Here is a 287,423-nt window from a genome sequence, read left to right as displayed (position 1 = left end):
CAGTAATTTTTTTTTTTTTAATGCATCTAGGTTTGCCATGAGCAAATGGAGGCATGCGTTGATTTCCGTACTGCTAAAAACCACTCGTAGCTGTAAACTCTTCGGGGAAGGCACTATATACATTTCCAGTCTCCTTTTTCTAACTGGGGCTACAGGTCAGTAAATAATAACAGTGCTGCAAATGTCTTTGCTCTTTTGTTAGGTATTAGGAGTGTATTCGTACTGCCTAATGGTTTAACGTCTGTATTTGATGTTTCCTGTTGCATTTTGGAGAACCTATCTCTCCTGCCTAAAGATGAAAGTTAAACTTAGGTATTCTGGCTCAGCCCCTTGTTAGTTTTCTTTAAAAGGAAAATGAATACCCTCATCCCAGACAGCTTTCCAGATATGTTATCTATGTTTTGATTTATTATTTCCCCCTTCCACATAGTTCCCAAATCAGCCAACAGATTCAAAAGGCCTGAGTATTAAATTCAAGAACTACAGTCTCTCCCTCCTCTTCCTCGGTAAGGCCACCCATCAGCAGGAGTGAAAAGCTTTTCGTAAGCGAAGGCGCTTTTTTATTCTGTACCTCAGAAGCGAGCACTTGACAGATGGAAGTTAAAAAAGAAACGTGTTGGCTGCCTGAGGCACGTCTTAATTTGTCGCTCGGCTCAGTTTCATTCTTAATGGTTCACTTAGCTGAACTCGGGACTAGAAATTAACACAAGGTGGGAGGAATTAAAAAAATTTAAACTAAAAATTTTGACTTGCTGGGCCTGCATAGCCAGCACCTGAGAAGAGCAGAGGGGCCAGTGGCCACCCGGTGCTGCTTGCCAAGCGCCGCGGGTGGGTGGCAAGGACCGTGCCGGTGCGGTGGTACTCTGCTGCGTCCCTGGAGTCCGGCCGGCTGGGCAGCCCCTGCCACGGGGGCTGCAGGGGGGGTGCAGGAAGAGCAGGACCCTCCCTGCCTGCACTGCCAAACAACCGGGCAGGGAAAGGGGCTTTCAGCTTAGGAGCTTGGGAAAAGCTGCCCCGTGACTCCTACTTGGCAAGTGGAAGAGTAATAGGTTGTGATCCTTCCCAATGAATACATAAAAGAATAAAGAATATTAAGGATCGTATTTTTCGGTCGACCTTGGTTTGCATTCTGGTTTTGCGCACTGGCTTTTGCAGTCAGAAATGGTCGCGGCTGTACGGAGCAGAGTCATTTTGTCGTTGCAAGAATGCGCTTCTGTTGCTAGAGAGCTCGGTACCTGGCTGCCGGAGCAGCACCAGCCAAGCAGTCATTGCCCAGGCATCAAACTCGTACCCTATCTTACAAAAAAAAGTTGTTTAATACAATAAATGAATATCAAGTGAATGTCTTAATTGACAGGTATAAAGATAAGGGAAAGTGGTGGGATGTCTATTCTCTTGGAGAAAACTTCAAATGATCTGGGAAAATCAGAAGAAAAAAACCACTTGACAGGACAATCTTGGACTGGCTGGGGATATCCTAAATGTTTACAGAGTCTATTTCCATCGCTATTTTTTTATTATTAATGGATGGAGATGGAGCAAGCAACTATGAAGGCAATTTAGAGTTATTTACTTTTCTTCTTCAAATCTCCTGATAATTTTCCTATTAGTCTTTGTAGTAGCTCTTCTCTGATAACAAACAGAAAAGCACTTTCTTAAAGTAATCTCTATGGGAGAGATGGAAAGAAAATGTTTGTGGATACTATTTGATGAAAACAGAACCCACTTTGTATTCATGAGTCGTCGTCCCTTTTACTTGTTTCCTGTAAATATTTATACAAGCATCTTTTTCCTACCGAGGATTTTGCGGAACCAGAAGCATGTTTCTTGGGGAATATTCCCCTGGCGAGGGCCTGCCGTCTACTCGAGAGCTGCCGGGGAGCCTCGGAGACGGCTCATTACAGAGCAGCCGAGATGCGGGTTGCCCACCGCGCAGAGCAACTAATGAGTGCCTAAAGCAATAGCAGCCACGGCAAATTCACAGGCTGAACTATGTTAGCATAAACTGCCTAGAAAATAATTTTTAATGAACAAGTTAATTAGAAAACCCACCGAGTGTGTTTGTAAATAATTGGGAGGGGAAAGAAATACTAACACAAAAAAAAAATGTTGGCCAATGGTGCTATCCAGAGTCTGGACTGACTGTATTTTGCGTGCTTTTCTTTTAATGTATTTTACCCTTTCCTTTGGAGGCTGCATCTGCTGAGATGTTATACATCTATTTATAGTTTGCCTGAAAATTGATTACAATAAAGGCCAAGTTTGTATAACTACAGTCAGGAAACGTTTTGCTGCTGTCAGCAGTGGGCCCTGCTCTGGGAGATGAACAGACCCCTCAGGTGGCACAGGTAATAACTTTACCTGCTTATGCTTAGTGGTGAGGAGCTTTTGCTGTGTTTTATAAATATAGCAGAATTTTCCGCATTCACTCCCGTGACAGTTCAAATAAAAAATTCCTCAGTATGTTTTGTACTTCCTAAAGTCAAGACACTCGAGCTACTTCCCCAAGCCCCCAGCGTACCCTCCCGGGCATCCCAATTGCCTGTCGCTGCAGCCGGTCCTTCCTAGGACTACCTCCAAACAGCTATCTGCAAATAAACAGCTATTACCTTAACGAGTACCTGGCTAAACCCCCCTCAATCACAGCTCGGCAATGCTTGGCGCTGGGAGCCCTCATCCTCCTGTGGAGCTTCAGGCAATCACCCGAGGTCCCACAGCCACGGACTGTCCCTGGGGAAGGCAGCCCGTCTGATGCCGCTTCTCCAGGATAGGTAGCCCACCCAAATTCTCTCTCGCCCTGCAAAGGCCCAGTTCGCCTCCGCTGTACTCATGGTGCAGCCAGCGTTACGCCTTGGCGGAGTTTCCAGAGGCAGGTCCTGATAGGTTTTTGTTGATTATCAGTGAATATTTACAGCTTGTGGATTTGTTATTTGTGTTTGGTGGTGGGGTTTTTTATCATCTCACCCTCAAATTCCTTTCTTTCCCTGGTCGTCATTGCCTGGTCTCTTTGTGGTGTACATCCCTGGCACGTTTTGTTCTAAACTCCAGCAGCAGAAAGTTACGTTCCATTTACTTTTCTTGCTTCTCTTATTTGTAATACTTTCCGCTAAATTAAACGTTCAAAATGTGCCTTATTTTGAGTCTTCAGAGAACAAGCGCACGCGTCTTTCCATTTGTATTTGCTCAGTGATAATTTCAGGACACGTCTCCTCGGTATTAGTCGAGCTTGTAATGCAGCAGCAACGTGAACCCGGTGTGCAGGGAGCTGAGCAGCCCCTTAAAACAATCCCTAGCGCATCGTCCTGACTTCGCATGAGAGAGCTGTGACTTCATACTCCAGTGCAACACACCGAAACAAAAGCTCTGCTCAGTGTGGCTGGATCTGTGATTTAAAAAGAAAGGGGGGGGGGGGAAAAGCCCACTTGTGTTTCTTCTTTGACAACACAGAGGTAACCTGCTTTATGGCAGAGCGTCAGCCCATGGTGATTGATCCATGAAACGCACCGTCCCTGCTGCCTGCGCAGGGAAACAAAGGTAGCGGTGAGCTGCTGTCGCGGCGGGAGCAGGTTTTGTTGTGCCAGCGTGGCCTCTCTAGAGCGCCGCCCCCGAAAATCTGCCGCAGACAGCTCGGCAGGCCCTGGGAAGCCTTTCATACCTGCCTTTCCTGCTCGGGTCTAGCCTGGATTTATAAAAACAACTAGTGGGTTCAGGAATGATTTTTCATATTAATTTTGCAAATGTCTGCTAAGCTGTACGTTCAGGAGATGAAACTGTGTGTGGGCTTATCCAATTTGTGATTTAAGTCACATACTAAAATTTGGGGCATGGGAGAGACATTTGTGCAACGTGTTCTGGGTTTGGACACCCCTGACAGAGCAAAAAGGCAAAAAAAAAAACCCTGCTGTAGCTGAAGTCAGAATTTGCTTTCAGAATAAGCGAGACATAAGGTGAGCGCTTCGTCGCAGCACTGTCGCCCAAGGACCGCGGCAGCTCGTCACCCTGCGGAGGTGGCAGTGACCCGCTGGCCCCTGCGGACAGGGGCTGGTTCAGGGACGGGACCTCCTGCAAACACGGTTTGTTCACGAGGGCTTTTAAGCCCAATGCTTAAAGAAGCAAAAGTACGTATGGGCACTGGGCTTGCACGCTATAGGAATGGTGGTGTAACGTCACAGGGATGGGCAAATTCTGATGCCCTGGGGGAAGGCACAGCCCCGGGGCTCCTGACCGCAGCAGTGCTTTGCTGACCTCGAGAGCGTTCTGAAGAGCAGCAGCTGAAAATGGTGGACAGATGCTTTGGTTCTCGGGTCATTCCGGTTTCCAGAGTAAATGCGGAGGCTGCTATCAACCTCATGCTTTTATTAAAGCAAGATTTTGCTCTTTGGAGAGGTAAGCCACAGAAGTGACATAAGAAAACACAGACAGCAGCTCCTTGGTTTGCCAGCATTTGCTTTTGGTGGCTCTCAGATCTCTATCATCAAAACACTAGTTTGATTACATAGTGTTACTTAACAGCATAACTAAAGACTTACTCATATAAGTGAGGATTTAGTAGGATTAAACTCAGCATTAAAAATGAAATGCAGTGAGAGAAAGTTACAGGGGAAAAAAAAATCTGTTGTGTATTCTCACTCAAAACACTGCAATTCATTCATGATCCATACCTTTCTTTAGATATAAACAGAATATTAATCAGCCTTTCCATAGGGATTTTATTTCTAAACATGTTTTTTGGCCATTCTCTATATGAAAGTCAGAAAATGAACATACAGTAAAATAAGCAGAGTCCCTTGGACTTCTCGCAGATTGATTTCTTGGGGTTGTAGCTCCGTACATTGATCCTTTGCTTTTGCCTTCCATTTGAGCAATACCTACGAGCCCTGTGGACCAAAGCTGCAGCAGGTAAGGAAGCCTTTGCTCCTCTGCACTGATGATCAGGGAGGAAAGATCCCAAAGGCTCTTCACTCCCATTACCAGGTGAACTGCTGACACTGCCCAGAACTACCAGGCAAACAACCTCGGAGGTGGGGGAGCCCTCTCCTGTGCTTCAAGCACTGGGAGTCTGGACTGAAGCAGCTTCTTTCTCTTAAACTCCAAATTCCTCCAGTGATGATGCTTTGTGAGCCAGCATATCTGTGAAAATGATCTGAAACTGGTTAAGCAATTGATTTAAGCCGAGAAAGCAGTTTAGGACTCAGAGATGGAAATTCTATAGTCTCTGGTAAGGAGGGCATCTCATCCAGTGAGGACACAGTGATGTTTCCATGTGTTCCTTTAACCTTTCAAATGGTGTTTCTGCACTACGAGGAGAAACAGAAGCGATGGTGTGGCAGGGATAGCAGGGCTCCTTGGGGGGATGTGTCGCTAAGGAGCCTCCCCCTGCAGCTGCAGAGGACTGGAGCAGAGAAGAGTGAATTCATGCAAGGCTGTTTTTCTGTAGTCACGGGGGAAAAAACAGCTTTGGAAAATGGATTCCTAGAACTGGAGGAGACAACATTTCAGAAAAGATTTGAGGCAGACCAGTCCCGAGCTGCCCCAGGACTGCATTCCCCACTGCCAGCCACGTGCAAGTGGGGTTCAGCACCTGGGGAAGGGACAAAGATGTGCGGAGACCGCGGTACCTCTCGGCTGTCTTTGAATAATTCATTTAGTTTGGTGTATTTTCTTAGTTAATGACCTGTCCTTTTTTCCGCTCTCTCTTAGTTTCCCCCACTTCTCAGACTCGTTCCTTGTAGGTGGGGAATTGTGGTTTCTTGCAGGTGTTTGAGGATGGAATTCCCCAAATTGTAGAAATTCCGCTATCTGATGACAGACTTGCACTAATCACACCTACTCCGTGTTGTCGACAGCAACGTCTGGCACAAGGGCAACAGGGATGTGGATCAGCATCCATCACCTCTTGGTGATGTCCTCTTAACGGTCCAACACAACACCAGACCTCACTGTTCATGCTCATCTGTGATTATGTATGAGTATTCATTTATGCTTACTATCGCTGCATTTTATTTAGCAAGTTCCTTTTTCAGCTGTCCTTGATACTTCTAACTGTGCTTGGAGATCAGTGTCTGACACGAATGCAGATCACTCCCTCCAAGAGGGATGAGTAGCTGGCAAAGAGAACTCAATAAAACAATTTGCTCTGGTGATTCTATTGGAGTATGTAAGTAAAAGGGTTTTAATTCACCTCAGTGAATGCATTTTTATGATCTGCATCACTGAAATCATACTTGTGGTGAAATGAAATAATTAAAAAAGATATTCTTCTCTTTATTGTATTTATGATTAACAAAGTAAATGAAAATCCAGCCTTTTATCTGACATCAAATGGTATTGCATTTTGGAGGTAAATTGGGCATTCATCTTTCTGGTGAGTTTTTTGAAGCTTAAACATACCTTTCTTTTTCTCCCTTTCCTTCCTCCTTGTGTTTCTGAATACCAGTAAATTAAAGATGACTAGAAACTGGAAATGCTTTCAGAAAAGGTCTTGAAATTCACACACATGCACACAAAAGAGGGAGAAAGAGAGAGAGAAATGTAAGCCCTCTTCTTTCATATTAGCATCACAATCAAGCAATTATTTGGAATACTTCATACATATTCCACCACTTCTTTTTTTTTTTTTTTTTTTTTTGGTCTGCATGAAATAAGGTATTTTATGCTAATCTCAATTTACAGAATTATACAGCAGCAGCATTGGTTTACGCCTCCCTTCCCAAGGCTGGGAAGCAACTAATTTGGCAAATAACAAGCTCTGTGTCTGACGAGGCTAGTCTTTAAGTGACTTCTCATATAAAAACTATTCATGGAGGGTTTGCAGACAGAGATCCTCTTTAAGGAAAATGTGGTAGGAAACAATAGCACATCACTGAAAATCTAACTGTTGTGAATTGTAATGAGAGAATTATGGGAAAGATAATAATTTTCAGGCATTTCCATGTGCTTTTGTATTACTACAAGGGAATTACCTGTGTAACTGAGACAAGAATCAAATTCAATGTCTCCAAATGACAAATTGCTCTTGGCTGAACTTTGTCACTGATGCAGATAAGAGCAAGATTTCCCCAGGACCGCGTGGCTGGCACGGTCTGCAGAGTTAGCTGCAGGACCTACCTGTAAAAGGGAAGATGGGGAAGTAGGAAAAGGCAATATGGCCTATTTGATCCTTGAGCCTTCTAATTCATAGATCTGTTTTGTGACGTTGGTTGTTCCGGGCTGTATTTGTATTCTTTTCATTCTTTAACACGTGGCCAACATAAAACTGACAAAATCGGGCTCTTGGTACTTTGTATGTGTCAAGTGCTTGACAGCAACATTTTGCTTGTAGTCTACCAACACCTACCTCCGAGAGATGAGCCAAAAGCATATCGCTGTAATCCATCTTGTGCTAAAATGCATGAATTAAACCTCTGAAGATATCTGGTCAAGACGAGGGCAAATTCAAGCAATTCTTCTGTAACTTTCTGAGTAGTAAAATGTGTGTACGCTTGAGAAGGGAGGGCTACAGCATGGGAAACTGAATGTGGCTGCGGAACAGCACTGCAAGCAATAGGCCAAGTTTTTACCCGAGACTATTTTCTGCTCAGAGAAGCAGTAAGTTGCCTAAGTAAAAACTGAGTAAAGATATGGAAAAGCAGCCAGTGTGCTTTCTACCACTCCATCCTCATAGGGGAGGAGACAGTAGAGCCATTGGAAATACAGCAGATAAATATTTCTGTGGTTTCAACTAACATCCTGAGAGCTGAGTCAGGCCAGTCGTGGGGTTCCTAAGTGCACCTAACCCTGCAGGTCTGTCCTGTTGTGACTTTGAGTTGCTGCGGTACCACCACCTGGCAGAAGAGTGCTTTGCCCTTGGTGCCTGACCTTGCTGTTGTACCATCACACCTCCCCACCTCTCGACCCCCCAGGTCGTGCTTTTCTCTGTGTGTGTGATTTGGACTGTGCCACGGGCGCTGTGTCCTGAGTTTGTCTCGCTCATCTCATTAGCACACCTCATGTATTTGCCAATGTTAAACAAGGTCGGTCATGGGATATTTTTTTTTCCCCTTCAAATTTTGTTCTAAAACCTTGTCTACAGCTGAAATTGGACTTACAGGCCTGTAGCTGCCTGAACATCTTTTTATTCCACTTTCTTATATTTGGGTACTATGGTCCCTGTTCTGGACTAGTTCCTTCAGATTTCTGCAGTGGAGATTTTCCAGTCTCCCTGACACAAGCATTTTGTTTGTAAGTCCATATATTAGAAAATATTTTGAACTTCCTACCCCATGGAGCAGTTTTGTATTTCAGTTCCTTCTCTTCCTTCTGGGATTAGTACCAAATAGGTTTGTCATTATGACAAAATAACTTTCTTGACAATATATATTTGTATGTTTAAAATTATGCCCATACATCTAAATTTTATAAGAGCTGAAGTGTGGAATAATGCAGAAGAATAGAAGACAAAGACAACTGATTTTTTTGTTATTCTTTTGATGCAGCATGTTAAAAAGAAAAAAGTAAAGCCATGAGATCAAGTGAGGTTTGTTGTTTTTGGTTTTTTTCTTTAATAAAGATATTCAGGAAGTTCTTTAAATAAGGAATCTGGGTTGTAGATTTGTCATGCAGACTTTCTAGCAAGCAATTAAAGCTCAACATTTACAGTCAGTTAGATGAACCAGACGTATTCCTGGCAAGGGAGAGCTTGAAAAGCAACAGATTTTGAAGTACACTGACAGCCCTTAATCTTCAGACAGAAAAAGCTCTGCTTAGGAAGCCCTCCAGTAAGTAAATTATTTAGTTCATCGTGTGTTACTTAACAGTTCTGCTATTTAGACTTTTGATTGTTGAGGACTTAGTAAAAGAGTAAGAAAGCCCAATCTATCTTCAGCAGCAGTGAAAGGAAAGGTTCCCAGGGAACTAGAATTAAGTCTGTGAGAGCAATGCGAAGTGTTTTCATCTCCTACCCTATTTTAAACCAAATGACTGGGGTTTGTTTTTTTTCTCTCTCTCTTAATGGAAGTAGATCTTCTGTAATGTAGAGACATTCGGCAAAGTAATGTAGTGAGATTGTGCTAACGTGATTTTGCCAAAAGCAATCGGTATATGTTAGGTATATTGGAGAAGACACAAAATTATTTTCTTTATACCAACTGCAAATTCAAGAGAAAAAAAATTGACCCTTTGTTACGTAAGTAATAGGCTCCCATTTCTGTTTTGAAGGAAAAGACAAAAGAACATGGGCGTTAACAAAATAGGAGAGGTGCAGTGGACAGCACAGGGATGCTGTGAGTAAGGGAAATCTTTACTGCAGCGAAAGCATTTTCTTAGCTCCAAGGCTGACAGCTCGCAAATGCTCCTCTATCAGAGCATGAGCCTTCCCATCTTTAAATGTTACGTGGATCCAGCCTTTAACTTGATGCAAGCACGGGTGTGACATACCGTCTCACTCGCCTGCTTAACACCCACTTTGGCGGTACCTTCACTGAGAAGTCTTTAGCAATCCTTGCCAGGTACAATCTCTGTGAACTGTCATCCCCTGCCTTCGACTGGGAAGTGGACAGAACCTGGCAGCTTCACATAAGGGATCTGAGTTTCTCCTGACCAATACAAATCTTGCATTTTTTTGGATAGGGATTAAAAATTGCTAAGGAAAAAAACAACAACAAAGAAGTCCAGAGAGTATCCTGCATAGAGATGCCATGTTTTCTGGGTTTGCTTTATAGACAACCAAAATTTATTTTAGTTTCTATTATAAAGTACAGTAAAATAATGAAATGTTATCAATTTGCCTTGCCACAAGACATCCGCTCATCATTCTGCCCCTGCCCAAAATAACTGGCATCCCCAGTGCCTTACTCTGGCTGCCATCGTTTACTAGCAGCAGCTCGGCTGGAGCACAGAAATGCATTTCACACTCTTCCTGATATTGCACAAGATAAGAGAGAGCAGTGAATAGCATTAAGTCCAGGGTTATTTTTCATTTCCATTTATATTTCTTCAGCTTTTTTGTGATTAAACTCTGCTATTGATATTTCAGGGCATGAGTGCATCCTCTGCACCCTAAGTTAAAGATTTGAAAAAAATCCCCAAAGTCTTTGTCCACTGAATAGTTTACCAGCGGAATAGCAAGGGTCACCCAGGACCAAGCTGCAGCGATGGCAGAACCAGCTGATCTGCAGTGACCTGAGCCTTTCCAGCCACTCCATAACTGATTAAAAAATGAATCTTTGGGTAGGTCACTTTAGTGAAGGAGGGCAATGGGAACTCTTTCTCCACTACTATGTCTGCCTGGAAAATGATTTAACACATACATTTCTTATTTCATAGGTGAAGGAGTCCATTATGGCTTAAAACCTCCAGTTATTTTGCAACTATCATTGCAGAAAAAATAGGCTTGTTTTCAGGAACAGCCTCAATTTGAGAGCATATTTTGCTGTATAATGAATTCTCTGATTTGTGGCAGCCTCAGAGGCTGTAAAAACTCTTCCAGCTTGCAAACCTGAAGTGCTATAAAAGTTTTAAGACGTTAGATATTTAGTGAATTATTGAAAATGGTATTGTTTGAAAAGCTTGCAAGCTTAGCAGAAAGAGGGGAAACAAAGTTTGGATTTGAAAACAAAAAGAAAGAAAGAAACTGCCAGGGGGCTGTCACTGAGTCAGTGAACGAAGAGTTGTCCAGAAGAGTATTCCATACTGCTCCGATCTCTTTTTAATGTGCATGGTAACTCCTACCCAGACCTTCTTTGCAGGGAAAATCAGGACTGGGCATATGTGAAAGAGACGTACTGAGTAAGCAACGGTTTCAACGTAATAGCTTTTGTCTCTGCGTGTGTAAAACACATGCTGATGCTGTTCAAATAGGTGCGGATGTACGAAATGTCCACTGCAGGATTTGGTTGAGACACAAATCTTTTTTTTTTTTTTTTTTTTTCCTAGGACAGGCTTAGCAGAAACCCATCACTGTGTCTTTGGCTTTCACCTCTGGACAGACTTGGGATATAACTCTATCCAACTAATTAGTCTATCTAGAGACCTAGTTTTAGTTTAGTGTTTCCTATTGACCAGTCGTAGGCAGCTCTCGGCTCAGCAAGCTGGGGTTTCGCAGTGCCCTTTGGAAGCGCTTATCTTCCCCGTCTGCGTGAGAAGTCCAGGAGCCTTGCTTAGGTTTGGAGCGGTCTCGGGTGTCAAGTCCTGCAGCATCCTGGTGACAGGCATTGAATCCCCATACTAATTCTGGCTGTTTGACTCTTGAACACTGCACATGCTGTAGTGCCTTAGTTTTTCAGTTGCAATTTCAAGGAAACAAGTTCCCGTGCAATCCTGCAAACACTAGCCACTGCGCTAGTTGTACCCCAGTGATTTTGAGTCATGTTTTGTCCCGCAAGTCAAGGAAGATATAGTAATTAATTACTGACCTGAAGCAGAGACTGTTGTGACAAGAAGCAGCCAACTCCATTAGTGTATTAGCATTACAAATGTAAACCTTAGGATTAAAAAAAACAGAACTAATTTTTAATCTTGCACTTCACCTAAACTGCTTGAACTCAAGATGCAACTGAAAATTATTTTCAGTGAAAATTCTGTGATGAAAAAATATGACAACCAAAAGGAAGTGTTGATTTTAAATTAATAATTCAGCATGGCAGAGATAAAGAGTAAAGTAGATATCCACGTAGCCACATAAAACAAACACAACTTTAAACAAGACAAAATAGTTCTTTTGAGTAATAAAGACAAAGAACTTTCTTGTCTCGGGGCTAATAATTCGTTTAACCTGACAGTTATTTTGGAAGGTTTGGATGACTTAAAATGGAAGTTTCTGGGGGATGCTCTGCACAGATAGATTTTATACTTGGCAGCTATCATAGCATTTTATTCCTGAAAAAAAGATTTTGTACTCCAGGCATACAATTAGACACAAAGCACTGCATTCATCATCTCTTTCCCAACTTACTATCATTATTTGTCAAAATCTTTTCTCAGATTTTTTTTGGCCCTGTCAAAACTGGATTATTTTCCCTTTAGAAAGGCAAGTGATTCACCTCAACTGAAGTTAGTGGGAATGCGGGTTTTCTTCTGGATCACTTTTAGGATTAGCACTGGTAGTCCTGGTTTCACTGAAACAAACTGCAGAATTCATGATGATGTCAATGGGGCAGGGTTTCATGACTACATCATCTCTTTCGACATGCTTTCTGTCTTGTCTTTCTCCTACTGCTCAGCTATACACCATTTCTATATTATCATTTAACATGAAACAGTATTCAGAAGGCATATTGCAAATAGTAAATATGTTCCTATTTGCTAAGATCAAGTGGTATGACAAGGTACTTTTAAATTTATTTTCATCCCATAGCTCTGTACAATCTGCATTTATCCTGTGACACCGATTTACACCGTGCTTTTAATGTATTGTTCTTTTTTTCAGAAAACTTACTAATATCCTTATAATAGCTGACAGAATAATGCATTGGCATGGAAAGTTTTTTAACCAGAAAATTCCTTCTATTTTAAGTCCACATGAAGTACTTCTCAGAACTGCAAGACTGATTTTTTTCCTCTTTAACTGATCAATTAATTGTGTGGGTATTGTGGTTTAATAGGCGGGAGATCGGAAGTCTCTAGACAGAGATTGCTGACATCTATAAAGGTATTCAATTTGTCGGCCCTGGGATTTCACTGAGAGCAGATCAGTACAATAGAAACAGAGAAAGGAATGTCCTGTACCAACTGCCCCCAAAACACAGTAAATCTGAGACTGGGGGGGAAATACAGCCGTATTACATCATCTCTGAGGGGATGGAAACATTCTCCCTAAGCACTCCTGGATATCATGCATTGATTCATATCTGCAATTTACTGTTCAACACGGTATTTATTCACTGCTCAGGCATGAATTATACAATTTGTAGCTGCTGACAACCAAAGGAGAGAGAAAGTCCATCTCAGACCTCAGCCACAAAATTTCAAGGATTCCATCATCCATAAAATCAGTGGAGAAACAGCAATAATCTTTAAAGTGTTTTCAGTAATAAAGGTTTTACAGTGGAATGAATTCCCAGGGTGAATTAGACTAATTCAGAGTCTGACCAGTTCTAGAAAATGCTGCAAGGCCTTCATTGTAGATTTATGTTCTATTCAAGCTCTATCTCCAGGAATCCCAGGAGGGAGGATCCCATACTGCGCAAACATAAATGTTGGGAGAAAGGAGAGCGCAGAGCAGCATCACAGAGGGCGAAGTCCTGGCTTCTCTTTTTTGAGGAGGTTTTGACATTGATCTAAACGGACATTAAACCGACTTACACCTAAATAAACTGGGAGGATTTCAGGTACGGGGCAGTGTGACCAGGAAGGCCCACTGCTCTGGGGCAGGGCAGCGCACCACCGTCCTCCCCTGCGGCGCCATCTTATGAGGCAGGTGGCTGACGTACCCTTCTCCTTCACAGGGCCCCGGCTGCCCGGGCCCATCAGAGTGACGCATTTTGCGGAGCTGGGGCGTGTAACCCAGTGCGTGTTGCGGGGCCGGGAGGTGTCAGTCAGTGCCACGGGCCCTGTGTGAGGGCAGTGGTGAGGCCACGTGTCCCCTGGGCCGCTGCCTCCCAGGGCTGAGGTGGGACGTGTCCCTTGAGTCGTGGCATGGTTCCTGCACCAGCAGGGCAGAGGGCATCACTATGTTCACTTTTATCCCGTCTGCTCAAATTACGGTCCAGCAAAGTCTTTTCCAGGGGCTCTTGAGCACAGCACGAGCACTCACTCTTGCCTTTCTAGTGGTAAGAACAACCGCATATTTTTAAAATGAAGTGCTACTTTTTACAACACTGAGCACAAACTTCACACCTTCAAAGTGATCTGTGCTTCTCCAAATACAAGGTGTAGTTAATGTATAGAAAGTAACCCCACTCCTAATACCAGTAAAAGCTCAGCTCACATCTCCCATATGATACAAAGCTCTTCTGACCATGGTACAGCTGGAGGAAAGGAGATGCACAGCTACGCCTAATGCCACTGGCTGCTGGGTGTCCTTAAACAAGACTCAGTTCCAAGTTACGAGTTCTAATTAATTGATAATGAACAGCAAGCCAAAAAAAAAAAAAACCAACTCTCAAGTAATCCTCAAGCTCTAGCTTATGCCAAGTCTGTGTGTGAAATACTGATGGCGGCTGCTGTGTTAAGTTGTAATGGCAGCATGTATTTTCTTGCATAATATCCATAAATATTTAGTGACAAGTGATAATGCTGTCCCACAGAAAATCCCTGGGATATAAGTGTCTGTGAAATGCCTCTTGCAGGGACCTTTCTATTATAGGTCACATCTCTGTGTGAGGAGAAGGGTCAGCTCCTACTGCTGCCCCAAAACACCTGCCGAACCCATTCCCCAAACCCGACTCCCCGCGCTCCCCCCTGTGCCGACATCCCAGTGATGCCCGGTAGGAATGGCCGAGAGCTGGTTCTGCCGCCGGTTAGAGGGGAACGCAGCTCCCCAGGATGAGTCAGGTCGGAGTCAGGGTGAGCTCTTAGAAATGTATTCACAGCTGCCTAACCAGCGTGGACTTCGGTCTGCCATACGGCGTGCAGTGTCTGATAAATGCACCTAGAGCCTCCCTCCTCCATTGCACACAATAGTACTGTCTGTACTATCAGTAAGGATAAAACACTAAATAATTGAACAGTATTGATCTTAAAATTGAGTTACCAGAACAAGAGCATTTCCTGTATATTTTCAAAATAAAGTCACTGTGTTCCTGTCTATAATCAATGAGCCCATTGACAGGTTCAGTAGTCTCAGCTTGGCAGATTTTAAAAGTCAATACAGAGAACAAGTGTGTGTGTTTTCAAGCACCAAATACATTTTAATTGTTCTTATTTAAAGCTACAAGCCCTCAATCAAACGATGCTCTTTCTATCTTAGAGCAAAGCCTGCTGAAGCAACACAGGCATGCGTTACCTAAATCAAGTTTAAAGACTTGCATTAACCATGAAAACTGTTCCACGTCTGATTTAAAACATCATTTTCCCCCGTGTTCAGTTATGTTGCCAGCTTTATGAAGACAGGTTTTTGCCTTTATCTTATGTGCAATACAGCTTTCAAAGGTGAATATGGGCAGTATTCCACTTGGTGTGTGGGCTGCCAGGGATGGGTCAAATAATACGAGTTGCAAATTTGGGGCTTTCAAAATATCATTTTCCAATGACAGGTTTAATTTAGTTATATTTATCAGCTATGTAATAGAGTAAGAAGAGCTACTGCTTGAAACATGGGAACTTGCCTGCATTTTCAAAGTTTTGATGTTGGAGTTATGTGTAAAGTTCTCTCTGCTCTCACAACGCTGTATCTTTAATTGCAGTTTTCACTTGTGCCTTATCCAAGGAAATACTTGCTTGTGTTGCGATCACTCGGTGTTATTTGCACAAGATTTATTTCTACATAGAAATGTTCAGATATAATGCATGCAGAGGCCCTTATATTTTTGATGCAACAGCTTTCCTGCCTTTCTGAGAAGCCCTAAGCAGGGCGTGAGCGGGGGGATGGCAAAGAGGGTCAGGGCAGTCGCAGGCAGACGTGTAGACTGCTCCTCTGTAAGTCAGGAGCCAAGGTTGTAGCCGGTTTCTCAAAATTCAAAACTGGAGAAAGTACATGCTTGAAATGATTCTTGTCCCTTTCTAGCTGGCTCTGTATGCAGACAGGGCTAGGAAAGCTCACAACCATGTAGATCAATCCTCTGATCTCTAATATTATTAATATCCTTGCTGTCCTTCAACTACATCATTCTTTGGAAAGAGGTGTGCAACCAGAAGAAATGGCTGTGGTCAGGATTTCCATTTTTGCTGATGTCCAAATTTTTTCAAAGAGTAATTCAGTTTCCACATATATTTTGCTGTTGGGCTTTTTTTTTCTTTTTTTTCTTTTTTTTTTTAATAAGAGAAAATGCCTGCTTTTAGAGTAAAACACTAACTTTCACTGTGGAAACCTCCAGACCCAAGTGATAAAAAAAATCTTGGAGTTGGTCCAAACATTTCTTACCTTTAGTTTTGTTTGTGATGTTGAAAGGTTTTGTCGAATGGTGGTTTCAGCACAGTCAAGATGTTCTGTTGGGAGTTGAAAATGGGGGGGGGGGGGAGTGATGGTGTTTTGGGGGTTTTTAAGTGATATTGTAGTATATGTGCAGATTGTCTCGATAATTGCCAAGCTTTGTTGTACAGGTTTTTATGTATTAAGCGCAACTTCGTCAGGTGAGAAGCAACATAAAGCTGCGTACATCAGACAAGCTATATTGACTTATCTGGGTGTTGCATTGGCCTCCCAAACCTTAACTCTGGGTTTAATTATTCTCACTTGTGGGTCTATAGACAATACAGCAAAGAAAGCACGTGCATTCCAATGTGGCAGTAGTAACCTGGATTGCAGCTTCTTCAAGGTTATGGACAAAGTGAAATTACCGCGCTGTAAAGCTGTCACAAGGGTACAGCGTTTCTAACTGTTACTGAGAATCTGCTGCTAAACTTGAAATGACAGACTCATCGCCAGCTTGGGAGAAGTCTACACAAGTTTATTGGGAGGTAAACCTTGTAAGAAGCATCTCCAGATTCATTTTGATACAGAAATGTTTTACAGATTAAAATCTGTTAAATGTGAAAATAAAATTTGCCGCATCAATCATCAGCAGTTGAGAAGAGCCCAAACCTAGGGAAATAACTTCTAATGAAATCAGTTTCTTACAGACTTTTGAGAGCGGCATTCTGCGGCAATTTTACCTTTTATACTCTCATAATTTCCTATTTGACTTTTACTGCCAATTGCTTTAGCTATTGATTAGGAAAGGAAGAATGTGAACACATTTCTGAGTGATCGTTACACAATACTGTTAAATATGGTGTGCGAATATCAGCGGTGAGGATTCATCCGTCTAAGGAACCATCGCACCATATGAAAAACCTTCGCCATCAGGGAAATGTGAGGTCAGCCAGGAAATTCTGTTGATAAAACCGCTGGGATGGCGTTGCAAGGAGGGCAGATCCCTGCACGTTGATCCGGCAGGGTGCTCCAGTCTAAGCCTTTGGTTTTAAGCAAATGAGTTCTTAGGTACCCAGGTACTCCTGTGAGTACTGAGTGCATGGGGTACTCCAGTTAAGTAACTTGAAATGGCTATTAGTTATTAAATAAACTTGAATTATACTATTGGACTCCATAAAGTGAAGAATTAACTCAGCACCTCTAATTATAACAAACTTTCTGGTCTGAGGTCCTGTATGGGGGGGAGGGGGCAGGAAAAGACAAATAAAGAGGATCAGAAAGGGTCTGCCAAGTGAGCTGTCTGGTGCAGGATCATTCCCTGAATTCCCGGTGCAAGGACAAGAGTGTAGTGCCCGATGAAGTGGCACTGACGCAAGCACCGTAGCATCCGGCCCTATGGACTCTTAGGAGTGCCAAGCGTATTCCGATTTCTCTGACAGTTTTTTCCCCACTTGCTTTGGAGTCTGCTCCCTTCACAGGACTGCAGGGCTGCGGGTCCTGGGAGCTCGGTCTCGGAGCTGGCAGCCTTGGGACTCTGCGGGACCCGTAGTCTCTGTCCAGGCAGAGAGCAGGAGCAAGGGATGGTCCTACCTTATGTTTTGGCAACTGCTAACTAAAACTTTACTCTTAAGCTTATGGCTCAAACTAGGAGCTTTGTAGAATAAAAACATTGTGTTATCATCTCCCATTCCTTAAATTATCAAATCCACCATTCAGGAAATTGAAAGACTGATAATCCAAACAATATGAATTTCTCCCTGTGTAGCTTGATAATATTCTGTGTTTTCCACTAATATATCATCTCTGAGCAATCTTGTGACCAGACGTAAAGTCATGCTAAGGTTCTGTGATGATGGTGATGGCTGTCTTTTGAACGATGATGAAGGCTTTTACCCTTTCAAATCTAACAAAAAAAATCTCATCCCAGCTTTCTACATTCTCTAATTTTGTCTCCCTCATTACACGTTCCTTAACTTGATTCCTTGGGGGGGCTGGGGAAAGAAGGCAAAGGTGCCTTTACTGGACAGGTTTTGAAATCTTGTGCTTCTCTCAGTTTAGTCAAAAAGGAATAAATGATCAGAACTTCCTCTGTTATGAGCATCATTCCTTCAAAAAGAGGCTGGGGAGGCAGGGACTGGCAGTAAAGGAGTTAAGATTTAGAGATTTTAAATGAACAAAATGATCATAACAGTGCAGGAAGGGAAAGAAAAACTCACTAAGAACTGGGATTTTGGATGATTTGTTAGCTGCAGTTTTTCTGAGTTGTCTTTGCATGCATAATTACTTCTCTCTGGAGATATTACTAAGAGATGTAGCTGGAAAAATTATAAGGGTGCATACTGTGAATCACAGAGATGACGATTCAAATAATAATATCTGATCAAGAAAGAGGTACAATGGACACACGTATCTCTCTTAAGACTGAAAGGCAATTTCCGTAAATGAAGGAGTAATTTTATATGATCATATTTATCTACATCAGAAGCAGAAGGATGTAATTTACCCCTTGGTTTTCTTTGCTATGAATAGTTTATAGGTAGGGGTCAGCCAAAAGTGAAGATGTTCAGCTAATAACAGTATGGATTCTTTAAAAAAATATAATGCAGGTTGGTCCTTGTCAGAGAACAAAATAATACTGGATTTGTGTTTCCACAACCGGCAGGCGGATCGTTGAGCACATCAGTCCTGGTACAGGGCAAGAAGCTGGGGAGATGGTAAATGCTGCTCGTTTATGGTACGCTCAGGGTGGTTATTCCTCAGACATTAAAAGTGTCAGCTAGGCGGTGTGGGGTTTTGGCTTCACATGGTTTCTGAAACCCCTTTCTCCTGGGGATGTTCACCTCATGAATGAGGTGGGTGCTGTGAGCGGGGGCAGAGGTACCCGAGCATCTGGGGAGCAGCTGGCCATCCCCCAGTCATCTGTGGCTTCAGCAGCGCCGAATTCAACCAGCCCTAGCAGTAGCTACACGGAATATGGAGCAAAGTCCTTCCTTGTCTTTTTAGAAATTGAATTTAAATATTTTGGTGTTGCTGCTGTCTTTATCTTAGAAATGAAATTGTTCTCCTTGTGCTTGTTCCATTCAGCTTTCCCTTCGCACTACTGTGTTCCACCACAAAAAATTTCTTCTGTTTGTTAACCACACGGAGATCTGTTTTGGCAAGTTTTTGGGTGATAACCATTTTACTACCTTTCTTACTGTAATTCAGTATCATATTGCAGTCTATTTCTCAGCCAGCAAGATGGTTCAAAGATGAAGAGAGAAGTAGTTCAATAACCACAAAGAATTCAAAATTATGTATTATAAGGATTAGGACAGTCAGGGAAAAGGGAATAAAAGCTGTGAAGTTTCAGGTCTGTTTCCAAGTAAAATTTCTCAAGGGAGAGGGGAAAAAATTACACTGCAGCTAAAAATGAAAACGGCAAAATAAAATATACACGAAGGTGAGAATCAGGTATTAACTTTGAAATTTGATTTTGTGCTTTCCCAGCTAGAGAATTTGAGGTTTTTGGAAGCAGATCACAAACCAAAACACTGAGGGGGAGAAAAGAGAAAAGCAGAAGAAGACGTGATTGATAAAAAGGAGTCAGTATACCATCTTTTTAATGAGACATCTCCATTTATGCTGTGAGGCTCGGGAACTTGGTACCATTTAAGTACCGTGTGTATTGTACTATCCCCGGCAGCTTGCTCTTGATTAATTCCTCATACCCCACACACCATTTCTGATATCTATGGCTGCATCTTTGCATGGAACAACCAACAAGGGGCGACGGCAGCAGCGATACTCTGGGTTTTTCTGTGAAGAGCCTAGAGGATCGTGCTTTATTTACCTTTTTCATGATATATGCAAATGTTTGTTTTATTTATCTCAGTAGATGACAAGGCAGACACAGCTGTGCTAATGAGCACTTTAATAAAGCAGTAGAAAATGCCACCGAAACAGAAATAAATAAGAAACCATCATGTCCTTTTTCTTTCTCACTCATGTGCCACGTTCTGTGTGAATCCAAGCCCCAAATCTTCAAAGATTTTTATGGCAGAGGGTCCTGTGGGGAACTGGCAAAGAATTAATCGGGAAAACTCACACTGCTAATGTTCAGCACAAGCCCAAAAGCTTTGCCAATATGAGGTATGAGCAAAACTGTTGGGCAAAGACTTTTTCAAAGAAAGTTGTGAACATCAGTGGAAGAAGCATCCTCCCAACCCTACAGTTTCTGCCTCAATTGTCACCTGTAAAATCGAGAACAGGCCTCTCTGCTGCGGTTTTCAATGAGGTTGTCAAATGCACCGAGATATTTTAGGTTGTAGGTACTCGTTCCTTTTTGAACTGAGCTCCTTTCATGAAGAACACCAAAGAGCCCTCAGATGACAGCAATGTTCCATTATATTTGGGCTCTATTTTAACAGCTACTTGGAAATCTAAACCCAATCACTTGAAACTGAATTTTCTATTCAACTTATAAACCTGAGACAGTGAAATTGCTCTATAATTTGTGCAGGAGAAATAAAACTATTATAACCCTTAAAGCAAAAGCCTCTGGACTTTTTCCTTCTCCTCTCTCAGCCACGGTTTGTACCTTGGGCTGTGAGTCCATTAATATCCGTGCAGGAATTGATGCAATTGCAGCTCTCCAGGTGTCAGGGATGTTGCAATGAAGTGGTTGTAATGGAGCACAGTTACCAGAAGCGGCCGTTCCGCTGGCCGCATCCACACGCTCTCCCTTGGCAGCAGGGCAGTAACAGGGTCCTCGAAACTCTGCCTGTTCGGAGCAAGACTCTGCACTCGTTTGGTCTCTGCTCTGCAGGTGGCTTTGTTTTGTCCAGAAACCGCTCTGCTAGGTTGCTTTGAAAATACCTGTTAATTTGACGCCCACCGGCGGGATGAACGGGGGTCGCAGCAGTACGTGTGTCCTGCGGTGACAGGGTACGAGGCAGCTTCTGCCTGTCCCGTGGTGTCTACAGGTGGGCAGTCCTGGGACCTAAGCCCGGTCGTACATCTGACATTAGTCAGTGAAATGCTACTTTCTGGGTAACCTCTGGCATTGCACCCTGCTCACACTCTGCCCTCAGAATGAGGATGCAGCCCTGAACACCCCCTTCTTTTCTCACTTGTGGCCATCACGCACCTCTTGCACAGCCGTGCTGGAAACAACCGAAGCCTTAACTCATAGTCCACTTTCAGAGCTGTAACCCTAACCGAGCAAACCACTTAAATACATATTGTATTTTAGTGCATAGTTAGCTCTCCCTGGTTTCAGTGAGGCTATTTATATCTTTAAATGTTAAGCCAGTTCCTAAGCTGGTGCCGTGCCATCACATCTGCCTGATGCTAGAAGAAGTGTTTATGGTCTAAGTAAAACCACACTAATCTGAGTGGATATAGGAGCTTTGCTGGTCACGGGATATATCACTGGTAGCGTATCTTGGAAAGGTTGGAGTCCAGGCTCCTACTGAGCGTTGGTACTTGTTTAGAACTGCCCAATGTTGTGTTTTAAAAGTGCTTTTGTAGATTTTTACAGTAACTGTATTCTACGTACAGAACAAATAGCAGTGGGCTCAAAACTAGGCTGATAGAAACCTGATACTTAGTCCCAAATTCAACATGTGGTTGTTCCCTACCAGATGAGCAGGAGAGATGGTTGGAGTTTTCAAAACTCAGAATGCATGTGCAACATGCTTGGGTCTAACAGAGCATTATTATGAACCTTTATGTTCACTAAATTACAATAATAAAAGATTAGCATCAGTAGTTTGGCATGTAAACCTGAGCAGTACGTACTGCATAACAGTGATTTATCCATCAAACAGCGACTGCCAGGGTTAAGTGTCGAAGCCTCCAGGAGAAGCAGGATTTGGCCGAAAGGAGTTGCTCTTTCCTACCTGTGTCATGATGGAAGTGAACCATAGCTGGGGTCTCCCTGGGCTGAAATGAAAAGAAGCCACTTTAGGAGCACAAAAGGCAAGAAATGAATGGGAAAAATTGTGTTTCTGTTGTCATTGACTTTAGAGCTCTTTTTATCCATGAAGTAAACGCTGATTACAGCTCATCACAACAGGCCATGCCTACCAAAATGCTGTCAGGGCTTGTGTGATTGCTCTCGGAGCTCAGAACGGCAATACAGCCGTGACGCTCTGCAGTTTGTGCCTTCTGCTTCTGAAAAGCACCATGTACATGCTGGAAACGCTGATACTTCATGCCAATGTGTATTAGCCCATTTGACCCCTCACTGCTGTGTGTATTAAGCTACTATCGAAGTTTTCCTTGTTTATCTATGCCATGTCACATACCATCTTCCACTGCCACCATTTTCTATCTCATTAAACTCTGGAGGAAAGGCAAATCCTGTTCTCTAAATGTCACGGGGCAAGAGAAGGTAAAAGTAAAATTTTCCAAGGCAGTATTGTGCTGGTTTTGACCAGGATGGAGTTAATTTTCTTTAGTCAGTGTCCAATGAGCTGAAGTATCACAAAAATTTGACCTTTTTATAGCAATTTTTCATTACTATCCTTAGGATTAGAACAGAAATTTCCAAAATCCATCATGGCACTTGGATCTTTGTTGCCAACAGATACTCAAACATTTACACCCTTCAAGATCTAGAGGAAGAAGAGGAGGATGTTAGATAAGCTTCTGATCCAAAACACTTTTAACAGCTGGTAAAAGAGAGAATATTTTTATTCAGATCCCTGCAATACTGTAAAAGACATCCAAGGCTTCATTCTTTCTTAGTTTTCTTTTTTTATTATTTGTTTTGAAGTCGTGAAGAGAAAATATCATTTCAGATAGAATCACTCATTTTCAAGGATTAATATTAAAGTACCTTGCTATTACCTGATGCCTGAATAACTTTCACTACCTGCAAACTCTTATTGTGATCTAGACATTAAATAATACAATATTATGCAGATTGATTTTCTTACCAGTTTTAATATCAAGTTAAGGTTATGCTGTTTTTCCCCTAGGAAGAAGATTATGCATGCTGACTATGTGCAAATTATGCTCCCTTAATATTTAATACAATTTAATAAAATAATGATAGTTTCCTAACTGGGCTTACTCATAACTTGGCTTAAAGTCTGCAGCAATAATAGCAGCAAAGACCTGGAGCAGACATTCTCAAGGGACAAATCCTGATTCTCTGGAGCACCAGACTATGCTGAGGGGAAGAGAGCGGAGCCCTACGCGTGGCGAGGCACCGTGTGTGCACCGCACAGCGCTCGCTGGGTGCTGCCACCCCTCCCACCAAATGCCGTGCACAGAGCCAGCGCAGCAGCACGTCCGCAGGCGTGTTACCTTACAGAAGGGCTCTGCTGTTTCCGTTTGATGAAGGCGATATGTTGACCCATACTTGCAAAGCATGAAATTATATAGGCTTGTGGCTCAGTACCTTTCTCTGACTTTTTTAACAGGAGATTTGGACAAAAGCAGATTTTCAGACCATGTGCCGCCACACTGCACGCAAGCTGATGAGCGTATTTTGATCTCTAACCATTTCTGATCAGAGTACCTGTGTAACTCCAGTTGTTCACGCAGGACTGTAACACACACAGAGTGAAAACTGGTTGCCTCCCGTAGTATGTGTTTATGGTTTTCCATATATACAGAGTATAATGACCATACCTAGCCTGGAAATCTTTTCCTGGTAAATCCTTAAAGAGGCCAGAGACTCCCTGATAACAGAGAGTTTAGTGTTAAAAGATGAAGTGTTTTCATGTCCAGGAACTAGACAGAGGAAAGCCATTTCTACTGATCTGCCTTGATCTTTTTCTGAATCCTGATATTCTCCCACCCTGCTCCATCCTTTCCTGCACCTCTGTGATCACGAAGGATGCCAACAGAAGTGATGAGGGTTTCTGTGATCTTTGCGTGTGTCGGCACAAATTGCTCTGGCATCACCACGGCTGACTGCGGAGGCTGGCAGAGCAGCTGGCAGATGCTAACTGCAGCACGGGGGCCGCCAAGACCCTGCGTGTGCTCCAGCCACCACCTCGCCAGGAGCGGGAGCATATGCCGCTTCCGCGCCAAATAACCCAGTCCCTGGCACAAACTGGGACTGCGCTGCTTTTTGCATTGCCATTTGCAGGATTTCTATACCAAGGAGCAGTCAGGTGTGTTGTATGCAGAAAAAAATCCATTGGAGGATTCTATGTCGCAATAACCCATTAAAATAAAAAAGAAAAAGAAAAAACCCAAACCAAACAAAAAAAACCCACTTGTAATGCTGCTTCCTATTGCTTGAAGCCAACAAAAACCCTGCAGTTTACCTCCACTTGATGTTAATGTAATTTTGAAAGTTAATTCATTCTTGAGTAAGACTGAAATGGGAGCTATCCCATGGGATGGATGAGCGAGCAAAGGATGGAGTGGCACTTGAGATTCCTGGCTTGTGTTTGCCCTCTCAAACCTACTTGATACAAATATATGGTTTCCTGGACAACTTCTTCAAAGGCCATCTGGTTCAGAGGCATTGGGCCCACTCCTAACTTTGCCAGATTCCCTCCTTAGAGGGTAAATACCAGTAATTGTGATTTATATGTGAAGCCTGAGTAACAGCGCAACTGCCCTGGCTCTCCGTAGGAAGTCTGCCCTTGTGAGATCCGGGAGCCATGCTGTGCCATATGCACCCATCAATTTGATCCTACTTCTTGGCACTTACGTGCCACCAGAAATTGTACTTGTTGGAGCAATGAGGAAAGGATTTGAAACTCGTGAAGGCCATCTGGGCAAGGGCACAGCATACATAGCAGGAAGCTGCTGCCTGCACATAATTGGGGTAGGGAGAGTCTCACGCAGCAAAAAATCTCCCTAGGAAACAGGCAGGCAGCTGCAGGCAGGGCACAGGCTGAACATCTGCCCTCGGAGGTCAGTGACAAAATGACTGGGCACGATCTCCGACTGGTCATTAGGGTGTACACCACTCTCTCTGTCCTACAGCAACTGTCACATTTTACCTTCCCCCACGACAAAGCTTCTGCGGACAGGCAGGGACAAGCTCCGCTGGCCCTGCGAGCCACGGGGAGCTGTGCGGCACGCGTCCCGAGCCAGCTGGACACGGTGCTGCTGGGCTGGAGCTGGAGAATGAGCCCTGGTCCCCAGCCCCGCGCCAGCACTGTATTGCTGCTGCTCTGCTTTCCCTTTGGATCAGGTGTACATTTAAATGTTTCCAGCCAAATCACGGCTCCCAGGCAACTCCTGATAAACTATCAGGGTGATTTACCCCAGTTGCAAAGACTCAGTTCAACAGATAGAGGGTCATTTACTCCTGTAGTTGAAATATAAACTGTAAGAGACTCCGATGGTTATGGGTAACCCAATCCACGGATCATGTTGCTTTGAATTACACCACCAGGTGATGCATGCAGCTCAAAACTCAGCTGGTCAAAGCTGTTAGGTATTTTTCAGTTTTTCCCTTACAATAGCAAAGAAGAAAAAAATCTTACCCACAATTCTTTTACTTTTAAAAAGGCATCCATAGCGAAAATGTTAAGCCTGGTATCATTTCATGGTGAAGGTTTTATTTTGAGGGACTCAGGAATGTGCCATTGAAGGAGAGGTGGAAGTGGTCACAGATGGTGTTTAAGAACTCTGAGACAGAGCCTATAACTATGCCAGGAACCTATCTCACAGCACCAGGTAAACTAAGAAATAGTAGCAGAACGTGAGAGGAAAGGAGAGGCACCTGTGAGTCTCTCAGCAAGCTGCTAAAGCTGCCCAGGAGTCTACGGCGGAGTGCTGGCAGGGCAAGTCACCTCTCAACCCAAGCCTCGCAGCATCTAGCACCCTTACGCAGAGTGGGGCCAGAGAAAGCTTTCTCTGCATTTCATAATACAGAAAAGTTTATCAGGCAGCAAAGAATGCATTTTCACTTACATTTCATTTACATTTCTTCTTAGTAGTTTGCAATGCTGTAAAGCCCTTTGGCCCTGCTACAGCTTTGTTATCATTACCTGCGTGCATCAGAGCACATACCATCTTCCTGGTAGGCACAGATGAATGTCACATACAGTAACAGACAGCTGTTAACATTTACAGGCACACTTCCTTAAAAAAAATAATAAAATTAATAAGTCAACCTGCAAAAGAGTGCTCAGCAGGGGGTCAGATGGCAGGCAGTTTGTCTCCGTAGTATCCCCAGAAGCTCCCGGACAGACTGCCATCTCCCCGGCACATTGCTGTGCTCATCTCAGAGCTGCTCGTATATTTACACCAGCATTTTGGAAGACTGTTGGGATGGTTTTGGTTTCATTTTTCTAAAAGCTGTGGCACAATGGGAGGGCAGGCAGGGTAGACCAAAACCATAAAAGTTACCTGTGCGTGATTTTGGCAAATGTAACGGGATGGAAACGCTCTGTGGTTGGGTTTTGTTCTGTGGTCAGCGTCAGGACGGCTCCAGGCTGGGTGGGGCTTCAGGGCAGTTCCAGTGTCAAGGAGGTTCCCTGTCTGCAGCCGGTTACAGAGGAGAATTAGCTGCTCCGTGTGATGATCTCATCCTACATCTCCACCAGCCTGTATTTTGGTGGCACTGTTGATGTGCATATTCTGGTGGAGCAGAAGGTCTCACCCTGTCTTACTGGAGCAAGCTCCATGGACGTCGTGTGAGAGGACAGCTGGGGTTGGGGTTGAAGCAACAGCCCATAAATCTGAAATTTCTGTGGAAAAATGGTAGAGTCTGTTTTCTACCTGTTGTGTTATGATCTTCAGAGTGTGCTGCAGACTTCAGAAATCAGGCTGAGGTTTTGGTCAGGAAAGGTTTGCTATTGTCCAGATTCTTTGTGGGGAAAGCAATTTGGGTGTGAGCAGTGGGAAGGGAATTTCAGATTTCATTACTGATAGTAACTGTTCTGAGGAGACCTGTCCCCAAAGATATGCTTTCCTTAAACAATATATCATTCAGAATCAAGTGAGAAAAGCTTTTGGTTTTAGAACCCTGCAGATAGCACTAAAAGCCATGTGGTATCCCGAGATAATCAAGGAAATACCCTTCTGTGTATTATACTCTGTGCAGCATTTGAAGCTGAGGGATTTATAAGTTATCCTTTTTTCACTAGCACATTTTGAAATGGAATTTCACTGTATACTCACAAATAAAATGCTACTAAGGAAACATCATAGTGATTCCCAGTCAACAATTTTTCTTTTATTTGGGTGAAATTATGGATAAAAACTTGAGGGGAAGCATTGACTTCAATTTATTGTTCCTCTTAAGGCAGTTAAATATTCCATTAACTGTAAGCTAAGGTGTAATACAGGAGGTGAATGATGGAAGATTAATGACCCGGTTTAAAGGTACACATTAAGTCATTTTATTTCAGTAGCACAGAGTGAGAAGTCTCCAACTGAACTGAGTCCACATAAGGGAAAAAACCATGAAGCTTATGAGGGAAAATGTTTTTCACTGTTAAACAAACCAGATTAGAGTCTGAGCCACACTGCATTTTTCAAAAGAGCCATTAAGTTTATTGTTCCACTTGATATTTATCTGAACTGGTACCCAGCCACCTCACCCAAGGTCATCAACCACCCCACTGCAGTAACTGCACTGCAAACAGGTCTCGGTTTCTGTCCAAGGATTTGATGTTTTAAGTGCTTTGCTTCAGCTTACCAGTGGAGGGGATTCTGGAAACCATAAATCCTTGCCTGTAGTTCTTGTATCATTTAATGAAGTGAATTGTTACTGCTTTTTGTCGGTGACTTATTACAGCCGCGGTTACACGAGGTCCCTCCAGGTGACCGAGGGGAGGAAGGCACAAACGTGCTGCTCGCGAGGATGCCCGGGCAGGGTCCAGGTGAGCAGGTTCGGGCTCTGCTGTGAGCGACCCACGCTCGCTGGGCACGTCTGGAGCTCAGCTCATCCTGGCAGCTCCTGCTCAAGGCAGGAGGAGGGAAAGCAAGGCTCCCCGCCGGCATCAGACCCACACCAGGGCTGAGGAGTTGCTACCCAAAGGTTTGTGTTTCCTTCTCCCAGCTCTGGAGGGAGCCAAGCCACCCGCCTTTCCCTACAGATTTTTATTTATTTTTTTTTCAGGGCTGAAATTTGATGAGCTGAATCGCAACCAAAGTGTCTAGACCAGGGGAACGACAGTTTTGTTTAAATAGGTTATGGCGAAACGTGCAGCAGTGAATCTGCATGAGAGCGCTGTGACATAATTCTACTTAGAGTGAATTATAATCTAAGGCAAATACCACATTTCTGTAAAAGAACCTTCAGTTGCAACAATGTGTTAGTGGGCTTTTTTTTTTTTTCCCCCCACTCATAAATCTCTACAGTGTTTTGTATTTATAGGCTGTGCAACTAGAAAGCAAGAGTGCTTTTTGAGGCATTTTCCTCCTGTTTGGCAAAGCTGGGTGGCATTTCAATAGCATGTTGTTATTCAGCACTTGGAGAGCACAGCGACCGTAGGGAATTATGGAGGTACTGGAGGTAAACTTTTATTATTATGTAGTGCTGAGCTTGATTTACCAAAAAAAAAAAATGTTGATTTTAAATAACAAGCTTTAGGCTGTGAAACCATGATTTTCTGTTAAGTAAGACTTCATAACATTTGCGAAATATGAAATATAAGTCACACTCTGCTGCTAGTAGGTTCTACACTACAAGCTTTATTTTAGTAGCAGTGTAGAGCATAATATTTACTTTAAACCCTAAATTGAGCACAGAATCTGCAATAAAAATATTTTAAAGTGCTCCAGCGGTAAACAAAGCAACAGAAGAATAAGGAAAACAAAAGTCCATGACAGCGTATTGGGTTTTTGTCATCAAGGCAAACACACTGCCAGAAATACTGTTAACAAATACAGCAGTTCAAACTATTCCTTGTTCCTTCTTTATTAACGTTAGAATAAGCAAAGGAAAACCTTGCAGAGCTCCAGCTACAGCATCTGGCGGTGCAGCTTTTCAGGAAGCACAAAGATCCACACACAAAAAAAAGCAAAAGAGATCTTTTTCAATGGCATTTTATCAAGAAATGGTGATTTCTGGAGGCATTTGGGAGATTTTTCTTTTCCAGCTCCTGAGTGAATGTCTCCTGTTGTGAGGTTTGTCAGCCTGCCTTGGTTTATCCCGTGGGCACGTCATGCCTGCGAATAACACAAATTAAAATAGTTTGATGCACCTTACATGGCATAATGCAGCAGAGCACATCTACCACATGGAATTAGGACACACGTGGGTTGTACTGGTCATTATGGAGGTAGAGGACTTACATATGGCACACACAGGTCCCTTCCAGGAAATTCTTGGAGAAACTAGCATTGCATAAATCATAAAAATATCACATTTAATGTGAAGTTGGTTTGGGCTGTGTAAGCTCTAACTTTTAGAGTTAGTAGGGATCTCTTTTCTTAGGGATCATTTCAAAATGTCTCTTTGATCTGTAGACCTCAAAGGTAAAGATAGTCATTATCAATACACAGATGGGTAAATGGGGACATATTGTCGACAAAGGCCAAAGGTTCCAAGGTATTTTGATCCTTTCAAATTCACATAAATACCAAATGTCATTTTTAAAAGTGCCAAAGCCAGAAAACACCAAAGACAACTTGAAACCAGCCTGACTTAGGGTGTTGGTCTTCTCTGGTGTTACACCAAGATACTAGGGCTCCTAATTAAAAAAGTAAGGAAGTGCTGATATCCAGTTGATTTTGTAGGATCCTCGTTTTAATAGCATGTAGTAGATATGCTCTGACTACACCTTTCTTTGATTACATTCCTCAACAGACTTACTTAGGCAAAGGAAAACTTCATTTCTGGATTGGTATCAGTCTCAGGCAGAAGCTGCTGGATCACCTTCACCCAGCCTTTGCCAAAACGTCTTGTGAAACATCTGCCATCCAAAGGGTCACCTACTGCAGATGAATTCTTTTGTCATACAACACGATCAATCAATTGGTAGGAAAAAAACAGTTGCCCAGGAAAACTGTCTACCTACAGTTCCTCTGGCTCTTCCTGAAATTGGGTGAGTTTTGTGGGGTTTTAGTGACTGCTGGAACAGTGCAGTTCCTCAGGACTGCTAGCTCCAGATCTCGCTCGGCAATGTATTTGGCAACTTTCCGTATACTCTTACTGTACAATTACAGCGTTTGGATTGCTTTGGGCATTCATTGCTGAAAATCAGGCCCACGCCCATTTCCCCAGGTGCTCGGGGCACACTTCACCCCGCCTCAGACCTGCCCCCCTGGGTCGGCGCGTCCATGCGCCGTCGGACCGTGCGCACCTCTGTGCCAAGCCCTGCCCATGGGGCCCAATGGAAATAGCAATAGTTAAGAGGAAAGGGAGCAAAGTAACCCTAAAAAAATGGCACAACAGGAGTCTGTGAATTAAGTAATAAAAAAAATATGAAAAAGTGAATATTCTACAGAATCTAAACTGATGATGTTGAGTCTATTGCTGGGTTTTCTTTTTTGGTTTTTTTTTCATACCTATTCAATCATTTGTATAAGCATCCTTTGTGCTTCATTCCAGGAACAGTACTTTTAATATTAACCTTTTAGCTCAATACTGATGATGAAATTTTTCCTGTAAACTAGACAGGATAGTAAGGGAATGAAAAATTTTGCTTATAGATATTCCCCACTAGAATGACCATGGCCATGAATATGCAAAAGAGATTTTCAACAGATTTCTGTACAGATATATGGAAGCTGAAGATCTTGTCGGTCCCTCAGTGACAATAATGTCTCAAAGAACATTTTCTCCCCTAAATTTATTTATTTGCTATTAACAATAAATCACTGGAAGCTTTCATATTTTATCAGAGGCATTTGAGTTTAAAGCTCCCAAGAGAAGCACAGAAAGAGACAGAGAGAGAGTTTAAGTGTTTTTATCAATAAAATGGTGTGCTTTTTAACATTTTTAAAATATGGCATATATCTTCTGGTATACATGCATTTTTGTCCACACAACCTGTGAATTTTTACTTACTGATGAATCTTTACTGATGCATTTATTTTAACAAGCGATGAATGATAGTAATTTTATTCCCAAATACTGGAACCAGGATTTTGAAGCAGGATTCTGAGCAGCATTAATCCTCTTTGAAATCATAGGGAACTTTGGGATTGAGATTTCTCCATGGCTGCGATTAGCCATATATTCACCTGAATGCTGTATGGCTCACATACATTAAGTAGTGGCGTTGGACTGGGAGGCATCAATGATGCCTGGTAGACATTGAATCAGGAGCAGGTAGAGAACGTACAACAGTTCGGGGCAGGGAACGTGTTAAGGATTTGGAATTTCCAGTTTCTGCCCAGCAAAGGCCAGGCATGGATCTGGAATTAGACCATTGCAGGGATCAGATTGTCTCTAGCTCCATCTTGAGCTGTGAGGACCAAGAAAGAGTTTGCCTTTTGGGCTGTATCTGTCAGAAAACTGTAAAAGATAAATAGCTTCACTATTACACAGATTTTCTGCAAAATTTTACAGACCACAGATTCTGGGGAAGATTCATTTAGTAATCTGGACCTTGATGTTTCAAATTTTATATGCAGAGTGCCTCTGAACAAATGTTCATTTTTTAACAGGCAATTCTGTTGTATGGGTGCGTGCATGAGAGCGCGCATACAGTTTTAGCCACATTTTAACAGTTTTAATTGACTAAAACCTTAGGTGAGTGAGGTCTCCCAGGTTCGAGGGGAGTTTCAGTACACATTGTTAAGTACTAATTTTTAAAAAGATTTCATTTCTTCAGTTTTCAGCTACACAGTGAAATCTGAAATTGTCTTGTTTCAGTGGGTGGCTGGCTGAAAATTAAATGACAGAAGCATAAAAGATTAAATGATATTGACTCTTTCTTTCTCTCTCTTTCTCTTGCTCTCTCTCACACACACAAGTTCTATATTAAAACACCAAAGCTTAAAGTTTTAGATATATTTAGCACTTCATTATGTTCTGTTTAATTACTTGGCACCAACTAAATGCAACCTCATTAATTTCTAATATTGTTCTGATAAGCCGGCAGATACCGTTATATTAACTGGCCCTCTGAGAGACATCTCAATAACGAGACTATGTCCAGTGTTTGCAATGACACAGAACCTGGCCGAATAATGGGGAAGGTAATTTATAATCTCAGCCTGTAGGTCCTAGGATTATTTACATCTGAGCAATATCACAGAGCAAAAAACTAATTGCATTCCTAAAATTTTGTGATGTCGGTCTTTTAACATAAAATCATTTGGGATTCACAAAACTATGGCTGAAGAGAGAATTCATCAAAAAAGTTTTTTTGCTTGTATAATGACTGACTTTTTTAATCAATGCAGAGATTCCTGTAGATTTTGAATGAAGCGGGGCTGGGGCTATAAATCGCACACTGTAAATTGCACACTGTAATCTGGGAGAACTGCAATAAAAAAATGAAAAAAATCCCCTAAATAGAAATGTTTGCTAATGAAAAATGTGAGGTATAACAAGTCTTCAAGTTTAATCAACCCTTTAATTAAATGAAACATTTGTTTTCCTTTTATTACTTTACCTTCACACTCTCACCTTGGTTTTTCTTCATCCTCCTAATCATACAACCAGCCAAAACTTTGCATTTTAATAATCCTACCTTCAAACTTTCTTTGTAATGTGTTGATGTGATTTGCCTGTAATAGAGGGAAACATTTGCCCTGTCCAGACTTGCACATTACTTTGAAATTCTTCTCATACAGTAGCGCTTACAGAGTATGTGAGATGCTAGTTATTCCTGAATTCAACAGATTGATTGGCTGGGGATTGATTAGTCATCAGCCTCCATTTGGGAACAGTTAAATACTTCAGCTAGTAGATAAAAATGTGTATTTTGTAGAGTTTAAGGAGCACAAGGGAATTGTTTCATTGACCCTGTGGATACATTGTGATATGTTTTTACTAGAGGTTTGATCTAGGGTTATTTGGTTTTATTTATGCAGACTGCAAGACAGGCTTGTGATCAGAATAGGAGATGACAGTGTCATTACACCAAGGCCATGCTGTCCAGGTCTGTCACTTGTTTGCTGTAGGATTTCAGAAAACACACTACATCTGACATTGTCTCTGTTTATCTGTTTCAGTTAATCCATCCCTATAAAGGAGAACTGATCAACGCACCATAGAAAACTGCTTCTATATGCAAATATGCCCACTGGGAAGAAAAGTAGCTTCTTGCTCCTGGCTAGCCATTTTCTGGAGCAGGATCCGGGACCCACATCTCCCCCTTGTCAGGTGAATATCCTGTGATCAATCTAGGATGCCCTCTTATCTGTTTAGCCAGGTGAACACCCTCCAACTAGTTTGTGACTTGAGGTTTTGCTTTGTCAGTCCTGAGAAGAGGTGGCTCTGGGGATGCCCATCAGCAGGCAGGAGCAGTTCTGGAGAAAGCCAGGGCTCTAAGGACTGGAAACAACAGTCTACGGTTAGAGCATCTCAATTTAACAGCCCTGACAGCATTTGATGTTGGGTCTACTGTGCTTTTGTTATTCCAGTCCATAACCATATAACATTACAAATATCTTAGTACAGAAGAGTCTGTAGACACGTACCAACCTGGGTAGGAAGTACCCACTCTGTTTGCGAGCCAGCGGGTATCCTGCTGACTAGCTTGCAAAATTAATTGCAAGTAACTGGCACATTTCCAAACAAGCACTATTCATCCCTTCATTACCACAAATCTTTGCTGTCACTTCTTAATCAACTCTTCATTCATAATTCTACTGCTTCTATTTTGTTTACATTTCTAGAATGATTGATATAAACACACTTTATGCTCACCAGTTATTTTGTGTGAAGATTAAAACTGTAGCAAGCAGTTTGTAAGATATTGAGTCTTGACAGAAAAGGAGCTCAGAAGACAAAATTCTGTAGCAGGACTGGGAACTCGGAAGTAAGCCTCCTTCATCCAAATTATCCTTTTTCCTGCCTGATTCCTTGGAATCAAATTTAAACCAAATTTTCTTGCTTTTTAAGGGCCAGCATTCCTAAAATTGCTCTGCCTTCTACATATGAAGGAAAATTTATCCTGTGTCTTAGCCTGGAAAAACAAAACTGAAGGAGCCTTCTGCATGAGCAAGAAGAAGCAAGCAAGCAAGCCAATGGCAGGATAATTAACTGCCAGCATTTTAGCATAGTTCAGTTGTTTCCCTGTATCTATTTATTAATTGTCAAGCAGGCAAATTCCTATCGCTACTTGTTGTGTTATCAAGCTAATGAAAAGGAATTCTCTTTCATGTATCATCCAAATGATGAACACAAATCCGTGTATGGCCTGGGCCACGATGTGTGCGTTGTGTTTAATGCCATCTTTTTCAATTCTTGTGTGATTTGCTTCTTAATTTTGAAACTTTTAGTTACATTGAACCCTTCGTTCTTCTGGTTAATCATTTACTTTTATTTGAGAACATTTGGCTTCCTCCTGCTTTATCTCCAGATGCCATTACAGTTTTCTTTTAGCTTCCTTGTTCCTCATATTTTCACATTCCAGAGGATCTAAAGTTTTCATTCCTAGCAAGCAAAAACTCTCCCCCAACTTCTGCTGGACTTGAGTGTGAGTTCAACACTTCCAAAACCCAAACTGCTCTATATGAGGAAATCCATTGAACAGTAGCTCTTCAGGAATCGCTGTTCCAGTTGAATTCCCCAAGTCAAAAATCCCTAATTTTAACCTGCAGATCCACAGAATGATAGTAACGTTAACTTACGCAAATGTTGAGGCGATGAGTCTTGAGAATTCATTCATTACTCTTTGTCAAATATGCTTAAGATCCATACGTGTCACAGTAATTAAAGCTTGTATGGTGGGGAGGGGAATAAAGAAGGGTGACTAAAGAGACCGTTACTGAATAGATCAAGAAACAGAGCCGTGTTTTGCTGCCGTCACCTTTAATATACTCAGAAGCTCTGATATGGCCTAATCTGTTAACGTAAATTGAAAAAAGTCATGATAGCAAAAATGAATAAGGAAGGAGTGCACCAGGAGGCAGAAGTATAATTAAAAAAGCTCCCTTTATCTAAAAATTTCATTAAAAACAAAGAAACAGTCAAACACACAAAGATATATAGGACATAAGTTTTAATTAAAAGTGCAGCTGCTGCTTTGCAGTCTCGGCATAGAGCACACATTTCTCTCTTCCAAACAACTATTGTCTGGCTCTAATGTTTCGCATTTGAGAACACCTCTGGGTCTGACATTGCCACAGAACTTCACCATGAAATATAAAACCGATCAAAGCTCTGTCCCAGGGGTCCAGGACAGCGACTGCAGCTATGGGCTCCTCCCTCGATTCAGAGCGAAGGCTGAGCATCCTCCCATCCACTGCAGGTCCTGGTGCTCTGCCACGGCCAGGACGGTGCTGAGGATCTGGGACCACAGCAGAGCTGACACTGTGAAGTTTGCATCTGGAGCTGGAGTGGGGCTTTAAGGGTTTTTTTTTCCAGTTGGGGCATGAAAGTCCTGAATGTTAAGCTAACACAAAGCCATATAGCGCTGTAAACTCATTCAGTATTTAGCAGAAACAGAGTTGGTTTCTTAAACTGACTCCTTTTGAATGAATTTATTTGAGTCACATCACTCTGGAATGAGCAGCTTATAGCATTTTACTGGAGAAGTCGAAATAACTTCAGCTTTCAGCAGGTTTGGGAAGGTGAGGGTAAGACTATAGAGGCATATGGGGACTGTTTCCCAAATAAGTAAGTTTTGGAGTAAGAATAAGGAGTTACTCTGGAGACTTCAGAAATAACTAGCCTGTTGGCCCTGGGAAAACCCACCGAGAGCCTTGACCCAGCTCTGTGGGCATCCTGCTCTGGTACAGTACAAATATTTGCAAGCATCAGTCATTTTAGAGAAAGGTTTCTGATATGAATGAAGCACGGTTTCTCCCAGGTCTGCCTTTCAGATTTGCCCCAGGGAGCAAGATTTTACTTATTTCCCTTACCTGTAGATTGAGATTCTCAGAAAAACATGTGGCATCTGTTCATTGACTCTTTAAAGAATAACCCTCTCCTCTCAAAGGTCACGTGCCTCATGCCAAAAATCACCCATCAGTAAAATTAAGGACTCAGTGATAATTTGTCTTTGCACGTTGAGAAGTTATGTATTAGGAATAAGCTTCTTTAAGAAGCTTTGCACACTCGCATTCTCAGCTAAGACGGCGAATATATCTCCAGGTCAGACTGCAGTGATTTTCCCCTTCATTGGATCAAAACAAGACCCCGTGCCGCATTTACATCTTCAGAGGGGGAGCAGGATGAGGCCTCATGCTGATCTTTGCCATAGGGGTGACACCATGGGTATTTCACAGATGAACCTTAGGAACTTGACAAAACACTGGAGCAGCTGCAAAATTGTAGGAAGTCGAGTTGGAGCGAGATTAGTTTTCTTCCTTTGGTTACTTTTGCACTTTAAATTGGTCTCTTCTCTCATTCCAGACCATTTGGTTAATGTTCAGGCAGAGCACTGGAAGATATTGGTGCATTGTGAGGAACGTGCTTAGAGATGGATCAGAGGAGTTTTGAGATACTATCGAATTTTTATTTTGTATTTATTTATTTATTTTAATGCTGTTTATTGATTTTCCTTCTTCAGTTTTTGCAGAGCAGGCCTGTCACAAGCGTCCTTCATAAATCCTCACATCTGGTTTCTCACATAAATTCGAGCCAAAGAATTGTTAAGAAAATATTAAAGTAATTTACATTTCTGCCAAGGACCCTAACCTCCCTCTTCATAAACAGCACAAACATGTCAAGGAAAATTCGAGAATAAAGGCAGTCTGTTAAAAAACATATTACCTGCTGCCTATAGACAATCTCGATGGGATAAAAATGAATCATACCTCCCTGTTATATCTTACTTAGCAAGTTTTTCACAGCGAGAGCCAAGGTTAGTGTTCACTGGTCCTGCATTAAAGTCTATCTCCTTGGCACCGAGACACACAGAGACACCGGTGTGAAAAGCAGAAAAGCAGCGAACCAGCCCAGAGCAGTAAAATTCAGGCGGCTCCTCCCCACGCTCAGAAGATGCTGTGGCTTTCACTTGGATGAGCACCTTGCAGAGGTGTCGTGATCTCATTGAGGGGACTCCCGGCATTCGTGGCTGTGGCTCCTGGGGCAACTGTCAGTGCCCAGTATGATACAAACTTCCAAAAGGAATTATTTGTTCCTATTGCCACCTGCATGACTTTGACAGAAAAAAAGCATTTTAGAAAATTGGGATCTATAATTAACAAAAGATTGAGGTTGCCATTCCCATATTCTGATCACTTCTGTACCCTCATTTCCCCTCCTGTTTGAAACAGTGAGCACTTTTGTACATCTCAGCCATTTTTTATGCTCATCCGAGCAAAGAGAACGCTATTCCTGCTGCTGGTTTGGCACCTCAGAGCCCCCCCATGTCTTCATTTTAGAAACTAGTCCATAGCATCTGCTCGGAGCACACTCCTATTGCCACCCCTTGAGCAAAAGGCCAGATTTTATTTAGGCTTATATTCCCTCCGCACAGAGTGCTGGATGCTGCGTGTCAGGCTGGGAAGTAACCCGTTATGTATGCAATATCCCGAGGATGTGGTGTAAGCATCAGAGATCGCAGCTCTTTTCCTTTTCTTTTTCTCTATTAGCCTCAAGTGTACAGTGCATTATATGAAGTTCTTCAAATCACGGCTTAATATAAGCCTCAGAGTTATGTTTGTGTCTTCACATCTTGGCCAGTAAACCTAATTTAATTTAATTTATCTGTTCTGGTTGATCCGAGGAGCTTCAAAAAAATGAGTGTTGGCAAATATAGTCACAGAAAGAAAGTAATAAAGTTAATTTTGTTGTTAACAAATATCACTGTTGGTGAACAAGGATTTATGGAGGTCATTTGGGAATCTGATATATATTATTTCATTGCTTCAGTAGTTTGATAGGGATCTTGCTAGTTTACAGTTGCTATTCTGGCTGAGCTTCATAGCAGTCACTTATTTTTAAACTGCAAGTAAAAACACAGTATTAGACATCATGGACATTTTTAGCAGAAACGAACTAGTGAGGGTACGGACGCTGAGCTCCGTCAGTTGAATAAAGCATTCTCTGTTTCAGGTGTTACCCAGCTGACGTCTGATTGAGTTTGGAAGTACATTTGGTGCAGGAGAATTTTAATGTCGATCCTGAAGCCACTGCATGGTTTCAAGAGGTCTCATCAGAAAGCCGAGCAACACACGTGGTAACAATTTACCTGAGCATCTTGCCAAGCGTGGGGGCCAAGTGAAGAGCTGCTCTCCAGCCTGCAGACTGGGTGACGGCACCAGGGGGTCTCCATGAATCACACCGGCCCCAACTCCGACCCCTGCACGGGAACTGCCTTGCAGTTCGGGTCGCTCCTCACTCACAACTACAATTGATCAATGGCATTTGTGAGATAATTTTAAAAACTCCCATTTTGCCACTGTGGTTTGTTTTTTTTTTTTTTCTTGAGATACCACCATAAAGGCTCTGTGCACACTGTGACTTAAAGAAGCACCAATGCTCGGGTCCCAAGGAGAATCACAGTCTGCTCATTACACGTACCAACACGTGGGTGGCAGATAGGGACCTGGGACGTTGAACTGCAGGTGCTGTTTGCAAGGGGCTTTGCTTCTCAATTTCTAACTGTTTGTGTTTTAAGTTCCACCTCTGCAACTTATGAATAAAGTTCCGATCAAACTGCAAATCGTTGCTTTGATTGGTACAGTTCTCATGTCTGTGGTATTTTTCTTTATAGGTGAATACTTATAATTCGATAATCTGTATGGCAGCTGAGTTATGATACTTGAAAGTGTTTGCAATATCTGGATGAATAAACTAATGACTTTCATGAAAAATGAAAAATCATCCATCAGATATTGCAGTAGTCAGAGTCTTTACAATTAATGATAATCAATAATAAATAAATAGAGATAGACATGTAAATGGTTTTTCAACAGTTTGGATGTTGATTGTGGAAGTTTGCTTACTAATCATTAACTGCAGCTACCTCACAGTCTTATTTTATACCTTCATGCTGTGAGAATATCAGTCTTCAAAAGTTTTGAAAATACTGTCTTCTAGTATAAATAGTGCTTATTTAACATCTGGCTAGATCTTCTTTTTCCTTGGTTTCAGTTCAGCGGTAATGACCACATCCAGCTTCTGAAATTTCTGTGGCTCTTCCTAAATGAAGAGACTCTTCTCGCTGAGTTTAATGAGAATGTAAAAAACCAGGCAGACTCCAAAACCCAGACAGACCCAAAGTTCCTTTAAACAAGAACCCAACGCGTTTAATCTGATACTCAGCTGCTCCCCGTTGAGATGTTTTTGAAGTGTGTGCCTGGAGTGGGTTCGCAGGGTTATCTCCAACACCACTGTTTCCCATGTGCTCACTGCCACGTGGAGACGCTTGTAAACCAAAGCTTCAGGCAAAACCTCCTGAAACCAGCGTGCAAATAGTTTGAAATCTTTCAAATCTTCAAAATTGCACTTGAAAGAGTGCAAAAGTTGGAAATCTTCGGTCACAGGTGGATGACTTTTCCTTCTTTTCAAGAGCAGGATCAACTCTCAATTCTGTGCTTTAAGCCCTAAAAAAATCACATTCAGGAAGCCTCTACCCATTTTGTTGTTGTTGTTTTGATAAATCCAAATCTATTAAACGTTCTCCAATTTATTGAAACTAACTTTTGTGCAGTAAAATTGCTATGCATCAGCTTTGTCTTGCAATCTACACACTGCATGTTTTCCTGCCTATCCAAACAGATTAATCTCAGAGATCACTGAAGTTGTCAGTTAGTTACTGGGTGACTATCGTTATATCTTTCTTTTATTTTCCTTTTTTTTTTTTAAGAAAATATTACTTGAATGATGCAGAAAGTGGCTATACATTTAATTGAGTGAAAGTGAAATTTAAATCAGAGCCTGATAACTTTGTTCAGAAGAATACATTAATGACTTGACACTCATGCTAATGTTAATTAAAAAATTCTGAAATAGAAGTACATGTTTCTAACGGCACACTTTGTCAGTATATGAACAACAATGTTTATCTCCTTGCTAGTTTCCTGATCTTTCATTATGAATAATTGAAACATTTTAGTACTGGAAACTCAGTATTTCATCTCAGGCCAAACTTAACACATTTTGGTTTATTTTTAGGCAGAAATGCAGCAATACATCAAAATAATGAGAGTTCGTAAATCCACGGATATGCTGCCATGATTACAGCTGAAAGTATGTGTAGGAAGAAAGCCTTGCCATCTTTTCTGTGCTATCTTATTAAACGGGTCCTTCTAAACATTTTCCATCGAGGCTCTTCCTTTGTTTAAAGCTACTGAATCAGGTAATTCATCATTTATATTCTACAAAGATGCAGAACTGTGATCAATAGAAATTGAGGACACTCAGCATCTTGTAAATGCTTGTAAACCTTCTATATATTGTATACAGAATTTTCTGCTTCAAAGGAGAATCCCAAGTCATCGAGCCATCAACCAAAAGGATATATTTGTATTTTTTGTCTTTTTGAACAATTTGCAATATTTGCAATATTTGTCGGACTTTACAGTTTAAAGTTCAGACCCCACCAGTATATGCCATGTTCCAGTCATGTTCAAGTTTTCCCTGCTTCATTTGAAATTATGGGGTTTTTCCTGAGAGCTCTCTACCAGTCTTGAGTGGTTCATTTCTCCGTAACTTACTTATTAAGTAGAGCTGTAAAATGCTCGTGCTGATAGGTAACAGTCAGCAGGTCATATTGACAAATAGGGCTGAACTGGAGATGTTTTAACCCAGTTGAAAGGTCTCTTGGCTTTGACACAAAGTATTGGGAAAAAGCTTCTTTGGTCACACAGACCGAGCAGGGTGACGTCTTTCAGCTGCAATACCACCTTCAGAAAAGCTGTATTTAGTGCATTTCTTACAACGCTATAATTCTGTGCTGAAAACCAGGTATGGCTTGCCAGTCTCACACAGTTGGCAGCAGGATTTCCTGTGCTCAGACCTGAACCTGCTTCTTACCTACGTTGTGTGGACAGGATCCCAAATTTGAGTTTGCAGAAAATATAGAAGGGAAGCTCAAGCCCAGGCAGTTTGCCAAAACCAGTAGAACCGGGTGGTCTGTGGGCAAAGGATTACAGTCTCTTACCTGTGTCCTGGTCCATGGTTAGGACCTAGGATAAACCTAGAAATAAATCAATGCAAAAGCTGTCTTTCCAGACCAAGCCATTCAATGCAGAGCTTCTGAATTCCTTCAGATATTTTACTTCTTGTCTTAATCTGCCAGGCAGTCTACAAAGGACCTTCAGAAAACAGGGGGGGAAATGCAAAATCTATTTGGTTTAAGGAATTCATAAATTTTATCTGACTTTATCTCTGAAATGTCATATTTCTTGAACAGACCTGAACTAGAACTATACTTGGATCTTTTTTGGATCAAAGGCACAGGTTTGCTTTCAATGTAAGGGTTTTATGTGAAACCTCAAAGAGAAAGTCAAAAGCTAAAACTTGGAAACCATGGCCACTGTCTCCCTTCAAACTGTATTGTTAATTCACAGTGACCCTTAATATAAGAGGAAAGGCCAAAAAAAAAATCAAGACGCAGGCATTTTTATTGAAAGCTGTGGGAAACAGTTGGGGAGAGGGTATGCAGGAGCCTTCCAAAATGAAGTGTTATATACGCAGCCCAAATGGCAACTGTCAGGTCAAAAAATAGAGAATTTCTGCTTACTCTACTCTTGGATTATGCTGAATCCGAGCAATGCGCTAGCAGGCAGTCAACCCGGGTTGCTTTGTGTTTCACTGTCAGGAGGTGGAATTAGCAAGTCTGGGACAAGTTTACTTCCCAGCTCCTTTCTCAACTGAATGTCAGTATTTTCATTTGTTTCCGTCTTGTCCAGTGTTGTTTAAGTTCTTTTTCTATATAGAGAGAAACAATGTGACAGAATGATTTCTTGAAGGTTTAGTTCTTTTTCAGGATTCTTAAGGGAAAAGTGACTCTTTTCTAAATTTCCAAGCAAGAAAATCAGAAACCAAAGTCAGACACCATTACAGAATTAGATGGTGATTATGAGTGAATTTCTATTTTCTTTAACGAGGCAGAGGGAAATTGCCTAACTGTCTTTTTTTTCTGAAACAGAAATTTCCACTTAATATAGTACCAAATTTTGTTACCAAGTAATGTCTCATATAGAATTAACAGTTAGTTTGCAATTGTTTGCTTTTATCTATGTGACTAATGAAATGTACATGATAAAGGACCATACTAAGAGGCAAATGAGGATATTAGGAGTTTTTATATGTCACGAATTTTATATATTAAATGTGAAAATTAAATTAGGCTTCAGTCTCCCAGAAATTTATATCTTGGCCCTTGTTATACCTCACATATTTAATTAAAATGATAATATATTTGGCTGCAGTTGTAAAATTATTTTAAAAGAAAGTAATTTCTTCTGGGGCCTTATTTGGGTTTAAGAATTAAAAGATGTAGAGATGCAGAAATAATAACAAGGTCTGTTGGGATAGTGGTCAGAGCCTATTGTTGTGAGTTTATTTAGACCTCTAGTAAATTCACATTAAAATGTCTCCCCAAATTAAGGTGTCTTATAATTGTGGCTGCTGCATTAATGTTAGAAACATTTTCCTGATGCTTTTCCCTTGTTTAGCTGTTACAATTACAGTCCCAGAACTCTGCTTGGAGTTTCATAAATCCCAGAGTAACACACTAATGTATCCATTTCCGTTATCTTTTAGTGTAGTTAAAAGTAGAGCTGTCTTTTCAAAGACACTGTGATTGGAATGACTTATGCTGACCAGTTCCAATTTTCTCTCCTTGTAAACTCTATTTAGTGTTACAAAAACAATTCAAAGGCAGATTGTAGGTGCCACACATCTCCTCTGACCTTTAAATCAAATTTAGTATTTCATTCTGCAGTGGGCCACCAAGCAAAACTTGACAGCTTAATAAAGTGGAAATTTTAGGCAATAAATCTAAGAATTCTTCCATCATTCATGAGAAAAGAGATCAAAGCTTTGCCTTATTGTTGAATATCTCCCAAACATGAGCTTCTGAAACTTGGGTAGAATAGAAGCTTGTATTGTCAGAAGTGAATTCTCCTGCCCTAAATAATATATCAAGGAGCATCCTACTGTCTGCTTTAGCTCTGGGATAGCCAGCATGACATGCAGCAGTCATCTTGAATAAGATCAATTAATGCAATGCTGTGATTACATTACTAGTGATGAGCTGTGAATTTCAATGCATGCCAATCCTGAAAGACCTCCCTTCCCCCAAAAATAAAGGGTATACTTTAGAAAGATATTTGGTCAAATACCAAATAATTTGGGTCAAACTGCGGGATGATGTTACTCCCCATACGTCATGTAAAATGATGTTTCCCTGCTCTGGACTCAGTGTGAGGAATTCTTGTCAGTCCTTGTCAGGAGTAACATGGTGCAGATATTTATGAAAACAGCTGCACTTTTTTTTTTTTTTTTTTTTTTAATTACAAAGCAGTTTTACAGAAATACCTTTTTTTGACAGTGATATATGCCCAAGGTTAAGGGCATCATGAAAGGCGCCTGAGGTACTGACAATGGGAAATGAAACTTTGGGATTAAAGGCAGAACAAAAACGAAAGAGAACAATTAAAATGTTTGAGCTTGCATCGCAAACAAACATCATTTCTGGATAGAAAAAAGAAAAAGCCCTTCAGGTACAAAACTACTAGATTGGAGAAGGTCTGTCTTTCACTCAGGGAAGTATGTGATTATGTGATCAGCCTGAAGCACGTTCTTCAGTGACCTGCTAAAGCAAGACCTGATGCACCACAGACCAGGCAAGAATGATGTTCAGCTGTGCGAGACCAGACACCGTATATCCGCCTCCCACAAAGGCCGGACTTTCCCTCGACTCCTTCCAGTGATTTACCACCGTTCGTTGCCTTGGTACTACAGCCATTGTATTTTTATTACGTTGCATGTGCTATATCCCAATTGATTTCTCCCAAATGTTACTGCCCGTGACTCTACAGCTCCCATAAGAACTTTTGCACTCTTTTCTTTGTCATTCCCCAACAGTAGGCTGAACTAGTCTGGAAAGGCATTTCCCAGAAATTTACTGATGGCATGAAAGAACCCAAGGTGTTAGAGCTAGGCCAGTGAGTAACAGCACCAAACTAACCACTGCCTGATGTATCCTCTAACAGCGTTTGTCACCAAATGCTTTTGAAGATCAGGTCTGTCTTGCCTAAATAGAAGGCCTTCCAGCATGAAATCTTGCCTTTCTATCAGAATTTGGCAATGAAAACAAAAGAAAACAAATAAAACCCCCGTGTAATGTACAGAGCAATGGACAGATGTGCGTGAGGGGTTGGGCTGGAGGCGTTGGTGCCATTTGTCTCTGCAGCTGAGGAGATTGTATGGAGTGGTTGGTATTTTAAAGTCCTCCTTGAAGCAGGATAAATTGAAGCTCCCCGATTTCAGACATTATACTTGTCTAGGAATACGTATTTTGTAAAATACTGCGAGTTCTGAAGTAGACTTTTTTGTTCTGTGGGAGAATGAAACTCAGATCTTTTGCAATTGTTCAGGGAAGAATGTGAGATCTGCCCCAGATACCCAGAGCTGTGCAATTAGGACATTTATCTGGACATCATCAGACAGGGTGGGACATGACCTCAGATTTTCCATCTCTTATGTAAGTTCCTTCTCTCTCATGTTTTGATTAGAAATTTTACTTTGAACTTGGAAAATGTTCCTGTTTCAATGAGTCAACATGTTCTGATGGGGAGAAAAAGAGACTATTTCCCTTTCCACAGAAAATTCTCATCTTTAGCTCCTGGGTGAACTAGCCTAGCAGTATCCAGAGTGTGATTTTTCAGAACCAAGGCAACATCTTTCCCTACTTGTTATACTTGCTATATATCTGTTTGACCTGCGTTTCCCTGGAAAAACCTGCTCAGCTCAGAAGGGAACGTTAAAGGATCGAGTCTGCGCTCTGCTCCTCGTAGAAGTCACTCAGTGGGGCTTTCAGGGACTCACATCGGGTGTAAGCCAGGGCTGGAAACCCATTTTTTTTGAAAGGACTGGCAATGCTGCCACACAGAGACCCTCACTCCCATTATTCTACGTACTTCAAGCAGTGTTTAAATGAGTCCTGGAACCATTTTGTGGATCTTCTGTCTCAAGATGAATTTTGTAGTAAGACAGAGAGGACATAAGTTTCCTGTTTGCTTGCCAGGTTCCTTTTTAACTCTTAAAATAAATCATTAAGTACTTGTGTAACACTAGAACTGTGAATGAGCCCAGAAGTGCCTCTCTGTGTCCCCTCTAAAGAATAAAACCAGGCTTCAAACATTACAAATATGTTCTCTATAAATCCATGGACTTTGCTAAGGCATTAGTCTTCCAGTGGGGATGGGAAACCATTATCCACCATCTGAGTCACTTACACTGACAGTATCTGATAAAAATAGTAAAGGAATAGGAATTTGCTTTTATCAGTTTAGTGTGAGAATTCAGATGGGATCCATTGTTACTGTGTTCATTTGTTGTCTATTATTAGCAAAAAAAAATCCATTACTTCAATGGAAATATCAGTAGCGATGTATGTAATTACATTTCTCTCCTTTTCTCCTTTTTTTGCATGTGTGGAAAGGGAGACTCATATTAAAGAACAGTAAAATCTGCAAATAGGAAGGGAAGGCGATTCTGCAGGGAGAAGCCCAAGGATCCACACCCCCTATATTTGTGGGAGCTGTTAAAGAGAAAAAACATTTAAAGCTGGGAGGGTAAGTGAATTAAACATTTCCAACAAGGGAGGATCCAAAACCTTTCCAAACCGTAGCAGAGCTCCCGCTGACTTTTTATGAGCCTGGAAGGAGAAGGCGTGGGGAAAGAGCAGATGACTTGTAAGCGGCCGCTGGGAGCTGCGGGCTCCCCTGGGTGATTGTGTGCTCACTTACTCTTCTGTACTGGTGGGGAACCAGTTGCCAACATCTGTTTTCAAGCCCAAGTACTCTCAGGCCCACTGCGTGGAGACATTTTTGCAGTTGTAGGCACTTGCATGGACAAAAATGAGTGCCTGAAGGATGACCAGGTCATTTTAGATGTGCGCTGTAGAGTAATATCTTTGTACAGGAGTCTGGGTCAAGGGCTGACCTGGCAGCTGATCTGAAAATGTTCTCCAAAACTAAAGACTGAGACCTGCTTTCATTGTAGCAGGAGCCTCTGAGAGGGATTTTTTGGTTAAGGAGCAAAGGGGATGGAGGAAGATACCTACCTACATCCCTCAGTAGGGGACTGTGGCCCAAAATTGAAGGTTTAAGACGTGTCTACTTTCCAAATAGATCATCAAAGCAGTCAATCAATGTATCATTTTTTCAGCATCTACAGTTGCAGAAAATAAAAAAGGAAAACAACCAAAAGCACATTATTTTATTACAGAAAACACAGATTTTCTGTCAACCTTGCAAATAGGAGAAAAGGGCTTAAGTTCTTTCTTTTGGACATTATTCACAGAATAATAACAGATGAATTTGCTCCCAAAGTAAAGATATATTATTTCAAATTGGTCCTATATTTAAATATGAAATGAGCTGGCATTTTGTCATGTCAGCTAATGAAACTGCTGGGAAAAATCTGAGGATGAAAAATAGACAATTAAATGGTTTCTTTGAAAACAAAAGGGGGATTTGCATATCTCTTTATAATGATGAGTTTGCAGTTCTTTTCATCCAGCGTACCAACAAAGTGTATATGTAAATCTGTAACGTGTCTGAGATCCAGAGCACTTCAGGTTAGTGGGATAAGAGTGCTTTGTGTTGTTGCTGTCATCTGCAAAGGCAGACGCTCCAGGCCGGGAAACACTGAAAAAGTAACAGATAACCATTCCCTTTCATGATGCCAGAACTATAATTCCATCAAATATTTGGCTTGCAAAAAAGGACTATAAGAAGTGAATACAATGGGTGCTGCTAAAAGCTCAGGATTCATTGCCTTAGGCATTTGCGGTAATTGTAACACATTCCTATACTTAAAAAAAAAGGAGATACTGCAGCTTAGGAGATTTTAACAGCTCCCGTGGCATGGTTCAGTGCAGGCAGGTCTAGGAGGAGGCAGAGGGAACGTTCTGGAACAGACCCGGGTCGGTCCAACCCTCTGCACAGCAAAGGAGTTCAGCGAGGCTGGGAGGCTGTGTTGAAACAAATGGGCTGTAATGTATGTGAAATTATGCCTATAGAGTGGGGGGGGGAGGCTTTAAGGAAATCAGTAGGAAAAAAAATATGTTTGCAACAGCACGGTATTACACTCTCATATTCCAGATGACTCAACCGTAGCCAGGGTCTACCTGCACGGGACAAGAGGCAGCCCTAAGACTTGAAGTTCTGATAAAAAGAAATCTAGTGGAAGATGATCATATATAGGACGATGCAGCAGCTTGCGACGACTAATGCCGTAGGAGCATGGCTGGGAATAAAGCCCAGATCCAAGGTCCTGTCCCCTGAACTAGTCCCTTTCGCAAGTTCAGAAGGAATTTGCTGACACCTTTGTGCATTGGATATAAAAATCTACTGTCTTACTGTCATAGCAGTATTAATACCTGAGATACATGTTCATACAGCCATGCAGATGATGGATATTATGTGTCTTCACAAGTTTGCCTTGCTAATCTTTCATGGTTTCCTAGGCAATGAAAAGGGAATGTACAATGGACCACAGATTTTCATTTAGTTTGTATTCAACAGTAATGGAAGTGTCTATATTGGCAATAAAAGAAAGAATGCAGAATCAGAAAAATAAATAAGATACATTAGAAAGTCAGCCAGTACTGGTGGCCAGAAAATGTAACTTTTATCTCATTTTTAATATGGGATTGAAAACAACCAACCACAAAAACAAAACACAAAGTAACACCTTCCCAAATAAACAGAAATCTCTCCAATTTTCCAGCAAAAAAAAAAAAAAAAAAAAAAATTTTTTCAAGAGACTTCACATGCACATTTTGGCTTCTGGCTTTCCCATTTTCCTGAAAGAGATTCAGATGCCAGATGCATCATCTGAACTCTTTTGATAAAAATTATATTTTCTCAGAGAAAATGCTGGTGTTTAAACCACTATTCTCATTGAAAATTCCTGGCTGCCTTCATCTTTTTGCTCCATCTTTTTGCATAAACTTCCATAGAGTAAGACACTGGTGTGTTTTATGGGAGGGTTTGTGCCAAATTGATGTTACATTTGCCATCAGGAATGTGCTTCCATGCAACCTTATAGTCCTTAGTCCTTTAAGGCTGCTTCTAAACCGTTGCTGTTCCACTGACCACCAATGGCATCGCTTCTGATTTATCTAGGAGAAAATAAAATGAATTAAAACTCAATGTATGTGACCCTGGGATTTTGGAAATGGCCTAAAATCAAAATCTTTGAAAATCTGTCTGTACTATGTGTGGTTCTGTACAGGACTTGAGTCCTTTCAAGTATTTGACTGTCAGATGCTTGTAATATAAAGTCCACATTTCTCTATTTAATCCCTAGGCAAAAAAAAAAAAAAAAAAAAAAAAGGTGACTGACTGAAGAAAGAACAGAACTGAGAGGCACAAGGGCTTTTAGGTAACTAAAGAGATATATTGGGATGGGCAAACATTGGCTACAGGCAGAGTAGGAAGCTAATTCCCAATGAACTGCCCTGGGTGCCAGACCCTGGTGCTTCTAAAAACCCACTAATCGGGGTACCTGCTTTTCTGGTGCTATGGACTTGTATATAGGCGACAGCTAACAAAATACAGCCCCTGCGCTTCAGACAGTTAAGGGGAACACAAGTGACTCATAGGCAGGGAACAAGAGTTTCTCGTGGGGCTCTGTTTTCCCACTAAGGGATGAAATTGGGGAAGAGTTACAGCTGGGTCCCAGACAAGGGCAGCAGCAGCCGCCCCTACTGCTATTTCCTATCCCAGCCAGAAATGCAGGATGCTCACCAGCCTCTCGCACAGCCCAGTCCTGCATGTCACCACACGCTGTAAGCCAAACACGGGAACTGCTTTTGAACTGCTGAGAACCCGCAAATCACCTGCACAAGGTGCTTACACACAGATGTGTTGATGTGCTGCTTCTCCATTCCAAAATAAACAGCATCACCAAAAATATGAAATAACCATCTTGTTGACTATGCACAATTCCCCTGGGTCAGGCTACAACTCAAGTGTACAGAGCGCTAATTACACCAAGATTTTTATCTACAGGCATGCGGTTAGCGTATGACAGACGCAGAATACAATTACCTGCAGGCTGGGGGGTGCGTACCTACAGCCGCTGCCTCTCGCTCTGCAGGGCAAGCAGGCTCCGGGCAATGCACCGCGGCCTCCCAGTTAGAGGTGTTAAAGTTGAAATGAAAACTTTATGCAAATAACTATTTTTTAAAAGTCAGGGTGAAAGGTGGGGGTTCTAAAAGGACTGTCCTTTAGGAATGTCTGTTCTTGGCTGGCTGTTTCATGCCTGGGGCCTTTCTGCAGTCTTTAACAGAGAGTACTTGGGGAACACTGCAACCAGCAAATGGTTAGGCTGTCTTTTTTTAGACATGATGTATCATCTCCGATTTTGTAAAATATCATAAGTAATTATAATTTGTCAGGTTGTGTCACAGTTGGCATTTTTTTTGGTGCATTTGAGAAATGCGTGGTATCACAGTGTAAACTACTTTAATCTGACATGAAGCTAAAGATTTTTTACACGTATTTCCAAAACCATTGCTGATACTTTTTAAAAAAAAACATTCTGTGTATTGACTACTTGGAATGACTGTTTCATGTATGAAGCTGTGAAACCATACAGTTATTTCTGTGAACCTTTCAGTAACGTCTAGCATATTCACAGCAGGCGAGATTTGTTGGGCTGGCAGCGACAGCAGTGTGCCGAGCTATCTGCTCTACACGAAGAGCCGCAGCTGTGAAGCCTCAGAGCTGCACAAAGGTCTTGTCCCGCATGGTTTGCCCGGTGTCACATAGAGAGCAAACGGGCCTTTTGTGGAGGAATGCCTCTGAGCAACCCCCATCATCCTCCTCCCTGATCAGAAGAAGCAGCATCACAAACCTGTTCATCAAGACCTCCCAGAATTCATTATTAAACTCCACGGGATAGGGACCCCGTGCCATTTTTACCCACGCCAGCTTCCCGGGGAGTGCCGTCCCAGTCTTTGAACCGACTCCTTGGCTCCGTGGAGGCTGTGATCTCCAGCTAATTTGCTGCCAGCGCTGGAGAGCGGAGGCTTCTCGCCTGCTGCCAACTGTGCCTGTTGGCATGAAAACCCTTTTCCCTGAAAAAAAATGCACACGCATCAAGAGAGAGAACGAGATGGTAGTGGGGTAATGTTGTCAAGCGTTTTCCTTGTGTACTCAGTCATGAGCCAGAGAGTCGATCGACCTGTACTGATCCTTGGGAAACTCCAGGTGAGTGCACAACTGACCGTACCTGGTGTTGACGAGTCAAGTAGATGAGCCCTCACCATCTGTATGAGCCGTGGAAGAGAAACTCTCCAGCTTCAGAAGCAGTTTTCTGTAGCGCGGTCTCAGCAGGACCTTCTTTAAGTGCTGGCAGAGATTCAGACTGTGTCTGAGTATGCAAAAGGCATTTCTGCACCTGGCACGTCAAATCAACCCATTCTCAACACGAAAAAAGACTCTGGCTACACAATTTGAAACCAGTGTCTAAAACAGATTAGCACAGGGTAGCTTAATAAAAACTGGAATGTATATTTTTTTTGCTGCTGACATTTGCTAAAGGATTGTTCTGCTCTCCAATGGCTTTTATAGCAGAAATAGAAAAGCTCATTCTGCCAAAAATGCTTGAATGTTGTATTGAGCCAGATAACTACTACAAATTCCTTCACTGTATGTTATACCTTTAAATCTCTAAGGAATCCTCTGGCTTTTGAGGTAGACATCCATTTTGTATTCAGGGCGGCACGGTCTCTTGCAGAGATCTACAAACACCGGGAGTTTTCTTAGGGATATTTTCTCTCATTTTTCGCCTGGTTCCCTCAGGAAATCCTCATGTTTTGGGGGTGGGTGGGAGGTTTGTGCATATACATCTGTTCTTCTGTGTTTCCTTCTAAAAATTCCCGTTGTTTGATATCTGTTTTCTCAGGCAAACAAGCAAGTGAGAAAACCTGCGGTGGGAGTTTGCAGCTTATTAGACACCAGAGAATCTCCACCAGCCAGCAGAATTATAAACGCTTAAGGATTCAAAATGCTGGAAAAGCTTTATCGGGGGCACGCAACACCTCGAGCTCCAAAAAATCCACATGGGGGAATTTGTGACCTGGGAGAAAACAGCTTTCAAACTCTGAACACAGCAGGCATCGGTGAGGAGAGACACCTGAGGCTACGTATGGTCCTTAACCAGGGAGTCTGGGGACTGTTCGATGCTTGGGGCCGGTGGGATTGGAGGGAAGGAAGAGCTGGTGGGTTGCTTTAGTCCTTAGCATTCAGAAATCACTATTTATAGAGACTTAGGAGAGGCTGGGTAAAGCCAGGCTGCTCAGGGCGCCTCTGTAAGCTTAGCAACACCAGGCTCCAGGGGTTTGTCCATGCTAGAAAATATTGCAGGGAATCAATATACATCAATACAGCTAACTCGGGAGATGGTAACTACATGCAGAAACTGGTAGATGCAGATGACAGGAAACCTTCGTAGAATTCAGGCAGAATTAGTTAATCAGGCAACACAAATCCATAGGAATCAGAATTCATTAGTTCTCGTGCTCAGCAACCTGCCTATTTTTCTCATTTTCTCCCATTCAGGCTGGATTTAAGAAGCTGCTTCTCAGGAAGGAAAAAATACAGACCCCGTATTCTAGATTTTGAGCACATCCCAAATCCTTTGAAGTTAGAATTTTGTTTGGCTCTTATAAAATGTATGTTCAGAGCTGCAGCATATTTCTCTGACTTATTCCCTGATCTTTCAAGAGGCCAGGCAATAATTACTTTCAAACAAGTTTCCTTACCACACGATCATAGCAAGCTCTGAGTTTCTGTGCCAGCATCAGGAAGGATGAAATCTACAGGCGCGTTTTTGGGTTTTTTTCCCTTAGCTTCGTACGAGTCAGATTCTTTCATTAATAATACCCATAAGTGGATCCACTTGTCGGTGTCTCAGCTGCAGCCCGCTGGGCTCCGCGCAGCAGTCCTGCCTTCCGGCCTCCGCCATGCCGGGATGGGGAGAGGGAACCCCGGTTCCTTCCTCCCCTCGGGACAAAATCGAAGGGCAGGGAGGGAGCCTCGGTGTCCGCCGGTTCCTGGACGGCTTGGCAGAGCAGGACGGTGCGTCTGGCAGGGAGTGTAGGCATCTTCTGGGGAGCAGAGCTCGGTCCTCAGCGCTGACCGCGGGAGCTGTGTGAAACAAGGGCGAAGCAACATTTGACTGTGTATTCATACAGCTGATAAAATGAATAGCTATTAGGAGCTTTTTAAAAAGTTTCTTAGGAGGAAAATTAATTGCAAATCATTTTTTTGCTGTGTCTTTTCCCTAATGAAACAGAGCAAAAAGTGAATTCTTAAAGTGTCATGTAGAGGAGAGGAAAGTTTTTTTTATTATTTCCTTTTATCCCTTCTGCTTTCGTAGGTCTGACTTCACCTCCTATTCTGATTTCTTTTCCTGGTTTCATTCATTGTCTTCATCCCAGGGCACCAATCCCTGATTATTGGCAGATTGCAAGATAAAAACTCAATAATCTCTCTTGAGACTTTCCCCCTCCTTTACCACCTGCTTCACTATTAGTACTTTCTATCAAGGAAATACCAAATCCTCCTCCTGTGCCTGTGAGGAGTTTCACTTACGAGACAGTCAATTGGAACTGCGTGCACGGCAGCACATAAAGGGATTTGGAAGGTGGTAGGCATTGATTGATGCTACTCGGGACTTCCTCTAACCCTCAGCGCTCGCAGTGGTCTCCTCAGGCTGGCCGGAACAGCTGTAGTATCTCCTTAGTAAGAGCCTTGTGCCAAGCCCTGGTAAGGTAGGGAATGCGTACGAAAGCCACGATGTAGGAGACCGGTGGATTACCTCATTTAGTAATCCAGGGTCCGCTCCTGTCCGCGTAACTGTGGGGGGAATCTCTGTCCAGAGACTGAGGGAAGGTCAAATAACCAACACTAGCACACTGGGAGAAAACTGATTGGGTCCGCCTCGGATTACCCATTTATAACCTTGCAAACAGCGGAAAGAAAGGAAGTTAGTATTGACTATCATAGATACCATAGTTATAGTGAATGCATGTGGCATTACCCCTGTTTTCCGTAAATGTGTCAGCGTTTGACTAAACAGATATTTATATTTAAATCTATATATCTTTTTATTCTGGAATCCAAGGCACAAAAGATATAAAAGTAGAACTCATACCCTATTCCCTGTTATCTGTGGAAGCTGGATTACAGGCTTCTCAGGAGTGAGGAGGTAGCAATATTTTAATTATTTTTTGTAAAAACTGCACAATAACAAAGGCTATTGTAGGCTGACGAATACCTTCAAACTAATTATCAATCTGACTACGATATGAAGAAAGGCTTTTCAGAGCTTAATCAGAATAAAAATGAGTAAGACTGAAAATTAAAGGAAAAATATAAGAAAAGAGACTAAAACAATTTTTGGAAGAAGCCAGTAAAAAAGAACTTGGGGAGGATTAAGGAGTCTTGAATTGAATTATAAGATTCTGGGTTATATCCAAGTATTCCTTTAATTGAAAGGATATTCTGAAATCAAATATCACTCTTTACATACTAGGGAAAAAAAGGCCATAGTTTTGCTACCCAAAGCAGACCTGTAGTACACTTCTGAACTTCTAAACTAGAAACCAGCACAGCTTGCATATACTTCCTTTGAATAGAAAATTTGAGTGGTAAAATGCCAATACTATTTTTCGACAGAGAGCATCAAGGACGGCTCCAAAGAGCCCCTGTCTTCAGTGAGATATGTCCCAATCAACTTAATCCCGTAAACTTTGAGTACAGGACTCGAGCTCCCGGTCCTGTTTCTGGTCTCCTAGCTCATTCTCAGCCTAATCATAATTTTAATCATCTCTAAGAAATACCCTCCTAGTCCAGCACCAAAACCTACCAGCCCAATCAGTGTGATGACCCAAGCATCCACTTTCACATATGTGATCCATAGCTGGGAAATGTAGCGGCAGGTGGTGCTGCTCACCGAGCAGTGTGTGCACGTTGCACGCGGACGTATTGCTGAATTCGGTGCTCATTGAACTTGGACTGAGACTGGCAGTGAGACTGTGGGAAATCTTCTAATTTAGCAAAGCTGTGAATCACACCTCTTAGGTGATGGTAAAGTCCGTCTTTATCCAGAAAGCCGTGACTATGCACTTAGCACCCACCGAACGCAATGGGAGTCGAGCATATTCTTCAAATTAATCACATCGGAAATGAGCTTTTGTAAAATCAGGAAGTTTTTTCACAGGGAGAAGACTGGTTCAGTTTTTGCTCCCACTGTTTTGGACCTAAAGAGACTCATTTATGGGCAAAGCAGGAGGAAGTTTGGTCCCTCTCTTTCAGTGCCGGTGTGTCAGAGCGCAGCACTCGTGGGTTTCCTCCTGCTTCTTCCTGCCTGCAGCGACCTGGGCTAGTGCCCCAGCGCTGGAAACCAGCCAGGCACCGGTTTCTGGTACCTACTGAATCACAGGGAGGAAGTCTAATCTCTAGGCCAGTGTGAAAACTTTCATACTGACTTTAGAAAAGTGAAAAAAAATTGAGTTTTGCTGACTGAAACTCTTTCTGAATTAGCAAAGGCAGAAGCTGAGGGAGCTCTAGATACTCTTCTGGGTGTGATGATCCTGGGCCCCTTCTGAGTTCTGCCTAAGAGCCTGCTGAAACCAAGGGCAGAAAATAGTTTCAGGGTGATTTTTTTTTTTTTTTAATGTCTTAAAACTTGATACTGCAAATAGCACCTCTGAAGTCAATAGCATTGCTGTTGGAGAAAATACCTATTCAGCAAGGATAAGGGTATGAGAGTCCATCCCAAGGTACGGGGAAAAGGCTGCCCAATACAGTATTTGTATCTAGTGTGTAATTTGAAAAATATCAGCGTTTCAACAGTACCACAAGAGTGCAAATGTTTCAATAGGCTTGTTATAATTGCCTGGAGTTGAAAAAAGCAGTTTTCACGCAGTCAAAATCACATTTCCTGTTGATTAGCAACATTTTTTTCTCTGTAGCTGAAAAAGTGAAAAAGGAAATCAGGGCTATGGCTGAATTGCTTTAACGTAACTTTTGCCTCTCCCTGTTAAATTGAATGCAATGTGTTAGAAATGCGAAGTGGAAGAACCTGTTACAGCTCCCCTTGATTTCAGATGGACTGAGTTAATCGAATAATCACCAAATGATTAGTTAAGTAATTAAGATTCTAGTAAATTGTCAGAGCTGCTAACCAGGCGATGCTGTTTGGTTACCCGGTCCGGTCCCGTGCCCACTCCCACATCTGCTGGTCCAACGGGCTTTGCCATTCCATCTCTCCGGCTCGTGCCCTGCAGAAAGGCTCAGCCCGGCGCTCCCAGACCCGCAGCCTCACCCGGCTGCACTCCCGTCTCTCGCCCCTCGAGCCCAGGGGAGCTCCGGTTTATCTCTGGGATACCTGGCAATGACAGCACACATCTGCCACATGGGCGGTGGGGTCCCGGTGTACCTACCTCACTCATAAAGTATTTACTAGGCAGCGTAGGACTGCACAGTGCAATCAAAGTCATAACACGCTGATACTAATTCCCCCCCTTCGGCAACTATCTGTGGCTTTATTTAGGCTTAGATCAAGCGCTATAGACTCCTCCTGTCCCCTCCTCCTACCTGAAGCATTCATGAAGTCAGACCCACCAGGGATGCAGGCAATGTTCCTCCTCCTCCTCCCGCGCTGCGGGCCAGGGTCAGCTGCATGTGGTTTCTGAGCAGTGCCCGAACGCTTGCACAAGTGTGTCAGATGCTTTGAACACCGGCCGCTCAGGGACATCGTTGCTACTGAAGCGACAGCAGGCAAATACAGCAACGTCAAAGCCAAGAAAAAAGATTTTAAGCATTTTTTTTTTAAATTAAAAAAGTTTGAGAAATTTTTTTGGGGGTACTTCTGCAGTACTAGCATGGGAGGCAGAACGCTCAAATATTTTTAGATTATCAGGTGACAGCTCCATGATGGTCGTGTCTAATCTTACGAGGTTTAAAAACAGATTTCTTGATCAGATTTGTCCAATGAAAAATATGAGTTTAGGTCCTGGTCAGTACCTTTTATGCATATTGAAAGGATTCCTATATACATCACTGAGAGTAGCATTTTGCCTCAGGCTGGTGAACGCAGTGAAAGTCATTTTATTATAATATAATTCAGAGTTACTGAGGTCTTGTTTTATTTATATTAACCTCTCTTTGCATGAGGTCCAGAAAAGTTTTAGAGTTTAGTAGTTTAACTTTTTAAAAATCTTTTTTCTCTTCAGCCTGTTCCATGGAGTTGACTAAATGCACATAGACCTTTAAACACAGTAGGTTTCATAGAAATATCTTTGTGAGAAGCTGCTTTATGCTATGTAGGTACAGTTTGGATCAGGTCCTGATTTCAGCGGGGCCGGAATTTCATCCTAAAGATTTAGGACTCAATCCAGAAAGCCTTTACTCATATGAGTGATCTTCGCTCCTGTGTCCCAATGACTTATGTCAGCTTGTCACTAATTCTTACAGAAGTACTATTTTCTCTGCTTCTGTATATGTAATGGCAGTCGAGCTGCAAGGAATTCTTAGGCTGGTTCATATCTGAACCAGAAAAGCAGTTACTACCACACATCATCTGGAATTTGCTGTGATTGTTCAAGCCATTAATAATAAAATTAGAAGAATCTCATTAAAATTATGTTCCGTATTTGACATCACTGGTTAGTCTTAGTATATAATGATAGACTTTTAGCCTCGAGAAAGGCACATTGCATTGCTGTCTACTGGAAAAATAAGATGCTGTAGATTTCCATACCTCGGGAAATATATGAACCAGCCTAAATTTCTCATAATTACAGTAGGTAATAAAGATGCATTTTAATAGAAGAAACTAATAGTGGGTGACATTTTTACAGATGATATATAGCTGTGTTCTGCATATTTTTTGTAAAGTAGTAGGGTAAAGCATTTGATTTGAGGCACTAAATAAGTTATGAGAACGCAATAAAATACTGACTGTGGCTTTAAAAATATTTGTCCTTTTAAAATACCTCCTACAAATGATACAGAAATAAATGGGTTGTATGAGACAAGAAATGCTGGCTCTCCACTCCAGCAGACATTCCGTTCTCTCTCTTTCGTTAGTAGCCCCACGGAATGGAACCACATTTGAATTCTGGTTGCTCATAAAACAGTCAATCTGGTACTCCCAGTTGTGTTATAACTTCTCTGACAGGCAAATGCACGGTGCAGAGTGGCAATAAAGCATGCTCCAAACAGTGCGTGTAGCAAAGGTATGTTCAGCTCACGCTGCTGGAGACACAGCATCACAGCAGCGGCCCTGGCGGGACTCTGCTCGTGGGAACATAAACATTATTTATTACCTCTGCATATAAAATCACGTAGCTAAGCTTATCTTTTGAGTTAAAAAAAAAAAAAAAAAAAAGAGCTCATTAAGGCTGTATTTTTACCACAAAAGCCATATAAGGTGCCCAGCCTCTGAGACTGGGGATGAGACAATCTGACTTGCAGGAGGAAGTGGCAGCATTCAGCACTGGCGCTGACAAGTCCAGGGCTGCATTAGAAAGGCAGAGTTTGAAATTCCATTTATTTCTCCACCTTTGACAAAGTCTCGGTCTGATTTGAACCTCATTCAGAGAGCTGGAGGTTGATAACGTGTCACAGAATACAGAAATATTTCATCTGGAAGGAGCTAGCTCTCAACTTGGCAGGCTGTAGTAAGGCTGAATCAAATGTTTCATCTGAGGATGTATTTTCTTCAGTGGCAATTGATGCTTCCAGATGACATCAATGTTTCAGAAGACCAACATTTTTATTCTCTTTCAGCAGTGTCTGAATCAATTAACACAGACCACGTTACCGATTTTAAGTTTGTAGTACTTCAGGCTGGGAGAAATATGTCATTTGGAGTTTCGCAGTTCGGTATGAATAAATTAATTGCAGTAGGACCTTTTCACCCCAAAGAGTATAATTAATATAGCAAAATAGTATAATTTCTTTGATTTGAAAACATAGTCTGGTCACCAGAGTTATTTTGCTGACACCCATTTTAATAAGCCACCCAGAAATAGTTCAAGAGCGAACATCCAGGCTGAGCTGGATGAATAGTTGTGTGGATCGTGTCCTGTGCCTTCCCCAAACAGCAGCTGCTGGGAAACCTGGAGAAAGGCCAGGGCCAGTAGACAAAAGTAAGCTACTAAAAAAGTATTTTAAAAAAGTTGTTCCATGGTCTTTCAAGAGTGTCTTTTCTACCAGGTTGTGTGAACCAGATTGCAGTATGGACATGGGCAGGATGCTGGCGTTAACTCTGTCTCCATACTTTGGGCCTTGGTGGGAAATAATGTTTGATATATGAATGCACGCAGAACCTGTGACTGCACCTCCCGACTCTGAATTATTGCTAACCCTCACCGTAGGTATATTGAAAACTCCAGCTTTTTGAAGGACATTAATATGTGGGATTAATATGTCCAGATGGCAGTGACTTTCATAGATATAAAAGCTTTTTTTGAGCAGTCTTAATTCTGATTAGGATATAATAAAATCAATTTTTTTGAAAAAAAATCTAAGTTCTTTTACCACAAAAGGCTACTTTCTCATGAAAATGGGGAGGAAATACATCTATTTTTAACAAATATAGAAAGAATTTATACTCTCATATTAACTATATTTAATCTTACCTCTGTTCTTATACAGAGACAGATTGCCTTAAGGAACGAATTGGCACCACTCCATAGAAGTTAATGCAGTTTGTGTCAGTTCATACCTTCTAAGAGTTTAATCCATAAAAATATAACATAATTTCAGAAATCATTAAAAAGTGAAAGACATTTCTGGCTCTGCATCCCAAACCATTGTAGTCGGGGGAGCTGCCAGCACTGTTCTTATTCGAAGAGATTTCTATGTTTAAGTGATGATTAACAGCGCTTAATGTGTTTATTCTGCTATGCATGCACGCTACTTCCATTAACACTAATGTGGCTTATGCATTCCCTATCTTGGAAATGGAGACCCCCTTTAAAGATAATGCTATTTGTTTTTTCTATCCATAAAGTCTGACTTGGTACAATTAGAAATGTATAAAAATCTCCTGCGGCTTTGACTGATGTTAGCTCAGAGTCTCGTGCGTTAGGCTGATGACGGAAAGGCTGGGAACCTGACTCCTGCCTCTGTGTACGAAGGGTGATGCCAAAGCTCAGTAACACCTGCACCATTTTAACAACACGTTTGGATCAGGATCTCAAATTTGGATCTTTTCCTAGAGGCCAGAAAACACACAGTCATTTTCATCTGCATCTTGAACTACTAAATAATTTCAGAGAAGAGCAACTCTTACTGCTTTTGAAGAGGGAAAAACCACCTACATCCACCCTGGGCGCTGGCACCACAAAGCATCACAGCGTCTGATCGGTCGGTGGCTGTCCCCTGGGCACTTGTGCGTGCATTGCTCTGCGAAGCAGGGGGGTACAGAACAGCTCAGAATACCTCCCAGAAGGTGCAGTGCGTTAGCAAGGGGCGGGCAGTGCTGGCTGAGGAGGGAACAACCAGCACTTGCACATCTTACTTGATGTTACTTTGTCATCACCTCAGGAATTGTCTCATAAAACTCCTTCCTTTTTTTTTTTTTTTTTTTTTTCCTTAAGAGGAAGTGACGGTCTTTTTTTGTGTGTGCTATAATAAACAAGGGAAGCAGGGCCACAGGTCATTTGGGATGGAGCAGACTCACCCAGCTCCTTTCCGCCCGCTGCCTGGGGAGCCCAGGCAGAGCCCCAGGAACGAGCCCTTGGTCCCAGGCCAGTGCTCGTCTCACTCTCCCTGTTGAAGCTGTTCACGTTCAAAAAAAGATAAAGATTTAATGCTTACATGGGATGGAGAAAAATCTTACCTCGAGGAGAGGCGTTCTGCTTCCAAATCATGTTCCAAAACCACCTTCTCTTTTTTGTCTGCAAGCACTTTGGGGCAGGTGCAGTTGAGGGCTTAGGTGGTAAAGCAAACAGATAATTAATAATTAATTCTGTAAAAAAAGGAAAATCTGATAAAACCAATAAAAGAGTGCAGTAGAGGAAGAGGAGTTGATAGACATGAAAAGAATGAGAAACAAAGGAAGATGTAGTCTATTGTTTTTCTATCAATTTCCTACATAAATATTCAACTTTTCTCACAAACTTTATATTTGACTGTTATCAATAGTGGATAAGAAGTAACCGGATCTGTGTGTGTTCCTTTAGCTTTATTAATTACACGAGATACTTATCTAAAATCCCTCCAGAAACTGTCTGATTCATTATCTTAGTTTACAGTGAAAAACTTACATTATTTGTTCTGAATGAGGAATGGCCAACACCCGCTTTAAATACAACACTGTGCAATGCATTACAAAACTTAGATAAGAACAAGACCTAGAGGTTCGAGTCTCAGCCTGTTAGGATGTAAACTAGCGCTCCTAGTTCCATGCACAGTAATTGTATCTGCCAATTGGGTGACAGAAAATATGCAAATGGATATTTAGGTCTGCAATTACCTGATTGGGATGCACAGACATGGGAATTGCTTAATCAGTTCAGGAAAGCAATTACACATGCTTTTTATGAACTGCATAGCTTAACTGCACAGAAATCAGTCTCTCGCATTATCAGCTCTGGGGCCAGTGACCGTTCTGTGATATATGCAATATTAGTTCATACCTTTAAGGTTCCTGTATTTTGTTCTATATACCTTGTATCTTTCATCCCCGGAAAGTTTCCAGCTGTGCTTTTAAATACAAAAGAACAAAACCATGGGAAGATGATGGTATCAACCATATTATTCTGTCTTGTAAATCTGTAATACGTGATTGGAAAATGGCTGGAGCTATTCCTGAAGCAAAAGCCCCGTGGTAGTCATTTCTTCAGACAATCAGAGCCAAGTCCATGTCTTGCATCGCTCAAGGTGGATCCAGGAGGACCTGGAGGAGTAGACATTTGTCATCCATAGATCAGTTGCTCTCTCTAATTCGAATGCTTCTGCTACCTTCTAATTTTTTCAAGCCCTGTTTTCTCTCTGAGATCAGAGGGATTTAGTGAACAGCACTGTTCAAATGAACTCAGCTGGCATGGCTTCACGAGATAGCAAGGTAATTGTGTCAATAAGTTACCGATCCAAGGGGAGACCATTTCTGTTCACAGTGGGAAATACAAAAGACAGAGCTTTTTTCTTTGGGGCTTTTTGGAGTGGAAAGCATTAAAAGTGCCTAAAGATGCAGGAGCTGAAGAAATCTCTGCTTATATTCCACCTTCAGGTTTGACTCCAGTACGTAAGAAATTAGGGACCCACTGACTCATACCTACTTGCATCATACCTGTTCAAATTTCATCTAGGAATACTTTATTATACCATTAGAATAACATTTCTATGTTTCATAATATGGCAGTGAAGTATATATGGGGGTTACTATGGCTTTCCGAATACAGATGCTACATAACAACTACATATTTTTTCCTGATGTAAAAGGAAAGCATGTCTATTTACCATTAGCTCCTTGGCTAGCTGGATTTGTGCAATGTTTTATATTCAAGTGAAATTATTAATAGAAAACAGTTCAGGCTACTGGAAAGCGTTCATCTTTATTTAGTATTTTTGCCTTTTTCAGCATATTTAAAAGTATCGTCATCAAATCACTACGATTATAAATAACAGTATTAATTAACGTATCAGTGTAAACAGATATAAAAACTGAGAGGGATGCTCATTTCAAAGATTTACATATTATTCACTGAGGTTGATTCACCCTAGCTTAGTATGTTCATGAGTTCATTTTACTTCTGTTAAATGCAAATATATTGAACGGAGAGCATTTTCATTCAAAACATAAAGATTTGTTCTCTGATTTATCCCTGTGGAATTTAGGAGCAATTCCAGCCCCGCTCTAGGAAGTCAAAGGATGCGGCTCAGTCTGGGGCCAGGATAATCATGCCTTTCATAGGCTGGATTAAAGAAAATTATAGAACTGTGTCATCAGTATTAATCAGCTTGCCAAGGCAGAACTATGGGTGTATAAAAATCTCTCTGAATACTTTGCTGGTACTTCAGGAGATGAGCACTCTGCTGCTCTCCAGAAATACTAAAATAGATCAACCACTGAGTTTTTGTAAGTTCATCTTCTCTGTGGACTCTAACAGTTTAATAAATTTTCTAGTGCCAGCCTGAACTCTCCTTCCAGCTACAGCTGATACCGCACCGAGAGCTCTTCTTATTTTTTTAATGGCTAAATCAATTTCTTTTAGTCTTTGCAATACCGTTAGATCACTCTGCATGACAGTTTAGAGAAGGAAACCTGAAGAGCATATGCCACATAGAAATCCAGTTCTTCCCGTTCTCCCTGCCGCTCTCTGCTTGCAAATATAATTGATTTGGCAACGCTTGTTGTCGCAGGTTACCTGGGTCTTCCCACAGAACCGAAGACATGTCTGGGAGCCTTGCCAAACGCCTCTCCCGGCACAGCTCAACATCTGGAAAGGCGTGAGGAATTTCTCCATAGTCTAGTGCAGGTCAGGAACCTCTCGACAGCCCTGCACAGGCTGGCACGGCTCAGGGTCCTACCAAGGCCACCGCAGCGTCCGGAACTGTAGACCGCAATGTGGCAGTTTTAGGCAAAAGTCACCTAATTTTAAACTGTGCTCACAACTATCCCCAAACACTTATAGCTCGATATGTTCTGATTTTCTTTGTGATAGCATGTCTTCCTCCTTTTCCCCAGAAGATGCGCCACATGCCATTTTCCAAAATTGTCCAAAGCTATTACCAGAATATTACCATATTATTACACAATGAAAAATCAGAGACTTCTTGGAAAAGCCTGATGAAAAAAAATCCGCATTCCACCTCCTCCCCTTTCTCTCAGCAAGCTCAAATTAAATAGTTTCCTCTCTCATATTGTGAAAGAGTCAATATGTAATCATAGGAAAGTCCTTACGCAATATTATTCTTACAGAGCTCACAAGAAATGTAAAGTCCTTATCTACATATTGAATCTGCTACATTACCTACCAGAACATCATCTGCACTGCAAGAATCATGGAATCATACAGTCAATCTCTAAAGTTGGAAAAGACCTCTAAGATCATCAAGTCCAACCGTCAACCCAATACCACCATGTCTACTAAACCATGTCCCGAAGTGCCACGTCTACACATTTTTTGAACACCTCCGGGGATGGTGACTCCACCTCTCTGGGCAGCCTGTTCCAGTGACTGACCACTCTCTCAGTGAAGAAATTCTTCCTAATATCCAACCTAAACCTCCCCTGACGCAATGTTTCTCACAAAGGGATACCTGCTGCTGATTCTAGAGCCTCTGTTGTTCAACCTGTGGGATGGGCTGGTGTTCTCCACTGTGAGAGGCAGAAGTTTATTTCCTTTCCAGAAGTTAGGTGGCAGATCCTCAGATGACATAAATTGGCCTGTTTCTGCTGAAGTCAGTTCAACAGTTGGGAAGCGCATTAAATCGAGATCATTTATTCCAATCTGCCTCTGTCCTTAATCCAGGACTCTCCTCTGCTCAGCCAGGACAGAAATTTAACTCAAGAGTAGGGGACCTCAGCTGGGGTGAACCTCTGATTTATTAAACAGATATTGGGTTTTTTTAAGATGAATGATTATGGGGTGGTCAAGGCTATTACAATATCCAAAATTTTGCTATTTGTCCATTCACCTGTAAGAGGAAAGAATAAGAAGAACTTCTCTGTCAATATATATTATATCAAATATTTAACAACCATTTCTTGGAAACTGGCATGTAAAACAGGGCCGTTGATCTTGGATCAAATGGTTTGTATTATTAGATTACAAATGAAATCTGCAAATGGCAAAAAATATGCTTAAACAACAGGAAAATTTATGTAGCAATTGCTGTATAATGAGGAAGCTCAATAGCAGTAATTGCAGATAAAGTACTTTAATGCTAACTACCTACTTAAAAAAATTGTTGCAAAATTGGGTTCATAATTAAATTATAATTATAAGCAAACATGAAACGGTGATTATTCTCAGAAATCTGTATGTTTTATTTTCAAAGTTCTGTAGCTTCTTTTTTTCTATGTGACTCATCTTGGTGAGGGTTACCATGCTCCTTGTTCTGCATGGAGGATACTACCTCTTATATTGATTTGTAATCTAGTGTTTCTATAAAATATTATACATTTCTGCTGAACTATCATTCATGAATATGGACATTTTTAGCCACATCTAATTTGCAAGCCAAAAAAAAAAAAAAAAAGATGGAAAATATCTATTTCCTTTACATGTGCTAAAAGTCAGTGATCTCTGATTAGGGAAAATCGGGTTCCGATATTCCACAGATGTAAAATGACGTGACTTAGAGCTGCGTAGCCTGGCAATTGTAAACCTCTGCCTGTTTACCTCTGAATGAAAAATTAGCTGTTGGTCTCAGGGCAGCACTTCCAGAAATACAACTGTTCTGTCCAGAGTAGATAGGTGGACAAAGTTGCTCCCCTCAGAGGTGGGAGGATGCTGTGTTTGATACTGAGGATGATGCTGAGCCTCTGAGGAAGATCCAGGAGAGGGGAAAGACAGTATGTCTGGTCCCTTCTTTTATGCAGAGCAAAAATCCAGCTGGCTCTGGATCAAGATCACAAGGAAAAAAAGCCTCTTTCCTTCTTCCTTGCCTTCTGATGAAAAGCCCCGGACAGTGTCTGGATCTGACCTAAGCTGCTCAGCTTTTAGAGAAATGGCTGGTTTGTAACAAGCCTTTTTTAAAGTTGTGACTCACAAGGTGCTTCTGCTTGTTGGGTTTGGCTTTTTGGTGACAATTGAAGCAACAGAGGAAAACAATCACTTCATATTGAGCCATAAGAGACTTCCAGCACTGCCGTAGTAGTTTTGCTTGTTTGTCTGAACTGGTAAAATTCCCCCCACCCCACTTTTCCTTTTCCCCTGCCAACAGTGCTTGTTTTGGGTCAAAACACTCCTGGAGCTTCAAAGAAAATTCCCACTGAAAACGGGAGCCTTCATCCCTTTGTTATTTGGTACTGGGGCTCCAGCCTGCATTCCTCCTCTTGCCATGTAGAGCACCAACGTCTGCCACATTGGCCGTGTGTAGAGCAGATCCACATCCAACAGCCCTGAGTTTTATCCCCAACCCTTTCTGTTTCCCAGTGCTGACAATTGTATAAATGTTATATTCAGTGTATTTTTCAAGCATGAGCTGTGCAATATTTGCAGCCATGTCATGTGCCAGCACACGATAGAAGCTGCAGTGCAGGAGATGAATACACTGCTGTATAAAGACTTGTTTCCTTCCATTTTCTCGTGGCCCCGTACTCCGTGTTGACACTTGCGCACGTCCGTGCTCTCACAGCGGGGGAACTGCAGCTACAACTCCCTTGTTTTAAGAAGTCTGCAGTCCTCACTCGCCTTTGGAGAGCTAATACAGCACATCATTGCTAACCACACAGGAGCTGAAGGTTTCTGCTACACCTAAAAGCGTCTCCCAGATTATTCATATTCCTCCAATAAGCATCACCACTTCTACTCAGCATAAAGAAACCTCATCCCTTGAGCTGTGCTCAACATAAATCAAACCTATCACATTAATGTCAATAGGAGTTAGTCACACCCATGAAGAGACAAATAGCCCTTTCAGTTCTTTTCATGCACACAGAAATCTTGAAGTATTATTGTAATGCCGCAATTTAATGACAGATCTCATTTGTGTTATCAGACCTGTTCCTCCTCCCTCCCCTTTCAGATGATACAAAAAGAGCTTTTCAAAACAGTCACATAACCAGCAATATATTACTAGCTGTGTCCTTTTCCTTTTTCCTTCTCTTTTTTTCATACAAATACAATGTCACAGCAATTTCACTCACTGTGAAAATAATGCATTTCTCATATTAATATTATTGGGAAGTGAGTTGTAATTAGGTACTTTCTGCTAGGCTGGAGCAAGGCTGCAAGGCTGAAGGCAAAGGGTAACACACGTTTTTGACGACCGTGGATGAGGTTTTTTATAGGCGGGGTGCAGCACGTGTCTGAGATAAGGTACGTTGGCTGCAGGAAGAGAACGTGGGTCTGCTCTCCTGGGCTCTGCCTCCGACCGTGACTTGCCACCTAAGCTAGAGCTCATCTAACCTCGCCACTAACGCTTTCGTCCTCTGGATGTTACGCATCCCTTCTGGGTTATTCTGCATCACCGGTTTTTCTAGGGCTCCAAGTATCACACATGGGGAATGCAAAGGGAAACAGTCTAGAGGACAAACCCCATCTTGTCCAGGACGGGGATATTTGCTGCCAGCGAAGCTGCCTTAAGGTGTCCTGCCGGAGCTTTCTGATGTGGAGGTAAAACATTGGTCCTGCAACTTCAGGGCCTCAAACCTAAACCAAGGTTCTATAGCCAGCAGCGATGTAAAGCTCTCTCCCCTACAGATCCTCAAACACAGAGGATAATATTTTATTTAGTACATGTATCTACGTGTTCCAGTAGCTAGAATTAATGTTGTGTTTCTCCTGTTGAACACAGTTGGTATACTTAGGTGGAAAATATTTAGAGCTCCAGGAGCACATCAGCACTCGGTTACTGTGGGAACTTGAAGTGGTCCCAGTCGCTTTGTGCAAACTCGGTCTGTTGGGAGGCAGGATCCTCTACGGAGCCTCACAAGCTGTCACTCTGAAAATACAAGTGAAAGCACCAGTTTCGGCCTTGCCAACCCTGACATCGTTAGGGCCCACTTCTGCCACAAAACCAGAAATGGGTAGCCCTGATATAGGTACCAACAATCTCAGTTTTATTTACAGATTATCTGGTTTATTCATTTATTATCCCTGTTAAAACATTTTTGGTTGTGAAATAGAACAAACACAACCCCTTGTGGAAAACAATAAATGTAATAAAATTAATCAGTGTGCAAGTAAAGCACCCTTTGGTTGGATGCTCTTTTATTTGTATTCTTGTGATATGAATCTTTGCCTTTCTGCACTGATGAAAGACGATTTCATTTTCTCTCTCTCTCTTTTTCCCTCTTCCTCCTGCACACTCGCCATTAGCAACATCCAAATCCCTCACGTTGCATTAGAGGCTCATTTTATTTATAATTAAGCAGTGATGCAGTCATATGTATTGTTGCATTTGAAAGATGCTCTCAGCTATGTTGGAAAGCTGGAGATTCTGAGCAGGGTGCATTAAGGTTAATTACCTAATAATTTACAGTATAAAATGCAGCTGCAGACACTTTGATTTTCACTAATTGTGGCACTGAACAAAGTAAATAAGAATTTGCTCATATTCCAGCACTGTGACTGTGGAAAGAAAAAACAAAAAACCCAAACAAAAGCCCTTTATGGCATTTATGATGTCCTTTCTTTCTCCTTGGCTTCAGTGGCACATGAGCGGCCCTCAGCAGGATATCATCCAGAGGACTGGCATCTCACCATATTCATTTTCTAATGATTTTCCTTTCTTAACACAATTCAGATGTCAAATGTAGACCAGCTGACTTTTATTGCATTATAGGATATCAAACACGTTATGCTATAGAGGCAATACTAATAGGGTTTGATGGTGTTGGAAAGACAATTTTGAGGGTCTCGGGATGAAGTGGAAAGACATGAAGCCACAAGCATGAATTGAGAGCTAGAGAATCTCCTAACTACAGGACTTGCTCTTTTTTCTGAGACTCTACAACAGCATATGGTCCCAGGTCTCCAGGTGCTATAAATCTGTGTAGCTTCACTGAATTCGTAAAACTGGACAGAACACTAAATGTGGAAGGAGACATGCTTAATTGTTCTAATAAGTATATGCCATTCATCCTGTAAGTCTGCTGTCATCACTGTGTGTGTTCCGTGATAACCGGGACCAAAAGCGCAGCCCTCGCTCACGGTCATCCTCCTGAAGATATTCTCAAATCAAGGAGTATGGAGAGCTAACATTTCCAACTCCCACTTCATGTCTTCCTGATGGCTTTTTTTTTAGCGATTCTCAGATGAACATAACCAGCTCAGCTCTACGTAGGACAACACGGAGCAAAGGCAGAAAGCGTATTGAGCAAAGACAGATGTCGACAAGGGAAAGGGTGATGACCTGCGGACCAGCCTCTGTACCTGTCCTGTCTTATCTCCAGCAAAAAAATTCAGTAATTCATGTTGCCATGATAATTTGTCAGGATCTTACTCTGTCAGAAGCAGATGTTTTGGTTCATTTGGGGTTTTTTATGTTAGAAGTAGCATTTGGCGTTTAAATGTTCCATGACATGTAGCAGCGAAATTTCCTATATATTAGTTCAAGTTGTGCTATAGTTTTCCTCTTAATTCTCCTTTCATGAACCCCTTTGCATAGCACCAGGGCAAGGCTTTTGGGTCTGCATCCCCAGCGAAGCCACCCCTCTGTACAGGAGTCAGGAGTTTTGGGAAGGGGCTTCTTGGTTTCTTATAGCTTCTTTTTTCTGGTGCTGACTATGTAGAGTAGCTGAGAAAGAAATTAGGATATTTTTGGGTATGATAAATAAACGCATTTCACACATTGTGGCAAACTTACGGCTCTTTTCTATTAGGTGCAAATGGTGTGCAAAAGCACTAATTGCATTTAATAAATATTAATGTTTTTAAGTGTGAGCCTCAGCGGCTTTCCAGATTTCTGCGCTCCGGTAAAAGCAGCACAGGGAAGGAGGGAACAGCAGCAACAGCAACACCTCACCTCGGGAGACACCGGCCTTTCTATACACAGAGGATGAAAAGATCAGACTTCAACATTTCATGCTGCAGATGGTCAAATGCTTCGCTTTCTTTTTCCTATAATTCTTTTTGGTGTTCAAAATCCATTCAGAAATTTTCCATTAAAGGTTTCTCAAAAGTTTCAATCCAGAGTGAAATAGGCATTCTTCTTTCAGCTGGATTCCAGTCTAATAATTTGAATTAAAAACTTGGGTCCTTTCAATTTCTTACATAGGAAAAAGGAGTTATTTGGGGAACAGATTCCCCTCACCACTACCACTACCTAACATTTCTTATATTCTTTTAAAGAAAGTTGTAACATAGTGAAACAAGGAAAGTGTAAGGATATTTTTTTTTTTTTTAAATCTTCTTTTACTGCAGGAAAAGCTCGGCAGAAAGCAAGAAAGGGATGAGGAACTGGGGCTGGCTAAGAATGCATTCTTACTTATTAATATTTTTAAATACTTTGAAAACTTAACAGATAATAAGAGGATGGTTTGGGAATTTTTTGGAGGTTACTTGCTTTAGACCTTTTCGTACAATATTTTCTATGGGAAAGACTTAGACAAGTGAGACAAGGAGGAGCTCTGAGTTGTTCTTAGTTGTTCATAGGCTCTTAATTGTTCATAATTCCATCAAGAATAGAAAGAGGGAGAGAGGGAATATTTTTAAAGAATAGAGGAAACATATCCAAAGCGGCCCAGGAATTCCAGATCATAGCTTTCATAAAAATAAAATAGAAAATAAAATACCCCCCCACACACACACGACAGAATGCAATAGATATTTCTCTTGAATAACCAAGAAAAGCTTCAAACCCACAATTTATTGTCAAAAAGTAGTTGTTTCACGAGTGGTGTTTTGCGTTCTGCCTGTGATCACAGCCCGTGCCCCCAGCAGCCTGCGTCCCCACGCTGAGAGCTGCTCCCCAGGAGGAGGATGCTGGTGCCCGGCACTCGGTCCAGCCTGGCCACGTTCCCTCATCCCGCTGTCTGTTACTGGTGCCGCGTTCCACAACCCTTCATCACTCTGAGAAGCACTTGCACACCCAAATGCAAACAAACGCAACTCAGGGTACAGAGGTGAAGATTAGGGCTTGCTGATATACACATAAAATTAAATCGTTACAATGGTATTTTACTTAAATAAAAGTTAAATAGAAAAAATAATCCAGAGTGTGTATAGGGGGGCTCGAAAACTGAGAAAACCTTTGGTTTAACGTATAATAAAGCTCTCACCATTAAGAATCAAAAAGCCGGTAATTCCTGTAGATTCATTCTAAACAAAATTGTTAAACAAAGGGTGATTTATTGAGAAGAGACCTTAACAAACCAGGCAGTCACTTCGTCTTTAAAATACTGTTGTTGCATCCAGTGTTGAACTGTGCAATCTTTATATTTAAAGGGAAATCAATATCATTGATTAAACAAAATAAAAGCTTCTCCATAAGAAACTATTACTAAATCTGGCTGTTGGAAAAATACATTGTTTTTAAATCAAACTGATAACAATCAGTGTGAGTTTCTTATAGCTAGACATGATGACTAAAATGCACAATGAGAAGCAGGGAATTACACATTTTATCAAGAAAACATATGCCACTAGTTTGAAAAAGCTTCTTATGTCCTTGCTTCTTTCTCATGCAAACAGCTCTCTGCAGCAAGCGGTTTGCTGGGGGCTTTTATTAAAGTGTAACGTTTTAATGGATTTTTTTTTTCTTCCTCTTCCAGAAGATGCATACAGCAGTCGATCAAATTAGTGTCAAAATCCTAACAGCAATAAAATAGCCGGCTTAGTACAATTCTTGAAGGCACAGCCCTCAGATTTAGCTCTGTATGTCTTCATAATGTGGTCGTGGGCTTCCTCTCAGCAGTACTTACTCCAAACACCTTTTCTATTGGTAGGAAATGTAGCGCTGCCGGTATTGCTGACAGAGCTAAAGGGCTGTTTTTCAATTTTAGTAGCACCATTCCACCCGAGCACTGAATTTCTGGTTTAATAGTTTTATCAGTCTTATAGAAGCTGACATTAGATAATTAAACTGGCATCCGGATCACCAATGTAAATGCACAATGGTATATTTAAAGGCGCAGAATAAAGTAAATTATGACCTAGGCTGACATAAACCAAAATTTTGTATGCAAAGTAGTTTCTCATAAATTTGTTTAAGGAGGTTCTTCATTAAAGCAACACAGTTCCTTAAAAAAACAACCAGTCTGTCAAAGATACTTCAATTATCTTTATTTTACATTGTTTTTCTTCTAGAAATAATAGGAAAGAAGGTGCTCTGAATGCTTTTATCCGAAGCAATAAACCTCCAGGATGTTCAAGTATAATTAATTGCATTGCTTAAAAGTAAGGGCTTCTAGCAGAATATACAGGCCTTGACATTTGTGTTATGCATAAACTCTACTAGGCTTATGCCATAATTAAGCATCGGGATTATATTTTCATTACATTCTTAAAATTTTCATTAAAGCTAGAATAAGGAAAACTTACAACAAAAGCTAACACTTGAATAAAAGTGATGACACATTCCAAGATTGAGGTATATAAGAACTGAGATGATAATGTCATAAATACATTTCTTTCACATTTGTCAGAAGAGCTATTAACTTGAAATTTAAAAAAGACAGTAAATGCTCCAAAAAAGCAAGACAGGGCTTTGCACTTTGCAAGAAATAATAGCAAAGTCTTCTTTTACAACACGGTTAAATCAACACAATTTGCTTCTGAGTTATAAAGCAATTAAATGTTATTAGGCAGCTGCATAGACGGACTCGGTTACGGCCCAGTTTACGGCACTGCAAGGCAAAAAAGATCTCGTCAGGTTTTCACGGGAGAGTTTACGTGTTAACGAACTTCTCTCTGCGTCTTACGGAGGGGTGAGATAGCACGGAGTGAAAAAGCTGCAACCAAACACACGCTGGTGTCTGCTTCGCCAGATGTTGAAAGGCAGCAAAATGCGGTTTATTTTTACCCGAATCGAGAGGGGCTGCGGCTTGGAGCCGGGCTGAATCCTCAAGACCTTCACGCAGCTAAATCCATAGGTGTTGGTGAGGACAGGAAGAGGACAGGTGAGAATCTAAGCATTTAACTGAACAAATGACTTCCCAAGGACTCAGCTTTCCAGATTCTCGCTGTCTGGTGTTGTTCAGACTCTGGCTTGAAGATTTCCGGCAATCTGGATTTCACCAGGGGTTTTTACAGAAACTGCCTACAACTTTGGCCTGTTCTTAATAAGGGTTTTAGCTGCTTACCCTCAAATGTTATTTTTCTACTTTTAGTCTTCTATTTTGACCTTTAATCTGTCTGTTTAGATCCAGATTACTGCAGGTTATGATCCAACATTATGATTTCTGTTAACAGTAGGATTTTTTTCCCTAATATTATATCAGTATCAACTTTTCTTGTCACATGAGGTCTCTCTGTGTTCGTAATCCTTACAGCACGTACAATCCCTCTCCAATAAGAAAGCATTGATGCCCATAAGTAGAGTCATTTATAAGCTAACTTAACCTCAATGACTTACTGTCCGGTGTATGGTAGTAGTTACGGCTCTGTCGACGTGTACCGATGTGCTTACCTATGGTTTTCCTTTGGCCATCAAAGACACTGAGCGATGAGCTGATGAAAATAGGGAAACAAGCTGGATTGCTAATTAGACCCAATTTTCCATAACCCTTTTCCTGTCCTGTATACCATGCTCTTTGCCTTCTCCTACTCTTTATGGCAACTCCTGCCTTCAGTGTGCAGCTCTGAAGGAGGGAGCCCTTAGCAAACACGCTGGAGATTTTCACATTAATCTGCGATTTATTTAAGACTGTATTATCTGGGCATACACAACACATTCAGAAAACCTTGGCAGACGGCCGTGAGTAGAATTTTATGAAAGCAGTCAGCAGGATGCAAGGGGGATGCTGAGCTCATCATCAGTGACTCCATACATCTTTGTTAACAATCAGGACTAATTTTATTCCAATGCTTACTTCGTGTTGGAGAATGAAGAATTATCAAGCAAGTTCCTTGAAGTGCAGCTTTTCTAAGCTGTGGCCACACACTGAATGCCTGCAGTATCCAAAAAGGACAAGGCAAACAACTTTCTTTATCACCACGTCATGAAAGCAAGTGCCAATCCCACTAGACAGAAACGCCCTATTAGACACTTCTCTGTGTCCTGGTTTTTAAGTCTTTGTATAAAGACTTCCATTGTATAAGCTCTGCAGTCCTTCTCATTAACAAAATATATTAGCTGTGATGCTGAAATGTCATCAAATCTAGGTTTGGACAAAGTAAATACAGTTCAGGTCCAAGTTAGGAATAGGCTGAGTCTATAGATGTTTCAGATCTGAACTCAATAGAAAGTATCTCACACTCTTCCTGAGAAACTGCAGACCCAGTAAATGAAAGGCTTTAGCTGAAGTCTCGGGAAAGCAAGTAAGATGATTTTAGCCATGTCAAATGGAAAGCAGAAATAAGCAGAGCTGGCCCCGTTCACAGATCAGCAAGTTAGACTCTTCTGAACCAGGCTCCGTATTTCCAAATACATCTTGCATTTAAAAGGGTTGAACAGCTATCATGAACAAACTAGCTGTTGGTCTGGAAAGGAGCCACATACCGGATCCCATCACAGCACTCATGCTTTACTGGCCACGCTAACTGCAGGGCTTGTTTGCTCTCTGCCCCTGACCGCTGCTCCCTGGAGTAAGACTTGCTCAGCCTGCAGCCCTGTGCACCGGGACCACCCCGCACCGCTCCGCACAACGGGTTGGTGCAAAATGCACGAAGCTGTCCAGTTGTATTGCTCCTGCTTGCTTATGGCTTCCCCCCCACCTCCCCCAAAGACACAGTCTAAGAGACTCAACCAAAGATATAAAGGATATAAATTAGGAGTGCACTAAAAATGTTTAATGTTCAGGAGAAAAGTGCCTTAAGTATGGGATAGCATAAACCTCCCAGACTTTCCTCTGAAATTCATCTACATTCGTCTAAGGTTATTTTACCCCTAAACAGAGCATTCACACTGAGGCTTGAACATGCTGCTTCACCACAAGGACATGGGATGCATAGCGCAGGGTAAACGGACATCCATACCAGTGTCTCAAATACATGTGGTTGCTGACAAATCCCACATATGTCAAGACAAATCATCCAGTCCACCCTGAAAGCTTTGCAAACTTGTAAATATGCAGAGACTGGAATAAGAATGAATCAGGCTGAAGTCCCAGTATGAAATATGTATGATTTTTTCCCATTATTTCTGTAGAAGTAATTCCATTTTGGCTCTGGATGTGACTTTTACTAAAATCGCAGGGGTGAATTAGGACTCTGTGTGTTGAATTCAGTTCCCCCATCCCTAGAAATGTGACATTCGAGATTGCGACTTGGAATTCTCTTCACACGTCACTCTAATACCTACCACTTTCTGGAGTGAGTTTCCTATAGCAGGTCAGAACATTGTATTTTAAGGATCTTTGTATTTCTCCCAGGCTACCTGCCCTTGCTTCCACCTCTGTAGGTTTCCTTTTTCTGTTTGAGTTTGTCCAGGAGCTCCTTGTTCATCCATGCAGGCTTCCTGGCAGGACAAGGGGAATGGCCTGAAGCTGCAGGAGGGGAGATGGAGATGGGATGTGAGGCAGAAATCCTTCCCTGTGAGGGTGCTGAGGCCCTGGCACAGGGTGCCCAGAGAAGCTGTGGCTGCCCCTGGCTCCCTGGCAGTGTTGAAGGCCAGGTTGGATGGGGCTTTGGGCAACCTGGGCTAGTGGAGGGTGTCCCTGCCCATGGCAGGGGTGGGACTGGGTGGGCTGGGAGTTCCTTCCAACCCAAACCAGCCTGGGATTCTATGATTCTATGATCTGTTGGACATATAGATCATCTGCTAGGTAGATCAGTTCTGTCCAGACCACTATGATAAAGCATAGCTTTTCCTATTTTTGTGTGGTTGAGGCCATATTACAAAAAAAACCACCCCAAAACCCACCAAAAAAAACCCCACAAAACAAAGAGCCCACCACCCAATAAACAGTAGTGAAGGCTCTTGTCACCTCATTCACACACTTCTTTGGCTCGCTTTATTTCCAGTCCCAGACTTGGCAGTCAGTTGTGCTCCTTTTACAGCCGAACATCCCCCAAGGTTTGCAAATGAAGTAACCAAGAAGGGGCTGAGTCTCTCCCCCTGGGCTCAGCTTGAGCTGTCCCTTCTCCAGCTCCCCTGGCACCGATGGCTTTTGTAGGCATCAGTCCCCTCCCTGTGAGCTGACTGGGGCTGAAGGAGAACCAGGTTTTAAGCACTTTGAGCTCTGACCCTCACTTAGTCTGTTACTTTATTTATGTGGCTTACAGGCATTTCTGTAGCCTACAGAACCATAGTAATGAGCACACAGCTAAGAAAAACTTTGCTAAACTGCACTGTTAAATTCTGTAATGTTTTTGTAAAATAGTAGCTGAGAAGAAAGCTGGGAGCAAAGAAACGTCCCTGTGCTGTTCGGTTCTTGCTTTCTCTGTGACCAATTCCAGAATTCTCCAACTTCAAAGAGAAAAAAAAATATACTGTTGGTATACTACCTTTTGCACTGCCTTTAAACGCATTACTCAGTGTTTAAAGGGCAGGCATTGTTTTACTACAACTCCCACAGATGTGCAGATTTGAATTTAAGGTCCGGCCGTACATTAAGGTGATATAAACCTGTTTCATTTCAGGTCCTTAGTTCTGGTTTTTACTTAACAAGGATATCCAGCCTCCTCCCATCAAAAACTCATGTTGTAGGCAAATTAAATGCAGTCATATGACCAATACCGAAAGCCAGTCATAATTGTCTCTAAAGTACTGTTCTAACTACATTTTAACAGTGCATTAATCTTGCTTACAAAACAGTTCCTAGCAGTATAGTCATATTCTGCAGTACTCCAACTTCACCCAGACTTACATTTCTAAGTCTAAATGGGGACTCCTTATCGGTTGGTAAAGAATAAGTGTCTAGAAACCACGATGCATAAATACATAAATAATCCAGTTCCTAGCCATTTCAAAGATAAATGCCAAACACTCGCCTCAATCTGCGTAGACAACATCAGACAGAATGCCAAAGGGAATTTGTGTATTCCCAATGCCAGTATGAATTTTGAGAAGGCATCTTTAATACATTAAGGGATGGTACATTTTGTAACCCACTCCATGCTGGTACTTCTGCACTGGCAATAGCCTTGGTTATTTGGGGGAATAAAAACGTGTGAAATGCTTAGAGATGATAAAACAAGTATAGATTTCCAAAACCTATATAATAACTCAGACGTATCAAATCTCGTGTGTCTCTACATAAAATACAGGACTAGACTGTACAGGAAGGATTAAACTGTAGGCTCCCACTCCTGCAGAGTCCAGTCAATCCCAGTATGTACATGATAATACTCTGCTTCATCACCTGGATCGTGCTCCATCCACAAAAGATATTAAAAACCCATCTTGGTGAATTTGCAGGTCTGCTTCAACTGACCAGACAGACTTTGTGCTCCTGTTTCTCCGGATGTCGTCCAGCATGCCCCTCTGTGATAGAAATCCTTTTTTTTTTCCAAGCCATGACCCTGCTCAGGTCTCAGCTGCATTTTGGCACCTGTGGAACTCTGTAACTCTTGATGAAAGTTGAGCTTTCCCTTCTTTACACCAAGCCATGTGAAGATCATCATTTAAAATAGTTATAATTACTAGAGACAAAGGAATTGGTTAGAGCTGGTGGGCAGATTTTGGGAACTTGAATTCTGTGTCCCTTTCTGATAATGGCTGCCTGGGTGATTGGAGACGAATCAAGCAAATAAATTGTCTATGACTCAGTTTCTCTGTCTCTACAGCTGCGATAAGGACATCTCTGCTGTGTTAGACTATTTTGAGATAAGAGAGGTTCCACGGACGGAAAAAGCAGTATAAAATGTCGTATTATTACCATGACTCATTCAAAGAATAGGAAGACTCTTTTGTAAAACTTCTCCATCTTTTTGCAATAATACGAAGGAAGAAATAATAGTAAATTCTGCTTGTAGGAAATCTTTCTGAATCTTTGCTTTCACTCTTTCTTTCTTTCTTTGAACAAAATAATTTGGCTTTTATAAATTTTTAGGAGTCCATTTCACAATGCTTTGCCAGAGCAAACTTTCTTGTCCCAGACTGCACGGAGAAAAGCAGGGTGGCAGCCGTTAGCCTGGCAGCTTGCTGCCTACCCAGGCCACGGGGAGGATCCTGTTGCTGCAGGAACATGCACCAAGATCAAACCCAGTTCTTAGACCACCCAGAAACAGGTCTTTTCAGGAGCACCCAGAGTGATTTAGGAGCATCCCAGGAAAAGCCTCTGGGTGTGGTACATCTAAGACACCAAGTGATCTGGAAAAAATTTCTTTGTAGTCTTCCTGAAAACTGGAGGAGGGATTAAATGGCGTCAAGATAAAGCAAAGAGAAATTCTGTGGGGCCCATCTTCCCACTGGGTGGGCAATGAGGAGTACTCCCAAGTGAGGGCTCACCAACGCTGCCTGGAGGATCTGGAGATCAGCTGCTTCGGTGCTCTAGAGAAAGAAACACTACCCTGTGAGAAGAGCCCTGGGAATGTTGATGCCGTCTTTAGTCCAGTGAAAGGGCAGGAAACTGCCACGAGTCCCATCCTGGGCATGGCTCCTCTTCCCAGCCAAGGCCCGGGGGAGGTGGGAGGTGGGTGGCTGTGGCGTAGCAGCTAAAGCAACATCTGCTCCCATAGCCCCACCTGGGCTACAGGGCGGTCATTTTAATGTTTCTTATCTTGTCATATCCCTTCCTTTGCTAGGACAGTGGATTTTTTATGAATACTAACGTGAGTCATCTTGACTTTGTCCTTCTCTGAAGGCGGGGTCCACCCACACTATTACAGTTCCGTCAGAGACTCCTGAAAAAGGGGAGGAGATTTCATCTTTGAGCAACGTCCTTATTTTAGCAGAGCAAGAGAAATCCGGTTGGTTGATTGCATGTCAAATTACTTTTTAAAGAATCACCTATCCTTGTAAAGTCTTTTCTGTTGGTGCAACAATTAAGCAGGTGCATAACTTCCGACACGGAAGCAGGTATATCAAAACCCATGAAATCGCTTCAGCTTTTAGCATTATATGTGTGCTTAACTGTCTGCTGGATCTTGTCCTGCTAACATGTGTAACGATTATGTAAAGACTATTCAAGATCTGACTGACTTACAATTATAAATAGCTATGGGATCTTTTTTAGAGTCTTTATTTTTTTCAGTACCAGAAAGATTATGATACTCAAGAATTTCTCCAGTAGACTGGTTTGCCTTTCACAATTCAAGAGACATAAATGATGCCTATATTTTTCAAGTTAATTTAAGTTGGATTTGGTATGCCATCAGTTTAAATCTCACTCCAAAATTGAATCAATCTTTATTCAGCTTCAAAATGTGCTAAATTGTTCAGATATTCTAAAACTCTTCTTCCTTAAGGCTTCAGAGTGAAATTCTACATTTATTTAATAAAGCAGCCAGGATTTACTACACCAGTAGTGGTAAGCACTTTTTACTTTCCTCAAGATAGATTAGAGTTGACTGTATACTTTTTTTGCTACAACTGCACAAGTTTACAAGTCACAATTGAATTACCAAACTGAGGAAAAGAAAGATTATTCCTCTGGGTGCAATGCAGGTTGCAGACTTGTTTTCTTTTAAAGAAGGGTTTAAAGAATTAGCAATAAATGTTATCAACTGCAGCTAGAAAATGATGCTGACTTATTACTTTGTGGGGACCCTAAGGGGCATCATGAAAACCAAATTTCTTAGCTGAGCTTTCCAGAAGAAAACAGAAAAAAAATCTAACAATGCCTTTTGAACACCTTAAACTCAGATTTACTATAGAGAAAAAGACTAAGCTTATAGGCATCCCTAGCTTGCCCCTAAAGTTGCACAACTCTACAGTGCTTAAACGGTTACTGATTTATTTACTACTTAAACAATATGTTCCCATTGTCACTAACAATGTATGAGATGAGAACGTTTCTATTGACAATCATCCATAACAGGGGAAGGCAGCCAGCTTTCTCGCCTTCAGCGGAAACCTCCAGCAAAGCGTACACTTTAATGGCCGAGAGGAGCACCAAGAAAGGCTCTAACTTTATTTCATGTCACGCTGGGGTCAATGCTCCGCTGATCTGGACGGCCATTACTTCTCTGAAGATTTTCCCCTTGTTACCTACCACCAAATAACCTTGTGGCTTTAAGGATACATTTGAGGTCCAGAAGACACAAATGCAAGGCAAAGCGGAAACCTTGACCTGACTCCTTCATGTATCAGTTGGGTGGCCCTAAATTTTGGCAATATCATGGTGTTACAAGAGGCACAGGTGGTTTTTGAAAGGCTCTTTGAATGTTATATTTCCAGTTTTGCAGGTACTGTTGCATATCAGGGTCTTTTTTCCTGCATCTAAAGGAAAACAATACTGTGAGGCATCATTTTTTTCTCCATAAAATGTACTTGTTACAATCTGTCCAGCTCTATTGAGCAGTCTTTCATCTTGAAACCCTTAGACTATGTGCTCAGTAAAACTTCTCATCTCAGGGTGAGTTTTTGACAAATCATCAGAGTTTAGAAATGCTCACAATTGTTATCTTGCATGCCATCATTACTGGAAACCCCATTTAAGCCAACTCTATGTCTTAGCCAGGACTGACACTGACAGGCACAAAAAACCTCACAGCCTTTTCCACCAAATGTATGTGCATAATATTCAACAAATTGGGGCCTTGGATTGCAGCCTGCAAGTCAGAATTTTAAACTCAACATATTTTCTGTTTCTAACATTGTTATTCGACCAAAGTTATATACCCTCAGCTGTCTCTCAGAGACCTGAAGGGAAGTATCTTCCATACTCAGTTAGGTAATTCCTGTACAAAAAGTACGTGACAGCTGAATCATGCCCAGTGAATCACTGTTTACAACAGACTAAATCTATCTTACTATCTTACTTAACCTATATTGAATTTAAGACAACTAAGATAGATGGTCTTGGAGTTATCTTCTTCAGAAGCCTGTATTATTTGTGTAGGAATCCATTAAATCACAGAATCCCAGACTGGTTTGGGTTGGAAGGAACTCACAGCCCACCCAGTGCCACCCCTGCCATGGGCAGGGACACCCTCCACCAGCCCAGGTTGCCCAAAGCCCCATCCAACCTGGCTTTCAACACTGCCAGGGATTTAAACAATCCACAAAAACTAAAACATATTATGTCACCGCAGAATTAATTTCTTTTATACGGCAGTGATATTCCTTAATATTTCTGTGGTTTACGTATTCATTCTTCAAGTCTTTTCATTATTTGGATCACAGTTTTGCTTTCTAGAAATGAACCAGAGCTGGTTTCTCCCAAAGAAATGAGAAATGAACTGTCCTTAAACAGGTTATCTTCTGCCGTTCTAACTATAAATCTGGATTGCATCGAGTAGTTCCAACTGTACACTGATGACTACAACTGCTCTGTATAACTTTTTGCAATTGCCATGCCTGGTGTTGAATGTTTTCTCTGGCAATTGCTTACTGTCTTTCTTCAATGCCCATAGAGGTTTCTGGTTGTCTTACCTTATGACAAAAAATACAAAAAATTTTAAAAATTGCCCCACAGGACCAAATCGTGTAGTGGTTGGTTAAATGAGCTAACACCTGTACCAATAACTGCTGAACTAAGCCAACATATTTATCAATATTTCAATATTGATATTGATTTCAATATTTTTGGTTGACCACAAGTCCACAGAGAGGAGAGGAATGCAGGGAATATGTTGCCTGACATGCAAAGGGTGAGAGGACAAATGTCCCTCCTCGTAAGCTTTGATGGGACCAACTATGCTTCTTGGCCAGACACTCGGCACTTAGCCAGTTCTCAGCATCTAGTAAGACCAGCAGAATTTGAACCTATGGAAAAGCTTAAATAAAAACAAATAAAATAGACTGTCCACCAACATCATATTAGGAAGCAATAACTGAGGGTGAAGGTGGAGCCAGGTTATAGGCACAAAGAAAATTGTTTTTTATGTGAAAGCTGGAACTCTTCTTCTATTCCCTGACCCTAAAATGTTGAGGTCTTCACGGAAATTTCACTGAACTTGAATACTAATATGAGCCTCTAGCGAAATCTTTAAGCCAGGTGTGCTTAACAGGATCCGGGTTTTCTCAACAGAGGAAATCTGCAGTGTTTGATCCTCCCTGAAGATGAAAACAGCATTCCCCAGGACATTAAAGATACATTCTGAAATAAAAAAACCCAGACTTTATGAAATCTTTGTGCAGACTTTTCAACAGACAGTTTTGTATGCTTTAGTAAATCAATTAATAGGATGAAAACAGTGCTTGTGGGAAAACATTTGCTTTCTCTTAAGAAAATAAAGAGAGAAATTTGGAAATATAGTCATCAAAAAAATCTGAACGAACTTCCAAAATTGTGTCATTTTTACTCAAATGAAATTTTGGTGATAAAAATCATTTTAGAGCAATCTAAATGTTTTTTTTTGCAAATATTTATTTCAAAAGTTCAAATGTTTTATTTCAGTTTTATTTCTTCCCCTTTTCAATTTGAACCAATGTAATCTTTCAAATAAAGAGTGGGTTTAAAATTAAATACAAAAGCTTTTTGATCCAAAACAATTCTCTCCTTTTATTTAGGGGAAAAAAAAAAAAAAAACCCAAAACAAAACCACCACAAAACATTTCTTCTGATGCATCTGCTTTCTGCAAACAGTAATTGAATTCAAATGGCATTTCCTGGTAGGGAATTGTTTCAAGTGAAATTTTGCAGCCTGCTGGAGGTTGGAGCATTGCGAAGGCTGGTCAGGTCTGCCAGGGTGCAGCGGCTCTGGAGGAGCCACATCGAGCCCTGTTGTTCCAGGAAGATGCTCCAACACCAGCACTAACGTTCCTCTCGTGGAAATGCATCTCTTCAGCAGACGCCGTTATCACCGCTGCCAGGTGAGGCTGCCCAGTGGCTGTTCCACTGCTGCGCAGCGGGAATAGCCGGCATAACGCTGTACTGAGCTTCTGAGCTGTTTTGCAGGTACATGGGATAGACGCCAGAATCAATTTTGCTCCTTTATGTTTAGTTGTGTAGTAGAGCACAGATGCATCTTTATTTTAATTTGCTTTGCTACTTAATTGCATGCCTTCAACTTAAGAGAAATTTAGCCTTGCTATATACTTAGAAGAAATTTTTCTTAAATTTATTTTTAGACAGTGTTAAAGACCACCTTTGTTTGAGAATCCCATATGTTCACTGTAAATAGACCTTTGTTTGCAAAGAAAGGGATAAAATAAAACCCCAAACATTGATTTTTAAATTGAGCAAAAACTCCAGGACAGCTAACAGCGTGCCTGACTGACTGCCATAACACTGGCCCCCAACACTTGGGTCAATACAGCCCCTCCATCTGCGGGCACGTCTTGGCCCCTCCGCAGAGCTTTGGTCACCCTGCCCAGGTGCCACAGAGATCTGCCACCTCTCAGCGTCAGGACCGTACAGCGCATTTAAATGTCCCCGCAATGAGATCAGGGGACGGGTTTTTTCCCTTGTGTCAGCAGTAATTCAGAAATATCCATACTCTCAGCTTGGGTTCGAGTGTGCCAATGTTCACACACGCATCTGCCCTTTGCACCAAGATGCCCCAGGGATGACAGACCTGCTTTGTCGGAGTAAATCCAGGCACACGTGTAAGTACAGAGATAAAGCTGTTTTATTTGCCAACCTCCAGTGCTCTGCACTACACTTCTACATCTATTTTCCTCCAGCAGGATTAAAAGCCATCAGATTACAATATGGTGGCCTTAACAGGATGGGTACTATCATGCATTGTAGAAAAGTATTACGCATATAAGCAGAACATATTTAGGCAATTCACTGAACTGGACGATAGGTCAAGAATGTATTTAGGTTAAGTCAAGTTTGTCATTTTCCCCCCTCTCCTGCTTGGTTTTCCCCCCACATCAGACACTGGCAAAAAACAAAACCAAAGAAACAAACAAACAAACAAACAAAAAAACCCCACAAAAACCTCCCCCATCCCTCTCCAGAAATTAACTTTTCTTAGATCATTTCTGATCACATTTTGTTTTGCAGCTAAGCTGAACCACAAGGCAGAAGGAAAAAAAAAAAAGGAAAAGAACCTGTTAAAAATGATGCAACTGACTTTTTCCCTTCCCCCAAACTGTGAAGATTAAAATAGTGATTGCTTCCATCAAACGCCTTAGCTCACAGCTTTCACTAAACAGACTATTCAAGCCACATTTCCATTATTCTCATCATCACTTACATAACGGTGACTGATTTTATCATTATTCTTTGTATGCATTCCCCTTAGTGCTCTAGGGTAGGAAAGGGTTTCCCCCCCCCCGCCCCGTTCTTTAACCAGCAACAGATAAATAACTTCAGCTCAGTCTCTCAGACAATGTCTTTTCTCAAAGGAGCCTTTTCCATCCAGACAGCAATAGTACAAAAAAATATGTTGTTGTGGCATGTGCCAGCCAATAAATTCTGTCACTGGGGATCTTCATTTATTTACATCGAGTCATCCTGTTAACACTGTCTTTAGAAGACAAAGAGTTTGAATATTATAAAGAGGTCTTACAATATGAAGGACAACTGTAATGAATTGCTAAGGTAAAACATGTTACCAACTCAGAAACCCTTACAAAAGGAGGAGAACGTATATCTGCCTCTCTGCTTCCGCCCATATTTCACGCTAATGGTTCGGCTTCCTTGTTGTGATTATGACATACTGCTTTTTGCATTTATCTTCTCTATCCTAAAACTTGCTTGTAAAAATACTATACGTATTGCAGATGTGTTCCTTGGGGGGCTTGCAAAACAAAACAAAACAAAACAAAACAAAAAATAACCAAAGACAGAGCTGATGATAGCTAATTGTATCTTAGGTCATTTGAAACTGTCCTGCTTCGCTGTATTCATCTTTCTAGAAACAGACATCTAAATGATATGGAAGAGGAAATACAGCAATATGTCGTTCACTCCAAAAACATCCTTTGTTTTTAAAAAAAAGGAGCAATCCAGCAAACTGAGCAGGACCGAGCACCGGCAGTGGATGAGGTGGCACTGGACATTTCCCAGCCCTGTCTCCAGTCCCTCACTAGTAACACTGAGGTTGCAATATTTATTCTGCCATGACATAGCAAAAGTAATTTAATTAACACTCAGAAAATGTTCAGATACCACTAGAAAACAACATAATACAAAACAAATACAAAACGTTGCTTAAAAAAGAAAATGTTATGTTTTCCTTCTCTGTGCTTCAAAGTTAGCGTTTCCTTTTTACGTAGAGACAAAACTGCTCGTGGAATTTTCGAAGCTACCTCGGTGCCTTTCCCAAACCCACTTCTGTTACCCCGGCTCTTTAGAACGGGATCTTTTTTTGACTCCGCAGTCATTTGGCATACGTAGCCTAAACTCTTTGTGGCAAACAGGATTCAACAGAACAGAGCAGCTTTCTACATAGGACAAATCCAGGAGACCAGGGTAGTCCCGGCTCTAGCAAAAACATTGACATCGCCTGAGGAGGACAATATGGTTCTTTTTTTTCCTTAGTTTTATAATAAAATGTGAATAAAATATAGATTAAATTGTAAAAATGCTCATCTCCTTCATAAAGAGATCACTGATAATAATATATAAGTTATTCTCAGAAAGTAATTTTTTTTTTTCTCTTTACCATGCATGGCCAGAAAGTTTTTCTTGCATATTCAACCTTCCATATAAGCTACAAAGGTGACTGCAAAGTGGGCGTGTGTTGAAGGCTGTTGGTATGGATCCTCGGCATGTTCTGCAGCAGGGATACACACGGAGTGGGAAATTCCGCGCTCCTAAAAAATCAATAAGACTAGCGTCATCGAATTCAACGGGATCAGAAATTCGGCTCTAACCTTTACAGTGCAGCTCAACAGAGTTTAAAGTTCTTCAAAAAAAAAAAAAAAAAAATCAAACCTCTAATATTAAATACCCTTTAAAATTTGAAGTGTCTCCTGAGCTGTTGCTTCTGAACAAGACGACGACTGCAGCAGTAACGTGGGAAGACAGAAGGAAAAGGAATGAGGAAAGAGAGAGAAGACAAACAGTAGTTTCCAGTCCCAGCTCCACCGAGGCTAGCTTATCTCCTCGGGCAGAAACTCTACTGACATAACTGAAGCATGGACAATACAATGAAAATGAGCTCAAGATCTAGAAAGTACCTCAAATTCTAGTCTAAAACCCCGTATTTCATTCTTATTAAAATGTTTAAACGTGCGCTAAGAAGGGGCGCGCGTTGCCCATCTCCGGAGGCCACCTCTGAGTGGAGTCGGTGCTCAGCGCTGCGAGAAGGTAACGCGAGCTGCTCCACAGTGACTGCTCTCAAACTTTTTTTTCCCTTTAACTAGGAAAATAATTAGTTGGTAATTCTGATTTTAGAGACTGAGAAGAAAAATTTAGGACATTTCCATCAGAACGTATATCCTTAATTGAATAACTTCCTAGACTCTCTACTTAAAGTTTAAGTAACTGCTAATGACTCTGAAGCAAACAGAAATGTTTTGCCAAAGGGAAATCATCCGTATATTAAGAATGTTCAGTATTATTGCTGAATGCTAAAGGCAGCTTTTAAAGATCGTATGTTTACAAACTAAAGAAGTTAGATACATCTGATCATTCTGAAAAGTATACTGACACCTTTAATCCCATTTTCCTTCTGTCTGTGAAGGAACAATATTTCCTCTACGTTACATATATATCAGTGGGTAAGGTGAGCTTTCAGATTTTATCGATTTTATATGCAATACTGATGTTCCTCTCTGAAATAAACTCTTATGACAAATAACCTTTTTATAATATCATGCATATTATGTGCTGCAATCCCAGGGTTTTTTACATATACATATATATACACACACATTTTTGGGGTACAGTGGAGATACATTTTGATTAATCATAATGGAAAACTTTTTTTTTATATATTTTCCAGCGATGTAAACCGTTTGCCCTCTTGCTGTGTCTTTCCGCTTCCTCCTAAACTGCAGTGTTCTGTACAGAAACAATGCTGTGGCTAACAAATTACCTCCTCATCTGACTTATCCCACAGGGGTGCAAACGTACCCACCTATCTTCCTGAAATTCGGCCAAAAATCCTGTATGTTTGGTCCAGAAAAATAAGGAATTTGGGCACAATTCTGTGCCACTGATTCCTCGACCTTTTTATCAGGAGCACCAACCAGCCATGCATTAAACTTTAACTCAGTGAAATATCCATTTACAGCCGTTAGAGCACTACGATACACTGCACTTTTAGCTAACAAGTGAAGAAATTGGAACCAGATTACCTAAAACTGCAAATCCAAGCCCAGGCTGGCTTTTAGAGAAGGTCCCAGATTGCTGGACTCTTCCATCCAAAATGTTTCTCAAGTGTTTTAACTTAGAATTGTATCCTTCATGATATTGCAAGGCACAAATATCCGTTGAATTCAGTGTATATTTATTTTGGGCATGAGGGATGGAGGTTTCCTTAGCAGTTCATGTGGAAATCATTTTTAATTTATATTCGATTTGATTGCACGGGAGTTTAATGCTGATGGCAAAACCTAAAGCACAGGTCTCATCCAAAATCCTTTGGAATCAATGTGATTCTTAACACTAACTTCAGTGAAGCCAGGATTTCTGCCTACATGTTTTTTAAATAAAATGCATAGGTTAGTTCTAGAGCATTCTGATTACCTCTAGGATTCTGCCAGACGAAACTATGACAGTTTGCCTGCCTCCCAGGACAGTTTCTGTGAATCCCAAAAGCTTACACTTTGCATATAATTATTATATCCAATAAAAAAATAGCATGAAGTGACTTCCAAAATCCAAAGGTCAAAACTTCAGCTAACATATATTCATCTTTATTATGTAACAATGATATAATAAATAAGTTTATGAATTCATATGACCTGTACAAAAAGCCGAAAAGGTATTGCACCAAGTTAGGTACCGGCTATTTGGATTTAATATTGGTTAAACATGTGATCTAAAATTATATACAGTTGTGGAGTTAAGGCAAAACCAGATGATACCTTTAACACAACAGAAAGTTTGAAAAATAGACGTAATTACAAACAAGGGGATCTCATCTCCAGCTAATAAAGTGGTTGTGTCAAAGGAAGGAATCCCTTAGGTTTTTAATAAAGCAGTTATTATCAATCACATTAATTAAAACTGAAGAACAAGTGTGAGACTTCCTGCAGGGCAAAGCTGTTTTGCAAAGTTGTGCCTGAATGATCACCTTTAACCCTGGTAAGAGTATTTTTCTTAATGGTTATAATCTGCTCTTCTTTTTAGAAAACAGCACGTGGAAAAGAGGAATACCTTACATATCCAACTAAAATACAACCAGAACCGCTTAGCTTTATGTAAGCTAGACTTGATTGCGACTGGTGACAGAGCATAAATATGTGGGTGAACCATCCAACACACTACACGCAGAGGAGAATTAAAGTCAACCACTTATCAATAATAATTACCTTTCTCAAGACAATGGAATAGATCATGTCACTTAAGTCCAATGACAAAAACATGTATGACCAATATATCAATATACAGTTCTTTGGCAGCAACACACTAACTCTTGATTGAAGTCTGAACTCAAACACTCCTAAATTATAGACCCAGTTGCCAGTCTTTTCATAATTAAAGAAAATCCACTTCTCCCATGAATCCAGTAAGTCCAGTAAATGAAATCTGAATAAATCTTGCAGGCAGCTTTAGACCGTAACATTAAGCATAGATATTTATTGTCTGCTTTAGTCTCAATCCAAATATATTGTATTTAAACACACAGAATTCTGTGAAACTTCTGAGTAGTTCAGATGGGGCCAAAATCCATAAAGAGAATCCATATTCACCCATGAAAAACGAATAAAGAAACATCAATCCCATGATGATAAAATGATCTTCATGTAACAGAGGCAATGATGAGTCCACACCTGGATGAATGTCACAGGAAAATTGACTTTACAGGGGAAAGACCAGAAAGCCAGAAAACGTCGAATACTGCCATCCACCGACCAGATTACCTTTCTCCAATTTCAGGTAAACCTTATCCTCCTTGTCTAAATAGAGCAGGACTCCATTAGTGGCAGCTTCACGTGTGACGTCCTTGTCCCCAGCAAAAGCGGAAATGACTGGCTTTCCATTTAGCATCAAATTAACCTATAAGAGAAAAACCACTGAAAAGCCCTAATTAACAGAAAAAAACATCAAGAACTATGACTGAATATTAACTGCGGTGTAAGAGGTCTGCCAAGGTTCCCATCTTTTTCTTTGTTTGTTTGGTTTAAACTAAAAAAAAAAAAAAAAAAATTGCATTTTTTGGAGTGTAGAAGCACATTTGTGTTTCATGGGCCTGACCTGCAGGTGCGTGAAGTCGCTGGGACGCTGCCCACCGCGAGCCGCGGTCCTGCACGGACGGCGCGGAAGGTCACACAGCATCGCTTCCATCTGTTGTTTGCGCACGTTAATTGTCGACAGCCCTGTCCACGCTCACTGGGCTGTGGAGCTGTTACCCCAGTTTTGCTTCACTTTGCCTACTTCACGGGTGATTTAGAGATGCTCTAGCAAAGAAGGTATTTTCAAGAAACTTAGGCACCCAGAGATGCGATGTAGGCACCTAATGAGATGTCAAAGCTGGGAGCTTACACTTCACTGCGAGCAAAATACATGTCCCTTCCATTACTGACGGCAGCTTAGTTTTAAAGTCTAGAACAGACCTTTAGCTTTATGAACCACTGCGCTGTGTTTTGGTACTGAATCCATTTTTCTATAAAACACTTCTGAAAGTCAGCACAGCCTCTGCTCTGAAAGCAACATCACACAGATGCCGTAAATAAAGATGGGCAGGGGCTGGGGGAACGGACAGATCCCGGCATTTTTCATTTCCCCAATGGCAAACTATTAGCTTTCTTCTGCTTCTTCTTTCTAAGCAGCTATAATGCAGTCACAGAGGGGTGAATTATGAAATGCTTATTCATATCGAGTATGCTAGCCCTTGCATACGCTCCCATCAATTTTAATGGGAGCCGCCATGGAATAAATTAGTGCTCAGATTAAGTCGGGGCAGCAGAATCTGGCCCTGATTTGGGATTCGCCTATCTGGGAAATCCACTTAATCAGATGTCCCCAGGGAACCAATTTCAGTTTAATGATATTTAATGGCACTAACAGATGTTCCAGGGGCATAGTAATATCACTTATGCAGGAAGCCTTCAGGTGATTTAGTGGTGTTTAAGGCTGCATGTGGCTGAGGCTCAAGCTGGTTTGCTCCACTGCAATGGCTTTCAGTCCTCCTCCCTAGTTACCACACATGCAAAAAAAAGGCATCAAGAGTTTACTCATTGCTTGGTTTTGGTTTCTCTCACTCCTTCTGTACCATCTCTCTAGGTCAGGTTTCCCTGCAGATCATCCTGCAGCTATTTTAATCACAGCAGAAGACACATCACAGGTTTGCACCAGATGGTCTCACGTTAACCATGTCAAAATGGAGCCAATAAAACCCATCCATCACTTTAGAAACTCTTGATCTGTGAAAGATTTCAGGTCATGTGGCAGGTTGTAACATTCCCTGTTACGAGCCTCAAGCTCCCAGGTTTGAATCCCTGGTGTGTGAGACACCAACGTCGGCACTGGACTTCCACAATCCGAGCCTTGACATCTTTCCTGGCAATACGTATTTTAAACCCAATGAAGCTGGCTGACATACAGTTATTCTAGGCCATTTCAACCTTCAGCATTTAAGAGAGTGAAAGGAACAAAGTTGGAGCCTATGAAATAGCTTATAAGCTCATTAGAGAGATTTTCATGAGGTCAATATTTCATCTAAGACTTTCGTCGTTGACCGGAATGGAACCATGGTTTCCTGTTGTAACCTGAAGGGGAATTTCACCCGGGATGGGGCTGTGTCTCGCAGCAGCCTCCTCTGCCACCTCTACCATTTACACTTTTCCCAGGAGCTTTACCGGCAACCCAAAGGCAGAGCTGCCACAGAGAAATGGCTGATCGCTCCTCTGCAGAAACCAGTTTCATCTCAGCCTTGTACGCCGAAAACCACAGATCAGGGGAAAAGCATCAGATCCTTCAATGAATCTGGTGGTCTCGTGGGTGGGAACGAGGGAAGCCACCGATGTTATTCCAGTTCTAGAAAGCCAGTATGTGTGTCACAGAAATCGTATGACCTGGCATGAAGATTAAGGAATGTACTTTAAGGAATTTACTGTTGGCTCAGCGAGGGGATGTTCAGGAACTCAGAGGCTTTTCCTCTAAGCCGGTACATACTTGTACTTAATCAGGTAGTTCAGCTGCTATTAAGCTACAGAAGAAAGTGCAGAATCACTCCTTGTTTTCTTTTAATATATGACAGCTATTTTACGTATTACATGGTGAAGAAAAGTTTAAACTGCTATAGAGGTTCCCTAGAAGACAGACATCCCTGTAGAGGTAGAACATTTCGGTGCATTACAGAACTTGCAGCCCACCTTAACGAACCTTGCTCCACAGCAGACTGGTGTCACAGACAGACACCCGGCATCAGGAGCTGAGCCAGGTCACACAATGTCACAGAAAAAACCAAAGCTGGTTTGTGTCCCCACAACTCCTGTGTGCAAACCGGTGAGTTTAACCTCTAGTAAAATATGACTCTTCAATGGTATCTATGCAATGAAGTGAAATTGAGAGCTCTATTTTACTCCTGGGTGATCCGTTCTATTTCACGCTGTATGCCACCCCAGATACTCAGTTCCTATGGTACAGAAGTGAAGCTACGGCAATTTTTCTGAGGTGAGGATCTTGCCTTGGTACAGCTGTTCGGTTTAAATATATTCACTCCACTGCTAGGAACTCTTCACCACAGGTTGCTTTAAACTAAGCTATTTTTCCTGGAAAGTTATTTAAATACTCCTGTGTTCAGTCATGATCCTATTCTAAATAAACAATTTATGTAAAAGAGTTTATAGTCATACTTGATCAACGTACCTGAATTGTTTGACTCTGATAGACTTTAATTACGTGAAAACTGAAACTGTAAATTCCTTTTCTTGGTGCTACAAAGACAGACTCCAACGTGAAAAAATTGCCCACATTTACTAGGATCTACAAACAAAAAATATAGGAAGGGAATTAGTACAGGTATTCAGTGCTAAATAAAAAATACAGAGTATTAACTTTAGAAACCATTCACCCATGGAATTTTTTTCATGTACATCTATGCTGGTTTATTCATTGTTCTCTCAATTAAGTTGGAATATTATTCATAAAAATGGATATTTAGGTATGTTTATAGTACAACTTTACTATAAATAAACTAAGGTGGAAAATATTTCTTACTTTGCTACTACATCGTACCTTCAAGACCTTTCTTCTATACATGTTTAGCGGAGATTAAGAAAAGGCATTTTTTGTTCATCATTCCCCAAAAATGAAATCAAAACACTAACTCAGGGAACGGCATACTGGTTTTGGCTAAAAAGCAATGGCCAAGTCAACACCATGTTCCTGCCAGTCTCAAGCTGAGAGAGGAAGGATGTACGTGAATGGTATAATTCATTCACCAGTTTATAGGCAGAGTTACTGAAATACCTGGCATATCTGAGCAAAAACTGGCTGTGAGCCTTCGCTGCTTTATATGGTTTTGTAAGCACTAATAATAATTTGAGTTTGATTAAACAGAGACAAGTACCAAAGGGGAACATATGAAAAGAGCGCATCGTCCATATGCTAAGTATCTTCTCTAATGACTACATTTTTCCTTTCTTTCCACTTAGTTATGCTTTCTTTTTAATTGATATTTTCAGGCTCCTTCATGCCAGACACAGCCCTAGAAAGCCAGGAAGTTAGGGTCACTTACATCGCTAGCATTACGCTACCTGACACATCTGGCTTCAGCTGTCACGATTTACTGCTCATTACGACATGGTATACGAAGAAAAACAACCATCAGTCTCAATTACCTCGGACTTGCCCTAGGACAGGAGCTGCTGTATGAAATGTGTGCTGGCATCTGTATGTTAATGTTAGTGGCTGAGGCGAGAGGGGCTGTACTACGAACCTGTGATTGTTATAGAAAAGTTAAAGGATTTTTCCTTAAAATTCCTTCTTCTTTCCCCTCTCAAAGACTGCACAAGCCGTCTAAAACCTACGCAGCCTGCTTGCACCCGGGAAAGCCCCATCCGCAGCCTCCCGGGGCCCGGTGCTCAGCCAGGGGCTGCCTCTCGGATGCTCGCACGGCCCCGGCCGCTGCCCCCACCTCTCCCGGTGCCCGCAGCCGCCGACCCGCAGAGCCCGCTTGGGGACCCGCAGAGCCCGCTTGGGGACCCGCAGAGCCCGCTTGGGGACCCGCGCAGCGCCGCTGGGCTCCGCTTCGCCCTCAAAACTTCCTTGGCCCCATCCACCGCGGAGCTTGGCGGGACCGGAGCTGGCGGCCCCCCGGGAGCTGTGCGGCACCGCCCGGCCCCGCGGCCCCGACGGCGGCCGCTCCGCTCCGCGCCCCGCTCCGCTCCGCCCTCCCCCGCCGTCGGCCACATCCCGGGGGGGGGCAAGTGGGAAACTACTGCGGGGCGTGAGATGTCCTCCGCGGGGGCGGCTGTCCCGGCTCCCCCCGAGGCTCCAGCTGCGACCTGCCCGGCCCCTCCGCTTTTCCGGCTGTGGGGTGCGGGGGCTCCCCGCAGGCAGCCGCCCCTTGCACCCCAACTTTTTGCCGGAATTAAGGAAATGGGCGAAGCGGGGGTGGGGGGGGAGCGGCGGCACCTGTTGATCGCGCCCGGCCGCGTCCCGGCGGGGGGGGGGGGGGGGGGGCACGGGCACCCCGGCCCCGCGGGGATCCCCCCCCCCCGCCCCCCGGGCCCCGCCGCTTACCTGGTCGAAGTAGATGATGCGCGTCTTGTTGCTCATCTCGGAGGGCTCGTGGTTGGTGCTCCTCACGGCCGAGAAGGCGACCTTGGAGTTGGCCGCCCGCACGGAGATGCCCAGCGGGGAGGAGGACGAGCCCTTGGCGTCGGTGGCCGGGTTGGAGTCGCAGACCACCAGGCACTTGCCCTCCAGGACGATGGGCTCCGTGTCGTTCTGCGCCCGCGCCGCGGGGCCGCCCAGCGCCAGGGCCAGCAGCACGGCGGGCAGCAGCCGCCAGCCCATGGTCGGCACCCGCGGCCGCCCGCGCCGCCGCTCCGCGCCCCCGCTCCGGCCACCGCGCCGCGCACCAGCGGGAGGCACCGCCGGCAGCAGCGGCAGCCGCTCCCCGCACACACACACACACGCACACACACACGCACACACGCACACACACACGGCCGCACCGCCCGGCAACGCCGCGCTGAAAGTCTTCTTTCCTCCGGCTTCTTCCCTCTGCCTCTTTTTTTCTCTCGTTCTTCTCTTCTCCTCCTCCCTCCCGCCACCACTTTGTGCTTTTTTTTTTTTTTTTCCTTCTTTCTTTCTTTCCCCGAGTCCTTTCACCAGCTCTTTAAAACACGCCACAAAAAGCTGCCGAACGAAATAAACACTTTCCGGTGCCCCCTTTTCTCCCCTCTCTCCACATCAAAAAAGAGAGTGAGAAGGAGGGGGCTGGGTGGGAAAAAAAAAGCCCTCAGGTGAATTATTGATGTGAGAGAGGAGAAGAGAGAGGTCATGAAGAAATAAAACCATTTGACGTTGCCATGATTGCCGCTGCTGGCTCCCTCTCCCCTTCGAGCTGGAGATCCAGGATGCTCTGAGTGGCGGAGTGGAGAGGTGGTAGCTTACCCCACAGCTGCCAGATCCTGTGTCTGATATCACTGCCGGGGTGCTGCAGACTCCACTTCTCCCTCTCTTCCCCCCTCTCTCTGCCACGACCCCCCCCAAAGAGTTATGTCATAACAAACCTGCCCAGTTCTCACCTAGCTGGGCAGATGCGACGGTTCGTTACTAGCGACCCTTCTCTTGGAATTGCCCCTACGCAGACGCACACGCTTGTCTTCCCAGGCAACTTTTTAAGCAGCTACGAAGCCAAAGGGAAAGGAACAAAACATTGCAGCGTCCCCTGTTTTCAAAAGGAGGAGGGGGAAAGAACTGCAGCCTGGTTGACAGGCAGCACCTAAACCTGGAGGAATCTCCCAGGGCACAGACCTGCGCGCGCATTTGCGGCTTGCGTTTGGGCATGACGCCCCGACCCTGTGCACGCTGCCGTTGAGCCCCCGTTACACAGCGAGGAGGGCAGCAGCACTCCTCAAAGCCATCACTCAGACATTGGATCACTGGTAGGACTTCCCTGATTGCTCTTTGAGGTTGAAGTTGCCAGGTACCACCTCATGGTGCTGCCAAATGGCGGCTTCTGGTAGTGTTTTGGTTAGACGCCTCTGTCCAGTATTAGTTTCTTTTTCTGATGTGTGCTGAAAGGGTTGGAAGACTAAGCAGGTACCTTCGGTTAGTGCTCCCACGTATTTCAAGATTATGAAAAACGTGACTGGTTTGGTGCTGCTGCTGGCTTCTAGAGAAGATCTTTCCTGCATCACCTGGTCCCACTGAAACAGTCTCATGGTGAAACCTAAACCCTCTTCAGGGACTGGTAGAAAGGAGACAGTGCTCCCAGAAGCAGAACTGGCCAAACAGATTGCCATCCAAAACAACAGCAAAGTGCCAACAGTTTGTAAGAAATTGAGCATATGATTTTTAGGTAAATACCTTTCAATACAACGAATTTTTGTGCCTATAATAGCTTTGCAATAAATATGTCCCACGTCAACCATTTACCACCAGCAGCCTTCATTCTCCTCTTGCCCAGAGGCATCTCTGTCTGGGTGCAGCTTTTCTGCCTTTCAAACCCAGCTGGGAAAGGTGCTGATCTGTTTGGAGCTGCGGATGCCGGCACATCTTGCTGCCTCCCGTTCTGTAGAGGACGAGGCTTGGGATGCAGACAGCTCACACAGCACCTCAGCTCCGTGCTGGCCGTAAATCTGGACACTAACAGACAAAAGAAATTAAAGAAGCAACAGGAAACTAAGAGGAGGAATAAAAAGCACCGAGCCCCACTCTCTGCTGAACATTAAGGCTTTCTGCAGGCAAATGTGAGCTGGGACTGGTTTTTAGCTGGTGTGGAGAACTGGGGGTGAAGCACAAAGTCTGCAGAACTCAGCAAAGCCTTTCAGAAGCCATAAAACAGCCAGAAGTCCTCTTAGCTAGCAACAAATACAATACTCTCTAAAATTCAGAAAGCCAGACTCAAATTTTAAGGAATCTCTTTGGTCAGACAAGAGGTAAAAAAGAAATTTTACTGTTTTCTAGGAATGCGTCGGTATCCTCTTATTCAATGACACCAACAAAGAGGGATAGAAGAGTCAGGCTGAGAAGTACCACTTGCTGTAGACAAGGAAAGGAAACACAAAATAACACAAATACTTGCAGCACAACTTTGTCCCTTTTGTAGGAATTGGATCTGTAGAGTATAAGATTTATGCCAACACATAGGAACACCTGTCTGGAGGACTCTTGCGAAACAGAGCTGTATGAAAACAGGAACAGATTTTCTGCCACAATATTATGTAAATAAATACAAATGTATAAATAATTCCACATTATTTCAACTTCTCGTGCTTAAAAACTCTTCTGTACGTCTTGCTGCTGAGTAGCCTTTTAACACTGCACAAATGACAACAAATATATTTATAACGTGCACAGAAATCTAGATTGAAATTTGAAACTGCTGACAATTTTGAAAGATCAATCATTTCTCAGATTAAAAATTTTACAATCATTTCAGACAGGCTGTTTTAATTTCATTTTGTTGTGGACGATGACATCAGCTGTCTCTATAGAGGGGAAAAAGTGGAAAAAGAAGAAAATAGGCAAAACTCAGATGAAGAAACTGAAAAAAAGGAAAGTAATACCAGAAACCAAACTGGTCAGCCAGACAAGGTATAAGCGGAATCAGGGGTTTCAAAAGCTGGCTTTCCTATTTCCTTGTCTGCAGGAGCAGGCACTTGCCAAGTCTGGCCTGGCAACACCATTTTCCTGTTCCACTTCTCTGACTTGAATACCTTGGGGATGCTGGAGGAAAGATGAGTTGAAAAGTGAAGTTTGCATTTAATTCATAAGCAGCAAGGTTAATCGTCGTTCTTATTTTATCCGACAAAGAATTTCTTCGTATTGATCCAGCTCCCTCTAACAGGGATTCCTTTTTTTTTTTTTTTTTTCCTTTGAAAGAAAAATGAGTAAATAAATAGCGACAATGCTCAGGAATGGAAATTCAGTCAGATTAAGCTCACAGATTCTTTCCCTTTCTGGATGCATGCCGTGGAAGCCTAAAACTGTCTCCAGTTGGAAGTATTTTGCCCTTTCACAGGGACCTTCTGCAGGTGTGCTAGGCATCTTTCTGACAAAGGGAGGAGTCGCAGGGAGAATAAGGAGAAAACACCATGTTTACATTTACATTTTCATTTACCTCTTGGCTTGTAAACTTGCATTAAATACAATTTTTGTATCAATATTGCATGATACTTTTCAAATCTCTTTGGAAAAAAAACATCTTGCTTTGTATAATTAGTCATTTGCCTCACAAAGGGGAGCAGTAATCTGCCTCAGACTTCCTCTCCTGCTTTGGAGCTTCTTGCTTGTGTCTGGAGGCCTTACGAATCCTCCTAACCCCTGGGTGACAGCAGCCCTCCTTCCTCTCCTTTTCTTTTTTTCCTTTATCCTAATTATATTTCCCTTCTGTCAAGCCGAGCTTTCCGTTTGCTGGATGCGTAACGGGGTTTTGTAGCGAGCAGGCTGAGCACCCGCCAGCACCCTCCCAGGATGAACCCCCAGCTCCGGTGCTGCTCTTCGCTGAGCTCGCCCTAACGAGGACGCGGGAGGTGGAACGGTGCGGGGGGCGAGGGGGGCGGGAGGCTGCGTTCAAAGGCAGAGTACCGAGGGCGGTTCAAACCTGTGTTTACGGAGCTCGGTGGTCCGGCTTTTTATCGCCTTTTGACATTCTTGCAGGCTAAATATTGTATTTCCTGAGCTGGCCGTCGTCTCCATCTGGCTCTTGGCTCCCGTACAGACCGACTTGTCTTCTAGACAGCTGGCCCTGTGGCTCGCAGCTAGTTACACAGTTTGTTGGCCGAATCCAAAACGAATTCACCTGGCTAATGAGCTTAATGGTTCTTAAGAAGATTCCGTAAATATTTTATAAAGTACATTTCACTTCATTTACTTAGGCATGAAATGCAAAGAGATCCTACAGGAATATAATAAAATCTTCAGCCACACATAAACATATGGCTGGAATGACTAAAATGAACAAAAGTTTTTGCTATGTAATTCAGACAGATGCAGAATCAAGCCTAGATTTTCCTTGCTTTATTTTAATCTAAAAGCCAACCTTGCTTGGCTTTTAAAGTAAGCTTTTTCTGCACGTTTGCCTATTTTTAATGGACGTCTCTTCATTCCATTCCATCTTCAAGTATTTTTTTTGAATTTTCTGCAGCAGCAGAACAGAGAAACCAATGAAAAACAATTGTCTACTTCTATTTGTTGGGCTTCTTTAATTTCCCTGATACTCCGCTATAATAAATGTGTGCTTTGTTGCCCACCTTAGGAAACAGAATTTTAAAATTGTGTGGGAATTTTAGAGGTGATTAAGAAAATGAAGTCAGCAGGATGTCTGCATGTGTGTAAAGGTAAAACCGTTCAGATATGCTGACAGCATTGGCATTCGAGGTCTTTATCCAGCATTTCTTACGCAGCCAAACCTTCTGTTTGGCCGGTACTGCAAACCTGAGCACACTCCAGGCCCGAGCACGAAGTGCAAATCGGGGTTTGAAATGCTCGCGGCCGGATTCTGCCACTCCTTACAGCAGCATCTTCCTGCAGTTACTCGCTGATGGATGTCGGGAAATATTCCACACTTACGCTGTTACACCGAGTCCAATAGACTTAGTCTGGATTTACATCAGTGTAAAACTGAGAGCAAAAGTTGACCCTGTAGCTTCTTTTTACTCCTTCATAGATCCCAGGTAGGAGTCAATTGTTTGCAACATGAATAGGCCAGTAAATTTCATCATTAATGTTGACTGGGCTATCCACAAATAGTTTAATATTTCTTGTGTTTATTTTTATTCAAAATATTTCCAGTAAATCTCCTCCTAATTTACATGTTTATCCCTCTTGTAAAAACAGAGCTTTGGTGGACTATGACCGTAAAATCAACTTAAATACATCAGCTGCCTTTATAGGAAGCACCTGCAGCTATATAACTTGTTATAAAGTAAAATTTAATTCTTGTTTTACTATTACATTTCAGTTCCTGTCTAGAAAAAAAAAATCCTTTATTTTTTGTGTTTTCAACTAATTTACCTGATACATTTGTGCAATTTTATGAAATAAATAATTTTGCGAAGCACTGCGCTGACCTATGCAACGATCTTAGATTTTTCAATTGCATTTTAATGAGGCAAGAAGTGTGATTTTTGCCCAAATGGAATAAAATCAGATGATACGGTCAGAAAACCAGAAAAATAGCCTAGCAGGAAAATCTTTCCCTTTTAGCAGGAGGGAAGGGGAAGGAATATGGTTTGTTACTTGCTCTGAGTTTCAGAGCCCATTGCACTGAGCAAGATGGTAACAGTGAACTCAGGATGGAGTTTGCAAAGGCTTCAGCAATCTGCTGGCAGTCAATTTAGCTTAAACTGTTGAATATAATTTACTAATTTAGTGTCAAGGAAACCACAGAAAAATTAGATCCTGAAGTAGTGTGATTTAGTGCATCTCCTTTGACATCAGTCGAGGTACACAGATTACCTCCCCTCAGGAGAATTTGTCCCAGATAAATTTCTCACTGAGTGGTTTTCATAGCAAGGGCCAATGAAAAACTAAAAATAGCGTTGCTGAGGGAATAATTTGAGTTAAAAGAAGTGTCTAAGAGAATGAATTAAGAGACTGTCCATTGGTTGTATTGCTTGTTTGATATTTAAAGGGAGTGGGTTGAGTGGAAGGCTTGTGATGATATTCAGGGAGGAAGCCACAGGGAATGGCTTCGCAGTCAGATTTTTAGTGCCATCTGTTGAGATGTGCCAACTTTAACAGAAAAAAAAAAAAAACCCATGATTTTGTATATATTGTAGGTTTTGGTTTTAACTTACCAGCTTTCATCGCATCTGTTTGCTGCTCAGACTAGTTTCCAGCCTCCTTGCAGCATGGGTGATGTCAGATGGTCCTGCTACATCCACACACTACTGGGAAACGTAAAAATCAGTGTGGTACCTTCAGGAAGCTGGGTTCTCTCCTCGAAGTTTAGAACAACTATCATAAGAGCAAATCTCTGAAATGGGCACAGCCCTCCAAATCTCTAGAAACACATTAGCAACTGGGACAGAAACGTGCCAGCGCATATTTTTTTACTTCTTCTCCCCAGTATATGGCTTCCAACAACTATTCTCCCCTCCTACAACAGGTTTTTTAACCTTTTGCAGCAGGGGCTGGTGTCGAGGCAAGTTGGGATGACCCAGTAGTGCAACAGCCACGGGAGAGCTCCATACGGAGAGGCCTAAATGAGCAAAACTGAGTGAATAAATGATTTCTTTAAAATTAATTAACCAAGGAAAAGGTTTAAAGGAACAAAACTATTTGGGGATCAACCCCCAAAAGTGTACTTTCCACTTCAATGAAAGAAATAGTCTTTGGCCAAATGAATCCCTTCTTTGAGAAAAGTAGAGGGGTTGGGTTTGTCCACAGACTTTTTATGATGGGTAAGTTCTGAAGAACCAACTTCCAAAGAAAAATCTTGACGTTTGTTTTGTTGTGGTAGTTTAGGGATAGGAGAGAGAAAGTTTGTGATAGTAGAGAGGAGAAAATTTGACCCCAAATCTTCTAGAAATTTTGTCTAAAATTTGACCTTTCCAGAAATTATTTGTGACGGCAAATGTGCAAAAGAACCTCAAAGTGTCTGAATTTTACTTCAGTCCTTCAGAGGCAGAGCACAGTATCTCAAACCTTGTTTCTGCTGTTTTCCCAAAAGCACACATCTTTTAAAACCAATGTGCCATTTTTTCCCTTTAATATTTTGCTTACTAGATTATTTGGATAGCAAATATTATAATCTCAATGTACGTTTTCTTCTTCAAAATGTGGGGCTAACTTAGGGAGTGCATGTAATTTATGTAACTTAAATCTACAACATATTTAACATCAAGTGTCTATTCAGTCCTAATATTTGCAGTTCACAATTGGTAGTGGGTTAGAAAATTAGTAAATGAGTCTCTCAGTATTTCAAGGAAATAACACCGTGTAACTTACCCAACTATTCAGGCAGCTGGATACTAAGTCTTTTACTGTACCTGTGTCTCTTGGTTGCCTGCTTGAGGATTCAGGAGCAGATTTCACTTTCTCTTGTATTTGTACCATTACCTAAAGCAGTCTGGAAGTAAAGCTGAATAGACAATTTTAGAAGAAAAGATGCTTGGTTTGGGTTTTTTTTTTAATTTATCTCTGACATCATTAGCTGGTGTAATAATTTTCAACTATACGTTAGCAACATATTTAGAGATAAACATAAAGCATGAGTAGCCTAACCTCTGTAGCAGGTAAGAATTGATTAATCTGGTTAAATATTGTGATGATTTCTAATCAAAGCAAAATAATGTAAGACTTTCTTCCAAGCTTTACTTGCCTCCAGCAAGCCTAACTAGTGCTTCTCCTGCATCTCTCTAAAATGGAATCCTAAAAGAAAAGCATTTTTCTCCTTGGTCAGGTATTTAAAACATAGTTTAAATGAGTTCACATTTGAGCTTTCTGTTGTGCGTCCCTATAAATGTTTAAAACTGCTGTTGTCACAGAAATTATGTGGCAAGAAAAACAGTGGGGATTACAATGGTTTTGCTTTGTTATTTTTTGTTTTGGTTGTTTTTGCAAGAGTGAGCCATACATAAGCAGTCATTCCCCAGGTGTTGGTACTAGGCTCCTCCAAATATGCCTGTTGAAGTATCATATATGGATAATGACAAAAAATCTCCAAACCCTGAAGTTTTAATGAAATATTAAGGTCATGTTAGATACATCCTGATTTTTCAGCATTCTCAACCCTCTGTAAAGCTTGACACCACATTTGCAGTGTTCCTCTGTGCTGTGCGTACATCACTACTGCAGTACAGAAGCATTAAATTAATTTTTCCATCTTCCATCCTTCCATTTTTTCTTAATCTGAAAATTGTGCCAGCAGCACGAAAGCTAAAACACATTCCCTATCTGTCCTGCAAGGCTTGCCATTAATCCAAAAGGTAAATTCTCATCATTGCCCATGAATAACACTTTCCACTATTATTTGTAAGCGTGCGTGATACTTCACAAACCATACCCACAGAAAGCATCCTGGAAGCCATGCATTTACTGTCGAGGGCCGGACAAGACAATAGCATTGAGGATGATCAGCCAGTGCAAGGGAAACACACGGCACTGCAAGAGCTGGGTTGGCAATCCTCCTTCAAATCCCCTCTAAGCTTGCTAAGGAAAGCAAATTCATCCCAGAGGACCCCCAACCTTGTATAATTAACTATGCGTAATCTAGAACTTCCCATAGATGAACTGCAGCCACCTCTGGGATGGAAAAAGATCAAGTCTTTTAAAAGCATTTTTCCATTAAATTTGAAAAATTATCTGGATGCGTCACTGAGTAATTTTTAACCAGACCTTTCTGATTCTGTCCAAGCAAACCTGTCAAGAACAATAAATATCTATTCTCTATCTTTGTGGTAGTGAGTGCTTTAAAATGATGCCAGGAAGAAAACAATACATATATTTCACAGCTACGGAATCAAGTCCATCGAACCCACCAATTCCCTCCCTTGGCTGGTAGGTGTCTTTCCTGAGTGACAGTCTGTTATCATTTTTATAACCCACTGTCTTAAGGAAATGAGGCTTCTGAGCTCACGTTCTGAGTTTTGGTTGGTCCAGAAATAACTAATAACTTCCAGAAACGCTAAACTTGCCAACAAATTGTGAAATCTTCATCTTCTCCATCATCAGAGATGGATCAAAACCAGAGCAGACACGGTCTTGGGCACCCTGCTGTGGACTAAATGACCTCCAGAGGTGCCTTCCAGCCTCCACCACTCTGTGATTCTGCTAAAACTCTTTTTTTTTTTTCCCCTCTCACCAATGAAGCTACCGAAATATGTAAAATAAATACTGGGCAAACCAGAAAGCAAATGAAACAAATGTCCAACCAGTAAGTACCTCTGAGGAGCTGATAGTATTCAGTAACCACTCTGAGGTCGAAGTACTTGACAAGGGTGTCCTTCTCTGAGACTCCCGTTCCAAAAGTCTTTTCTTAACAAGCAGTGTCCTGCTCCCCAGCGTAACGCCAATCCCAATCTACGGGGTTTTCAGCTCGAAGCATTGGCACTTTCTCAGAAAGTAACAAAATTTCACTGACTGCATTGCGTTGAGCTTTCTCTATGGCTGCTCACAGTTTTTCTATGGGATGAGTTCATCAAGATGAATGCTAATAAGCAGTTCTCTGAGCCTCAAAGGATTCGGATAAAAAAGCTTTAACACAGAAGCTATTTTTTGCATGTATTCCAGCCCTTTGAGGAGGGTGTCAGAACAGCCTTCCTGCCTGCAGAAAGGGAGAGACAAATTGATGGAAAGGATTGACACACCTCAAGCACAGGCTCTGCATAACTTCTGTGCATTCGGTCCCCAGAACTGGATCCAAAATCCAAATGTAGTCACCGCGTTCACAGAAATCAGGCTCTGGGGGTGCCTAGCTCCTCCGTCGATAGCCCACAGCCTCATCATGAAGAGAGGAAGGTGGGAGCTCTGGCCTCTATACCAATGGTATAGAAATGTTATTTTAACCAACGGCTTTTCAATATAAAAATATAGAAAGATTTCTTGAAGCAGTGACTGGCACTTAGGTTTCCTCCTCCCAGGTGACTGTCCCAGTCTCAGGACAGTCATTATTCTACGTGCGGCTCAATATCACTGGACGGTTTTTGCACAGCGGCGAGGGGAAGAGGTGGGAGTGATTGAAATGAATCACAACTGTTTTCTCAATTTCTTTCCCTGAAACGTCTGTTTTGCAGAGCACACCTGCACGGATGCGGTACAATCAGCGCCTCTAAACGAGAAGTTGCGGGAGCCTGAGGAGCGCCCGTCAGCTCGGCACGCTGCGGCCTGGCTCCGCACGGCTCTTCCGTCAAATGCAGCCAGAATGTACTTTAGCTTGGAGAGCAGAGCCATCGCCGCCGGGCTGTCCTTTCGCAGGGCAAGTTCAGTAAATCCATAATCAAAAGGATTTTGGTGGGTGTTAATTTTCCTAATCAGCTTAACTCCCGACAACAAAGTGAGACATCAGATTGTTTTAAATGGCAGGCTTCCAAATAACAAACTTCAATTTAAGCAGTAACGACAGCAACTTAGGATATTATCAGAGAATTATTAACCGGCTGAGAAAAGTTCCTGTTTTGAAATTGAGTCGAGCAAATTTCTATTTATAATTACATCATTTCAGGCCAAGCCCTATAGAGCTTGTTCAGGAAAATTTCTAGGAGCTAGAAGAAGAGTTTTGGTATAAATACGCTCATCAGTACTTGATCTTTATAAACAATAACCTTTGGGGTTATTTTCTTTTTTTAGTTCAATGCTCACGACCGAATGACATCACCATAGCATACATCACCAGTTACTTATCCTTGTGCAAGCAAACGAGTGTCAGTTATTTATGTTTCAAAACACATTGCAGCATTTTTAAATTGCATCCAGAGACTTATATCTGCATCTGAAACCTTTTGTTTCAAATGTCGTCGTTATAAAATGAGCTTCAAGCAACATTTACCCACTTTGTAGTTTTCTGTTGTTTAATTACTGCGGACTGTCCTTGACTAAACTATTCTCAACGGGCAAAATTCATCCCTGGGTAAGCAGGCGGCAAGTGTAAGGCTTAAGCACATTTAGCAACCCCTGCAATCGTTTCAATGATACCCAAGAAAGCACAGTCTGCTTCTTAGACGCATCACATGAGCTGCAGTAATATGCTGTGGTGTGAAATGCTCGAGTTAATGCTAAATAAAATCTCATTTGCACGAAGTATTCATACCTGCATGAGTCTGAGTTAGAGTTTTCATTAAAAGGCTCTCCCTTTCTTCGGGGCTCTGGGAATAAAGTAGATGGATCGACTTTTGGTACACTCTACTTGGGTAGTGAGCAGCAACAGTGAAATGAGTATTTGCATTCAGTTTGGTGAGAAAAACTTAATAATTGAGCATTTTGGCGGTCTGAAAATGCCTTTCAAATCAGGGAATGAAAACTTGGTTTTATGAATATCCACAGCAAGACTTCAGTGAGCGATGCAGGGAAGGATCTCACCAAGAGCCTTTTGAGTCCCTGTTTGAGTCAGAGCACCTCAGCACTTCGTCAAAGCAGCCCCTCAGTTTGAATTTTTTAATATATTCTTCTTTAAGGCGAGCAGCTTGAAATTTGTTTGTGGTTCTTCTGAGTCGCCATTAGCAGCAACTTCTTAAGCACAGGAGTGAGTATTTTCTAAGAATACTTTCAGGCTTTAGCTGTTGTACAGTGAGTGCCCAACAGGTTCCCTTTTAGAGACCCCATGTTTTTATTCACTTTGTCTAACACAATTTTTTTTCTTCTCCTACAATTGGTGTATGTATGTGAAAGGTATTAATTCAAACTAGAAGACCAGCATACATAAGTGACTTCAAAGCTTTTATGCATAGAACACTTTCCAAGTGACCACAGTTTTTATTCTTGCTTTACTGTTCATTTATACAAATTAGCAGGCACGCTCTGCCTGGTCGTCTGGCAGTTCAAATAGGAAAGGAAAAAAAAAAAAAGGAAAACTGGAAAGCGGAGTTCAGCCACTGTCCCAGGATATAATTGTCCATTTATGGAAGTTAAACTTTTTTCCACTGAGTCTAGTGTTGGATAGTCTCAGCTCTTTACATTTTTGGTTTGAGGAAACTCTGGGAAATTTCTGCCTCTGGGGGAAGAAATTTGTATTTCAATCCGTGAATTCTTAGAAAGCCCTTGTGAGTGCTGGCACACCTGTAACACCGGCCTCGCTGGGAGCTCAGGTCGGTTCCATGACCCGTGCCTATACGAGCTCCACTTCGTACAGCGTTTCTCGGGGCAGATTTGAATCCGCAGAGACACTGGGCAGGCGGGCGAAGTCAGAGATTTCTGCGGGGCGCTGCAATCCCGCAGCACGGGGCTTCTCCCATCACATCTTTGCTGGAGTCAACTAACGTTTAACATGACATCCAGAAATGATCTTTCCTTTTCTTGCTGCACGTACTACCAGTAGTGTGCATTTTAAGGAAAGAAACTTTCAAAAGAGATCTCTATTTCCGTCTGGAGCAAGCAGTTCTGACACAGCTGAGCTGTCGTGAAAAAAGCAGAACAGCATTTGACCCGCTGCCTTACTGCACACAGCTGAGTATTGGGACTGATTTTACTGAGCAGAACTACTTATATATAATGTCATCGTTAAGCTTTCGTATTTCCTAATATGCCAAATATCAGCTTTGTGGGTTTTGTAGGGAAACAAATAACCCAGATGTAAAAATACTACAGTTCTTGCAGGTTGCTACGTGTCGGAGTGCTCCCAGTTGTATCAGTTTCCACAAGCAGAAGGCTCACCCGGCGCTTTGGCTTTTATGTCAGGTTTGCAGGTTTATCCTGCAGGTTTTCAGGATAAAACTGTCAGCTGCTAAGAAAAGATTCCGCAGACATTATCCACATGGAGACTTAGAGCTTGTCTATATAATTCCAAATAAATGTTGAGGCGTAGCAACTATTATTCTTTATACCACTAAAACTTAGTAATACAGTTGACTCGAAGAGACTTGAAAAACCCAGTCTTATACAAAATAACACTTGGGGGAAAAAGAATGAGGTAGGGAACAAGGTCTATTTATTTATTTTTACATGTAAAGCAGGAGGTCTCTGAAACTCACAGGCACTGACAAAATAGCTTGTTTGAGAAAATTGAAACGTGTCTCCTCAGTAAGCTCCCGCTCCGTAGGAAAGCTTCGCGCTCTCTGAAGGGGCTAGAACTTCTTGCCAAGAAGGTATTTGGACATTAATTTTTTAAATTAATGCTCCAGGATATTCACACAAAGACACAGATATCGACTACTGTGTAGAATATATTTTTAATTGGAAGAGGCCATGCCAGCTGAGCTATAAAACAAGTACAAGCTGTTAGATATAATAATAGAGAAAAAAGACTAGGGGGGAAAAAAGTGAGTCATGAAAAAAAAAAAAAAAAAAAGAAAAACTATTCCGTTAAAAGAGACTTCCCAGGACTCCTGAGCTAAGGTAATGGTAGAAAAACATGAAACTTATCATGACCATCACGAATGCTGTTCAGGGATGCAGGGATCTTGATACCATGGAAATGGCACTTGTACTCAGGATTATCTTACATGATTCACATATAAATGAAGATGGTTCAGATTTTGGAGCAGTAACGACACACATCAAAAACTCCGAGGGTTGTTTACAGCGCACATGCACGCGTGTATAGGGCATTGTGGTATAGAGATGCAAGAAATTAAAAAGGAATTTAATTTTCCTCTTCCCATGAGAAATGAGTCATGTAAGCTGTAGCTCCTGATACGTAGATAGATGCCACTGACTTCGGTGTCAACCAGATGTCACTGATGCTGACTTGAAGCAAATACACCCAATATGTTTTCCATAAAATTAAACCCCTTTATTTGCTTCGGTAAATAATTTTCTGTAAAATAAGTATTGGGGTACTAATTTTGCTATTTTTTTTTTTTTATTTATTTTATTCCTTTTGCCTCTGAGAAACACAACTGCGTGTTCTTAACCGGAAGCATAGTCCTGACAAGACTGTTGAGAAGCCAAAATGCTGCTCTCTGTTAGTGCAGATGTGCAAGAGCTTACGGCTGGCAGCAGCGCTGGCGGTACGAAGCCGAGGGGACCCACCGGGTGCTTCGCTGCTGCTGCAATGCAGAGCTCCAGTTCAGGCATCCTCCACCTCCCGCGAGACAGCTCCTGCACGTGATAGCTAGGTGCCTGGAAGGTGATATTACGCATGCTAAATACAGTCGGTTCAGCCTCTTCCTCAAAGACCTTTCTAGACATCCTCTAAGACGAGGGATGGGTTGACGGCGGAGCAGTTGGGCAGCGAGCCCCGTTGGCGTTCAGAGCTGGTGCCAGGGCGGCTCCTCGCAGGGCCGGAGGAGCGGTTGCTGCTTTGCTCATCAGCGCACTTGCCTAACGCCAGCTGCCCCCCGTTGAAGACGTTTCCCTGGAGCTCTCGCTCACGGGTGAGGAACGACGCGCTGCCCGCTCAGCACAGCTTTTGGCCGGAGCACCCCTTCAGAGGAGGATTATAAGGCTTTGAATCCTTCAGGGCGGGATTCCACTTCCTCGGTGACTCCTTAAAATTGAGGTGGGAACTATCATTTTGAGAGAGCGCTTATGATCCCTGCTCACTTCTTTGAACCAGCAGCCGTGGTCAGCTGCCCTCGGGACCAGATTCGGCATCCCGACAGGAGCACCCGTGAGGGGGCAGGGCTTCAGCTGCACGCCCTTCCCTCAGCAGATTTATCGAGGTTGATGTGAAACGAAGCTCTTGCCTTTGGTGACGGGCCCATCGGCTGCCGGAACGCTTGTCTGCCTTTTCACATAGGGGTGTGCTGCCCGTCGTGGCACATCAGAAGCTGTAAGCTCCCAGGAACTGCAGCCTGCGATGCTCTTCAAAGTACTGAGGCCAAGAGAAGAAAAAAAATCTTGGGCTTCTTTTATCTCCGCTTTCCAGACAGTGTCCAAGTGTCTCTGGATTCCTGGTGATTGTCCTTTGCTGTCTGACATGATCTGCACTCAAAATCTACGTACTGCAGCACCGCACTGGTAGGTGCCCAGGCTCTTTACTGGCCCTTTCTCTAAATACCCAGATGTTCGGCAGTGGTCACATCTGGAACAGCAAATGAAACGCTGGCTATAGAGAAATGTTATATGCCAGAGGAGAGAGGGTTGGGATCACGGAATTTTTAGATGTAAGTGCCTTTCGGAGGGCTCGTCCCTAACTCCCGTTAGCAGTGAAGTCAGGGAGAGTGTCGAGCATTTCTGTCAAAGCCCAAACACTGTGGACCTGGGCAGGCAGACCGAAATCAGTCAGGTAATACACTTTTTTCTCAAACAACACTGTTTGCAAAACTGGTAGAGAAAATGCCAAACTTTATCAATGACCTTTTAGAACTACTTTCTGCTTTCAATGTTAAACACATCCATTTTGTCTTTGCATTTATAGGCCTCCTTTTCTTCTCGTATATTTGAGCTCCAGATAATTATTTTAATTAAAAATATGTAAAAGCCAACAAATGCAACGGAAGTATTTTCTCTTTTGAAAACCATGGATAATTACCTCCAATATCCATTACTAAGATGCCTCATGACACATTTTTATTTTGCTTCTCTGATATTTTTCTCTTCCTGCCAATGTAAATACTTATTGAATTCTATAGTAATTCACCTGAATACATGACATTAGCCATTAAAAGCACTGTTTTATTGTATTACTTTGGGGGAAGAAAAAAAAACAAAGAAAAAAAGAAAACCAGAAAGCACCGAGCCAGACACTTTCTCCATTACATTCTAAGGCTGTAATGCTTTAATAGAAGAAAGACAAACAAGAATTTTTGCTAAATATTTTCCTCTGTAGGTAACATCTCCCCGTTTCATTATAAAACTTGTAAAATATTATTTAGAAAACTACAGCAAAAATAATTAAAAATTAGATCACCATACAGGCACGTATTCATTGAAAGTAACAGTTAAAACTCCGGGTATCAAAGGAAAACAGTAAAAAGAGAAATTATAAAAAGTCAAAAGTGTGTCCTTTCTAAATATACAGGGATCTTAAAGTACAAAAGCACTTACATCCATAAAAAATGAGGGAGAGGCTCATAAGTGATCTGTGATCCTACAGGACAAATACCACTTACAAATTACAGATTATAAATTGAATATCTCTCGCAATCAAGGTATACTTCTGTTCCGACTATATACTGTCTATGTGCTAGTTATTAGTAGAGAAACTTTGAAACCAATTAACTTAAACATTGTTTCCTAGACTTTTCTTTCCCTCACCTCTTTATAAGATTTGTCTTGTCCTTGTGGCATGACTTCAGCACAGACCTTCCTAAACTCACTAATGAATGAAGATATCCATCCAAAGAGCTCCTGAGAGTCCAGGTCTTGCGGCTCCCCAAATTTTACCTGTCAATTTGAAAGAGAAGAATATTTAACATTAGTATATCAGAATAACCTAAACCATGCCCAGGATCTTAATGAATTTAGAAGAGCAAGAGAAAAGTTAAATACCTTTAATAAATGTAATAATAATAATAATAATAATTAGAAAACTTTAGAGCTGGCTAAAATCTCCAGGCAGCTGAGATCCAAAACATCCCAAGTAAAAGCGGCCCTGGGCGCTGTCACTGAATTCCCTCACTAACCTGGTCTCTCTGCCTGGACTATTGATCTCCAGCTGAAGAGGAGAAAAATCAGTAAATCATGAAGGTTCCTGGCTCTGCAGTTTGTTAGATGAACCCATTCATAAAAGAAAATGTGGACATGAGGGAAAAGGTTTACGTTCCATGGTGGGCAAGGTAGCAGCACGTTCAAGCCAAAACATTTTCCTTTTCTGGCATTTTGCATTGCAAACAAATAAAAATATTCATAGGGAAGCACACATTTTTGGGAGAAAAAGTAATTGATCAAAGAGCCACCTTTCCCTGTTCTCTTCTTTCCTTCACCTGAAAAAGCTGAACAGATGGAAAGTTTTTGAAAAAGATGTGAACAATATTGGCATCATGTCTGCTCTGCTATAAAACCAGAGGTGAAAGGCAGTCATACTACAAAGTTCAGTACTAGCAGAGCGATTCCTGCATTAACTAAAATCACTTCCACATATGTTCTCCAGTTCTAGGATAGGAAAGGATTTTTGATATTAAATCTGTTGCTAAGGTTTAATTCAAGAGGTTTGTCATCACTTTCAAAGACTTCTCCTTAATGGGATCAATGAGTTAAAGAACATAACCCTGCCTGCATCGGCTTTCTGACTGAGCAGAACAGAGAACATGCTCCAAAGGCTTCATCAAAAAGTTTAAAAAGGCATCTTGTGTTGCTGCAAGTTCTCATCTTGGCTGTAATCGAGAGCTGCTCTGTAATTGGGGGGTAGGGCTCTCCCAAGGCTGAGCAGCAATGCGGTTGTAGTTCAGAATTTCAGATTGCAACTGAAATACACGGAAAGGTTTGGGCAGGTCTCTGTCATCTAAACATGTTCACCTGGACGTCACCTAACACGTTTGTCCTTAGGAGCAAACCCTCTGCCTGGAAAGCAGAAACACAGTAAAAGAAACCACTCACGTATAATCCAGTCGCAAAAACTTTAACATTACCCAGTGACACCTGATTAATAGTTTTGCCTGTTGTGCTCCTAATTGCACCTCCTGGGTGCTCGGAGCCCTTGATCTTTGGCATGCCTCGCCACTCACCCATGGTGTGCCATCAGTTTAACAGTAATGAGAGAGGCATTTCCTGGAGCTAATGACCATCTGTGAGAAGTTGATAACCCACAGCTATACCACAGGCAGTTATCCCCAATTTATTGTTCATTTCATAGAAGTGTCACATGCCAAGGTCATTATTGATTTTATAAGCAGAATATAAAATCATAAAAGTAGGCCTGTGGATTTTTGTTTTATGTGCAACATGATTTCCATGGCTACCTACAACATGTTTCCAGATCAGATATTCCCCCAGGTAAGCTGGACTATTCCTTCCTGGTGCTGTTGAGATGATAGCCTGGTCTTTGATCACCCATCCTATTTTATATTTGCTTTATATCTTTGCTGCTTTATAAATATGCAAAAAGATCTGCCTAGCAATAACACTATTCAGGAGAAGAAGAAAAAAAAACGTTCTAAGTGAGAGAAATATATCAAATGCCTAACTTTAGAGAATAAGGGAGAAGGCGGGGGGACACACACCACAAAAAGCAGCTGCGTTAAAACTTGAGGAAACTTCTAGCTGCACGGACAATGAAATCCTCTTCAGATGCAAATAAGAGTCTCAGATGAGAGTTTCCAACACAAGAAAGGAAAGCAAAGAGCCTCCCACGTGCTGCTGCGCTGCAGATGCATACGTGCAATGCCTCCTGGCTGAACGTACACAGCTGGAGGGAAACGATGTCCGTGCAGGAGGAGTGCGACAGCGTGCACGTGCAGGAGGGCACATCCAGCACCCGCTGGGCATGACCCAGCTCTGCAAGCAGGACCGACCCCATGACACATACTCCTTTGGAAGATGACTTTAACCTAAAATGGGTCAAATTCTTCCGTACCTCACGCAAGAAGTGTCCGCCAAAGGTTTTACAGCAAAAGTGTCCCCACTTTTGGAATTTGGTGAATACTTTTCAACCATTTCCACTCATGTAACTCCATTGTTAATTCTCTCATTTACACTATTTTCCCACCTTCTTTATCTTCTTGCTTTATCCCAGTCCTTCTACCCTTTTTGTAGGCTTGGGGCTGAGTTCTTTGCCTAGTTCTTTTGCCACCATACAAATTTGGCTTGTTACCCTACACTGAATCATTTTTCCCAGTTGTGAAAGGCTGCAAGAGACACAAAGAAACGCTTGCACATTGGTACAATGGTATTTTTAGTAAAATATCTTGCTTATCTTCAATGTCTGTTCAGATAGGTCCTCAACGTCTTCCTGGCTGCATCTTCTGTGTAACATTTGCTTATCATTAGGCTTATCTACCTCCCCTTCATTAGAAAAAAAAAAAAAAAAAAAAAAAAAAAGGAAAAAACCCCACCACCACTTAAAGCTGTGTCCTAATCCCAGGACCAGGAAGTTATTCCAGTTTCGGAGATTAGCAGTGCATTTCAGCAAATCTGTCCCTTTCCTTACAACCTCCTAGGGTGACGGTTCTGCCAGAGAATACTGCTACCACAGCAGAGGCCTCCTGAATTCCTATCACGCTCCAAGAACACTGTAGTAAATGTGAAATCTACATGCAATGTTGTTAAAAATTGCAGCATGGAGCTTTTATCATTCCTTCTGGTATGACCCTCTGACCCAAAAAACATTTTCTAGTGTATTGGACATAGATGGGTTGGTTCTGTTCAGCGGAAAAAATGATTGAGAAAATTAGGTGCTTCTCCAGTGCAAGCATGGGTGAATATAATGGGAACAAACCAGAACAGACAGTTTCTTTATCAGAAATCTTCTGCTCATGGAGCTTCCTTTCTGCTCTGCTCCCTTTTAGATCTGTGCTACTACTAACATCTCTATCTTGGTGTCTCTTTCACTCGAATAACAGTAGCTAAATCAATGCCCTGGACTATAAGCTTCTCACTAGGAAAAAACCCTCAGCCCAAGTAACAGAAGATTTGCAGCTGCCCACCAGCCAGAGACACGATTGCTGGGACGAACCAGAAAAAGTGCCGGTTTCTGTAACATGGTTTCTGCAACATGTTGAAAACATTCAACAGTTAAACTCATTGAATTTATAAAGTTGCTGAACATCTACTTTTCTTTTTGATATTTGGGCCACGAACCCTCTAAAAATTGGGCTGTAAGACCTCAAGAAAAATAAAAGCCAGATTTTCATTCAAAACATTCCGCCACTGCTAGATGTGATTTTTTATTTTTTCAGTTTCTGTGGACAGTATAACTATAAAGCAAGTGGAAGTATGGGAACTTTTTGCACTTCTTTCTCCCCTCTCCCTATTTTTTTCTAAAGAAATGTAGATTTATTTTCATTGCATTTTAATATGATACGTACCAGTATGTTGCTATAAAGCTTCTTCATTTCATCACATCTTTTTGACAGCTGGGATAGATCCCCTTCATATTTCTGAATTAAATCCTGTAATAAAATAAAACTTCTTAATTTGGTATAGGAGCATAATATTAAAGTAGGAATTAAACAGCAGTGAAAACAAGATAATTCAAGTCAAAATTTTCATGTCACAAAAATTTCACATTTCACAAAAGATAAGCATACATCAAGCACACACATTTCCTTGCAAGTATTAAGACATCAAAGAAAAAAAAAAGAAACATCAATGTTAGAGAATTTTTTACTGTATCATCCAATGACACTACCTAAATCTATTAAAATTGACAGAACTAGACATGCATCATAAGGTCCTAATTTCCACCCACATTTGGCACAGTCTAGCCTTTTTGCATGTGAAGCAAACACTCCCAGTCCCCAGTTCTTCAGGAGGCAGAAACAGGGTCTTAGAAACTTAACTATTGAAACAAAATTTCTTAATTTTGAAGCAGCCTGTTCAGCTGCCTCTTCGTTGTGTCCTCCAACGCATCTTGTTCTGCCACTAGCATGGGCGGAATCATCTTAGATCAACCTATACTCACAACTTAGGCATGACCTTGGATGATGTTTCTTGGGTGGTCTCTTTTCCCAACTAACCGGCGATAGGATGAGAGGAAACAGCCTCAAGTTGCTCCAGGGGAGGTTTAGATTGGATATTACGAAAAATTTCTTCACCGAAAGGGTTGTCAAGCACTGGAACAGGCTGCCCAGGGAAGTGGGGGAGTCACCATCCCCGGAGGTAATTACAAGACATGTAGAGGTGGCCCGTGGGGACATGGTTTAGTGGTGGACTTGGCAATCCTGGGTTAATGGTTGGACTTGATCTTTTCCAACCTAAATGATTCTGTGATTCTCTATGCTATCTTCCCTTCTGTCTGAGGGTAGAGGAAATTATTACAAATTCATATATGCTCCAAAATTGCTATTATTCCAAAGTACTTATGATGGGCAACCATGGGGCTACCTGTTCCTCATCCACTCCAGCCTATTTGCCTGTGAAGCAAAAGCAGGAGATGCAGAAACTGAAAAGTCCATCCCATGCCGCAGCTTATAGTATGAGACACTGCCAGAAGGGAATAAAAGGCCACTTTCCCTCAAATGCTCCCGACCCCCTTGTCAGGGCAGGACTCAGCACAAACTAAGCAGATTACTCATCTTTTACCTCCAGCCCACAATAAAGTTGTGGTAAGGTTACCTTTAGTTCCTTGTAGAACTGTGACTCCTGGGGCGTTGCCTTGATTGTTTTGGGTTTAATAAGCCGCTTGCACTGAATAACGTTTTCCAATTCGTTTTTTAAAACTAACAAAAAGAGAAAGAAAATGAGAAACTTCACTAGCATGCCGTTGTGGCCGAAGGACGGCAAATGTCTAATTTAACACACATAGAATATTTAGGAGAATATGGGTCTATAATACATTCACCTAGGAATATTAACTTTCTGTTTTGCAACAGAAATCCTGAAAGAGGCATGGGTTTATGGGGAAAAAAAAAAAAAGTATGTGATCACATCACAGCAACAGCAGGATAAAGAAGAGGTCGCTAGTATGGTTATGCAGCAGCCGTAAATCTGACCTTTCCTAGCTTTGAGCACTGGGATTAGCAATGAAAATAACATTCTTCAAACCTACGTTTTTGTGTAGAAAGTTCAGGGTTCCTTTAAAGATAAAAGAAAGAAAATTCTACTCTATGTAAGGGTAAGAAATCTTGTCAGTTGGCACTAAGCGCTACATTGGACTGCTACTGTGGGAGCTCTCACGGTGTGAAATGGGTGGAGAAGACCATGCAGCCTTGGCTCCAGGGACTTGGTCCTGAACTGGCCCAGGGTGCAGTCTAGCATCTTCCTTGCCTTGTGCTCATGCAACACTTGCCATGGAGGAGCCCCAGGATGTGCCTTGAACTACATGGTGAGAACGGCTGGTTCAGTGGCATTTGGTCCATCTCTTTCCCTCTCTGCCCTGGAGAATGGGACTCAGAAGATAAGAGTGACTGCACTGGGACTATCAGGAATCCATGGAGGGAAGAGGCCAGTCAATCTCCTCCAGTTGCCACGACTCACCTCCTTCGACAGGTCCCAACAGTTTCTGGTACCTTGTCCATTGTATCGCTTTAGCCATGACTTTCCAAAACTGTCTTTAAAATATTTAGTGATGTTGAATCGCTACCAATGTTGTTCCCAAAGAACACAAGTGACTGAAGGTAAATAGTGTTATTTTTAGTTACTTACGTCTCCTAAAAAATTGATTGGAATTTCTTGGAACAGAATAAAAACACATTTTAGTAGTCTCAAACTACATGCCTGGCTGACTCCCAAAGCCCAGCAGAATAGGCTCAAGGGCTTTTCAAACCGAAAGCTGAGAGTGACTGCCATTCAGGTATGTTATCAAAGGCTGAAATAGGATATATTGCTCTGTAGTTACAGTCAACACCCATGCCACATTTTCAAAAGATAGATTTTTATAAACTTTCTATACAATACAAGTCATTTTCATCCACTCGTACACCTCTCTATCAGCTCTCAAAGGGTTCAATCTAAAATCCATTGAATTCACTGGTCACCTTATGATACTGTTCAGTGGTAAGATGTAAATGTCTCCCAAAGTCTATCTTACATTTCAATAACTGTATTCTGTTCCCTCCTGTGGACTTCACTAGTGTTGGACTCCTCTCTGGAGAAGGAGACCAGTTTGGTTCAAAGTTCTTGAACTTCAGGACTGAGCTGTAGGAAGTTTTCTGCTGCGTTGCCTGCTCCTGGAGACTCTGCTACAGCTGCAACTTTGACAGAGCACTCGTATCGCTTAACATTTGTAGTTTATGATAAACTCTATTTACCATGGGCAGTATATTTTTTATATTTCTAAACCACCTGGACACACTTTAATGTGTCTTTTTTTTAAATTCTTCACAGTAACATGGCAGGTTAAGTATCACCATAGCAACACTTTACCTGAATGTTTTGAACCTTTACCACTCTTTACAAACTACAGCAGTGCAATGAAAACCTGTTCCAAATGAGTGCACGACGTATGAAAAATCTTTCTCTGAATTTAGAAACCGCATTTACATACCATCAACTTCAGCACTGAGGCCCTTCATAGAAGCTGGAAAGGAAGAGAGAGGGAAAAACATGCTAATAAGCATCATTCGTGTTGTGAGGATAGGAGTTTCCACAGAAGTTGAAGGACTTCATTTTTGTTATTTGTTGATTACTTTTTTCCCCTCCCTCCTCTTACCATCAGGAACAGCTTCAAATTCTGTCAACTCCTGAGAAAATTTGGCCAGATCAGGCTCATGTAAGAAGATCTGTTCCACAAGGGCATGAAGCAAGGTGAATGTCCTCTCCTTACCCCGCAACAGAGGTAACTGCAAATAGAATAGAGCAAGAATTGACAGACTGAGCTATCATACTTTAAAAAAAGAAAAAAAAAAAAAAAAAGGAACAGCAGGAATGTTGATAGCTCCCAGGTAAATTTGACAAGAATAGAAAACACAATGAAATTTAACTTCTCCTTTTCAATCTGCCATTTCACAGACATTCTTGATTAAGATCAGCTTTACACTTTCATATCCGGTGACCTTCCTTGTTCTTTTGTGTCTTCTTATTCACACGGGTCTTTTTTAACTTAAGGTATCCTAACTGATTGCAGCTGATTCTGGACCTCCAAACACAGTCATTATTCCTTTCCACTTAAGAACAGCGTGCTGCGTTCGCAAAGATAGAAAAGTTCCTTAATTGAATCTGGGAAGATGCTCTGTGGCAGAAAATGATTTTGTAGGCATTTTTCATTATGACAGATGTGGTATTACAGCTGTTATATATATATATAAAATAAAAAAAAAATTTAAAAAAGGAATGCAAGTTGTCTCAGAATTGTCACTAGAGTTATAAATCACTCACTCGTATGTTAAAGTCTCCAGATGGGAAAGACACCTTACAAAACCAAAATAAAAATCCTTCTCTCCTATTTACAGATCAGGCATAATCTAACAATAGTGTTAAAGGTACAAGGCAGCTTAGGAAATTTGTATCTATTTTGTACTTTTTAGGAGCAGAATATGATGCTCTGCTGCTGTTGGGTGGAGGAGGGGGGAAAACCCCTGTGCTCAGTGGCAGCATTTTCTGATGGCAAATTCTGATGAAGAAGGGAAAGCAGTTTCCTCAAAACTAATGGAAAACTCAGCCCAATGTCACGCAAGTGGTAGGTCAGTGAAGAGACAATTAGAGAACTAAGAGTTAGACGATGCTTCTTGTACAGCAGATCTCTGTCAGGAAAGAGTAAAGAACACAACTTCGTCCCCTATTCAATCGTCCAGCAGAGCAACGATGGGGGTGTTGAAACCATTGCAGGCAAATTCCACTCCCTTTGAATTAATTTATTTACTTTTTTTTTTATTCTGCTTTGGAAACTTTACCTTAAACTGGCATTGTACCACTCGTTGCAAAAGACCTTTGCATTGGAGTAAAATGAAGCGCTGAGAAATTCCTCCGCTGCTATAGAAGTGTAACTACCACGGGAAAATGCTGCAGTTACAGCCTCTGACCACGTGAAACGAAGAGGATCCATACAACAGTGCTCTGCACAAAACTGCAAAACACAATTTTTCTAAACTTGCAGCTAACCAGGGGCCTGCGGCTGGGATGCCTCTTCTAGCCGGGGGATCTTCATATCAGGGCAGTCAGCATTTTGATGTCCTACCTCATTAGAAACGCAGTGTGTTCAACACCACAATGCCCCGTCTAGCCAGTGCTGCTCTAAAACAGGGAAACGCATCTTGTTATAACACACATTAAAGAGTACATTGTTAAACGGGATTTTGTTTCTAGTGTAACCAAGAGCAGATGTTAAAATGTTAGCTGCTCATTAAAAATGATTGCCTTTCCCCACATTCAGGGCAAAACTGAGTTAATATTAATGCCTAACATACCTTATAATATGATGATTTTAATGACAAGAAAAATATTTACTCACTTTGGCCAAAGATGACAATCGAAATCCTTTAGCCTTCTCTTTTCCAGCCTTTTCGTTTAAATGGTTCCCAATGGCTAAAATGTACTCCAAGACAGCGACAAATTTCTGGCTGGATTGCAGCTGCTTACTTGCTTGGATTTTCTGGTTTATTAGCTGAAACACACAGGTTTTCCTTCAGTTTAAATTGAAACTGTGAGTAAATCGATGGTGCCTATACCTTCCCTTTGCCAAAAGCCTCCCTGTGCCCACCTGAAGCAAGTCACGCTTCGGCTGATGGATTCCTTCCTACTCAACCTCCCTGGGAACCGGCCAGGGGATCGGGAAGGACCGGTTAAAAGTCTCCCCCCAAGACAAAGCCGGTGTTGACACAGTTACCCAATGGAGGTCACATCCGTTCTGGCTGCCAAACCAGTCCTGCCAAAACCACTTCAACCTCATCTCTTAAAAATGCTGCTGAAGAAAAAGTATTTTGCTGTTTGAGTGCACCAGATTGCACCAAATGTCAGGCGTCGGGGGAAGCAGATAGCCTGGAGCACAGAGTAAGGTTCTCCATCCTTCACCTCCCTCCTTTCTGTTTACACCAGCTGAAGACTCGTATCTTATCAAAATTCTTAGCACAGTTTCCCCACAAGGAAGAATAATAATAATGTCCTGTAATCAAACTCAGTATCAATTTCTGTTTTCCCAGGGAAGCCACCTCCCTTCTAGGGCTGTAGACACAAGAGGTGGTTTTGTTTTAAATTAGGAAATTATATTTTTTTTTTTTAGCACCACACCTCTCTCCATCAGTCACCAACACACAAATTTAAAAACAGGGAAAGGATGAAACACGTGGGAGAGCTGAAAGCCATTGTTAAAATATTCCAAATATTCAAATATTTGGTTTCAGTGGAGGACAGCAAAGGTGAAGCATTGTACCAGGCAGGTCAGAAATCTCTGCATCTCCCCGGTGTTTTCCATCTGTTGTTCCTCTTCTGAGTTTTGTTCACTGTTACTATGGTTTTAATCACAGCCAGGCAAAGGATAACAACTCGGGCTTGCAAAACTTTCAAATTTTGTTTTCATTCCCATGCAGAATCAAAGCATAAGCCTTGAAACATTTTCATAGAAACAGAGTCATGTCGAAATACTTTGTTTTGAATCAAAGCATATACAAACCCTGGCAGGTAAGGCAGCGCCTTGGAACAGGAGGACCCAGCCCATGAGACTGGAATACTGTTTATTTGCATTCCCCCCACCCCTAGGTCATCCTGAAAAAGGCAGAGAGGGACTTGAACTCTGGTTTGCAACATTTCAATTCAATGCTGTAATCCTGAGGGTGAACAGCCTCCTCCAGTCTTCTGACAACAGTAAATGTCTACGAGACGCTGGTCGAATGAACTTGCTCTGAGTATCTATGACTTTAGATTGATCCTTTCAGCTTGTGGGGCAAGAACCTCCCCACAAAAGGAACTGAATTTTAATGGTGAAATTCACTTCTGTCTTGTCACTGACCAAAGAAAGAGGAAAGTTTAACAACCCCAAATAAAAATTTGAAAATCCTTTCCTGTTCGTTTCTCCCTCCTTTGTGGAAGTCTGTTCCACTGCCAGACCCATTAGCAGCTGCTTCTTGAACCTTAGTGGAGTAAGGATGATATTAAATGCACATACGTGTGTATACATGCATATATACCATAGCCCTCATTTGTCTTTTTTTTTTTTTTTTTTTTGGCCTGTGTTTTGTTTTGGACCAGTACTGTGGAATACTATCATTAACAAAACACAATAAAGTTAATTGGACTCCCAAAAGTATTCCAAATGCACCAGTGCCACTGTATTTCAAATGTAGCCTGTCTCTAACAAAGCCATGACCTATAGAGATTTTTTAGAATGTTTTTAACATTTTTGCTTGTTACTTTTGAACAGTGCCATGAAATGGGTTTTTATACACTAGGCTGCCTGGATTATTAGACTATGAATTGCCACCACAGAGATGTTTTGCTATAGGAGATAAAAAGGGGAAAACCAACCCAAAACCTCCCCAACTCGACAGCTTTGAAATCTGCATTGAGGCCACTTGACCCTCTACTACCTCACTGGTAGATTTTGATCGCAAACGCGCTGTGGAGCAGTCGTGGTACTCACAGGCTCCAAATCTCTCATGCTCACAGGGAGCTCACGTATGGTAAGCAGGAGATCCAGCCTCTGGCCTAAGTGGGGGATTTTACACATCTGCATAAAATTGAAAAGAAAAGGAATCAAAACCATGTTTATACCAAAACATGCGCATGTATCTTTCATAATTTATTAATTTAGCTTCACCATAACTTTTCTAATTTCTGTACTGATTTATTAATTTTATTCTAGGCTTTAAGTCTGTAGATATACTATGGCAAATATAAAAATAACATACCTAAATATGCATCATTTGCATATGCAAATGCAAGAAAACACTGTATACTAGTAGGGCAAACACTACTAAAATCAATGACACTCATTTCTTGTGAACAAGAATAGTTAAATGCATACAATTTACCGTTACAGGTTTTGGAAATCAAGCTTAGAATAAATCAGCTCCTACTTTGGAAGAAGGGCGTGTGACTTGGAGACACAAAGGAATCCATACGCTTCTCTTCATAATATCCACCTGTCTCAACTCTTTATCAGATAAATCCTCTTATACTGTTTCTGGCCGAGATTGTAAAATTAAGTTTCAAACAACAGCTTCTGGTAGTGGTTTTATCTAGAAGAGAGAGTCCTAGAAATGATGTGGTATATTTTAATGCTGTGCCTTCTTACCTCTAGCATAAACTGATCGACCACGTGCAGCTGGGAAGGAGACCCCTTGAATGACTGGTACCTTTCTGCATCTTTTGGTGTTGGCATGTATCTGTAAAACAGCAAATGAAAATTATATTGGTGCAACATAAAACGGTCACTCCGTTCCATGCGTCAGAATTTCTTACTGTTCAGTGTGTTTTACGTATCGCATGTTTATTTAACTTTATAGACATTTGAGCCAACTATGCAATGGAAAGCAAAAAAGGTTCTGCAGATACATCTGCATATCTGGAAATAGTTATATATAAAAATAAGGCTTGACAATAACTGTCAGTAGTGTTCACCTGCAGATCTACAGACGATTTACGATGGCATGGGCTGTTGTAAAACCACGTGACGAAGGAGTTAAGGGCATAATTTCCAAAGAGGTTCATTAATTCTGTGCTTGATACATATGTGCCTTGTTTTCATTGATTGGATGAACCTTTCAAAAGCAGCTAGTAACAATATACACTTTTTGAGCAGTTATGGCTGTGCTGACTCAGCTGGCTCCAGCAATAACTTCTTTGAAAAATTAGCACAAGAGCAGAGCAGACTCATGCTGTGGTGTAGTTACCAGTGGGCCCCATGGTCTGAGCGTCTCCTCCCTCCAAAACTTTTTTAATTGCCCGTGAAACAAGAACGGGCAATGACATTTCTGCCTTTCTAACTGCCACATCACATCCGAGACCCGTTTCTCAGTTTTGCTGATCGCTTGTAACACAGACCCACAACTTTCTTCCTTTGGTGTAAGCAACAGAATATTCTCCCACAGCACTCCAGAGCTGCAGATTTTTAGAAAACTGATGTCTTTAAACGTGCCTCCACTTGGAAAAACAAACTCACACCACCACAGCTCCCCTCCTTTGCAGCTCTTCCTGCCTGCCTGATACACCAGGGGAATTCGTAGCGTATCTTAAAGAAGAAAAATGAAATCAATGTTATAGCTAACATATGAGAAGGAGCATTAAGAATCTTAAATATGTTTTCAGGTCTACTCTCTTCTTTCTCTGCAGAAAAACTACTAAATTTGTAGCAAGTGTGCTTAAACATTCATGGAGATAGATATACATTTTCATTAAATGCAAGGAAATGTATTCAAAGATGGAAAAAATAAGGCAAAGATTTGAGCATGTTAAATACAGGACAAACAATAAGATTTTTTTTTTTACTGTTGTCAATAATTTAATATGACGCTTTAATTGAGTAATTGCTGGGATTTGAATTATTAAGTCTATATTAAAACAGATTACAAAGTATTCCATTCATCACCCTTCATCATCAAGAACAAAAAAAATGAATTCTTATTTAAAAATAAGTTATCTGTTGGTAAATTAAATATTTTTTTTATTTATCATTAAAAATAGTTTAACTTTCTAAGCAAATTCAAATAACACTTTTTTAAAGCTGACAGCAAATATCTTCATTTAATCAGAAGTCTGATATCGCATCAAATTATTTTAACGTATTATGTGTATGAAATGAAACTAGCCGATTATCTAGGTTTAAAGCTTAAAGCATTAAACAATGGAAGCCATGGAAAAGGAAGCACAAGACTATGTGAATGCATTCCATAAATATCTTTTTACATGAATGCAACTCTAACAGAATTTGTTCAATGAAAAATCTCCTACTGTTCTGAAAAATTAACTTTACAGAGACAAAGGGTGCTTTGCAATTGATTTTAAGAAGTCAAGATAAAGAAGCATTCAGCGAACTATGCAAAGGTTTCTGTATCAAAATAAGTCCTGAAGTTTCTAATAATATTCCACCACCTCCACTAACCTTCACTGGATACGTGAGCAGAACATTTTGCTCCCCGCTCAAAGTCTTAAAAATGTGATCTTGGTTTTGGCTTTAAATATTTTTTCATTTTAGAACAGTAGAATTTAGACTTCCTGCTCAGGCTCAGACAATATGACAGGTATAATTTGCACAGAGAGGACTTTTCCAGCCCCTGACTGTCCTGTTTAAACTCCTGTCAGAACCACAGGTTCTCAATTAATCGGGGGCTGCAGTTTCCACGGTAAAGTTTTCCGCTATGGCACCTAAATTGAGTGGAAAGGTCTTCAAAAGTGCTAAGCGTCCTGCTCCTCGTATCATGCCAACTCCACTACAGCGCCTCGTACAAGAGAAACCTGTGAGTGCTGATGGTTCCAGCTAAGCGTCTGCTCCTTGGATGAGACGTCTGAACGGGAGCTGTGAGACGCTGCACTGCCTTGGAAATCCAGCCCTCAGTTCTGCAATGCATCTCATCTACTTCAGTAACATTTTTAAAACTGTTGGGGTGGGAAAAATCAGCTTCCTTTCACTACAAGATTTGTACATGCATTCCTAGATTTTGGGAAGAAATAAGAATCCCAGGAACAGAATTCTTGATCCTATATAACATATAGCAATGCAGCATCCAATCTCTCTTACACATTCTGTTACTAGAAAATTTTCCTCAGCATTATTGCTACCAAAGGAAAACTCTGAAATCTTCAAGGAAAAAATAAAATATTTCAAGCTTCATTGCCATCATTATTATTATTATGATTATTGTCTGATGGCAAAGAGCCCAGATGCTATAAATCAGTGATTTCAGTGGTGTTATACTAATTTCAACAGCGTGGAGATCCTGGGCTGAATCTGCAGCGCTGTAGTAGGGCTTGAACAACAGAGAGCACTCTCCATGTCCAAGACATTTCACTGCAATTATGACCCATTCCACCCCTGCAATTAGAAACTGCAGTAAGATCTTTTTTTTCTGAAAGAAGCTGTTCAGGTCAGCTTTTGAAAGGCAGCAGAGCTCCATGACCTTCGGTGGGGCTTTACACCACTCACCAGCTCACAATCCACTGCGCACCAGTGTGGGGTGTAACTGGTAGAGCACTGGGGCAGCACGGACACTTCCTCCAGAACACCGGTACACTTAAAACATTTAAATATTCAATATCCTGTCCATATCCCGTTGTACTTCAGGCAAGCTTCATACACGCAATCTCACGTAATGACATTAATTCCGTACGTTACCTCTCTGTTCTTCCTGTTCACATCACTTTCTAAGCACAGACATGATTCTGCAGGCTTTATAATTACTGTTGATGTACTGATTACGATCAGGATTTTAAGGCCAGAATTAAACTCATTCCACAGGAAGTAGACACATCGGTAGCAAAACTGATTATTTACTTCCTCGCTTTCTTTGCCAACATCACCTTTTTGCAAGATTTCTCTAGCAAAAAACTCAAAGATTTCTTATTTTGAAGCAAGAAAGAATTTCACATTACATTTTCACAGGAATGCGTCTAATGAAATGGTACAGGTATCACCTGGGATGTATAACTGACAGTACTCTAGGATCCTGCTTCTTTCCTTTCTTTCTGCCTTAAACTATTCAAAGAGACATAATCCAGTTCCTACAAATTTCACATGCCAATAGTTTGCTTACACTCCTGAAAACTATTTCTCTCAATATAGTAATTCAATTTTTTTAAAGATACCGAGATTTGCATCCTGCTTTAAACCCACAAATCTCTGCCACTCAGAAAGACTGATATTCTTCATATCTCATCATCCCATGACGGTCTTTTAACACTTGTCTGGCTTCCTCCTCTCCAAACCAGTTTTAAATAGGGAACAGGATTCCTTTTGTTTCTTTCATGTCTGATCCCACAACAGATGGTAAGGCTGTAGTAAGCAATGTTGTAAAGTTTTCTCATCAAGTTACACCTTCTCACTGCCACAACTTACTCTTTTACTTACTCTGCTCCTTGTAACCAGTTCACAAAATCATGTCAGATTTGCTGTCATTCCTTGCAATCCCTTTTGCTACACAACATGGGGAAAAATGATATTTTGGGGACACACTCTAAAATCTCAGTTGCAAGGACTGAGATTTCTGTGTGCAACCCGAATATTCTATTCACAACCAAGAGAGGTCCAATGTAGCATCTTTCCTGAACTTCCTATTATTCGCAGAAGATTATGGCTTCCCCAAAAGGTAGCATACATTATAAACAAAAATTGAGCCCCAAAGATTACCTTCTTAGTGCTGTAATCTGCTCATCTGTAAGTCCACCACTCTCTTCATGTATAATGTACAGTTTTTCTTTCAGCTCGCTTGGTTTTATACGGAAACTTTTAAGAAAAATGTCTGGAGGAAAATGATTCTTCGATTACTTTGAAGAAAATGCTCAAGGGAAGGAAAATCACTAAAACATTTCATATTTACTTTCCAGATTATTTTTTTTAAAAAAAAAAAGCAGAAAAAAAACCCAAACCCAAAACCAGAAAAAACGCAAAACACTTAGTAGCTGCTAATGCTAAGGCAAAAACTGAATCTTCATATTTTATTTAAATATACATAGCAGTAATCAAGCCAAAATACACTTCTGTCAGAACATAGTCAATGCTTAAGACAGAACTATCAAGATATTGCTATCAGAAGGTATTCAATTGCTTGCTCATATATATTTCTCTTGTACTCAGCTCAACAGTCAAAATAATTTTTTTTCAAAACAATAATATGATGTATTGGAGTATTATAATATTTTGAAGGTGAAAGAAATTAAATTATCCACTTGTTTTGATTTTGTTGACTTGCTTTGTTTGATTTCCAGGGTTCAAAAGAATGTGGGTAGAGTCCATGCAAGAAAGATTACTCCCAAAATGAAGGCAACCTGGGAAACAGAAGCGCTCACTTCTTCCACACTGCCTGATATTCTAAAATCTGATTAAGAGGGTTTGTAATGTTTAAGACTTCTGTGCTGACATGGCGCTAGCTCATAATATGCACTATGATAGGAAAATGGAAAGAAGATGTCTCTTCCCCAAACAGGTGAAGAACCATTTGGGAGGCCGTTGCTCCTAAAAAGACTATTTTGTCTTGCCAGTTATTCTTTAATTACTGTCTGTCTCCATGATTGTCACCAAAGGATGAAGGTAAAAAAGGAAGCACAAGGAAGTGAAGAGAGGGCATCAGCAGAGAAAGCAAAAAGGTTTAAATGCTTCTCAGTGTTGGCATGAAACTTGTCCTAGAGTCTTTGCTACGGTAGAACTCCTCTGAGCAGCACAAGGGGATTGGGAAGGAGAACTCAGGAAGATGTGTATGGTTTACCTTTTCTTTTTCCTCCAGTCCTAAAAAGGAGCAGAGTTTTTCAGGCTATAAGAACTTGCTGTGGTCTGAGTCAGCTGTTGATGGTTCTCAGGAGACTGTCGGCCAATGGAGTATATACCATTCATTCTTCCTCTGACACACTTTCCACCCTTTTAATTTTGTTATAAGATCTAGCTTTAGTGCTAAGCCTGACAGAATCTTCCCTTTTTCCTTCTTGTGCCTTATATCTTCTGCTTCCCTCTGCCTTTTAAACCATCTGTCTCTTCAGGTGGGGTGATGTCTACGGACCGTAACATAGTGAATAACTCATCGTAAAATAAAATGTTGATTTTAAACTTTTCACGACCTGTCTACAAAGTATTTGATATTTTCTTGAACATTTTCAGTAGGTGAAATTAGTGAAACAGGCACCAAGCTGGTATTTTGACTCCGAAATCAGTTTTTCACCCACTAGATCCCACATTCTTGGATTAACACATACATTATAGTGTTTCCCAAAACTTTTTCATTGGAAATCTGAGGATGTTTTTCTTGTCTCTCTCTTTCTGATGCCTGTACTCTGTATGGCAGAAATGTATTTTGTCTACAAGAATCCACTAGATAAGTTAGCTTTTATTTGCATTTTCTCATGCATTGGGCTTGAATTTAGTGTGTAGATGATCTTTCAGAACTCTCATTTTTCTCTTGTGTTCAGATACCCACTCAAATTCTCAAGAAATTTTAACCTACTGGCATTTTGGAGCTTCATCTTTTTATTCGTTAATTTAAGAACTGTGGTTTGCAGCACTTGCAGGAAGATTAATCAGAATTCTCAGGATCAAATTAACTTTTGATCTAAGTAATGTCCATTATAATAAGTATATGCCAAAAATCTCACTGATGGGACTTTAAGGATAAGATTAAGAAATGGATGTAGAATGCCTGAGTGAAAAAAATTGTAAGAGGAATAGGATCAAAAGGAAGAATGGTGCTATTTGCAAACCAAAAGAAAGAAATTTCCTCAAAGAAACTGCAATGATTTAGTAGATAAAAGTGCTATTACAGGATTCTTTTTATCTGCAACAGCACTTTCGTATCACTCACTTCCTTTTAACCCTTCAAATTGTTAGTCAATGGCTGCAATAATGCCAACAAGTTATCTCCATTTACAGTTGCCAATTAAAACTTTACACACTCTCCAAAATATATTCTTTCTTATCAATATTCATAAAGATGAAATCATTAAAACTTCAAAATTAACTGCCCCAAATTCTTTACACATGTAACATTTCTTAAAACATCACTAGGTTATAGAACTTTTTTGGACAGCCATCCCTGTAATGGAAATCAGAGTAGTCTTTGAAGAACAATTACCCTTGCTCCTTTAATATCTGCCACTTCTCATCAAAGTAATTGAAAGAACTTTACATCATTCTATTTGTAAGACCAGAACTATGTGCTGAACTGCTTCGTTAGCTGTGAAAGACCTTTTCACAGGTCAGGCCTTTTGCAGAATCATACCTAGGATATGAGGGGGAAGGATCCTGTTCATAACCGTTCCAGACAGCCATTCACAGTCTCAGCTATGGGCCAGAGAAAGGCCAAGAGAGTTCCTGCAACCTGGCTTGTTGCCTCAAAGGCTTCTTACACCAATCCATCTACACCTACATGAATATTCTTGAACTCAATGTAAGAGGGAGATGGAGCACAGTACTCAAAGTTCTAGCTGCCAAGCTGTTTCTGTTGACTTGTTTCACCTGGACAGCCCAGAAAGTTTGAAAAGCCTTTGAGGTCAGAGTCATTGATTTCACAGGTGTCATACATGATTTTACATGTCTGCCTCGAGACAACAGCATCCCAACTCAGTGGCACATCCACATGCTTTGTATAAGAGGAGGAGAAGCTTGGTGCTCCTACTCTACATCATTAAGGACCACATTTAGAGCAACTGAGCCATGAGGTCTATTTGTGTAAACGAGTAGAGGGGCACTGAGTTACAAGACAACACGAGCTTGTCTCATGGCCTATTGAATGGCAGAAAGTACAAATAGAAAATGCATGCAGTGCTCACCCCAGGCTTCCAGACAGGAACACACAGTCCTTATTAATAAACTTACTGAAGTTATGCGCGACTTTTCGATCTAACATGATGTGCTGATTCGCTGAAGGTTCATTGCCCGAAAATACCGCCACGTCCTGGATCTGGAACTGATCACAGAGTCTGGATACATCTATTTTTTTCTTGCATGGATCACATGATCCCCAGACAGATTTTTGAATCTAAAAATATAGGAATGACAGGGTAAACAAAAAGCCAAAAGAACAGAGCTGCTTTTTTCTATCCAAACACAGAGAAGGCATCCAGGTCGCTTTGTGACACAGCTGTACTTTCATGATAACTATAATGTAATACAGGCTACAATATTATTTTTTTCTTTAACAGGTCCCCTCAATTTCATCCTCACCTTATCATAAGGAACAACATCCCAGTGAAAGGCTTTGGTTCTCTTTGTCGATGGAGAGAGGCTGGGGGGCTGCGGGAATACAGGCGGGGCTGGCGGTACCTCCGCCTTACTTAGGGCAAGTGGAAGCGATGGTGATGCTGGGGCTGCTTCCCCCTCCGCAGGCTTTGTCTGGGGGCTCGAAGACTTGTTCAGACTGGCTGTTGCAGAACTCACACCAAAGTAGAGGGCCTCTTCTTTCTGTTCATTCAGAGGTACAGTAAAATCCTCGTAATCAGCTTCGGAGGAGGTGCATCCTTGAGATCCCTCCTGAGGCAGTGAGGCACCCTCGCACAGCTGACAGTACCGTTCTATGAGAGACACCCACTCATTCTGGAGCTTGCCAACATCCTCTGCCCTGTTCCTTTGGACAGTAAAGGGTATTCGAAACCTGAAATTTAAGAATGTCATATATAAACGCAAGGAAGTGTAAATAACATGCTGACTAATACAGCCACAGATATTTCTTATTTAAGCAGAATGATGTTCAGCAGCTTTACTTGTCAGAGGAGCCCAGTGCTGCTGACTCTGACCTTTTCAGACAGAGTTAATTGCTTACGTGTCTGAGGTTAGAGAGCTGAAGTTTTGCCATATATTGACTTTGTGGTGCAGTTACCTCATAATTCCTCTTCTCCACCTTGGGGGAAGGTGAACAATATGCTACGTCTTACTGGGCTTGTTGCACAAGCTAGTCGGAACCTGTTCACACATCCGTCCTATCAAGCTGAATGATATATCTGTTCACTGGCTCCTGACACGACAACCAGACGAGTCTTTGTGGGCAGTATTTCAATGTGTCTTCTCAATTCCACCATGTGGTACCTTTAACTCCACATTAAAATACTCATCAGATCACTGAGGAGCAATGGGAGGGGCAATCTAGATAATTCTGATGGCCTCGTTTCTCCACTGTTGCATTTTGTTCTGGGACATTGAGATTCTCAGTTGCTTGACCTTGTTTTCAGTAGTTCTGCTTTAACAAATTATTAATTACCATCTATACTTACAAATAATTGTGTTCTTTGGTCTGGACTGAGAAGGTACTGCATCCATTCTCCTTGCTGACACTCACATTACCACCTGACAAATTAATTGTATTTGTTACAGGGTCTGCAGTCTTGTTCTTTCCTCCCAGACCTATGCAATATAAAGTCAACTCTCCTTCACGTAGTTGTACCAAGTACCTGAAGGACAAGGAACGGAGATACAGTTCATTCTTCACTGACTACTTATTTACACAAGCCTTGCTTGAACAGAGGTTCAAGCATTTTCTAATGTCAATCAGTCTCCACATCTTTATAGCATCTTCCATGCAACAGTCAAAATGTATCAATGCTAAAGCATAAAACCATTGAGATGAGGGCTTCTTATTCACATCTGACACGTAAGTAAACTGTGACATAAAATATGAACTTCCAGCCTGCCGTGCCTAATGAGGGAGCTAAAACTAAGAAGATCTGAGTATCAACTAAAAATCACACGAGTCCTGTTATTTTGTTAGCTACACTCTGTCCCTCCCACTCTATTTATTCCCCGCGTTTGTTTGCAATGGTGGGTCTTTTGGACTATGAGCTTTTAAAGGACTTCACTGTGTGACTGAGCAGCGCATAATATGACGAGGCTTCAGAGTTTCCGTGTCTTCTGGGTTTTACTGCCACCAAGCTATAAACAAGTCACCATAAGATAAGTTAGTGCCCAACCTCACAGGCCAAGAACTCTCCCTCTCTTGGAAATGTCTCTGCACACGCTCTTACTCCATGAGGACTGATCCTGGTGGCCCCTCATTCCCACGAGTCACTTGGCCGGAAGGGGTCAAAGTATTCTGCTCTCAAGGGCTCCATCAGAAATGGCTGTGCCAAACTGTGGGTGTTACCTATTTAAACGATAAATTAATCCTGGCACAAATTGCCTGCCCGTATGCAGCTTCTCTTAGAGCAAAATGTTCTGCATCAGCCTCTCTTCTAGGATTCTGCTCTGCTGGTTATAAGAAAGGCCCCACACTCAAGAACAAGTGGGGCTTTACTGTATGTGGGGTTTATTCTTATTTAAGCATTTGCATTCTCATTTTTCTTGAGGGTTACTGCATTTCTTTATCATTCTGACAGTTCTATCAGACCTTTCTTTTCCTCCACTCTCTCTTCAAGGTGTGGCTAGTTGATTAAGGTGTTCTGTGAGGAATTTAAATAAGTTTAGCTGCTCCAGAAGAATTAAACATAAAATATAAATTGCATCTATTCCCACGTAAACAGTCAAAGTGATAAGAATTGTTTAATGGAGCTGGCAGTTATATTGATCTCTCCTTTCTTTAAAGCAGGGACTTATAGTTTAATCGGATCTCCAGATGCTTCCACCATTATTTACTTTGCCAAAAAAAAAAGGAGGATTAATATCAAGAAGAAAGCAACAAGGGCTTTGCTTCACAAGATAAATAAAAATCAATTTTTGTTTGTTAACAAACTTGTTAAATGTTGCAAAGTAACAAATCCTGGGACACACTTGAGGATAGTGTTTACAAGACGTACAGTGGTAGCCTTTTTAAAACAATTAAAATCATTTTCTGTGAACTGTGAAGTCTTTGAGATAATTGCCCTGTGCAGATAATTACAATGTTAATTTTTTTTTCATTAGTTTTTGCTAGACAGAATTTTTTTTCTCTCTTTCTCTCCGTTGATAGTATAAGCAATTTCCAGGTGTTTTAGGAGCTGGCTCAGGGGAAGGGTGGGTTGTCTGCAGGATGGGTAGCAACCTACGCAAAATCATTGTGGCTGGTTCGCTAGTTCAGTAATAGAATAAGCGGAAGCAGAAGTCCTGCTTATCTGTGACGGCTTAGGGGCTGAATGAAATGGTGGTGACAGCCCATTTCCTACTGAATAACGACTCCTGCCTCTGAAACCACCACCCCTTTAGGCCACCCCCACAAGATGGAAGGTCAGAACATTACGAGAATGAATTAATGAATTTTGGGGCAGCCATTTGGCCAGCGTGAGTCAACGTTCTCTAGCTGGACTCCTATACTCCTCATCTGCTTTGCCAGTCTTTTTCTCCTTTTCCTTATGACTGAAAATGGAGTAAAAAGTAAAGAGGTAAACATAAAGAAGTCCCACCATTAAAATCCCTCTGAGCACCATCACCATTATATATTTAACAAAATCCACAACCCAGAGGTCTACGGAAGGGCAGTTCGTACTTCACCCATTCGGTGGATGGAAAAGTGTTTTGCTGCAAATCCAGGAGTCCTTCATGTATCACGTCACATTCTGCAGCTCTCCCAGAGCAGGACTCTGCTGGTCTCTTGCACGAATTGCTCTGTATAACTCTGCTCAGAAGGTATGTTATCTATATAATAAGTGGCAGCAGACAGAGTATATTTTCTATGTTAATTCCCTTGAATAAGACATTAATAGGTGGATTTTTCAAGTATAAAAATGATAGACAACACTATAAGCAGCAGCCAAATAGGTAAAATAAATTAACATAAAATAAATAGGGTCTTTCTATGATGCTAAACTACTTAACTGCAATTTGGTTTTATGCCCACAGTTCTAAACTTGTCAGTGTATGAAGAATATAATTTTATTCTGGATGGGTTACTGTAAAACATAATTTTACTTTTTTAATTCATATACAAAGCAATCTAGGACAATGTTTCTGTTCAGCTCAGTTCAAGCCCAAGTAGTACTCGATTGATTTAGCTTGAAATCTCAAACCCCAGCAAAAAAATGAAGGCTTGCCTACAGTTGAAGATAGCATGGATTAAGGTTGGTGTGAATTTAAAGCGCTCTTTTTTGTTAGACAGGGCCATATTTGAATGTTCTTACTACAGAATACATGTACCTTTTTGAGCTCTTCTGCCAAATGTATTTTGAACATTAAGCTAATCTATTTGGAACATTAACCTCATCAACTGTGAGGCACTGTTCCTCTGGAATAAAAGTTTCTGCATGTGGAGTGAACTGTTGTTTCACGAGGGATGAATCCCTCTGCAAAAAGCCCCTTCAAAATGGGTCACCGGAGAAGTTTGGATGTAAACTCCTCTGTGGTTTTGAGAGTTCGTATCTCAGCCTACATTGTGGAGCTGGCTCCAGCGTCTCAGCAGTGGGATGACACAAACTCCAAGACTTGGTCACCCCAAACACCCGGGATAGCTGCACTCAGGTGAAAAACTAGTGGTAATGTCATGACTCGAGTTTCTCAGGTTTCAGTGTAGAGTCTAATTACACTAATGACTTGGAATATTTAATTGAACCTAGAACTTGAAAGGAACTGAGACCCCAAAATGAAACAGCTCATACAAAATCCTGCAACACTGAATCATTTCATTAAACAAATATCTCATTGTACCTAGGCTGTCTTGCTCTTTTTAATAATTTCAGTGTATTTTGATGGTAAAAGATGAACTACTAGGTCCTTTATCCTGAACTCACATTCCCTTTGTTCTATGTACGAACATACACAGAATAAAGACATTCCTACTTCTTTGTTTGCACAATGCACAGCATAACAATTCCAATTTATGATTGGGACCTGCTGGGTACTACCATAACATTAGCTGTTATTTATAGCAATCTGTCTATGACATTGTAAAAACTTACCTTCCTTTTATCATCAAGAGACACTGCTTCCAGCTCATAATCTTGTCGCCCATGAAACACAATGCTGAAGCGCCTCCTTTCAGTATCTTCACAAGCTTTGACTTGTGAGAAAGGGAACTGTTTCTTAATAATTCCTTTTTCAATGTTAAAAATGGTCTTTGTGTTGAAATCAATCTGGAACAGAAAGTTCTTCATTACTTGACTCCATCGCTTCTCTTCATTGAAAGGGAAAGACAGCATCCCCGATATTACCATGCAAGGGCATTTAGATAAAGGACCAGCCTGGAATATGTATCTATCTTGCCAATGAACAGAATAAAAAATGACATTCCATCATCAAGATGCTGTACGATATTTGTTTTAGTTACAAAACAAACAGATATTAATTGTAACTGTGTTTCCCTATCGCTTTTGATGAATATGCATCAATTTATCACTCTGAAATATTTCCTCTTTAAATTCTCCTTGTCATATACAACCCAGTGCACAAACTTCCCATTCAGCAGCAGTGGCACGACCGTCTCAGCAAAGTTTCAATTACTGACCACTTCAACCTACGCCCCAGTACGAAAATGAAGTGAAGGTGGTTATTTTTATAACGGCCACTTCTGTGTCAGGAAAAAAGGATACTATTGAGAGATTATTTTCTGATATAAATATTACTGTGTTTTGGTTTAGATCTTATCTAACACAGATTTTTTTTGTCTGTATATATACGCATATATGTGTATATATAGGTGAAGGGAGCGATGAAAATAGTCAATATATTTTATTGCTGTTTCACAGCTGTAACAATTAAAAATTGTTTGCTTCAAAATAAGATTTTTTTTTTCCACTGCACAACCTATATCTGCGGTGTTAGAAACTGGCACAGACAGATTCCAGTATCTGTTCTATGCATCAGTCCCTGCTGAGCAGAAGCAGCTTTGTTGATTCAGTAAGATGCGAATATATCTGACTGCCCAGCGTCAGCGAACGCGGCCCATGGAGAAAATAAACTCAGAAGAGTCTCACATCTCACCCCAGTTAGATATTTACCTTTGGTCATAAATGATTCTTGGCACCTTTCGTTCCTACAGCGTGGACCGTGCCAACCAAATGGCCACTGTGGCCTTTCCCTCTGCTCTGTTTACAGCAGGACCATTCCCATCATTATCTCTGGCTTCTGAAGGCTGCTGGTACCCAGAGAGCTGGAATTGAACTACACCAGATTCCCAGACTGATAACTTCCACATCCAATATAGATTTTTCCATCAGCTTTATGTGTAAACAAATAATCTTTTAATTCCAAAAACTGGGGGATACTGAGGGAAATAAGGAGATTATACTTTCTACAGGTAAGATGTAGTAAACAAAAAAGCCACCCTCTAGCATGTATCACTTGGACTTGCTTATTATCAAATTTTGTCCAAACTGCAGGAAAAATTCAGTGAAATCCAGGTTCCCGGAACCAACATGAAAGCTTTGTCACTGACTTCACGGAATCAGGAAATCACCATCGGGTGCTATCGACAGAAGTTTGCTTTAATATCGTGCAAGTCAATAAAGCCTTAAGGGTTCATAATGTCAAAAAAAAAAAAAAGAATTCACAGGACAGAGTAACCAGAGAAGAAATGCACAGTCTGCCAAATGAACCTTCTGAGTACCCCCAGGAACATCTCTTCCCAAGGTTCTAGAGAGTGCATTGAAGTGTCCAAAGGGACAGATCTTTAAGTATGTCTACATCACTTGTAGGTACTTACTGTTGCTAACTACTAAGAGCAACTCCCAGGCAGGATCTTTACAATCCATCATCTTGGTGAAGAATCATGGGGTTTAGAGGTGAGAGAACCTCTGAGATCATCAAACCCATTCTACAGCTCTGCCAAGGACTCAGTAGAGGGAGTTTCAGATATATACTTTTGGTCGAAAGTCTGTTCAATATCTTACAGGTCACTGAACCACAAGATGTTTTAAGCTATCACATAACATTTACTGAGCAAACTAATCATCCTATATTTTTTATATATTGTTTCAAAAGTGAGAGTTTTTAAAGTTACCTGCAAAATTCGTTTCTGCCACCGATAGTGTTTGTGTTTGTAGATAATGAAGTTAAATTGTGAGCCAGTTAGCAAATCCTGTGAATCCTGAAAAATAGAACAGAAATCAGCAGTATGTCCAAACTGTGCTAATTTTTGCCCACTCAAATCCGGTCGCGTTCTCAGGTGAAATCTCCCTCAGTGACCAGTGTGAAACAGTGCTGGAAGCTTTGCAGGAGACCTCCACATGGAGACACATGGAAGAACCCTCCTGACCTGATTTTCACCAGCACAAAACATCCACAACTCCTGCTGTAGTAATGAAGGGATCGCAGATTGGGAGGGAAGGTGAAAGGGAGAGCAGAAAGCAGGAAGACAGGGAGGAGAAGAGCAGACCCCAGGGAATTGTACTAAATACATTCAAAACACATGAGAACAAGCAGTTTGTTAAATCAACTAAGCAGCAAACAAGAACCATATATGACTTTAAGGAAAAATATTTACAAACCCTTGAATGTGGTGCAGTATAATGGAAGATCTTTGTTCCTTAATAATATATAAGGGTATACAATTTGTTATCTGGTCCCTTATAGAATATGACTAGTCTTATAATCTTCAGGAAAATGCAGGGAATGGAAGGTCATGATCCAGCTATATTAAATTTTATTTCGTTTTAATAATTAGCTATCACAAAAACTTTAGTGCAGCAGAAGCAGAAAAGGAACCCTTTTTCTTCTTACTCCAAGAATATTTTTCCATATAGTCCTACGCTGCTGGGTTTAATATTTTTTTTGACTGCAGTCCTTCTGCAAAACTTGCACTGCTTTTTTATTAGTATTTATTTTTGCTTCTCCTTCTACTTTCCAGCCAATAAGTTAATAAGCAGTTCAGACAGTTATTTTTAAAAATTCCAAAAAGCACCAGGTTTATCTCAAAATCACTATCAGTTCCTGTGGTGCAAAAAAAAAAAAAAAAAAATCAGATTGTGTCATTAGCACATCGTAAGATTTCACTGTTTCCTGGAGATACTCCCGTACAGAGGCTGGTTCAGAACTCCAGAGCAGAAGGGGAAATAGATAGTGAAAATTTCTCCAGAGAATTCTCTGCTGGCACTTCTGTGGTGGTGATGGACAGAGATTGCAACGAGGGAGATACTGGACAGGGATTACGAGTACAAGGCTGATGTACTAATGTACGCAATTAATGTACTCCTCATTCTCAAACCATTTCCGCTCACCATTATCAACTTCTACTTTCCTCAGGAAAGAACCTCCATACTTTCTATAAAATGGAAAGATGCTAATGACCAACTTCTGATTGACAGTGAAGAGACGAAGGCTTTAACAGCAGAAAAATGATTTTTTCCTGTCTCAATCTCATCCTGAAGAAATCTCTGAACTAGACCTCTTGGTCTCATTGACCTATGCTCAGCAAAGCTATGGTGTTGTAGGACCCAAAACCAGTTTTAAGCCACCTTTACACTGATTCTACATTTGCCTGGTGGAAGGTCAGAGCCAACCATAGGAAATGTTAGAATTGAAGTCACACTGGCCAAGGCTTTGCACTTTGTAGCCAGCCATTCTCATAGCCATGCACAACGCTGCGTTGTCAGACCCTCTTACGGTGACCAGTCATGCCCCAAGTTCAACCCAACGCTTGGACACCCCTCAGAGATTAGATCCATCACTTTCCTGAGGTGCTCCATGGCATCAGCCCAAGGATTTTGCCCTACATTTATTGCTACGGTGCTTGATGCTGCACTCAGAATAACGAAACTCATATGGATACATCTGATCTCGATTTAACCTACTTAACCCAGGTAATGACATCAGTGTAGCTGCAGCATCTACGTGGGATATCCATGCCACAGGAGACAGGCAGCATTAGCCATTAGTACCTGACATATTTGGTCATAAACTGGAGTGTCTGTGTTTGCACAAGTTGGGACTGCATCTTTGAAAGCAATACAGACACGCTCCTAACGCTCAACCAGGCTTTCCAGAACATGCTCACACACTTGAATGTCTTGCAAAATAGATCAAAGGAGTGACCTTACCTTTTCAGCATACACCTCTTTCTGTGCCAAATGCAAAGCTCCTTCAATGCTCACTTCTTTATTTTTCACCATGTTCATAATTTTGAGGATTTTTTCCTGGCTTAACTGGAAGAAAAGTCAATCAAATGTTTTTTCATCTGGCTATTGAGGATACAGAGTGCTTGTGACAGTTACAGTTGCAGTATCTGCCATAAAATTACAATTTCATTCATATTTTATGTTCTATCGACAACCTGCCCAGCAAATATAATCTCCCTTTGAAACCCGGTGAGAGTCCACACGATATCAAATATACAGGGGTTTTTACAATTTTAGAAGCTGGGGTGGTAATATCTGGAGATGGAACTGCTAGGAGGAAATCTTTTTTAGTTAGAAAATCTGGCAAGAAGTGAAAACATCAATTTTGCATGCTTGCCTGTGTCTTACCCTTAGTGTAAAGTACTGCATACAGACAACATGAAAGCAAAATCAGGACCATTTGAAATTTTCAGGGTGAAAGGGGGGAAACTGATGTTGGTACCAGCAGGAACAGCTGTCACATGAACTTATCTCAACACGTTAACCAGCCGGCATCACACTTCCCCTTTCTTTTACCGAAAAAGGAGGTTGCACTGTCAATAAGCTTACACACAAATTTATGTCACTCTTAAGTGAACCAGGTGGAGATTGCAATGCCAAACAGGAACCAAGCAAAGAAAAAAAGGCAAGTGGAGTAACCAGGGACCCAGAACTACAGCCGCTTACACTGTTGGCGAAGCTCTTTCACAGACTTTGTAGAAGGAGTAAACAACCTCCCTTTGAGACAGACCAAAGAGGTCCCTTGTGTGACATCCATTCCTCAACAGCAGCAGAACTGGGAATTTGGAAGGAGTGTGTAGTTTTACCACGAGAGCTCAGGAAGTTGTATGATTTTATCCACTAGCTCAGCTACAATATTCAATTAGCTACACCATGCAATGTTTCCTGCCCCCCTGGAGAATGACCTCACCACCAGGAGACGAGTTACTGCAATAAAATCTTTCTTTCAAATCTTTTGAAAGAGTTTTAGAACTCTTCCATGTGGATGTCCAGGTGGAGAGCCCTCCCCAGGAGCCTTGCCCAGGCGGTGCAGGACCCGGGGGAAAGGGCAGGAGAGATGTCTCGGGAACGGGAAGGGGGGCTCCCCTGCACCCCTACTGCGGAGCTGCTGTAGGGACTAACGCGTTCAGAGCAAGGCAGCTCAGAGCATCTCAGCACTGCAGGCAAACCTGAATTTGGCCACCCTGAGGACGAGGCACCAAGACCTGGAGGGGGTTTTGTTGTTCCTGCCGTAGGAAAAAGAAGACGAAGAGCTAAAGACAGGAATCCCTGGGGAGCCTGGGAGGGGAAGGGTGGGCAGAAATTGGGGCTCCTGAGAGCTGCCAGTTCTGCTGCCTGAGACTCATGACTGCGTGATTGCTACTGCCAGCAGCTGCTTCCCAGAGCTCCCAGCAGGCAGAGCAGGCAGCACAGGCAGTGCAGGCAGCACAGGCAGTGCAGGCAGCACAGGCAGAGCAGGCAGCAGGGCTGCAGCTGCTTTGCCACCCCCAGCAGCTTCCTGTCTTGCTTTCCCTACGCCTACAGCTCCCCACAGATATAGCAGCTTCTCTGCCAACCCCCCAGCGCCGCAGCCCTGGAGCAGAACGAGACCCTCTCCCCCCGCCACGCACCACGGTCCCCTGGCACCAGGCTGCTGGGCAACACGAAAATAACCGGTCACCCCACAGAGGTCAGGGACCAGGAAATCCACAGGTTCGCTCTTTTTCTGAGCCACACTACACCGAACGCTCTTTAGCTTACCAAATTTCTAACGTCTCAACCAGTTTCCGATCAACAGACGCATTGTATGTTTTTACAGCCCGCAAACAAAACTGGGAGTAAAAGAAGAAGAAATACTTTGGTTTTAAAGCCTTGGAATTTTCAATGCTAATATAAAGGTAACTTACGGCATAGCTCCCAGCTGCAAATAGTAATTTGAACAGTGAGGAAAGAATGAAAGCAGTCTGATAATTCATTCACACTTGCTGAGGCACAGAAGCTTCCTACAATGACCTCCACATTCTGTATTTGAATTTTAAATGGCCATATATTTACACCACACATATACTGTATACGATTAGATCTTAACAAGATAATTCCCCGCTGAACAGGCTCTGTGTAAGCAAACAAGAATATGGATCTATTTGAACTGAAAAATATGGTTTCCTTAAGGCTAAGCTCTGCCAGCTTTAAAGTGCAAGATCCTATTTATAGAGGATAGCAATTCTCGATCGGAAGTTGAATAGTATTTTTGCAACTGTTAGGCCCTTTTGTATGGAGAAGGGTTCAAAGATTTTGCAGCAGGATGACAACGATAACATAAAGATAACATCATAGCTGTATGTCAAAGACACAGTCTGATTAACATAAACAAGAAAAGTATTTATTTCCTTCGCTTCGGTACACAAGTAAGTCAATGAACGAGCTCAGCTCTCGTTTGAATCTCATGGTGTTGCCCAGCTACGCAGCACATCGTGCACATCTGCAGGGATGCTTCCTAAGAGTGGCCAAGAAAACAAGAGTTTCAACTTGAAAAACATGAGGCTTTGATTTATTTATTTTTCTAGGATATAGGTGATTTGGGTCACCATCCCTGTTCTCGTGCAAGCAGGCTCCATACTCTGCAGTGCCCCAAGCTCTGGGTATTTTAAGGTCTGTCTTTCTGGCCAAATATTCTATCTAGGAGAGACCTTGCCACAACATCTCTACCAGAACCAAGACATCTTTTTGTAATTCACTGTGTTTCTCTTTTGCATTGCTGAAAAATTTCCAACAGTTTTTTGTTGGTTTTTTTTTTTTTTACTTTTAAAAAAAAAAATACAGAAGTGAATGCATTTTTGGCTCTGTGAAGTATTCAACTCTGCATTCTGCTTACCGTCACCAAAGCCTCCTTTAGACTAGAATGAAATTCTGCCCAAGACACAAAAACAACAGGGAACATCTCTTAATTTGCTTAATAATGTATGAAGAGAAACATTTGCAAAAGAGAAGAAAATCATTTTGTATATTGCAAATTCAGAAAGGTTAGTTAGTAAGTTAGACTACTGACAGTTAATGTATTCCCCAGAGAGCACACAAAAGACGGTGCTCGGTACAGGTTATTTTTAACAGCACCCTGTTGTTTTAATGTCTCTGTTAACTCTCTTTCTCTCTGCACATCTGTAAGCAGGCGAGAAACATTTCAAAAGACAAAAGAGGCAAAAAAGGCACTTTTCAGCTTATGAGAACTGTCAAAATTATTTGTCAGAAGTCTGTCTGGTTCGCTTAGGTTTTTGACAGCCACACATTAGCATGGTATTTTTACTTGCAAACAAGACTTGAGTAACATGTCCTGACCTTTATCGTTTTGTATCTGTGGGGCTTTTCTCTCAGCACGTCACAATTTTTGTAATGCTCATTCTTGTGTTTGTTTTGGTTATATCTTTTTCTTAAAAACTAACAATTTTTGTCATATTATCCACTGAAATGCCACTAAGTCAGATCGTGTTATATTGCCTAATAGAATGTGACTGGTGCAACCAAACAATGTTTTTATACAAGGTTGGATAACAAAACTCAGAAAAAAATTAAATGCTTCTATTATAAAGCATGCACATTAAGGAAATACATGAGATTGTGTTAATAATGCATTCATTTACCTGCCAGGTTAAAGCAGCTTGTTTAATAGAGATTAAATTTTCATCACCCACCCAAAATTCAGTATAGCCACGTAAGTGAGTTGAAAGACAAATCAACGCTCACAATTGAAGGAAGAGCCCGGGGCTCCAGGCATTCTCCGTATATCCATTACTCTGCAGGGTGAGGTTTTTATTTTTTTGGCCTAGACATGGTATAAAATGTGTTTAGTGGTGAGATATGAGATTTCTGGCTTATTCTTGGGCAGCTGCCATGGCGGTACTCTACACAACCCCTTCCAGGGCTTCCTGCCACTCTCCGTTTACCCAGCCCAGTCTCACGGGAGGCCCTAAGAGGCGTAGAAGGTTTTGCATGTAGTCTCATGCTGTGGAAATATTACTCTGATGACTCCAGAAAGGTCCCCAGCCCTCCCGAGCATCAGCGAAGAAAGAGAGGTTAAAGCCACGTCATCCGAGCTCTTTACAGTCGATTGAGCAAAGCAGCAGAAGGCATGCAGAACATGGGTAACAGTTCAAGGATAAGACAGGCTAATGTCTTCCTGTGTCTCTTCTTTCTAACTCTCATCCTCTAACACGCACTGGTTCACGTTCCCCAGGAGGCCCCAGGGTTGCTGTGACTCCTGTGCAGTCAGTGGAGGTACCTGGGCTTCTCCAGGTGGCAATTCACTGCATGGAAGTCCTGTCTCGTTATCTGAAGTCTCTTTTTCTCCATTACCTACAGAAGAATTTGAGCTATGTGGCTTTTGCTCAGCTCATTCTTATTCTGTGGACCATCCTACCTGAATCATAATAATATGACAGCTACCTAATGCAAAAAGACTCCTGGAACGTGTGCACGTACACCCATGGAGACGTAGAGCAAGAAATCTGGCTGACAGTCAGCTATACATATGATCTCAATTATTACAAACACCGGCACGATTCAGTGAGACATTATTTCAGGTTTACTTAGGTGAAGATCAGAGCTAATATGCACCGAGCTCTATCATTTCCTGTGACAACAAAACCAAGTCATGCGGAAATCCTGCTCCCCCTACAAACGAGGAGAAATTTTTATTCAAACCTAGTCAAGCTTTTCACTGTTAAGCATTCCTTACACTTGTCCTTATTAAACATTAACCATGTTAAACATTCTCATCTGCCTGCTGCAAGGAGCGTGAGACAAACCGGGTGCTGGCTGGACCCAGAAGGGAAGGTTGGATGGAGAGGGCTTCTCCCTCAGCCTCTGCGCTCCACAGCGGCGTCTCCCTTCCAGCACCGCCAGGATCAACGCTCCTGGGACAAGGGGGCTCAATCCAAGAGGGAAGAGCCAAGTAGTAGCTACATATTGCTTTGCAGAGATCTCACGAATTTCGGGGTATAAATCTGATTGCATGCTAGTGCTGTCCGCACAAAAAAGAAACGTGCTGGTTTAACATACGTGCCTGACATTTTTTAACCAGCGTAGGGTCATATTTTCATTCATTTGGGAGTCCAGTTTTTTAAATACATTTTTTAATAATAGAAGATTTTGTTTTCTACCCAGAACAGCAGGATAAAGCGACTTTGAGGTAAAGCCTTCTGGGGAATTTCTGTTGACTCAGTGCCTTCCAGCTACAGTGCACAACACTTTCTGCAGAGCAAGTACAGTGTAGAGGCTTAAAAATAAGTGCCAGGATAAAATGCAGTGATTGACCTGTGATGAAATTTCAAGTAGCAACTTCCTTACCCAAGCTGCGCTCTTAAAGAAAACACTTTTTTACCTTTTTTTTTTTCTTCTTCTTTTTTAATCAGAGGCCTTGGCTTAGTTTATTATGGATATTTGACTTCCCTACAATATCATGCCGAATTCCACTTTGCCCTCGTGATGAACACGTCATTTAAGTGATTTTAAAGACAGCGGACACAATCTGGGTTGTCTTAAAAGTTCCGGTCTGGTGTTAAGAACTTCCATCTCCTACTGTGTTCACTTCTACCACGTTTGAACCTGGCCCAAAGTCTACCGAGTGCTCCTACACCGTTACAGGGGAGCGGCTGTCTTCTCTGACGGGGGTATCCAAAAAGCCTTCACTCGTAATTTACATGAAATATCAATACAGATGACTGATGTGATATTTTATGTGGCAATACCATCTTTTGTAGCCAGTCATAGAGATAGACTAATATTATTTGTCAAACAGAGCTGCTATTCATCAAATAAATTATCCATCTGTAATAATGTTTTGCATTATTTGTTCAGATCTATATCTGGCTGAATAATATCTGTCAACATTTATTCAAGAAATAAGGTATTCATCAAATAGTAGCTTGATTTCCTTCAAAACACTGGAAATTTTGCCACTTTCAGTAGAAGCTGGAGGAGCCTGAAGATATTTTATTATAATTTATTTTTTTATTGGTATAAAGGTATATAGTGATTAAGTACAACAACAACAACAAAAATCTCAAAGAGCTAGTCTCAACAGTATTTAGGAACCTAAAATATAAACTGGTGGATATAGTACTATGGCTACAGTACAGCGTACAATACAAACTGGTCTACCCACTTCCAGTTTTGAACGTATCGCCATATTGAGGAATCTCAATGCCTAAACATTTCTTAAAGTTCCCTCTGAAAAACTGACGATTTATAGGTCTCACATGAAGGAAATACTTTAGAGTTTCCCTCGATCACCACTTAACAGACCGGCATGTTCTCAGCAGGACTCTCCTGCTCCAACAGCACTTGGAACTTGTCGGGAAACGACACTCAGAAAGTAATTACCGGAGCTGCACTGTGAAAACTCAAAGGATAAATTGAGTAGCGTTGCACAGGAGACTGACCTCGTTTTGTACTATTCAGTGTTTTCATTAGCGATCTGGTGATGGACTAGAGATTTTGTTTATTAAATCTGCAGACTTTAACAAGAAGGTGGGAAGAACTTCAAGCGGGTTGCAAAGGGGATTCAAATTCAACACAAGCTTGAGAAATGAGAGAAGCAAAAATATATAATTCAACAAGTGGAAAAAAAAAAAATCTTGAAAAAGTTCAGCAGGAATTACCAGTTTCACAAGGACTGGCTGAGGAACGTATTTTCCTCAGAAAAAAGACCGAGAAGTTACAGCAGCTTAAAAACTGAGACAAGTTAACAACGTCGTGCGGTGGCAATAAAAGCGAACGTCCCACTGGGAGGTTACAGACAGCAGCACAGTCTGCAAAACACCAGTAACCTTTCCGGTACTCAGCACGGATAAAGGCTTCTGCTGGAATAGCGTGTGAAGTTTTCCATGTCTCCAGAAAAAGAGTTGGACATGTCGGAGGAGTCCAGATCAGTACAATAAGAATAATCAGAGCTTTGGAAAACCACAGTTTACAAGGCAAGAGAGGAAGGACTGGGGTTTCACAGCCCGCGGGAGTCACAGCCTTCGAGTACATAAACAGGTGCTGCAAAAAGGAAAGGAGCAGGTTGCTCTCTGTGTGGTAGGATAAGAAGAAATACAATTTAAATTACAACAAAAGAGGTTCAGCTTAGCTGTTTGGAAAACAGTAAGGATAACACCAACCACTGAGCTGTCTAGGGAAGATTATGGAATCTCCCATTACTGAGCGTCTTTAAGAAGAATTAAAGAAAAAGCTTTATGGACACTGCGGGATGCAAAAGCCTTGAATGGCGCTTTGATAGATGCCTTCCTAGGTTTGTGCCATACCTAACCTCCTTCTTATTTGACCCATATTTTGCACATTTGTTTTGCATTTTAATTAAGTCCAAGCCTGAGCGCAAAGAACAGATGGTTTCATTGCTTTTCAAAGCATCACTTTCAGGGAAAGCGGCAGTCAGAGATTTAAAAGATTTTTAGAAAACTTCATCCAGCCGATGAGAATTTGTTCCCAATGCAGAGATTCCCTCCTTTAAGGAATCGTTTGCTACTTTATCAGAACTGACAGCGCTTAGCTGGCTATTACACAGCCTCAGCATCACCGTTGTGATGGAGTACCTACAGAGAAACCTTTTGCAGCAAGCCTCATCTCATAAGAAATAACAATGATGTTTTCCAAATCCTAACTCACACATCCTAGGTCCTGTTTCAGCCAAGCTCGTACTAACGGCCTGGGCAATCAGAGGCCGGAAAGGGGACGCCCTCGGCTGTGCAGAGCCAAGTCTATAGCGCTGCGGTTCTTCAATACCGATTGAGACCATCGAGCACATTAATGCTCATTCGTCTTTCCACCCCACACCCAACTGGCCATTGACTTTGTTTAATACTGACACTAAAGCTAAGGTGGATATTTCCAAGGGGTGATTTTGGAGCATTAAGACACAGTTGTACACTTCTACATCTTCAAATAAAAATTCACAGCTGTCTTTGAATAGTATTTTTATGAGTTTTCCACTCACACTTTCTTTATATCTCAGTCCAGTTACTTACAAATAAAAAGGATAACAGCTTTAGCTATTCAAAAGCATGATGTATTGCTAAAATTCATGGATTCTGTGATTTTACTGCTTTACTTAGCTCATGTTAAGCAGGTGCAATATTAAGTAATCTTAACATGGCATTTTGGTTCAATTATCTTCTAGTGATTATCTTCAAATATCTACCAAAATATCTTTGCAGGTAGTACTCAAAACGGCAATTGAGGATGCAGAATTTTAAGTATGACAGTAAGTCTTCTATGCCTGCAAAGTGCACAGGTGAAGTTCTGTGTGGCTGCAGCCATACACTGACCCACCGTGATTCCTGTATACGTGTGTATGGACAGAGAGACACCGCAGTGTACGCACCGTACAGTGAACCCTCTCCATTTCTCCTATAGATTGCAAGGATTAAAATGCCAACTGCCCCATTCATGCTGGAAGTACACCTGATTAGAATGCTACAGTGAATGGGCAGGGAAAACATATATGGCAAGCTTTATGTTACAAAGGCTGGAGGCAGGCACCACAACAGAAATGCAGGAGTTCCCAGTATGAACTGGTTTCCAGCTTGCACAAACGCTTTGTGTAATGAATGGCCAACATGTTCAGTTTTCTTTTTTTTTTCTTTTGGTGTCATTATTAAATGAGGTTTACACCCTCTTCCATTGTCACATTGTTTTCCTCCAAACGTTAGCCTCCACCAACTACATTAAAAATGTCAATAAAGTGAATCCTTTCTTTAAAAAAAAAAAGATTTTTATGTGATAAGAGACTTATTTTTCACTGAACATTGTTGTCAGTTGAAATGAATTAAGTGGGTGCAATATGAATTACCTAGTAGAGGCAGTTTGCCTCCGACGTAGCTACTACGGGAAGATTTTCAAAAGCATTTGGGGATAGGTTGACACTAGGCACGTTCAGTACGAGAGTAAAACTCCCATTGATTTCCGTGCCCTGCCAGAAACACGCAGTATATGTCCTGGATATATTAAACGGCACTTGATTTCAAAACAATACTTAAGTGTGAATTTACCTAGCAATTTCTTGCTGTGTTGAGGTATAATTTAAATGCTATACTACAAAATGGACTGAAATAGAATAAAGAAGGTGGTTCATACAGAAGTATTTGAGTTTGTTACTAAAATAATAATGTTCTATGCCTTTAGTTACAGTAATTAAAGTAATCCACAGTGATAAGAACTATCGAGGATTATCATATTTGCTTATTAATGTGATGGTCCAATTAATCTTGCGAAGAAACAAAGATTACCAGGCTATTTAACAGTGACATCTAATTATTTTGGAGAAAAGCACACATCTTTCTATTCACAGGCTTACAATCTCATCTTGTGCCCTAACGTCTTGTAAAAGAAAGATACATATCAAGCAAGAATTGGACTGCTAAAACTATTAAATGCTGAACAAGACTCATTTCATTATACTTGAGGTTTATTAGATCGTATTAGTTAACACCTGCTAAGCAAAAAGTACGAAACGCAATATAGAGAATGCAACACTGATTTCACGCATGTTTAACAGAGAATCCAGGGTCTCCATTAATTTTACATTAATTAGCTGGAACATTTAAAGAACAAACTCTTCATTATGTTCTAACCAAAACATGGTCTGAGAGCTTAAGAAAAAACCCCAATGAGCATCCATCTGCTGATGTATCATTTCTGACCTAACTTTCCCCCACCACCACCCCAGAATTCTGGTTTGTTAAATCATTTTAGCAAAATATTTACTTAAAAAGGGGCTATTTCTCCTTGCCACTCTCCTCCTAAACTCTGACAGATTCAGCAGACCATAATCGTTGTCTGTATACATGTTTTTCCTATGTTCTTAATACTTCTCTACAAAAGTCCACCACATTTTCCCAACAAGATCAACTTCCTCAGGATCAGTTAGTTGGACATCTATTTATGCTGAGTCTTTAAGTCCTTAAACTCGGGAAATCATTTCCCTTCAAAAAGAGGCTTGGTGATATTCATTGTGCTCCCAGTTTCAGGAACTCGGACAATATTGAGAATGAAACAAGACAGATGGATCTCCAACCAGCTCAGCAGCAGGAGCTGAAATCCCTTGAAATCCCAAGCTTTGAGGTGTTTTTAGATGGATCAAGGAAAAGGGAGCTCTGATTCCCACAAAGGCTGTTTCCGTATTGATGCTTTAGTCTGCTGAGCAGTGATTCTGGCTTTAAGTATAGGTGCAGTACCAAGGTAATAGCACATCTCATCCAGCAGATCTAGATATAGATGATATATAGCACAACTCATCCAGCACATATATCTATATAGCACATCTCATCCAGCAGTTCTGCAGAACCCACAGACACCCAGGTCCAAAACACCAGCAGGACCAAGAAAGCTGAACTGTCTCACAAGCCCTCTGCACTGGTTGACATTTGATGTTAACTGCAAGGAACAGGCTGGTCTGATCCACGCCTGTGCGGGGCTGACCACCCAATATGTACGGCCAAGGCGCTGGAAGCCCCAGTAGATCAGCAGAACATCAGATCTCTGATTTGTAGCCCAACAACAATAGCCCATCTCGGAGGCTACAAGAGCCGCTCCTGAGGGTGAGTACATGTTCATGAATATACATATCAGAAGATATGGAATCATTTGGCCGTATTTAAATGGAATTGATCCCTTGGTAAATATACAGTGGAAATCTGCTTTAAGCTACCTTGGAAGAGACTGGGGGGGGGGAGATAAAATCGTCACCTAAGAGAGGTGGCCTTTAACAAAATGTCTAATGAAAATTGTATGGGAAAGCCATGGGGATGAAGTACTTAAAAGTCATTGATTAAAGTATAGCAGGGTGGAAAAGCACAAGGGCTGAGAACCATTCCACCTTGCACCATGATCTTATCCGCTCTCAGAAGACTTAGATGAAAAGCCTCAGGAAGACATATAGTCAAGTTTTAAAAGGAGTTCACAAAAAGTTTAACACACACATTTTTCTCAGGTGCTGTTTAGTTTTGCAAATATTTTGGTGATTGTAGAACCTCAGCTTTGTGCGTATGTTTTATTGCAGGCCTTGGGGAGGGAAAGAAAGGGAAAAGTGGCACCATCTGGTTACGGTTTCCTGTTTTCTGATTCTCATTCATATAAGCCCTTTCTGGTAGCAAACATTTGGTTATTTCCACATCTGTGCTGCCCCTGACCTCCCCGGCAGTACCTGAAGTAAGAAGTAAGAGCAATGATTCATCAGCTGCAGCTCAGGCTGGTGCGTCAGTGCCCAGCAATAAACACACGAGCTGCAGACAGCAGAGAAAGGGGAAAACTTCCAGGCAGGATTTGTGCCTTCTCGACACCGCTGTCATCAACAGCTTCTCCAAATAGATCCCAGCACCTCAGCATGTCCTTACGCTGAATAGTGCCAGATGGGACCGGCAATTTTATTATGCTTCAGGTGCTGTTACTTCAGGTGAAGCAATTAGTATCTGTCAAGCTGAATGACTGTGCCTTTGGATCCCCGTTACACTGCCCTCCACAAGAGCTTCAAAGGCCGAGGAGGAGGATGGTGTATGGAGGTAACCAAAGATCTGTCCAGTGCCCTTTTCCTCTTTAACAAACCAAACAGCAATACGAAAGTTTCACCCTGGTTTATGAAATTGTTCTGGGTTTGTTGCCGTGGTTTAACCCCAGCCGGCAACCAAGCCCCACGCAGCCGCTCACTCACATCCCCCGGCGGGATGGGGGGAGAATCGGAAGGGTAACAGTGAGAAAACTCCTGGGCTGAGATAAAGACACTTTAACAGGTAAAGCAAAAGCCGCGCACGCAAGCAAAGCAAACCCAGGAATTCCTTCCCCACTCCCCACGGCAGGCAGGAGTTCAGCCATCCCCAGGACAGCAGGGCTCCATCACGCGTAACGGTGACTTGGGAAGACAAGCGCCATCACTCCCAACACCTCCTCCCCTCCTTCTTCCCCCCAGCCGAGCATGACGTCACACGGTATGGGATATCCCTTGGGTCACTGGGGTCAGCTCTCCCGGCCGTGTCCCCTCCGACCCCGTGTGCACCCCCAGCTACTCGCCGGGGTGGTGAGGAGCAGAAAGGCCTTGGCTCTGTGCAGGGACTGCTCAGCAGGAACGAGAACATCCCTGTGACATCAGCACCGTTTCCAGCACAAATCCAAAGCACAGCCCCGTACCGGCTGAAAATTAACTCCATCCCGGCCAAAATCAGCACAGTTTGTCTAGAGCCTTGCCTAGAAAGTCATTCCAGTGAACATCTCATACTTCTCGGTGAAAAAGGGGAATCACGCAAATGGGACTGGATTCTGCCCAGCTCTCGCGTTCTGCTCAAAGCACGCAGTAATTACTAGCCAAGCCGCCCTCGGTGGCTACCCAGGGCTAACTCGGACCGCTCCACCACACCTTCTCAGCCTACACCTAACGCAATCATTCTTTCTCCTAATCGCTCCTCACTCCAGGTCACACACCAGGGAATCTCCACCAATACGTGCTGTCAGCTGTCCTGCTTAGAGGGGAGTTTTCCACTGCTTTATTCTCCAGATAACAGACTCCCAAACACGCAAGTATGGAAACGAGCAGAATGCTACGACGACTGTGTATCCAGCAGGCACTCTCAGACAAATTCAATAGTGCTGCAAGCTGATGTACATTCAATTCGGGCATATCAATCACTTCAAATTCCGGTATGATTATCAAAAGACTGTATTTGCTTATAATATAAACCACTTTTTTCCCACTCCAATTACCTTATGGAAATTTTTAACGCAGATAACATATACTATTAATAAATCCTCTCTAACATGGCAAGACTGATTTTCTCTCTTGGTCCCTTTCTTTGTATCAGGAAAACCTCACACATTTCAACTTTCTCAAGAATAAAGCACAGAAAAACATTGCTTCATAGGCATCCTCTGCAAACAGTTTCTGATATATCAGACCAGCCTGAGCTCATATCACATAATAATCAATTACATTAAACAATCATCTACTGCAAATTCCTTGCCACAAAATACAAAGTCATTTCCAGTTTCTGATATGCCATCTCTTCAGCTACGCACAACGAATAGCCCTTTCACGCAAGCCGTAACAGTTTCTGCCTTTACCTGTGAAAAAGTGTCTTGTGTTCTTGTATTATCCATGTCTGTGAAAATTCTATTTGTTTCATCAGTATCCCATAAGGTTGCAAACTATAGTTTATTCATGAATCACACCTGCTTTTCCACAGCTCGGTTCTCGTTCTTTCTCTCTGCTTCTCTCTCTCTTATGAAATCTTGCAGCCAATGGCTTTTATTAAGTGTTACTTCCTTTTATGCTGAGAACTGAAAGAAACAATAATGAAGCTTTGCTTCCTTATGGCAGCTCGTGAAAAGACAAAAAAGTAGAAGCTGTTTGTTTGCTTTTCCTGAACTGATATTTATGTTCTAGTGACTTCCTGAAATCACTGAGCCATGAATGCTGAAATTATGATTTATTACCATACACTGGATCTATCCGAACACCCAAATTTCATACCAAAGGCAACAAAGTTTGCCTGAGGAATTACAAATACAATGCTCAATTTTCACAGCAATATTTTTATGCACAGCAGCAATCTTTAACATGTGTCTTCAAACTCCAGCATGAATATGTGCATATTGGATGAAAGCACAAAGGCACCTGCAGGTTAATGTACAAGATTCCTGTAAAGATAAACAGCATTTTAAACTTCGCCTTTGCTATCTGTACTGGAGGAAAGAGTCTAGCGATGAGAAGAAGGAATTCACAGTAAGGCGTTCCTGAAACCGAACCCCGGCTCTGATAAAAATTATTCAGCAGCTGCAGAGAAACTGTACCTCAGTTTCCCCACCTATACACGGTGACTTCTGTTATGACACAAAAACATATAGAAATTTAGGCAGAGATTAAAAGTTCTGAGGAGCCAGGGCTGGAAGGTGGACTCTTCATATTTTGAGATTCCCTCTCCTCCAAATAGAGGCAAAAGGGAAAATCAAAAGCCATTGAGTGTCTCCTGCAGAGTAAATTCTTTAAAAAGTGAATAGAATTGAAACGTAGTGTTTTGATGACGGGTTTCCTTCCTCCGCTAGCCTAGAAGCAACGTTTGAGCAGAAGCAGCACAGGGAGAGGAAGTTGAGCGGTTCCGTGCAGGAGAGCATCAATGGAGCGCTCTGGGGCTGCCTGGCCCGCCCCACGTACCCACGCGTGCAAATCCCACCCGCTCCTTCACTGACGCACCTCTGGACCTTCTGCTGAGGAGCTCGGCTGACTTATCCGCCAGGGCTCAGCCAAAAGACAGCGCTGCAAAAGTCAGAGGCGAGCGCAGGCAGCCTGAATTCGGGCTGGAAGCCGGAGAGAAGTTACGGGGAGCAGCGTGGTGCGGAGTTGGCCAAGCCCTTCACCGCGCAGGCAGGTCCAGATCCGAACCCTGCGCTAAGGGCGGGCTCAGCCAGCCAGGCAGGATTCACCAGCCTCACCGACAAGAGCCTTTAAGCTCCCACTTGCTAAACACTGTAGATGGACCCAAGAAAGACCATAAGAGTAAATGTGTGGGAGGGAAAGGATTAGGAATGTGTTCTCCCAAGATTACTTAAGGCAATACAAATGAAAAGGAAGGTCAATATATGCTAATATAAACAGGTTTTAATCATTTGAACTGATTAAAAAGTAAGCCCTACTCTTTGAAAGAATGTTAGCTTAACAAAGGCCAATAATGTGACAGGGCCTAAGTCCAGGTCTTCTAAAGAAATATTTAATAAAAGACTGTCTTTTTCTTTCAGTGCTCGCAATTCTGACTGTTCTATGTCCAGCATGACAGGAGGGAAATTTTTCACTAAACTGGAAAAAGAAATTATGGGAAACATGTTTCTTTGACAGCTATCTTAAGTCATTTGGTTAATATAAAATAGCAACTATTCACTCAGAATTCAATTTCTAGTATTGACCTATTCCACTTTAGAGTCCTCAGCCCTTGAGGAACTATGATTTTCTTTTTAAATTAAAGAATCCCAAGGAACTTTTTTTTTGCAATGTGATTATAGCGCCACAGAACATTTTTGAATGGGGAAATGACAAGTTTCTTGTACAAAAGTTCTGCAGAGATATTAGCTGGTCTTTCCCCCCGCCAGCGCCTGCTGAACAGCACGTTCTGCGAGGTTACAAAGTCTGCGAGAGAGCTGTTAATCGGAACGGAGCTCAACCGCTACTTTGAGAGCAAACATTTTCAATTAATCTGAAGTCGTTAATTACACCTTCCCTTAATAAAGGCTCTGGTGTAATTTTCTTTTTTTCTTCTCAATTAGTGGATTCGAACACATGCCAGAAGCACGTGCTGCAGCAAACACATGGGAAAATTCAGTACTTAAATAAACTACTCTCCAGTGAAGATGAAAAGAATGGGGAAAAGAGTTTTGAACCAACGTGGAAGAACAAGAACACTTTGCGCACGGTAAAGGTGTTGTACCAGCGATGTACGTTTTACTGATTTCACGTGCCAGAAATCAGGGATTTTCCTACCTGCTTTTTAAAATGCTAAATCCCCAGGAGTTTTCCAACAGCATGTTGTGGATAAACCTGTGTGAACTCATTATTTTGTGCTTTTTGTGGAAGTTTAAAAAAAAAAAAATCCTATGACAAGTATGTCTTTAATCAACCTGAAATATTTGTTTAATAGGCAAAAGTCAAAAAAATCTGTGTCCCTCCTTTTTCATTTCATTAAGGAATTTTCTTAAACATCTTCATACCCAAGAAAAGGACACCATTAAATAAGTCATTTCAGGTTAAAAAAATGAGAGTTTGAATGAAATTATTCTTTAAAAAAAGAAAAAACATTAACTTACTGGAAACATTTTTGCCTCTCGTTCAAGCACAAACATTTCAGCAGAGCTGGAATGCTCTCACAAAATATTTCAGAGTTGAAAAACAAAGCCTTTCACAGGGAACTTGTTTCACCTCAAAATTACTGCCTAAACCTGTTTTATAAGTGGGCTCTTTCTTTTTTTTCTGTGGAACGGTGCTGAAAAAGAGAGGGAGCCAGAGCTCCTAATGGCTCCGCCGTGTAACGCGGGGTTTTGACCTAGTACGACAGCGAGCATACCAAGGGACTTAATCAGCAGAAAGTGATGTGGGGAAACATGCTGAAGGTAAACCAAGGAAAAAGAACTAGAGGGGGAAAAAGATGAGTAACTGAAGAGAGAACAGTTCAGTTTTCTAATAGCAGGAGGAAGAAAAGAAGAAAAGGCTGAAAGGACCAGAGAGGGTAGAGTATCTACTCCAAAGGAAGCATATTGCAATTTTAAGTGTCATTTCTTAGACTAGGTTAATGGGTACATCAAGCAACTAACTGAGGTATTGGATAAAAAACATCCTGACATTAAGGGTTGGCACGATAAAGGGCTTACATGTACTGCTCGGGGACCAAAGGAGAGAACGTGCCGTGAACTGCAAGCACAAAGAGAAAAACGATGCCTTGAGCACAGCCTGGATCTCCACAGCGAGAAGAGATGGCAGGTTGGGAGACACTCCTCGGTGCAAGGAGAGCAGCAGAAAAATAACCAACCTGCGGGATGCTGGGCTTGTGCTTTAGCTTAGATGTTTGCGGTTGGCCGTCTGTCTGTCTGTCCGTCCTCCCATGCACTCGCTCACTCCTCCTGCCATGGAAATTTCACAGTTTGGGGGCTTTCACTAATTTTATTTTAGTTGCTATTTTCAATCTACCAGTTTGGCAATCCTGGGAGACTGACACCTTCCGTTTACGACGGGAGCTGCCCTGCCGGGGTGCTCCAGCCCACGGCCGAGACCCCCCAGCCAGATGCCCCGTGCCTCCTTGGAAGTCGGCGGTGCCAAGGAGCAGAGCTGGGAATCGCTGAGGGGACAGGGGGTGAGGGACGAGTGCTCAGCCTGGTCCTTCTCACACCTGAAAGTGATAATCGTCTTACACGTGCCTTTCTTTTTAAAGAGACAGAAAGCATTTGGGGCTATATTGCAGGGATTATTTATATTTTCAGGACGAATAGAGCCCCTTCTTTCCCTCTCCCCCAAATGATTGCTGAGAACAGCAGAAGGCCACTGATGAATATTTCCTACGGCCTGTCGACATCGCACACATCTTCACAGCTCAAAAAAGAAAGTCAGGAAGGGCTCCTTGTGCCTTGCACTTGTGAATGGCTCATTCCTCCCCACTTTACTTTCAAAGCCCCAGTAAGAGAGCCTGGAAAGCCCTGATACGGGTCAGCCAGGTATCCCGGTTCCCAGCTGCCTGCGTTGGTGAGGTTCAGCCCTGCTCCAGAGAGAAGCTGTTTCCCTGCCAGGAGGTGAAGGTCACTTTTTTCTGTCTCTATCAGCATCTAGGAGGAGTTGGTCTGGACTCGGAGCCCGTTTGGTAACCACTTGTCCTGCCCTTATGGATTCCTGCAGCGGGACTGCGCTGCAGGGAGTGGGATCGGCACGCCGGAGAAGCGCAAGAGGCAGGATACGATTGGGAAATCGGACGTTGACTCCCTGTAAAAAGCAGAATTAAATTCCCTACGAGAGGTGCCAGTGTGGCCCTGCGTGGGGAGCTCGGCAGCGGGAGCCGCTCTCTGCACGCAGCCCCAGGCAGAGCGGCAGGGCAGGGCAGGAGCTCCTGGGACTGGGCACAGGGAAATAAAGGTGTGTACCAAAAGGCAAACGAGAACTTGTAGGAAACAGAGGAAGGGCAGGGAGGAGATTTATTATTATTCCCCCCCCCCCGCCCAAGTCATTCTCCCTCCGTAGGCACAGGTGAGCAAAACACGCTGAAATCGGCATTTCCCTCAACGGTCTTTGAATTCGTGGAAGAAATTTGGCTCAGTGAAGAAGCCAAAAAAGTATCAAAATAGAAATCCTTAGCAAGTCAAAAGAGAACATTATTAAATTACATCACATAAATCACTTAAATATCACCTCTACTTTTTACCATAAGCGAAAATCCAGTATTTTGATGCAAAGGAGATCTTTTGGGCTGAAGCAAACACTCTTTTCTTCATTTCACACCATGCATAGCGTGACTGTACCAACAAGTTCTGAACGAAACCCAAAAACCAACCAAACATGTTACAAGGAGAGCCTGTTTCAGAGGGGTTTGTCTTTTCTATTTTCCCAGTGAATATCTAGTGCAGAAATTGATGGTATTGCAGATTTGAGGTATTTCTATTTGACCTAATTTTGATCCTGGTTTTAAGCAAGAAAAATATTTACGCACAACAGATGAACTGAAGATCCCCTACACTGAACTGGAATATCCCCTGTGCATTACATGCAAAAAAAAAAAAAAAAAATGGAGAGGGGAGTGAATAGAAGATGAGTAATTTAAAATTAAAACTTCTGACAAGCGAGTTGGTCTGTGAAACTAAATTCATGTCGAGAGTGACACCTAGTGATGCTCAGTACAGGATCCTCACACAAAGACTGCCGCTTTTTGCGGTATTCTCACCCATAAATCCTTCCCAAGGTACACAGCTTTATACATCCTAGTTTATGTGATGTCTCTGTAAATTTCTTCTTAAACTGTAAGCAGAAATAATATATTTCAATATGAAAAATGAACAGTTTACATTCAACTATTCCCATTGGAATCATATCCATATCCAAAACCCGGTCCAGCCTTTCCTGGCAGGGTCAAGAAAGAGCACGCTCCAGATCCGAGAGCGCAGAATGTATGAATTTCATCTTATTTTTATTACGTAGTTCATAGCTGTGGTTTTGAAATAAAGCCCAAGGGAGAGAGGAGAGAGCTGGGAGGGATGCGGTGGCTGGGACGGGACGGTCAGCGTGGCGGTAGGTCCAACCCAGCAGGACACTCGGATGCCCGGGGACCGTGAGCCTGCAAGGAGGCACTGGAAGCCCATGCCAGTCACACTACCTGGACACGCGGCAAATTCAAACATTTTCCATATGCTTCACCAGAAATAACATAAATATTTTCCCCTGAAATGTGAGTTTAAAATTTTTTAAGGTAATTTTAGTTAATTTTGTAATTAATTCAAGCTGTGCATTTTGCCTGAATAGTGGGAGAACCCAGAAAAGAAAAGCAAGAAAAGCCAGGAACTAGAAGGTGGAGATAATACGTCTATTCATTAAAATGGAGAAGTAGGTACATGGTGCCTAACTGATAGACATATCATTTTTTTGCTTCTTTTATAAAAGCAAATATTCTTTTCTCATTCTTCACTTTTTTGTACAATACATTTTGCAAAACATAGCGGCAGTTTGATACATAAATAAAGCAAATCAGTAATTAGCAACAGAGCTACTAGTTGTTCCTTTATGAACTGGTGATGCACAAACTACTTAGTCACTGAATTTCGAACAACAAAACGTTTCCAGCAGTCTTCTGCCTTTGATAGTTGTTCGTTGTCACCATCCAGAAAAGAAAAGAAACAACCCACATGTTTCTAAAAATAACGGTTCTTCACCTACTCCAGCGATTTCCTTTGAGCTTTCCACCGCGTGCGACAAACGTTAATAAAGGAGATGTCAGAGCAGCGCTCCCGACGCATCCCTGCCGTGCCCAGGTCCTTCTGGAGGCTCTGCTGGGCAGGGAGGAGGGGACGTGCCCAGCTCCAGGGGACCATGACACCGACCGAGGAGAGGAGAGGGCCACGCTGCCCCATCCCAGCAGCAGCCACCGCATCCGCTGTCCCCTCTGCATCCCGCAGCCCAGAGGGGCCAAGATCACCTGCCTGAAAGGGGTGATCTAACCCTGACAAGGACAACTTTGAAAAATTGTGATGAAGCACCATAAAACCAAGCCGTGCTTGCCGTGAAAAGTTCCTCTCAAGTTTAGTTAAAGCTCGATGGCCTTTAGCCCGCGCTGCTCACGCCTGCGTGTCCCGCAGCCCGCGCTGTAGAGTCAAGAAAGCTTTGCTGAAGTTGATGACGCTACACCGATTTATATTTTAACTCATTTTTCAACTACCTACAACATATCTCATGCAAAGTTCTAGACCTCTGAATGTCACTGGTGATCTCACCTTGTTAATACTGATGCTGTATCCAGTGATGCACCCTAAAGCTAAGCAACTTAAAAACCCACATGATTCCAAGTTTAAAAAAAAAAAATTAGTGACAGCTCTATATATTTACTCCTCTGTGACACAAGATGGCACCAGACACTACCTTAATTTCAGGCATCAAAAGTGGACTATCAGAGCAGTTTAAAACTGAAGAGCGGTCTATCCGGCTTTAGATGAGGTGAGTCAGGATACGATGGATCTCCAGTGATGGTGCCCAGGGTGTCCACCACCTCGTGGGAACGGATGAGGTACAGCAGGGGCAAGCGGTAAATGCCGAAGGGTTTGAAATATCAAGAAATTGGCTGTGGAATGAAAAAGAGCTAAAGAAATCCTGGTTCTCCAGGAGCTGTGAGACACGGCTGCAACCCCTGGGTGAGGTGCAGGGGGGCAGAGGAGCCAGGATCCTCCGTACTCCAGGATGGCCTTTTCATCCTGGGAAGAGCTCTGACAAAAGGATGCTCCTTCTCCTGCAACCTCCTTTTGAAACTTCAGTCCTTTCATCAATCAAAAAAGATATTTTGAGTTTGACAACAGCGAATATTGAAAAAAGAAGACAGGAGATTGAGGCTGCCTCCCTGCCTTCCCCCCGTTTCATTCCGGCCACGGCACCATGCACCGGGACAGCACTAACACAGCCACCTCCTCTGTTTTCAGCCTTGCTCAGCAAATGAGAGAGTAAGAATAAAGCAAAATAAAGCAAAAGGCTTCCCCACACAACCGCTACGTCTAGCCTAAGTGACGTGGTTGGCTGAAGCTGCACACGCAGTTTGCCTGTGCAGGCTTTACACAGAGCGGTCAAACACCACGAGCAAGCGTTCACCGACATCCTTTACACACGCAGTGCTGTAATTTTAAGCTCAAGCAAGGCACAAACTTTAGCAAGCACATTTGCAAGCCCAGCTTTTCTGAAGAGGGGGCTGTTACACGTCACTAAACTCAGGGAACACAAGTAGGTTCCTTGGTGCTGGCTGTAAAAACGACTGACAAAATTGGTGTTTGAACGAGGAATTTCACTGAAACCAAACTTGCCTTTGAGCAGCCTCTTTTGGCACTGCCCCTGAAAGAGCATCCCCATGAAAACAGGCTTGCAGGCGCAGTCCTGGGCAGCAGCAGAAATAGAAAACTGAAACGGGCTAAATCGAGACCCTGCCCTGCCAATTTTCCCTCCGGGAAGTATTCATCATTACCCTCTATTTTACAACGTAGGGAGCACTCAGCTGCACTCTCCTCTGTATTTTTAACCATAGCTGTTATTTAGAAACCTTAGCCACCAATGTTTGCCAGTGGCAGGTTACTACCAAGAGCTTTTTGAAACTCCAACCTCGGCGTCACTGAATTATTCCTCACCAGGCTATTTGCTGGGCAATGGAAACAGCAAGGGGAAGTCTGCAGAGCTCGGCGTCACTTCTCACTTAATATAGAAAACGAAGGAAGAGACTTCAAGAAAAACACCTGCCCAGCTACAGAGGAGGAAGGATGAAGCTCAGGCTCACAGACTGAATGAGCTTGCCTCTCTGCTTTTCCTGGAGTGAGAGGGAAAGGAGAGCTACTTCTGGGGGGGAAAGAAAAAACAACAAAAAAAAGTATTTTCTGGTTAAGATACAGGAATGAGGTACCCTGGCACTGAATCTCGTATCTCCACTGCAAAACAGTAAAAGCAGTATTTTATTCCCCTTCCTGCTCTGACATTTAATTAGCGAGTGCAGGAGCGAGGGCCCACGAGGCAGGGGGTGTATTTATAGCAGTGACAGATCCCCGGCACCCTGCTCACACATGGGCCCTCCGCGCAGTCCACACGCCTTCCAAGCTGGAGGAGGAAAGGCGGCGTTGGCTCACAAAGAAAATCCTTAGTAATATTCCGCCTATATATTGTTAATATATTGCATTTAGACACATTTTTCTGTGCATGTATATATATTAATTGATAACAACCAGTCCAGTAGACAAAGGGAATAGTAGAGCACAGATTCAAAGTGACTGGAATCAGGGGAAGGGGTTCGAAGGTTCGCTCTGTCCCTCTGCAAAAGTTTGCTGGGTGGTGACACAATTTCCTACAGGTGAGGGAGCTCCTGAGGTCAGGCTGCTTTGGGTTAGGGTTCCGGCACCTGCCTCCTCTGAGGCGCTGGCCGAGAAGCTCAAGGTTAAAAAAAGTTCTCAGAAGTTTCTAAGCAGTCAACAAACGTGCCTTTGGTGAATTCAGCTGGAGTTTAATTATTTCTGCCATCAGAAGTTGTGTAAGATGAGTGATAGATGTAACCTTTTCATAACTGGTAATTAAAATTAAAGGATCGGTTCTGATAGCTCCTGTCACTGTCTTTGAGAAAGAAGCAATCTTGTAGGAGCATGCTCTGCATAAAGAAAGAGGAACCCACCCCTCCCATGGCCTTTCCCACTGATTTCGGGACAATCCCACGTGCTGAAATGTGAACTGAGAACCAAGTAAACACTTGTGGGACTTTTGTCCCTACTTTTTTTTTTTTTTTTTAATTCAGGATGGCTTAGCCAGCCAAGGATGTTTCTTTTGCAATCTCCACGTGGGGCCACACGCAAGGTGGCAGACACACAAGTAGACATCATTTTAAACAGTCTGAAACTGGGACTTCTGCAGGTCTAGGAGTGGCTGGAGACAGGCACAGCACACAGTCCATCTCCAGCATGTAAGGAGTGGCAACAGCAGGGGAAAAAAGCTTCGATTTTCTGGTTGGGGGGGGGGTGTCTGTCCTTGTATGAGTATTTTGTCTGCAAGGAAGCAACACTGGACTCCAAGTACAGCAACAAATTGAGGCGCTTTAAGCATTAGCTGAACAATCTATCCCAACATCCAGCCAGCCACAGCATCTGACAGCTCGCTAAAATCATCTTTAAAGCTTGGCAGTCTCCAAAGCCTTACAGTTATCTGCAGTGCCAGGCATGAGGTCAGTCGGCAGCATTAGGCTATTAGGCTTTAAAAAGCCAAATGCACCCACTGCTCAGCCCCAGCACCGCAGGACAGTGAGATTTATGAAGACAAGGGCTTCCAGGGAGATGAGGAAGATATTCCAGGGATTCTTGGCACTTATGAAGCTGAATAGCAGCATGCAGCTGGCTCAATCACGTCTGCTTGTCTTCCACTCCATAAATGAGAGGACAAAACTGATACTGAGTATTATTAGTCTAAACCACTTAACATCCCTTGAATATGACAAAGCACCTGCAGGTGCTGGTAAGTATTTTGCAATCAGGTCTGCTTTGTCTCCTTTTACCCTTGGATGAGAAAGAAAATTGTGTATAATGTCCAAAACTTGAGTCTGTTCAAATTAACCTGTTAACTGGCTGAAATTACAGAAACACTCATCTGAAAGCCACCTCATCGCAATCACTATTACATGTTCCTTTTCCTCGCTAATCACAAAGGTTGGCAGGCTGCCTCTTCATTTGCAGTGCTGGTGCTTTTTGCTCCAGCCAGGGTTGAAAGAAAATTCAGCGGGTCACATCCTAGATGATGTAAACTGGTAGTGCTCTGCTTCAACAGGGTTTCAGCTGGTAGTATCAGGTGAGGATCTGCTCTTCCAATTTGAAAATCTCTTCCCATAATCTGATACAGACATACGCAACTTCCAGTGACCTCAGCTGATGTCAGAGTCATTCTTGCCTCAGGTCATAGTGAGACTATTATAGTCAGACTACAAAATAACATTTGTTATTAGCTATGGACACAACTGCGAAGTGTATGAACTACAACTTCTTGGAAGAACACAATTGAAATCTTTCCAATATTGCATCCAATATCTAATATTGGAAGTCATTCTGCGGTCTGTGAATCTGACAGTACTAAAAATGCTCTTAGAAAGCTGTTACCCTAAGACATTCAAGAAAAGCACTTTAGTAGACAGCACTTAATCATCTGTTTACAGCGGAGTCATTGTATGCCCTCTTTGCCAGATTCTTGTGAGGCAGTTTTGTCAGAATTTGATAATCTCCAAGTAAAAAAAAACTAGCCCAAACCACATTTCCACTATTTATCATAACTGGCGATATCTTCAGCATTTCAGTGAAAAATACTAAACAATTTTTTTCCTGAACTAAGTCAATACTCTAGAGGTTCACGATCTACAAGTCGTTTGGTTGAAGTTTAATTTATTGCATTTGTCAAGTATTCTATTATCAAAACCTAAAGCTCTACTAAGGCAGCTCTTCAGCATCGAAGAGCTCTGTATGTCAGTAGAGAGCTGAGTAATCATCATGAAGTGCCGAGATGATGAATTCAAACACATGTTTACAGATGTTTCCAAATCAAAGCCCATAAAATAATGGGCACTCCAGCAATGTGCATAGAATTCAAAACCCACGTACTTTGCTTTTGCTTTGCTAAGATAAAATATTTTATCTGTTAAGTCCTTTTCTGTAAAGAATAAAACGAAGGAGAGGTCTTCAAGAGTGTTTCACTCACTGTTTTGGCTACCTGGAACTGCAGGAGAGCAGTAATTACCTGCTGCATGGGACCAGCCACCTGTTTATTATCCTCTAACATCCTTTAAAATTTCCATTTTTGTCTGGCACACGCTATTGTTGAGAACAAGTGAAAATAAAGCAAAACGGTACGCATTTGTCAGCCATTATTAGCTTGAATCTCATGACAAGTGTTAAACAAGGTTTTTCATTCAACGACATCACAAGGGAATTCTCTCTAGAAAACTCCATTATCCACACTTAGCAGTAAATGTTACTTTCTCTTTACCTTTCCCTGAAGATTAAATAGTTTAACTAGTGAAAAAACCTTACAATATTAACGGCTTTGTAAACTATGACATTTTTACCAAAGAAAATGGTTCATTTCTGCTGGTAGTTAAACCAGCTAAATCTTTTCTTTGACTTCATCACAGCTAATATTTCATTAATTGTGCTGACATCCTCTTATTTACAGCTTCTTTTTTTTTGTTTTTTCTTCTTAGGGAGATATTTTAGGGTAAAATGATGAGATAAAGAACACGAATGAAAGCCTTCTCAGTACGAGACGTCCCGATAGATCTAATTTCCACATTTCACCCATTTCATCTTTGTGGGCTTGGGGTGTGTTGCCCTGACATTTTAGAAGGGCTACTCATCATCCTTCTAAGGATCCATCTGCTTGAGATGAAGCATCCGTAACAGTCGTTACCAATATTACAGCCTCATGGAATAGGGAATCATTTTAAGTTTGGAAGCCTCGGCTAGCGAGGGACAGCCCCGGCATTGGCAGATAACAAAGATGATGGCAAGCGTGTATTAGAGGATACTGTTAAAGACACGGTCTGCTAGTTCAGAGCTCTGTGCTGCCCTGAAAGCACAGGGCAGAGCCCTCACAAACCAAGGCTTATGCTGGTGATATGTTAAAACATGAACCTGAAGACAAACTGTCTCGTTTTTCTAAGCAAAGAAAGGAATGGAAATTAGGTCTTGCACATCCTGGGCAAGAGCTCCAATCAGTAGCCCAGAATACAAATCAACAAAGATGTGTTTTCTTCTGAACCCATTCTAAAAGGGGGTGGTCATTGCCAAATACTGTCAAATCTGGTCACAGGGATAGAGTGCAGTGAGGAGAGAGTGTCCGTCCCGCTGGCTTAGGGATCCTGGTCAGGCTTAGCCCCAAGTCGCTCTGTCAGCCAAACCCGAGACGTGCACAGGCTGAGACGCAGAAATCTTTAGTATCTAGAAATCTTCAGGGTCAAAATGCTGGTGCTGACTGAGTTCAAATGCCTCCACGGTTGGGGAGATATTTTCATAATGAAATTCAATGTTCATTTTTTGCAATCTGGCCTTCAAGCTGCTAAAATGTTTCATTTTTATGAGGTATTAAATTATTGTTTATAGAAGCACAGAAGGGCGTTTCCCTCAGTAAAAATTTAGTTAGGTCACACTTCTTTAAAGAATTGGTTTTCATTGTAGCAGTCTACCCAAGTGCTGGTATTTGCATACAGAACCAATGCAAGATTTGAATTAATTTCAAAAGATTTCTATTGCTCAGCTAAGCGAGACCCTGAAGACCATCTCCACAATCCACCTCCAGTAAATCACTCTGGAGGCTGAAGAGTTCTGCTGTATTCAGAATCAGAGCGTAGGAGATTAAGTTCTCATAATAAAACAAGCATAAAAATCACCCCTTGACTCTATAAACTTTTGGGTGTGTGAAGAATTATCATAAGAAATGTATTAACAAAACAAAAAAATCAGGAGACAGGGATAATGCTGGAGGCCAAAACCACAGAGGTTTCTTACCACCTATTTGATCATTACAAATGCGACAGTCTAACTGAATCAAAGTCATGCCAAATTGGTGAAACACACAGATTCCTCTCCATCTACGAGGAACAACACCGTTCGGGGATTTGGGGCTGGAAGCTGAAAGAATAGAACAGGAGAAGGAGGCGATATAATTATCAGTGATAGCTGATACAGCAAGGGACTGAACTTAATGCTGCAAGAGATGTTTTTCCTTCCCCTGCACCTATTCTCCTCTGACCTATGGCCCCAGCTGCTGTCTGACTTAAACATGGCATCAGGAACTACAGAGAGTAGGTGACAGTTGCATAGCAACTACAGGGACAGAAACCAAGGACTTCTCTCGTTCAGCACACCATGAGATTGAAAAACAATGTCGATAAAAACCAAACTCTCTGTTGAAATTACGTCCAGGGAATAAACAAGAACACAGCAGAAAGACAACACGGCTCTCTGGACATCAAATAAAGGTACTCTCACAACACTTGGAGAGAGGCCATGAAACGTGACATTCATCGTGGACCGCAGAGCCCAAGACAGGAGGTGAGAAGGGTATTTTACCGATTTAAAACAGAGGATGACCCTTTCTGTGCATTAACAGAGTTGCAATGAAACATCCGGATGCGCCATGAGCTTGCTGGTTCACCATGACCCAGCAAAACCCAAAGATCCAAAACCTCGACTGGTCCCACTCAAGCTGCACAACTTCCATCACGGATCTCCTCCGAGCAGCACTCCTCAGCACATCCCAGGCAGCAGTTTGAAGTTTTCCCTCAAGGCCTGGGGTATAAGCAGTGAGAACAGCTATGCATGAGGCAAAATTTGGGGAGTACACACAGATATCTCATGTCTTTAACGTTCCAATCTCCTCGTCGCCAGGTTTTGGTGGAGGGAGGACCTAAACCAAGTATTATTTCATTTTTTATGCCCTGGGTTGCAACAATCGCCATGGCTCTGCTCCCCTACCTAAGACAAGTGGACTTCACTATTTAGGAGATGGAGGATATAAATGTCTCATTTTAGTACATTTTAATAAGCTGCCACTGCTCAGATGTAATGTAGCAATAGTCAGGATGTAAATCCACTGCAAGACCGTGGCGGACGTTAGAGCAATGTGTCTTGCACTGCACAGACATGATCACTAACCGTATCTCTGGAAATGAAGCAGGAACCAACAGCTGAGAGGCAGCAACTTCTCATATGTTATTGCAAAATATATTGCAAAATTTCAGATCGCATAGGTCTTCCAATACTGAGCAGAGAAATCCCCTTACACCTTTGAAAGTAAGACCTAACATGTTGCTGCCTTTTGTGCAAGCACAGCCTCTTCACATTTTTGCAAAGACCTTAGCATCAGTTTGAGCTCGCAATCAGATACATGAGGCTCCAGCCCACTATTTTTAGCACTTAATGGCAAAGCTAATAGTGCCATTAATCCACTTTGGTATATAACATTCAATTTCCACTTCAAATTGCATCTCAGTGCAAATGGTAGCTTGATTCCTGCTGCCAGACACATTCAGAAATTCACAATGAAACACATTTAATAACTTCTCAGCTGAAAGGTGGAGAAATGTCTAGTGGTTTTTTGAAAGTGAATGGCAGCAAGGGATGGAGCATTCTGGAGTCAATATTCACAGGACTAACGCAGTGTATTGCTGAGACTGACCAGAGGGAGAAACAGGACTGGAACGTACGTGGCAAAGCACGCCTATGAATTGGGTTACAGGTGGGTGCCTAAAACACGAGTGCCCCTCCAGCAGCAGGTAACCCAGAGCCAAGCCCAGAAGGGTGCTGTTCCTCCAGGGTGAGCTCTCCTCCATGAATAGGAGCTCAGCCACGGATCCTGTCCTCACCCTGGGAGGATACAACCTCCACCTGCCACGTCACAAGGTGGTACCCAAGGACAGAGCTGGCAGGGAGGGACATCTGTCCAGCCTGGCAACGAGGGGCTCCTACTCAGTTGGAAAGGCATTTCCAAGAGCAGCAGTAGTCACTTTGTCCTGAAATCATTATCCTGAGTGCACCCCATCAGCTCGAGAAAGCTGGCAAGAAGCAACTGGGGCTCACTGCACAAAACAAAGATAGCTGCTCTGGGCATAAATCTGTAACTGCCACACTTGATCAGAGGGAATAGAATTTTGCTGCCATGGGATTAGAGGCATCGGAGAGAGAGCTTAAAACAAACTAGCTGCTTTAAAATACATCACTGAATTTAGGGAGAGACTTTGAGAGACCAATTAAGATCTTTAAAATGTTAACTGGACAACTTGGTGGGCAAGTCTCCAGCTATTTTTTTAGATTAAGGCTACTGTGCTGGATATTGTTCTTGTAAAGGTATCACCTGGAGTTTGAATTTGAGAGGGACCTTGACAGTCTGGAGAGGTGGGCCCATGCAAACCTTATAAAGTCCAACAGGGCTAAGTGCAGGGTTCTGCACATGGGACGGGGCAATCCCAACCACAACCATAGGTTGGGCAGAGAACGGGTTGAGAGCAGCCCTGAGGAGAAGGACCTGGGGGTGTTGGCAGACAAGAAGCTCCACATGACCCAGCAATGTGTGCTGGCAGCCCAGAAAGCCACCTGTGTCCTGGGCTGCATCCCCAGCAGCGTGACCAGCAGGTCGAGGGAGGGGATTCTGCCCCTCTGCTCTGGTGAGACCCCCCTGCAGTGCTGCGTCCAGCTCGGGGGTCCCCAGGACAAGAAGGACGTGGAGCTGTTGGGGCGAGTCCAGAGGAGGCCACGAAGATGCTCAGAGGGCTGGAGCACCTCTGCTATGGAGACGGGCTGAGAGAGTTGGGGTGGTTCAGCCTGGAGAAGAGAAGGCTCCGGGGAGACCTTAGAGCCCCTTCTGGTACCCAAAGGGGCTCCAGGAAAGCTGGAGAGGGACTGGTTGCAGAGGACTGTTTTACACGGAGTGACAGGACAAGGGGAACAGCCTTAGGCTGAAGGAAGGGAGATTTAGATTAGGGTCTGGGTCAGACCAACTCATCCCAGAGCTCTGTGTTCACATGAACTACCCACAAAGCTTGCTAGAAGAATCTTTGTCAAAATATGTCTGGTATCAGAGCAGTCCCACGTACCCAGCATTTAGTCTTAGGAATAAAAGACTTTTCTGAGATTTACAGGATGATGAGAAAGTTCAAGAGCAGTTAGGTCAGAAGGAGTTAGGTTGTTGGAGATGTTACCAAGGAAACCAGACCAATATTGTGTCCATTCTCATGAACTGGACAGTAGTATTTAAAAAAAGAAAAACTATTTAACTGAGACAATTGAACTTGAAGAACTCTGTCCTTGAAACCAGTGCTGCCAGAGATGGTTTGGAAGTTGAATACAGCTACAAATTAATTTCTGTGTAACTGATTTAACAACCAGCTGAGTCTCTGGCCCACCTGGGATGACCCTTCTCTGCCAGTACAACACAGCACGCTTCTGGAGACAGGGAGAAGGCGAGAAGGAGAAGAAGAAGAAGAATTAAAAAAACTACAACAACTTGCAAGAGCTGGTTAAGCGTTTAGGCTGACGGAGATCCTCCAGCAGAGCTGGAGAGCCACGAGAGAGAGAACACAGCGTGGAAACTCACACCTGCACTTTGCTTCGCTCCAGAGCAAGGAATTTAGGAACCAAAATAAACAAACAAAACCTAAACCATTTATGGGCAAGGAATGAAACCCCTAGGAGCTTGTCTCTGATGAAACCGATGTCATCTCATGGGGGTATTATTAGCACCCACATCCCACCTGTGGTTGAGGACAACGACCTGAGGGTGAGCTGTAGCACAAGGTCCAAAGCACCAGTGGGCCCAGGACATCCTCAGGGCAGGTGTCTGGACTCAGCTCAGGGCTCAGCCCGCTCATTCGAGCCAGGCAGGAGGAGCTCCGGCTCCGGGCAGGAGAGGAGGGCAGGCCAGGGCATCCTGCCCGCCCCGAGCCCTACACCCCCGGCTGCCCGCCCCTGCTCACTCCCACGGGCAGGACCCTGCTGCCGAGAACAGGCACCAACTTTTGCTGGATGAAAATCCCGTTTTTCAGACGAATTTTAAGGGAAATCCCTCCTATTCGCTGTCTGCAGAGGGCGCCAGACCGTCTCAGATCCGCGGGCGGAGGCAGCGGTGGGGATGCTGTACCTGCTGTCACTCAGAAAGGTGCCTGCTCTCTAATGGCCAATGCTCTGCACGGAGGCTCGAGTAGGAGTTGTTTTTTCTTTCTATGCGTATATAAATCCCTTAGTTCTCTTTTCCTATCTTGCCACTGAAATACACTTTGCTGAGCTGCGACATCCTGGCAGCAAACCTGCGCTGGTCCCAGCAGACGATGGCAGATGAGAAAACTCCCTGCTTTTAACCATCCGGAGAGCCAGAACCAGCAGCGTGCTGCGGCTGCTTTTTGCCTTCAGAAAAAACCATTTGATGCCTGTGAGATTCGTAGCTCGCTTTCTCATAAAGGAGAAGAGCAGCCTGTGACTGACACAAAACTCACTGTAAAAGCAGATTTTGTTTCTACTTGTAAAAGTGACTAAAGAAAAGTCCTGCCTGATTCCATCCCATGTGCACAGCAACAACTTAGAAGGACTTCTTTTTCTTTTGCTTTTTTCCCCTCTCCTTTTCTTCTTTTTTTTTTTTTTTTTTGTTTTTTAAACCTGTGCTCTGTCAGGTCTGTAATCACTTGTGAACTCAACTCCTTTGCTGTCAATGAATACCACACACTTTGCATTTTCATTTCAGCCTGTGCTGCTTAATGTCACTGAAGACTTCAATGACTCAGTTCTGAACAACAGAAGCGGCGATGGATTTTGTGAGCAGGTCTTCATAAAAGCCGAAGTCTTCTTGACTTTGGGGATCATCAGCCTCCTGGAAAACATCCTTGTCATCCTTGCAGTGCTGAAGAATGGAAACCTTCATTCTCCCATGTATTTCTTCCTTTGTAGCTTGGCTGTGGCAGATATGTTAGTGAGCATGTCAAACGCCTTGGAGACTATCATGATCGCAATCCTGAGCAACGGCTACCTGATCATTGATGACCACTTTATTCAGCATATGGACAATGTCTTTGACTCAATGATTTGTATTTCTTTGGTAGCCTCAATTTGCAACCTCTTGGTTATAGCCATTGACAGGTACATAACTATTTTCTATGCTCTCCGTTACCACAGCATCATGACTGTGAAGAAAGCTTTAACCCTGATTGTGGTCATTTGGATTGCCTGTATCATCTGCGGCATCATATTCATTGCCTACTCAGAAAGCAAAACTGTCATTGTCTGTCTCATCACCATGTTCTTTACCATGCTCTTTCTCATGGCCTCCCTTTATGTTCACATGTTCTTGTTTGCACGCCTGCATGTTAAGCGGATCGCAGCCCTCCCCGTGGATGGGGTGCCCTACCAGCGTACCTGCATGAAGGGAGCTGTCACCATCACTATATTACTCGGTGTCTTCATTGTTTGCTGGGCACCTTTCTTCCTTCACCTCATTCTCATCATTTCTTGCCCAATGAATCCATACTGCGTCTGCTACACTTCACACTTCAATACCTATCTGGTCTTGATAATGTGCAACTCAATAATTGATCCACTCATTTATGCTTTCCGGAGTCTGGAGATGAGAAAGACTTTCAAAGAGATAGTGTGTTGCTGTTACGGCATGAGTGTGGGACAGTGCATGCTGTAAGCATCTGGCTTTGTCTTGACAATAGAGAGGATATGCACAATAAATGTATGAAAATATATAACGTATCTAGATACATAGCAGCTCCACTTTAAAAAGCAGTGCTTGAAGGAATGGACAGGAAAGAAAAAAATAACCTTCTACCTGATGCCTTGAGTCATGCTTTTCAAAGTCAAAACCAGACTCAACTAAATTATTTGAAATTATTTAGATAGTGATAACAGAAGGAAATTCAGAGTGGCTTACAAAACAGCTTAAGAAACTTATTGGAAAGAGGAATCCTGGAAGGGAATACTACCTTACAGAGACTGAAATAATATTCTCTCTGCCACTCATTTGTACCTGTTGCTTTATCTCTGTGCCACTATCAACAAGTCGGTATTTTCTAAAAGATTCCATTAGCAGCCTCTATTGAAAGCTATTCACTGGCAAGACAAAAAAACCACCAACAGGTAACAGCATTGCTCTACGCTTCCTGCCATGCCTCCACCTTTCATTAAAAAGAACAGACTGACATTTATGCTGCTTGCTATAAAGCAACTCGAGTAAAATCTTTGAAGGGGGAAGTAAACATTCCTCCTGTACAGAAATACTCTTGTGGTAGAAATCAGTTAAGTGAAAAGGAACAGCTACTGTATCAGTGAGAGTGTGACTTACACAGCTGCCGGATAGAAGTGACTCATATGAGGAAGGCATTTACACCACTTATTGTGATATAGGAGTATTATATCCTCAAATGTTTTATTTATTTTTTTAAACTGGAATGCACTGATCAATGTAGTATTTGGTATGTTAATAAAATAAGTCAGAAATCTCCTTTTGAAAAATCATCACCAATGAGACCCATCCCTAGAAAATTTTGACGACTACACAGACCTGAACATAAGGAATAGCTAAAATGCAAAATAGTTTGAATTTAGCTTTGTGTAAAAGCTGTATGTGGTCTTTAGAGATATCCGTTTGGCTAAGTTAGGTACCTGGAAGAAATAAGATGTGTATGGCAGATATGAGTCCTATGTATTGAGAAATATATGCCACAGGTCTCTTCTTACTTAAAGAGCTTTACACTGAGCTCGGTGGATGGACACTCCTGGAAGCAGGAAAGCAACAAGCTGTTTGCAATCATTTCAAACTCTGTGTGCAAGCTGGTGGCATGGAAAGCACGCGACTTCAGCTACAATAATTTAGTCTTTGCCTCTGCTTTTTATAGGAATAAACCATGTAAGTGACCTTCAACCAGCATATTGCAACTGAGCAAAGGCTGACGCAATTTGTGTCTAATCCAGCATACGGGCAGTAGCACAGACAGTGCCAGGCTAAGAAAACTCCGAGCCGTTCTAAAGCCTACCGAGCACTGTTCTGGTCTCTCACCTGGGGGGGGGCAGGAAGCTGAAACCCTCATTTGATTTAAAACCTCTGCCCCTATTTGAGTGGGGTTGTTAGGTGGTGGTGGTGGTTGTTTCTGGGGCTCCCCTCTGTCAGTTTAGGGACAGTTATCCAGACCAGAGCTTCTCAATCTACTCTGCCTCCAGTTCCACATTCACACCAGTCCCAGTACAACCCGGGCTGATGGTGTCTCACTGTTACTGGCCCCAGGACCGAGCCCTGGCTGTCCATGGGGAAGATGTGTCCCACAGTCTGCAAATACTGGCCTGTGTTTGACCATGGTTTATTCTCAGCATCCTACTACCTGTGTAGGGAGCAACCTAACCTCCTAGTCCTATGGAGTATGTGATTTCCACGGGGCCAAGAACCATCTCTCCCCATCGGCCCAAACCAACCTCATGGTCCCTATTTCCCTTGCCCTCTGATCACACCCTAAATTCCCTAATCGAGTTCTCATTTCTCCCATAATCCCACCCTCCAGGCTTCCACCTTCCCAGCACTCCCACTATTCCAACTCTTACCTAATCTCATAACCTTTAATTTGATAAAAACTAAACTAGAAACCCACCAAGGTCACTGTGGAACACGTGGCAGAACAGGAACAGATGAAAATTCGCCCACGTTTCAGGTAGAGACTGGAGGAAATCCCAACAGCTGGCAAGTAAACTAAACGTGAATACTTTCAGCCTTAGCTGTGTCTCACAAATCACAGTTTGGCAGTACTAAGGTCTGTTCTGTTAGCTCAGCTTGTCTTACTTCTGCAACGCCAGATTAAGATGAACTGAAACCAGCATAGGAAACCACACAAATGGCCTTTTGTGGTGTGGAAAGTCTGTGCCTACTTGTTGTAAAAAAAAAAAAACCTACCTGTTGTCAGTGTTATGTACCTTTATACTCTGGAGCATGGCTTGCCATGATATTCTGCCTCAGGTTATTGTGTATTTAGCTTTTATTGCACCTGTTCTACTTATTTCTCTTTTAAAAAGTGATTTTAGATGAGACTGATTCATACTGTGCTTTGCCTTTAACCAAAACATACATCTGTTGAATAAAACAATCTGAAGCCATCACCTAGAATAGTGTTTGCTTCTATCAGAGCACCATGCCATGTCAAACCACAGTCCACTGGTTCACAAAACTAGAAATAGAGTCTAACACTGGGCAAACACCTCCTAATTCTGCACGCCGTCCACAGAGCTACACAAAAATGAGCAAACAAGCCAGACTTCTCCATCCCACATGCAAATAGGATGGAAAGAGAATCCATAAAATCCCTCAAAGATCTCTCTCACTTTCTGGCACCAGCCAGTGAAGGTGCGGCTCCTCCCCACAGGTTATCCATGGAGATGGACGGTGGGTTTGTCCAGCCCCAGTTCCAGATTCCCAACTCTAACGCATACTTTGGAAATCCACGGTGCAGTCTTCTGCGTGGAGCCAGGACGGTACCCACCACAAACCTGTCCGTGATGGGAAGGAAAAGGAAGTCTCCGTGGGACTGAATCCCACAACAGGAGATAGTGAATGAATCCTCATAGCTACAAGGAAGGGAAGTGAAGAACAGGATTGCTCTCGGGAAATACCACGGCAATCAGTGCCTGCGGGACAGATCTTAACGCTTTGCTGAGAAGGGAGTCCTGGAACTGGTGTTCACCCAGCCTCAGGACTCATCCAAGAGACACGCAAGGACTGGAACATCGGCAGAAGCCCCCCCCAAACCAGCACCATTTTGCAGCAGCACACCCTATAGATGCGTACATACAGCAGAACAGAGACACCGCAGCAACACATGCTAGTAACATACGCTAGTAACCGGAGCGGCCTGTCTATCTGCTGAGAGTCTGCCCCATTTACAGTTGTGGTGAAACGTGGACACTGTCAGAGTTGTTACTGTTAAGCTAATGTATAATCTGTTCATGAGAAGAAATGTTTCTTCCTTGGTAAGAGCGCTGGGCCGAACAAGATATACGCAGTTTCCCCCTAGATAGTACGAGAAATGACAGACTGAGATAATATCCTTTTCATCTAAAGGTGCCATTTATATGGATTTATTGATTCAGTTTTCTGCAAGAAAATCAGGCAGTTCACGAGCACCGTAGGATTACTATTTGCTCAAAGACTTGTTAGAAAACCCTCATATATTCAGACAAATATTTGAATTCGCAGGACCATGAGTTATCCCGCTAAGTCAACTCAGCATATTCTACAAATTACAGCCAGATTTGTTTCTTTCATATGAAATTCAGCACTATGCACACAATTTTCCCATTAATAAGTGTCTAAATATTTTATAATTGAAAGCATTTGTCCTAATGGATAAATAAAAAAGTCCAGGCACAGAATTCTGCAGTCAACCAAGGCCATCAGTACAAATACCTTGATTACCTTTTCACTGAAATACGACGCATAAATTTGTTGAAGCCTAGTTTGGGACCAGGGTTAGCCATTTGGTTGCTATGCTAAACCATTAAGATGATTTTGAAGCTCACCCACAAGGGAACACTGCTTCACAACACACACTGGAAACCCTTTTACTGGGCAGCGCAGCCCAATCCCAGTTCCACATGTCCGAGACAGATGGAGTGAAGCCAGGTAACGCGGGCACTGAGACACCCAGCACCGGTACAGCAGATGCAACGGTTCCAGAACAGCTTGTTCCCTCCTGCCTCCACCATCCAAGAGCAGAGGCAAGCTGCACTCAGACCAGTTGATACAAGATGACCGTAGGCATGGAAATTTGGACGGCATTCAGTGGGGTGCAGGGCAGGAGGGCTCACACAGCTGGGTTAGGAACCCGGAGGTCAGCTCCGGGTGTCGCTACCGAGTGGCAGCAGGGCTCTCTGGTGTTCCTGGGGACAGGCGCGGATCTGTTTATCACAACTACGACACAACGCCCGCCTTCAGTGGGCTTTCAGGTGGAAGGCAGAGGAAAGAAACAACTGTCAAAGATCACTCCAAAGACTAATAAAAACTCCCGTCCATATATACCTCCAAAGAACATTCAGATGGTGCTGTTCTGCTCAGTTTTGAAGGTTAAAACTTAAAGGTTAAACTATAGCCTTGGTTTTTAAGTGGTTCAATTAATAACATACATTAAGTGGACAGAGGCATCGGGGAAGGAAGATAGAGCAGACTCTTCAGGCCAGAGCGGTGGGTGACGCCCATTTGCACAGGTCAGCGCAGCATCACAGCCGCACGTTCCCTTGTGTTCTTCCCTAGGCTGCCGCGTAATGGGGTCACAGCTCAAGTCAGGCTTTACACTGATGAATGAAAATAAGCTCCATCAGATTCGTTCAAAAGAGAACAAAACAGCATTTTTGATGCTTTCAATCTGCTTGGAAAAAGCTTTTTTTTTTTCCTTTATTCTTCTGGTTTAGAATTAATTTTTCCAGAAATAACAAGCATAGGAAAGCTCACTCCAAATCCACTTTTCATAACCATCCATCACCTCAACATCATTACAGTCATTATATATTTCATAAGCAATTGAAATTGTGGCACAGGACTATGCTCATTCACCACTCTCGTAACACACACCTGTCAGAGCCAGCCTAAAATCACCGGGGAAGGCACCAACGCAGGACCCCGCGCCTGGCACCGGTGCGGATTTGAGCAAGAGCCAATTTCCATCACTCACTGATTCAGCGCTGTGCAAAGTAGCCCTAAACCCGCCTGATATGGGGAGGCTGGTACATCACAGGCGATTTAGAAACATCTCTGAAACAGAAGCCATAAGAACCAGGACGCAGTAAGGTCGGTGTCTGTGCAAGGCTGTATCGGTCGTTGGGGCAGAAGGCCAGAAGTACGTACTTTATCAGGAAGGCTTGAGCCAGGACTTTTAAGAGTTCAGATAAATTTGTATAATGTTCACATTATTCTGAAAAGACTAATGACAAAAGTAGATCTACTCATTTTTCCTACCCATTTAAATGACCGCGCACAAGAAGAGAACGTACCTCCTTCTGAGATGGCGATAGAAATCTGTTTATTAATCTGCTGTTTTGCTGGTATGAGTGGTCATAGTGCCACGGCTAAGTATCTGCCCCAAGCAGTTATGAATTTCCAAGGGGTTTTTGTCTTGTTTTACACTCCCCATTTCTTTGTTTATGAAAAAAACACACAGCTTTTGTTTGAGGCTATTCCTCTCCTGTGATTACAAACAGAGAAGGCACTGATGAAGTGAGATTTACTTAGAAAATCCATAAATCCATGATTCTACTGCTCAGACCGTCTCCATTAATAATAGTCAGTATTCACCTTTGAGCCTAACTGAGGCAACTTTGGTTTGTTCTATATCTATTTCTGATTCAAATGAACATTCTAGAAAAAGATTAAAATACCCGAAGCAGCCCTCCTTCACTGTAACGGGTATAATAACCAGCCCAACACTTTCCACACATTACTGATATAACCACTACGATTGTAACAACGCACACCGGGGGTAAGCTGCAACTCAACTCCAAAGCCAGAGACCAAACATGATGGACTTGAAGCCACTCTGTGTTAACACATGAATACTATAACCAGGTATTAATTGACATAACAATGAATATGGTTTAAATTAACAAGGTGAAGGCTTGTTTGGTTTTTTTTTAAATAAACACCCATACACTGAATCAGAAACTCTTCCAGCTATTCAAATTCATTAACTTAACTTCAATTAACATTTAAGCACAAGCAAACCCACAGACGTCCTGAGAAGTGAACGCTTCTTTAGACTTACACATTCGCAGAGGTACACGAAACCGTAGGCAAGGCAGAACCACCGCAGAGCACCTGCTACTACACATACTCCCCCTTTGCTCCCCCAACACAGCCCCACTTCACACAAGCGGTTGGTAGCAATCGCAGTGCCTCTCCTCCTACAAAAGCTGAAACACCCCCCCCGAAGGAGCCATTATCCTGGGCGAGCTGCTAATCAAAGCGGTGAAAAGGTGCAGCTGGGAGATTCAGGCTAAACAGTTATTTCCTGTGATGAGAAAAGGCAGCGAGGGCCTATTAGCACTCATTTCATTAGGGGTTCGCATTACACCTGAACGGAGTTTTGCACGAGCGTTGGTGCGTGTGACTGAAAGCTGCTCGAGTGCGCGCTGAGAAACGCACCCGAGTGTGATTTGGAATAAGTGCATTAAGAAACAGAGTGCTTCCTCTGCCATTAGCATACAGCTGGGAGGGTCATCTCAGGACTTCTTCAGCTCTAAGTGCATTTAACTCTTTTTCTTTTTCTGTAATACCTGATTGCATGGTGGTGAGTTTTCCCGAGGGCTCTTGGTGCCAGCAAGGAAGTTCCTCTTCAGCAGTCACCAACAGGGACTGCTAAAACTTAGCACGCTAAATGTTTCTACCTAATTGCTAGTTTTGTCAAGGTAAGAAGTCACACAAAATTCTATATTCAGGAAAAAATAGAGAAGGAGCATGATTTTTTTTAAATAACTTGTTTGGGGAACTAGGGAGTCTTTTTGTCTCTGCCTCAGTGAACGACGGTGAATTTCTATCCAACCTTGTAGACCTTGACCTGCCCAAATTTGAAATGAAATAGTGAAAAATTTACAAAGTTGCATTTTTACAAAATGTATATATGATGGAAAGGGTCAGGCAGAGGCACCTCTATCCCTTCCAGTTATGCCATCACCTCTGAGACCACGGAGATAATCTGGTTCCGAGATTGCCCAAGCCCTGGGAGACCTGGAGCTACAGCACTGCCGGCGGGCAGGAGTCCCCACGTGCAACGAGCTGATTCCACGAGTCATTGCAATCCAGGTGTTCACCACCACCAGGATCAACACCGCTAAGAAAACACGAGGCAAAAAAGTAGAGGCAGGAGAAAGCTGGGTGGGAAATCAAACCCTGAACAGCTGCGCAAAACAGCTACGGGAGGCACGTAGTGACGGTCGAGACACGGGAGAGGGCGAGATCTGAGGACGGATGTCTTTGGTGCCTATCAGCAGGTAAGAGCCATTAACTGTGAAATCAAGAGTCTGTACCTAATTAGTACAGACTTCATCTGTGTCATTGTTAGCGTCTTACTTCACAAAGCCTACATGCTGCTCCTGTCTTCAGCCTTTAAGAACAAAGCACCTCTTCACGAAACACTTCTCTTTCAAAGCGAGACTGGACTTATTCTGCGTTTTGGCAGAACTCCAGACCAATCCTCGTAGCCTTTTCTTGGCTGCCTCTTCACTGCAGTCAGTTACGTGATACCTGGGAAAAGATTTGCCTTCAGTCATCTTAAAATTGTACAGCTTGTACTTGGAAATGTGCTTCAAATCAAGGACTCGTAATTTAAAGTTCTTAAGTGGAAAATGGACAGTAAATAAAGATAATTTCTTGTTTTCAGATTTCTCTGCATGAAAGCAATTTAGGTAGACTTGGGAATTCAAAACTTCTGGTAAAACAAATCAGGAGGCAGGACGAAACACGAGACATGCAGTAAACATGCAGCAATGCAATTAATGGATTTGCATATGCAATTTGATGTACAAAAATTAACCCAAACACTGTACTACTCTGATACTGTCATAATAAAGTGTACTGCGTTATATTTTTGTGTTTATGTAATAGACCATCTATTTACTCAGAAAGGCACGTTATATAACACCAAGGTTGTCCTATAACATACAAAGATGCTCCTAAACTTAAAAGAAAGTGGTGTTGCGTAGACTCTGTTACTCTGTTTCCAGGTTTGCAGCAGGTATGACGTGGGGGCCTTGGTGACTACACAGCATTTCACTTCCTTCTGAGTCAAGAATGTGTAATCAGTAGCTGTGATCACGTACTGCACAAAAGCTATCGCAGGCACCATCAACCACCTTCACATCCCGCGTCTGAGAAACCAGCTATCGCAGCTCCAGTACAATTCCAGTAATGAAAAGCATTTGCATAGAGTTATGAAAGTCTAATGCTTAAAGAAGCTTTAAAAGGGTATTAATCATCCGGTTTGTCTACGAGATCATGGGCAAAGTAAATCAACATATGATTTAATTTATGGTGATGAGCCACGTAAACTGCATCAGGTTGGGGGGGTGCAAAAAGGAAAATTTGGGTAGGGCTGGCACAAGCTTTTGAATGTCCAAACAGATTGGGTATATGTTAATAGATTAATTTAGGGGAGAGGAAGGAGGTGTTTGGGTTGGTTTTATTTTGATACACGAGCGAAAACTGTTTAGCCTAGGAAAAGATCGGGGGTTTAAGCAAAAGGTACTCCCTGACCAGGTTGGTCCTGGCATTTTTCGTTCAGGAGTCGGAGCAGCCCACGTAGATAGTCCTGGGACAGAGGCCGGAGGTCTTCCCATTTTAAGCAGATATCCATGAGCCCAGCCTGCTGCTTCTGAACGGTGGGTCTGTCTCAGTGGCAAAATCATGAAAGCGGGTGCTACTTAAAAGCCCGAAACAAGGGAGAATACCAGCTCCTGCACTATGCAAAGACCCGAACGTCCAGTTCCAGGGGAGGGCAACAGCACGGGGGGGCAGCGTGTCCATCAGTGGACACCAAAGCACTCTTAAATCAGATTTTTTTCAGCAGAATCAACTAAATTTCTCTAAAATCAACTTTCGTGTCTCAAGTTTGTTTAAGCTTCTGGGGACACCACGCTGCTCCCTGTGGCACCTATCACAGCAGGCAGCCACAAGCAAAATCTGACTAGAAGATGGTCTCTTGGTGATTTGATTGCTGCTCTGTGCCTCCTTGCCAGCCGTGCCAGAGCGTTTCAACCTTGGTTACTGGAATGCCAGCTGAACAGACGAATCGTTCACCCCATTTCCTAAGGACTGTTTGATGCTACTTCCCTGTTCAATGCCATGCGCAGCAGATGGGAACTTCACAGGATGAGGTCTATGCAAAGAAAATCAATAAACCATGTAATACAGCTGGCGCAAACCTGCCATTTCGATAAATAAACCTACGACCGTGTGGCTAGAGTTCTTACGCTGGTGTGCAAAGTATGTGTGTGCACAGGAGTAACTCTGAGAAACTTCATATAGACCAATATACTTTGAAGAGTACAGAAGTAAACATTTAAACTCAACTTGGGTAAATGCAATTAGTCAATAAGACACCATATTGGATTATTTATGAAATCAAGGAAGTTGCCATTGATTAAAATAAGACTAGAGGAAGCAGAAAGAAGTGCACGGAGAATGTTACGTTTGGAAGCCTGTGTGTATTTGTCTACAAAGTGACAGTTGCGTATTTCAATAGCAAAAAGCTTTTACTAATGAGCAATTGTTCTTTTCTGCAAACCGCATCTAGACCAGAAAGACTGGGCTCTTTTCTTTCGACTAAGCAAGCTAAGTTGAAACTGAAATCATGTACAAGCATGTACAACTGAGAGCATACGCGTACATTCTTTATAAAATTAATTCACCAAGTGGAAAAATATGATGTTCCCAGAGTTTTAATTCATCATTTTCATCTCTCATCTCATATAATATTAATTTAAACTGGTTTAGGTTTATACCACCTCTGATTATTTATTGTGTAGCATCACTAGGAGCTGACATGTCACTATGACTTCACATTGTAAAGATTTTTTCTCTTGTATTAAAATGCCTTCTTTGCTGGCTGACAAAAACTATGCCGGATGCACTTAGCAGGCTTATATATTTCCAAAGGCAATCATATAAATGAGAGCAGGGCACACTTGCCTCCCCAGTTCTGCTAGCGAGAAGGCTTTGGATTATTTTATCCAGGAACAACAGCTTCCAGCTGGCTTGATGGGAATTAGTCCTTACCTCTGCTGCCTCCCATGGGGACAGAAAGGCAAAACCTCCAAGGGATATGTGCAAACGTTGCCCTGTAGCTTGGCCTCTATATTTAGATAGTCTTAATTTGCATTAGCTAAAAACATAATGTACTTGTACGGATTAAATGACAGTTAAGCCAATAATATTCTTTAAAACTTAAAGCCTACAAAATACAGACATTTAAGGCAACCGAGACCAAATAACAATGTTACTTAGAGTGAAATATCCACAATCTAAATTCCGTATGATAACACAATACAGTGAAAATCAATGCGTTCTCTGTTAATGAGACAGGGTAATCAAAATGGAACTAATTACTTCTCAGATATGCTGGATTTTAAATATCATTTTTTGACCTAAGTGCAGCTCCTTACCAGAATCTAAGAGCATTGAAATTACTGACAGTCCGAATATACGAGAAATATTCAAAACCAGCTCAATTATTCTCTGCAAAGCGATATGTGAAGAGGTATTGAATACTGCACCCGACACTTTGGGTTTGCTTTGCTTAAGCAGAAGTAGAGCACAGGGCTTTGTTTTTCCCTTGTTGCTGGCTTCCAGACCAGAATGCTACTTAATTGGTACCGTGGGCAGAAGCATCTTCCACGTACTTCCCTGCTGTTGCCCCCTCCTAAATGAACAGGATTTCTTATTCAGCCACCAAAACACGCTGCTTGTAAGTTTTCATCTTTGGAGGTTCTGTAAAGCTTAGGGAAGAGATCAGAAAAGATGTAGGGGACCATTTCTTAATTAATGTCAAATATGAAGCTAGCAAAGTTGGCAGGGAGGATATTTAGTTCTGGGAACAGTATTTTCCAGATTGTAACAGCCAGGAGACAGCTCAGGGAACAGAATTTTCTGGGATAGCTGGAGCTATGTGACAGGCTTATGTTTTATTTTCTTAAATGCTGTCCCTTTGGTAGTTCTCCTTGATTAAAAATTATTCTGATATACTGAAGTAATACTTTACTTCTAATGTGACAGTTACTCCCAATTTGGTGTATAATTACTAATCAGAAAAGGCAAATAGCTTCCTAGGCATAAGCACAAATATTGCTATTTAGAAAATTAATTCGCTGATACACTACCCACTTGCTTGCTTTATTAGACGCTGGTAAGAGCAGAACACGTAACACAAGGTTGTAACATTACTTTTCCTAAAGAGATAAGTACATTAAGACAGCTCTGCAAACGGTGAGTAAAAGCTTTCCGTGATCAAAACCACCACATCAAAGAACTTTGAGCAATCAGATTTTTCTGAATAAAGGAAAAGATGGAATTAACTAAGAACACAGTTCCCACATTGATATAGCAATGAATACAAGATCATTAAGCCATCTACATAATGAGTGAGCATGTGTTAAAAGCAAAAAGTAATTTCTGTAGAGGAGGAAAAGTCTAGAAACAAGCCATATCTTAATGAGAAATTGTCATTGCAAAATACGTATTTGTTTGAAAAATATTGGTTAGCATGATCATGTTAATGTCATAATAAATTCATTTTCAAAAATCTTTTTGTTTACGTTGTGAATGCAACAGCACCTTGCCCATTGTGCCAGCACCGATGTAATCAGACCCACACTGGCTGTACATTCGTGGGCTCTGAAATGTGTACTTTCACATCCCACAATTAGTAGCTCACAGTAAAAAATAACAGTTTGTTAAGAACTTTCCCATCATCATGACTTATATAATTTGTATATTTACATATATATATCTCTGCACTTATACACGTAATGTACAAACCATATATTCATTTCCCTTGTGAAGGTACACTTTAAATCAGTCACTGACAATTCTTAGAAAATCTGGAATTAACTGGGTTTTGCAGTCACGTTTGCTCTTTGCAGGTATGAAAGTGTTACTTGTTTGTGTTCTTTATTAAGAATTTAAGCACCCTCTGTTCTGCTGCCTGTCTTACATCTAGCTAGTTTGAATTAAAATGTGAAAAACAAATGAGATCCACAGATTTACAATGGTCATTTTAAGACAAACTGGCACAAAGTAATCCACAATTTATTTAGATAAACGCTACCTACTTCTTGTGGGAAGCTTAAATCTCAATGGTTCTCTTCTGGACCCTCTGTCAACTCAATCCAACTGCTGTTTCAATTTTTATCATCTTATTTTGTGGAACTACAAAATACAACTGTTCTAATGGAGAAATTAGAAAACAAAAGCAATTCTTTTTTTTTTATTATTTTTCTCCCTTTTAGTTCCTCTGTGTATTTAAAGACATGCTGGGGCCAAATTTCTTCAGAGAGCTGGGACCATTGAGTTCTGGAAGCGTGTAGGATCCTGACCGTAAGCCCCACAAAATGTGACCTGCTGAGCATTCCCGGCACAAACCCAGCCAAAGTTTGATTGACTCAGCAGGTCAGCGTTTCCAAAGAGCTCAACATCCTATTTGGGAATAACAAAAAAACGTGACAAGCCTTTCGAGCAGCTTGGCGGAGCGCAGACTGCGGCTCAAGCTCAGCGAGGTGACTTGTGCAAGCCAGAGAAGGATGAGCTGCCTTTCGGTACGCGCTATGCCCGCACAGGGTTTGCACATCTTTTTTCCCCGGAGTGTCCCAAATCAGGCCATTCACAGATGGCCACGGCGAGCAGGTTGGTGCTGCGAGCAGCGTGCTGTGCCGCAGCACGGGCAGGATCGAGGTGCTCAGCAAAAGCGCTCTCTTGCAGGAGTGCCTGAGTTCGAACAGATCTAATCAGCGGTTCAGACAGGGCTGCCTTCTCCACCTGCCCCGAAGTGTTTACAGACGAAAACAATGTGCTAGTGTTTCCCTGACATTCATGCTAATAAACTGTGGAAGGAAATCAGCATTAGGAAGCAAAACAACATATAATTGCCATAGACAAGTACTGCAAAGCAGCCAATTTGTCTGTGATTCAAATGAAAAATTACTATTACTCTGCCTTCATTTGCTATCCTCCGTATCAGAACCTGTTATTAATCATATTCCCAGTCCAGACTCCAGGAATAATACAGTTTAATACCCGGCAGGAAGTGGGTATGTTGATATAATAACCAAAGCGTATATATTTTGGTTGAACAATTCCTTTCTTTCAAGGGAGGAAGGTTAGGGAGCCATCGTGAATCTGACTTTGACAAAAAACTCGGTTTTAAACAAAGTTAGACACCACCATGGCAAGAGTCACTCAAGTGGAAAAAGATGATCATTGGGTGCAACAGTGTACATTAAATGACAATTAGAGAAGTTTCTTACTAAAAAAAAAACAAAAAAAAAAAACCCCAAAAAACAAACTCGAGACAAATTACAATCAATTACCTCTTACTGTCAAGCACATGAAAATTAAGGCTTTTTTGACACCATACTGTGAGATACTGGCAGGAGTTTTTTCTATTCCGTAAATGCAAATGCTTCGAGCCCTGACTTGTTACACTGGCCAGCTTCAGACCTCCAAATAACCTTCAATAACAGTAACAAAAATGCTTGAGAATGTCACCTAATCCCAATAGGGTGAACTATCAATTGTGGGGAAAATACTAATGATCAAAAATCCTGTCCAGAAAAATTATCATGGTCGGTGCTCCTGTACCTCGCTGTCAGGGGCCTCCGTCCCTTTGGCAAAAATCTTGTTCAACAATGTTCAACATTTCTGAAAACTCAATCTGTGGCTGCTCCTTTGCCTGCATTTGGGATGGACCCGCACTGCTACAGAGCGAGGCAGGCAGCTGCCGGCCATCTCACTGCCTGCACGGACCAGCACAGCACGTGAAGAAAAGAAACTCTACCTACAAACAAGTTAGGGTCCAGCGGTGACACGGACTTGCCTCGTTTAACCACCCGCAATTGTCAAACTTTGAGAGAGCAAAAGACAGGAGCAAGAGTTTAGAGGAGACACATACACGTAGGGTGCCGTGATCCAAACCTGGTGACACTACGGTATCAGGGGTCCTGCCACTCACTTTGCTGAGCCTGATTTTTCAAAGGACATCAGTTCCCATCTAAGCATCTGAACTACTTCTGGAAGCCTCACTGGGAGAAGGGCCCTCCCAGAAGCACGGGCCGGTGGGAGTGGGACCAGCCAGAAGACACACCAGCAGCACCGGTGGCCCGTTTCCCTATCAACTCTTCTGAATTTGGTTGATGAAATGCAAGTATCTACAACTGCTTTCTCAGAATAAAACTAAACTGCCTGCAGTTGATTGCCAAGTATGTTGAAGGAAGTGTCCATGGAGAACGAATGAGAGCAAAGGCATTTGCAATGCGCCAGCATTTCTTGTACTCATCAGTGCAGTGCTCTTCTCATGCAGCCTTTATTCTCTTGGTTAACAGCAATTGTACCTTTCCTGTACTTTTTTCAGGAAGCAAAGATTTGTGCGTTGGTTGTCTCCTGGCTGCTCTCGTTTATAACATGCTGCCATAATTCCAGATTCGTGCTTCTAATTCTACTGTTCCTGTTAGAAAAGGTGTTACTTTTTGACAATAGATGATCATCTTCTCCCTGGGGTGCCCCTGCAAAGCAAAAAAACAGATGCCGTGAGGCTCGCAGTGTTGTTTCTGAACAACAGGAAGAGGTCATCCAAGCTCACTTCAATTTACTCAGACTGCACCAACCTGATACCGCCGTCATCTCAGAGGTGCTGTCAGTCAAAGGTTTGCCATAATGCACTCGAAAGGGAATTTTTTATCCAGATAGTTAAAGGAAGAAAGCCTGGAAAGATATTGCCATTTCTGTAGACTTTGTACGCTGTTTCCCAAGTGATATGACACTTTTCAAAATAAACAGTGCAGCAGGACCTTGTGATTACTGCTACCAACCAGTAATGTCTGAGGACAGTGTAGAATGGGGGACCAGCAGAACGGTCAAATGGGTGTGCAGGATCTGCCCTTCAGAACACTGGTCTTTTAAAAGAGGACAGCCTGTGACATAGACAGTGAATATTCATGCTGAATTTTTTTCTGAGACCTGTTTTACTCCATATCTTGTTCCACCTGCCATTGCAGAACAATGGCAAGAGCTACAATGGGTTCAGGGGGTCGGAGGGGGAGGGGGGGGTTTGTGGGTTTTGTAGTTTTGGTTGGTTGGATAGTTTCAACACTCCTAATGGCATAATTTGGTATACTGATCAGTTAAAGATCAGCCCGATCTGATCATCATTTTTCCATAAGGGTTCCAGATAGCTCGCTCACAGAGGAGCTGCAGGAGAGTTCCTGTTGCAGTAACTAGAGCAAGTGGAGGGGCACAAAGCAACGGGCCTCTCCAGCCCCTTCAGAAAGTGAAGAATTAACCATTTTACTGCCCCTTCCCAAGGCTTTTGATTGTCTTTGACATCGTGAGCCCCTGACAGCTGTGGTTCCAACAGGTTATGTCCTATTTGGAAAGTTCCCAGTCTGCTGTTGATGGTGCAGCTCATGGCAGCAGGATGGTGCATACCATGATGCAGCTCACGTCACAGACCAGCAGTTCCATATCAGGACTGGATACACTCATAATATACATAGGGACAGTTGCTGGCCAGAGATCATGAGCGAGCGTGAAAAGCACATACATGCTCTTGTAGTAGACTTCTTAATGCATCCCTTTGTTCTCACTCTGTTTCCTTCTCAACCAGGAGACAAATTCATGTTTTATGATGACATTTCTACGCTACAGCGATAAGGACATAATTACAGAGGAGAACAGTCAGGACAGGCCAAAAAATTCAAAGAACCATGAAGAACTGGTGCCCTTCTTTTCTAGGAGCTAGGAAGCAAAATCCTGGAGTGCATGTTTGATTTTAACACCTCTATTATCAGTGGCAAAGATCTTTCTCCCAGCAGTTTCAGCAATAGGAGGTAATTGGAGGACATAATATAGCACAGTGTTTTCAAGGAAAACTTGTTTTCAGATACCTGCTGAGCACCATAAATACACTCATTCTGGTCATGTTGATGCAGTCAGTCAAGCACAGACCTCCAACAGGGACTGCTCACTGACAGGTGCTGAGGATGCTTTTATCATCTCTGAATATAACTCACTAGCAAACATTTCTGGTTTGCTACAGTCCCAGAAAAACTTGGTTTGGAGTGTCCACCTGGTGCCAGATTACACAGTTCATTACCAGCACGTAGGAAACAGAAACAAGCAAAAGAGAAATCATTTGTGTAGAATGTTTTTCATTGTGGTGAAAACATGATTCTTCATGGCAGCTTCAAGTCAAGCACTACTTCAATAATCATGGAAAAACTAAAGATGGGTAAATATTTGCAGCCATTTAGTTCTGTTGCACAGCACAATTAATTGACCTCCACAAGAAAATCAGGTCGGTACTCACAGGCCAGGTGCAAGTCAACGTATTGAAGACATTCCTGCCTGACCAACTCTGGATGACCTTCTCCATACTGTGCCAGAGCTCAGTTTTGGTGGAGCTTTGGAATGTGTCTGCACCTATGTCGCAGGCTGCATCTAGGCAGCATGTGCATTTAAAACGTTAGCCACCAAAACTGAGGAATTTCTGTTGTTTTGCTCAGGCTTTTTACTCGCTAATCTACAATCTTCGAGCACAGCTTTCTGATGTCTTTCAGAATCACAAACGCGTTCTAAGAAAACTCCCCTTTTCTGTTTTGTAGCATCTAAAAAGAAAGAATTTTTCATGTAAAAGTTAAGTGCTAGGCCTTCCCGATGCCTTTTAGATGAATGGAAACATGCCAGACAATAACACTTGTTGTCTGCAGATGACGTAGATGTTATGGCAGACTGCAATCTAAGCCACTTGCGGTAACCATTTAATGCTTTAATTTTTTCCATTATATGTAATTTGGGACTCCTGGGCAGGGAAGTAGGGAGTGCATGGACAACCAACATAGCTAAAAGCTTTGCAATTAGCCCAGTACGTAGTTCAGTGCAATTAACATGAGAATGAGTTTGGATTTATACTTTTTTAAGGCTGTTCCTGAAACAGCATGCAGTACTTCACTTTTAAAATAATTTAAGCATTACAGTAGTCTCAAAATTCCCATTGCAATGGGGAAACTCTCAAGTAAGGTTCCTTCCACTACAATCAGTGCAATTCTCCTTGCCCTGATACTTCCACAGCAAATGTGGGGAGAAGAATGTGGACCTTTGATTTTCTGTCTGTTTGAAACCAAGGTCAAGTTATGAGGCCCTTCCTCCCTCTGAAAGCCTCAGGGAATTGGGAAGTTTTACCAAAGAAGTGAATTAATAAAACGGAGACTCGTTGATCCTCTGACCCACTGTGTCACGCGCAGAGATAAAAGTCTTCAGAAGAAAAGAGGTTAATACCTGCCAAGGTGGAATATATGTGCACATCTTCTGGGCATTCCTACCTGAGGTTTCCTTCAGGATGGCTCTGCATGCAGGATGCTGGCCATTGCTGGCAAGAGAGCAAAGCTGCTTGCACAACGTGGGGGAAAATTAGGTCCCTAAACAGGACTGTAGATTCTTCTACAGGAGCCCTGCAGTTTCTAAGCTCACATAGAAATGATCAGACCATCCTTTTTCTCTTACTGAGGCTAACCAGTACTGCTAAGAGCAACAACAGTTATCAGCAAAGCCTCTAAAAGCAATGCTAGATACTGTTTATAAATATTTTGCCTTATTAAGGGGGGGGGGGGGGAATCAAAGTTTCATTAAATGTCGTGGCCCAGTTAGAAAAACGAAGCAATACACAAGGAAACAACGCTCACACTGCCCGCTGCAACAGCTCATAACAGAACGTGCTGTGTCCTGATTCTGAGCACGACATGGGATCCCTGAGAGTTTGTATAAACTGCCATTTTGCCAACTTGTCACAGAATCTGTTATTCTTTTTGCAATACAATTGATCATTTAGCTGCAGCTGATGCTCTGCTTTTATGTGCTGTCCCTTGGCTGCCGCAGCCTTCTCTTTTCCCCACAGAGCATCCTTAATTAAATTACTCTGTGTTGCATCCAGACTGCAAAGGGACGGGGAGCTAGAGCTAGCGCACAGCTTGCATTCAAGCAAGGAGGAAGCCAGAAACAAAGACTGGCTTGTCTGGAGAACGGTGCAAGCCCCATGCTGTAGGCATGGGTCCTCCTGTGGGAGAGGGCAGCCTACAACCACGGCGTACCTGGCTGTTAACTAACCTGGGAGCAGGACTAGGTTCAAGATACCCAGCCAAAACCATAAACTTCTTTGCTTATCTGAAGCATATTTTTTTTTCATATACAGGCAGTGCAGTATTTAATCCATTTCTTGGTTTATTTAACATGTTATTGTTGCTGGTAGTTAACACTTAAGCTAGCAGTTCACCGAGAATGGAGAAGCTAATTGCTAAAGACATTTCTCTTCCTTTTTTCCTACTGCATGCACAAAGGTCAGACATGGAGTGTGCAAGGGAAAGCCAGTGTAGTTGTGTCACTTCTCTGTAGTATGTTGCTAGTGGGTACTCAGACATCACAGCCGGAAAGAGGAGAGCTCTGGCAAAGCTCAGAAGCAATCAGCAATGTTTGAAGCATTTTGTTGGTGTTACAAAGAAGAGTAGCACCAACCCAGTACAACAACAGCAACACGTAAAGCCACTGTCCTTTAAATCCACAGTACTATCACAGGTAGACCACCCAGCATCATCTCTGGTAACCTGTCTCCAGTTAATAGCACATGAAGCTCTATATGGCCCAAACAGCAGTTATGTACAAGAGCTGTCCTTCACCCATAACCGCATCTGCAAAGCTTTAGCTCAACAAGTACAATCACAGTACTTACAGCCTAACTAGAAGATGCGCAACACGGGGAGGTGATTGGGTGCAGTCCAAGCAAGTGACCAAGTGAGATTTAATGCTCAGCCACAATTCCCGTCATTCCTAATTTGCTCACTTGACTGCTGCACTTCCTTTTTTAATTATTACTTAGTAAACAAAGTGTTAACGAGCTTTATAAATGGATCTGGAAATGAAGAGCTGAGTCACCACTTCAGCTAAGACAAACACATGAAGTGTTGGATTGGAGAGTCTCCTGGCACTCAACTTGTTCGTCGTTCCCTACCAACCGCATAGAACCCTTATTCCTATGATGGGGAGAGGTTAAGAACTCGCAGGAGTGTGTGACAAGGTGTCAGCCTCCCTGCTTCTGTGGCAAGAGCCCACCAGAGAGCTCTAGTTCACTCTGAAAGAACTTGTGCAATCTTTCCCACTATTTAGGAAACGGCTCGCAAATGTGTCAGATGCCTCCTTTCTGGAGAGACAGGACTTATCAGCCAGGGGAACATCAGTCTCGGGAAATGACACACATAATGGAAAATAAAAATTCATGGAAAAGAATTTTTCCAGACTTGGTAAGGAACTGCTGGAAAAAGGCAGCTAATCAGGGTGACTGTTAGCACAAGCAAGTGCAAGTCTGTTAGTTCAACCCTTTTATTGGGCTTCTGGATGCAAAGCTGAACTGATTTGCATTGATTTGCATTAACTTAAACTTCTTGAGTAATTCCCAAATTCACTCAGGAAGTTCAGTCCTGTGACTTAAAATATCCTGTCCCATTCTCTTCCTCCTCCCAGTTTCCAAGAACCCTGCCCTCGTGAAGAATAGCACCGTATTGGTTGAACTTTAGTGGGAGGCTTCTCGGAGTGGACAGCTATGCAGATTTAAAAGGTTTCTGAATTCAATCAATCAGAATGAAGGACATAAATGGAGATAAATGAGAATGAACTCATCATCTTAATCAAAATAATAATTTAGCCACATTACAATTCAGACAGACATAACACCCAATATGGGAAGCAGTATACAATTAGACCTACTTTCAAGTAATGACGTTTCTAAAAATCAAGTTAACACAATTGCTTAGTCACTAACGTATGTAAATTTAATGGTTCTATTCTCATTAATGAATTCTGGTAGGAAATTATAAAAAGTGTTAAAATTAATGATATACAAGGTAAAATATATAGCATTGACTCCACTTTTACCAGAATAAATCAGAGCAGACATACAGATTTGAGATCAGTCAAGTCTGGCATGTGCCAGGAGCAGAGCTTTAGGATTCTTGCCTAACCTAGGAAAATGAACGGGCTTGGGCCCTCATTCGCACTGAGTGGAGTCTGGACCGCCTGTTAACGGTTTAAGATTCCTCCTGAATCCTGAATATCCTCAGAGTTTCACATCAAACACCCATTGGTGGTTTTCAGGGAAGATGGGGTTAGATCTACAGAATAGGATGTTTACAAAGGGTGTTATAAAAAGCAGTAGAAGAAATCCTGCATAGTTTTAAACAGCAGGGAAGAACAGGAGAGAAATAAATTCATCACACCTAAGATGAATTTATCACACACGTAAAATAAACTTCACAATCTGATCATCACATAAGAATCATCACAATGGGAAAAAAGACCTCAAAAATAATTAAGCCAATGTGCATATCAGATTCTGAATCAAGCAATTTTGCTGGACTAAGCCTAGAATTGAAATGATCTTGTCTGTGTATAACTAAAGGTTACTGCTCTCACAATTCAAATGGAAAAATGTATAAATGTATTCATCAAAAACATATCTATTAGCTTCACAATTCACAGAACTCTGTGAATCCAAAGAAGTTTCTTAGGAATAGGTAATACTGAAGGCTTACCCAGAAACTAGATAGCTGCCAATTTTCAGAAACAATTACTCAATTTGCTAGCAAACATTTCTTCCCTCAGTGCTTTGAAAGGAGAGGCTTTGTTGTACCCACACACTAATGTCTATGTTTGCAGCTCTATATACTTAGGGATTTATAATTTCCTGGTAACTTGTCTTGATATAATTTTAGAGATTCTATTAAATATTTTATATAGCATCCCATTGTAAGTCAATCTCCAACATAATGTACTATTACTCCATATGCATCTTTTTCTTCAGCTCAAAAACATTTCAATAAAGCTCTAAAAGGACAGGCAATGACAATACGCTGTGTTGTGCATCACCATGGTAATGCTTCAGAAAATAGCTTTGATTTGGGGTCAGAAAGATCAAACATTATAACAGATTGAAAGCACAGAGTTCATCTTGATACAACCTAAAACTATCATGCTCTAACCATCATGTTCTCAGTTCTTGAGATTTGGGCAGAAGGCAAGATTCAGCCAAGAATGCTGATAGATGCTAAAGGGATTCAGACCTTCAGTAAACAGGACGCATTCTGAAAGCCTGGGAGAAGGGTTATGGTCCAGTTTCCCAGAGCTAGGCTTTCAAAGTTTGAGCCAACCTATGTCAGAAGGCAGGATTATACTTCAAAAGAAGAAATTCTTGTGGATTGTCTGTTACTTCAAGTATCACTTATTCCTTCACTTAATCCTTAAACTATCCAGCTGGACTACTCTAAAAGGTTATAGCAAAATCTATCATACAGCTAAGTAAACTGAGATACCTGAGGTCAAGCATTTCTCTAAAGACAGTGAAACCTGGAAGAGAACTTTGATTTGCAAACCTGTAAGGTCCTGTGCAGAGCACTGCCCTGAGGATCTGCCGTACTGCAAGAGGATACTTTCAGAGATGCTCTATGGCCGGAGCTAGCACAGCACTCTCACTAGCACCACGCCGTGTTTTAGCTCGTAAGCCCTGACCCTGGGCTGGGATAGCTAGATCACCTGGCATTCAGGTAGCTTCATGTCCTGCCAGCTCAGAAGAGCCTGGTGCAAATGATCCTGCACTTGCAGTTGGCGAGTTAACACAACAGAGATACCTCACGTCCGTCTGCTCCTGCCAGTGTTCATATGTCTCACTCCAGCATCCAGAATCCCACACTCGGGCATGCAGAATAGCTTTGGGGCTGGATCTTCCGTAGGGCTGCCCTGCTCAACACCCAATCTCAACAACAAAGCCAAGCCTTTGTCCCTTAATTTCAATAAGCCCCCAGCCTCCACCTGGTTTATCAGAAAATATGGTAACGTTTTCAGAGGATGTTCTTTCAGTGGGTACAATCTCTGTCCACAATTCACACGGCAAAAGCAAATAGTGTACTGTCACCTAATTGGGGATCAAATTAGGCATCTCAGTTTGAGGAGTGCTCATGATACATGTTTTCACTCACTGTAAATCCATGCAGGATTATGATTTATTTTGTCAGTTTTCCTGTGCTAGTGTTTCTAGTCTCATTAGCTGTAACTCAAAGTTCGATGATTCACTGTCTTTACTACGAATCTATAGTGCACCTCAAGAAAGCTGCTTAACCTTTATTTGCTTCTCCCTCTATAAAAGAGGGTTAAAGATTTTACCCATCTTTAAAAAGTACTTTGAGAATTACAGGTGGGAAAGACTACTAAGTGTTGGTACCAAGCAATGTTACTTTGGGAGAGAGCTGTGACATGGTGCTTGCTTTGGATGTGAGAGTCATCCTCCTCCCTTAGAAAATAACATGTTATATTTGAAACTTTCATTGATCAGTTCCTTTTTTTTTTTAAAAAAAAAAAAAAAAAAAAGCACGTTTGGGCTCATGGTAAAACAAAGGGTTTCTTGATCAGGAACAGTCTTGTTTTGCACAGTTTGCTTAGCATTGATCTCCCTTTCCTCTCAGTCACAGTGGTGACCTTCTCCACCTGGTGGAATAGGAGAGAGTGACGACTATGCCTGCCTGCCGTACAGAAAAGCTGGGCTGTTTCTTCCTAACGTTCGAGATTTGACAGAGAACAATTACACCATTATTATCACAAGTTGTTTATCTGGCTACCTTCCAGATTAATTGAGGGAAACACAATATAAAAGACTAGTGTATCTTGCAGATCTCTACATTAAGGAATTAATTTAGCCTTGCTGCCAAATTAGCTATGCAATTATATGGTAATACATCATATCATTAGAGGACTGTCGAGTCATTTGTATGACTGAAATGACATGATGCCCTATGTTCCGTGCGTATACTGACTCATTTACCAGCTATGTTTTCATTCTCTTCACCCACTCTTGTCACCTCTTGACTCAGTCCTCCCTGGACAGCCCCTGGCTGGTGCAAACAGCCCCGGTGTGGCCTGGGTAGAGCCTGGATGTGGTTTCTGGTCCCTCGAGTGCACTTTCCCAAGCAGATTCCAGTCTGAATGTGTCTGCAATTCAGCCCTCCAAATTCCCAGACCCACAGAGATCTCCCCCAAGTTTTCAGCTACATGGTTAATCTCAGCCCTAGAAAGGTATAACAGCAAGAAAGCAGGTGTTTTAGTAGAGGGGGCTAGTTGAGAAGTTTTGTATGTTGTTTTCTTGTGGGTTGTTTTTTTCAATCACAGATACTTTCTAAAAAAGAAAGTACCAAAAAAAAAAAAAAGTGTCCTGTTGGTGGGGTCAGGGTGGGTGGAAAAAGTCCAGAGATTCTTTCTTTCTTTCTTCTTTCCTTCTCACCTCTTAGGGTAACTTCACCCATTGATTGAAAGAAACAGTCATCGCTTCAAGTTCAGTGAAATTCCTTCCTGCCTTCTCTCTCCATGGCTGTGGACTTCATGGCTCTTCACGAGAAGGATCCCTCTTCAGAACCTCTTCTGGTTCTTCCCTGCCGTGTCCAGCACCGAATCTCAGCGTTCCCCAGCGTTAGGAGGCTGTTGTTCTGTGCAGACAGGCTGGTGATCGAGGAGTCACTGGCATTTCTCTCTAGGCAGTCACGCAAGTGATTTTTAAGCACTTTTCCAGAACTGGTAATCTGCTGAGGTCAGTTTTGTCATCACAGGGTACAAAAGTACAGGCAGCACAGAAAACTCAACAGTTATATCCCACTTGTGTGTTCTTTTATGGCTGCTTTCATTAAGAAATGGCAAATATGTGAAGTGAGAAGAATCCTGTTTGTGTTCGTTTGGTACGGGGGTAGCCACCCTTAGAGAGCTAGTGCAAGTTTTCATCAATGCAAGATGAAAATCAAACACAATAGACAAAGAAACACACGATCTACAAGTGATACAAGGGAGATGATTTCATCGGGAATATTTAACTTCAGATTGAGGGTGATCCAGATCCAGAATATGTAAAAGAGAGATAAAAGTTCCTGGAAAAAAAGCATTACATTAAAATAATTACTGGTTCTTCCAAAAGCTTATAAAGTTTCTCATCAATGTATTCCTTTATAAATATGAAAATAATTAAGATGATAAGAATTACCTTCAGCAGTGTGTAAAGCTGGGAAGTAGAAGTAGTTTTAAGAGCACTTTCCACGCTACATTCTCATCCAGATTCATCAAGTGAGACATGACCTTCTCATCCATTAATGTCAGCTCTGTCAGACGAAGAGATTATTTATTTATTAATACTCGGTAGGACTATGACTTCTTCATGGAGAAGCTAGAACTTACTATGAGCTTTGCTGTGAAGAGAGTTGCAGGATCAGACACTTGACATGTTTGGTCCCTCAGGATATTTTAGGTGCACAGAATATCAATACATAAACCATTTTTTCACCTTACTTATTCCATTATAAATGAACGGCTGTTTGTCTGATTTCTGACAGGATGGGAAACCTGCCAAATCCATTAAATAAAACATTTCTATCTAAAGCCAAAAGAGAGAGAAAGGGAAACCTTATTAGTCAGAGATTCTTGAAAATAAATGTCAGGGTCCGAAACCACGTAAGGTCCAGTTATTTCCAATTAAAGCTGTTGTGCCTGTCCACAGATTTTGCTAACTGCCCTCAGCACTCAGGGCACTAGCGCTCTCTGCTTCTTGGTTTATTGAACGTTAAAACCCAAGAGATTTTACAAAACTTAAGTTCTACCATCAAACATCAGAAGACAGTCCATGCCATTTTAATCATGATACAACTGATGAAACAGAAACAACATTTAAAATCAATAGATACCAAGCCATGTCAGGTGCGCATCCGCTCATTTTAAACATTAAAACAAGTCCAAGAAATGTTCATTCCATAATTATTATTTTTGAAGGGAAAAAAAAGAGGAAAATTTAGGTTAAAGCTAACAGCCAGATGTACCAGCCTCAGCCTGCTACTTTGCACTCCGTTAACAGTGAAGCTGGAAAGCTCGTCTAAATGCATGGTAAATCAGATTTCCTTCTGCTTCACTTCCACTGAGCAGTCCAAAGCAGCCAGATTTTTTTAAAGGTTGAAAGTGTTAAATTAACTTAAAATACTTTGCTCATTTCTATGTGAAGTTCTCTCTGTACTAGGAGATTGGCTTTTTGTCTTCAACTCACTGTATTTAAATAATTTCAGCTAAAGGCAGACTATCTGATAATGGGTGAATCACCTCTAGGTCATTAGCAACCATATCTCCTAAAGTTCGCGTGGAACTCCAAGTGAATTTAAAAGGAAATTGATGTTTTTCTCCTTCACCTTCTGGGTAACAAGAGCGTGCACGTACTAAGCCAGGACCTCAACAGACGAAACACAGCGTGAAAGTGGCAGCTGCCTTCCCCGGAGCCTTGAGTCAAAAGCCTGAAGGTACAGTCAGGCTTCTGCGGCTCAGCCACTACCAGATAATTAGTCTTTCATTAACGTTCAGGATCTGCATATTGAATTAATTCTCTGAAGCAGCTGGCCAGCAAGAAACTGCCCCACATCCTCATGTTAAAGCAGCAGGCTGAAAGCAACTCAGCACTACAAACAGCCTAGAGTGCACATCATAAAGCCAACTTGTTGTTTTTTTTAATAAGAATAAAATTTCATACGAATGAGGAAGCAACTAAGTTCAAAATATTTTACAACAGTGGACAACTATTTGTTTTTCTCTTTTACAGAGCCCCAAATACTGCTATAAAGTACTTGCTCACCAATATAATTCTTTTTATCTTACGTGCTTTAAGAAATGTGCAAAAAGTCACCAAATTGTTCTGAGGTACAATGAAACATCTGCCTGAGAGTGCACAGTAGTCTTACACTACAGTTTAAGAAAGAAAGTGAAGAAGAAATCTGAATCCTTTTGAAATCAGAAGACAAATCTGTTAATCAGACTTTTTCCCGTAGTCACACACACAAAAAAACCCACAACCCACTATTCATTACAGGCTCTTCATCTAATTTTGTTTTCTAGTTGCCAAGGATCTTAACTTTAGAGCATGGAAATGTGCAGCCTTCAGGTCCTTTCATATTACAGCTGATATGGGGATGGTAATATTAGAAATTCTGTAAGATTTATTAAATGTACAACTGTATGTTTAGAAAAGTATTTGGCAGCGTTCCATGACCTTCAACAAATTTCCAGAAAGTTGAACATCTTCCCTGCTGACCATTCTTGTACCGTACTAATATACAGATGTTCCAGCTGCAGAAGAAAAATACAAAGTTGGCAACTGGTAGTCTACAGCAGGAAATAACAAGCTGTACAAGGTGGGTTTTTTAATTATCATTAAGTATTTTTCCTATTAACAAAGGTTCCTTCCTTCATTTGGAGCATTTCTAACTACAAAAATAAAAGCATGCAATACAGGTCCTAATTTGTGAGCACATATGGTTGCTGCCTCAGAAATGCAATTCAGATGTTGATCACAACAACTTAAACATAATGTACGTTCTGGAGGAAATTATCCCAAATCTTATCTTCAGTCAGTTCCATTTAGAAGATTTCGGGAAATTATTTTTAAGCATTTTTTTTAAGCTCTAGTGGCTTATGTAAGAGCTCCTATTGTTAACCTAGATGGAAACCATTTTTCTAGCTAGGGTTTTACATCATTAAAAAAAAAAATCTATTGCCAAGTATGAATATACAGCTCAGAATTTCAATTTGATTGGTATTGTCCACTGTGTTCACATCCTGCAAACTGATTATCTCCTCATTCCTCTAAATAAAGACCTGAAAAGTCCCAAGGTTTTTTAAGCATCTCTTGGAACACATGCTGAGTTTGCCACAAGGTCAGGCCCTAATTGCCCTGTCTGACAACCCATACCCAGGCAAATGTTAGCGTGTGCTTCAAGGCTCACATTTTTACATCTGCTCCATCGTGAAAGGGAAACTTTCTGAAATGAGTGAATTTTCCCTGGCCCAGTTCCAGCCTGCTGGCATTGCTCAATGCAGAACAGTTCGAACGCCGCATGGCTGGGCAGGTGAAAGCCCCTGATGCCACTTCCATGGGAAATACCTGTCAGAGAATGGGGTACCATAGCCTCAAGACTATTTCTTTCCAGTCTCACATGTGTAAAGCTGCTCGTAGGTGGCTCAGAAAATACATTAGATAAGCTATTGATCTGGGCTCTATCAGCTCCTAAAATTTAGTGTCTGCCAATGGCGTGTGAGGAAGTCTATTCAGGTCTCACAGCTGGATGCCACTGTCACCAATAGCCAAAGACAGCTGACCTCCTTCATAGTTACATTCCTAGTTTCTAAGAGTTTCACCATTTAGGAAGCATTTCTTCACCGAGAGGGTGGTCAAACCCTGGGAGGGGCTTCCCAGAGAGGTGGTCGATGCCCCCCAAGCCTCTCAGTGCTCAAGAGGCGTTTGGGCCATGCCCTCAACGACAGGCTGCAACTCCTGGCCAGCCCTGAAGTGGTCAGGCGGTTGGACTAGGGGATCACTGAAGCAGTCTGTTCTATTCTATCAAATCCAGCACTGATGATGATATTGCACTGGAGCAAGTGACCTAATTCAAAATTACACCGACAAGGCATTTTTCAGCTCTTGTTGACTTAATCATTTACGTTTTCGGTCAGCCACTATTCCCTGGCAGCCTGTAGTGAGATTCTGCTGCTGGAATCGATTCTACCCCCTGTTCCCACCCTCTTCTTTCCCTTCCTCACGCCCCACGGTCACCCGCTGTAAAAGCAGAGTTACTCTGAAGAACTGCACAGGCTGTTTTTCCCTTTTTTTGTTCACTGTCAGTGTACGTGCTGGCTTATTATTCTAGGGTATTTGGGAGTGCTGATGCCCTGGCTTGTTACTTCTGGGCCATCTCCTCAACATCAAAAAAAGACTGGAGAGTTTATCTTTTCTTTTCCTCCTAAATTCCCGGCTTTATTATGATAACAAAAAAGGAAATAATCTGAACTAAGCTCGAGCTCTTTCTGTTCACTGAGAATTAAATACTAATATCACACAGTGGCTTAGGAAAGACAGCAGTGTTTATCAATACAGTTCCTCTGCGCATAAAGTGACGACAGAGCAGAATTATAAATGTTCATTAACTTCTGTCTGCACAGTGTTTGGCTGTCACAAGTACTTGTAAATACTTCACCCCTAACAAAGGGAGAATTAAACATCTCTGTGCACCATTGTGTCAGCGTGTGAACTGCTTCACACTAGCTTTTGAGTAGACAAAAATCTACAAAAGGTGTGTTCATTTTTCTTTCTTTCTTTAAATAGCTTTTAATGCTATTCCCATGGAAACTGCTTACAACCACATGCCTAATGTTTGTGGGTTCAAGCATTATCCAGGAACAACTCCAAATCCCAAAGCCTGCATCAAAAAGCTGAATTCATATGGACCGTTACCAGCAATTGATAAACACTGACGTGCATTTACTTCATGAGTCAGTACAAAACAACTGCCTAGCCTAGTGAAGTTTTTAGCAGACGATGTATATTGTTAGGTCTTTTTCTCCAGTACAGTTTTCTCTTTCCTGTCAGAGGCAGCTGAAGACTTTTCCAATAATAGGCAAAATGAGGTTTTGTAACCCCAAAGATGAGAAATACCTTATTTTCAGGCCAGCAAAGTTCAGTTCCACTTTGGCAGCAGAGCAGCTTCCCCCAAACCATCGTCTCTTGGTTATCTGTGGTGCATGTTGCATCCATTAAAAATCTGACACTTCACAAACAACTAAGAACAAAGCAGGTAGCACCATAAGATGCTGATTGTTTCTGATTATTAGCAAAACCTTCAGATTTTCAGGGGTTCAATATGCCTGACCCCCAATTAGAAGCAAAATGGCCTACTAATTTATTACTTTTCTTAATTATCTTGGAAGTATTTCTACAAGGCAAGTGACCTGTTAGTATGTGGGGGGTGGTGCACCATGGAAACCACCTGGGGTTTCCATAGGACCGAAGCTGCTGTTATGGCAGACTGGGAATTAAAGTGCAGATCACTCTGATTTGTGTCGGTTTTACACTATTGCAACACCATTCACTTCAGGTAACTGCATCCAGCTAAACAAAGTGTTATCAGGTTGTTTTTTCAGGAGCTTTTGGAATCAGGTTCTTTTTTAAAACTCATCCAGGCTTCTGGAATAAGAGGATCTGTACATACACAGCTTTTCTTCTAACCTTCCCTTCAGTTATTTCTGTTTCTTCTTTTTTTTGAATGCTTAATAACCCGTGTACAACATCCAAGATCCTCATTGTTTTCAATTTTTCAGCTCTCCTTTCGGCTTCCCCATTTAAATTCACATTGCTATATCTCCTTGTTCTTCTCTCCTGTTTTACAAACTGGGTTTACAACAATGCAATTAAAGAGTTTGCCTCAGTGAGCTCAAGTGAGCAGTAGTCTATAATAAACAGATAAACTTGCTAAATCCATGAATAAGAAATGAATTCTCATGTACTATTCCATAGGATAGCAACTAATGAAGAATGTCTCATTCATTATTAACAAGAAATGATGGATAATGGGAAGTAATACAGTGGAATGGCTTTCCTCCCGCTTTCCCTCGTGCTGAGCATACCTTCTGAGCCCCCCTTCCTCCAGACTTGCTACTGTAGCAGGTTTTACAGAGTGGTTCTTGAAAGCATATTTTGGCAACCAGATGCACATCTGAAGAACAAGTAAAAAGCTTCTGCAGCAGTAAAAAAACATTCAGCAATTTAGTCGATATCTGTCCATATTCCCAGCAGGTATGCTTATACTTGGCAGCAGCTCCAAGTTTTATTAGAAGTCAGGTAACCACATTAGCATGGCATCAGCCCTGAAATAATACAGCTTTTTCTCAGCAGAGCTCATTAGCTCAGCACAGAACACTTACATGACTTCTGGTTATCTCAGAGCCCAAGCAGGTTGAGCTCCTATCAGTAAAATGTGCTGTAGGTCTCCTCAATAAAAAAAAAAAATCCCGCTCCCTTTCCTGCACGCACACAGGGTGAGGCACAGCAAGCCTTCTTCCTAATCGGGACTGAGGACTGGCTGGGGGCTCAGTTACGTTCCCTGATAGGGCTCCTCAACGGCCCACGTCTACTCCCTCTTCGTTCCAGGGGAGCTGGCTGTGTAGCTACTATCAGTGTAACCCCTTTGCAATAGCAAGTTTTCAGACATGGTTTAAACTGAACAATGAGTCATAAATGCGTTGCACAAAACTAGCCCAGCTGCGAAAAGTCAGCAGTGCCATCCATTGACTAAACTTTGTAAGGCATGTGCTTGGCAGGGGAGAAATACCTATGCGGAAAAAGCAACATCCCTCCATTCTGCCTTCTTGCTATTGCAGATAATTTGCCAAAGAAAGTCTTTGCACGTTGGAGTCTGGTCCCAGACAAGTTCCTACAATGCCTGCTCTCAAGCAACAGCTGCCAGACATGTTAAAAGACTTCACTCCTACAGAGTATCTGCGTTCACACTTGTTGACTCGTGACGGATGGGTGCTTGTGCCAGCGAACTAGTGTCACAGGCAGATCACGGCAAGTCACCAGGTGATCACATGCCCAGAGCCAAAGAACCAGCTCTTTTCTTTTCCCCTACTGAGATGATATAACAAGCACCACTATAATACAAGATCGGAATCAGGTACACCAACGTGGCACTGTAATATGGCTAGTAACAGGGTGATCGCATGCCCAGAGCCCAGGAAAAGGCTCCTTCTCTTGTAAGATCTCAAACCCTATATAACAGAATTACTCTATTTATAGTGATCCTCCTTTACCAAATCACACTTGAAAATACGACATAAATCTTTTATAAGTGATAGGTTAGATGCTTTAAAAGAATATTCCCCATCGTTAGGGACTGCTAGAAAGGTCAGCAGACCAAAAGGCTGCTTGGAACTGTGGTTTGTAATCTACAACGCGCTCTGTCTGTGGGCTCATATTACAAGCTACTCACATCTATTAAATGTTTGTATCAATGCACGTATTATTATTATTGTTATTGTTATTGGTTTGGTCATTTGAAGTAGTGACAATTTTGGGTGCATCTCAAATTCTGGCTGAAAAAAAGAGCCAAAGACGACACCGGATGAAGGCATGCTCTCCTCCTGCGCCTGCTCCTTTTCTGGTCTCAGGAAACTTACTGGTGCAATTCTTCTGATGCAGGAAGAGATATCAGGTAGAAGCCTGGGGACCCATCCTTCTGCAAAAGGCTTTTGGTTGCAGTGCTCCCCGGTGCTGGCTCCGCAGAGCGGGCAGGAGGTAAGGAGCACCTCGGCCCCTTGACCCAGGCTTTAAGGGACGCTCACAGAAAGGTTTGCTTACAGCCAGTGACATCAGAACCTCTTGGGCAAACTGAGGGTGTATATGGAAAAGCTGCAAGGTAAACTCACCTGCATGTATTCGACTACAGGCCAGGTGCGTCACTCACTTTGAAAGGATGTGTCCCCGTGCAGCAGCATAACCAGCTGAAAGATGTGGGAACGATTTCCAGTAACCTCATACAAATAGGGGCTAATGACTGTGGTTACTAATTCACATCAGCCTTTTCTGAGTAGGCTGCAGATTGAATATTGTGCTGCACCGAGTTGTTTGGCCAGAATCTCATTATGGCATTATGCAGTGAGAGGTAGAAAAGAGGGAATCTGGCCTTGACTGTTACTTGTTTCATCTAAATAGGTTGACAATTTGCTTTATAGCAATATTGGTAAGGAGCAAAGGGCAGGCAAATCTGCACTTAAGAATCTGAGTCACAGGCTGCTACAACAGAATATCAACTACTTACACAGCTTTTAAGCCTGAAGTGGAAGAGGACAACTGGCTTTTTTATTTGTGAAAACAATTTGAAATTGCTGAACATTTAGAAAAACAAACACAAAACACATCTCTTGCCTAATTTTTCCTAAGTTCTCGTGAAGTTAAATTATGACCAGTAGTGAGACAGATCAAAAGATAAATCTAAAGGAGTCTGTGCAGATTTGAATGTCCATGGGAATCAGAAGAGGTGTAAAACAGCTTGAGGAGGCAAAGCAGTTTAAACATTTGGCTTCCAAATTTGGCCCCCACGTTATCCATTTTAATAGCAGCAGACATTTACAAAAATTCACTAAACAGCATCACTTTGCAACCCTCTCTGTGTTATATTTACCAGCACAATAGACTGTACTTTCGCTGGGCTAGCTGACTTCATCTGTGTTAAAAGTTTGATAGCTCTTCTCCAGAGATGCAGGTCTAAAGCAGACACCTCTCCTCAGAGCGGGTTGCACTGAATGATAAATTAAATAGCCAGCTGAAATCTTATCCAAATGCCAAACCCCAGGTACCTGAATAAATTGTTTGCGCTTCACTGCAAAATAAATACCCTTCTAAGGGTAGAAGATGGTAATTTCTTCACAGACGTAAGGAATGGAAACTTTGCTGGATACCAAAAAAGGTGACTTGAGTTAAATGTAAAAGCCTGTCTTCCAAACTGAGAACAGGTACGCAAGAACGTGTCCCAAGGAACCAGCAGCGGGTACAACAGTTATGGCTGCTTCAAGTGCAACCCATGGTCACAGTTAAAGGTGGGAACCGGCCGTGACTTCTGTGCAGTAAGTTCTCTGTGTGTGTTCAGCGGCCACAAAAAGGCCAAGAGCTGTTCGGACGTGGAGACTGAGTTACCCTCCGCGTTGGTGGGTGCCGAGGAAGCTGCTTCTGCTGCCGCTCCCCATAGTTGACCTGCTCTGTGAACAAATAACCTTCTTGCTTTGCTGGGGCTATCAATCCCACACCTAGCAGGAGATGCTGGATGTGATTTTCACTCAGACATCCAAATGGCTATACATCACACCATCCAAATGAAAAAACCTCTCATCAGAAGATTACCGGAGCAGACTCTTGTGGAGAGTAGAATTAATGCTGCTGACTTGTTGTATCAACTCAAGCACAAAGATCCTGAAAGAAATGTGCTTCCTCCATGAGAGTGAGAGGGACCTTCACTGTTCAGTGGGGACAGGCTGCTCATGACATGCTTGCCAAGGATGGGCACATGAAATCAGCAGTGGGTCACATAAATACAAGCAATTTGGATGTTTTCACTACTATTTTCTTCTGGTTTTATTTTACACCCCTTTTTTGCTCAAGACAACTAGGGGGGCAAAGAGCCAGATCTGCTTAGTAGGTGAAATTCATCTTTTCCAGAGGGTCCCACAAAAGTCATCACGTAAATTCCCAGATTTGCTATCAGAGGGATTCAGGTTGAACCTGTAGTTCCCCTGGCTCGGACACCCAGAGCTCTGCAGCAGAAGTTCCCACCCCTCTCCAGGGCACCAGAATGAAACATGGTCACACAGCCCCATTCTTGAAGGATCTGCAGGTAAATAAAGCAAATCATTCCTCCTTTGCTCTCCTGTTTGGAGAGTTTTCTCACCCTAAATTCCTCTCAGACAAACCAACCCACGTGGGCTGGTTCCCTTTGGATTTAGCTGCCCTAGCAGTGCATTGTTCTCCCATTTGAATAGAGGCTATCAAGTTTTAATCATTTTCCACTGGTTTTGCTTGAGAAGGAAGATGTCCCTGAAAGCTAACTGTATGTACTTGAGCATTCATGACAGAGAAATTTCCTACTAAGTAAGTTTATAAACTGCATATGGATTCCTCAAGTAATAAACAGGCCCTGCGTTATACTTTGCACAGATAGAAATTTTAATTTCAAGGAATTAAAACTTCCTGATATTCCTTTCCTGATATCATTTTAATTCATTTTCATCTTATCAACTACTCACATTATCTCAGCTTTACAATTTAAGCACCCTTGGAACATGATGTGAAAGAGCCAATGTACTAAAGAGCTAGGCCACTTAAAACTAGTTCACATGCCATGGCCTTAATTTACTATAATATAAAAAAAAATTCACCTTAGCTTCTTTCCTGAATGAGGTTCATGATCAGTTCCCAACTTCTCTCATTACATTTATGTACATCACATTACTACAGTTGTAATAATACTCACTGATACAGCTTCCATCACGCATAAGCAATTGCCTCCCACTTTCACACAGGAACCAATTCCTACTTGCCTGTTAGAAGGCAAGCTCTATTTTGTAGCTGTCATATTCACGATCCCTGAATTATCTGTAGATGAAATGATTTTTGAAAAACGTGTAATGAATTTGCTTTCATGCAATTTATAAAACCTAGACGACTTCCAAGATTTCTTCATCATCAAAACATCACTGCAGTTTGACTAAGGCATTAAAAGTAAGCCATTACTGAATTACTAATCACATTTACCCTGACAAATGAACTGAACTCCTGAACGAGCTCATTGCAGGGTCCCACATCCTGCATCCCGGGCAGCATTTCGCTTGTGCTGTTGGCAAACCACAGATTGAACAATTCTGCCACACAGATTTCCAGTTACAGAAATTGCATGTTACAGCATACTTCAGTTCCATCACTGTTCCTACAGCACTGTAAAAAGAGGGATTTTCACTTCAAAAAAAATTATGGGAGGAAAGGTGTTATGTAAGGGGTTTATAATAGATATCTTGATAAAGGGTATCCCAATGCTACTTTATTTTAAATGTCCTGATAAAAGCATGACAAACATTTCTCACAAATTATACGAGAGTGGTCACTACGGAAAAGTCTCAGCCTCACTGGAATCCAAATGCATCTTCTGGTGACACTTCACTTACTGCCTATTCTGGCAACCTCTCGTCTTAACTCCCAGCTTTACTCTTACTGGCGATAAACACTAACGATGCAATAACACCACAAAACCAGAGCAGCACTATCTGGCTGCTGGAAAATTACAAAAGGAAAATAATAACAAATCTGCATAGCCAGAGGCTGAGGCACGAAGCAGTGGTTCAGAGAGGTCACAGTGCAGTAGATCAAGTGCATCGTCAATCCAAGTCTATTCTTAAATAACAGATCCTTGAGCTGTCTTGATTTGGGGTTCACATCTCAACACACCACGCTCTTGTTTCAGGACTGCTGAACGTACTTTTGAGATCTGTAAATATTTAGGCATTTAGTAGCATCCATTTTTTCAGTTTCTCTTATATTTAGTATAGATACCGAAACATTTTGATACATGAGTGCTTGTGAGAAAATGAACGAAAGAGAAATAAATACATTTATATAAGATAAATTATTAAGGTATTGCTTGAAAAATGGACCTATTATATAAAGACTGATATTGCAATTATCAAAGAGCAATAGGACAGTTTGAGTTAATTTTACAAAAATGAAAACTGCTACTCAGTCCTGCTCACTAACAATAGCAATCGCCTTTATTTACATGAAAGATAAATGCATTGTATGAATGTAACAGAGAAACTCAGTAACCAAAAAGTGAATCTCTCCTTCGCATTCAACTGCAATTGTGCCCGCTCTGGTGGGTTCAATATCACATCCTCCCATGGGATCCAGCATGTTAACAGCTAGTAAATACAAGTTCAAGGCAGTTCTTTGTTAGTCCCAGTCCTCCCAACAGCCACGTGAATTGCAAGTGAATTCTAAGGCTTGCCAGTCTTTAACTTCATACTTGCCAAGTTGCCTTTCAGCTGCACCATCAGGGTTACTTATACTTCCAGGCTTATAGGTGAGATTCGAGGTGTCCCAGCAACGCCTGAAGACTTCAGGCAGTAAATAACAACTCAGTAGAACTTGCAAACGGAAGATGGCCCCAAGTCCTTCTATCATAGGCAAAGAGAGGTAAATATAGAGACATACAAGGAGTAACCGTTGTTCCACATGTCACAGAGGGACCTGCACACCCAGGATAACATGAATGTTTGTCTGTGTGGAAGCCTTTCCTTGAGCTACCTGTCAAAGTTGTACCTGCTCTCCTTCGTCTTAATTACAGTGAGCAGGATGGAGGTAATGTCTCTTTTTCCCTGCATTTGTAAACTATCTTCACAGTAAGGTCTCTTAAGCCAGGGTGTTTGCTTATTTTTCAATGAGCATATATCATTTGATGTTTATGGTATTCCTTTCCTGCTTCTAAGCAAAACCTCCCACTGAGATTTTGGAGACAGCAGACAGCCAGACCGTACGTACAAAACTGCCAACCCTAATGCTTTTATGCCTCATTAACTGACCTCCTGCTCTTTGCTGCACTTGCCCAGCATTTCCAGACATCTAGCAGCAGTGTAACACATATGTCACAAGAGCGCAGCTCTGTGTTGTCTACCATGCAATGGCCCCAATGGGTCTGCCAGACGAACACAGGGAAGTGTTTGGTGCATATGTGCAGAGCCCAGTGGTGGTCCACGCCAGTGGAACTTGACTGACATCTTGTTTACTGACACCAGAATTAATTCCTGGGATTTTTTATGATTCAGGAAAAAAAAAAAAAAGAGACAAAGTTGTAGTGTGCTATGATTAGAGCATTGCCATGTTAACATCATCCATCTACTCAGGTAGTGCTGGTGTATAAATAGTCAGAAAACACATTAGCAAATTGCTTTGGAACAGTAACAAACATAATAAATATGTGAACAAAATAAATAGGTGAAATTGTGTTCTGAGAAACTATTCTTCTACAAAGCATTCAGAGAGAGACTAGATTTATGAAGCAAGAACTAGAGGAAGTGTAAAACCCTAGAACTGGCAGTGCTTGTTATGCCCAGAACAGACTGTATTTTAACGCATGCAAAGCTCACTCTCTCTCTTTTCCTCCAGGACACTCCTTGAAACCCATCTGTCGCACTTAACAAGAGCCACCCACCATGCCGTTTCAGCACTGTACCATTCAGCATTGTCCTGTGCAGTTCCAGCTTGTGAGCCTGAACTGCAAGCTCTTCCGGAGGGAAAAACTCCCATTTATCCGACACAGATCTCCTATTGTACTCAGCCCTGTATGCTTACATCACTGTAAAAACAACAACGTGCCTGAAGAGAAAAGGCTTAGCAATTAGGAAAAGTATTTTATTGCCATAGCTTAGCATTCGGATGCATTGTTTCAGTACATTGATATAGTTAGGCAATGTTTACCCTTCCCCTGCAGTGAGCAGCCCCGTCTGCGACGGCAAGGAGCCACCACTTCAGAAAGCTGCAGCAATCGCAGTTACGAAAAGCCTTGGCATCGTGCGGGATAGTCGTCAACTTGCAGACAAAACCCAGGTTCAGTAGCATTAACACTGAACGGCTGAAACACCACAAAAGGGCTGGAAATCACCACAGTTATACATCGATCCCTAAAATTACCCAACGTGGACAGATCTTTCTGTCCTGGTGCGCTGGGATTGACCTGTCAGAACACCACCACCCCCACACATCATCTGCGATTCTACCACAGCGATGTTCGACTGCAATGGTGGTTTTAATTCTTACTCTTCCTGGTGTGGTTTTAATATAGAAACAAGGCTATAAATGCAAAACCTTCTCAGTGTTTGTTAGAAGGTTTCTTCTGGTCTCAGAGATGCCATCAACTCTTTGGGAGTGGAAAAATTTTGTGTTTGCATTCTGCACTATACCGTGAAGGCCTGGCAAATCACTAGAGCTCTTCAAGATAAAGTCAGTAATTAAATAAACTGCTTGCACTGCGAGTCCATGCATTAGGCATGTAGCAGCGATTTAACCACCTCTAATGAACACGCAGACTTCGGGAGCACTCCAAAAACCAACAGGCATTACCTCCCCTCCACACTCAGACCTAAATACCGCCGAGGGGACCGAAAAGACAATATTGCTCCCGTAGCGAGCTACCTAGAAGACCACGCTCCCACGGCTCCCTCCAGAAAGGCACTGGAAGGGGTTTAACCCGACAAGGCAAGGCAGGGGACTGCCTCACACCGTGCCAAGTGGCAACACACCGCCTTTAGAGATTTTTTTTCCCTCATACCAAAGCGAGCAGCGATCGCTCCCCTTCAGCGGGCGGCGACATCTTCAACCGCCCTCCCTCAAACAACCGCCGAGCCGCCCGGCGGCGGCGGGCTCAGTGTTCGACTTGTCAGGTCTGATTGCTCGCCCCGCTCGGCGCGCAGAGTTAGGGCTGCGCCGTCCTTGCGCTGTTGCTATGTACCGCCTGGTGCGGCTGGGCCCGCTGCGGCGGTCGGTGGTACCGAGCAGCCCCCGGTTCGCTGCTGTCCCCCGCGCTTTGGGTTGCGGTTCCTGTCTCACCCAGGCTGGCTTCAGCCCCTCGTTGCCCCTGGTAACGCTGCGATCTGCTGCCGGGAGCTCTGCTAAGGTAGGTGGGAGGGTGTGTGGGAGCACTCCCTGTGAGGTACTGCGCTGTGTGAGGGGGCAGGGCCTCTGGAGGGAGATGTTTTGCTGAGGAGCGGATAGCAGCTTTCAGTAAAGCACAAATTGGCCGGGCCTGGAAGTGGTTTTCAGCGTTTGGGGGTGTTCTCCAGATAAGGGGTTCAGCTGGCCTGTACCTCCTCAGTGGTGTGTGTGTTTTCCCTGGAGCCTGCAGAGTTGGAGCACTTCAGGTGAGTCATGAAGAATAATTTTAAAAAGGGGGGGGTTAGTAGTTCACGCAGACGGGGAGAAGCCCAGGAGTGGTGGCGGCTCTCAGGGTTTTCTAAAAGCACCCTGGGTCTCAGCCCCTGAAGATGGCAGCTGGCAGGGTGCCCGCGGAGGGTGCGGTGCCTGGCTCTGCGCCTTTGCCTTAGCTGAGAGATAAAATGCAAACGTGCACCCCATTAATTGTGTGTTTCACCTTGCTTTCAATATTCAGCTGATTTTTTTGGAGATGGGAAAGAAAAATTTTTTGTGAATTTCTACCATTTGTTGGTTTGTTTCTAAATTTTAACTGATTCAAGGAGAAAAGCAAATGAATGCCTTACATGGAACTGGTTTTTACACTGCAGTAGACTATTAATTGTGTTTATGCTGGGATCCTGTAGGAGACGGGGACCTGCTTGTGCCAAGATTGTGAATGTGAGCTTTCAATACAAAGCCTTATCTGCAGTTTAATTTCTACAGCTTAATTTTCAGGTTAATTTCTGTAGCCTCATTACAAAGCATAACATGATGTTTCAGATTTGTTTTCATGCCTTAGTTCATCCAGAAGCTGAATCTTTGCCTAAGTGATATGAATAAAACTAGCTTTCTAGCAGAATTATATGGGAAATCAGTAGCTGTCTTTTGCTAAGTAAGTTGTACGTCATTCAGGACACGACCGTACTGGGTAGTCCAAATAATACCTGTTGCAGTGGTACTTTTTAACATCTTGCTTCAACACCATTCAGAAATTGCCTGGCAAGTGAGCCTGAGAGCATGAGTGAATGGAAAGGTACTTGGATGATGAAAACAAGCTGGTTTTCAGTCTTCATGATCCATCTTGCAAGTGTGGCTGTAAGACACAGAGCTCTTGAGGCTTATGTATCTCTGTAGATTGTCAGCTCCTGTTTTCATGGCAGCTATCCAAAGAAAATTTTTGTATTTGGCTCCTTAAATGGATAATGATCATCTTTGGATGGAGAATTCACTATAAGCTATTAAAATGCCATGCAAACCATGCTTGGCTCTTAAGAAAATTACACTGTTGAATAAATGAGTATTCTTGACTAAGCATGTGATATTGATTGAATTGTTAGGACAGCTTTTGGCAGAAGGTATTATGAAACTATTTTGTTCAGTTTATTCAACTAGTTCCATTCAATAACTCAGTATTTAAATTTTACAGGCTGGGAGTTAAAAGAGCATTCTTTCCTCCCTGCTCCCCCCCCTTCCTATAATAAAACTCAAGATTAAGAGAATGAGTTCTGAAACATGGTGAAGTAGCAGCCATGTAGTGCAGCCATGTAGTACAGCCCTGTATGGAATCTAATTACTTCCAATGTCTAAAAGTAATTAGATTATCTAACTAGGAATCCATTCTTTTGCTTAATGAGCTTGCTTCAAAAATATATATATTTGAACTTTTTTTCCTCATTTACCATCTAGTATTAAAACTGCTTGGTTTAAGCAATAAAGGATTTCTTTTTTTCCTGGACATTTTTCTTTCTTAGTCAATTTCTATTCAAATATGGTTTTGGCTTATGAGAAAATAAATAAAAAGTCTACCATTATCCATTATGTTTGAAAATGTTAAAAATACAGGGATAAGACTAAGTTGAGCTACTCAATTCCTTAAGTACATCTTTATGGATCAACATGATTTCCTGTCAAAATGAAATACAAAGTAACACAAATTACGATTAAAAAAGAGAAAACCAGCAGATTTTCAGGGGTGCTGTGGCTGGTGATCGCTGATTAAAGTGATTTCACCCTACCATGAGTATTGTAAGAGGAGCCTGCCTTGTATCCTGATTTACAATCTCACCAAGTCCAAGGATTAATCAAAAGTGGTTTTCTTCTAATGTGTGTGCCCTGAGACCGATGTAGAGCAGGACAAAGTGGTGCCAGGCAGGCGGTAGCTGTACCTGTCCTCTGGGGAGTGGTGGCCTTTAGTTGTCATGGCTGCTGCTGAATTCAGCGGAAAAGAAAGGACTCTCCTAATCGTTCCTGACAGTTGCTCGCTATTAGAGAAAAATCCTGAGGTCTTTGTAGAAACACTTTCTTTCTCCAGTTAGTGTTTCTTCTATGGCAAGTCTGAGGAGGTATCCAAGGGCTCTCGTAGTACTAGCAGCATATGTGCCCTGCATTGCACTGTCAATCAGATTGCTTTGGGGTAGATTTTAGTATGGAGTTCTGCACTTTAAATTTACCCAGATAAAAAGCTGTCAATAAATTGTAGTATGACAAATACTTTCAGTGACGTTAGGCTATTTGCACTGGCCTGTGTGGGTAGCTATTGTCCACACCGTGGCAACAGTATCGCTTGTTGCTGTCAACAGTAGTAGTTCCCAGTTCTTCCTTTTTTCAGCTAATCTACAGAGGGCGATTTATAGGAACTTAAATGTTGAACCCCTTCTATCAGTAAGCCAGGATCAGCATGGTATCATGTAGGCTTCCAGTGCCATCAGCTGCGTAGCCCTTGAACAAAATGCTGCGTTACAAGAACTCGGTGTATAAAGCTGAGCAGTGGGTGTGAGCAAAGATCTCTGTGGCAGCTCTGTCTCATCTCTCAAGCAACTGCGTGGGTGTGCCTTGGCACACATTTGGGTCAAATGGAAGACTGGGACTATAATAACTCTTTTAATTATGAAACTTGCATTGTGGAAGAACTTGCACCAAACTCAGTGCATCCCTTTGATATAGGGATAGTTGGGAAAAGGGAGCTTGCATGGGCTTTGCCACAGGCGTCTGCTAGCCTGATGGGAAAGAGCAAAAATGTGTTAACTATCTTTCCCAAAGCATTCTGAACAGCATTCTATGCCAGCCACTTCTTTCATTATTTCAAACTGGTTCAACTGACTAGAATATGATATTGTGCTTACTGCTAATAAATACTTTTAATTGTTTTCTTTTTAGAATGCAGGTGTATCCCCTGAAAAGGCAGCCACGGATCCCAGTGGTGAGAAGAAGAAACTCAACAAATCCCAGCAACTGAAACAAGTTTTTAAAGAATATGGTGCTGTAGGGGTTTCATTCCATGTTGGAATTTCATTAGTATCTCTAGGAATCTTCTACCTGGCTGTGTCAAGGTGAGGTTTGTACAGTTGTCTGTAGCCTCAGTGTAATAGTTTAGCCAAGAAAAATACCTTACTGTTGTGCTTATTTCTGGAAGGAGACACACATTTTATGTCTGTTTGTTTGATCTATACACAGTAATCTTCTGAATTTTTGGTATAGATGGATCCACAAATGGATCCAGTCTCCCATCAGGCATGAGAGAAGACAGCTATACGTGGCCTTTTTGCATAGGTTCACAGCCCAGGGTGGGCAAGTGAAAACAGCAGAATAGAGACTGCACCAGAGTAACTGGCCCGATGAGAGAGTTTATTTTTGTTCTGCAGCGATATCTTTTGTTCTCAAACAGTAGTATGGTCTGTAAAGATAGAGCCATACAAAAGTGCTGGAGCTTAGAGATAAATTTATTTTTTCTGGGTGTTGAACTCAGTTTCTGCAGTTGAGACTGCAGAAGGCAACGGCCACTAAGACAGGATTAGATTAAAAAAGAAAATACTAGATAACTGTACAGGAACCAGGTGGGAAGCTCTGTATGTGGCTTCTGGTGGGAATGCATCAGTTAGTTATAGATATATCAGTTGAGCTTGAGGTATTTCAGCTGAGGAAATAGCGAAACACATTGTTTCTCAAAGCATTCTGTGCTGCTTACTCTTGGCTTCAGTGCAAATATGTGAATGCTTGATTTCTCTTGTTTACTGCATTGTGGCACACAGTGACAATGCCAGCTTTTTCCTTCAGGTATGACTTAACTCTCAGTTACAAGATACTATACTGGCAGATGAAGGGAGAAAAGTTTCAGTAACAACTTCTTTTGGAAAATTACTCCAAACATGGGAGCCTTGATGAAAGCTGCTGTATCTAGAGAGACTTAGTATTAATGGATTCGGTGGGTAAAGCTTATTTGAGATCCATAATACTTCCTTCACTTGCTGGATTTTAGATCAGATAATACTTGTCATTTTAACAGCTTTTTACTCCTCTGTTAGAATACTCTAAGCCTAACAACAGGGACTGTATTGTAAATTTTGGGAAGATGAATTTCCAATACAAATTCATAAATTTCTAACTTTTAAAATTCACAAGTAGAGAAATAGATTATTTTGTCTCTGAAGGTTGAGCATGGGGCTGAGTATTCTCCATGTCCATGCTGCAGCTATGCAGTTGTAAAACTACAAACATATTTGACTTCGCAGGGAGCTTTTCAATTTAAGAAAAAAAAAAGTGCATCTGAAAATATTACATTGCTAGAGAAGTAACTTGAGCTGTTACTGCTGAAATAATTCATTGTTTTCATTGTTTAACAACATCTAGATTTAAACATAAATTCCAGAGTTGGGAGTATGCCATGTTAAATTCCCTGAAAAAAATAGCACTTTAAATTTATATTCTTTAGCATGCAACCTTAAAATAAACTAAAAAATCTTGTTTTCTTTTTTCCCCAGTGGTGTGGATATGACTGCAGTTCTCTTCAAACTTGGTTTCAGTGAATCATCATTGCAATCTAAAATGGCTGCGGGTACAAGCACATTTGTGTTGGCATATGCTATTCACAAATTGTTTGCTCCGGTACGAATCAGCATTACCATAGTCTCTGTGCCATTCATTGTCAGATACTGCCGGAAGATTGGTTTCTTCAAACCTCCTGCCCCAAATCCATGATGATTTCTTATTGTTTTTTACCTTTTTTTTTTTTAATGCTCTATATCCATGTAGCTCTTCAGATTGCTAAATTTCTTTAAAAGACTTATTTGGATTCATGTTAATGGTGACCTCGTATTGCATTTCTTACTTGTCCTTTCAGGTAAATGTCACACTGAGAAGTGCTATCCTTATCTTTCCCTTTTGCCACCTCTTCTTTAGAAAAACTTGTTAATGGTATCTGATTTCCACTGCAAGTGGTAATATAAGTGCTTGACAATGAGCAACCTCTTTAGAACACACAGTTCTGGGTTTTTATAATCTAGGGTTTTGGGCTTTTTCCCCCCCCCCCCAAATAGATGGGCAGCATTAGTTTATTACTGTGTATGTTGGGAAACAGAGTAAGATTCTCTTCCTAATAGTCTGTGAAATAAACAATAACCTACTATATGAATAGTTCTTTAGATGAGTGTATATATTGGACTTCAAAGCAGTAGGTGGGTGCACTTTTGTTATAAGAGGCATATATTATGACCCCAGTCTTCCAATACAACACACATGCTGAACAACTAAGTGGGAATACCCATATGCTTAATTATTGCACAGTGATAATTGTTTTAGCCAGAATAGGTGATGCACTATTCTGAAACTATAGGTCCTTTGTGGTGCTTCCATGTTTCAAGATTTTATTGTTTAAAAGTATGCTTTATTTATAGGCTAGGAACTGGCCTTACTTAAAAGTCCTTTTTAATTTTTTTTTATGCCTATAGACTCAGAAGGAATCCTGAGTCTACTGAAATCAGTGTAACCAGAATTACCTCCCATGTGAACATATTCCAAAGATCAAGTCAGAGACAAGGTATCTGTGGGGTTTTAATGGAGTGAGATCTGGCTTTGTGCTGGAAACATTTCTATCTGTAAACTAACCCTAGCAGCTTTCTGCTGCTCCTGTGGATGGAACTCAAATCTGCGCCTGAAGTCCAGACATTACAATTCATGCCTTCTCAAGAGCAATTCCTGTGTTCTTGTCTGACAGACTGTTGAACATAGCAGTTAAAGGTGCTTTGCATTTCCTTATTTGGACACTATTCCTATGTTGCACATGCATATGTTCACATACCCCTTTTCAGTTAACCTAAAAACTGGGTCCCAAAACTAGGCAGTCAGTATAACATTGTAGTAAACCTGGATTTCAGACTTAGGCCTGTGCTTCTGTAGGATAACTTGAGCCAGACCTAGTGGTCTTTTGGACCTGGTCTTCCTTCCAGGTCTGCTCTTTTTATATTGACTTTGTGCTTACACTGACCCCAAGGTAGCTCTGACACAGATTTGTGTATACAGAAATTTGAAGTAAAATAGCATGAAATTACCCTAGTGATCAGAGTAGTTTGGGGTTTTTTGCTGAAATTTAGTGATTGAGAGGAAGGAATCATGTGGTTAGGATGGGAGTTAGCTGAGGGAGGGAAGGAAGAACAAGTAACTTTGTTATCAGCAAGCTACTCACTCAGCCATAACATTAAATTGCACCTTAACTCCTTTCCCCTGCACAGAGTCCAGCCCACAGGCTGGCTGGATGCTCTGAGGGTTCTCAGGCTCACAAGTGAGCAAGCAGAGTTTGTGCTCCAAGGTGATGAGTCACAGCCACATCAATCCTTGTGTCTGTATTATTGCTGCCACTGGATTAAGACAGGGAAAGTGTGAAGAGATATAGTTTACTTCCTCTGCCCTGGAGAAGCAAGCTGATACTAGAGACCACCACCTGACAACAGAGCCCCTGTTATCCCAAATAAGTCACCAGCACTAACTAGAGATTTTCTTGTAGTAGAGAAACAGAACTTCGTTTAAGTTATGACCAGAATTCAGATTACCTGTTAAGATAAATATGGTTGTATAAACTACTGGCAATTTGTTTGGATGAAGTTTTTTTGCAAAGTATATTTTAAATTACTTTGAGAATATATTTTGAATTCTAGAATCTTTGCTTGTAAAGGGATCATTTTTTAAAGTGGTTTGTAAAATAGTGAAGATGGCCTTAAAGTCTTATAATGAAAATACAATAAATTGCTTTCTCTTAGTTTGCTTGAAGTGTTTTACTGGAAAATAGTTGGTTTGTATCTTACAACAAGAGATATTAATATTAGTTCCTGTTATATATTCCATTTGATAACAATACTTTCCAGACCTTCCAAAAAAGGAAGCAGCAGGCCTACGTTTCAGTAGCAGCAGAAACCCCACGAGGTAGGTAGCACCACAGTTGGTACTTACCTTGTAATCCTGTGTTGTGCCTGTAGAATAGGAAGTGACCACATCTACTTGGTGGTGGTACCAGCACTTTGAGTAAGAACTTTATACCAGCTTCCTTTTTGACAGAGGTGGGAACTAAACTTGTTTTGTGATCACAGACAAGGAGTCAAGCTGTACTGGTGGTAAAGAGACCAGTGGTTAGAGACAGCCAGGGGAAGTGATAAACACCATAAGGAACATTACCATGCTGGTGGCAGTATATAACAAGTCTTTATTTAAAAAGTTGAGTGCTCACATTTAAGACAAAATAGAGACAAACATAATGCACACATCATTTTTAGGACACTTAGAGAAATGCATTCACCTCACTCACTTTCCAATTACACCACAGTTTGATACCCTTAGCAGCCCAGTAAGTTAGGAGGCAGGTATCTCCGGGATATTGCACTGTTCAATAAGCTAGAACCACAACTTCCTCCTGTTGTTGGGACAACAAACCATTACTAGGACAGACCACATCATAAGAGCCTTGAACAGCTTAATACTTACATCAACAGACCTGGCCCACATGTAACTGATTTCAAGTATGTTAAGTATTCCACAACCTCCAGCTAAAAGTCAAATAATTTTACACTGCAGTTAGAGTTTAAGACAGAGCAAACCCAAAGATTTGCATTCCAATTGCCATTGGAGTCCAAGACCTGTTTTTCCTATTGTAAGCATTACAGTAGTCACAGTATGAGACTCCTCTTGTTGATCCCATGAGGTTACCCCTGCTAAGACTGTGTTCTGGATGGGGCAGCAACATCACTCTTTCTGCTGTTGGGCATCTTCGTAGAATTTGCTGTAATCCATGGATGAAGAAGTACATCCTTCAGGGGCAGTCGATGGAATGGGTTATGCTTCAGAAGCTTGGAAATCAAATCCCTCGCACCTTCTGTTACAAATGGAGGAAACTTGAATTCCACCTACGGAAGAGGAAGGACACTAAAAGATGATGCAAAAATTCTTTAACCGAACTAGAGAGACAAAGGGCTCTACCCTCCAAGGTACATCTAGAAAGGAAAGTTGTGTCAGCCTTGTGGGCTGTGCACTGTATGCCTATTGAGATGAGCTTAAGTAATTTCATCATAACCCTGAAAAAAGCAAGGTTCTTGCTGCTTGTAGAAGTTAAGCTAGTGTATTTGTCAGTGTAGTTCAAACAGGATTAGCTTGCTGGAACCTTTCTGAAAAGTTAAGCTTATATATAAAATGAATATTTAACATTCAAAAACAAGTTAGAAAAGGAAAAATGTGAAGATTAGTTGCTTTATGAGAGAGGTAGGAGTTCAGATGCAGGCAGAAACAGGGTAGAACCAAGGAAGTCAAGCAAGGTATCTTGGGGTCTCATCAGTCATTCTACAGAATGACTGAAGACAGTTTTAGGCCTCTAGTTTTATGCATATCATTGTGTCTCACTACAGTTCTAGTTACAATACGTGCCCTTCTTCAAAATGACCATTTGTTAAAGCTTCAGTAAGACAGAACTGAAAGGTAGCAGAATTCAGCTACGATAAGCATTGGCACATACCCTGGAAATAGCTCTGTAGGTTTCCTGGTACGTTTCTGCTTCAAAAGGTGGTTTACCTACAAGGAATTCATAGCACAGAACTCCCAGGCTCCAGATATCCACCTTTTCATCATGTGTTCTCCCCTCAATCATTTCAGGAGGCAGGTAGTCAAGGGTCCCACAGAGAGTTGTTCTCCTGAAGAAAAGTATAAGTTAATCATTTACTGATTATGGCAATTATAAGTTCCATTTCAAAAGCCAGACAGAAGCTAATGCTGGCAATCATCTGCACCGCAGCACGGCCCACCCTGGGTAGGCTCAGCACCACCAGAATACCTGGTAAAGAAGTTCCAGCAGTAAACTTTCTACTTTTGCCTTAAAGCGTCTCAGTCACTGCAATCAGTCTTATCCTTCCTTTCTTCCATCCCCATATAGTCTTCCTTCATCAGGTGCAATTCACACTAATTAAGGAAAGGTCTTAGGTATCTTGCTAGTGTGGTGTCTGAACACACATGCTGGTCTGTCATCCCACTGTAACCCTACGGCAGTACACCAGCCTTCTCCAATTGTTTCAGGGTCAGCAAGTTTTGCACTACACAAGTCAAACACAGGAACAGAACACTCCTCCTGCTACACAGGTTGGCTATAAAGACCTCTGCTGCAGTGGCCCAGTTCTTAAAGGATTTTTTCCAGTATTTTAGGAAGTTCACATTTACCTCCATTCCACAACTGTAAGCATGACAAGAAAGCTAATGTTTTCACTACAGAAGTATTTCACTGCATAAGATATATATTGCATTCTCACCTAGAAGATGGAGCATGCACAGACCATCCAAAGTCAGCAATTTTTAATTCTCCGTTTGAGCCAAGCAGCAAGTTTTCTGGCTTGATGTCTCGGTGAATCACACTCTTTGAATGACAGTATGATAGGGCATCTGCTAGTTCTGTGATGTACTGTATTCAGAAAGAGAACAAATCTTTAAGACATTGTCGCTCTAGCTTATCTGGCTACAGTATAGCCCTTTCTAGGCATAATTAGTAGTTTAAGTTAGAGCAATCATTCCTTAAGCCCTCGAAGTCTCACAATACAGGCCCTGCCTGAAGTGACCAAGCTCTTGCTATTAAGCAAGACTGAACACTGTTTATCAGTGCTGTGCAGCAATTTGTCTTCCCAACTTATTCGTTCTTACAAGTGCACAAGCAAACCAGCATCTAAGCAGTCTGTTTCACACAACAGACTACAGAACATTATCTGAAGAACTAGCTTTATGCTGCAGATACTCAGATAGGAAGAGCAAGTAATGTTTAAGCAGCTAGAACAACCTACAGTAGCAGTTCTTTGCTCGTCAAACTTGGTAAGCTTCTGAAGTTCTTTGTAGACTTCTCCACGAGGTGCATACTCTAGGATAAGGTAGACTCTTGTAACATCATGGAAGTAGCCATATAACCTGAGAATGTTGGGGTGCCTGCAAAGAGATTTAAATATTCTTCTGAACAAGGTATTTGTCCATAGAACTTTCAATTTCCCTTTCCTGCCTCCCCCCTTTCAAGGCAAGCATAGGAACTTCAACATCCTTCAAGCATTGCTTCTGCTCACAACACAGCCATTAGGAGAGCTTCACAGCAGATAGATGGTGTTTATCAAAGCAGCAGCTTAGACTCCCTATAGCAAGCAGCTAGCCAAGATTCCTATCTGCTTGAACATCCCTCTACAGCAGCTGGAAAAGCAGCTTACCACTGAAGGTAGCAATTCCTATGGGGTTTAGTGTGTTTAAGCTTAAATTCCTAAACACTTTCTGTGAAAGAACTAATTTCTTCAGCAAGTTGGGCTTATTTTTCCAGAATACCAGAAACAAGCTTGGACTCAAGAAATTGAAGTTTCTCCCACATAAATCCAAGCAGCAGACAAGGGTTGGGTTTTGGTGTTGGTTTTTTTTGTAGTGGGAAGACTTATTACCAAAGGTTATTTCATTGCAAGCTGGACAAAGGTAAATCTTGGTGCAGAAAGGAAAGAATCCTAACTAGCAATTTCAAGGTGTCATGTGTTTAAGAAGCAGCTTCTCTCTTCTTCAACAGTGTATGTTATCATAAACAAAGTTACTTTATTTGAATACAAACAAAAGCAAAGTGGAATCGATCACTAAACTTACCTAAGATGAGACTGTATTTCAACTTCTCTTCGTAGTTGATGTTCTACACCAGCTTCCTCAAGCTGTGTTTTAAAAAGTACTTTCAGTGCAAGAATAAATTTACTCTGCTTTTCACGTGCCAGATACACATTTCCAAATTTTCCTTTCCCCAGCGGACGACCAATTTCAAAATCATCAAGAGACCACTGCCTTCTGCAAGGGGAAAGATAGAGTTACAAAAGCTAGATACTTGCGTGGGCTTTGGCACCTAGGTTTACAATTGATAACGTTCCTGTTCAATAGATACTTCGTGACCCAAGCTATATTTTAGTCTTTACAAAGCCAAAACTGTGTATACCAAGCCAGGCTCATTTCAATGCGCTAATACAGATGTACTTACTAGTGCGTGTCAGAACTGGCTACCGTAGCCATACTACAAGTTAACTTCATCCGTGGTTAAACACCAGCTTCTCACGCATATGAAGGCAGCTTTGTTTTCAAGCGTACATCTTGTGACTGGACCAGCAGCTATCAGCGTTCTCTTGTGTGAAGAGCTATTACTCATTTAGCTGAAAGCATTCTCTAGATTACAGAAAATCCTTGTTCCTGAGAATTATCAGGTCAAAGTAAACTTTCCTAGGTTTTCATACATTGTCTCTGAAGTGCAGGGCCACTGTTCTCTGCAACCAAGGGGCTCAAGTAGCCTTCAGCTTAGCTGCAACTTGGTTGCTGCACAAAATTAAAACCAAGCCTAATCCAACAAGACTCAGTTAGCTAGAACAACTTAGGCACGTAACTTACTTTTTAGTCTCTTCATTTTTCTTTTTAGCAGTCTCTTCATTTTTCGGTTTAGAGGTGCTGTCTGCTTCAGAATTTTTTGCTACATATAGAGAAGTAGATCAACTTTATGAACCAGACCCATGAACATAAATCAAAAATTCATATGGAAGCAAATCTAACCTCTCTGTAGTAACTGCAACAGTTCTTAGAACACATTCAATGACATTTCAAACAACCTAGTATAGTTTACTATTGGCAAAGCAGCATAGCAGTTATCAGTGCTATCAAAATGTAATCCTAAAAGCTCCCTTAAAATAAAAAACCATTATGCTTCCCCCCAAAAATACAGTATTCTTGTAAGAGATTAACATGAATACTGGAAAAAACGTCATGTACGAGTGCCAGGTACATTCACTCACAGCTGACTAGTGAGCACCTGAAAACTCAGCAACCATATTGGCTCTAAACAGGTAATTCTGGCAACAGGGTAGTGCAGGAACACCTAAGCCGCAGTACGTGCTGCTATGCCGTTTCTGGGCACAACCAACGTCTCTACAGGACTGTCCCACGTCATCAGCATCAGCTTTAGGTTTCCTGCACTGCACTCTGCTTCACAGAGCACAAGTATCCCCAGTGTCACAACCACACAGCTACAGGTACATCACCTTCAGATTTACCAGGTACTGGAGCCTGTTGAGGTTTTTCATTGTTCTTGCTCGGAACCTGAGGCCTAGCAGTTGGTTGGGCCAGAAGTTTTGGTCGCAGCTGCTGTGTTGTCTGGTTATTAGACAGTTTTTGGTTTGACAATACAGGTTTTTGTGATTGCACAGGAACTCGCTGGGCAAAATTCGAAGGACACAGAACACGTTGTGCTTGAACTCCACTGTTCAGTAACCGGCTCTGGGTGGAATGCTGAGACACAGGGACACGTTTTGGGCCATCCCCAATGGGATTAGCAACCTTCAAAAAGACAAGATAACATATTAATTGTAGAATAGCATGCTGCAACCTTTATGGCCCCATTCAGTAGAGCAGGAAAAAACACAAAGCACATTAACAGGAGATAGCAGGGTAGTCTGATCTCATGTTCTATGAATGAAAACATTCTTAAATTTCTACATTGACAAGAAAAAGCTAGCAGTTTTCTACAAGAGCACACTTATTTAAAGCTAGCAGAACTTTCCCACACACATCTGAAGAACATCAGCCAAAGGTATTAAGGCAGCAGATCCATACTATAAAAGCATACACCGCTTTGAGTCATTGCTTTCTTTAATGCTGTTCATCTTAATATACCTTGTACTGCAATGGGAGTTCAGCAGAACAAAGCAAGTTTATTTAGTAAGGTTCAGCTATCTGCTTTTAATCATTTGTTCCAGTGAAGGAGGGTAGTTTAGGCTTACATTTAAGAAATTCTTAGTCGTTCTAGGATACTTTGGCTACAGTTAAACTCAAATGATGATTGGCTTCTCACATTTTTGACACTCTAATGATACTGTACAGCAATTTATACTTTTTTCCTTCCCTAGATATTATTTAGTCTTCTAGCTTAGTTCACTAGAAATATTATATTAATAGCTTGATCAAAAAGAAGCTTTGTTTATGCTATTCTTGAAGCCTTACCAGGACCGATATGGTTTTAAGTTAAAATAATGAGAACATATCTGTGTTTCCATATAGAAGAAACTACATCATGAGGGTGATCCCGAGCACTGCTGCACAGGCACACCAATAGCGACGTGAACGCAGTGCTTGCTTTTGGAAGCCACACCTGGAGTAAGTTGGCTACACGTAATTGATCTCTCTTTAAAGAGAGAGATCTTATATTTAAAATATGAGGAGGATTTCCCAATTCGTGTATGGCATACTAAATCAACAATAATAAAAAAGCCAGCCCTGGGCATTGCTCTCTCCAAAACTACTGAAAGACAAAATCGGCAATTATTTCCTGCACACAGAAAACGTTCTTTCAACACAGTTTTCCCCCTTTTTTTGCTATTTAGTGCAGTTAATAATTAACACAGACCGCTCGAAACCCGCGGCTCTTGTCTGAGGAGGAGACACGCACCCAGCAGCCGGGTGAGGGATTTACCTTGGGAGCACGACCGGGGTGCCCGGAATGGTTCTCCTTCGCGTTCTTATCCATAGCACCCGAGAAGAAAAGCTACATACAGCCCAGCCTGCGGATGAGACGGACCCAACAGGGGTCAGTTCCACACGAAACGCTACGCCCCGGATCGCTCCTTCAGGACGCGCCCCCACCCCCTTCGAACGCCGGGAGGCCCCGAGGCCGGGCCCGGAACGGCCGGGCCTAGCACAGCACGGCACGGCACAGCACAGCGCCTCACGGCCCGGCCCCACAACCGCCAGCCTGCGCTCGCAGCCTCCAACCAGGCCGGCTGGGTCCCACCGGGGGCGGCCCGCTCAGCCCCGGCCTGCGGCCCGCTCAGCCCCGGCCTGCCGCCCGCTCACCCCCTGCTCCGCTCCCTCCGGCCGCCGCGGCTGTTTGAATTCAAACCGCCCTCCCTTAAATACCCTTTAAACTACGGCCTCTCGCCATTGGCCCCTCTCCCGCCATTCGCGCTTGCTGATTGGCTCCTTTTCAACCGGCCCGCTCGCCGATTGGCTCTCCCTACGCTTCGCTCGTTGCGAGGCTGAGCCTCGTCGCCGCGAGCCTCTGGGGCGCATGCGCAACGGCAGCCTGCTGCGTATCCCGAGTAGGTCTAACCCGCCCGCCCCGAGGGCGGTGTTTGCGCTACATGCGTATTTTACGTACCGTCTCTCCGCCGCTGGCTCCTTCCGTACTCCAACTGCGTGGATCGGCGCCCCGCTTACACACTTTTCTCCGCGAAGTCTCTGCCTGGCCGGGTCTTCCGTTACGCAAATCGCGTACGCCCAGACCACCCACCTGTGGCAACGCTACAACTACCGTCCCTTCCTCACGGCTACCGAGGCCTCGGAGCGTGCCCCGGCGGCGGGGGGAAGGGCGTCAGGTTAGTCCCGCATCCTGCGAGGCACCAGCCTCTTCCCTCTCCTCCTCCACACACGCACCCGCCGCCCCGGGCCGAGGGAGAAGGCGGTGCTGCCACCTCGCGTGGAGCCGAGCGCGAGTGGGGCCGGGGGCCATTGTGTCCGGCCGGCGAGGTAGGTGCCCCGGGTGGCAGCTCGCAGCCCCGAGGAGCGGGAGGACGGGCGGAGGGGTGAAGCAGGCCTCTGCCTCGCGCTCGCCCGGACGTGCGGCCCAGGGCAGCGCTCCACGTGCCGTCGGCTCTTGAGGACAAGTGCGAAGCGGACGCCCGCCTCGGCTCGGCTCGGCACGGGGCAGCGCGCCAGGGGACGCCCGGCCCGAGGTACCTTCGCCAGCCCGCGGACCCCTCGTGTCACACCGGCGGCGACCCGCAGCAGCTGCCAGAGCCGCGCAGGTTCTTGAGGAGTCACTGAGCGGCCGCCGAGGACCAGCGAGCGCGGTTTGTGAGTAGCGGCGCGCAAGGAGCGGGAGGTTGCCGTGCCGTCTCAGCCGCCGCCTGCCCCACTGGTCCTGCTCACGTCTGTGAGGGGGACCTTGGCCGCTGAGTGACCGGCGGCAGCGAAACTAGGTTCGGTACTTCGGGCCTCTGAAGAACCGCGATTGAAGGCAACTTTTAACTGTCCCTGCGGTGCTGAAAACAAGTGCGAAGGCGACTCTGGTGTGTGTGTTGGTGTTTACAAGTGATACAGGATAGGTAAAAAGAAGATGTCGGGTCGTCGTGTCGCTGCAGCATGTGATAGACGTCAGCTGCCGCGGGGCATGGGTAGCATGGCGTCCCCCCTCCTTGACCCGCGTCCACTTCGACTGCCGTTTCTTGAGGCTGACGTGAGTAGGACTTTGGGGAGGGTGGCGGTGCGCTCTCGGGACAGGCTCTCGGCCTGCGGACAGACCGTGCCGTCTGGCAGCGCGCGATGCTTGCGACCACACCGCCCGAGTGGCTGACGCGGCCGGGGAGGCCTGCGGCGCCGAGCGGCAGTGCCAGCAACTGGTTACCGCACAGCCCGCTCCGGTCCCCGTGCTTGGGATCCCGCTGTCTCGGCAGAAGCGCCGTTCCGGAGCTGTGCCGCTGGGACACAAAAGAACCCCGGCCTCCCGCCACCAGCCGCCCTCCCGTTGGGAGCCGGACCACCCCCCCCCCCACACACACCCCGGGCCGCTCAGCCAGCGGGGCCTGCCGCCCTGAGCGCGGCTCTGCCGGCCTCGGCCAAGGCCCCGGCCTCCCCGGAAGGGCGAAGGGGCAGAGGGACCCCGGCCCGGCGGCGGGCCGCCCTGCCCTGCCCCGCCCCGCCTCCCCGCCCCGCCCGGCCCAGCGCCCCCCGCCCCCCTTCCCCTCCCCCCTCCCCCCGGCCGCTCGGGGGCTCCCTCGGTGCGTCACCCGTCACGTGACACAGCGGGCCCTGGCAGCGCCCGGGCGCGCGCGCGAGGTGTCACGGTCATGTGATGCTGCAATTCTCTCCTTCAAGAGTCGCCTCCAATCGATTTGCGGGCGCTCGATGCAGCAGCCTTCGCGGAGGAGCATTCTGCGGTCCCGGCCGCCGCCGCCGCCTCCTCCCCTGCCGCCGCCGCCAATCGATGCGCTCAGGGCTCCGGTCGCCATTTTAGGGGGAGAGCGAGGGAGGCAGAAGGAAGGGTCGGTAGGTACCGGGGCCGCTCCGCGCTCTCCCTCGCCTTCGGCCCCGCTGCCCGGGCCGGGCCTCGCCCCCCGCAGCTCCCGCCCGAAGCTGCCCGTCCCTCCCCTCCCTTCACCGCCGGCGCTCGAAGCTCGTTTTCTGTGACCGCCGTGCTCCGGCTAAGCACTCCCCGCCCTCATTCAGTCCCTTTCCCCCACGCCCCCTCCCTGCCCGCTACTGGGCTCGCAGCCCGGGGCCGGGAGCGGCTGGGCGGGCGGGTGACCGGCGTCTGCCGGGCGGGAGGGGGCGCGGGGAGGATGCGTTCCCCGGGGATGAAGGGGGGAGCGGGCCGGGGCTGTGAGGGGGGCAGCCCTTCGCCTCCATCGCCTCCCCAGTGCCCGCCGGTGCAGACACACACTGACAGAACCGTCTTGCTAACTAATGCCGCGTTATTTCTGCCTTCTCCTGCTCCTTTGTACAGCTCGTGTTCTGTTTATTGGTGAGATTTTAATTTCTACAGCAAACGAGTGCAACAGGTTTTTCTTTCTTTTTTTTTTTTTTTTTTTTGTCTTTGATTTCTGTGTCTTGGAGCCTTAGCTAAAATATGGTAAGATTTGGTGTCTGCGCTGAAATTCTGCAGGATGTGCTTTATTTAAAGGCTGTAGTTGTTTCATGGAACTCTCTTGTATGTGATTTTCTCTTCTTTATTTATTTCAGGCCCCTCCAAGGCATTCCTTGCTCACAATGTATAGAACAAAAGTCAGTTTGAAAGACCGTCAGCAACTTTATAAACTGATAATTAGTCAGCTGCTCTATGATGGATACATAAATATTGCCAATGGCTTGATAAATGAGATAAAACCACAATCAGTCTGTGCACCATCCGAACAACTGCTGCACCTAATTAAGTTAGGTAAGCTGGAATAAAAAGCTAACATAAAAGTCCAGTTCCTAAATCCCTAGCTTAAATCCTTGTGAATTAAGACGTTAGTGTTACTGAAAAGACATCTTTTATGCAAAGCATAACATTTATAGATGTTTAGATACAGCCTTTGCCTCCGTGGCTTTTTTTGAAGGACATTCTAGTTCTACGTTTCATTCTTTAATATGTGTCAAAAGCAAACCAGATCGCCAAGCGTTGTCAAAACCTGTTTGTTTAAACTTCTTTAAGATGTAAGAATACCTGCCCAGGGTCCTGAGTGACTGGCAACCTTCTAAAAATACACCCCAGTAAACGGGATCACCGAGTCCGCAGACCTAATAGAAAATTGACCCGCACAGTTCTCTGCCAACTTCAGAAATATTTTCTATAAGACTTCTGACAGTGTTGGAAAGGGAGCAAGCCCTTCCAGTGGCAATCGTTACCAGCCTTTATATATCAGCTACAAGAAAATAAGCTTCACGGTCTAGGGTCTCAGCAAAGGTATTGCCTGTTCTCTCTCTGTGTATCTTTCTGGAAGTGCGTCTGTGCCGCAGTGCGTAGTCAAAATACCTGAGCTGCTGTTGAAACAAGCTGACGAAGTTACTGGAAGAGGTCTAGCCATAACATCATGTCTTCTCTGTATTGTAACAGAACTGGTTCTGCTGCCTGAACTAGTTGAGTTCCAAGAGTATAAATATGTGAAGCCTTGTGTCTGTTTGAAATAATAACGCTAGACTTGCAATTTGTAGATGAAAGCAAGAAAAACTTTTCTGTTGCATTTGATGAATTTATGATCACAGTTGGGCACATGGCTGAAAATTCTTGTGTCTGCCCTGTTACCACTTCTAGTGCTGAGCTGTCTTTGTTCTGTAGGTGCGTCCTGGAAGTAAAACAAAATAACAACAACAAAAAAAATCTGTAGAATGGGTGTGAAGAGGAGTCACAATTTTCATTTGCAATGCTGGGATAGTTGTTTGTAGAATAGGGTTTTTTCATTCAGTGCAATAAAGCAGAAAGGAAAAGAATCGGTAAATGTTTCAGTTCTTTATTTTCAATCTCATATAATAGTGTTAGGGCTCGTTTCTCCCTGTGGAAAGCTGACTAGAGGCCTGTCAATGGCTTAAGTAACTGATTGTCAGTGCATTTGTCAGTCCTTACCATTTACAGTATTTGCTGGTTGTATTTCCACAGTTAATTTTAAGAGCTGTCCCTCACTGTAGCGAAGCCGGAGTACCTCTCATTTCTCACGAGAAGTACTGCTGTATCCCTAAACATGCTCTGCTAGCTTAGCTTTGTCAAACGGGCTGTGGCTGTAAACCCTGCCTCGTAGCTGTTACAGAGGTCTATAGACCACCGACTGTCTGCCCGAGGAGGAGGGTAACCTGGTTTAAGTGCATCGACTTCTCTTTTTTTCAGGAATGGAGAACGATGACAGTGCTGTTCAATATGCAATTGGAAGGTCAGATACGGTAGCTCCAGGCACGGGAATTGACTTGGAATTTGATGCAGATGTACAGACCATGTCTCCTGAGGCTTCTGAATATGAGACTTGTTATGTCACATCTCATAAAGGACCATGTCGCGTAGCTACGTATAGCAGAGACGGACAGTTAATAGCTACAGGATCTGCTGATGCCTCAATAAAAATTCTTGATACAGAGAGAATGTTGGCCAAAAGTGCTATGCCTATCGAGGTAAAATATGACTTGAATCGTAACCACTTTGTGAGTTCTTGAGATGCTGTCTGTTCATGCCGTGTCCGTGCCTCGTGACTGGCTCAGTGGGTCGGACTAAGTATCTGTCTCACCATGTTTCCTACTCCAACAGCGGCTCATAAAGTACCCTTGAAGAAAAGGAAGAAGAAATAGGGCAAGTATACCTGGGTAACTTCTGGCAGCAGTCTAGAGAATTCAGCCAGAAATTCCTTCTGATAGTTGCTGATAATTGCTGTATTGTCTGAACACAGTTCATTTTTGAACCCACTTACACTTTTCGGCTCTACAGCCTCCAGTGTCTGTGTGTTTCAGAACAGTTTCACAGAATACGTATTTATCTGCTTCAGTTTTTCTCCAATGCAGTTATCAGGTAGCAGTTTAAAAGTGGATTGTTTCGGTTTTTGCACAGAGTGCACACCAAGTTCTCAGCAGTATCCTGCGTGAGTAACAGTTGCAGTTTTCCCGGTTGGGACAGCTTGCAGCGATACAGTATTTTGATTTGGACTGTTTATGACAGTGATGTGTTTTCTTGCATCAGTTCTCTGCTCCTGAAACTAGGTTGTCGTTGAGCAAGTCAGCTGACCTTTGTAAAGATACTGGGATTTTATCTGATAATAATATATAAGGGGCCTTGAAATGATTAAGGTAATAGTGATTGTGTGCCTGGTTACAGGTCAGAAAGGTAGCTGTTGTTTCCCACTTGGGCAAGTATAAAACCTACCTTTCCTGTTAAAAGCATGTTCTGCTTGCTAACACTCTAACTTGTTGAATGTTCTTTTTAGGTCATGATGAATGAGACAGCACAGCAAAACATGGAAAATCACCCCGTTATTCGAACTCTGTATGATCATGTGGATGAAGTTACGTGTTTAGCTTTTCATCCAACAGAACAGATTCTAGCATCTGGTTCAAGGGACTACACACTTAAATTGTTTGATTATTCAAAACCTTCTGCCAAAAGAGCCTTCAAATACATACAGGTTAGATACAATACCAGTTCAGAGCAACCAAAGCTTGAATGTATAAGTACCGAGGTATCGGTGAGCTGAATTGTGTCTGAGTTTCTACGTGGTTAGGTGTGTAGGAGTATGGAGCGACAAAATTTACAGGCATTACAGTAATTACATGTTACAAGTTTGTGCATAATGTGCACTTTAAATCCAGTGCCTGTCTGCTTTTTGTTAATCTAGACCAAATCTAATATGGGTAACTTTGAAGTCAGTTATATTCTCTTTGTTTTGGAGGAGAATTTGGGATTGTGTGGTGGTGGGCTTTGGGGATTGTGACTGGCTGACAAAGCCTCTTGTCACGTCTGTGCGATACCCTGTGAGCAGACACTGCACGCTGCTCCAGGACAAACACGACGATGCCTTCAAAGGTGGCCTGTCATTTGAAGCATTTTCTATTTTGCAAAACAAGAACACACTGTGCTAACTGATAATTTAACTAGTTTTCTAGCACTTTAATGCCACCAGAATTGACACTTCCATTTCAGATTTTTTTTCTTTCTTACACCAATTATGTATTTTTGATCAAACAGGAAGCAGAGATGTTGCGCTCAATTTCTTTTCACCCTTCTGGAGATTTCATACTTGTTGGTACCCAGCACCCTACCTTACGACTGTATGATATCAATACTTTCCAATGTTTTGTGTCTTGCAATCCTCAAGATCAGCACACTGACGCTATATGTTCAGTAAATTACAACGCAAGTGCGAACATGTACGTGACAGGAAGTAAGGATGGATGCATCAAACTGTGGGATGGTGTTTCAAATCGCTGTATCACTACTTTTGAGAAGGCGCATGATGGAGCTGAAGTCTGTTCTGCTATTTTTTCCAAAAATTCAAAGTATATCTTGTCAAGTGGAAAAGACTCTGTAGCTAAACTCTGGGAGATATCCACTGGTCGAACACTGGTCAAATACACAGGTACGTGGCAGGTGACCCCCAGGTACCATCCTTTTCAGGTACAACCCACGGCACGGGTGGTGATGCTGTCAGAACAGAAATTCTTAAAGGCAATGGGAGATGGCTGCTTGGAGGAAAAATTGTCCCCAATATTTGAAAACGCTTGACGTAGACTAACTACGGGAGAGAAGCTGTGATTCTTGTATGTCAGTCGGTGTAAACGTGTTTAGTCTGAGTGGATTTTAGAGACTTTTCTGACATCGTTACTCCATTGCTTTGGAGGGACGTTACCACTAAATTAGGGAAAAGTAAAAAGGAACACTGCCCTAAGGACTAGGATATGCAGAGGGTTTTGTTCTCTAGGTTTTTTTGGTGTGTTTTAGAAACAGTGACTATTAAGACAGCATCATCGCTCTTCTTGCTGGTGATCATTTAGATTTTGTGACTTTTCTATTTATTGCTAGACTAGGGGCACAGTTTAAACAGGAAGGGACAAAACTAATGCCTAATCCATCTGTAGCTAGAGGGGGCTGCTTTCCTGCAGGGTACCCACCCAGACGGGGAATTGAACCTGCTTTGGGGCAGTTGTTTTAACCATTAGACCCAAAAGATGGCTTTACTAAGCCATGGCAATATTCTGAAAAATAGCTACAGCTGTTTTTCTTTTTTTTTTTTTTTTTTTGAAGGATGCAATGGTGTGCAAGGTAGTCGTGCTCAGAGCGTGTGCTGACAATACCATGCTTTGATCTCAGCAGGACTTAAAGAATGGTTAAGGATGTGGAAGCTTTCAATATGATAGCAGCTGTGAAGTGCTTGGGTCAAGCAGGAACATGCTTAAGCATTAGGAGTCATAGCATAAAAGAGGAGCGAATGTTGACAATTGTGTGTGTCAGCTTTTAGGATGTGTACGGTCCTTTTTTGTATGCTAGCTCTATTTTGCTCTCAACCAGCAGGGTGCAGCACCTCCTTGATAAAACTTCAGCAAAATAAGTATCAGATAGGATGCAGGTGTGTGCATGGCATGGTAAATGCCTCTGCAGGAAACACACATTTTATTTGAAGGGTATGGAGGGACTGTATGGCCAAGGTAGGTCATGCAATGTGCTGGATGATATATGCATTAAAACCAAAAGTTGGCATTAGTAATGAGAATCTGTGTATTCTGTGGTCTTTCCCCTTAGTTAGGGCTGTAAGCCTCATACAAAAAATATAAAGCCAAAAGTGCTCTCAGAGTTAAGAGATTGTGCTTATACTGAGTGGTTGGGCTCCACTGACACAGTTGGACTAGTTAATCTTCCTGTCTTCTAAGAATTTTTAGCATATACCACGTATATAACTACAAAAGAATATTCATTATTGATTCACGTGTTGTATTTGGGAGTGGTAGGCTAACTGGGAAAATAAGGCTCCTTTGTAGACTGCAGAAATTGATACTTCTGGGAGGTTTATTCTCGGGTATCTGAAATCTTTGTAAAACTGATCCTATTAATGTTTTGCTGCATATATTTAGGAGCTGGTTTGAGTGGACGACAAGTACACAGGACACAAGCTGTCTTCAACCACACAGAAGACTATGTGCTGCTTCCTGATGAAAGGACCATAAGTCTCTGCTGCTGGGATTCCAGAACTGCTGAACGGAGAAATCTTCTTTCTCTTGGGCACAACAGCATTGTCCGTTGTATCGTCCATTCTCCCACCAATCCTGGCTTCATGACCTGCAGCGACGACTACAGGGCTCGATTTTGGTACAGGAGGTCGACGACGGACTAAGGACAGCTTTATGAAACAGTGATTATCCAGATTAATTATATCATCTTGTATCGATTGTACTGCCAACAGATGCCTAGATGAAAGCCGTGCTGTGTCTGGTTTTTAATTCTGTCAAATGTGGCAGAAAGATATCAAAATACTGAGACTAAGTTTTGCCCCATGCTAATTTTTTTTATTAGTGTGTGTGGCATTAATTTTTGTAAGTCATCTCTAATTGTACTCAAGGGGTGGGGGTGGGGGGAGAATAAAAGGATCCTTGCAGGAAGGATTAAACTTGTTCTCCTGTCTTTGTAAATCCCGTGAAAGATAATGTGACTGCATCTTGCTCAAACTGGGCAGTGTGAGCCAGTTTTGCTCCGCATTGTATCTCTGCAATCCCACTGAAGTCTGTTTAAAGAATGGATTACACAAGTGACTGCAGAACTTGGCAAATATTTTAATGAAGCCTTAAACTGCCTTCAGTTCTGATTCATTCTTTGTAAAGCTCTGGTTTGTATCTTTTAGTCTAGGGGGGAGCTTGGTGGATTTTTTTTTTTATGGATTTTTTTTAATTGGCCAAGTGGACCTTCAATTCTGAGCCAGTCTTGTGCCATAAGAATTTGAAACAGGATTTTAAATTGTTTAGATGAATTCAAGAAATGGTGTTCTAGTTCTGGTATTAAAGCTCAGACTTGAAATCTTGTCGTCTTTTGAATTAACAAGTGGGATCTCAAAGTAAATTCATACTATTTTCAAGGAATATCCACACTGCAACTGTAAAATGTGACAGTGCTGCAACATGTGAAAATGAGAAAACTTTGCCAGAGACCTTTTAGTGTCCTCTCAACGAAAGAAAGTGTGCGTATTAATTTTTGTGTATGTACCTCAGAATTGTCACTGCTTGATTTTATTGAGAAATTCTCATTCTGTATCTGTTACACAGCACTTGAATTACATTCTTTCTTTTTTTTTTAATTATTCAAAACCCCAGGCTCACTGTTTCTTCTCCCCATTCTCTCTAGTAGTCCAAGTTTCCCAGACCTCATCCTATTCAACAGGATGCTGAAATCTCCTGTAAGTTTGAAAACTCACTACTTACTCTTACAGATAGCTGCCTGCACAAAGTTTTAAATGTCGGCTCATTCAAGCATCCTGTACAGTGCTTGTGGGCTCCTGTGTGGGAGGCTGCCTTCAGTCAAAAGCTCCGCACTTGCTTTCAGGAGGATTTTTTTTTTTTTTTAAATGTGAGGTTCTCACTGCTGGATTAATTTTCCATTGCCACTGATGAAGTGTCTTGTCAAGGGCTGATGAGGGTACAGGTTTTGTCTGTATTTAAATAAAGATTACCTTTTAAAAACTTATTTAATATATAAAGAAGGAAATGTATTAGTTTTCCTTTCTATATAACAAAGGAGAAATGAATATTGGAAGGCTGGGTCTTTGGGGGCATGTTAAAGCTGGATGAATTTGCTTGTCATGTTACATCTGAGTCAGATACAACTATAGATTTACTGTATAGAATGGGGGGCATTTTTTTAAGAGAGGATGAAATTTAGTTTTCTCTTAATAGCTACTGCTATGCAAAACGTTTCTTACGCTTAGCAATCCTCTGCCTCCCTTTGAGTCTCTAAAACTTGAGAAACATGGGAGGCATGAGATAGCAGTTCTGGTGGCTTTTTTGCTGGAGAAACACAGGGAAGCGGAGCTTGGTGGGAGGGAGAAGGGAAGTCCTGCCGCAGAGCTATCGGTGCGCGCTGTGCTCTCGCTGCCAGGCTCTGAAGTGACAGCTGTTGCTGTTTTCTTGTAGTGCCACGTCTGTTTCAGTTCTATCCCTAGTAGCATCTTTGCTACCAGTGTTTGGACTCCTGTTTTAAAAATACCGTTTTGGTGCTTTCTGTATTAAGCCACTGCTGTGGTCCGTCAGCAGCATGCTAGTTTTCACCTCAAGCCTCCTTAATTTGCGGCCTTTTAACTTGCAGTGTAGATGGGGGACGAGAAGGGGAGGGGGGCAGCAAGGTTGTGCACACACATCGTCCTGTTAGAGCTGCGTCTGACCGAAGGGGACTATGTCTTTCTGCTGTGCAAGTCACCGTCCTTCATGTGATGGCACTTCCTGCTGCGGGCAGAGGAGCTTCACCCCTAGAAGGTGTATTTGATAATTAAAATCCCAGAGCAGCCACTTGCCCTTGCGGAGTTTTGCAGTCTGTACCTCTCGGTAGCTGCGTCCCAGTGAGCTGCTCTGCTCAGAGGAGCACTGCCGTACGCAGGATTGATCGCCTTGTCCAGAAAGTCTCCGTCGCTTGTAAAGGTCCATGGCGTCCGTCTGGCGTGTAACCTGCTCTTGCCTCTCCTGGGAAGACGCTATCACCGAAATGTGGCTGACGTGTTCGGCCGACGAGCCCTGCCCACGTGCAAGCAAAGCAACCTTGGAGACAAATCACAATTACGGTTTTGTGCCTTTTGGCCTTCGGCGTTCCTCGGCATGCTGACTCGGCCGTCAGCAACTGGCACGCGGCTCCAGGGAAAGTCGTTCCTAAAAGTCCTTCTGCAATCGGCTGGTCTGGAACGGATCTCAAACGCTCTGCTCGCGAGGGGCTGCTGGCCCGCCATCGATAGTTCTCACTTCCTGGGCATGCAGGCTGTCTTTCCACCAGAGCTGCCCCGTGAGACCGAACCCCAGGAAAAACCGAAGTGCAGTAAAGGAGAAGTAGTCGAGTTAGTTGTAGCTCAGGTTCGGGAGTTCTCGGTGCGGCTGCCAGGGACCTTCGGCCGTGCTTTACCTGCCGAGCAGGATGTCGCGGGGCAGGAGCCGAAGCCTATGTGCTTGTGCAGGTGTTTACACCTTGGTGCAGCCGGGACGACTGTCTCACAAAGTACAGACCCCAGGTGTGGGTGGTAACACGTGAGGTGGTCAGAGGGCCCCTGCAAACAAAAAATTGGACTGGTTGAGACAGCTTTGAAAGGTGCGAGGAATGCTGGCTTCGAAATCCTGAATGGGTATGTTTGTGGCAGTCTTTCTTGCATCAAGCACTGAGCAGCCCCTGCAGGACGTAGTATTCTTGTGTTCATTGCATTTCTAAAAGAGGAAACACAGGACCACGTAGCAAAACAGAAGGGTTAGACTTCTGCCTGCGGTTAGTTGCAACAAGTTTGATACAGAGATCAAGGAAAATTCCACTTGCAGACAGACTTTTTTCTCTCGCTTGTAGAGGCTAACAGGGTTTTTCTGTTTTGCTTCTGTTCTTTTTAATCTTATCTGTTGTCACAGAAATTCTCTTTCATAAGAATCTTTTTCACGAATTCCTAAACGCTTGTAGGAGTAGAGCTGTCAGATGGGCTTCCTGGAGACGTAGTTCCTAGCACAGGGTGACTGTGCAAAGCTGAAGCCTCTTCATCCCCCCGCAACTAACTGTATTGCTCAAAGTGACGCCGCTGGTGGATGACAACAATGGATGAAGACCGAAGAATCGACAGAACTGCAAAGGTACGTCTGGCTTTTTGAGTACAGCGTATAAGCAATTAAGTAAAAAGGGTCCAAGAGTAGGGTTTGGTGTTTGAATTCAGCCTGATGCTTGGTGATGTTGGAAGCGTTTGGTATTCTCACCTCGAGGTGGATGAAGGGCTCTTTGCGATGCTCGTGCACCTCCTGTCCCCCGGCGCGTCTTCCTGTGACAAAACTATTAACTGGAAGAAGCGTCTTCTTGGGGAGGACTGTGAATAAAGCAGGATTCCCAAATAGCAAATGCCTGTGAATATGTATTTATTATTTCACAAATGTGTTTAATTTCAAGGTTCCACCTGTACTGCTCCCTGTAGTAACATCTGAGACGTGGTTATGTTGTCAGAGACTGGCGGTGGCAGTCCAGGTGACCTGTTGCATGATAGATAATTTCCCTGCATTACACACAAAAGAAGAAATTTTTTTATAGAAGTACTGTATTTGTTTCTTTTGAAATTCTGGAACTACTTTATACAGTTTTTTACATTTATTTGTGTATTCGTATTGCATCTAGTATAATTTTCTATATATGCATAGATAAAATAACCTGCTGCAGCTGTAAGGGTTAGAGAATGCTGAAGTCTTGATTCAAAGTCAGCGCCTTCATTGTCCTACCGTCTGCAAGCCGAGCATGCAGTGTCATGGAAGTATTATTTTCATCCTGGATTACGATCTCAGTGTTTACTGTAAATAAACTGCCTCCTGGAAACTTGATACAAAATATGGTGGGGGAAAAAGCGCCGTACTAGCTCGATGAGTCATTTTTTGGTACTCAGAATTTTCCATTGAGGCGTGTAAAGATAAGAGGACTATTTTTCACGTTAAGTCGTCAGAAATTGATGCAGGACATTTTCAATTTCTACACAGAGAAGAGAGTTTCTATTTCTAGGTACAATATTTTCAGTTTTCTTAAATGATTGCCAACGGCTCAGTAAATGCGATGGCAGCAAGCTGATCTCTTCTGCTGTGAGCTCTTTACGCACAGCCATAGCACACCCAGTCACCTTCGGCTGAGTAACAACCGAAAGGCAAATTTATTTCTCCTGTATCATTTACGAACTGTTCATAATGTTCCTACCACCCCGGCAGTACTCTTCGTTATATTATTTGAATGTTATACTTAATACGAAGGTACTGAGGATGTGGGTTCTGTACTGCCTGGACTTCTTGAAGCACCGCGTGCCAACCGTCCGTAGCCCTGAAGTGACAGGCAGCCTTTGCGGAAAACGGCTCCCGAGAAGGAATTCAGCCCAGGAGCGCAGCCAGGGAAGTGATGTAACATCTTTCTTCTTGCATATGCACCTGTGACATCATCTGCACAGGAAACGTTGCGCCTCTCAGCACGACGCGCTGCGCTTGGGAAATAGTTCCCGTACTGCGTGACGACGTTTTCCGTGCGGTTGCCGAAGGAAAAATAGGAGGGTTTTAAAACAGGCGTTAAGCTGACCTGAAGTTTGTCTCTCCTTCCAAAACACCCAGCTCACGTATCCCCGCCTGGCCCACAAACACGCGCGTGAGGAACGACGTGAGATTTGTTTCCGCGGGCTCCGCTGCGGACGCGTGCCCCTACAGCCCCGGCTGCCGCCCCCCAGGCTCCATCTCAGACCCCCGGGAGCAAAGACGTGCTTCAAAATGGGATTTGCCAGAGCTAATACGTTGAGCCAGGAGTTGCCAGAGCTAATACGTTGAGGCAGGAGTTAGTTGGACAGCCACGGGGAAGCACTGGGGAGAGGGGTGCAGTCTCTCTTTTCCTGGCCTCGCACAAGAAATTTGGGGCTCCTGGGGGGAGCGGCCGGGTGGAAGGGGGCTCGGTGCCCAGCCTTCCTGGGGAAGCCTGAGAGGTAAAACTTAGTGCTGTCATGGGCAAAACAGTCAGACCCAGGGAATTTTCAGCTCATTTAATTTATGGCACCTTTGCACAAGCTTCTAATCACCGATTCGAGTGATTGAGAAAGAATAAACCATGAACAGCCGAGCGCTGAAGCAAGCACCTTTCCTCCCCTCCTCAGCCTCAACTTGCCTTGGTTTTGGGGGGACAGGGGGGTGTGCTCAGTCCGCCCCAGTCCCGTCAAGGAGGTGGCGGTGGCGCAGGACGGGGCCGGGGGAAGAGCGCCCTGGCTGCCGCTGCTGCTCCCGTTATCGCCCCAGTTCTTCCACCCCTCCGTCCTGCCCCATTTGACTGTATGGGAAAGGTGGTGTGTGGCTTTGGTGCTTCTATTTCTGGATTATTTCAGACGCTGGGAGTACCTGAAAAATTCCAGGGTAGTAAGTGAACGGTGGGAAGGAGCAGGGAAGGGGAAGGGATTCAGATGAGCTGCTTTGTGCCAGGAATTCTCTCTCAGGCGGACAGCTGCGTTAGCTGCTTGTCTGCTCCTAGTCCCAGCCCAGAGGTGTAGATTTTGTTGAGAAAACATTTTCAATTCACTTTCTATCTAAGATGCACGGCTTTTCTAGTTACATGACTGTGGGTTTGGGAGTGAGCGTCTTAATTTCATCTTGAAGCTACAGTGGAAAGAGGAAGGAAAAGGCTTTTGCCAGAGAAAACGCAGCGTGTACAAAGGCAAAACCAGTAAAAATTTGCAAACCCCAAGATATTCACAAGTACAAAGCTGTAAGACGTCTGCGTTTGTATAAGCATAATCTGGGCAGAGCTATTGCTCAGCAAATAGCAACTATGAGTAATTTTAAATAACATTATTTAATAATATTGAAAATTTTTTATTTTAATAATCAAGGAAACAAAGCCTTTCGGCTGCAGTTAATGTTTAGCTTTCCTCCCCAGGTTTTCTGACTCTGAGGAGTGAGATTGTTTTGCAGGGATTTCTAGAACTACAAAGGAGATCTGTTCAGTTTTCTGGAGACCTGCATATGAATATTTCAAAGAACATCAAACCACTTTTAAGTACCTAAAAAAAAAAAAAAAAAAAAAAAATCAGGAGTAAAAAATGATGCTGTAAAAGGTGCAAAAATGCTTCAAAATCCAGTCCTCCCTTTGTGGTCCATCCCCAGCGCCCCGCGTTTTCCTGCCAAGAGGCAGTTGCAAAGCAGAGAAGACGTTTCCCGGGGGTCTCTGCAGGGGGGACATCTGTGCGTCCAGCCGCAGCAGCTGCAGGCCACTCGCACCCTGGAGATCATTTTGCTGCGTAATTAGCTCCCTTCGCTCCCGAGAGCTGCTTCTCCTCTGGGGTTCCCAGCGAAGGCGGCAGGAGTGGAAGGAGGTTGGGCGTTTGCTCCGCAGGCTTCCAGCCAGAGCCGCCGGTGCTCCTGCCCGGCCCCAACCTGGAGAGAAAGGGCTGGAGGGGGAGATCACATCCTCATCCTGCTCCTCCTCCTCCTCGGGTGATGGAGTAACAGGGAAACAGGAGACGACAAAATGAAGGTCAGTGTAAGTATTAGTTTATTTTATTCCTGTTGCAATTAGTGTAATGGCTTTGCTGGTTTCGTTTGTAGTGGAAGTGTATATAGCGTCAAATCTGCACGTCCGGGACCGCTTCCCAGAGCTTGCTCTTGGTCCCGTTCGCACGTTACTAACGGAGCACGTGGACTTTATTTTGAAAATACAATCCAAGTTACGCTGAAAGCAATGCTTTGTCAAGAACAACAGGACGGTTAAGAAGGGTAAGGGTTTGTGCCATGCATAGCAGGCGATAATACGCCTTATTTAAAAAGTTACCATAAATTACCCTGGCTCGCTACCAGGATATCCCTCACCGTCCGTATTTCCTTGGAAATAATGAGCTTAAATGATTAACACTCGAGTTATACATCATCTCAAAAAAGATTATTTTATTTGACACCGATTACTAGAAAAAGGGTAATGGAAATGTTGTCACAACTTGAGTCACTCTGATGAAGAAAATGTCAAGTAATTTCGATATGAGTTCCGTGAGCCTGGGAAAGCCTCCGGGCTCCGGGGGGACAGCTGGGCACGTCCCGCAGCGCTCTGCAGGGAGAACTGAAGCTCAAAAGAGGAAAGGAGCGGCGGCAGCGCTCGTTTTTGGGAACTGCTGCTCTCACCGGGGCAGGCGAAAAACCATCCGCTTCTCTTCCCAAAGAGACCTTAAAATTTCAGCTAAATGCAATTTTGTCGGAAAGGGTGGTCTGACAGCAGAGTGAACGTTTTTGGGCGGGAGGCAGCGGCAGCCTTGGGGAGTTGGGGGGTTGCTGCTGATTCATTACGAATCAGAGCTGCCGCTCCTGTCGCATCCAGGGCATCGGCCGGAGCTCCGCCGCAGGTCAGACAGGGTGGATGTGGGGACGGCATCCTGTCACCTTGGGCACCCAGGAGGAAGAGTATCCCGCAGTCACCGCAAATGAAAAATGGGCAACTTGCTCCGGACGACCTGTCCTGAGAATTTCTTGCCTCTTCCCCGGGCAGGCAGAGGAAGGAGAGCGAGGACCCCACTGTAACTTTTAAGTATCTGTTGCTTAAAGGCAGAAGGAGAAAATTCGCACTTGTCGGAACTTTCTGTATCTTTAAATCCCTGTTTGGAAATACATGCTGTAGTAAAATGCAATTAAGGCACTAAAAGGTTAGAAAAGTCAAAAAAGTAAAGTCATTTGGTGCATATGCGGCAAAAAACTTTGGATAGTAGGAGGAACCAAAACCCACAAATACAGGCGTATTCCGTTTTTTTAAATTTCAGGAAATGACAGTTTATTTTTCCTTGAATTTGGGCATAAGACCACACATGCAAAAATGCTACAAATGGGAATGAAAATCCTGATCGTGCTGAAAGCAGCGGGGCTTTTCTGTCAGTTTTAACACAGCTGGAATTTGATTAACTACTTTGGTGGAGAAAAGAGAATTTGGGGAAAATGAACAGATCCAGCTTGTCATTCCCGCCCCTGCAGCGCTGACTCATGTGAAGCTGCACAACTTCCACCTAAGTGGTTCTGCCTGAAGCTTAAAAAACGCTTGTTCTTTATTTTATCAGAAACTCGCTTGACCATTCAGAACTTAAAACCTGACGCTTAGCACCTGGTTCCACCCTCCAAAAATCAGTTAACCCTTCGAAGAGGCGATAAGAGCAAGTCCTGACATCCATTCCCTGTTGAAGCTTGTACAAAAAGATCTGAAACATCTGCCTGTATGGCCAGAACACTTATTTTTCCAAAACACGCAAACAAAACAAAAAACACAGTAGAAGGACCTTCTGCAAGTCACGGGAAACGTTGCACCCCCGGTGGGAGGTGCAGAGCCCACGGCTAGAGGGAAGGCACACGCGTGTCCATGAGGTCGATGTTCGTTCTTCTGCGTCCGTTGGCCACGTGAACGTTCTCTACCGTTACCTGAATTGGGCAAAACCTGCTCGGCGTGGTCTGCCCCGCAGAAGGCACCGCTCGGGAAGGGAGTTCCCAGCGGGACCGTTTATCTCTCCAGCTCTGCTGGGAGGTGAAGAGCTGAACGGGGAGCAGTTCCGTAAACATGTCAGAGGGTGTCATTGATGGATGAGCATAACTGTTTAGCAAACACAACCCACTGCCTTCAGTTCTATCTTTTCCTTCTGCTCAAATATTTTAAGTCTCATTTTCCTGCAGTAAAAGTGCTCACAGATTTTTTTAATGTGCAAAATGCAGCTGAGAAATACTAATCTCCTTCCACAAAAGCTCCCACGATTAAAACGATCTCCTTTTTTTAGATTATGTCAATAGGTTTTTTAATAAGCAAATTTAAGACAACAGATGAAAAATATTTTTTTCAATTATTTGAAATGCTGTGAAGGACTACAGCACCTACGTATCACGTGAAATAGTATGTAGTAGTGAATTGGAGTTTCCAAACAGAAACTGTGTGGGACAAGGGGAGTACTGAAATTATTTTGGCTGACTTGCAGGCAAGATGCTCAAATTATCATTTGATGATCCTGAAGGATTTTTCTAGCAACATTTGCATTTATTTTATGAGGGTGGGATCTTTCTGTTGCGTAGTACTATCAGCTGAGATGGGGACTGGGACAAGGGAGGGATCTTGGCAGCAGCGGGGGGGTTTGCCTTAGCCCACATGTCAGTCTGCGTGAGTACTCCCAATCTGAGGTTATAGAATTTTATATTCTAGAATTGTACAACTTTCTGCAATTATCAGCTTGACTGACTCGTAATTAACATTTTCCCTCTCGCCATTAATAAACCCGAGTTAACAGCTTTCATGCTGAAGACTCCCAGGGGCTGTTAGGTTTTGTAGCGGGAGCGGTGCTGGGTAAGGATGCGCAAACCAGGAAGATGTAAAAAGTCTGGTTTGTAGGGAGAGTTCCCATCTCAACGTCTGATCTACAATAAAAGGAGAGGCATTTCCAGCTCTGCGAGGATCTTGCATCGCTGTCACGAGGTCATGGACTCTGTGTGGGCAGAGCACCGTCTCAGGAAGAGGTTGCTGAGGACACAACCTCTGTTTTCTAGGTCTGTGCTCTGTCATCGGCGTGTTAAAGTCTGCTCAGGGGAGCAGAGCAACAGCGCTGTCGGCCGAGGTGCTTTCTCACGGGGCGATGAACTGGCTTTTACCGTGCTCTTTGTCTTAGGAGATTATTTTTTTCAGGGCTGCTGACGGGGAAGAAGCAACAAATGTCCAAGAAGGAAAAACACTTTGATCTCATCTCTGTTGCATTAGTACTTATTGCGTGATGGTTATTGTAGGGATACATTAACGAGATAGCATAAAATAACCAAGGACTATACACAGCTGGCCTAGATGGCATTTTGGGGATGATAGCGTTAGACAGCCGGTTTCCGCTCCTCTGGTAATACAGAAAAAACGCAGATCCCAGTGGCTCAAAGCACAGCTTCCTCCTGGCTAAGCATCCCGTAAGGCCTCTGCGATCCTGGGAATGCGGCGCTTGTTTACAGTTAACGGCAGGTCAGAGATGCTTCTGCTTACACGACGGAGAGGGGCTGCCACAGTGATTCTTTACATGTGTCCTAGACAGCTGGAAGCGTAGATAGGGCCTGATTTCTGACAAATTGCCCCACATGAGCTGAGCTGGAGCCCGTCCTGCAGCTACCCTCACTCCCGTGCCCGGAGATAGGCTGGGTAGACCTTGGCTGGCTGTGCTGTTGGACCAAGCACTCGCCTGCCATAAAGCTCCTGTAACTGGTCTGCAAAATTGCTCCTACTGTTATTGGGATCACAAAATCAATGGGCTGGGATGAGTGCTCTTACAAGTGTCTCCAAAAAATGAGATTTCTTTGGAAAGCAAATTGGAACAGCTTTGGCATCTGGTGGCTTCTCAGTATCTCGCTCCGTTTCTGACCACGAGCAGACGGAGCCCGTGGGACGCTGCGCTGCAGAGCCGGCTGTGGGCTGGAGGCCGGTCAGGCATGAGAGCGGTGGTTCCTTACCCGACCGCGCAGCGCTTTGGTTTACTCAGCATGGCCATACCCTCTTTGTGGGAGTATTGCTAGGTGCCTCATTTCAGCAGAACACAGATATAACCAACCCAGCTTCCACAACTGACCAGCTCAGTGGCCCCAGCGGGTTTTTTTCTAGTGCCGTGGGATTCAGTACCACCTCAAACTCCACTAAACATCAGCCAACCCAGAGCAGCAATTTGCCGCCAGACCTGCAGCGCTTCCCAGTACCCAAGCCAGCTAGTTCAATGCTTGCGTTTAAATATACCCTATAAAATAACCACAGACATCAGCCGGCGATGCTAGGCGTTGCTGCGGGTTTGTTACAGTTTGCTTTACCGGGATTAAGCTGATCTTCAGCATCCTGGGCTAATGCCTACTGAATCCAGAGCTGGAACTCCTAAAAACTAACGGAGCTCATACGAACAGTGCTGCCTACGTTCCTGTGGCGCTAACACTGCAAAAAAGCAACGTTTCACAGGTCTCTCCGGTGTGAGCAGGTCCTGAGAGCCTGGGTGAGCAACCGGAATGCTTGGAAAGGAAACAAGAAAAAAGCTTCGGTCCTGGCCATAGGGGAGTAAAGGAGAACAGAGCAAAATAAAAAGGCAGACCTCTTTGTCCTGTTGTTTTTACACCTTGTGAAAATGTTCCTGCTTCGGTGTTTTGGGGGAGATTAGAATTCAGCAGAAATCAGTTGCTTCAGTGGTGTGGTGCTGCTTCTATTGGGTTTTCAGTGTATTGCTGTGACTTTCTGCCAGGCTGCGGGCACTGAAATACACAGAAGAGTCTGTTCAGGGAAGATGTTGGTGGGTTTTTGTTTTGTCTGAGTGGTTTGGAAATTTATTTTTTTTTTTGCATCCTCATATTGCACTGCAACAAGAGGCTCTCTGTTGAAACAGTTTTGTGTGGGACCTTCCTGTAGTTTGCTAGTTACAAATTACTAATATACTCCCTGTTACACATCTTTCTACCTTTTATAAATTCCTTCAGAGACTAGTTCCAAGCCAAAAGGACAAGAAATCTTCATTAAAATACCTTCCGAAGTTTCTCTACCCTTTTTAAAATGCACTGCAAAAATGTCACCAAGGGCTGCAAGCAAGATTTGCTCTCCAACTCTATAGTACTGACCGTGTGTCCCGAAACTTGAAGTTTAATTTAGCACTGCCTTAGATGGAAGAACCTTTGCTTTTCTTCTTTTTTTTTTTTTTTTTTTTTTTTTTTTTCTTTTTCCTCTCTCCTGTTTGAGAGCTCTGCTGACCTGCAGAGGTCTGACCATCTTCCAGTTCATTCATGTTCATAGTCTGGAGGTTGGGGCCTGTCTCCATCACTTCTCTATTTAAAGTCTTAAATGTTTTGGTTCCAGCCCTGTGGATGGAATATGAGATGATCTATGAACAAATTTCTTGTTCTAGCTAGGTCCAGTTTCCCAAAGCATCCTATGATTTCTTTGAATCCCCTGCTTGGCTTGCAACTGAGATGATCTCAGAGGTTCCTGGGTATTGGTGTTGCCTACAGATGCAAGCCCATGGGCCATAATTTGAGCTCCACAAATCGGTCACCACCTTTCAGCGTGTGAACCACCACGTTCTGCTTTGAATTGGCAGCTCGCTGTGGGCTACTCGCCCTTGGGTGTTTGCACAGCTTTACTGGCAAACCCAAAGGAACGCCTGCCGCGCTTCAAGCAAAGAGACCCCTCTGCCGGAAAGGTTTGTGACTGTCATGGTGCAAGTTCACAATTTAACTTTTCATTCAGTGTGGGTTTCATTAATTGAAGAATTAGGTCCAATAACATGTTTAGTATGCTGGTTCCGCAAGAAAGAATTAGCTGGGGAAATGTCAACATTCAGATGCTTTTTAAAAACATACTGTGAGCCCAAGTTTCCTCTTATTTGTACTGGTGCAACTAGGAAGGATGGGCTTGTTGTCTGGTGCACTAGAGAGGGGCTCAGTTCCTGAGTTCAGGCTTCCTGGCTCCGCCACCGATTTCCTGTGTGCGCCTGGACGAGGCTCTTCACGTTTCAGCTTGCAAAAGGGCGACAGCGTCCCTCCGCCCATCCCCTGCAGCCCTGAGGACGCGGGTCCGTCTTTCAGACAGCGCCCAGCAAGAAGGGATCGAATGTTAAGCCAGATCTAGAAGTGTTGCTGATGAATAATAGGCAAAGTTGGTTGTTTCTCGGTTTTTACAATTGCAACCCGCCCTGGGTGGGATTCCTGGAGGTCTGACTTCAGCACAGGTGGTTCCGAGCATTTGGCATTGTCCAAAGAGAAAGCGGGCTCCACGTTCAAGGCAAGGGGACGGCTTTAACCAGGCTGTGGCACGAGGTAAATGGGACTGTTGTCCAGCCCCGGCAGCTGCTGATGGCCAAGCCCATGTACGATAAAAAGGCCATTGTTCATGGCCGCCCTGACGAAGAGATGCGTGCTGCTAACAACGGGCCACTCTCATCAGCTGAGCTGACAGATTGGTTTGCTGCTGCTGCAACTTCGAGCCGGCTGTTGCTTTAGAGCAAATGCTCCGGACAAAAATACAAGGCATCACGTTTCCTATTTGGGTACTATCTCTTTGGACATTACTTGCGCTTTCTGATAAGACACTAACGCTGAAACGCAGCCAGTGTCCCGCTGACTGGGAAGCACTCGGTCGTGTTTTAAAGCTGAAAGCAAATGGTATTTCGTCCCGAAAAACCACGACGTCCGCAGCTCGCTCTACCCTTTGCACAAACGCTTCGGATGAATAAAGCTACCTGCTGCTGTCATTTTAACTGACATTTTGTAATGAGTAAGCAAATGCCCGAAATAAATATGCTAAAAATAAAATGTAGTGACCTACACATGACTGCCAGAAATCTATAGGCTTCAGCCGAGACAGGTAGGGCTGCCAGTGGTGAAGGAGCTGGGAAATAGGAGAATTTCCTATCTAACAGATTTCCTGTGATCCTAGGAAAGTCACTTGCTCTGTTCTTCCTTGGTTTCCCACCTAAAAAAAAAAAAGACATTAAGAGCATTCTATGAAGATGCTGAAAGATATACTGGAGCCAGAAGTATTCAGATACAGGTGACGTCTGTGTGACGGAGAGAAACGCAGACGCTGTTTCAGGTGCGCTTACCTGAGGACAAGCTCACAAACGCAGCGCCCGGCCGCGAAGGCTTACAGCCAGCACGGAGCCATTGGGCTGGCGCTGCTGTCTGCATGGGGAGACCTGCCCTGCGCTAACGTACCCACGAGTCGTTAGGGGAGACCTGCCCTGCGCTAACGTACCCACGAGTCGTTAGGGGAGACCTGCCCTGCGCTAACGTACCCACGAGTCGTTAGCCTGGATCCGACTCTCTGGTCCTGGGTGGACATGGAGACGGCGGCTGGGGTCTGGGACTTCACAAGCACGGCAGCCCACCGCTGCTCTCCAGCAGCGTTCCTGGCACTGGTGTTACCACCGGGCACTTGCCAACCCCTTAGCACTGATGTTACTGAGACGTCTGTCTTCATGGGCCTCTGAGAAAAGACAAAGTTTGAAAGAAAATAAGCAAGGCTGAGTTTTTCCTTCCCCCCCCCCGCCCCAGGTAAGAAATAATTAGCTTTTTTCATATGCATTTGAAGTCCTCAGATAAATTGGGCAGCAGGCAGGAAGGCGTGAGTTTTATTTTTGGATGGATGATGCATTTTCTCTGCAGCTTCTGAGAAAGAACTCATAGAATGCCAGCGGGAAAAACTACCTATTTTTCATACAGGGATGTTCACAAGTAATAATTCTAAGTAACGAACATTAGCAGTGCTCTTCAAGAGCCTCAGGGGGAAAAGGTGGTGAAGAAACATACTGCAGTATTATTATTAGCTACTTCTTTACTGTGCTGAACACAGTGGACACAGGCTGCAAACATTTAACTCTCTGAAACCAACGCTCTAAGAAATGTTTAATGTGAAAATGGGTGGACCTGAATTAAATTGAAGTTAAAGTGGCGATAAACAGCAAACGAGGAACTAATGAACATTTCTGCTGGTGTAACAGCCCAATGCCAATGTTTTTTCCCCTCTCCAGAACACCTTGGCGAAGGCGCTATACGATAACAAAGCGGAGTGCTCAGATGAGCTGGCCTTCCGCAAAGGAGACATCCTGACGGTTCTGGACCAAAACGTCATTGGCAGCGAGGGCTGGTGGAAATGCTCCCTCCACGGCAGGCAGGGCTTGGCCCCCGCTAACCGCCTCCAGCTCCTCGCTGCCTCCCAGGCTGTCCTGCCGCCTCCTTCCACCCCGAGCGACTCCGCAGAGCCGCCAGCGGGCCAACAGAACATCTACCAGGTTCCCTCCGTCCCCAAGCCGACCGTGCTGTCGTCTGCCTATGAGAAGATGGAGGGGTGGGTTAAATCCCCAGCGAAGGTCCCTGCCCTGCCCGCCCAAGCAATATATCAGGTACCTGCCTTGGCTGCACAGCTGCTCAGCGAAAGGACCCAAAGCTCAACGAACCAGGTAAGGATATAAGCAGCTATAAAAGTAACAAATGGTATTGTTAAACCGATCATGGGGAGTGGGGGAAATAAGAAAGGCTATTGGGCTAGGCATTTCAGTGGAATTTGCAGCAAAGCCGTTCTAATAAATGGTGTTTAGGAAACTCCCATCAATTCTACCACAGTTTATAGCATTATGTGGGAAATGCTGCTCTGGGCAACAGATCAGAGTCTCTATCTTCTGTAGTCCCTCACTTTTTTGACAGTTTAAAGCAGCTGTAAAATAAGGCAGGAAGAATATACCATTTGTTTGGAAGAATCTAGAAATTATTTACAAACCTACCCCAAACTTAAAATAACAAGACACAGAACTTTCTGCTCTGATGGCCCACAGCATACAGAGTCCTCTGGGCACACGAGGGGTCTCTGTGTCCCTCTGCACAGGAAGACGATTCACAATTAAAAATAAAAAAAATCACCCTTTGCTGTGTGATTGCTGCCTTTGGTCTAGTTTCTATTTCCAGCGCCACACTCAGAGTGCTGCTGCCACTCTCTGCTGCTGCTCAAGGTTCTGGCTGCACTTGCACGAAGTAGCAGCACCTACTTTCACACGCTGGAGGGTACAGGGTCTGGTTGGGTGGCCTGAATCATTTTCTCTCCCAGCTCATTTTTGCCACTGCAGAGACAGTGCCCAGAGCGTGCGGGATGAGAGCAGCCACCAGTGCCCCCGGTTACGGAGGGGAATTGCAAACCCAGCGTTGCAGAGTTCCACTGCAGCTGCCTGGCCTCGCCTCCTCTTTCTCCCTGCTCCTTGTGTTTGGCATTCACATGAAACATGAACGTGGAATTTGACTAAATGTTGCATCAAGTGTCTTAACGTGAAAAACTTGGGCTTTCTTCAGCATAGAATGAACAAGGAACCTTTTGTAATAAAAGGTAAATAGTGCAGGTGGGGAGTGAGCTCAAGTGCAAGTTTTTGTTCAGTCCCCTGAGCTCTTCAGCCCTGGGTAGCTCTTTATTCTGTGTAAGAAAATCACGTTAGAAACGTTAATTGGAAAAGGAAAGAAATTCAGCCCTGAACTATATAGCTTTTTAGGCTGATTTAATGATCATTTGAGTTATGGGGCTCAGTCAGCCACCTTTCCCACGGTGCCAAAAGACAAGTCATGGAAAGCGAGGTGCTGGTTCCTTCCGAGTGGCCAACGGGTGCTGGAAAACAGACAACCTTGGTACATCTCTGGTGACTGAAACCTAATTTTCAGTGCTGCAGCTGCACATCCCGCCTTTGTGTTCAGTTACCATAACTGCAAGCTCAAACTAATAGCTACAAAAGACCCTTTAGCACTTGCCATGATCTGATTTCTCCACATTCTTAACCTTAAGGAAGGCATTTGCAAATCGAATGCAAAATTGCTACAAATTTTCCACGTTGTGCCAGCAAATCGGGCTGAAAAATGCCATCTATTGTTCAGTGTCTGAATGAATGGCCCAACAGAAGAGCACCTTGGCTATTCCTGTCTCTCATTTCAGGAGTTTATACACCTAAGCCTTGTTTACTCTAACAGAGAAAGAAAAAAAAAGAAAAGTGTGCTAGCCTGCTTTTATTATTCAGAAGCTCAGATCTGCCCGAGCTGCCTCTTGCACAACGTCACAGCTGTTGCCACACCAGCTGTACGGCGGCGCTCACCAGCCTTGCACAGATGCACGGGGGCTCAACAGCCTGCGCGAGCGCAGGAGGAACCGCAGCGCTCCAGACCGCCCCGCGTAGATCCTATGGGACAACTGGCAAAGTTCCTGGCGTGCTCAGCTGTCCTCTGAGCAGCTGGGTAAAGCCACTGTAAGTCTTTGAGAGAGCTGACTGAAAGCAATAACCCAAACCAAAACCCCTGTGTGCTTTCCCCCTGCAGAAAAGCCCCCTCACCTCTGCCCAATGCGCAGGGCACCTTCTTGCTCTACCGGGACTGAAAGTACTTTAAAACATAGTCAGATGTGATACTCAGTGAGTTTCCTTTTTGCTGTACACTGAGTAAGATTTGTCCATCTGAAACCAGCCCTGGGTTAAGGACACCACTTGACACTACTTCTCTCTCACCCCTTCTACTCAGGAAAGTCTCTTCTTTTCTGCCTCTGTCTGCAAGCAGGATGGGCTGAGGGGATTTCTGTTCACTCATCATGCCCCTTCCTCAGATGAGAGCTAAGAGCAAGCAGTTGAAAAGCCGGAGTCTTGTTCCTCTACTGTATTTCTCCGAAATTTAGTCACTCAACACTCACTTACATGATGGAGAACACTACCTCCAATTTGAAGTAATTTACTGTAACACAGTGGTGTTTCTGTGGGTCAGCAGTTTACAACACCCCATTTATAAACCAGCTGCGGAAAGCCAGGCTAAACCCACGCTAAACAAACAAAACTCTGCGGTTTCAGGTTGATTTTTAAAAAGTCCTTTCCCAACATTCATATTTTGGCCTCTTAACTAATTGTCCCTCAGATTTGGTCATCGCTCTTAAACTGATGTTTTAAGCAAACAGGAGGATTAGTCTGTAGTTGACCTACACAATGCAATTCCCCTATCAGTCGTCTCTGTTGATGGAGCCGGACAGGTCATGGAGGTAACTGTGTTTACTCCTACCAAAAAAGTTGGTCTTTCATACCCGCAGAGACACGCACCTCAGCCTGGACCTCACCCCCACTGAATATGGCTTGACCTACTGGCTCTGTGAGCCTGGAGAAGTAGAAATTCCCCCGCTTTCTTTTTTTAGGTGGTTCTGCTTTTGGGTAGACTAAAGATTTAAGTGATAACTGAAGCTGGATTTTCTCCAAATCTTTTCCCTCCCTTGGTCAGAAAGGCAGCTCATTTTTGATTTGTATGTGCCAATTCTTATCTGAAATAAAGCAAAAATGCTGGCAAAGGAGAATTACGGGAGAAAAAATATCATGCCTGCTTGTAAGGTCAGCTCCTGTCTGTCACCATCAGTGAAAAGCTGAAAGGTTTTTAATCACTTAAGAGTGATTACTCTAATGGTGGCCTACTCAACTCGTTGAGTTTTCAAAGATGTCCTGAGCTTACTGCTCACTGCAGCTTTCTCATTATTGGGTTTTTTTCCCCCTAAAAGCACCTGCTTACTCTCCCGAGAGCATGCCGGGCTTCCGTCCCAAATATCAGGAGTGAAGTGTATGATGTTCCATCCACACAGCGCCGGGAGGCCCTACTCACGCAGGTGAGTCCTGCCATGGTCCCCCCATGCAGCTGGAACCCTGTAGGACCTCAGAATAGATTTTAAGGTAAATGCTTACAGTGTTTCCCTGTTTGCTTGTTGCAAAATTTGGCAGAAAACCATATACTTTTAGGGAAGTTCAAAACTTAGAGCAGCTTTCTTTTGAATTTGTTAGACATTTTGAGAAATATGTCTCAAATTTGGACATTTCTAATAAACACTTTCAGTTTTACCATTACTGAGTCCAGGGCACAGATGAATTCTCGGTATCGGTGTACCCCTCTCTGCCTCGGTGTATCCATCAGGGAACATGCTTTGTCTCTGTGTCGTTCGATGGGGAAGATTTCAGAGTTTTTACAGAAGAGTCACTAGTGCACATACAAAAAGAAATTAAATGTCACCCACTCCACTCGCCTCCTGGGCGACAAAATCCAAGGGATTAGATCACGTAACCATGATGCATCCAGGGTAAGGGCAACACACCGACGGCACCTACCACTGAAGCGTCCTGTTATGTGATCTCGCTCTTGATAGCATCCTCCCCCGGGCAGAGCGAGTGTTGTCACATTCCCTCTGCCTCGCTGCAGCCGTGCAGGTGACCAGGCTGGGACAGACGCCAGGCCCCACAGCCCATCACCTGCCACACGAAGGTGTGTGTGGGACGGGAGCACGTCCACGGAGCCTCCCCACGCATCGTGCCCTCCCTGGCAGCGCAGGGTTGAGCCCACTCTAATTCATTTATTACCAAGTTACCCACAAACTGCTTGGCAGTACCCGCTTTGTGTAAGTGGGGGGATCCCTGCCCAGACCCAAAGCCAGGCGTGTAGGTGGCGGCTGCCCTGCACCACCTAGTGCCGGCCGCCCTCCCGTGCAGCTCCTGCACCAATCCCTCAGCTCCTGCACCAATCCCCCAGCTCCCGCAGCAATCCCTCAGCTCCCGCAGCAATCCCCCAGCTCCTGCACCAATCCCCCAGCTCCCGCACCAATCCCTCAGCTCCTGCACCAATCCCCCAGCTCCCGCAGCAATCCCCCAGCTCCCGCACCAATACCCCAGCTCCCGCACCAATCCCCCAGCTCCTGCACCAATCCCCCAGCTCCCGCACCAATCCCTCAGCTCCTGCACCAATCCCTCAGCTCCCGCACCAATCCCCCAGCTCCTGCACCAATCCCTCAGCTCCCGCACCAATCCCCCAGCTCCCACAGCAATCCCCCAGCTCCTGCACCAATCCCCCAGCTCCTGCACCAATCCCCCAGCTCCCGCAGCAATCCCCCAGCTCCTGCACCAATCCCTCAGCTCCTGCACCAATCCCTCAGCTCCTGCACCAATCCCTCAGCTCCTGCACCAATCCCCCAGCTCCCGCAGCAATCCCTCAGCTCTCCCGCAGCAATCCCTCAGCTCTCCCGCAGCAATCCCTCAGCTCCTGCACCAATCCCTCAGCTCTCCCGCACCAATCCCGCAGCTCCCGCAGCAATCCCGCAGCTCCCCTGCAGCTCTCCCACAGTGCTCCTGCAGCAATCCCACAGGTTGAGTTTGACCCACACCGTCCAAACCAGGTGCTGAGGCCCAAAAGCCTTTGACTCCACCAAAGTCTTCAGCAGGCTCTGCAAAGGATGGAAGCCAACCTGTTCTGTTTCCCTTTGCCCAGAGCGGTGCCACTCCGCCCACCGCACGAAAGGGCTCTGTGCCGCTCAGATCCACCGAGGGTTTCCAGGAAGAGCAGAAGCAGCTTTACAAGATCCCATCCAGCCCAGAAAAGGCAGGAGCTGTTCTCCAGACAGACTCACCGGTGGGCCAGGTAGGTAAGACGTGTGGGACGGGCGAATAATCTCTCATTACGACGATGCTGGGCACATGTGCTGAACCTCCCTTGAGGTGAGCTCCCAGGCGATAAGACCAGCAGACCCTCAGTGCAGTACTTCGTCCTTCACGTTAAAGGGAGAGCTACTGCCTGGCTCCTGGATAGCGGGGGACCTGCCAGGACTAGGACTACTACTGCATTTGCATTTGCTTATTAGACTGCAGGCAACAAGTTCTCATCTTTTCTCCTTAGGACAAAGTGAAAAGCAAATTCAATACCCTACGTTCTTAAAAGTCTAATTGTTCGTATTGTTTAAGCATACAGAAACTACCTGCTCCCATGCAGCACCCTCCCACCACCTTTTTTGGGAGTGGAGCACACCTGGCTTTGGGGACACCCTTGGGGTGGTCAGGCTTCCCATCTCTTCCCACTGCTTGACAAGCACCACCCTTGGCTGATGTGAAATTTCAGAGTAAATAAAATGCCTCAGTGGAGACTCTGCATTAGTTGAGTGCCAAATATTTCAGGTTTCCTGAACGGTTTCAGTACCCAGTAGAATTTAGTCAGGCTCCTTAGCACACATTCCCTGGGCTGGGCTGTGGCACCTCAGGGCACAGGGAATCAATCTGAGGCTTCCTGCTTTTATGGCTTTAAAGAGAAGTGCCGTAGGGTCAGGGCTGCCCCATGACTGAGAAGCCAGCCTTGCACAGGGTGCGTTCGGCAGTGACAGCAGGACCGGTGCTGCCCAGAACCAGGGCACTGGCCTGTGAGCAATTGCTCGTTGAAGCTGGCGTTCCCGACGTCTTCGTGGCTGTTAACAATTGTACCAACCAGCTGCAGCTGCCTGGGAGCAGATTTCCTTTTGCAGACACGGTTTATCGCTGCTTCTAAAATCACATTTTCTTAGAACTCTTTGTTCAGGGGCAATTTGGAAAATTCAGGCTTTGGTCTGAAATGCCCTTATCTGCACTCCCCCTGTCACACATGTCTTCTGCAGATGGGGAAGCCTGACCTGGCCAGTTCTTTCTAAAATTTTTATGACATAGTGGTTCCTTCAGCTGTTTCTTGTTGCTGCACACTTCTACAGCTCCTTCCACTCCCTCGTGCTTGTGCTTTGTGCTTGTAGGGCATCCAGGCACAATCTGTCCCAAAGTACCTATTAGGCTTAGTCTGGATTTTCTTGCACAAGAAGCGTGCATTTTCCAGCTCAGAGACTTCAGCTGTGCACAAATATTTTTTTAAGGCATTGGGAAAGAGCCATATCTGACCTAGCAAACCTATATCAAGTAAAAAATCAAACTCATTGCAGTTGTTTGAGAACAGCCAGTTGTATCTGTTGGTGATTTATTTTTTTGTCAGGGTATACATATGAATGTGGGTGAGGATACTGGAAAATCAAGTGTTTTCTTACACAGAGGCTGATGAAAGCTTACCTCCTTCAGCCTGTAAAACCGAGTTTGACGTTACCCACTAATAAACTGGCATTTCGCTCTTCTCGTAGCCCTTTCAGAGAACTATGACAGCTTCCCACCCCAAAGGAGCCAGGGAAGAGCCCACAGATCTCCCTGGCTGGGGTCACTGCTGTGTGATTTAATCGCATGTGTGCAAAATATGTTAACCTTGGTATGTGCAGCTTGAGCATTTTATAAAGAAAATAAAAATGACAGGCTGGCGTTTTCATAGTGCAGTTCCATTGACATTGCTGGAGTTGCATATATTTACAGGCTTTGAGAATTCAGCTTTGGTTCTTAGCTCTTGTTTTAAAAACACTGTTGATGAATCCTGTGTGCTCTGTTGCAGCTATATGATGTCCCTCCCAAAAGAGAAACTGATGGTTCAAAAAATGAATCTCAGAAAAAGTTCTGGGGCCATTACAATACCTTGCCAAATCCTCGAAAGTCAGAATGGATTTATGATATTCCAGTATCACCTGAAAAACCAGGGTTAAAACAAAAGCCTTCTGGCCATTCCAGGTTGAACGAGAACCAGGTGCTGTACGATATACCACCAGCCAGGTACAAGGGGCTAACAGCAAATACCGAAGCCAAAGTTGTAAATCCACAATTATATGATATTCCACCAACACAACGGAAATTGACATTTCCAGATATCCACCTCTACGATGTTCCATCCTCACGGGACGTGCTCCTTTTGCCACAAAACGGTAGCTGTGATGTATCCCCAGCTCTCCCGGCTCCAAAGGCTGAGAATCAGATTTCTGAAGGGAACGTTTATGATATTCCAAAAGGTTTGCCCACTGCTTCGCAGTCCAAGAAACAGATGGAAAAAACCAGCGATAGTTCTGGAGACGAAGCATGCAGTGCTCCTCCACAGCTCTCAAGAGATGCCAAATTAGAACAAGACAGGTTTTCTGTTTCTAGTGTGGAGAGCAGAAGCAGCACGCTCTCTACGTCCTCAAACTCTTCTGCCGAGTCGTCTTCTACATCATCGTCAGAACAGCCTGCCAAAGCAATTAGACTGGCCCTTGATGTAGCCATAGAGACCCTGACCAGATTGCAGCACAGCGTATCCAGCTCAGTTGCGAGTTTAATGATCTTTGTGAGTAGTAAGTGGAGATTACAAGAGCACCTAGAGAAAAGCATTGAAGAAATCCATAGAGCTGTTGATCACATAAAAGTGTCACTGGGGGAATTTCTGGCCTTTGCTCAAGTCATAAAGGTAAATGCCTCTTACCTCACTGATAACAACCTTCAGACCAGAATTAAAAAACAGCTAGAAATCCTTATGAACTCATTCAAAATCTTAACAGAAACAAGAGAAGCTCTAAACAACTGCAACTGGTCACTAGAGGCTTTGGTCCTCAGGAAACCTCAGAACAACCCAGATGATCTTGATCGCTTTGTTATGGTAGCCCGCACAATTCCAGATGATATCAAGCGGTTTGCATCCATCATCATTGCCAACGGAAAGCTTCTCTTCAGAAAGCATGAGAAGGAACAAGAAATGAAGCAATCAAAAGTGAACCCAGAATACAAAATGGCAAAACAAATCACTGTGCCGAGAAGAATAGAAATAGATTCACTTCAAAGAAATACGCCTGACAAATCCAACCAAAGTCAGGTCTCTTCTGAGAAACCAAAAGAGCATGCCACTGAGGACTGTGACTACGTTCAGTTACAGGTCAGTACAACTGGATTTTACCATCTATATTCCTGATTGCTCGCAGATGTTAAACCATTAGTACTATTTTCTCTTTGCACTAGTGCCAAATTGAGTTTGCACTACTTCCTAATTTCCAGTCTTTATGTGAATTCAGGATCCTATTAGAGTGTGAGAATGTAGAATGATCAGTAAGTTTAAATAATAAAGACAACTGGCTGTTGAGAATTTACCCAGGCAGCCAGCACTCAGAAAAAAATGTTAGCTTGCCCGCTGAAATTCATTTGAGAGGCAGCTTTCAGCTGGCAGTCAGCAATTTGTTTCCTCTCTTCTGACTAGTAGTTCTCTCCTTGCCGGTACATTTTGTTTGTTTGACTCTAACACAACTATAACAAGAAATGTTAACTTTGTAACTTCAGGTGTACTGGAAAGCATGCTTAAATTAAACTCTTACTGTGAATTGTCAAATTTATTTATTAGAATAATTTTGGATGTTTGTTAGAATCATTCTCCTTAGAATCACCGAAATGTGTACTAAGAATGTAACTCTCTTGGTTTCACAAAGAAATGCTGGCTCGTCCTAAGAATTTAGGGAATGTGATTTGTTGATGTTGGTTTGTCTTAGATCTTGTAAGATCAGATCCTAAATTTTTAGTAGGCAAAAATCTACAGTTGCTTCTAATAAACATACCATTGTTGTCCCTAACATGAAGGCTGCACAGCAAGGAGTTGTTTCCCTCGAAATAAGAGAAAAGCACATTTATATTTAGTTATTTTATGTAAACCATTTCAACTTTGTTTTCATTTTGAGTTGTAACAGGCACAGAAAATCATTTCAGGCAAAGGAGAGTACAGATTCAAAACCAAAGGTATTTCTAATTTTGAAAATTATTATTTTACAAGGACTTCCAGTCCCTGATTCCTGTGCTTGCTAAAATTCAAAAGCATTTGCATTTGGACACACATATCTATACACAGAGATCTATTTGTTTTCTCATAGTTCATTTTCCCAGAACTAGTTCTTAGAATTACTGCTGAAAATCTGCGCAAAGCATCTATTTTCCTCAAATGTAATGAACCACTCTAGTGTAAAGTCGCACTATTTATTAGCTTGCCGTTGTGTACTGTTCAGGATAAGGCTGTGAGAGTTAGTATTGCACTGGTGTAAGGATTGACACTCGTTATTGTACAGTTTTAATCATTCATAACCCTCATGAAGTCACCACCACTAAAGATCAAGTCTGAGTGTTTTGTACCATCTGAAATCTTGAAGTCCAGACTGTATGAAGGATTGATGTTTAGCCACAGCACTTCCTCCGCTATCTGGTATTAAAATCGTCTCTGGTGAAATTTGTTTAGGGAAAGGGCGATCAGGAGAAAACACCACTTTGAAGTCCAGTGCTTTAGGAAGAGAATTGATTGTAAAAACCTCCTGGGCTGGGCAATTTGGAGACTATTAACTAACAAAACTCCCCGTAAGTGAAGAAGAACGTGAAGAATTATAGAGTAGAGCAAATGCAGGAACAATCGGTGTGCCACCAAGCTAAGTCTATTTTCTTTTTTTTTAATCCTTTTCCAGGTTTTGCCATCTGCAAGAAAGACTGCAATTCAAAGCAAGCAGGACTCTGTAAAGAAGATCGCTCTCCCAGAACACTGTAAGCTGTGTTTCAGTGCACTTCACAAGGCAATCGGTGTATTTACTAACAGTCTGAGCAACAACCAGCCACCTGAAGTCTTCATATCCCACAGCAAATTGATCATCATGGTGGGACAAAAGCTAGTGGATTCTCTCTGCCAGGAAACTCAAGAAAGAGATGCTCGGAACGACATTCTCCACAGCAGCAGCCGGTTTTGCAGCCTCTTGAAGAATCTCGCTGTTGCCACCAAAAATGCTGCAATACAATATCCAAACACAGGTGCCATGAAGGAACTTCAGGATCAAACCGAGGAGCTGTCGAAGTACACACAGCAGTTTAGAGCAATGATAGAATGACAGACACTGCGCTGTTTTTACAGATTCTCCATCGTTACGATTCTGTCTTTGCTCCTTTGGCGTGTGGCAGCCAAGCGGGGCAAATGCAGCTCAGTGACATCGACTTTGTCCACCCTACGAATTCCTGGCGGGCAGTTCCCTGGGTGCTGGTGCAGGGGAAGATCCACACAACAGCAGACGCAAAAGAGGAGTTGTAGAATTAAATCTGTACATCCTTCTCTGTTGTTCAGATCCCGCCTGGAAATGTCGTCATCTTAGTGGCTGGGCAGGAGTGTTTGCTGTGTATTAGAGCAAAGTTATTTTATTATCTGGCTGATGTCTTATTTTTTTATTTTTTATATAGGTCAGATAAATATTTTTTTCCTTTTTTGTCTGTTTGGGTATGTAAAGTCTCTCTTTAAATTTTGCTGCACAACTTTCTGTAAGTTATGATATCCCATCATCAAACTTTACTCAAAATTTGTAATTACAATTTTATTTGTTTTTAACAGCTGCGAAGCTAAGTGTTCTTCATGTACAATGTGATGAACGTGTCACAGGACACACTCTGGCAGGTACTGCGCATAGCCCAGACGTTAACGGGAAATGCTCCAGCTGGTACTTGAGCACAGAGGAAAACTCACTTGCAGGAGTCCTGGCTCCCGGTAAATCTCCGGGGAGCGCACCTCAGCTGTGCTCCGTCACAGCCTGAGCACGGTTCAGAGCATTGCTCCAACCGAAACAGAACTGAGTCCCCAAACGTGCAGAGGCTTTGGACAAGCTCTGTCTGCAAACTGGCAATGTGACACCATTTCTCGCCGGGTACCCGGTGCTGTCCAGGGCGTCTCACAGCATCCTTCACTGCGCTGGGCTGCGAGCTCATCACCGTACCCCGACACTGGGTCTGAAATACAGCAACGGTGAAGGCCCCATTTGTGCGCCTGCGTTATTTGTGGTTTTCCTAATTAATTTATTGTAAAGGTCTTATCTGAAGTCTCAAAGTCTGGCCTCTCTGGGCAACATCGTACCTGTGTCTTTGCCCTGAACACGGACAATGAGTTTTGTGAGTACTTGCAGCTAACCGGCACTGCGCTGGCCCACGCGGCCCGCTCGGCTGTGAGGAACCAGCTCCCTCACCCCGCGCTGCCTTCTTTCCTTCCCCTCGGCAGTCACCGCGTTCTATTCCGTCATTTAAACGTCGACATTTGTCAATACCGTTGTTTGCACAGTTAATGCAGTGACTGCGTTCACGTTGGCTTTGTACTTTTTGTATTAAACTCACTCCTGGACTGAGCGAGTGTCTCCCACCTGCCACCGGCCCCTCCTGCCGCAGCCGCCCGGGGCACGGCGGGCTGAGGGTGGGAAGGGCGAGAAGCGTCTCCTCTGCAGGGGGGCAGCCGGCGGCCCAGCCCCTGGCCTCCCGGCCCACCCCGGGGACATCGTTTGCCCGACCCCTCCCCGTGGCGGGTGTGGTGGCGGGGGTTTCCTCACAAAGGCGGGAGAAACCCGCTCGGGGCCGGCTGCCGCCGGGCGGGGGCGCTGCGCACCCTCCTGCGCGCGGTGGTATGTTCCGCACCCCCCCGGTACTGACGCGATGGACTCGCCCGCCCCGCCCCTCCCGCCAATGAGCTGGTAGCCACGCCCCGAATCAGTTGGTTGCTAGGGAACAGCGATGACGTTCTCGAGGTCCGCCGGAAGTACTTCGTTCTGCCGGAAGTATGTCGCTGGTGGGGGAAGCGGACCCGGAAGCGTAGTGCTGCGGGGAAGAGATGGGGTGCGATGGCGGCACCATCCCCAAGCGGCACGAGCTGGTCAAGGGGCCTCGCAAAGTCGAGAAGGTCGGAGGGGGCGGCGGGAGCGCGGCCGGCGGCTGTCGGACCGGCTTGGGGAGCCTGGGACGCGGCCTGGGGCGGGGGGTGGGGGAGGAGAGGCCCCGCGGAGGCCCGGTCGGCCCTGCCCGCCCCGCGGGGCCTGCGAGCCGGGCCTGGCGCTCCTGGTGCTGGCGGCGCGGAGGAGAGCGTCCTTCTGCGCGGCGCTGGGCCGGTCCGCCGGTACCGGCTCGCGGTGGCCGCGCCTGTGTAGTGGCAGCTACAGCAGAGATGCCGTGGTGTTCTGGGGGGCTCTGGGGCAGCAGTCATTCCACTGAACGCGGGGGTTGGGGCCTCCCTCACCTCGGGATACGGGGTCTGCTTTGGTTAGGTTGTTAATAGCGTGACCAGACTGTCGGTGGTGTCAAACGTGGCCATTTCCGCGTTCTGTCTGCTTCCATTCTGAGTGTTGCTTGGGCTCTCGTTTTGGGGTGGTTTAGGGTAGTGGATGTACCGTGGCATCACACGTGTGGATATGTGGATGAAGGTCGGGAAAAATCTCACAGCAGGGGGCAGAAAACTTAGGCAAATTACATTTGCTGATGTAAAGTAAGTAAATAAAATGCATTTCCTCCCCCTGACTATCAGAGTAGCTATGAACCTCAACCTTTCTTTTATGGCCTAATGTGTAATAAAATTCATGTGTTTAGACTGGAGCTTCAGGTAGCATCCTGACATCTCAGATCAGCTTTTCTGGTTTTCATATTCCTTGTAGGGAGTGGAACTGGTAGTTAACCCAAGCAGGGATGAGGTGTAGAACTAGAGAGAAGAGGGTAGTTGAGAACAGGTGAAGAGCAGAAAAAGAATAAAGAGGGAAAGGTCAGGCGGAAGTGGCAAAAAATAAGAAAACTGAGCTAGAGTTAGGAAGATGGGTCCCAAGATGCAGAAACATGTTCAATAGATAGAGGCAGACCCTCGAAACTGGTCATGAATTTTGCTAAAAGGTTTTGCTGAAGTTATTTTACAGAATAGCTTTGAATGCAGAAAGTAGGTTTGGTAAGATACCTGGGGATTTGATTAGTGCTTCAAGTATTACTTGATTTTATGTTTAAATAACTTGCAAATATAAAAGCTATTTTAAAATCATGAGGTTTTTTTTTTTTTTCAGGTTGACAAAAATGCTGAGTTGGTGGCAAGATGGCACTACTGCGCTCTGAGTCAAGAGAAGTTATGTCGGCCAATAGTAGCCTGTGAGCTAGGCAGGTATGAATGGTTCCATAAAGACCGTTATATTAAAAGGTACTAATTTATAAATAAAAGAATGCTATGAGAATCAAATACGACTACTGAAAATTTTATGTTGCAGGTTGTATAATAAAGATGCCATCATTGAATTTTTGTTGGACAAGTCAGCTGATAAAACGCCTATGGAAGCTGCGTCACATATCAAGAGCATTAAGGTAAACAGGTGGTGTCTAACGTTAAAGAGTGCCATGAACATTAAAACATGCTACAAAACTCCAATTTTCTTGTGTTCTCACGATATACTAAAAGGGTTAAAATTAGTAAACCACGGTGAAAAAATCTTAGGGAATGTTATCATGGCTCAGAAATATCAGTAAACAGCTGAAGGCTTGCATTTTTGTTTTGCAGAATGTAACAGAACTGAACCTTGCGGATAATCCAGCTTGGAGTGGTGATAAAGAGAGTATAAAAGGTGACAAATATGATGACATCCAATCTGCACGCTTTATATGCCCTGTGGTGGGATTGGAAATGAACGGAAGACACAGGTCAGTAAGTTTCTGGATTTTGTTTTTAGAGGCAAGTACTATGCTAAACTGAACATAGAGCAAGTAAAAGTGTTTGAATCGATAATGTTGCAAATCACGTACTTAGTCAGGCCCTCCTTTACTAAAGGAGTTCAGGAGACTACTGAACTATCCGTTCATTTCATGTTCAAGAGGAAAGATAAAAAGTTAACCCTTTCCAAAATGAATTGATATTTATAATAAAGAGGTCAAGGGCAACATTTGCAGAGAATAGGTGACTACAAGTTGTTTGGGGGCTAAACCATGGGAGACTGGTATGGGCAAGCAGAGGGAAGTCAGATGAGACCTCCCTTTGTGTCTCATCAAGCAATTCTACCTCCCACTGTGTTAAGATCAGAATGGAGATGGACTGTACATCTGTTCTAATCCTGCTATAGTATCTATTTTTTACTGGGCTGAGGAAGGACATTTCTTTGCATCCTGGTTTGGACAAATTAGCAATTTCTTTTTCTGATGAATGAAAAGAGGCCGGGTTCACAGCTTGATGGTTGCACAGTATTTCTTCCTGCAGAGAGTGATTAGCCGGCAGATATTCAGTCAGCAGTGTGCCCAGGTGGCCAAGAAGGCCAACAGCATCCTGGCTTGTATCAGAAGCAGTGTGGCCAGCAGAACCAGGACAGTGACTGTCCCCCTGTACCTGGCGCTGCTGAGACCACACCTCGAGTTCAGTGTTCAGTTTTGGGCTCCTTGCTACAAGAAGGACATCGAGGTGCTGGAGCATGTCCAAAGAAGGGCAACAAAGTGAACGAGGGTCTGGAGCACAAGCCTGATGAGGAGCGGCTGAGGGAACTGGGGTTGTTTAGCCTGGAGAAAAAGAGGCTGAGGGGAGACCTGATCACTCTCTACAGCTACCTGAAAGGAGGTTGTAGCTGGGTGGGGGTCGGTCTCTTCTCCCAAATAACAAGCGACAGGACAAGAGGAAATGGCCTCAGGTTGTGCAAGGGGAGGTTGAGATTGGATATTAGGAAAATTTTCTTCACCAAAAGGGTTGCCAAGCATTGGAACAGGCTGCCCAGGGAAGTGGTGGAGTCACCATCCCTGGAGGTGTTTACAAGACTTGTAGATGTGGTGCTGAGGGACATGGTTTAGCGGTGCTGGGTTAATGGTTGGACCTGATGAACCTAAACAATTCTATGATTCAGGTGGAATTAAAGAGAGAACCTGAAAAGTGAACCCATTTTTACCAGAGCCACCTTAGTGTTTTTTAATTCAGTTGAGGGTGATAGGAAAGGATTAACAGTAGCTCTCAGGAAGGGGAGATCACGTGAACCGTATGCATAATTGCTTCACTTAGTCTTGCAAGAATCTTCACGTGGACAGGAGAGACATGGGAGAGCAGACGCTGTCTAGGGTCGCTTGGCACAGCTTTGCTGGAGCGCTTGAGTCAGAGTATGCGAAACCGATAAGCTTGGTGGAAGGTGGAACCATTCGAATGGTATAACTTTGTAGTAAACCAGATTGTGGTGATGATTCCAGAGAAGCCTGTGTAGACCTATAGCAAATGTACAAAAACATCTCGAGCTTCGGTTTTGCTAAGATCCCCTTAAGAGACTCTCGTAAACCTGTGCTGAATTATATGGAGAATGAAGTGACAAAATACATGTTGTGGTTTAATGTACTCAGTATTTTTCATTTGATTCTTACATTGTGCAAATTAAGAAATGCCTACTTAAAGGTGCCGATACCTTGATTAGCTGCAAGAATTTGTAAAGAGAAAGTTAACTGTGTCCTGCTAGCCCCTTGCAGTATTGTTCCTCTGTTAAATCAGAACTGTACATATATCTTTTAGACGCAGGGTTTCTTAAAAAAGATTGTATGTCTTGTTGTCTTTTCTCTGAAGGTTTTGTTTCTTGAGAAACTGTGGCTGTGTGTTCTCTGAACGTGCTCTCAAAGAAATAAAATCAGAAGTTTGTCACAAGGTGAGTTTTTCCTCAGCTTTAGTAGCAGTGAGGTCACACGTGACCTCCACAGATAGATATATAGATGTAGGTACATACATACATATACAATTGCATTGACATCCACTATTGTAAAGTGGCGGGTTTTTATCTGAATATGCAAATTGAAACTGAAGTTGTAAAAGTTGTGGTCTATGATGTCCTGAAGTACTTCCATCTGGCCTTTTTTAATACAAATGTGTTTCTAAGTAGTTGTAAAAATGAATGTTTTTGTTCTCAGAGACAATTTGATTTTGCAGTAACTACTTTAGTCATTTCATTTTTTTCAAACATTTGGTTATAATTTCAGTTTACAAAAGGGTGATTGTTTTTCATTTGGGGTTTTGGGTGTTTGGTTTCGTTGGTTGTCTTGTCTTCCTGAATGCGTGTGGTTTTGTGTTTTATCAGTGTCCGGTCTATGTGTTTAAACTGATTACATTTTCAGGTTGTATTAAAGGACACTTGCTTTTGGGTTTGTTTTTTTGAGGGGGCAGTTCTTCATAGGATTAAATACTGACTACATTTCATTTTACAGTGCTGGTTTGCTCTCCTTGTATTGGTTTCATTGTAGCTAGGGACAATGATAAAAGTTGCAAATACTGTCTTTTTTCCGATCATTAGTTTTACTACCAGTGAGATTCGTGGTGATAGTTGCCACATTTAGGCAGAGTTATTTTTCAGCACACACCCTGATATTTGCTAAAAGATACAGTATATTTGTATTAAACAAGACCCGTGAAGGAAAAACTTTCTTGGTAAGTTGTTGCAGATGATGTGGAATATTGTTAGTTAGGTTCAGCCTCATTGTTGTATTTAGTGCTAATCCTGTTCTATAGAATTCTGGTTTAGTCCTAATGGCTCTGCTTTCCTGTTGGCAGATACTAATCAATTTTTAATGAGGTTTTTTGTTTGTGTCTAAATTTTTGTTGATAGATGGATGTAACTTGATTATTGAATGCAGGAATGAGATGTGTTGTCCATGGTTTGGCCAGTCTGCTAATCTCATAAAAACTAAATGAATCCCACATGTTTTCTGGATTTTTTTAATAATCAGTATTTATCATAGTCTTATATTTGCATGCAATTGTTTTCACATACATGTGAATTCTTTACAATATTCAGAAGGATGCTTCTAGAAGTAACGAAGTGGATATAGTATCTAGTCTGTCAGTTTTTCATTATTGGATTTTGGTGCACAATGGTAGCCAGCTGGGAGAAATATTTTAGTCCACATTTCCTTTTATTAAGGTCGAAGAGTGATTTGGTGGTTATTTGGATATATACAGATAATGTTCTTATTCTGTATTCAGAATCAGGAAGGGGACCAGAACTTTTCTAAATGGGATCATGGGGAACTGGTTGCCATGCTTTCTGGTAGCTACCAGTTTGTTTATACCCAAAGCGCTAATTAGCAGCGTTCCCCCAGCACATTCTATCTTTATGCAGCAATGGGGCATATAGTAAAATGAACTAGACCTAATGAAGAAGAAAAAGATGTTGTGTATCGTACATATGCTAGGACTAGAAATTTTTCATTAATAAATGAATCCTCTTCTGATACATGCTCTTCTAAAACACAAAAAAAATTTTGAAATACAGAATGTTCGAATGTTGTCAGTTGCCATACCTATGTTCCTACTGGTGCTAACTGCTGTATTTTAAGAATTACAATACAATTTTTCAACTGAAATCCAACCTATGGGATCCATGTGGGCCACAGCATTACTTTTTTTTTTGTGGCCTTGCCACCTTTTATCTGCCAGTATGTGCCCAGATGCCCAGCCCTGTGAGCAGAGGCATTGGTATATGACTTCAAAGAGTGACACAATGACAGTAGTTCAAAAAGAATAATCCTGTATTTGCTGCTTTATGCTGTGTATTCAGTCTTTCAGCTAGCAGAATCTATGTTTTCACTTCATTCCAGGGGATGAGGTTTATAGCATGGATGGAAACTGGAGAAGTGTCAGTCTAGGAGCTGTGTAACAGTTCTCTTCCCCACTACTGTGAAATTTAAGAAAGCTCTTTCAAAACAAGCTATTCTTGTGTGTTAATTTCGCCTGTGAGCCTACAGAGCAGTCTTGATAGTCTGCTAAATTGTAAACAGCAACGGTTTCCCGAAGGATTTTGTCAAACAGATGCTGTAATGATGCAGTGAAAACATTCACCACAGAATACAGATATCCAGCAGCCCGAACAACAGTTCTGCAGTCCTCACCTTCATGATCATATACTTTAAACTAGATCATCTGAACTAGATAACGGATGTATATTTGCATGCTACAAGATGCATCTCACAAAATGTTGTGCTTCATGAAACTGTAGGAAATTACTTCCTTGTGCTCAGAGCAGAGGGTTGCTTCCTTTCCAGGCTTCTGCCTTGGCTCGTGGGAATGCTTACCACTTTGTGGGAAGTCCCACAGACAGTTGTCTCACTGCTCAGTTTTCTTCGCAGGTTTTTTGTGGCAGCTCATACAAGAAACAGAGCAATCCATTTATCCAATGATATGCAGATTAGGGGAAAATGGAAAATGCAAATTTTGTCTACTTCAAGGAAATGGAAAACCCCCCCAAGATGAAGAATTCAGCGTTCATTGGTTTATCTCAACAGTATTTGCTGTAGTACTAGATTTGAAAGGCTTTATGGACTCTAGGTACAGGGAGGATGAAGGAGTCTTCCTATCAGTTCTCTTTCAAAAAAACGTATTTTGCCTCAACAGAAACTTTACGTGAAGAGCTGATTATGTTAAATACATGTATTGATCTGCTTTCACTGGAATTGTTAGAGACGACTGGATTGGTACTAGAGAAAGGTGCAAGAATGTGAGAGGAAACTTGTGGGTGGAGGACTTTTAGTAAGGCAACTGTAATTCATGTGTGAGGACTTTTTCTGACTTACCTCCTTTGGAAGTAAACTGTTCTTTCTTACTTCACATCTTAAGTAGCAGTATACTGAAGGATTCAAGTTTAAAAATAGCATTAAAATGTGAAAACTTTAGTGCAAACGGTCAGACCACTGTAGCAGTGTTGAGAGAGAGATTGTCTTTTATTGCCCGAATGGTAAATGCGTTGAACTGTCTTGCTAAAATATAAACCCTCCTGCCCAAAGATTTTTGAAAGAGCAATGAGAATTTCTTAGTGGTGGTTTATGTTGGAGCGCGAGCTTTTTAGATGAAGTGCTTGGGACAAGTTTTGAAGCTTATAGCTATTTAGACTGAAAAAGGTTGAAAAAGAGCTTTGACTAAAAGAGTGACTTATGAATACAAATAAAACTTATACTCCCTTTTTACATAGAAGCGTATTTTGTTTGAGCCATATTTTTGAGGTTTTGTACAGTAAGAAGAGAAAATTTATCAGTACTAAGTGACATGTTAAAATGTGCAGGAAAAGACTTTGCTTCCAGATAAGAGTTTGGTGATGTGCATTCTGTAGCAGAAGCCCTGAGGATCAGGAGGTTTCTGCTGCTTCCTGTTCCTCAGGAAGAGTTATATGTGACATGGGAATCATCAGTTTAAATATTGCACTTCTGAATAGGATGTTCTCACCTGTTGTTGTTTTTAATTCTCCAACAGACTACTTAAACTAATAGACCAAGCAAGACTGTTGCTACTCACTCTTTTTGTATTTGATAGGATCTTGTAGGTTATGAGTTAGTGCTAATCTGTAGATTTTAGCAGGGCCCAATGTTTTGGAACTTCTGTTCTAACTGGCTTCCTGATTCTTGCATGGGCAATCTTTGGTGCCTGCTTGTTTGGAAGTCTGCTATTTGACAAGGATTATGCTTTTAGAAATGATGGAATAAAATAATTACCTAGCAGTGTATAGCATCTATTTGACCTCACTTTTGAGGGGGTTGAAAAAGGTGCCATTACCAATATTTGATGTTGACTCTCCTGTCTAAGAAGTTACTATTGGTGCAATAGTATGCTAGAGGTAGTTTGGAGAAAGGTTAGTGGTCATTGAATCTGTGGTGGAAGTCCTCTTGGGAGTTCAGATATCAGTCTGGAAGTGAAGGACAAGATTACATTTTAAAATGTAATTTCTTGTATCAATGCAAAATTTACTTTGGAATTGTTTTCAGAGTCAACAGACTCTGAAAACGCATTTGAAATAGTACGCTAACTATTAAAGTCTGTGCCATATAAAACACTTAATCAAATGTTTAACTTAGGCACATGTTCAATAGCTCTATATCTGAGACTTTTTGAAACAGAAATGATGCATACATCTTTCAGATAGAGAGTTAATGTGAGTGCAGTATGTTACAGAGCATAGTGTCCCTTTGAACAAGGTCACATTGACACTGTATGCTCTTAGATCAACAGTCACCAAGAGTTAGTAAATGTTGGTTGCCGAGATCTAAAAGTTGTGATTGATCTACTCATAACATGATAATGCATGCAGAACTTAATCAACACTTTTTATATATGTTTAAATGCTCTCAGCTTTCACAGTTTTGTTACTTAATTTTTACTGCTGTTAGAAGTAAAAAATCTTTCAAGAATCTAATGTGGTTATGGTAACTCAGAATAATGAGCAGAATACTGTTTCTTAGTGATTGAGAATGGGGTGGTTTAATTATGATTTTCCTGGGGGTTTTATGGATGTAAAATTTTCTTTAAAATAGAAAATCCTTTAAGGAAGGAGGATCATGCTCCAATGCTTTTCCTGGATTGACATGGGTAAAGTCATACCTAAATTATATTTTAAGAGGGGGTTTTGTGCAGATTTCTTTTTCCCGATTTGACTGGTTCTTTTTCTGCAAAACAAGCCTATGTTGTATAGCACCTTAGTATTGAATTTACCCTTTTAATTCAATTCATAAGTGACACACAACAATTGTTCTGTGTGACAGTGATGGAAGGTGAAAGCTAATATACTGGGTTTGCTTCAATGACGGTAACAAGAAATGTTCCGTTCACGTTTTAAAAGACAACATGGAGTGGATAAATGCCGGCAGTGCCCTACAGTGGATTGGGTGTGGTTTGGAGAGAAATTACTTATGAATATTGCTATGATTAATACATGCCAGAGACCCATTACCTTCAGTAATGGTTTTCAGAGGGACTGTCAACAAGCTCAGTGTGAACAAGCTGCACGGCTTCCCCCCACCCCCCTTTATTTCCCTCCATAACAAAGCATCTCCAGCAATATTTAGCCACAAGATAAGTCCTGGATTATACATGAAACTGAGTACAGACCTTTGGGTTGAGTTTGGAAGTTTCTGTAAATAAATAGGGGCCAGATGGTCTTTCTTTAGGTTAAAGTTCATTTGAAAGAAATTATGTTTCCAAGAAACTTGTGTGGGAAAATGAGCAGTACAGTTCCAGGAACCTGGGAATAAGTTTGTAATGAGAAACTTTCATGTTCTATTGTTGGGTCATTTGTTGATTCATTTGATTTTTTTGGAAAAATGCTTAATCTGTAAGTCAGTTGTTATAGGAAAACTGAGTGATATTTTGGGTGCATCTTGAAGTTTACATCTAAATTGCTCCTAGACATTTATTTATAATTTGTGAGCTTATAAGTAACAGGGTGTATTATATTAGTTCCCATCAGCGTTTATGCAAAATAATTGGGAGTTTATTTGGATTGACTGGAATGAAACTTTTATCTGCATTCTTGCCAAAATACTTCTAGAGGAGGATGAACAGTTTGAAGTGACTTCTCACAATTCAGGTTTCTCCTTGTTCCTTTGCATCAGTAGCACCTAACTAAAGACCTTTGGAGACAGGGTGTGGAGGTTTAATCACATGGAAGAGTCGCCATCTTGTATGAAAGACCACCACCTGTATCCTCTCTATTCCCTCATATTCCCCCAGTGTTTTTGGTTGCACAAGCAAACAAGGAGTCCTGAAGGAGAAAGAGCAACTCTTGCCTGGAAAAGGGCCAGATCCTTGTTCTTTTTTTATTCCTGTTTCCCGGGTTTACCAGTGTTGTGTGTTGAAAGCTGCTTCCTTGCTGTAGACCAGTAAGTGCTGCATTTTGTCTGCAGCGGGTTTAGGAAATGAGATGCTTCTCCTAGTTCTGCTAGGTGTTACCTCCAATTGCTTCAGACTGCTACAAGGTTCAGGGAAGTCTTGTTTCCCTCTGGCAGGTACACTGGGATTAGAAGATGGCTCTTCACTCAGTTTTCCTTTGTTCCCTGGCCTCAAATGTCCCATGTCCCCTGCAGAAACTCAGAAACAGGGACTTAAAGGTAAACATGCATTGCAGGACCCTCGCTCTGTTCCTGGCACACACACCCTTTTCATTAGGAACAGAGCCTGAGCAGTGCAAGAGTGATGTTGCCATGCTACACAATGAAATTAAGGATGCAGCTGGCCATGAGGGGAGGAAAAAAACCCACAGTGAAATGGACTGTGTCTGAAACTGGTTGTCACTTGCTTATCTATAAGCTCTGAAATTTTAGCATAACTTCATTATTCAAAATATTCTGTTTGATAAGACATACAGAAGACATGACTAACTTGTGCTCTTCATATTTTGTCTTTGTTCAGTCACTGCTTCCATTTTATTATTTTCATACCAGTTAGGCCTTTTTTTGGCTGCAGACATGAGGAATATGTATTTTTCCAGTTAAATAAGATTATGAACTTCCCCCTTGTCTTCAGTAAGTTACAGAATTAGACATGCCATTTTCTTTAAGAATTAACCCATTAGCAGTTGTGGCACTTTATCTTACTGTAATAAGTAAAACCTGATTGTTTCACTGGCAGACTGGTGGTACAGCATTGTGCTCACCCTCATGCTGTAATGCACAGAGTGAAGTCTATGGCTAAAAATGTTAATGGTTTCTGTCAGTGTTTTGAACACTTGTTTAGATGTTCATTAAACGTTCAGCTTCATGTTGAAGTAGTTCTCTTGCTGCAAACGCCAGTGATCGTCAATCGGGACTTCTGCCTGGTGCAGGACTTTAAGCCTGTAGCGTCTCTCTAGGCAGTCCATAACAAGTGGGTATGTTGCAGGCTCGAATTTGTTGGCAAACAAATGAGGTGACTCAATAATCCACTGCAAATCCCCTAGTCCGTAGACACAAATATCTCTGATGTAATGACCTGCAAAGAGAAATTGAAGGTATGTGAAGCAGCAGAAAGCTGAACAGAATAATTTTAAAAAATAGTTTTACTTTGTAGTGTTACTAACAAGAATTACCTTTTGATTTCACATAGACCATCGTTGAAATCTGTTGGAGGATATGCTAGATTTTAAACGTGAAGGTGAGGGTTAGGTTTTTTACTTTACACAAGTGGATACATGTTACCTTCAGCTGCTTCATTGCCATGTTGCTCTGCTTAATACTGTGTCTGATAGGTGGGCATGCTGAACTTCTATTTCTATTCTGATACCTGTTTAATCACTGCTATGCTGAGTTTATACAGTTACATATTTTACATTTTTTTTGCACGCTTTCCATGTGTTCAGCACTATTCTCCTTTTTTATTCTTGTTCAAATTGAAGAGGTTTAACCCAGTGTTGATGAAAGTCTCTGACAAACACGCTTGTCAAGTAAAGCCCCTACTCCTCACTGAGAACTGATCAGTCAAGTTAATGCATTGGTAATTGGAGGTTGAAAGAACAGTTGCCAGTGTATGGATACTGTGATGATCTTTGCAAGAAGAGATCAGAAACTATTTAGATTGGGTACAGTGGAATAATTTAGTCAGATGGCTTGCTGTTTTATTTGGTACTTACAAAATAAAATATGTATGACCACTGTGGCACATTTAATAGCTAGTTTAAAGCATAATACGTAAATTGCAATGAATGCTAGTTGGTGAATCAGATTTGGGTTTGTGAGCAAACTCCCATTACCTTTGCAGCCCTTGTGTAGGGTTCCTTCTTGATCCTTCCATTTAATGGCTCGAATGTGTCCTTCCCAGTCTGCGTTGGGTGTAGCCCCTGGAGCATCTTTAAAAACATAAGGTTCTGATAACATTTCTTTCTACTTATTGCAGGGAAAATTTTCACTGCTGAAGACTTTTTAAATACAGCCACATTAAATATTTATTTACATCATAAGAACAGACATCATTCTCAGTTTTACTGCTTTTTTTATTCCTTGTGAGCGTGAGCTTTTATGTAGCAAAAAAAATTTACTTGTTTTAATCAACATTTTTCTAGCCTTGTAGCTAACAGTCTGCACCATAAGTAGTACTTTTCTGGAATCAAGCTTTGTTTCTCAAATGTCAGGAGATGTGACTGTTTGAAAGGGCAGCATCAAGGCTGAAGAAATTACCATATTTATGCAATGCAACTCAATGAAGTGGCAGCGTTAAACTCTGAATTGGAGGTCCCTAGCTCTCTATGGCAGACCTCCCAATGCTGTCGGTCCAGGGGTTATTCATAGTAAAGTAACATACATCTTACCATTTAAACGGTTCAGTGTGACCCAGTAGTGTTCATCCGGACTGTACGTGTCTCTTGACCATTCAAGCAAATCTTTTGCACGTGCATCAGTCAATGTAAACTCTACAAATTCTTTAGTCAGTATGTAATAGGCACTACCAAAATATATTGTCAAATTATATGGAGGTTTAACTTTTATATTCTTTGTCGGATACACGTATGACATTCCAGAATGTACATATTCTCTGTAACTAACCTGCGTCCTATGTTTCATATGAAGTGGTTGGACTACCCCGGGAGTCATATTTTTACCATTCCATTTACTTTTGATGTATTGTATAATGTCTTTGTTTGTCTTAATGGGATAATCTTGACCACATAGATTAATAACATAATTCCACTGAATTTTGGAATGAACTAGATCTCTCATGCAATTAATATCAGCTTGTAATCTTGAAAATCCTGCATAAACAACATTTTCTCTTTTTGAGGAAATAAAAATATTTTCAAAGCAATTAACGATGTTTTGTACAGCAGCTTTATAATATTTTGGTGACTTTTCATCAACATGTATGCAGTAAATATTCTGAGGCATATAAATAGCTCTTAGCAGCTTTACAAACATTTCCAGCTCCTTGTGAATTGTGATAATGTATGCCAATGAGAAATTTCCTTCTTCATCTGACAGTGGTCTTGTGATAAAATGCAGAGTCTTCAAAACCATGGAGCAGTTGCACGAAGTCTGAATGCAGTTGAGTGGTTTAGGTTGGTAGATATTCTGGCAAAAGTTTCCAATTTTAAAGGCAGCCGTTTTCCCCACAAAAAGAGCCGAACAAAGTTCATCCGGGTAAAAACCACACTCTGCTATATTTGCATTAAATTTTTGTTCATTTGGCTCTTCAGAAAGTGTATCCTTTAGGTAGATAAAAGTGTAGATGAACATACAGACAGCAATGCACACTAAAAATCCTGATTTTGTTGCGTCAAGTGGGTTCATCTTTTATTTTCCAGATACCGTCTTCTCATCATAGTTTAATTAAGTGTTCAGATTATCTGAAAGGAAAAGTGAGATAAAGAGGAGGAGAGAACCTTTTTGACTTTTTTTTAATAGATGACATGTTAGTGATGCACTTGTAAATGTTGAGATTATTCTCTTTCCAGTTACTAGGAGGGACTGTGTGTGTGCCCACATGGATGCTCGTGCTGCAAGTGCCACTGGAAGTGGTACTTGCAGAGCCATGAAGCAGTCTGTCTAGGACAAACAAAATTCCCCAAAGACCCCAAATTGCTTTTTATGCTTTATCACTTGAGCAAGCGGGGGACCTAGCCCATCGGATAGAAGTTTCTTCTTCTGTGAGGCAATGTGTGTGCCAGTAGTTGAGTCCAGTGCCACAGGCTGGCCAGGTCTGGCTTTGGAATTGGGAAGGTGTGAGCACTGTGTGCTAAGGGAGAGCTGCTGCTGAGATCTCCTTAAGGCCTGGGAAACCTTAAGTTCTGCCGGAGACCAGAATTCAGTAAATTAAATCAGCAGAAAATGTATTAAATAAACAAAAGGAAGAGACAAAAATGTAATCCAGAAAATACGCTGGTTTTTATCCTTATAGAGTCAGCAAATGTTTCTAACTCTTTGAGAGGGATTTTTTTTTTTTTTTTCTCTGACATCTTTGTATTAGTGCTTTGGAAAACAGAATGTGGGGACAACGCTCACCTATTTTTAGCATATATGTATATCTTGAGATAAGTAGGCTACTGCCAGTATTAGCATTCAGAGATAACTGTAATTTACATTCCTATTGGCATAGGAGTTTTTCCATTGTGATTTTTTTTTTTTCTTATGTATACCTTGCTCAAAAGTCAAATGAATGAGAGTGCAGGAGTCCTGAATCCCACAGCAATTACGTGAGGTCTATACCAACTGCTTCAAGGATAAAGAACTTCCTAGAGAAAATTCTAGGGTTGAGGGAAGGGTACATCTACTGCCATTAAGCTTAATAGTAAAATTAAAGAAGACTTTATTTTTGTTTTAAAGATAATTAATTTTCTCTTATTCAATGAATTTGTTTTTAACAAAATTTGTATTTCACCTGTAAATATTTCATGCTTTGCAGCTGTCAACATCACAGTGTGTTTGTTATTAGGTCAGACCAGAGACAAGCATAATTTTACAAAGGTAGTTTCTGCTGTAGTTAGAAGGCTCTACGTTTTCATTAGAAAGAAGTGGAAAATACTTTTTTTAATGAAAACTCAGTATACATCTGTCTTAGAAGCTTGAAAATAAAGAGGGCGTTGTAGTTAAAATAGAAATGAGGCATAGAATTTTAAAAGCATTAAAAATACAGAATTTCAACCAACAGAATGGATACTTTATAATACCACAATTTTAAAATCTTATTAGGCTGTTGGGAAAGAATGTATTTATCTTACTGTCCTTACTGGTATGCACTGGATTTCATGCTGGAAGAATGCCTCTTTTCCACTTAGCATTCCAGAAAGTGGAGTTGGATGTTAGGTGGAGGGTTCATCCATTTTTTTGCTTCTGTGTTCTGTCAGCAGTGTGCTTCAGTCTGCATTGAATGCACAGGTCAAAGAAAAACGTTAGGAAATCAGGTCCCAGAGGAATATTTTTTTTCTTCACAGCTCCTAAGGGATACATTTACTGGGTAAACAAGCTTGATGCGAGTCTTTCATCCATTTGAACGAAAAACTTGAGCAAATCAAATCCACTTCAACCTTTCAATATTGTGTGGAAAGGAGGAGAAAAGGAAAGCCACTGAAAGGTGGGAGCCAGGATTTTCACAGGCAAAATGAAATCTGCCCATGCTGTAGCCTGCTGCCAGCTGATTCCCAGAGCCGAGAACAGATTTGCATAAGGGCCATTACGTACCCAATAGCAGAAGTTAGGGAGAGGGAGTGTCTGTTGGAAGCACTGATTTTTGTGGACCTTGAGTCAGAAAAACTGTTTTATTCTGAGTCAATAATGACAGGAGGAACATTGAGGGTGTTCTGAATTAGTGAATGTGATGTGATCTCTGCGGTACATCACAGACCAGGTTCATCCTGGACATAAGAATTACAATGAAGACACTGAGCAGGTATAGAAATACTTGGGACTTTATACCTGCTTATAATATAGAACGTCTGTACAGAATGAGTGTGCTCGTCAGTTGTTTTGGGTTTTTTTTCATTAAATACATCTTTGTGGACAGGTTGCAAAGGATCATTCCCTGGGGAACCAAGCTATAACCTCTTTGCTTCATATACTTAAATTTTTATTACACTTCAAATAACAGCTTCTAGGGATGTTTCAGGTTGTTAAGTGTTTACTATGGATTTTTCCTATTGAACTGCATGGCATCTAGAAGCTGTATTTTATATGGGAGCATAAAAGTACACAAACGCCCCGTTATCAGGTGAGAAGAAACAATTCTTTCTCCAGTGTTAACATGTTTCTGGGGAACAACTAAATGATGAAGCCTTGCCTACAAGAACAGGATTTGACATCTTTCAGCCTCAGGGTATATTATAGAATAAAAGCATTGGCTTTCTGTTAGTGTTTTACCAGATTTAGAGCTAGAATTGCAGCTCTTAGTCCCATTGTGTATGAAATTTGCCACTTAGAAGAATCCTCTAGCCCCTGTGCTATTGTCTGCTGTCAAGGACCGTGCTACCACATTTTCTCCTGCCCTTAAAGAGCAAGATGTCCTACTGTTGAGAAGATCCACTGTCCAGGCATAACGCAGTCTCTTCCTGTCTTGCCTTTTAGTTTTGTTAGCAAGAGTGGCGTTATAGGTATTTATTGTTATCAGAGTGTCTCTCTGAAACTCAACCTTTTCTATGTTATCGATAGGTTTTGTAAATCTGAAGGATGAAGTTGTCTTAATTTTTAAAAGTGCCGAGAGTAATGTTTGATGTTCTTCAAAAAACACCCTGTTTGTAGGGAGTTTCAAGCACCTTTGTGACTGCTTTTATGGATATTACTTAACAGAAAATTGTTGTTGTAAGCCTAAGTTCCTCCATCTTAAAAAGGTGAACTCTAGAGAAAAGTGGAATTGTGTTTATGCCTGAAAACAAGCCTGTGAAATCCCATCTCAGTTCCTCAAGATCCCATTAGCTATGTATTCTGCTGTGCATTTCATAGTAACAAATGATTGTACAATTCACAGTTTCTTCCTACCATAGGATTTTGGACTGCATCATTGCACCTCTAACTGTTTTGTCTGTTCTCTTTGCATTTGCTTAATATTAAAGTTTAGATAAAATTTAGTTCATATGACTTCGTAATTCAGTGAAGCAAATGACTTAGGAATACTTTGTCTCCTAATGGTTAAAAGGCATTAACTCCTTATTTCCAAATGTTTTTATGTCTGTTTTTGTCTGAAAAGTGTTTATGTAGGCATTAGCGTAGACATTTTATAAGCAAGTGAATACTCAGTCTTCTAAAAATTTAATGTTAAAATCATTGCTTTTTCCTTTGCTTTTTCCTTAAGCCTGGGTCAGTATGCAGAGTCTGCTTAGCTGTTGTGAAACGTATCAAGTAAAAGAAAAAATTGCTTCATCAAACCCAGTTAATACTACCTTAGAAAATTTAAGTAATTCTTACTTAAAAATATTGCATCAGTATTTACAGATAAATATTAAACAGATTTATGGAGGTTTACCTGTTCATCTTTGCTATTGTTTTCCTCTGTTGTGTTTTTTGCTTGCATAGTGTCTTTGACCTCATAACAATTTAAAACAAATACTGTGAAAGCTATTTAAACCATGATGTTATAGGGCTGTAAAAAAAATGAAGTTGCTTGTAACAGCATAACAAGTATTCATAAGTATTGTGATTTTTATGATACAAACAACGCTAGTAGCAGTGACCTCCACCTTACGGTACATCTATGACAAAGTAAAAAAAAAAAAAAATTATTACCCTTATTGGAGATTTGAGTATTTTTTTTAAAGTGAAATTATCTTTCTGAAGTGAAAATATTTGTCACTTTACAAACATTAAAGCATGTTGTGTTTTAATAAAGGAAAAGCAAAAACCCGAACTCCTACAATCTAATTTATTCAGGCTTACCTTGTACAAAATTAGCCAGGAGACGGCAGCATAATAAAAATAACTAGAGGGTCCCATTGTCCTTCAGCAGAATTCAGACAGCATTCTTCATTCTGTCGCTTGTGTGGAGATCTCGTGTAAGTGAAAGGGTTTAAACATTAACGTGAATGTTTTCATTTAAGACTTCATCTGGCTTCCCGCACTGCTTAGCATATTTATTCTGCAGTAATGCTGTTTAGCTTCAGAAATGTCCTCTGCTTCACAGTAATGAGAGAAAACTTGAGCTTCTCCAAATTTCTGTTGCCACTCTTCTGAGAGAGCCTTTAAAGGACTGAAATCAGACTTTCAAATATGTAGAGTACATTGCTGATGATTATAAATAGTATTGCTTTACCTCAGAGGCTTTAACCTCTGCACTGCTAACGGAGCATGCCGGATGATGAGAACTAGAAAGGAAACAAGCCCTCCTCCTCCTCCTCCCCTGGTTCTTAACTGTTTGCCTGCTGAAACTTTCCAATTTGCAGCAATTAAGTATAGCAAAGAATTGCCTCTGGTCATTTCTAGTAGCTGGAAGCAAGTTTAAAAGAGAAGAAATTAAATATCTCCTTCCAAAACAGAATGTTTACTGTGTTACTACTTTGATAAAGGTTCTTGGGGTTTTTAATACATGAAAAGTTAGCAGCTTAAATTTACTGGAATTAGGAAGCTTTGGGGTTCTAGAAACGACTAAGAAGGCTGGTGTATTTTGGATACATTCAAATAAAAATAGCATGCTAGTCAGAAATAGACAGAAAACCTCAAAGTAAACTCAGGCACAGCAGCAGGTATGGCAGAGACAGAGCTTCCCTTAAAGTCAATACCAATTTTGTAAATAGAGATTTCTGCTTGGACAGTGGGTTTGTAGTAGGTGCTGCAACTGCTGAGTGAAAGTTCACGGTCTGTGAGTTAGGATGTAGGGGACTTTCCACTCTTCCCACGTTATCATTTACTCTTTGCCCTATTGTCTGTCTGAGTAGCGTGGCAATGTCAAAAATGATGTTCATCAAATCTTACACTACTGTAATGAATAAAGCTCTGGAAGAGTCTCTCTCAAAGTGTGCTTTTAGTTAACTGTTGCAAGGGACAATAATCTTTAATCCATCAGCTGGTGTGGCTGGTAAGTGAACGGGGATATGGTCCTTGGTTGAATAGGATGTCTGTTCAACCCTCTTTCTAAATACTCCCCTGCTCAAAAAGGGACACTCAGGTTGTGGTCACACGTGTTCCATAAGCTGGTGGGAACTGTTGTGGAAGAGTATTCATGTCTTTATGCATTTCCTAGTAATGGTCATATTTAGGAGGACTGCAGGAGTTAACTTACTGTTCATAATTTGGGAAAGAGGTTTCAGGTTTCTCATAAGACATTAAACTGTTAACATCGATGTAAATGTTTAGATATGAAAACATATTTGCCTGTTGTTTATTTGTATTAAGACTGGAGTATAGATGGAACTACATCTTAGATGCTGCACAAAAAAAAAAAATGCTGTCAAAAGTAGTTTACAGCAAGAAATAAAGTACAGCCATTGTTTTATGTAGCTGAAACTTAAGAAGAAACTGTAAACTTCAGAATTCAGGAAATCATCTGAAACTAAGATTTCATTATTACTAAAAAAAAACCCCTTGTATTTTATTCGCTAACAAAATTAATGGTAATCCTACTATATTAAAATTACTTGAAATTTGAAAGGTCTTCATTATTTGAAAAAGTCACTTTGCTATTTCTTTGACTGGTTTAAGGTTAAAAGATTATATTTATGACTAAGCTAATGTCTTCTACAGCTCGTAATACCTTTACTGTTCTTACCATTTTAGGTCTTCAGGTTGTTTTTGGTTTTTTTGTAAAGTTGATTTGTGTGTGTGTGTATATATATATATACACACACACATGGGATATGTATAGTGTGTAAATTTATAAGTATCAAACTTTGAAAAGTTTTTGCTCATACCTGCACACCCCTTAAATAATTCCTTGATGCAAGCATGTTAAGTCATTTAGATATAAACAGTTTCGAACATGCTTTTGTAATTGGACCCTGAAAGGGCTTTTAGACAAAAATTATGCTGCTTGTCCAGCCTCTCCTTCAGTTAATATCCCACTCTTCTTTAATTACAGATTGAGTCTTGCATTCAGATCTGCAAGCTGCTGTTGTAATGCTTTTGTCCTTTTCAGAATAGTTCTCAAGTTCAATCTCATTTAGGAATTTCATCTATTCAAGGTGCTGCAAAAACATCAAGGAACTACAGCAAGCACCTTCATATGTATTTTAAATCCCAATATAAACAAGATGCAGCAAGGGAGACCCTGTGATATCATAAAACATCTGCCCCAGAAGACCTTAATCTGAAGGAACAATCCTTCTGAATTTGCAAAACTGAAATTTCTTTCTGCTTTTTATCTCCATATTTCAAAATGTTGAGATAAAAATGTGTCCTTTTTTGCATGAAGGGATAAGTGAGCTTTTTAAAAATCAGAATTAAACCTTTGCATCCAATAGTACCGACGCTTAAAAAATGTTTGATGCAGGTGTATGATGTAACAACAAATTGTACCTACTGGAGTTAGTGGAACCTGGGAAGGTGGAGTTGATTCTATGCCTATAACTTGCTATGCTGCAAGTATGTTTGGAAGAGTATGGGGTCTCTGATGTAACCTGGCTGTTGTCACGGCAAAATATTATCTGTTTCAGTGAGTGGAAGGAGGACACTGTCTTTATTTCCCTGTTTCTTGTAAATACTTTTCATTTTAGAACAGTTCCACCTGTGTTTTTCAGATGGGAACCTGGATTTACTTGCTTTTTCAAAATGCAACATTTATTGAAATTAGAGTCCTTTGACATAAACTTTTGTTTGGAGGAAACTTCCACTTGTTTTTGTATGCCTAACAGAGTATGTTTTAAAAAATTATTGCAGAAATTACTTTTAAAATCACTAGCCTCTAGGAGGGTGCTGGTCTTTCATGCTGTATTCAGAAAACACCCCACTAGAAATGAATGTGTAGGGCTCTTGAGAATCCAGACAGCTACCAGTCACTCCTGCCTCAGTATGAAGAGCAATTGTCATGATTTTCTAGACTTCTCACTCACGAGTGTTTGAGATTATACTGAGCTGGTATTTCTAACAGTAGCTCATTGAGTAGCAATGGGAAGATTTAGGCTTCTCACCCATTTCTTGTGTGTCACTTCTTATTCTGTCTGACTTTCTTCACATGCATCTCTCTAACCCTTGCTTCTCCTTCTTAGTATCTCTGAGCACTTGTGTTCAGAATCATTTTTAAACTGTGCTCATCACTTGAGCAGACTGTAGTCAAAGTACTGTCCATATGTCCTTTCATTTGTTTAATTCCTACTGCAAATACATGAGTAACCTTTCTAAACCTTTGTTTAGACAACAGAAGAGTAATGACAAAGGCAGGATTATAAACTAATCTTGCAGATTAACAGAAAGCTTCTGGATTTAACAAAATAACAAAAAAAAAAAAAAGGGAAATTGAGATCTTAGAAAAGAAAACTTCTTAGTCAATGTGCTGGCTTCACCGGATGATAAAAAATGTGTGCAGTGAAACAGCTGTGTCTTCAACCAGAAAACAAATGTGGAATTACATGAAGCACATTACATGCATTATCCAGATTAATTTATAAATGTACTTTGAAATTGGTAGCATTTACTAAATCAGATGAAGGACAATGAGAAGGCAAGGCTGGATTAATGAATAATGCTGCTTTTATGACTCCTTTTTAATCTTCATAGTCTAATAATAATAACAACAAATAATAATGCAAAGCAGGTTTTCCTGTCTATCTGTTGGGAAGAAAAATTCCCTGGTGCTGTGTAGAGGACTCACACCTTTGGTATTTCTTCAGTAACACCTTTGGTGGTGTTCCTAGTCAGTGTAAAGGAACTGCTCCTGTCAGTTGTTTCTTGTATTGCTAAGTTGAAAGATTCTAGAGCAGAGCGGCATGATGCTTAGATCTTAATCAAATACATTCATAACTAAAAAAAATCAGAAAGTACCTTAGTGTTCTGGTTTCTGGCTATGGGGTTCAGAAAATTGAGTAGATTCTAGTTAGGACTACCTTGGTTAATCTAACCACTGTACATTTTATGCTAGTAAAACAAGGAACCCATGAACAGAAAATACCTTTTCTTTAAAGAAAAAAAAATAGTTAAGAGTGTTGTTTATAGTGAGTGACAGTGAAATAAATATGCAATTTCCATAGCCCTATTACACGGAATAGGGCTTTGAAGAAGAACAAAATATTTTAATATTTCTAAATTCTTTTATAATTTGCTGTGCAGACTGATAACCCCATTTAAAAGCAGCTCACATATTGAAAGTTCACAATTCACTAGTAAGATGAGTATTTATTCTCCTTTTCGTGAAGTGAGATGCTATGAATCAGTATTATTTTGCTCAGTGGTAAAAACAGCTGAGGTTTTCCCTTTGACATTTTAGGTGATGTTAGACACATTAGACTGTGTTAAAAGAGAAAGAACTATTGGACAGGACACAGCGTCAAAAGGAAGGATTGGAGAGCTTAAACGTAGTATTAATTCTAACAAAGGTTCAACAGCATAAAGATCTTGAGAATATGTACTAGTTTTGTCCTTTTATTTTTTTTCTTGAAGTGTGGTGTTCCCTTTCAAGAGGAAGATGTGATTATCCTTAATGGTAATAAAGAAGATGTGGAAGTATTGAAGAAAAGAATGGAGGATAGAAGACTTAAAAGTAAATTAGAAAAGGTAATCTTTTTATACATTATTTAAAACAAAATTGAAAGAATTCTTACCTGTAATGCCATCTGCCCTTAGATCGCATAGCTTTGTCTGCTCATCTTTACGCAGGCTGGAGGCTTTAGTCAGTAAGTTGTGTTGTACTTCAGTGCTACTTTTAAAAGTAATGGATTGCATGCATGTTTTGCTAACAGCATATTGAAGTTGTATGTACTGAAACTAGCAGGCAGTGCATAACTCTCTGAAAATCATAGAATTCAATGCTGTGGCTAAAATCAACAGTGTGCCAGCTTATACTTCAGGTTTTTCTTGAAACAAAGACCTTGTATTAGTTAATTCTAGTAATGGGCAAAATCTTTCCTGTATTTGGTATGGTAGTTCCTGATGGCAGGTTATTAGCTTTTTGATCTCTAAGTATCCTCTACTGGGCACTGTCAGAAATGGAATATTGGGATCTGTAGATTACTGGTCTGATTCTGTAAGAGCGCTGTTTGGAAATTTTGTCATATTTTGTGATTCTTGTGGTCCTGAGTGCTAATTCCTACCATACTGTTGAGATCTTGGCATTTCTTTTTTATTATTTTTTTAATCTGACCAGTCAAAATGCCATGGAAATAAAGTCATTGCAGCTCTGCTATATACTCTACTGCTGTCACGTCCCACCTGTGGGGAGGGGGGAGCAACTAAGATTTGCAAATCTCCTTAGCGTGAACTAAGGTGAGATAACACTCAAGGTCTGTACATGGACATCAACTTCAGTAGAGACACAGAGAACAAATATTCTGTTAATGTTGGCACTCTCACAGTTAGATCTACCGAAGCTATGCGGCTCTGTGGGAGATCAAGGTGGGCCTTGTGTTACTTAGCAGCTTTGAGGGAAAGGAGAGAGAGAGAGGAAAAGAGAGAAATAGAGATAGAGAGATCACCAGTCCTGGATCCAGCGTCAGACCTGCCGATGGGGGTAGTCAGCGTAGAGTGAGTCCCCCCGCAGATATGTACGTGTCCCTGTTTATTGGCCCCAGTTCTGGTAGTGGTTGAGACACCAGTAAGGCGCAACAAGTAAGGCACAAGATGACTTTTTTAGGGCAAAATCAAGAGATGTGACACCAGGCCCCTCCCCACGACTTCTCTTTGTCATGTCTCTCGGGGTGTTGTTCAGGCTCACAGTTCTTGGGGCTCATCCCTTACAGCTGCTCTGTGAAGTAGTGGTTGTTCTGTGGGACTGAACTGTCAAACGACAGTTCTGCACATGGGACTTTTTTTGGCATTGCTGTTTTTTTCTGAACTGGCATTGCTGTTCTGGAGGATGACAAAGCAAGCAAAAACTTTAGTGTTAACTCACTCCAGAGTGCAGACAGATTTAGCTGAATCTCAAGAGCATGAATCATCGTTGTCTGACAGTGAGCAACTGAGACTTTAGATGGAGGTTGATCATCTCACCCGTCACTGCGCTTGATTTTTGCCTGCCTGTAGGATTAGATGGCATACAAATGTTTTCCAAGATTGTTTTGAAACGAATACTTGTTTACTTACCAGCGAGCATGTGATTCCTTCTCATCGTAGGGTCTTTATTCATCTGCACCAATACAGCATCATTGGGCCTGGGCAATAAAAGGAGAGGATGGTTACCCGTAGATATCCAACTGTTCCATTTCCTCTCTGTTCATAGCCTCTACACCTAGTGTCCCACACCTTCTGGCGTAAGAGTAATACTGTAAATCTTACGCTGTCTCTTCAGAAGGTTTTTTTCTTTTTTTTTTCCCCCAGTACTTTGTAAATAAATGTTTGAAAGAATTTTAAAGATAAATTGATGCTAAAATGTTGCAGTTCTCAGTAGATGAGTAATCAGCCCCCAAAATAGTGGTTGTTTGCACTCGATTTCTGTTAGGAAGGTGGCCATAACAAAGCATCTATAGTTTTGGTTCAGATAATTTGGAATAGTCTGAAAACTGGTGCTGTCCCCAACTTCAGTGCAATGAAGAAGTACCTAAGTGTGCTGAGCACTTCTGTCTCTTACAGTGTCAGCACAGTCACTTGTGGTGGCAAACTAAGGAAATCACACTTTGGTCTGTGGCCTCTGTATGCTTTAGCTGAATATGCAAATATGTGTGGGGTTTTTTTAGTGGGGACTTATATTACAAGCAAATATATATTGCAAATCTCTCCATAGAGCTCTTCAAGTTCTGCTGCCTTTTTGCAGTACTGCCTTGCCTTGCTGCACCAGCCGATCTTTTTGCAGGTAGAACCAGTCTTCTCTGCTGTCACTGGCACAGTCTGAGATCTGTGAGCTCCAGTCCCAGTATCAGAAGACAGTTTCTAGTTTGGGCTCTGTGGCACTGCTGTTAAGACCTCTTCCTCAGTTCCTTCTTTCAGCTGGGGGAGCAGTCTGAGCAGACCTTCTTCCTTTGGAGCAGGAAGCACAAAGCATGAGGAAGACGCAGCTAGCACTAGTATAAATAATTATTCAAGCTCAACTATGTTATGTGTACCCATGATGAAGGATACATAATATATATTCATCATGTATAATATATGCATGCATATATTTACAAACATCTCATTTGTAAAGCCACCCATAATGACAAAGGTGGAAGCACCCTGAAAAGGGTTTTTTCATGTACACTGGAGGACACCAGGAGAGGCAAGTTTGCTCTCCGCCTGGTAACCCTCTGCCACCACCTCCTGGCTGAGCTTTGCAGCAACATGTGGTAAGGCATTTTTTTCCTCAAGTGTTAGTCATATACTTGACAGCATGGGTTCTCCTAATTTTTACAACACATTTAAATATCTTTATTTTCTTTGAGTTTGTGTAGGTTTCTTGAAGTACATACACCATTCTGAATGTATACAGAGTCATCGTTTGTGCTAATAACATCAACAGCTGTTTTAATACAGCTTTCTTTTTCAGCTTGGCATTAATATAATCAAAGCCAGTAAATGGCATTCTTGTTGCTGTTGTTTGGGGTTTTGTGTTTTTTAATCGGGACAAACATAAATTAACTTGGAAAATCTGGTCCACAGATGCTTTTAAAAAATTTGGATTAACTATTTGCATCTTTTCTTCCCAAGCAACCCTGCAACAAAGGGCCCAGTTATTGAAAGTTACCCAGGAGGGATTTTTTATTAACTAAATAAAATTAAGTGGATATGAGATGCAGGATTATTCTGAAATTTTTATTGAAAAAGTCTTTATTGATTAGTTAACTGTGTCCTGTTTAATATTGTGCAATTTACTGTCCTGTCATGTGGGTTCAGAGTATCAGATTGTCTTAATGATGGTAACACACACACCCCCTGCAGAGCATACAAGCCAAAATACCCATTCCAGACAGTTGCATTTTGGCCTGCGTGATTTTCTTTAAGGTGCCATCAAGGTTGCCAAAGTTGTTATTTTTCCATATAGAAATAATACCAAAAGTGTGAAGTAATATTGTGAAAGGAAGAGTTCCACTGTGTAAGACATAAAACTTGGAGTTGTGTGTCTATCAAATACAAGTTGGGGATTGTATATCCTTTCAGTACGTTACAGATTTCTGCTTGTGTTGTTTCAGAAATCAAAGAAGTGTAAGTCAGCAGAACCAGCTTCTCGGCAAGACACTGCTGAAGGTAATGTCACAGCTACCAATTATGTGTAGCCTCTGAGTCATGAAGCAGACTCATGATTATTATTTTTTTTCTTCTTTTTCTTTCATAGATTGTCCAGGTCCATCAAAGGCTAAGAATGGAAAGGATTGTATCAATTCCAGTTCTGGGGAAAAGAGGCAGATTATCTTCACCAAAAGTTCAGGTTGGTGTTTATTCTTTAAGCTAAATGTGAAAAATGAGAACAAATAGTTCTGCTTTGAAAAATATTGTAGGAGAGGTCCTTCTCTGGCTATTTTGTACCATATTTTTCAGAAGCTACCCTTTCCCTTTTTTTATCTTTCTCAGTAATAAAAGGTCAGCTCCTGTCTTCAAGGGAGCCATAATGTCATGGCTTACTTTTTCAAAGAACCCTCTCTTTCAAAAGCCTGTCCTAAAAGGCTGCCTTTCCAAGCTGGAGTAGTAAGCTGCCTCATGAACATGCACAAAGCTCCTTGTTCAATAGAAACTGTAGTCAATTTAACTTTTTCTTAAAACAGCTCTGTTTTACAGTCTGTAAAATCTACAAATCTGACTCTGCAGAAAGCATGCAAGGGCTTCTGTTTGTCTGTTTTTCCTTATTCTGCCCAGTTTGCCTTTGTCCCATCTGCTATCCATCATCCTATACTTTGAGTAAATAGCCCACAGAGTAGGGACTGACTTCTTGTTATACTTTCACAAAATACCTAAAACAACAGGGTCTCCGCTCACGCTTGTGACTGGCGAGTGCTGCAATGATGCAGATAACTAATAAAAATAATAAACACGTTTCACCACATTGCATTTTTTTCACTACGAAACAAGCCAGATTTGCTTCTTCATGTCATGCCAGTATTGCTGTGCTTTAAGTTGGTGGAACCAGCTTGAGTGAATGAGAGTAGAGATTCTTACTCACGCAGTGATGCAGTCGAGGGTTTGGTAGATCTGTTTTATTGGCTAGCAGTTAGTGTGAAGAGAATTAGTAGTTGTTTTCCTGAAGTACAAGTGGTCAAAAAATCTGTTTATGGCGGTTTATTTCATTGAAGTGTGTTAAAATGTCCCAAGCTGATGACTTTTAGTCCTGCATTTGAGCTGCTAATTTGCTGTGTGTCACTGGGAGCAGTGGAATATAACTTCAGGATGCTCTGATGGAGATACAGAAGTCATGCAGCTATGAGTAAACTTGGCAACCCTTTAGTCCAAAGGATGGTGCCCTCTCTTTACTTAATATATATTGTTATTTAATGTCTCCAGTTCATACTGATGTTTTCATACAGAACTATAAGAACAAGTGCATGTTTAAAGTCACTCTGAGATTTCTGCGTGAATTATTCAATTGTGTACATTACAGCCACAGAAAAAGTCAATGTAAGTTGTTTGAAGAATGTAAGAATAGTTAAATGGTGAACTGTAGATGTGAACTATGTGAGAAGCTGGGAGAATTTCCATCAGAAATGCCTTACCTGCCCCCTACTGTCTGTTTTCATAAAGGATAGACTTTTAAAAATATTTAATTCCAGATGATTATAATTGCTCTTGGATGCTTAGGAACCTAGTAATTCTAATAATGTTTGGTGTATTTTTCTTTTCCAGGAGTGTAAAATAAATAATATTTGAATTGTCAGGTCATTGGTTTATGTTTCTGGCAGCAGTTATATTGACCAGCAAGAGATTAAGAGGAGAGAGGGAAAGTAAAGAAAAATCCATGGACGTGGAATACCAGTAGCATAGGAATTAATTTATGAACATGACACCCTAAGGTTTCTGGACTCGCAGCATACATATTCATTCGTTCAAATCCAGTGTTTGGTAATTCTTTCCAGACAGCTATTGATGGCATTAAAAGCACCATTCTCCAAAATCTAAAAAAGGTCTGCTCGAGGATGATTTGGGATTGCACATGCAATTCCTGTGACTACATGCAGATATCAGTTAGTATATTTTCAGACGGGCTCCCTACAAGCTATTTACGTGCTGTTGTGCTGAAGTTAAACTAAATATGTAGAGTTTCTGCAGACTTCTCTGTATTCATTTTCTTGCACAAGAGACTCGACACACGCTTTTCAAAGCACTGTCCTTCAACTTTGGAGAAGATTAAATAGTTAAGAAAAAGAGTTTTGTAGCAGTAGATATAACAGACTGAGAGGGATGATATCAGAAACAGAGGGATGGGCGTTTTCCTATCCCAAATATAAAATGATGCAGACTATTGTTATTGGTCGTAAATGACTTTGCAAAGAATAAAGGGAGGAGATAGATTCCCTGGGGACAGTATGTCGCAAGTTTAGCTTTTGCCATTTGATAGCTAATTTCTAAACAATACTTCAGGGTGGTGGAATACTTTCATGGTTCTTAAGACTAGAGTTCAGAGCCGTTTATCACTGAGAGGAATAGATGTTGTCAATACTGAATTGCAGTGCAAGGGATTTACACAAGGAGGAAGGAATTCCTCTCTCGTCAAGTTTTCTAAATGTGTTTTGAGCATAAACTATAAAAGTTAGGAACAATTACGGGATATGTTTATGGTAGGCCTGAAAAAATGTATATACTTCATCTCTGTACATGTTATTTTTAAATATTTTTCCCGTCTTTATTTAAATACTTTTATCAAGTATAAGCTGTCACGCATGCTTCATTCTATTCCTTTTTCTCTATCAGATAATGGAAATTCATCTGTACCAGGAAAAGTCAATAAGGCTTCTGCTACTACCACGAAGAGATCCATTGCAGACAGTGAGGAGAAATCTGAGGCATACAAATCTATTTTTACATCGCACAGCTCAGCAAAACGTTCAAAGGAAGAGTGTTCCAACTGGATTACTCACACAGCATACTATTTCTGAAACAATGATGAGCCTGATCGTAACATTCATCACTGCTTTCCTTCCCTAAGGCTTTTTCTGTACAACTCTGATACAGAACTTTTGTTGTAATCTGATGTTATCTGCAATTATTCCGTTTATAAACTAGTGAATAACTAATGAACTTGTGTTAGCTGCAACTTCTGTTAAATAAGAAATAGATGGCCAGAATTCACGTTGTATCAGCAGACCTCATTCTGAAATGATGGATTGTTTTCCTTTTTTCCTCCCCACTGGATGCTGTCATCCTTAGTCACTCTAGCTCGCATCCTCAGTAGTAGGAGTGAGGGTAGAAGGCCCTGCCTGCTGTCCTCTTCTGTTGATATTGGCTGCAGCTGAACTTAGAGTTTTCAAGTTATTAGTACAGAAATTCAAACTTTTTGAAACTTTCTGACAATAAAAAGAGCAATAATGCTTTTCTTTTGTACTAGCCAACTGGGCCCTCAGTAGAACTAGTATATGTTTCTTAAAGGTTCTGTAGGTATTTTCAAGTAATTTACCTTTTGATGGAATATATGAAAGCATAATTATAAAAATGTTTGTACAACATTCTTCTTGCACATATTGTTGTAGCCTGTTTTTAACAACAGAGTATTGACTTGTAAATCATTATCTATAAAGATGAGCCTGTAATAGTCAGGCTGGTTTTTTTTCCCAAAAAGGTTTGGGGGATTTTCTTTGTGGGTGTGTGTTTTAAAATTAGAAGTATCAGGGCTGAGCTTTCTTTCTTTTGTCAGAGGATCAGGATACAGTGGAACAAAAATATGAGTTTCCTTCCTTTTCTGTTGAAACAGTAAGGTTCTTTGTACATCTCTGAGGAGCAATTTGCCACTTTGAATTCTGCAGCTTACACAAAAATACGAGCGAGAGAAAAACGGGTGGTAACAGAATAGGAGCAGGCGCATCTTAGCTGAGGTTTTAGGGAGAAACAATGGGTGCCAGTGTCAAAGCCATTGGTGGCTGATGGAGGGAACCCTGCGAGGCTGGAATTACCTTCTGGGAACGCTTTTCTTCCACTAAAATGTCCCGCTTTCACATCATCTGTAGTACACAATGGCTTATTTTCTGACATAGAATCCTTAACAGCAAACAACTATTTGACTGTTAATTGCTTGTTACAGAAAGATGTTAAGCACAGTATGTCGCTCAGTTTTGCTTTTATATTTATGCTTTTTATCCCTGTGACGTTGACTTAAATAAAACTTGCTCCTGTCATGTGATGGTGGCACTTAATGTTCAGTTGAACAGATCTACAAGTGTTTATTTTGTCAGTGTTAGGACAGAATAACTTTTTGTGGGCTTTCCTTTGGCCCTTTTCTTCTCCACTTTTTTCCAAATACGGGAATCCCTTTAAAATGTTAATGTTGCATAGTAATGATTTAGTGGCTGAATATTTGAATCCAATAATACCTACATGAAATGACCAGAGGGAGGGATGGAAGCTTTTCACCTTCCTCTCTTCCTCTTTTAAAATTAAAATATGCTTTTATAATCTTGGCACAAACTAACCAGAATAGAAATGCAGACAGTGGGATGCTTTTAAAACCGCTGCGTGATGTTACATTGTTACCTTTGTGTGTGAAAATGATTAATTATCATCATAATTTATTTTTAAAAGTGTCCCCCATTTATAGTTGGCAATAGTTGGAGATTCAAATGCTGTGTTTGTATTTGCGTAGGTGGTCTCCATGATTCAAGCATGTTGAATGAAACTGCTAGGATTTTATTATTATTTTGATAGGTATAATTAAAAATTGGCTTGTTGTAGAATTTATATGGTGGTAAGCATTTTTGTTTTCCAAAGATGTGAATGCATGTATACATCACATCAAACAGTTTGAGGTTTACTTGAGCTTCCAGGAAGCACTCAGCCACGTTTTGTATGCATGTCTGGTAATCGGCTTTGTTTTCCCTGCTCTGTATTCTTTTCCTCTTCATTATTATCCTTTATTATTTGTTAGTTACAGATAATGAAATTACTGTACTAAAAGATATACTATGGTATCTGTTTTGACAATGCAGGCTGAAGTCCTATTAGGGTTTTATAGGAATGCATTTTCCTTCTATTTAAATCAGTTATAAATCCTTAGGGGAATTCATGCTTTTGAGTTAGATGGTACTTTGCTAAAGAGTTTGAGAAAACAGAACATGCAGTTTTGCTTCCTTTTCTTGATATGTTAAGCAAAGTCCAGCCTCTGACTTGGTAACAGGCTTTCCTGCTCGTCAGGGCGTAACAGTGACTTCTTTTGTTCAGTCTATTAAAATAAGTTCATGACTGCT

At 42.4% G+C, this 287,423-nt stretch overlaps 9 protein-coding genes and 1 long non-coding RNA gene across 24 annotated transcripts; 5 read left to right on the top strand and 5 right to left on the bottom strand.

The window, feature by feature from the left end:
* Positions 1–87,726: 87,726 nt before the first annotated feature.
* Positions 87,727–99,376, bottom strand: CBLN4 (cerebellin 4 precursor). The gene is made up of 3 exons (XM_075768319.1): positions 92,766–99,376; positions 90,888–91,004; positions 87,727–88,073 (listed from the first exon to the last, which is right to left on the bottom strand). The coding sequence occupies exons 1-3, from the start codon at positions 93,039–93,041 to the stop codon at positions 87,876–87,878; spliced, it is 591 nt and encodes a 196-aa protein (XP_075624434.1). The 5' UTR covers positions 93,042–99,376; the 3' UTR covers positions 87,727–87,875.
* Positions 99,377–99,417: 41 nt separating this feature from the next.
* LOC104639300 (disheveled-associated activator of morphogenesis 2) lies at positions 99,418–206,766 on the bottom strand. 8 transcript variants are annotated; one of them, XR_012837981.1, is made up of 21 exons: positions 206,598–206,766; positions 192,914–193,028; positions 183,192–183,362; positions 136,770–136,874; positions 134,735–134,821; positions 132,696–132,869; positions 131,291–131,439; positions 129,111–129,287; positions 128,068–128,494; positions 127,720–127,882; positions 124,549–124,660; positions 120,502–120,592; positions 119,848–119,934; positions 117,724–117,876; positions 115,987–116,116; positions 115,822–115,854; positions 113,952–114,055; positions 112,703–112,786; positions 108,996–109,124; positions 102,512–102,678; positions 99,418–100,284 (listed from the first exon to the last, which is right to left on the bottom strand). XR_012837981.1 is itself a non-coding variant. In XM_075768315.1 (19 exons), exons 4-19 carry the CDS (start codon positions 136,845–136,847, stop codon positions 108,975–108,977), a joined length of 2,199 nt encoding a protein of 732 aa, XP_075624430.1. In that variant the 5' UTR covers positions 136,848–136,874; positions 183,192–183,362; positions 192,914–193,028; positions 206,598–206,766; the 3' UTR covers positions 108,497–108,974. The 8 variants fall into 8 exon arrangements, 4 of the variants coding, with proteins under 4 accessions (XP_075624429.1, XP_075624430.1, XP_075624433.1 ...); XR_012837982.1 differs by lacking the exon at positions 183,192–183,362 and adding an exon at positions 176,164–176,337; XR_012837980.1 differs by lacking the exon at positions 183,192–183,362.
* On the top strand, positions 167,779–168,756 carry MC3R (melanocortin 3 receptor). The gene has a single exon (XM_010307341.2). It carries the CDS (start codon positions 167,779–167,781, stop codon positions 168,754–168,756), a length of 978 nt encoding a protein of 325 aa, XP_010305643.1.
* FAM210B (family with sequence similarity 210 member B) lies at positions 206,736–213,986 on the top strand. The gene is made up of 3 exons (XM_010307342.2): positions 206,736–206,942; positions 210,116–210,288; positions 211,717–213,986. Exons 1-3 carry the CDS (start codon positions 206,772–206,774, stop codon positions 211,931–211,933), a joined length of 561 nt encoding a protein of 186 aa, XP_010305644.2. The 5' UTR covers positions 206,736–206,771; the 3' UTR covers positions 211,934–213,986.
* A 421-nt stretch (positions 213,987–214,407) lies between these two features.
* AURKA (aurora kinase A) lies at positions 214,408–221,513 on the bottom strand. 2 transcript variants are annotated; one of them, XM_075768304.1, is made up of 9 exons: positions 221,391–221,513; positions 220,707–220,794; positions 219,292–219,574; positions 218,636–218,714; positions 217,856–218,047; positions 217,033–217,171; positions 216,511–216,659; positions 215,727–215,901; positions 214,408–215,124 (listed from the first exon to the last, which is right to left on the bottom strand). In XM_075768304.1, the coding sequence occupies exons 2-9, from the start codon at positions 220,758–220,760 to the stop codon at positions 214,933–214,935; spliced, it is 1,263 nt and encodes a 420-aa protein (XP_075624419.1). In that variant the 5' UTR covers positions 220,761–220,794; positions 221,391–221,513; the 3' UTR covers positions 214,408–214,932. The 2 variants fall into 2 exon arrangements, with proteins under 2 accessions (XP_075624419.1, XP_075624418.1); XM_075768303.1 differs by lacking the exon at positions 221,391–221,513 and adding an exon at positions 221,087–221,197.
* A 136-nt stretch (positions 221,514–221,649) lies between these two features.
* Positions 221,650–230,246, top strand: CSTF1 (cleavage stimulation factor subunit 1). 2 transcript variants are annotated; one of them, XM_075768300.1, is made up of 7 exons: positions 221,650–222,467; positions 223,106–223,276; positions 223,970–224,165; positions 225,591–225,868; positions 226,672–226,869; positions 227,430–227,820; positions 229,310–230,246. In XM_075768300.1, the coding sequence occupies exons 1-7, from the start codon at positions 222,348–222,350 to the stop codon at positions 229,567–229,569; spliced, it is 1,614 nt and encodes a 537-aa protein (XP_075624415.1). In that variant the 5' UTR covers positions 221,650–222,347; the 3' UTR covers positions 229,570–230,246. The 2 variants fall into 2 exon arrangements, with proteins under 2 accessions (XP_075624415.1, XP_075624417.1); XM_075768302.1 differs by lacking the exon at positions 223,106–223,276 and having other exon boundaries at positions 222,198–222,467.
* Positions 230,247–232,419: 2,173 nt separating this feature from the next.
* On the top strand, positions 232,420–256,230 carry CASS4 (Cas scaffold protein family member 4). Of its 4 annotated transcripts, none has more exons than XM_010312223.2 (6): positions 232,420–233,032; positions 244,426–244,854; positions 247,947–248,051; positions 249,695–249,844; positions 251,648–252,988; positions 254,547–256,230. In XM_010312223.2, the coding sequence occupies exons 1-6, from the start codon at positions 232,988–232,990 to the stop codon at positions 254,958–254,960; spliced, it is 2,484 nt and encodes an 827-aa protein (XP_010310525.2). In that variant the 5' UTR covers positions 232,420–232,987; the 3' UTR covers positions 254,961–256,230. The 4 variants fall into 4 exon arrangements, with proteins under 4 accessions (XP_010310525.2, XP_075624693.1, XP_075624692.1 ...); XM_075768577.1 differs by lacking the exon at positions 232,420–233,032 and adding an exon at positions 235,357–236,426; XM_075768576.1 differs by lacking the exon at positions 232,420–233,032 and adding an exon at positions 235,357–236,432.
* On the bottom strand, positions 244,600–248,992 carry LOC142604119 (uncharacterized). The gene is made up of 3 exons (XR_012838028.1): positions 248,282–248,992; positions 244,802–244,870; positions 244,600–244,720 (listed from the first exon to the last, which is right to left on the bottom strand). It is a non-coding gene; the product is annotated as an uncharacterized LOC142604119 (long non-coding RNA).
* Positions 256,231–256,625: 395 nt separating the features above from the next.
* Positions 256,626–286,917, top strand: RTF2 (replication termination factor 2). The gene is made up of 9 exons (XM_075768981.1): positions 256,626–256,777; positions 257,916–258,010; positions 258,114–258,207; positions 258,401–258,540; positions 260,420–260,498; positions 278,578–278,691; positions 282,234–282,288; positions 282,377–282,469; positions 284,941–286,917. Exons 1-9 carry the CDS (start codon positions 256,709–256,711, stop codon positions 285,123–285,125), a joined length of 924 nt encoding a protein of 307 aa, XP_075625096.1. The 5' UTR covers positions 256,626–256,708; the 3' UTR covers positions 285,126–286,917.
* LOC104630994 (putative beta-1,3-galactosyl-O-glycosyl-glycoprotein beta-1,6-N-acetylglucosaminyltransferase 7) lies at positions 266,987–274,438 on the bottom strand. 3 transcript variants are annotated; one of them, XM_075768978.1, is made up of 5 exons: positions 273,931–274,438; positions 271,287–271,426; positions 268,884–269,915; positions 268,329–268,424; positions 266,987–267,571 (listed from the first exon to the last, which is right to left on the bottom strand). In XM_075768978.1, the coding sequence occupies exons 3-5, from the start codon at positions 269,857–269,859 to the stop codon at positions 267,345–267,347; spliced, it is 1,299 nt and encodes a 432-aa protein (XP_075625093.1). In that variant the 5' UTR covers positions 269,860–269,915; positions 271,287–271,426; positions 273,931–274,438; the 3' UTR covers positions 266,987–267,344. The 3 variants fall into 3 exon arrangements, with proteins under 3 accessions (XP_075625093.1, XP_010296191.1, XP_075625095.1); XM_010297889.2 differs by having other exon boundaries at positions 271,296–271,426; positions 273,931–274,435; XM_075768980.1 differs by lacking the exon at positions 271,287–271,426.
* Positions 286,918–287,423: the final 506 nt, after the last annotated feature.

This window comes from Balearica regulorum, chromosome 16 (assembly GCF_011004875.1).
Source record: "Balearica regulorum gibbericeps isolate bBalReg1 chromosome 16, bBalReg1.pri, whole genome shotgun sequence".
Classification (NCBI taxonomy): domain Eukaryota; kingdom Metazoa; phylum Chordata; class Aves; order Gruiformes; family Gruidae; genus Balearica; species Balearica regulorum.
This window is presented reverse-complemented; position numbering and strand designations above follow the sequence as displayed.

Bases quoted from the DNA above. Each gene is read 5' to 3' on its own strand.
- CBLN4 (XM_075768319.1), bottom strand. From the start codon at position 93,041: ATGGGCTGGCGGCTGCTGCCCGCCGTGCTGCTGGCCCTGGCGCTGGGC. The intron at 91,005-92,765 runs GTAAGCGGCGGG...TTTTGTTTGTAG, and splicing joins GCATCATCTACTTCGACCAG to ATCCTAGTAAATGTGGGCAA. The intron at 88,074-90,887 runs GTACGTTGATCA...TTTCTCTTATAG, and splicing joins ATCAGAGTCAAACAATTCAG to GTTAATTTGATGCTAAATGG.
- LOC104639300 (XM_075768314.1), bottom strand. From the start codon at position 149,963: ATGGATAATACAAGAACACAAGACACTTTTTCACAG. The intron at 119,935-120,501 runs GTAAGAAGGCAC...AATTTTATGCAG, and splicing joins TCGATCAGTTTATGCTAGAG to ATGTGTAAAATCCCCCACTT. The intron at 109,125-112,702 runs GTACGTATCATA...TCAAATTGACAG, and splicing joins AGCTTTATAGCAACATACTG to GTAAAATTTGGGGAGCCGCA.
- MC3R (XM_010307341.2), top strand. From the start codon at position 167,779: ATGAATACCACACACTTTGCATTTTCATTTCAGCCTGTGCTGCTTAAT.
- FAM210B (XM_010307342.2), top strand. From the start codon at position 206,772: ATGTACCGCCTGGTGCGGCTGGGCCCGCTGCGGCGGTCGGTGGTACCG. The intron at 206,943-210,115 runs GTAGGTGGGAGG...TTTTCTTTTTAG, and splicing joins CTGCCGGGAGCTCTGCTAAG to AATGCAGGTGTATCCCCTGA. The intron at 210,289-211,716 runs GTGAGGTTTGTA...TTTTTTCCCCAG, and splicing joins TTCTACCTGGCTGTGTCAAG to TGGTGTGGATATGACTGCAG.
- AURKA (XM_075768304.1), bottom strand. From the start codon at position 220,760: ATGGATAAGAACGCGAAGGAGAACCATTCCGGGCACCCCGGTCGTGCT. The intron at 219,575-220,706 runs GTAAATCCCTCA...GTCTTTTTGAAG, and splicing joins ACCCCGGTCGTGCTCCCAAG to GTTGCTAATCCCATTGGGGA. The intron at 218,048-218,635 runs GTAAGTTACGTG...TTCCCCTTGCAG, and splicing joins AAAAATGAAGAGACTAAAAA to AAGGCAGTGGTCTCTTGATG.
- CSTF1 (XM_075768300.1), top strand. From the start codon at position 222,348: ATGTCGGGTCGTCGTGTCGCTGCAGCATGTGATAGACGTCAGCTGCCG. The intron at 223,277-223,969 runs GTAGGTACCGGG...TATTTATTTCAG, and splicing joins GGAGGCAGAAGGAAGGGTCG to GCCCCTCCAAGGCATTCCTT. The intron at 225,869-226,671 runs GTAAAATATGAC...TGTTCTTTTTAG, and splicing joins AAAGTGCTATGCCTATCGAG to GTCATGATGAATGAGACAGC.
- CASS4 (XM_010312223.2), top strand. From the start codon at position 232,988: ATGACAACAATGGATGAAGACCGAAGAATCGACAGAACTGCAAAG. The intron at 233,033-244,425 runs GTACGTCTGGCT...TCCCCTCTCCAG, and splicing joins GAATCGACAGAACTGCAAAG to AACACCTTGGCGAAGGCGCT. The intron at 249,845-251,647 runs GTAGGTAAGACG...GCTCTGTTGCAG, and splicing joins CAGACTCACCGGTGGGCCAG to CTATATGATGTCCCTCCCAA.
- RTF2 (XM_075768981.1), top strand. From the start codon at position 256,709: ATGGGGTGCGATGGCGGCACCATCCCCAAGCGGCACGAGCTGGTCAAG. The intron at 258,541-260,419 runs GTCAGTAAGTTT...TTTTCTCTGAAG, and splicing joins GAAATGAACGGAAGACACAG to GTTTTGTTTCTTGAGAAACT. The intron at 260,499-278,577 runs GTGAGTTTTTCC...TTTTTCTTGAAG, and splicing joins AATCAGAAGTTTGTCACAAG to TGTGGTGTTCCCTTTCAAGA.
- LOC104630994 (XM_075768978.1), bottom strand. From the start codon at position 269,859: ATGAACCCACTTGACGCAACAAAATCAGGATTTTTAGTGTGCATTGCT. The intron at 268,425-268,883 runs GTAAGATGTATG...ATGTTTTTAAAG, and splicing joins CACACTGAACCGTTTAAATG to ATGCTCCAGGGGCTACACCC. The intron at 267,572-268,328 runs GTAATGGGAGTT...TTCTCTTTGCAG, and splicing joins CCTACACAAGGGCTGCAAAG to GTCATTACATCAGAGATATT.